This window comes from Corvus hawaiiensis, chromosome Z, assembly GCF_020740725.1.
Source record: "Corvus hawaiiensis isolate bCorHaw1 chromosome Z, bCorHaw1.pri.cur, whole genome shotgun sequence".
Taxonomy (NCBI): Eukaryota; Metazoa; Chordata; class Aves; order Passeriformes; family Corvidae; genus Corvus; species Corvus hawaiiensis.
Window position 1 is genome coordinate 4,488,122 of NC_063255.1, and position 288,358 is coordinate 4,776,479.

Sequence of the window (288,358 nt, forward strand, 5' to 3'; positions counted from 1 at the left end):
CAACTGACTTATCCTATTCAACAGTCAAACAAAATTTATAGTACATTTTGGCAGAGCTGGATCACTTCACCAAGCCTGATTTCTCAGCACAGAAAAGCATTTAGCTGAAGATATTCACAAAAAGACAGATGGTCTTGCAAACTCTGCCAAGCCAATGGGTCTTACTATTAATAAATCAAATACAGAAATGATGAAAATTAATTTACCTACTGATAATTTTATCTCTTTTAAAGGTGAAGTCTCAGCAACTGCTAATAAATCTACTTATACCAGAGATTTTGTGTTTAATGGGAGGTTCCATACAGTGAAGACAAGTGCTGCATTTCAAAAACTCCCTATGTAAGGAAGGTCCAGTGTGATTCACAAGAACATCAAATTAAATACATGAAGCAGTGACATTTTAACCAGCATCCATACAGCACGATTTTGAAGTGCGGTCTGTATTGGAAGAACTTGCAATGGAGACAGCTGTGCAGAGCAAATCAAGACAAATGGATGTACAAAACTCTTCAGTGTTTATCCTAAGCACAGTCACTACAAGCACAATCCCTTTGACACCCACAGGCAGGTTACCCATGGCAAAGACAGGCTTCAGCTGCTGTGCCTCACGAATTCTGCTGTGCTGATGGCCAGTCATGGCTCTGGCAGCTGCTGGACAGAGAAGAAGAAAACCTGTGCTGGCTGTATGTAGGAAGATGTCAAGCTCAGTCTTGACCAACCTTTCTCAGCACCACCTTTATGATCTACAATTGATAAGGGGTCAATAACAGGGGAACATAACGTATAGGTGTTGCACAACAGAAAGGTGTATGAGCAAGTAGGCTTATAGGAGAAACATTAGATCTGCAGTTTGCTCAGTGGCTGTAGAAGAAAACTGGAAGATGAAACCTGGCACTTTGAAAATCAGAAGACTGCTAGGCCAAATTTTCTTTGGGTACTTCAGTGTTCTACTGCCAGGATCTCTGTCAGACTACCAGGGCAGCATTTAGTCCATGATGTCCATTGTTTTCACTTCTCTTTTCTGCACAAATAATTTTATCCTGTTCTGAATTTTTTTTTTAATAAATTTTAAAGGTCAGAAAAAAATGTTTATGCAGCATAGTATTGACTGAGGAGTTGAAAAATTTATGATCTTCCCATATGGAAGAATTATTTTTTAGATTTTGTATTTTGTTATTTTAAGTGAAATAATTTTCTGCTCTAGATGTTGAAACTGATATTTCCAAGTATTACTTCTACATCTTTAAGTTTTAAAAGGCTACAAATAGGAATAAAGGCTCTGGTAGGTTTGACATCAGCTGAAGAAGAAAAGACAGCTGACTTCCCTTAACAATAGTCACAGCAGATGCAATTTGCAAAAGATGAAAAAAATAAGGGTTTCAAAATCTAAGAAGCTAACACCATTAAAGATTTCCAGTTTATATGCTTCCAGAGCTTGTTTTATGTATCTCTAAAGAAGTGTGTCAAAAACGGGGTTAATGTCTTGCAGCTGAATAACTCCTGGTTGTGTCATATTAGATATTTGGTTTTTTGTCTATTCCTCATATAAGCTTGTTTAATTCACAGATGTCATAGAGTTTGGATGGAAAATGTCAAAGGGAAACATTTGTATTTTGGTAATACTGAGGATATAAGTTCACAGTGTAGAATATGCTATTATTCATTTGAGATAGATTTTAGAGGAAAGTCTAAAAAGCTTACTTTCCCTAGGGGGTTTTAAAAGATGTGTAGCTGTGTCACTTAGGGACAAGGTTTAGAGGGGAATATGGTGATGCTGAGTTAATGATTGGACTTGATGATCTCAGAAATCTTTTCCAAATTATTCTATTCTATGATTCAAGAATAGCAGCAGCCAGAGTGGAGGTACCACCATCCTCTCTGGCTACGGGCTCTTGATCCTTCCACCTCTCCCTACTTTCTCCATCAAGGCAGTGGGTTAGTTCCCAATGCCACCTTCACCCAACCAACATCTCCTCCCTTTTTTCATTCCTGTTTCCCAACAGAGCAAAGCCTAATCTGGGTCTTGTCTTAAAGCAGGAAATTAACAGTGTTGGATCAATCCTTGGACAAAACTCTCCAAGCACAACTGTATCATAATGAAGCTTTAGCACTAAAATCCCAGAATTATGACAGTAATATTAATCAATAGTTTTAGTAAATGGTGAGAGAACTTTTAAATAACTTTTTCTTCATCACAGCTGAAGAACTGCTGATGGTTGTCAGGACAGATTAATTTCCTTAGATATACAGTATGGACTACCTCTCAGGTGCCTTATCTATGTTCTTAAGTTACAAGCTTTTCCCATATCAGCAAAATTGATTGCATAGCTACAAATTAAAAAAAAACTTTCTGAACTAAAATATGTTTACCTAATATTCTACCATAACATCCACTCAGCCTAATTAATTACTTTAGTTCACTTGCATCAATTTTATTTGCATTTGTGTTTTGCAGTGTTAAACATTCACTCAATCCTGCTAATGCAAATGAAATTATGCTAGTAAGGGCTGCCTAATGACCCGTATCTCAGTCTTTACACCCACAACACCAGTAGGATGGCCTGGGGAAAATGTGTTCCTTACCGTAAAGGCAAGGCCTCAGCAGAGCTGCTCAGGGCTGTGCAGGACGAACTCTGAATTTAAGAGCACCATTAAAAGCACAGATTAAGAAGTTAGCCTTTTACACTTCATTAATGGAGAGAAAGGCATCATGTCAAGGAAGCAGAGTCATGACACTTTTGTAGAGGGTAATATGAGGACAGCTGATGGACTCATTGAAACAAAACCCTCATCACAAATTTGTGAACAATTCTTGCTCTCCAAACTAAGCCCAAGTCATCTTTCATAACCGTGTGGTCATTTCCTTCAGCCACAAAGTAGATTTCCATGATCCTTTTCTGCAGTACACCTCTGTGACTTTCTCAAGGACAGTTTCAGAGCCAGCAGGAATGCAGAAGCCCTGTGGTAAGAATTGGCAGTCTTTTGGGTAACATTTACTTGACAGATCTAAACATCAGATTTCTATTATTGCAGCAGAACACAAGCAGGACACCAGGGCCTGCTCTTCCACGCACAGTAAAGATGTTAACTGCAGGAATGGTGGTGCTACCATCATGCTAAGGATGCACCTGGAGGAGGGCAAGCTGTGCATTTGCTCCCTCAGATGGATAAAGCTGCACTGCTTCTCCCTCACTGTGCAAGTCAGAGAATATGCTGCAGCTGAGAAAGCAATAGAAATTCTACTTCCTACAGTGAATCCATTCTTGCTCAACACTAACATAAAAATAACTGCATGATGAAGGCTGATCCATGATGAATCACAGAATATTTAGGGTTGAAAGGGATCTCTGGAGATCATCTTGTCCAAATCACTGCCAAGGCAGCGTCACCCAGAGCAGGTGACAGAGGAACATGTCCAGCTGGGTTTTGAATTTCTCAAGAGAGAGAGACTCCACAACCTCCCTGGGCAGCCTGTTCCAGTGCTCTGCCACCCTCAACACTAAGAAGTTCTTCCTCAAGATGAGGTGGAACTTCTTGTGTTTTAGTTTATGGCAATTGTTCCTGATCCTGTCACTGGGCACCACTGAAAAGTCTGGTACCATCCTCTTGGCACCCACCTCTGAGATATTTATATGCATTAATGAGATGCCCTTTCAGTCTTCTCTTTTCTAGACTAAACAGGCCCAGCTCTCTCAGTCTCTCCCCATAAGAGAGATGCTCCAGACCCCTCATTATCTTTATGACCCTTCGGTGGACACGTTTCAGAAGCTCCATTTCTCTCTTATACTGAGGAGCCCAGAACTGGACACAGCACTCCAGATGTGACCTCACCAGGGCCCAGTAGAGGGGGAGGATCAGCTCCCTTGACCTGCTGGCCACACTCTTCCCGACGCACCCCAGGATCCCACTGGGCCTCGTGGCCACAAGGACACACTGCTGGCTCATTGTCACCTTGTGATCCCCCAGGACTCCCAGGTCCTTCTCTGCAGAGCTGCTCTTTGGTGGGGCAGCCCCAGCCTGTGCTGGTACTTGGGGTTATTCCTCCCTGGGGCAGGACCCTGCACTTGCCCTTGTTGAACCTCACTGGAGTTCTCTCCATCCAACTCTTCAACCTACCACAGTCCAGCCCAAAGACAGTAAAACCCTCTGGTGTATCAGCCACTCCACCAGTTTCAAACCATCAATATGAAATCAACCTTGGCTAAAAAAGAAAAATTTGGAGAAATCTGAGAAACCTGTATGTGCATACATGGACACAAATAATATTGTAAATGTATATATCTTGCCAGTAAAAGATGGTTAAGTGATAAATTGATTCCAGCTAGCACTTGCAAAAGGTTAGATATTCATGTGATTAAATCATGTTTAACTAAATATAAAATTCATTTTAGCCTAATTCTCCAATTGAAAACTGATCATCACAAAGCAAAATGCATACTCATCAGTATGTCTGAAGAATGGGTATGCAAATTTAAGATTTGATGCTCATAGCTTGATAAAAACAAATATTGCTGCAGACATACCTTTCAATCATACTGGTTTTCCAAGCACAGCCCACAGTTACCACTAATGGGTAATCTAACCACAGTGCTTGGAGCTGGCAATTTAATACACCCTTACTCATCCTGCTGAGACAGATCAGTAAAGAACATGTTTGTGAGCAGTGAAGGCTCAAGAAATGCCAGACCTCTGAACCAAATATCTCAATCAGAGTTTGGTAGCAAAGCAACAGCAGCCAAAAGTCTACAATCATAGAGATTAGAGCTATAATGCCCTATTCACTCATTCCAGCTAATTCCCCTGAAAACTCAATATCCTTGCCAGCACCTTGCACCATTACCTCTCACTACTTTTATTGTTCAGGTTTTTTCTTCACCTTTGAGGTCAGAAGCACACTAAGGAGTAATGACTTGGAACAGTAAAAACTATTTGTACTTTATCTATAGAGAACTGTCTGCTTTCCCTTATAATCACAATCTCAGTTTATCAGAAAAATGGTAAGGAAATTGACTCAGAACATTTTCATTTTCAGAAATCATTACTATTGTTTATATTTCTGAGCTGAACAAAAAAAAAATCCAAGTTCTTTTGAGTGAAAATGACTTGTTCTGTACTGATGCTTTCTGACCTTTAAACTAATCATTTGTAAAAAAGATAAGGTATATCTGCTCTGGACACTTCTTTCTGTAAGTTGTTCAGATCTGTGGTTTACATATTTAATTTTATTTTCACTTATAAATAACTTAATCTGCATATAAATTACAGGAAAAAGAAGATGGTGAGTTATGTCAGCCAAAATATACCTTCAAAATGAAGGAGCCTAGTGACCTAAAATACCTAACCAATTTGTTATTCAGACAATGCAGATACATTAAAATTATAGAAAACTACACTGAATGTACAGGCTGTTAAGACAGGTATCACAATATTAAGAATTCCCTGGTGGGAAATTTCTAGCTTTGATCTGAACCAATCCTCATAGGAACAAAATGCAATTCTCAGACAAAACAAAAGACACAACTCTAAGCCTAATTTTCCATTTCAAAAGAGTCCTCTGTAAAGTCAACATAACACTTGAAATGCTTAATGAATGCAGATGCTTCATTTCTGAGAGAAAGTTAGAACTGGTACCCAGGGGTACAATGAAGAAACACCACTCTAAGTTGAAATATAGGCTCAATAAGCCCACAAACAAATGGCCGAATACATGTTACTCGTTGCTTCTGAAATATCTTAAATTTCACATTAACAACCAAAAATATTCATCTCTAACAAGAATTGCTGGTTACCTCTCTCCAAAAGCAATGATACAAAAGAATGAAAGCTGGTGTTCTCTAGGGGTCTTTTTTGTGGAAGAGGAGTCAAGTTTTGTTGCACCTAAATTCTTTAAGCACAACATGAATTTCAGATATGTCAGTAGTCAGATGTGTGGAAGAAGAACCAATCTTTGCAACAGACAATTTTTCTGACTGTATTTGGAAGCAAAAGTGGGGACAGGGAGAGCGATTGACTATTCCTGGATATAGGAACAGAAACAGTTTCAGCCCTAAAAGAGAAATTGCCTTTTAGAAGTAAGGAAGTGAACAAGAATACTAACTCTAAGCAGTGTTTTTCTCTCTCAGTGTACCCAGCACAGGGGCCTCCCAACTACCTCATGGTGACAGCAAAACTGTGCATGGTAATAGTAAAGCAGGAGAAGTCCTGTTCAGTCTGTATTTTTGGACAAGCACTGCCTCCCAGATGTGGTCTCAGCACCAGAGGAAGCTCCTGCACCAGTTGCACACCACCCATCCAAAAGCCAAAGTCACCCTTGTTCACTTCTGAGCCAGCTGCTCTGGGAGCTCTCCCTGGCACCAAAGCCATCAGTCCTCACTGCTCCACGGACAGCAACACAGCACTTGGAAGAAGGCAAGTCAGTCTGGGATATCAGCTATCTCAGCAGGAGCAGGAAACCCTCTACAGCTTGGGAGCGTTCCTTAGACCATGCTAATCCACAGAGGAAAATTTAGAAGGGATATTAAAAGCACAGGGACAAACCCACAGCTGAGGTCTGTCCCACCCCAGCTCTTCCTGCTCCCTCCCTTGTACTAGTAGCGCTGCAGGAGCAAAGCCATTTGCAAAAAAATCCCAAATCACAGAACAATAAAGTGAGCTTTCAGCTGAACCAGGGTGACAATATGGAGGCACAGATAGTATGACAGGATCAGCCTGACACTTTTTCCCTGCTTTCCAGCTTTACAACCTGTTTCCTAGACAACTGCATTGTCGCCTTCACACTTTCTACCTCCATGCACAGCCCCCTATTCAACATAAAGAAGCCAAAGTATTTGTAAGGAGGTGTACCATCTGCAGTGCTAGTTTCTGTAACATCTAGATTTAGTTTGGCAGTCTTACCCATTCCTTGCCAGCTGCAAACCTAAGTGGGTTTGACAAAATACAACCAGAACTCAGCAGCACAAATGAATACAGGGGAAAACAGAGGACTCACCACTGGCTTGTACAATTCTTGTTCCTAATATTCCTCCTATATTGTGTTGTGTCATCAAATAAACCAGATAATAGAAAAGCATTCAATCTCTATAATTACTTTTTATATACCTTTGACTCATAGAACATTGTTTTTAAAATCAAGACAATTTGAGAGAGAGAAATGTATATATGTGTCTCTATATATGACTCAACCAATTAAATGCTTCTTGCTCTGGCTCTAGGGAGCATAACAACAATTTCTTCAGCTTTAACCTTCAAGGCATTATTTGGTATGAGAAGCATTGTAAGAAAATAAAATTTTATCCAGGCAAAAGCGTTACAGATTGAAGAAGTAACCATGAATGAAAGTTACCACACATCATAAGAGGCAGTGAGAGTAATTTGTATTTTAGAAAAAAATGAGGAGAAACCGCACTTACGCATATTTTGTGGCATCCCTGGAAAGTTTTCGTGCTAAATCCTGAGTCCTGCTGACCTAAACTGGTCTGTCACAAAGACAAATGTTCATGATTCAGCTTCCATACTTAAAAAAAATACAGGTTTTACTCAGTGAGTTTTAAGTAGTTTAGGAAATGAACCCAGACACAGATCACAAAGTTCGGATGACTACGTAAAATTCACCGCAACCATACTCTCTGGAAAAACAGGACTCAAATCCCAATACAATTTGCTATAACTAAAATTCTTTTTTTTTCTGTCTTTACCCAGACACAACTTAAAATTTTCTCCTTTCTCCTATCCCACATTACCTAGAGCAACAGGACATGTATTACAGCTGGTGAGGGGTCAGTAGCTCTGACCGAAGAAGAGGTGACCGGTCCGGAGGGATGGTCCCAAAAGGAATTGCCTTCCCAAGGCCTGGTGTCTTCCCTCAGCTGCCGGCTAGGGGGGCCCGTGCAGAGACTGTCAGCTCTTTAGTGATTGTCAGCTCGTGATTTCAGCTCAGCTCTGCAGGGCAGCCTCCAGGCCAGACCAGAGAGAGATGAGAGGCTCGTGTTGCTGGTTCCGCATGAAGGTAGCTTTATTGTTGGCCCGTACACCTGGTGCGTACTCCGGCGAAGGGGAAGCTAGGGACAAGCCCTCTCTGCCCTCGCAGGGGCAGAAGGCTAGCTTTTATAGGGATACAGAGGGTGTCAGAGGGTAAAGGCCAATGGGTTACAAAGGATCTGCACAGGGTCTCCCAGAGGATTCTGGGTCTGTCTTTTCTCGCCATGAGTAAAAAGGTTAGCTGCCTTCCCAGGGAGTCCTGCTGGGGATTGTGCAATCTCAGCAGACATCCCCCCAGGGCAGTGGCTGGGCATACCCTACAGACATGTATAATTTTTTATTTCCGTTTGAGTATCCTCTTTCTCACTTCAGAAACCCTACCCTACAGACAGAATACAGCATTGCATCGTAACTTCTTTTGCCTGTATTCATCTTTTACTATTTTATCAGCCCAGCTCAATTTTTACTCAATGTGAACATAAAGTTCAACAACAACAAAGCTGATTCTGGTTCCTTCAGACCTTGTATTGCCTTTTGAAATTTAGTGATCCCTGAAGTCCTTTAGTCAAAATGAGGCTATTTTGAAGCAGCATCATCAGCAGTAACTAAATTAATCTCAGAACATGATACAAACTATGCAGTCATTAACACCATTCCCTAGACACTGCAGATGATGAATAGGACTTTCCTGAGGTTTGATGACCAAAAATAGGACGAAGATCCGATTAATTAAGGCTCTATGCCTCCTGTTCTTACCTGCATAACATAAAAACATTCAGAACAAAGCAAAGACACAGAAAATGGTTTAGAAACTTGCAGAAAGCAAAGGCACAGAAAATGGTTTAGAAACTTGCAGAACTACCTCCGGCAAATAAATGCAATACTATAAAAATAGGAGTGTTCATAATAGGTAATTGAGGAACAGCTATGAACCTCCCACTCAACATATGCACAAACAGACACTGTGATAATTATAGAAAAGCTGCAAGTGGTAAGAAGACCAAAGTGTTTACAAAGTTTTTTAAAGGATTGACCCTTAAGAAGAATCATCCCATAAACAGGTGCTAGTGCACTACAAGAGCTGAACTTCCAAATCTCCAAAAACTGTCTTGTTCATCCTTTTTTAAGAATTATATGAATATACTGGCCCAAATAAATAACTGATGGCAAATTCCACCATCTCAAGTGCAATTTTCCATTGATACCTAATTTTTTTGCTTTTAAAAAGGGCATTTTATTTGTCTTGACTTTGTTCATAAGCACATTTAAACTCCAGCATTCCCAACAAAACACCACATCTTCTTTGTATCTACATGAATACTTTGAATTAAGCTTTGTCATCATTACACAGTCTTCTGCAACACCATCATATTGTCACTAAAAGCCTATAAAAAACCTCCCTGTTACTAGACATGAAAATCAGCTTTTGTTCACTGAAGAAGATTAAAACCCTTTTTGAAACCCTTGAAACCCTTCATGCCATTAGACCTGCCATCAGCATACAGATTACTTTTCTCATTTTTACAGTACAATGCCTTGAAAAGAAGAGGATTCAAAGCAAAGGAAACAGAAGAGAAAAAGAAATTAACATGAAGCAGCCAAAGTATAGTAAAGTTGCTGCAGAAATCTCTGTATGCTAACAGAAACTGGGGGGTTTTTTAAGCCTCATGTTTGGCTCAGCAATCAAATACATTTCATCAGTATGAGGTGAATGCCTTAAGGTTTGCACAGGTTTCAGGGATGCTGACCCCAGGAAATCCCAGTTTCTGCATGAAAGAACCTCAGGTCAACTCAAAACACATTTGTGCTAATGAAGAGAAACTATCACCTTTGCATGTGATTTACTTATTTCACACTCTCCCTTTCTGGGGACCTAAAATGACTAATTCTGATGTAAGCACATCTACTCTAGGGGTATTTATACTTCACAAGACTCACCTCACTCTTTGTGCCTGTAATAAGAATTTAGCAGCTTCACAGGCAATTGCATACATGGAAACTATTCACACCTTTCAAAAGGCTGGCCAGATAAGTCATAGCTAAAAATCAAGTAAACTAAGACAATTCTTGTTTTAATACTGTTAAGCTTATGATGGAAAAAATATTATGCAAAGTAAAACTCTTTTCTGACATGCCATGTACTGGTTCTAAATCTGTACAAATACACACACATTGTCCCAGGGTTCTGAGTCATGAGTCTCTGAAAATGAAAAACAACTCACTCTCCCTTGCAACAACCTTCTCTTCTCCCCAGTTGTCAGGAACTCCTGAGTGCAGGGGGTGGCAGGGGAAAAAGAACGCCTGACATCTTGGTCTAAAGTGCTTTGCCTAATGAACACCATCTCTCTGATTTGTGACAGCAGTAGACTTAACAGGGATCCAGCCTTCATCCAGTGTTTATCAACAAGGCTGTACAGAACAGATTCCCCCTGAACAGTGCAGACACTCCTGAATGTCCATTGTATTCTGTGGGATGCTACCTTCTATTTTCAGTTTATTGTTTTTAAGTACGTTTTCCAAAAACACATGCAGGTGGTGAAAAGCTTAGTTCACATTGCCTAATGTTTTTTCTGACACAAATATTTTTTCCAGAGAAACATGTCTCCTACTTCCACCCAACACAGCCCCTTATATTTACTTCAACTATATCACCAGAATTACCAGAAGCTTTGTTCTCAACCTAGCTATTGCCTCATTAAAGCTCAGAGGACTGACATTTGCAAGGAGCCTAAGCAAAGTGCTGAAATCTTCTTTTGAAAAACTCAGAGACACATTCTCATTGTGTGTAGAAATATCTTACACCATTATAGCAGACAGCTCAGTATCTCTAAGCCCGTTTTCATCATTTGTTTTCACACACTGTGTGCAAACAGGCCGTGCAAGTGAATGAGATGGGAAATCCTTGATGACAGGAATTAAAGATTAAAAATGAGATTTGTAAATATACTGAGGATTTTAAAAGTCACTATCAAGAACAACTGTCTATTCTTTGTATATTCTGTCCAAAGTTCTAGGATAAACAATGACCCTGCAGTAACTCAGACACTGGAGGAGACCTGGAGCAAGGGGAGTGATAGACTTAGTAATTTGTGTTTCATAGAATCATAGAATGGTCTGGGTTGGAAGATGCTTTAAAGATCATATAATTCCAACCCCCCTTCCATGGGCAGGGACATCTCCCACTAGACCAGGTTGCTCAAAGCCCCATCCAGCCTGGCTTTGAACACTGCCATGGATGGGGCATCCACAGCTTCTCTGGGCAACCTGTTCCAGCGCCTCACCACGCCTCCAGTAAGGAATTTTTTCATAATATCCAATCTAAGCCTGTCCTCTTTTAGTTGAAAGGATGCCTAGTCCTGTCACTGCCTGCCCCTATTAAAAGTCTCTTTGCAGCTTTTATTGTAGGCCACTTTAGGTACAGAAAGGCTGCTAGAAGGTCTCCCCAGAGCCTTTGTTTTTTCTCTGATTACATGACTCATCCTACCTCAGGTAATACAGTAGTGTTGCAAACATATGTATGCTACAGCATATATGTATAGCCATATCTCCACAGCCCTCCTCTCATTGCTCACAGCAGATGTTTGTATATATATTTGTTATATATTTACATATAACTCCAGTAAAAGGATATATGTGGAACTCACACAGTTCAGTCTTGAAAGAGAAACAAATTTAAAATTGAGTCTCATGCCATTTGTTTGAAATTAAAAACCCAAACTATGATACTTCATGTGAAACATAGAGCTTTCTTTTTGTCCCAAAATATCAATTCCTAAGGTAATTAAATCACTACAGAAAGAAAAGAAACAACAAAAACCAAGCTGAAACAGTTGAACAATTGAAGTTATATAAGCTAGTACATCTGACCTTCTAAATAAAATCTAAAAAACCCCAAACCAAAACTAAACCAAGTACATATATTCTGCAATATAATTTGCATAATACTTGCCTTTTTCAAATATTAATTCCAGAAAAAGCAGTCGTTTTGATACTTACAGAGCCAAACCAAACCCCTACCCATGAAATCTTCATGAGACAGTTTTTCATTATGTACTTTTCCCCTATATGAAAAAATTACTAATTTATGACACAAAATATTAGATAGAGGAAAGTATGTATAGGCTTCTAATATTGATGCTTTTCAGAGACTGGTGATGTGTTTGTTTAATTAGCAGAACTTCCGCTCTGCCAACAGCCTCTATATTACTGCAGAAGCACAACAGCAGTAGTGCAGTGGAACACATGATATGATGGATTGGTAATATTTGAGGTTAATGGAATTGTCCATATTCAGCTGTCGAGTTGAATAACGAGGCCTGGTAAAGCCTGCTAAGGTAAGCAAATCTGTAAGATTTATCCCCTTTCCTCCTTCCTGAACACCAAAGCAATAACCTCTCAGGTAAAATTTTTATTTTGTATTTGGAAAGATTCCACCCGAAAAAAGAGCATTTATCAGTTACAAGGACAGAAAACCACATTGTTCTGTTAGGGTGTGCATTCATCTGTTATGACAATTAATACAGGATTAGACCTTCTCCTTCTGTGTACTACCATTAAAAACTACTATTATCCCATTTATACTGCTTTTGTTCTTTTTTTCTTCAGGTCCCTCAGCAGAAAGCTTTGCTCAAGTGAGGCTCTCCTGCCACAAGAGAGGTTGTTCTCTGCTTATGCACAGTATCACCAGGCAAACAATATGCTTTCAGCAAATTGTACAGCATCTAGCTAAATCCAGGACAAATGTGTATGTCACCCCCTAAATCAGACACTCTCTCTGTAATTTACAGTCTGGTCAAAATTATAGCAATTTAACCAAAAGAGGAATTTGCCTTAGTACTTCTAGCTTTTTCAGTAGACATCATTAGTGCCACATCATTTAATAGCTCTTGAGTTAACACACTCCAGTTCATTTTTGCTTGTCAGTTTAATGTGATAAAAAGCAAAAATTGGATGAGAAGCAACTGAGTAAGCTGGGGTTGCTTATCCTGTAGAAGAGAAGGCTCAGGAAGGACCTTATTGCCCTCTACAACTGCCCGAAAGGTGGGCGTAGCCAGGTGGGGCTCTTCTCCCAGGTAGCAAAGTGGCAGGACAAAAGGAAATAGCCTCAAATTGCACCAGGGGAGGTTTAGACTGGATATTTGGAAAAATTTCTTCACAGAAAGGGTTGTCAAGCATTGCCCAGGGAAGTGGTAGTGTCACTGTCCCTAGAAGTGTTCAAAAAACGTGTGGATGTGGCACATGGGGACATGGCTTGGTGGTGACACAATGGTGATATGGCTGGACTTGATGATCTTAGAGGCATTTTCCAACCTAAAGGATTCTATGATTCTATGAAAGCAAGAAGCATCATCAAATAAGAGTCTCATTGTTTTAGTTAGGCTATCTTTCTTGAACAGTAATGACCCTTACTATGAAGTATGACACACAGAAGACCGCAACATACTATTCCCAGGAACAGCTATGAGATCCAAGAAGAATCTGAGGCCAAAGAAAAAGATGAGGAGAGCAGCATTTCTGTCTGCTGTACAGCATCTAGCTAAATCCAGGACAATCACAGTGAGGGTGAACCACATGGTGCACTACTCTGCTTCTGCCTAGCCTGAGGCAGCAGTGCCCAACACATGCCGTTCTGAGAGCAGCAGCAATGAGTAAAATATTCAAAGAAAAAAAGCTCCACGCAGCACCGGTCTGAGTGAGCATGAAGCAGTGTTCTAATTCTCTGCCCTGTCCATCCAATCCATACTGCTTGTGTTTCTCCAGGAAGGGTGTCCTACCTTAGGAGCTGAGTCATGACTGCTCTTCACAAACCTCCCACTCATCTCAACACCTTCAAGCAGCCACTGTACAGAGCTGGTCTTCTAAATTTCAGTGTGCTTTCTGGGGAAAAAAAATAGATCCCAAACAGAATTGGGCAGATGAAAGGACTATACTACATGTTATCTGGACCCCTATGCCCTACAAGTGCAGGTCAATTGTGGACAAGTTAGACCCCTCAAGGTGCTTTTAACTGGGCTTTAGTGCTGTTGAGACACCCCTGAAACATTCAGGCTGCAGATTAAGAAGGCAGCAGGAATAGAAACACCCTAATTGCCATGCTGTTGACTGAACGTGGTTTGACAAAGTCTTACTAGCTCAAATATGGACTAATTTGAGCATAATTTATAAATTACTGGCTAATTTACGTAAGTATGGCTGCTGCATCAGTGCTGTGAGGAGCCAGAACAGCCCCTGTCTGAGCCTGTGCTAGCAGATCCAAACATGGTGTTTCTGGTCACCTTTCTTCTCTTGGGAATGCTGCATGCAACAGCACAAGGGTATCTGTAGCAAAGCCAGCTCTGGTGCAACAAAGATCATCAGTTTTGGCTCAAGCTAGAGCTGTGTTAATTCTTGCAGAGTCTGTTCATATGAACCAGGTTCTGGGAAAGCACAAAGCAGTGGAGGCTGTGTCCAACACGGACACAGAGATAGCAGAACTCCAGAAATCAAGCCCTAGAAGGACAGCACACTGAGCAGGTCTGCAGAAAAAAGAACAGCCAGCTTTGAGTTGGAGCCTTAACACCCTGCTAAAGCTCCACATGGTATAACCAACATTTCTGCACCATTTCTCACTATGTTCTCCAATAGTAACATTATCCATGCAGTAAACTACAATTATTCTGTTGTATGGGCCACCTAAACAAGTTAATGGGAAAAAAATCAAATCCTCCCAGCTCTTACCCCAAGAACACACAATTTGCCTATACCTGACCTATGCTTTGTACTTTCACATCATAAAGGACTGGAGAGGAAAGGATGCCCTGGGTTAGGTATCATTTGCCTCTAGTAGAGTACTTAAAAATTTCTTATAAGTAAGAGTGTATGTTAACTCATTAATGTCAGAGCCGTTCACTTTAAATTGTGTCTCTAGAGCCTTGACTAAAATGTATCCTATTTATGGGCACTACAGCTTATATTAGTTACTTTATCCAAATTTACTGCAAAATGAAGTTGAGTTAGAACTTCAATTTAATCTGAAGTTGCACACAAAGTCCCTTGTACTTGCCTGAACTTAAGATTGCTTAGGATTTTATTGCTGTAAGATTTTATTGACTTTGAAGTGCAAACATAACTGTGGGCAAAGGGAAATAATATAGATTTTAATATAATTTCTACTGAAAGAAGTGTTAAAGTAATAACTTCGAGCAAATTTAGTATTTGGTAGACTGACAACTCCAGAGATAAGATTACACAAAAAACCCCACTCTCTGAAGGGGAGGCAGATGTACTTCTGGGGTTTGTTTGTTTGTCTTTTCTTAATCATAACTTCAAAGTCACATTTTTCATTGGTGATGCCTACAGTAAGGCTTTACATCTATATTTAGGGTGTGGAAAAATGATCAAGAACAATTGTGTTATTGCCACTTGGTGACTTTCCACTGATTTGCTGCTGTTAAGCTCTGAAGCTTCAGTCCTATGCATCTTTAGTATGAGTTCATGATGTTTTAAAACAATTCATTGTGTTTCTTATTTAAAACAGGAGGACAACTTACACCAATAGCATATCAGCTCTGCCATGATTTCTACTGCTACTCTAAAATATGGCTGCAAGCAATAAATAGCTTCTTTCTCCAAAGGAGAAGTTCTGGGAAACTTGAACACCCCAGATGCAAACTTCAGGGGCCTATTTCACCAGGCAAGCTCTGAGAAATATAATAATCCTGGTAACAGTGATAGAAACACAGGTCAGTGCATGCACACTGAACAGATTATTACCCTGACACTGTTACCTGTGTTTTTCCTATTTTCCATCCATTTGTGTTTATCACTTTCATAATTTAGTATCATTCACTTCTTATCTCTCATGTCAACATCTCTCATGTCAACTCTCATCACCTTTCTCTCTCCATTTCCACTACATTTTTTCTCCTCAACACACTTTTTCTATTCTTTTCCTCCCTAAGGCTGTCCATTTCTCTTCAGCTCCTACTTGAGGGAATCTTGTACTCACCCATTTTCTGTAAGCAGGCAGTTAAAAGTGTCCTACCCCAAAGCTATGCAGAGAAATCACATAGCAGACAATATAACCTGGTTGTGGTCAAACTCTGCTGAGTCACTCACAGTAATGTGCAATTCAGACAAAATTAATCTGCATGAGTGACACTGTGAGGTCCATGCTATCATCCCAGTCTCCAGGCCAGGGAGAATTCTTTAAAAAATACAGTAAATACAAAGGCGCACCTGAAATCTAAGAACTGTAGAATTATAGAATGGCTTGGGTTGGAAGGGACATTAAGAATCATCCAGTTCCAACCCCCTTCCATGGGCAGTGACACCTTCCACTAGACCTGGTTACTGAAAGCTCCATCCAACCTGGCCTTGAACACTTCCAGGGATGGGGTATCCACAGTAGCAACCAGGTTGCTACTCTGAGCAACCTGGTTCATCACAGCAAAGAATTTCTTCCTAATATCTTATCTGAACCTACCCTTTTTTGGTTTAAACATATTTTCCCTTGTCCTTTGACTACATGCCCATGTGTCTTGGGGTGACTGTATGATGTGTATCCCCTATCGCCGCTCTATGCCCAGACACGATTCCTGTGCCTTTCTGTGTCTTTAAAACTAGGTGTGAGAGAAAGGAAAAAAAAAGCCAGATGAACTTTTCAAAGCACTTTGTGCTCCAAGGACACAGAGATAGCTGCTGCTGCTGCTGCTGTCAGAGTGGAAAAAGCACCTTCTGGTTTTTCTCAGCTCTTGGCTCCTTTTCTCAGGAGAGAGACGGAGAGTTAAACTCCTTTGCTTTTCAGCTAGTCTGCAAGCTGAGGCAAGAAAGTTTTTTCCCTGGGACTTTGGCTTCTTCTTCTTCTCTTCTGAGCTGTTCAACAATATCAGAACACACTGGGAGACCCTACACCATTGGCCCAGAAGGGAGCTTACGCTGACCCAGCTCCAAAGAGGAGGAGAGAGACCACGCCCAAAGAAAGGACTCTAAAATCTTAGCAGGTTTCTCTCCACAGCGAGAGGTTTTATTATTTAGCATTATTATTCTTTTCCCGTGTGTCTGTTAAATAAATAGGTTTTTTCCATCACTTTCCTCCAAGAAAATTTTTTTTTTCCTGAACCTGGTGGGGGAGGGCTGGCTGTAACCTGCCTTCTATCCAAGGATGTTCAAATTTGGATATTCCTCCAAATTTGTCTTAAACCAAGACACCATGTAAAATGTCTCTCTCCATCTCTCCTGTAGGTTTCCTTCAGATACTGGAAATCTCCAATTAGGTCATCCCGAAGACTTCTCCTTTCCTGGCTAAACAATCCCAATTCTTTCCTCATAGAAGAGACGTTCCATCCCTCTCATCAACTTGGTAGCCTCCCCTCTGGACTTGCTTTAGCAGTTCCATGTCCTTCCTGTGCTGGGACCCCAGAGCTGGGTGCAGCACTGCGGGTGAGGTCTCAGCAGAGCAGAGCAGAGGGGCAGAATCCCCTCCCTGGCCCTGCTGGCCGCGCTGCTTTGGATGCAGCCCAGGACACGTTTGGCTCTCTGGGCTGTGAGTGCCCATGGCTGGGTCATGTCCAGCCTCTCACCCACCAGCACCCCCAAGTCCTCTCAGGGATGTTCTCAACCTGTTCATCCCCAGCCTAGATTGATACCGAGGTTTGCTTTGACCTGGTGCAGCACCAGCACTTGGTCTTGTTAAACCTCATGAGGTTCCCATGAGCCACTTCTCCAGCTTGTCCAGGTCCCTCTGGATGGCATCCCATCCTTCAGGAATGTCAACTGTACCACTCAGCTTGGGGCCATCTGCAAATCTGCTGAGGGTGCACTTGACCCCTCTATGCCATTAATGGAGATATTAAATAACACTGGTCCCAATACGAACCTCTGACTGTCACCACTTGTCGCGGATGTCCATTGGGACTTTGAGCAGTTGGCCACTACCCACTGGATATGACCATCCAATGAATTACTTATCCACCAAACAGTCCACCTATTGAATTCATCTCTCTCCAACTTAGAGAGAAGGATGTTGTGGAAGACTGTGTCAAAGGCTTTACAGAAGTCCAGATAAATGACATCCATAGCCCTCCCCTTTTCCACTGATGTGGAAAAGTCACTCCATCATAGAAGGGCATTGGGTTGGTCAGGGAGGACTTGCCCTTGGTGAAGCTAAGCTGGATGTCCTGGATCACCTCTTGATTTAAGGCACGTTTCCATGTACCTTAGCGCAGCTTCCAGGAAGATCTGTTCCATGATCTTCCCAGGCACAGAGGTGAGGCTGACAGGTTGGTAGGTCCCAGGGTCTTCCTTTCTACCCTTTTCTAGGATTGGTACCATGTTTCCCTTTTTCCAGTCACCTGGGACTTCATCTGACTGCCATCACTATCTTCTTCAAGTGCCAGCTGAAGCAAACACAGAACACTTCTGAAAGCCTGAGAAAATAAATCTTCTCAATTTCTACCTACCAGTTCAAAGTCTCCCAAGATTTAGGGCCAGCAGAATTCTTGAATGCCACTGGGTTTTATTTAGTTGCAGCTTGTGACTAAGTTGCTTATTCTATATGTCTGTAAAGGTAATGCAACATACCTAACAATGGCCTAAGAAATACACATTGAAGGTAACTCTGTTTAAGAAAAAAAAGGCTTTTGAATATGGTAAATAGAATAGGAAAATGCCTAACATAGTGGTCAGTTAGGAGCAGTGTCCTGGTATTTTTCACAATAAATAGTAAAGGAGGTTAAAATTAAAATATAAAAATAGAACAGCCTCTGATATGGTCTGCTAGGTCCAAGTGTTCTGTACCACTCTGATGTTATTTTGAAACAGTGAAGAAGTGACTCAACACAGTAAAACTGGTAAGTTTCTAAAGCCAGTTTCTGTCACCATTTTCCTATTTACAAACTGATTTTACGTAAAGTGCAAATTAAGATAATTCCACTCAATGCCTGTGGGCAATAAGACATTAAAGACTTCATTATGTCTTTGGTGCTTAATTCAGACTTACATGCCTATATATTAAAACAAGAGCCTTGAACTCCAGATATCATGCTATCATGAAAAACAGTCAACATCCTCATCTCAAATTAAGGTAAATGTCTTCCTTGCTGTTTTACAAATGGTCCAAGCCAACATTGCTGGTTTTTGTTGTAATACAATATGTACATGGCTGGGAATTTGCGATGCTTCCAAACTAATTCAGGATTCATCTGTCTCCAGTTGTGCAAGTTTACATAAAAAAATGGGACAAAATGGTTCTGTCCTTCATTCTTCAATCTCAGGGCAGATTTTGTGAGCAAATTCAACCTTAAACATTACAAGACTGGATCACTTATTGCACAACTAATTTGCCAGCTGTAGGTCTCAAGGCAGAAAGTCTCTTCAAATTCTGCCTTTCTCCAAATTAGCCCTCCCTTTACAGGAAATCAAAATAAAACACAATCTCATCTTTCCCAAAGAGATCCTCACCTCCTTCTGGTCTTGCTCCTGACATATCCTCTATGTGAAGGTTCAGATATTTCTACTTCCTCATGACAGAGTACCTGTAAGACCTCTCAAGTCTGTGGAAATCCATATCCTCTTCTTATTATGGGTCCATCCAGTCTCCAGTTCTCTGTTCTAGCCCATGAACAATCCTGTTTCTTTTCCACACCAAGTAACATTAGGATCCACTGAGTTTCACCATTTTATCTTCCTTGAGAGAATTTTTCCCGCAAACCAACTCCACAGAAAGAGACTGTCAAATCTTGAGGGATCTTAGCAGTAAATAGAAATACTCAACAAGAGACATGAAGAAAAGGGAGCTGAATTCCTCTCAGGGATGCTCACTGACAGCACAAGAGGCAGTAGACAAAAACGGAAATGTGAAATTTCATTTGAACACAAGATATGAGGGTGGTCAAAGAGGCTGCCCAGCAGGCTGTGGAGATCTCATTTGTGGACATACTCAAGAGGCAACTGGACATGGCTCTGGGCAAGCTGCTGCAGCTGACCCTCTTGAGCAGGAGGGTAAACTAGATGACCTCATGAGAATATTCCAACCAGTATGATTCTGTGAAATCTCATTTCCAGCTGTGTGAGCTTGTTCGAATGCTCTCCCTCAACAACGGGACTCTCTAGACTTACATTTCACCAGCCTCAAGCAAAACATGACACACAAGGGCTGACTGAACCATCTGTCATGAGGCAGATCAGCATTTGCCAGCACTACACTTCATCCACCTTTATGTTGCTACTTGCGTTGGTTTTGCATGGCCTGTTTTTTGGTAGCAGGGGAGCCACAGAGGTGGCTTCTGTGAGAAGCTGCTGGAAGCTTCCACCGTGTCCAGGAGAGCCAATCCCTGATGGTTCTGAAGATGGACGTCCTGCTGGCCAAGCCTGGGCCAATTAGAGATGATGGTAACACCTGTGTGATAACATATTTAAGAAGAAATTAGAACAGAAGTAGTTTTTGCACAATTTTTATTCCATCCAGAGAAGAGGAGGTGAGAACATGTGAGGGAAAACAACATGGAGACACCAAGGTCAATGAAGAAGGAGGGGGAGGAGATGCTCCAGGCGCTGGAGCCCAGGTTCCTCTGCAGGCCGTGATGCAGACCATGGTGAAGCCGCTGTGCCCCTGCAGCCCATGGGTCCATGGGGAATGCAGAGATCCACCTGCAGCCTGTGGGGGACGTGCCCCTGCTGGAGCAGGTGGATGCCTGGAGGTGGCTGTGATCCAGTGGGAGACCCAGTGGAGAGAGGGCCCTTGCTTCCAGGCTGGAGCAGCCTGTCCTTGTAGGACTGCACCCCGTGGAAAGAGTGACCCATGCTGCAGCAGTTTTGGGAGGACTGTGCTCGTGAGATTGGGGCCACGCTGGAGAAGTTCAGGGAGAACTGTCTCCTGTGGGAGGGACCCCACAGTGTCACAGGGGAAGGACTCCTCTCCCTGAGAAGCGGAAGAAAATCTCGGGTGATGAACTGACCAAACCCCCATGCCCTGTCGTTGGAAAGGAGGGAGGGGATGGGGGAAGAAAAGGTGTCTTTAAGGGCTTATTTTACGTCTATTTATCCTCTTCTGAATTTTTATTAATAAACTCACTTTGTATCTCTAAGTTGAGCCTGTTTTGCCCTTGGAGTGTTTTCTCCTGCTACTTAACTCAGGAACCCTTCGTTAAATTTTCCTCTCCTCTGCCCAGCTGCAGCAGGGGAAAGGCGAGTGAGCAGCTTTCATGGGTGCCTAGCATTTGCCCAGTGTCAAACCACAACAGTACTCCACCCTGCTCAGTTATGTTCCTTGCCATTTCACTTTCACAGGCAATTTTTGCCAGTTCACTATTCATCAGTGCTCCAAAACCATCCATAAAGTTTGATAAAACTCAGTCCTAATACCGAAGCTTTGTGGAATCTTGCTTTAGCCAGGTTGAAAACTGCTTATTCACTCTCTTGATTTCTGCCTGTTACTTAGATGTTAGCATTTAAAGTCTGACTGCACCACCACCCAGCTTCCCTGAGAGCCTCTGCACTGCAGCCTTCTGAAGGACCAACTCCTCTCATTCAGCCATGCATTTGACACTGTACTTGCAGAATCTCAAGAAAGAGGCTGAAATAAATTTGTTGATTTCTTCACAAGTCCTTCAGGAGGTGGAGGATGAAAAGGAACTTCTGCAGAGCAGAACAATTCCTCAGGAGAGGAAATACATCAAAATGCTTCAACAAATGAGTACAGCTAGCAGCAAAAACCTAGATGAGGACTCCTGGGATCTGGGGTCTATCTGCACATGAGGCATTACAGTAACATTGAATAAAATGCTTTAAAGCTTTAAAGCCAGGTAAGAGAATATGGGACTCTCACCACTTCCTACACCCACAGCCGTTCAATAAACAATCTGCATCTTTTATTCCTGACCAGAGTGCTTGATGGCCAACATACAAGGATTTAATTTATGTATTTAAGAACTGAAAAACACAATTGCTAGTGAAGCAGCAGGCACTTGCTACAGATACATTAAACCAAAAAGCAACACCTGCTAACACAGAGTGTGGGAAAGATACAGGGCAGAGCATTTCAGCAGCTGAACGAGGTGAAAAGCTGTTTGTGCATGTAGTTGTTGCATGTAAACTTCCTTGCATACCTGCCTGAGGTTTAAAGTTGAGTTCGTAAAGCATCAGGGTGAAAGTATAGTTTTTAAAGTCTCTGTTCCTTTGCAAGCTCAGTCAGTGAATCAGGAGTCATTCCCACAATCTAGATGTATGAGAATTTCTAGTTTTTCTCAGTATCCTATAAAAATATCTGCAAGATATCTTTGTCATTTTAGTAAAAAAAAAAAACCAACAAAACCAAAACCAAATTGAAACAGTTAATAAACAGATTACTTCCCATTAAAATAAAGACTACTTGGTTTAAAATACTTCTGAAATTACTCATGGTGTAGTTTTGAGACACTGCCATGCAACAAAATAACCAGCTGTACACTGTTGGGGTCCCTCCCCCGCCGTGTAGCCCTGGGAGAGGGGCCCTGAGGGCACAGACACGGGGTTTCCTGCCCCTGCTCAGCCTCGTTCCCATTGGTTGGTTTGTGTTTCCTGCGCGGGCAGAAGGACCCTTGGTCCCGTGACTGGGACAGTTCCTTGGCAGAGCTCCGGCCATGCGGCTGGAGAAATAAACATCTCTGAAACAGCTATCAAGAATCTGTCTGTCCATATATATTTCCTTTCCACGGGACTCCTGGTTTGATATATGCGTGTTGCAGGATCCCCACTGCAACAAATGGTGGAGATTTGAGAGCAGAACGATCCCCGATCCCTAAGCGACTGATTTGTGTGAGTAAACCCTGGAAACTTTGGATTCCTCTTCTTGGTTTTGCTTTGCTATTCCATATCTAAACTATGGAGGAACCGTGGGAAGACTCTTGGCTCTCAGAGCCGCATATGGACATTTATCTTAAACTTAAAATGATTCTTGAACAACGATTTGTAAATTTTAGCTTGATTCAAGCTCAAAAGAACTGAAACACTTCCTGGCATGGTTGTTTAAGAACTTTTTCTATGTTTCTTGGGATTTAATTATTACCAAGGGCTTTTGGAAAACCGTTTGGACACAGTTAATACTAGAGTCAAAATATATGCCGATGGAAGAATATTTTCGTGAATATTATTTAGTTACCGAGACTGTTGAGCAATGTCAGCTGTGTCCTGGCGAAGGGAAGCCTGGCGCAGGGACCGTGCGGCCCAGGCCACGTGCACCGAGCGCTCTGAGAGCAGCAGCGAGGCAGTTCCCGCGCGCGGGCGGAGCCACGCGAGCCGCAGTGTCGGTGGCGGAGCGAGGCGCGGCGGGACCCGGCAGTGCCCGCCCGGTCCTGTGCAGCGCGTGGTGGAGCGAGCCCCGGGAACGCCCGACCGAGAGGGGCGGCGCGCGGGCGGCGGCTGGCGGCGGTGGCGATGGAACGGAGCCGCGCCCAGCCGAGACGCGCGCTGGAGCAGGGCGCGGGGGAGTCGTCGCTCGGGGGCCCGGCCGAGACGTGGGTGCAGCGCCCGGCAGCGGCAGCGAAGCTGCGACCAGAGGAGGCGACGCACGGAGAACTGAGCGGCGTGGCCCGGCCCGGCCCGCGCAGCCCCGAACGCGACCCCGGGAAGAGCGCGCAGGCACCAGCAGCCCCGACAATTCCAACACGGGAGCGACCGAAGGAGAGAGCAAAGACGCAGCGAGACAGAAAACAGCAGCCACTCGGAAAAAGGAAAAGATCATAGCAACTAAGACCTTAGGGATAGTAAAATGGTATAATGTTAAGCAAAATTATGGTTTTATAACAAGGTGTGACAACCAGCAAGACATATTCGTGCATAGAACTGCTATTAAAAAGAATAACCCTGAAAAATGCATCCCAAGCTTGGGAGATGGAGAAGTGGTGGAATTTAATATTGTACTAGGGAGAAAAGGGTTACAAGCATCGCAGGTCACTGGGCCTGATGGTGTTCCTGTAAAAGGCAGTATATATGCAAAAAATCGTAGTCATGTTAGACAGTATCTCCATTGTAAACCCCCCCTACAGTTTCCCTTTCCTAATCCCACCTTTCCCTTTTACTCTATGTCCTATTACCCCCAGTGTATTCCCAATCCGTTTTTTCATCCATGGTTTCCCTCACAAAACCATGCTTTTGCCAATTGTTTCCCCAAAAATCCCTTTCCAATGCCGAGTGGGGGATGAAAAGGGGGAGGGAAGAAGTTAAACCCTCTCCTGCCTCAGTTTCCCCAAAAGCATGCTCAGAGAATTCTGTCTCCCTTCTGTCAGCCCTAAGATGTTCCAGAGAATCTGTTTGGACATTTAAAGACTCAGGAGGGTGGCTTGTTTTGTTTTGAAACTGTTCTTGTTATGTTTATCCAGTTGTTTTCATTCTCCTTTTATTAAAATAAAACGGGTGAGGTGTTGGGGTCCCTCCCCCGCCGTGTAGCCCTGGGAGAGGGGCCCTGAGGGCACAGACACGGGGCTTCCCTGTCCCTGCTCAGCCTCGTTCCCATTGGTTGGTTTGTGTTCCCTGCGCGGGCAGAAGGACCCTTGGTCCCGTGACTGGGACAGTTCCTGGGCAGAGCTCCGGCCATGCGGCTGGAGAAATAAACATCTCTCTGAAACAGCTATCAAGAATCTGTCCATATATATTTCCTTTCCACGGGACTCCTGGTTTGATATATGCGTGTTGCAGGATCCCCACTGCAACAGTACACTTTCTCTGCTCAGAATTTACCTATCAGCAATTTCCATTTTCTCAAAGTGCTAAGTTATTGGATATTGTCTATATCGTATGACCAATTCAATTGTTTCCTGAATAACTCATGAAACATTCTTAGTTTAAATCACAACTACCAACCATCAGGCAGGCCCCACAGCCTTCTGTTACTTTCCCTGATTAACACCAAAGATTGTTCTGGTGCAAATATCAGAAAAACAAATGTAACTTTTGGGTCAAATATTCGCTTCACCTAAACATTTTCTGTCGCTTTTTAAATGCTGCTTTAATAATAATTTTTGCTGGTTAAAACTCCAGTGGGAGGGGATGACAACCTGCAATCACAGTCAACATGACTAATTTTTTGTCCTCATTTTAAGCAGTGTCTCTTCATTAGCACTACACTCCATTATAGAATTGGATAAGCTTTCCAGAGATTAATATAAAACCTGAAAACTGAAAACTTTCCTACTATCTGAATCAATATGCACATTCAGCGAATTGTTTTACCTAAGAATATTAATTGTGAACGTTTTGGACTTTTCACAGGTTTGGAAGTGACAGCTTGACTTCAAAATTGGCTTGTACTTTATTAAAATCAGGTTAAGAAATCTTTAAAAAGAGAAAAATACAGCATTAAACCTTAGGTCAAGTAATATACTTCTGTTGAGCATTTTCCCTTCTTCAGAAAGAGAACAAAAAGTCAACTGCCTGCACAACTCCAGCCCAGGTAAACTTCTTTGCCACCTGCCAACATCCACTGCTTAGTTCAGAAATGACACACACCTTGATGTGGGTTGTGATTTTGTTCCCTATAATCAACTTCTGAGAGGCATGCTCTACTTACGTTTATGTATTGCTGGTGGAATTTGTTTGTTTGCAGCAAATTCTTTTACTCCTTTTCACTTCATTTTAGACCAAAACCGATCACCCATTCTGTATAAATTTGAAAACTCATTCCTTCATGATAAGTATTTTCAAGCATGCAATATAAACTAGTTAGTGCAGTAGTACACATTCAGCCTAACAAACTGCTGCCCCACCACTGTGAGGAGCAGAGGATGTAACACTTGTAAGCACTTCTTATGAATACCCAATTAAATTTTAAAGGGGGTTTGTGGTGATCTGTTTACTCACTGCTTTTTTAATCCCATATTGCTCCCCCCACTTTCCCCTGCTCTAGCCCTGGCCACTCCCTCAGGTTCTCACTATTGGTTCCTGTACCCCAACTCCGCCCAGGGACCGCCCCTGAGCCCCTGACAAAACCCCCCTGAGCCCGGGTCATGAGGTCTCTCTGCCTCTGGGGGTCGCTGGGACAAGATGTGACTGTTAAAAGATCCTCTTAAACCCTCATGGAGAGACCCTTCTCACCTCCTTCACCATCACTGGTTGTAAGGCTGACAGCTGCCGGAGCAAAACCGCGGAGCCGTCCGAAATGGACTGCGGGAGGGCAACCATGGTCGCACTGCCCTGAGCAGCTCCACTGAGCTCTCAGGGAAAGCTGCAGCTCGCTAAACTAAACCTAGCACTACTACAGGGGTTGTCTCCACTTAATTTGATTTCATTTTCCCAAGAGTCAGCAAAATGTGTTATGAACAAGCTATTGAACCTTATGAAATGTTTCTACTGAAGTAGTCAAATCTGATTACCTGGTGATTAGTCATCATTATTAATTGCAGTTAGCAGTAAGCTGGAAATTATGAACATTTTAAAATTAGTAATCATTTATTTGTTGAAGCAGCAGCATTGAAGCAAGACAAGTAAATGAGTCTGAAGAGCCTTCAAAATGTGTATGTGTTACAAAGGTGTTGCTTCTGCTAAATGAAGATGTGCCATGTTCACTGTTCCATATGTGAACTGCAATTTAGGAGCATTACTAGAGTTTGGAATTGAATAAAAACTAAGGAAAAAAGGCAAGCATACTAAACACTATTGAATATTAACTGCAAACCTGGTATCTGCGGTAATATGATGTAAAGAAGTGATTTTATCATTGCTGAATCATCAGAGAAAAGAGCACATCTGTTACAATTTGTAGCTACAAGCTAGGATTCTGCTTAGGACTTTGGCCTTCACTCCAGATACCCTGGGAGAACATGTCTGAATACCTGATTTTCCCTCCTGCAAATCCTCTAAGGCTTATAATCATGGAATCACAGAATGGTTTGGGTTGGAAGGGACCTTAAAACCACTGTTCCAACCCCTCTGCCATGGGTACAGACACCTTCCACTACACCAGGGTGCTCAGAGACCCATCTGAAATAGTCTCTAAATTTAGGGGAAATACACTGGAAAAAGCTGATGAGTCATTTGCCCATGCAAAGACCCTGAGGAGAAAGAACTAGACATGAATGGCCTGCACGTGTGTTCGTCCCTGGAATGGTGGAACCCCTTCTCAGTGAAGGAACTGTTGGAATCCTGGGTTCAGAGAATTTCAGTCTTTCAGTGCTGACAAGCAATGATCCTCAGAAGCACACTGCGTTTGACGTGAGGCCTTGGGAAAGGTTTCTCAAATTGTGTGGTAACACTGAGGTTGTTGCTGTGTAATTAAAGTTATATCACTGGGTAGAATATGTAGAGGTGTAGAAAAATTAGGTTTATGGGATTTAGTAACAAGATGGAGGATTTTGGGTGTGGGTTTGTTCTTCTTTCCTCCTTCTTCACAAATCTGGGTGTTCTGGTATTGGTTCAAAAAACCCGCAGTGCAGATCATGAATAATTAGTTATTAGATTATAAGTAAAAATAAATTAGTTTGCATTCCATAATTGGATAGTGTGGACTTTAAATGGCCTTGGAAGTTAGAACTTGGGGCCATTTTCTGTTGGGGTCCCTCCCCCGCCGTGTAGCCCTGGGAGAGGGGCCCTGAGGGCACAGACACGGGGTTTCCCTGCCCCTGCTCAGCCTCGTTCCCATTGGTTGGTTTGTGTTCCCTGCGCGGGCAGAAGGACCCTTGGTCCCGTGACTGGAACAGTTCCTCAGCAGAGCTCCGGCCATGCGGCTGGAGAAATAAACATCTCTGAAACAGCTACCAAGAATCTGTCTGTCCATATATATTTCTTTTCCACGGGACTCCTGTTTGATATATGCGTGTTGCAGTATCCCCACTGCAACATAATGGTGGAGGAATGCGGGCAGAACGATCCCCGATCCCTAAGCGACTGATTTGTGTGAGTAAACCCTGGAAACTTTTGATTCCTCTTCTTGTTTTTGCTTTGCTATTCCATATCTGGACTATGGAAGAATCGTGAGAAATGTGGCTCTCTGAGCCACAGAAAAAAATGTATCTAGAAGTTAAAGGAATCCTTGAACAACAAAACAAGAAAGTATTGGAACCAGGAGATCTAGAACTTTTTTTTAACTGGCTTTTAAAAATTTCTTCTATATTTCTTGAGACTTACTTTTTGATACTGAACCTCCTGGAACTAGTCAAGAGTGTTTTGGCACGAGATCTGGGATGAAATAAGGGATCAAATGAAACATGCATTAGTGATTGAACCCTTGCGTGGATCCCTCGTGGTCAGTGAAGCTATTCAGGGGCATTTATATGGTCCCATTACCCCTAAAGCAAAGGATGGCCATAGTCCCGCGGCCGAGGCCGCGCGGCCGCCATCCCGGGAGCACATGACTGCAGCCGTGCCAGGGGAGGTGCCTGCGCTGGATGCACCCGGCCCCCTCAGGAGCCCGTGCCTTATCGCGGACCCCATCCCTGTCTCGGGGTCCCCGGCCATGCGACCGCGAGTGAGGGAGCGATGCCGCAGGCACCACGGGTGCCGTGGGCCACGAGCAGCCAGGAACCGGGCATCGGCGTGGCAGGCCGCTCTGAGAGACTGGCTTGGAGAGCCCTGCGGAGGGAGAAGCGGCGATTTCCACAGCAACACGAGAAGCCACGCAGCGCCGAGCAGAAACGGGGCCGCTCTCAAAGCAGCGTGGAGTTGGCGGAGCGAAACCACTCACAGGGCACGGGGCCGGCGGCGATGGCAACGCGGGGCCGCGCAGAGCCCAGACACGCGCCAGAGCAGCGCCACTTGGAGAGTGCGGAGCAGCCGCAACGCGGGGGCCCGGCCGAGACGTCGGAGTCAGCGAGGCGGCGGCCACGCAGGACCAGCAGCCAGGACGAACACGCAAGCACGTGATAGGAGGAGTTGTAGCCACGAAAATCACAGGAACTGTGACATGGTACAATGTGAGAAACAACTATGTATTTATAACACGAGATGATACAGGGGAAGATTTATTCATCCATAGAACTGCCATTAAAAGGAATAACCCTAAAAATTACCTGCAAAGTGTAGGAGATGGGGAAGTTGTACAATTTGATATAGTGCAAGGAAAGAAGGGTTTACAAGCAGCAAATGTTACTGGGCCTGGAGGTATTCCCGTCAAAGGCAGCCGTTATGCACAAAATTATAAACAATATCCATCCCAGCAACTCCCTTACCCGCAACCTACCTTCCCCTTTTACCCTACACCCAATATGAACCCTTTCCTAAGTTCACCCTATCCCCAGTTTATTCCTAATCCGTTTTTCACCCCATGGCTTCCCTATACAATTCCATTTCCCTACAATTCCTCTCCGATGCCGAGGGGGGGATGAAAAGCGGGAGAGAAGAAATTAAACCCTCTCCTGCCTCAGTTTCCCCACAAAGCATGCCCAGAGAGTTCTGTCTCCCTTCTGTCAGCCCTAAGATGTTCCACAGAATCTGTTTGGACATTTAAAGACTCAGGAAGGTGGCTTGTTTTGCCTTGAAACTGTTCTTGTTATGTTTATCCAGTTGTTTTCATTCTCCTTTTATTAAAATAAAACGGGTGAGGTGTTGGGGTCTCCTCCCCTGCCGTGTAGCCCTGGGAGAGGGGCCCTGAGGGCACAGACACGGGGCTTCCCTGCCCCTGCTCAGCCTCGTTCCCATTGGTTGGTTTGTGTTCCCTGCGCGGGCAGAAGGACCCTTGGTCCCATGACTGGGGGAGTTCCTGAGCACAGCCCCGGCCATGCGGCTGGAGAAATAAACATCTCTGAAACAGCTATCAAGAATCTGTCTGTCCGTATATATTTCTTTTCCAGGGGACTCCCGGTTTGATATATGCGTGTTGCAGTATCCCCACTGCAACAATTTTCCACCTTGTTAATTTAAGAGGCACAGTCTGTGCAGCTGTGCTAGAGATAAGAAATAATAAACATCAAATCAGAAGAACAACTCAGCGCCTCCTGCGTTTTAATCAGAACTCTGAGTACAAGAACTCACGAAACAGAGGTGAAGAAGAAAAGAAACGAAACGGAGAAAATTAATAGGCACAGTGGGCAGAATGCCTCCTGCCAGTCTGCCAGCTGTGCCGCAAGCAGTCACTTCACTGGTAAGGAGCAGGGTTCTCTCCAGCAGCCCTGCCCACAAGGGCTGCTGGGACAGGCACCCTGCACTCCCTCTGCACCTCCTGGGACGCTACCATGGCTGACGTCTCCAGCACACAGCCTGGCCCCTGCACTTGCTCACAAATGATGCAAAATTCTCCACCACTTCACTGCAGGGAGGGTGGGAGGCCATGGACTCACTCCTGGCACAGCAACGAGCACTGCGAGAGCACAAGGCCCTGCCCACACGTTATCTAACCTGAAAACATCCTTGTAAGTTAATCTAATTGTATTTTTTATTAAATAGAAATAAGTTATAGCTTGGATAAATTTTGTTTCTAAAGCTGAAAAAGATTTAACAGATTGCAATGAGAGCACATGAGTTATTAACACTTCAGTTAGGCCAGAGGCTAAAAATGGTCATCATTGATACACCAAAGCTAACGTTTTGAAGATGGAAGCAGCAGAATTAGTCCTGTCATTTAACTCTTATCAGAAGCAGAAAGTTTGTCCTCACCTTTATCATTGCCTTTTCTGAAAAGTAAACTGATACCATTTGTAAATATTCAGTTGTGCCATAGGAAAAAAAAATACCCCAATTTCAATTACTTTTCTCCTGAAAATTAAAGCCTAGAGAACAAGAGAATCAAAGATCCTTCCTCACGAAATTTCAGGAACTGTATTTTACCACTTCGGTTTAAGACTAATTGCTATATTTGGTTTCTGTTCTTTCCCTAAAGTTAAAAATTTCAACATCAAAGTCAAAAAGGGCTATAGCTTGCTGCAGTCCAAATCCATACCCTTCCAGTGAAAATTTAATCCTATGTATAAGGGTTTAATATATAATGATAGTATGTAAAAGCTTTTCTGCTGTTTCAAGCTGAAATTTCTCGACTTTGATCTCCACTAGATCGTTGCTGGCTGCAGATGGGCACTTGTTTGGCATTGTGCTCATTGACAATGGTTGTCATATAAACAGTTATGATAATGATGATTGTTTTCAATTATAGTCCCAAGCCTTGTAGGAAAATCTTCCAAGATGAAAAGCCAAACACCTAGTAACAAATTTAACTTGTTCCCTAATGCATATGAAAGTGAACACATGCAGTTATTCAGAGACATTACTCATAAAGTTAATCACAACTTACCGTGCTGTTATTAGCCAGAAGTATGTCCATCATTCTTGACAGGGTCTCTGCCAACATTGTGCATTAACATAAACTGCAGTTAGCATTCCACCCGGGAGGTAATGGGGGTGGAGTTGCTCCGAGAATGACGCAGGCAGGCAGGTCTGTCTCAGCTGTGCACAGCCATGATGACAGATCTGACCTCCAGTGAGATGCTGCAGGGGAGCTGGATGGCTTGGCCACACAGCAGAAAGCAGCCTTTAGGCCAGGGCTGGACTAGAGCAGGTAGGACCTGCCTCCCTCTGAAAATCGGGAAGCACCACTCAGGACTGCACAAGGGATTTTGCAGAATGGTGGTAGGCCAGTACTGCTTCTTGCCAGGATGTGCTTCTGTGTTTCTGTGTTTCTCCAGGTAGTCGTCCCAGGTGGAGTCAAAGCTAGCAAGGGTGACCAGATCTGCACAGGTTTTACACTGAGCCAAAAGCTTATGGTGTCTGCAGATTAACTGTGCAACAAATCCAAATTTAGTCAGAAGGCACCCGGTTCTGGTAATTGTGTGTACAGCTGAATGGGACCATCAGCACACTGAGTCTCTTCCCTTGCAAGTACCAAATGTAACCAAATAAACACCTTAATTATGAGATTATGTTGGTGGATGATTGAGGAAATGGCATACACATAACACACAAACAAATAGTAGCAATTCTTCTGGCAGTCCTCCCTATGCCAAGGTAAAATGCAGGAAACAATGACTTACCACACAACTTCTGCTGACAGATGCTGGCAGCAGGGGATAGGGGAGGTTTTGCATTCAGAACTGTGAGAGCCCGAACAGCCTTTGACACTAATGCCAAAGGAGGAGAGAAAGATTAGCCTGCCTCTACAAACAGAGGGAAGGTTTCAAAAAAGATTACTCCCCAAAAGGTCAGTAAAAAAAGCCCCAGATTTTTAAAAGCATCTGGTTATCTGGTAAGATAGTCAAAAACTTGTAGGTGTCTTTAAAGAGCTAATCCCCGCTGGAAAAAAAAATTGATTCAATAGCTGAATCATCCCTTAGTGAAGCAAAGTTAATTTCAATTTTGAAGGTGGAAGATCAGTACTTAAAAGCAAAAAACCGAAAATAGAAACCAGCATTTTCTTGCCCCTTCCACCTGCAAGGTACAAAAGACAAAGGCACATAGAAAGGAGCAGCTTTAACCTGTGAGTCCTGCAGGTAACTAGTAAGTAATTAAAAGTAAGCCTTATGTTTGCAAATAATTGTTTTAACTGTGACCATTTGGGCTTAAACGTTTCAGCAACAATTCTGAAGTATCCTCATGACATGTCTTTGATGAAAAAACACAAAGAATTGAGACATTGTACATGGTAATTTTAAGTAGTCCAGGTACAGCCACAAATTAATTAGAATTAATTACTCCCCTGCCTCCAGTGAGTTTCTCTGTTATGACAGGTAAAAGTGAAATAGGAGGAACTCAAGAAAGTAATTTTTTCATAACAGAAATAGAGAAAACTTGGTGATAAAAATGAAAACTCACATCTTCAGATAGAAATATACATGGATGTTCTCTAACAGTTCAAATACAATTTAAGTGTTACAATCAAAGTTTCTTTTTCTCTCAGACGATTCAAATGGGAATTATCTTTCTCTCATGAAGGACTATTTCTGCTCACAGTCTTACTGCTTTCCTAAGTCCTTCTGTTTGTATGGTTGAACATACAGTCTAGAAAGAGCAATAGAAAGGGAGAAAGCTACAGATCTACAGCATTAAAGGAATCAGCTCCTGATACTGAATTACAGTGCTGCATTAACAGATGGTTTCCATTAATATACATTAGTAAGTTCCTTCAGACCTCTGACTTTGTGACATACCTTTGTGAACCAAAAAGACAGTTAAGGGTGTGGTAGCCTGTTAACCCCCCGATTCTGTGATGCCATGTTCCCCCTGTTGCATGCCCTAGCCTTGGCCACTCCCTTATTTTCTCCCTGTTGGCTCCTGTACCCCAACCCCACCCAGGGACCGCCCCTGGGCCCCTGGCAAAACCATCCCGCGCCCTGACCACAAGGTCTCTCTCTCTGCCTCCAAGGGCACAGGGATAAGATGTGAATAAAGCCATCTTACCACCCTCATGGGAGACCTTTCTCTATCTTCTTCATCACCACTGCATTGTAACGCTGCTGGCTGCCAGAGCCAGATCGAGGGGCTGTCTGAAATGGACTCCAGGATGCGACTGGTCGCACGGCCCTAGGAAATCCTTGCTGTGCTCTCAGGGAGCTGCAGCCTGCTAGGCAGAGTCAAGCGGTTACAACATAAAGGTACTAAAAAATGGTACTACCTAGGGCAGCATATATCAAGTTACGAATCATGGAAATGCTAGCTTAATGATAAAACCCTTAATTGACCCTTTATTGTTAAAAAAAACCCCAAAGAGCATAGTTTAATAGCAACAGCAGAAACTTATTTTTATTCTATTGTCACAAGTTATTTTCACCTTTCATCAGACTCATCTATACAAGACAGAAGGCTAGGGTCTTTTCATATTTTTTGAAAGAAAAATTTGACATAGAAAATATTTTTCCTGCTTATTTAGAAGACTTGTAAAAATTCTTGTAGTTGGGCAACTATTTCTGTATCCACAGTTTCCATAAGGGCATGAAAACCTTGTTCTCCCAGTAATTCCTGCTGTGCCTTTAACTTCTCATAGATGAACTGCTGCAATGACACAGTGTGTACCGGGTCCTTCAATGCAAGCTGTGGAAAACATGTAAATGAAAAATATATAATAATGCATTAAAAAATATTCTATGACTAACGCATTTTGATTATAACCACAGCTCAAGAAAGAAATCTGCTTTTATTTTCTTTGTACTTACTTGAGAAACAAGAGGAAAAACTTGTGCAAAACAAAGATCAAATTGATTATTATCAAGGCAAATATCAGTTTAAAACTATTTGAAACCATGTCAAATCATGCATCTTACACTTTAAGGTTTCACACTTCTACAAGATAAAACAATTTCAAAGCTGCTTTATTAGTTACTGCTCAATGAGGTTCCTGTAATTCCTAAAAATCAGATCAGATCTTACCAAGCACTTTAGTGATGGCATGCACTATGGTCAGTTTTATTTTATTAGAAAACAAAACACTGAAAAAGCTGAACTTGTTTAGACCACATGACAAACAAAATAAAATGTTCATATGTATAAAGAATAGACACACTTCAGTACTGATATCTATAACCTCATCAATCCAGCCGGATTATACAATTTTCTTTTGGAAAGGGAAGGACAGAATATTTGTCACTATTTTCCCACATTAGCTGCCTTTTAATGGAAGTAAAAATAGGTAAAAGAGACTACATTGACAGAGGATGTATTGCAAATGTCAGTGTCAGCAGACACGTGGGACACGTGGGCAGGGCTCAGGATACCGATAGTTATGCCGCATTTGTCCCTCAGTCCACCAGGCTGGATGGAAGGGGATGGGAGATGGGGACACCTGGTACTTCCTGCATCATATAGAAGTAGGATGTTGAAATCAATGGCAATTAATGCAGACCTGTGATCTGTTCATCTTAGTGTCAAACCCAAACAACACTACTGTTTATGCTGGAAGGTCAGGAAACTATTTTGCTGTTTCAAGGTAAAACATGATCATTTTATTACCTATTCTTACCATTGCACTCTTTTCAAAGGGGAAGTAATCACAGTAATAGTTTGGTACTCTGTAGGGGTTTTTTTAGCAAATGTATTTTGAACCTCTAGAATATAATAGACTTTTCTAACAAAATTCCTGCATCACAACTACTCTAACCAAGATTTGTTGAAGTTACTGGCATCCTTTTGTAATTAAAAAAAAAAAAAGATTGCCTTGATCAGGAAAGAATCTACCAGTTTCTGAATGATTTGCATTTGTTCACCTAAAATCGTAATTTAGGACATATAATGCATTTGTAGTTAGTTTCTGTAAGTTCATAGCTCTGAAGAGTCATGTATAAAATTACTCTAAGGAATTTTGCACAGAACAACAGGTATTTAAATACAAGTGTTCTTATCCTTGTGACCCTGACCAAAGCCACTAAATCATACCCTCCACAACTGGAGGGTATGATTGAGTGGGACAGGGGAGAGAAAATATAACAAAAGGCTTGTGGGCTGAGATAAGAACACAGAGAGATCACTCACCAGTTTCTCCTATGAGCAAAACAGCCTTGACTCAGGCAAATTAATTTATCACCAATCAGATCAGGGTAGGGTAATGAGAAATGGAACTAAATCTTAAAACACCTTCTTCCCACCCCTCCCTTCTTCCTGGGTTCAACTTTAACACTAAATTCTCTACCTCCTCTGGAGCAGCTTGGGGCTGGACAGGGGAATGGAGACTGCAGCCAGTTTATCACATGTTGTTTGTCATGCTCCTTCCTCTTCACACTCTTACCCTGCTCCATCATGGGGCCTCACCCACAGGAGACAGCCCTCCATGAACTTCTCCAATATGAGTCCATCCATGGGCTGCTGTCCTTCACTAACTAACTAATCCAGTGTGGATCCCTTTTTTTCCACAGGGTGCAGTCCTTCAGGAACAAGCTGCTCCAGCATGGGCTCCTCTCTCCATGTGCCCACAGGTCCCGACAGAAGCCTGCTTCAGTGTGCACTTCCCCCAGGGTCAGACTCCTTTGGGTATCCACCTGCTCCAACACGGGCTGCAGGTGGATTTCTGCTCCCCCACTGACCTCCATGGGCTGCAGGGGCACAGCTTCCTCACCATGGTCTGCACCACAGGCTGCAGGGGAACCTCAGCTCTGGCACCTGGAGCACCTTCTCTCCTTCCTTTCTCGCTGACCTCGGTGTCTGCAGAGTTGTTGCTCTCACACATATTCACTCTGCTCCCTGGCCCTCACCATTCAAAGCAGTAGCACTCTAAACCAGCAGGGACTTCTGTAGTATGATTAATGCTTGCTGCTGGAAGCATCATCTACTGTCTGTAAACCAAATGTGACTTAGAAGTCTTCAGACCTAATTAAGGAGTTAATACACTAATTTGTTTTCATTCAGATAGTCCCATCAGGATTTCAAGTAAATGAAAGAGTTTCCTGCAACAACAACAAAGTTGATTTTCTTTCGCTCTACTTCTCTAGAACTTGTATTCAGAACTAACAAAACAAATGAAATAGTTTGATATAATGAGTTTGCCAACAATATTAGACAGAGAGCTGCAGTCTTCACTGACTAAGCAAACAAAATTTTAAGTTTGGAAGAACAGTAAGCATAGGGGGCGAAGGACTATATATTAAGTATGTATGCTGAGCTCCTAGGCATGTGGCCATAGTTGTTTTATTGAAATGTGCCTGATTCTGATAAGGCAAAACAAATCTATTTTCCAGTTAAAAAAACACCAGAAAATTCCAACAGCTTCTTAGTCAAAACAGCTACAGACAGGAAATAAAAATTTGGCCAGTAACTACATACTATTGAAATGTGCTTTATGCTGCTCAGTGAAAACCTGGATTTGACTAGCTTTTCATTATCTTTACAGATTGATCTTGAAACTGGATACAGGTGCCCACCTTGGGGCTGGACTAAAGAAACTTCCACCTCACGGGTTGTAAACACTGGCTTGAAGCAAACAGTTCAGAGGTTTTGCTGATTCCCTTTAGGTTGTTCTTGATTTTCTTATCACATTACATATTCGTTCCCTCTTTTACTTTACCAGCGGTATCTGCTACTATAGTTTTCAGGTGGGTGTGCGGACTGGTGCTCCTACAGAGAGGAAGAAACTTCCATCATACGTAGGTAGGAATGGGCCCAGGTGATGTTTTGTTTTTAATCCAGTTTTTAAAATCAAATGCTAGCTGTGCTTTCGAAGCCATGATTAACAATTCTGATTATTATCTGACACTTCTGCTACTAGTGACCTACCCAAAGGACCTCTACAATTTTGAAATTAATAGCCAAGTGTCACATCTCAATTTCTGCACCATCTACAAAGCCATATACAGAGCTTTTTCAGTTAGGATTCAGAATGAATTTATAGCAAACATTCATAACAACTACAGCCCACTTGCTTTAACAGCTGCAAGAAATTGCATTTGAAAGAATAAGAATATAGTGTATACTAGAGTTAGCTGAAAAAATGACAGTGTAGAAGGCTTAAGTCAGAAATATATCAGGAAAAATTAACTAAATATAAGAACAAGACTAAAATAGACAGTTACTCTTACAAAGGAGGCTTGAAAGGAGAAAAACAAAGGATTTCCATAATGCTTAGGAATCTAGAAAACACAGCAACCATGGAAATAGTTAAAATTTAGACTATGAAATCCAAAACGAAAATGAAGCTTGGATGTTCATGTATGATTATTTATTCTCTGTAAACCTTCCAAGAAAACAAAGGCTGAAAAAAGGTCTTTAAGCCTACTGTTAAAGAGCAGACGAGGAACAAATCACAAGCAATTCCTAAGAGAAAAAAGTGATATGCAAAGGAAGATATATGCAAGGGAAGTAAACCAAGACCTTCGTTGTGGTGTTGTTATCAGTTTGGTGAAGCTCCTCCTTATCAAAGCACATTTATCTTTATGCAAATGGCCAATAACTCTGTATCGCATGTGATTCCCAGAACAGTTCCCTCGCTATGACTGTGTTCATTGACAGTATAAGGTGTGTTGTATCCTTTAATGATACAGGATAATTCAGTGTACCCTGCTTTTCATTTTGCCTGACATATCCACACTGAAGGTAGTCCATAGCAAATCTAACAAGTCTAAATTCCTCAACATATATCCAAAATATTTAAGTTAACCTGCAACTGAAAAATTAACATCTGCAACAAAGCCATTAAAACTTTAGCCAGGCAGCAATGAAGTCTGACTATATTCAAATAAAACTAGGAACAAAAAAGCACTGTAGATTTAAATTTACTTTGCTTTTTAAATCTGATTAACAAACAAAACATCCTTCTCCCTGTTGATATATAGATATATATTGATCCCTATTGATAATCATATATACATTATATATCTATATTGAGAGATTATTCAAAACCACTAAGTACTATAACTCTGCAACAAACAGCTAGAATTTAAGCCCACAAGCAAGTAGATAATTTAACAGAGTCCAGAGATGCTTTTAAGAGTAACAACTACAGAACTATGTAATACATTTTTAAGGACCACAGAAAATATTTCTGCATTTTGTTTAAATCTGAAATTGCAAGTCACTAGGAATTTCTCTTAAGGCATTTCTAATAGCAGAATAATATGGAAGTATTTTTGCATATTTTTAAATATATAGATATATTTTTTTATATTGCTTTTATAAATATATTCCTATATATTTATTAGTATTTAAAAGAAAAATCTACTAACAAACCACAAGTATACACTGGCTTCTTTGTAAGAGTTCTTTACATTAGAAAAAAATTCTATGCAAGCACATGAATTCTTTTAAATATGAGAAATTTAGCCTGCCATGACATTTCAATAAAGTTTAGCTCTCTGGTTTTTTCAATAAATTCTTTCTATATTGTGTTAGTATTGTAATGTTTAGATTTTGTGAACAGATGGTGTTTATTTTGATAACAGTTACCAAGATGCAAAAGGAAAGCAGAAGCATAAGTGCTGTTGTTGCAAGGTTTGGCATTAAATTTTCTTTTTTTGATCCAAAAGATGAATTTTCCAAGAACAATAGATCAACCAAACCTAAAAACAATTTAGTGTAACAGAAGTGAAGCACATAATCAGGTCTATGACTGAATAACAGATCCAAAACTTACCATTTTTTTCCTTTTATCTTGTTCTGTGGGAGGTTCCTCATCTTCTGTAACCTTCGGCTCTTCAAAATGAGACATTAACATGCAGCTAAAAATGGGAATAAGAACTGTTTTAACATATACTACCATTAAAAATAATTTTAAAGCACTTTTGAAAACACAGAACAGATAAGAGAGTTTTCTGAAAGTCAGGCAATCTAATAAAAAGTAATTTTTTTCTGAGAACAGTGAATCTAATGAAGCCTGAATGCATGTTCTCTGTCACCTCTAACCATGTAACAATCTCAGTTATCCTCCATATTGTAGCTTAAGTTGTGGGTTAAAAATGCATTTGTGCACATATAAAACAGACTACATATGGCTTTAAAGAAAATAATATAGAAAAACCTACTATTCCTAGCAAGAATTTTCCCCCCTTTTCAAGAAAGTGCTAGACAAGCACTCTATGCTAAGTCAAAGTGGTACATATACAAAGATTGCAAAGATGTCTCATGGCATTCATGTTTTTCTGTGAGATCTTTAACAAAAGGACCTGGAAACTTACAAGGACAGTGCTATTGGTTCTGCAATAAAATCTGCAAGACACTGAACAAAGGTTTTAAACTCATTTTTTGTTTTGCTTCACCCTCAGTTGGCAAGTACAGCCATATTTTAACTATTATAACTATTATTTTGGAAGTAAGTATAAAACCAGAAAATATGAAGAAAAAGACCCAGTTTGAAAGTCAGAGGTTTTCCTGTCTGTTGAAACAGTCTGAATGGACTTTATAAAGGCACTGACAAAAGCTTTCCTGTAGCAAACATGCCTTTCATTCTCTTTACATGCTCTATGCTGAAAGAATTGACAAATATTCCACCACTTTATCAAATCCTTTCCTGGAATTTCTACCTTAAAAACCAAAAGGATTTAAACACTCAGGCAATGACTACTTGCCACCATGCATCAGGTATGATTTAAGACACGAAGGACACATAATTCACATATTACAGAGCACCAAAACAGATGCAGATTATTGCTCATTTTCAGTCCTGCACATTTTTAATTGCTGCATTCCACTAGCATGTGAAATGCTCCATCAGTTAAGATGAATAACCCATTTTGAAGTTACTAAAATGAAAAAACGGTTGTGATTTTTTTACGTGGTATTACATGATTTTACATGAAAATATTCAGACTTACTCTGTTTACATAGTTAGTTTACCATTAACATGTGTTTAGAGCTGTATGAAACACTTGCCAAAGAGCATGGCAAGCAGAGTCAAATGCTAACACAGAAGCCATTTCTAGTAAAGGGATTAGTTATTTCAAAATCATACAGCTAATTGCATATCTCCTCTGCTCACAAATGGCTGCTTACATCTCAGTTTATTAAAGGAAAAGGAGACAAAAATGTCAACTATCAAAACATACAAGATCGACTTAACTTTTTGAGACCTTCATAAATTTTAGGTACCATAAAAGTCAAAACACAAGGAGAGGAGAGAATAAAAGAAGAGATGATGATAAAATTCGGAAAAATCTGGGTATTGGTGAGACAAGACCAGAGCAATGGAATGCTCCCCTTTCCAAAATATATGAGGTTTGTAAAGCTCTCTTGTAATTATCCCTACAATGAGAAACATGAACACTAGGAAACCTGAGTGTAACCCCTTTGTATTGTAAGATAGTATAAACATTTCCATAACCTGATTAAAATCCAATCTAAATCTAAAAAATGACAAGACTTTTACCTCTTCCAAAATCTCACTGCTTTAACTACAACAGTTTCTTTAAAATCCCAGTTTAAATGTAGTCATTTAAAGTGGTTAAGCCACTTAAGCCATTGCTGTTGTTTACAATTTTCCCTGTACATGTTTACCCTCTCTTCATCCTTCAGTGGCTGAAGTTCTATATTGCTTCAGCGTTGATCTTCCTGTGTTAAACACACACACACATCATTAGATTTCCTGCACTACAATAATTAGCTAATATGATAATCAGTGGACTATACATTATCTTTTTTCTGAACCAGTTTGGATTTAAGCCATTCTTCTTCAGTCTGGAGAGCCACAACAATGCACATGATTTCAGATGACTGCTCTCACTTTACTTCCAAATGATGTCAAAATATATTACACAAGTGTCAGACTCTTTCAAACAGCTCTTTCAGTACCTGTCAACATAAGTATGTCCTTGGTTCAGTGTGGCTATATTTTATGAAGTAAAAACAATGCCCAGAGTTCGGAAAAGTAGTGACAAGTTCTACAAGCCTTCAGGCTTAAAATATGAAATAAACTAAGATGAAGTTTATTTATTTCTCAGTGAGAACTCTTTTCAACAAGTGCTGGCAAAGCAACATGTTTAGAAATAAAAGGGACTCTGTAACATTGTCTCCAATGGTAAACAAAACACAGTGCCAGACATTTTGCATATTCCCAGACTTTGGAGCTACATCTTCTTTACTGAGAGTCAAGAGTTTGGTGGGAAGTACTTTGGCAAGCAGTTCTTAGGCACAGTTCAGGCTCAGCGTGAGCGTGGACTGTTCTCAACACACAGCTGTGTGCGTACCACCTGTTCAAAGTGGAGAAGAACTTAATACATTGCATTCTGGCTGTTCTGTGCCACCTGGTTTCAGTGGCAGCAAACATCCCCTTAAGCAGTTAATTAACTAGCTCAGATACAGTCTGTTCCTTCAGCATGTAATGATCAGAAAGAAAATGCTTGATTCTTAGCATCAGAGCATCCATAAATTCTGTTATTAGCATATACTGTCTGTAAGAATATCCTGCAGGGCATCTGTTTTTAATGTTTTACAACTCTCCATTCTAAAAGTGTATAATCATTACAGAGATAAAAATGACATTAAGATCTCTGTCCAAAAAATATCTTACTATTCATTAGGTTGTTTTTTTTTTCCAGCTTTGATGGACTACCACCAGTAACCAGAGAACCTTCAGGAGATGAATGAGTGCGGTGCTGGGAGGCATAGCACTGTGGACACCCCCAACACCTTCCTGCCACAAGCAAGCTCTTGATCCTAGCTCGGGAAACTGTCTTTTGAGATATATCCTGTAGCAGCACATGTGTTACATGGAACAACTGGAGAACTGTCCTTGTGGGATATGCTTTCAAGTTCTCCAGGACATGAACTATTGTACACTAGCTAAACTCACATAAGGTTCATGTCATACTCAAAGAAACTCTGAGCTACCTCTGAGCTAGGGTGGTCCCTATCAACACACAAGCTTGTTGTATTGAAATTTTATCAAGTAAGCAAAAAGCAAATCTAAGCATAAGAATGTTTTAAGACATCATTTAGTACATAACTTAATGGACAATATAAAATTATACTGTCATTTTAAGCACTTTTTCCCCATTGCAATTGTTCTCTTTTAAGACCAAAAGTTTCCTGTCTTCCTAAAATACGCACTCTTGAGGAAACAGAACTCTAACAAGCACGTTTTAATTGCCTACAGATTTTTCAAATCAAAACACTTCATATAAAACAGTATTGCTACTGTTAAACCCAACAAAATTAGATGTTCTGCTTACTCTTTGTATGTTCCTGTTTCAGAATCTTCAGTCATAACATCGTGCAGTCCTTCCACTGAAATGTTGATGATACCACAAAATTTATCTTGGATAACACTGTAAAAGAACAAAATTTATTTTGGATAACATTGGGAAAGAACAGGAAAGTGACTTAGCTAAAGGAACTGCACAGGAAATTTGCTCAGCTGTAGAGTACATTTACTGAGAGGTATTTTCCTTGCTTACTGCTTAGCTGAGCATGCTATCAAGCAACTAATTCAGTATTTTTCTTTAATTACAAAAAGGCTTCAAAATACACAAGAAACATTATTCTTAAATATAATAAAATGTAATGTGCCACTGAAAACCTAGAAGTAACTGCAAATGGAATAGAAGAAAATAAACATTAGCACAGGAGTCAAGAACTGAGTGGGAAGGGCATGCTCCTGCCAGCAGGGAAGAGAGTAGTAGCTTCTATTCCCAACACATTTACACATTTTCTACTGTCACTATTCAATGCATAAACCTACACAACCCCTGAGCAATGGCTGCTTGTAAAGAAGATACACTCCCCTATTTACCAGTATTTCTTCACCCTCTTAGGCAGCCAACTCCTCAGAGAGGGTGGAAAAACCCTGCACACACCCAGTTCTACAGGAATGTCACTTTCCTGACTGTACAGAGCAAGATCAGACAGGATTTATCTGTTTAAACACAGGCACCTCCTGCCATTTGACACACAAGGCTATTTAACACTAATGCAAAGGGCTGATACGTATCACTTGGGACTTAAAAGGCATGAGCACCTTTACTCAGCATGACCTGAAGGCCTAGATAGGTCCACAATGCCCAAAATTGCACTAAACATATTTACATTTGCCCCTGCCTCGAGAAAGGATGTGCCTGTAGGGTAAGGGTATAGAAACATGATCTCCCCATGATGGATAAAGTCGGTGCCACCAGGTGCTAGTTAATGGAAAGCAGCCAACTGCTGCTTCTGCTCCATTTCCTGCCGCTGTGGATTTAATGCCAGAGACTTGCTATTGTGGAACCTTGGTTCTTGGACTCCTACTCTGGGAACTGCGAAAGGGTAAAGACAAACTGCAAGTGAAAGGATGTTCATCTCAGGAATACCTCTAGCTACATGCAGCAAAGAAAGAGAAAGGACCTAACTGGTGATGGTAAACTACAACTCTTTTCCTGGGACTGCCATTGACTGAAGCACCTTATTGCTCCATTTGGATTTCAGGCTTAATTCTCCCAAAAAGATGCTGCTGCTCCCTAAGAGGCAGATGCAGAAGCAGACACATTCCATTTATTTACAGGCACTGAACACAAAGTTCATATACTGTAGTTTGATTGTAACTGATCATTGTTTTAACACTGACACATCAATTTCTTAATATTCTTCCATTTCCTTTTCTTATTTGGGATGAAAACTGAAGACATGCATAAACTGTAGCTTCTTATACAATAGCAACTGCTTTTGAAAAATTTCTTGTCAGACACACAACAGAATTTTACACATATGACAAACAGTTATATAGCAATAGATGCCTTGGAAAAAGTGCTTATGAAGTTAGAATACAAAGCATAGAAAATATTTCTTTATATTTGTTTTGATAAAATTGTAATTTCACTCATGATCATTTGTTTCAAAGGGATTAGTTTTTTTCTGCTTTTTAAATTCAGCTACTGTTGTATGCCAGGATCTGAAGTGTATTTTGTATCATCAGTCTTGCAACTCCTGATTTCCACAACATGAAAACTGACATAATTTTTACTGCCTGATTGTCAGCTATGTATTTTAAAAGACACTCCTTTGCCAATCACATTCAGAAGAGCAAAGTATAACATGTTGTGAGACTGAATCCCTGTGAGGTTCTGCAGACAGCAAGCAAACAACCTATTGACTTCACAGCACAGCTGAGAAAGCTGAACAGTACCTCAGCCGCCTGCACAATGAGCCCTCCAAGACACAGCAGGTTTCTTCACCAAGTCAGAGGTCCTGCCTAGCACACCTCCCATTAAGACTCTTTTGCCTCATCCTCCTCTTTGAAACACATCTCTAGGAAAATGCCATTAACACGGTTAGTGTTTTCCAACATGAGTAAGGTTAATATTTTCCAACAAGCTGCCCTCAGATTCACGTCAATAGTAGACAAGAGCCATTCAACTGAGAACAAATGTGAACATTTCGCACCCTGGAAAAGTAAACTATGCCCCATTCATACGCACTATTTAATAATAGAGGTTGCTGTCCACTACCTGTATTATTTCTTCCTTCCAAGTTTCATGAATCCCAGAATGGTTTGGGTTGAAAGGAACCTCAAAGGTCACCTAGTTCCAACCCTCCTGCCATAGGACCAGGCTGCTCAAAGCTTCAACCTGGCCTTGAACACTTCCAGGGATGGAGCATCCACAGCTTCTCTGGGCAACCTGTTCCAGTGCCTCAGCACCCTCACAGTAAAGAATTTCTTCCTGACATCTAATCAAAACCTACTCTAAGTTTAAAGCCATTCCCCCTTATACTATCACTACAGTTCCTGAAGGAACAGTCCCTCTCTGGCTTCCCTGTAGGCCCCTTCAGATACTGGAAGGCTGTTGTGAGATCTGCACACAATCTTCTCCTCTCCAGGCTGAACAGCCACAACTTTCTCAGCCTGTCTTCACAGCAGAGGTGCTCCACTCCGCTTATCAACCTTGTGGCCTCAGGACTCGCTCCGGAAGTATCCTGTCCTTCTTATATTGAGGGCCCCAGAGCTGGATGCAGCACTCCAGGTGGGGTCTTGTCAGAGCAGAGCAGAGAGGCAAAAACATTTTTCTTGGTAATCCCTCAAAAGCACATAGGGAAATCATTAATTTCTTGGAAAGGATATTCTTACTTTATGATATAAATGAGAAATAGTATTTCACTTCTTTCTTTAGTGGAAGATTCATGACAGTTTTTCTTTTTTTTAAGGAAAACAAAGTATGTAGAACACCTTTCAAACTGCTTGCCTGCAGCTTTCAGTAAACGTAATACCTTTTCTTTTCTCCCCTTTCTTTTTTCCCCCTTGCAGGAACCCAGAGTGCAGAGAATATTCCTCTGCCTGTTTTGAAGGGTTTTATCCCACTGAACAACACTGTTTTTGACCTTCGTCCTTGGAAAAAACTGCCTACTCTTAGAGAAGAATTAGAAACTACACTAGTGTAAATTAGGTGATAGGCTACTATGTAAGATTCTCACAGGGTGAAAAATTTAGAGGTTTTGGGTTTGTTAATGCAGTAAATAAATAAAAGCAAAAAACATCAAAATGGAGGATTGTTGTTGTTCTCCAAACCTCCTCCTCCTTCTTCTTCATCTACTCCATACTCTGCCATAAAAGTAGTTTGGGATGATTGGACAAAGAATTCTGCAGTTCCTGGCTGTGTTACTAAATAATTGGTAGAGAAGTAAAAATAATGTACGTTTTTAGTAACCATTGGTTGATTTACCTTTAAAAAGGCCGTTTAATCTTGATAATTCGGCTTTTCTCCTGCATTCTCTGCTTTGTGCTATGTCTGGATCATGCTAGAGACTGTTTCTCTGGTAAGATTTAATAAACAACTATCAAGAAGTAGCGAAGGCTGAGAGTCCCGTTTGTTTCTCAAACCCCTGGCAAGGACTTTAAAAGATCTCTCCCATCAGGAGAGGCATAATTATGGCATGGTCAGTGTCACCCCTTTAAATGGGACATACAGTTTCTTTCTACCAAAAACCCACTGAAATATTTACCAAGCATGGAGCTATTAAACAGTGCAACTATTTCTAGAAAAGAAGACACATGCATGTGAAAAATAAAGATACCATAGACTCATGCTTTAAAAAATGAAATCTCAATTAAAGTTCAGTGGCAATATAAAATACATCAGGTCTTATTTTCATAGATGAGAAAGCAAGTCATGCCACTCAATGTAATACCTTTTCAAAGAGACTAAAATTAGCCTGCTTATTTCAAGAAATAATTAAGAAGTCATATGAGCAGATTCAAAGAAGACAAACGCTGTATTCAGATGAATTTTCAAACAGTTAATATGTTTCATACTAAAATCTTAAACCTGGAGGAAGTCAGCATTTAAGCAGTTCCCCCCTTGAATTGCATATAATCCAGATTAGCAGTGAAACAAACAAAAGCATCAGGCTATAACTGGTTTTATAACTATGCAGTTTTCCTAAATTATTGGGACAAAGCCTCATTTGGTATGCAGCAAAAATAAAAGACCCACAATTAGGACCTAAAACGCTCCATAACCCAGTTTCAAAGATACAATGACTATATTTTCTTTTTATTACAGAAAGGATATTTTATGCTGCCTGTTAATAAAATTCACCTTACCAGTAACAAAAACAAAATTTAGCATTCAGTGCAGCTTCCATATGAATAAACTCAAACCTTCTATTTCAAACTTTGCATACTTTTTAGATAAAAGAATAAAAGCTTTGCATAGGACAACACAGACCACATCTGTTCTGAAAAAAAAGGCAGGATTTTTTTTTCATTCTGTCTATAATTTCTAATGCACTCAGCTACATATACAACTTTTTTATTATCCTGAGGTTTTATGTGAAAATTCAAAATTTTACTTCAATTATATAGCTAACTACTGTAGATAAAGCTCTATCACCATGTTAAAACATGTCTTGACAAATTTTTAGTGGTGCCTAAATAAAATGGACCCCCTATCTGCTTTGCACATCCCTCAGAGAGGGAGAAAAAATACTTTTTTGGAGATTAAAAGAAAATGTTTTCTGCTTTTCTACATTCACCAGGATGAAGCAATAAACACCAAGAAGAGTTTCATTTCATATCTTTACTAGTGTACATATTGAGAAAGCTTAACTAATTCTTTATTCTTATCTCAGCCAAGGAAAGAGGTGGAGTGGGACAAATAGAGATTACTTTGCACATACTGTAAGTGACGTAAATGATTATTACACCAACACCCCTTAGGAGCTGCACAGTACTAAGGAACTCCTATAGCAGTAAAGCAGCAGCTAAGACAATCTTTCAAGGGGAGTCCTATGACTGACCATAAACCTGATCTTCATGAAGCACCACTTTGCTTCATGAGGGCAGACTCAACTAAGTCTTCTAACGTATTCCCTAATGATTTTAATAGACATATGAACCACACATATACATGAAAGGGTCAGTTTCCTGGAGTGAACATTTAAATACAAAAGATACTGACTGCTAAAAAAAAAGGCATTTCCCTCACAACTGCATAATAAATCTCTCAGTTCCTTTTTAGTCTGATCCTTGTGTTGGCAAGCTGGATATTAGAGAATGTCTCCAAAGGACGGCTTTCAACTGCTCCAACTCAGCTTCCACAAACAGCTACAACACCAGTTTCCTTTCATGCTCCATCTACAGATGGTGAGACTCATACTTGGCAAACAACTCCCACAACAGCTTGTCAGTGAAAAAGATGCACCTTCTGAGAGAACCTCTCATGCCTTTCTGTAGGAAACCAGAGCCTAAAATAACAGCTGCTCCCTGCCACATTTCTTTAAGTTTATTCAGTTTCAACCTTTGTGCATACCCAAAACTCCTCTGTAAGAAAGGCATAGCAGCATTTTTAGCAAGAAAAACTTAACTAGTTTCTATTGCATTTGAAGTCCATTATTTCTGAAGGTGCCCATGTAAAATTAAAAATTTAGAAATATAGCACATAAAATTGCTGAACCTACTACTGTGCAACCATTGATTGTGCAGCTGTTACTAAATGAAAACAAAATTAACATTTATCACAAGGAATTATGTAGGACAGACATAAAGTAACAAAAATGGGTTAAAGAGGAAGAGACTGCAGTGGATTAGCCTCTGGAAAAAAGTGCATAAATTACATCCAGTGTTTTCCCTTCTTAAAAGCATTTGCCCATTATATTTAACATCTGATCTTAAGTTAGAAAATTATTTTAAAAAATAGTTTCTACTCAGGTAGTACAAAACAGTTTAAGCTTTTGTCCAAAGTGTTCCCTAGAAGTATTTGACCTATTATACAGTAAATTACAGTTAAATACAGTATTATTTCATTACATTACTAACAAACAACAGTGAAGGCACACTTGCACATTCACACCCATTCAGAGCAGTCAAGATTTATGCATGTCCTGGTAGCAGATAATAAATTTTCCCTTCTGGAAAAGAACTGCAGATGGACAAACAGGATGACTGGGAGCTGCACAGCCTGGATACGCACGAGTTACACGAGCAGGAAAGAGAAGGGATAGACTAAGAATGCTGAGGGCAGTTCTGGCTCAGCTGGAGAACACCACAGGGTCCAGGCTGAAGCCTGGAACAGCACCATTCTTCTACACAACTTAAATCAACACCATGGAGGAAAGTCTGTCAAAGCATTGTTCCCCATTTTTTCTTGAAGAAAATGGTCTAACTGTAAACGGTGTAACTTATAAGCAACACAGCTGAAATCTTAGGGCACACACCTGGAGAAGATAAACAGTATCTACAAAACTAAGTCCCATTAGTTGAAAATTTTACAGTATTGGACTATTTGGAACATAGTTTTATGACTTTTAATTCCTGAATAAAGTTTGAATTACTGAAGTAACAACCAGGAAAAAAAAAATCGCAGAAATTCGGGTTGAAAATAAAGCTACAACATACTAGACATAACCTGATAATAACGGAACACCAATATTTGAAACAGAAGTAAAAAGTTAAATGCAAACTATATAAGAAAATATCTGTATTTGAAGATGAAGCCTTCACTAAGAACACATACCTTGACCTAACACTTCCAAATATAAACCAAATACGTAAATGTTTTCAGCCATTAATTTAGCATTATGTATTTACAGTGTAGTGTATTTCTTCAATTTGTACCTCTTATCTAGCTAAAACGTCCCTCAAAATATTACTATGTAGATGCCAAAGTATCTTTTATTGACAATAATTAACCAGTGTCTAAGGTAATTATGTCTTAGACATAATAAATTTGGTCATTAAACTTTGGTAAATTTCAACAGAAATTTAGTTTTTCTTAACTCCAGTTTGGGGTATTTCATAAAATGATACAGATACACACTAATAAAAAATATTTTTATTTATATATTTTTATACTTATTTATATTTATATAAATTTATATTTAATATATTCATTACACAGACTGAACACACAACTTGGTATATTAAAATATGCTATAGGTATTAATAGAATTTGTATAGTTTTAAATTTTTCTCTTACTCAAGAGTTTGAACATGCTAGCTGTAAATGTACTTTTTTCTACTGCGCTTTATTTAATAGAGGAAGAGTACAAACTCTATTACAATAAACACATGAAGCACTGTTTTCTCATTCTCCAAGATTTCTTGGCTTTGTGATCCTACTAAGAACTGATGTCTTGCTTGCTTCACAACAGCTATGGAATTTCTATAGGAATTTACATCATTATTAAGCAAAATAAATTACAGGGTACTTTATACTGCATGTATACTTGAGCCATAGGTGAAAGATTCCTACAAATAGGGACTGAGGTTAATAAACTTATCCATGTCAGATTTAAATGACATATAATGAAATAATCCATAAAGTTGAAAACATTCAGGAAGCAAATGATGATGCAGAACCCAATTGTGCCATTTTCCACAGTTCTATCAAGCAGTTGATTTTAATCAGTGGAAGTATTTTTACAAAACTGAGTTCTTGATTTCTTGACCTTTCATATGACAGTTAACACCAAATCAAATGAGTTAAATTACAATGATGAATGTTCAAACAAGATGACCTGTGCCTGACTTTCTGATGCTGTTCGCTTGAGCAGCCTTATTTGATCCAGTTCTGAATGTCCCACTGATTTCTGAGTTAGGGACTGCACTGAGTCAGTTATGTTGTATCTGCCAGGCTGATAAAAGCCATAATATTCTATACTCTTTTCCCCTGAGTTTTCCAGCACCTTTAGTTTCTGCCTAAACTGAATAATTTTACAGGTTAAGAACAGGATAACAGCACAAGCCAGAATGAAAAAGGCTAGTAAAATGTCAAAAGCTTGATTCAGCTTTTCAACCTGTTGTGTACAAATCAGGGTTGTTTTTAATGATACAGGAGCAGCATCTGTTGTAAATAACTGTTCTCCTTCTACAGTTCTATTAGAAGGTATAATTTCTGCTGGTATTTGCACTGGTAATGTTGATAATACTGTAGTTGCCTGTGATGGAATTTCAACAGCATATTCCTCATAGGGCAATGGGGTAGAAGATGTAGATGTAGCTCTTTCCCAGAAAGTAACATATTTAGTTTCTGCACTGACAAACTGTTCCAGTGTGTTGTGCCTGTTGCCTTTATGCCAGGCCATCATCACAGCGGTAGTGCTGTGACGCACCCCGAAGGATCCCAGACTCGGGGTAGAGCCCAAGCCGGCTGTGGGGCCAATGCAGTTTGAAAACCGAGCCCACTTCATATAATGCAAAGGTCTCCCACGCATACTCTGGGGATTCTGACAGTGGATTTTTGCAGAAACAAGAGATGATGCTAGCCAATTAAGTAACCCAAGCATTCTGCAGCTGCAGTTCCAAGGATTAGAACTTACCTGTAGATGAGTTAAAGATACTAAGGGCTTGAGCACTTCAGGTTGTAACTCTGTGATATTATTAAATGCTAAACTGAGTACTTTAAGTGACTGCCCCATTTTTTTAAAGGTACCATTGCTAATAGTGGCTATTTTATTTCTGTCTAGCTGTAGATACATTAAATTGTTCAATAAAGTAAAAGTGCTGGAATTTATATTTTCTAAATCATTATAACTTAAGATTAGCTGGCTAAGGTTGTTTAATCCAAAAAATCCATTTACAGCAATACATTTTAGCTTGACATTTTTCAAAGACAGATATCTAAGCTTGTTAAGTCCCTTAAATGCAAAAGGCTGAATTGATCCAATGGGATTGTGAGACAAAGAAAGTCTTTCAAGATTTTTGAGCCTTCCAATAGCATTTGATGGCACAAGTGTTAAGTTGTTACCTTCAAGAAACAAATATGCAAGATTTTCAAGATGATGAAATGCTGAATCTGATATCCATGAAATCTTATTATTGGCTAGGTTTAGTGTTTGGAGTCTTATCATTCCCAAGAAAGTCCCACTTCCAAGGACACTGAGACGATTTCTTTGAAGTGTTAAATACCTAACAGAAAGGAGATCACTAAATAATCCTCTGGGAAGAAAAGCTATTTGATTATTCTGAAGGTATAAACAATGAAGATTGGAAAGGCCTTCAAAGATTCCTGGATCCAGGTGTTTAATATTATTGTTATTTAGATGCAAGTAGCACAGTTTGGGGACTTCCATAAAAGCTTTTGGGTGTACATACAAAATACTGGAGTTATCCATGTAGAGTGCAGCAAGCTTCTGAAGGCCTCTTAGTCCATTTGGAGTGACATGTGATATATTATTTCCACTGAGATAAACAAGAATTGTTGTTTCTGGAAGGTTCCAAGGGATGCTTGAAAGCCCTGCATTACGACAGCTAACTTGTCTCCCTGTGCAGAGCTGACAAGCAGATGGACAGCCAAAAGCCTCCTTCTGAAGCAGCAACAAAAGAAAACAATTAAATATATACAGGAATGCTCCTGGGCAGGGTGGAGAACTTTGCAGAACACACATATCCCTGTCTTTGGCCTTCTTACTCATCTCTGACTTCACTATTAGAGATAAAAAGAAGTATATAAATATTATTAATTCAAATATATTCATTATATTTATTAATTATTATTAATTATTTAAATCCATGTGTACAGTTTTTAAAATATTAGCATTGCTCTCAAGATTGGTATTTTACATATTATCCTTTCATGCCAAAAAGCAGTTTAAAACTTAAACTTACTAACTGAACTACACAGAAAAAACTTTTCCAAGTAAATAGACAATTAAATAAATGTACTGCCAACATAGCCAGAAAATATTTAATTGGCTGCAGCATAAAAGCATCTAAGCTGTCAAAATAACAGCTTCTATTAAATTAAAAATACTATTTATCAACTATTTCTTATAGTTAACCATCACTAAGAAATGTTTCAAAAGCATTCAGGTAGAAATGCCAACTGTAAACAAGTTAGCTTTCACTGGCAGCTCACTGACAATTTGAATTTTACTTTTATAAAGCTGAGTTACATTTAAAATAAATAAAAGCAATTCCTTACCCCAAATCTGAAGTTCATTGTTTCCGTTATTTTGCTGTTGGCAGTCCACTGGACTAAGTTATAAGCTGACTGACTACACTTATCTGTGAAACCTTTGGAAAGGCAGTATTGCTGCGTACTACAGCACTCACATTTTTGCCCCAGGGTTTACAGCAGTTTGCTCAGGAAACTAAGAAAGAAGTGCCTAAAGTCAGGTTGCCATGGATACAGGAAACCCTGGGACAGGAAGCCATTTTATCTGTGCTTCAGAAGTATTGTTGGAAAGGAAATCTCAATGATTTGTTTCTAGAAAACCAAGAACTATCTTAGTCTGTAACTGCTAGGTTTTGTTGTTTGGTTTGATTTTTTTTTTTTAAACTGATTTAACTAGGAGAGCTTGAAGGAGTTTTATCTTAGTTAGGTATAACTTTCAGAATAAAGCACAACTATTTGTAACAGCACTATTGCATTACCTGCAACTCCCTTATCTTTCAGCCAGAATCTGAAACCCTTTATTAAGTCAGTAGCAACATGTACACTGTTCTCTGCCTATAGAGCCAAACTGCTGCCACACGCACACACATTCCAGTGGTCCAGCTAAGAGGGAAAAGAGACACTCTGGAGGGAAGAGCCCAGTGCCTCCTGTCCCCTGGCAAGGCACACCCTGCCAGCAATCCCAGAGAAACCTGTGAAATCTTAGAATATGAGACCCATATGATGTGGTACTAAACTGCTATGCACTTGTGTTATTTCCAACTTGACCCAAGCACTATGTTAAGTCTCACTTTAGGCCACACTTTTTAAAGCAAATTTATCCACAGAGGACTATGGGACGGTTTCTGATTCTGAGAGCCACACCTTCAGTGCACATCTTTCGTTTCCTGCAGTGTCCTCTTTGCAGAAAAACACTACACAAACTATAAATATCCCTCTTGCCTAAGCTCCGGAGATTACACCCTCAGTTTACCCATCACAGGGAAGAAACACTCGCAAAGTCCAGTCACATCATCAAAGGAGGAAGGGGGACATTAAGCCTACAAATAGCAACGTGACTGTAATCCCATTATTTTACTTCAACGAGACCTTCTGCTCAGCAAAAGAAAGATGACAAAGCCCATCAGTAGCCATAGCCAAAAAAGAGGCACAACACAGCAAGAGAATCAGTGATCTCACACAGGAAGCATGAGTTCACATACGGGGTGAAATGTAACCCAAATGTTTTTGCCTATATAATCCAATCTGAAATGCAGGAAACACATGAGAAAGGGACGCAGAATAGACAAGGACATGCTTTTGTAGAAGCTTTCTTGCAAGTATCTTGTCTAAAATAAGAAATTAGCAAGTAAAATTGGTCTATGGGCCATTTCAGACAAAGCCCGTATCAGTTACAACCCAGAATTAGAACTGTATTTATTTTTTTCTGAGACCAGTAGATCAACAGGAAAACTAATTGCTCTTTAGACTTGAATATTTATTGTCATGCTTACATTTTTCACAGTATTTAACATAATTGTTGACATAGAGAAAAGTAAAATAAGATGTCATGTCATTTACCTAATGGGAAAACACTGTATAGTTCCCAGGAAGATTGGTGAAGTATCCTGGATGTGGGGGACAGAAGAGTAACTGAAAAGGATTATCCAGATCAAATGGAGTCAGATGAGGGGATAATCAGAGATTGACCAAAAATAGAAAGTGACTTCAAACGCTTATTATCTTCTACCTAAGCTTCACTACCTATAGTCTATTTATACGGATACCTATATGTGTAAAAAAACCCAAAAAACCCCCAAAAAATTATTCTTCCAAGGTGCGCTATATGAAACAACCCTTTACAGCTAAGTAAGTCAAATTAAAAAAAAAAAAATTTAAAAGGCAAATGTTCATAGAGCTCTCTTTTTGCAAAATGTCAGAAGCACCACATTTTGAAAAACAAAAGGAATTAGTGAAGCTCTATGGTACATCAGCATGAAAATTTAGAGGAACCAGTAGAGCAGTGGCCACATAAAAGAAAGCTGATGACCAGTGAATGTCTCTGTGGTCTTGTACTGAAAGTACCTTATGAATACTGACAAAATTTTTGTTTAAACAATAGCTCCACTGTCATTCTGAGCACATTGCTGACCCTTCTGCTGTTGAATCCCATGCCCAAAATGGGGGAAAAAAATGTCCTAATCAAGATCATGGCTTCTTCCATTCTGCACTAGGAAATCTAGAGAAAGTCCTGGTTTACACTTTGTAAATACTGCACCTGAAGGCCTGCAGGTCTGACTGCAATGTAATTTAGAGATACTATTTTGTTAATACTACGTATTGTTAAAGTATCTGAAAGCAGTATCTGTTAAGAACAAGATGCAAAATTATGTGCCACATAACTGATACCATTTTGGGGAAAATCATAAAAAAGGCTGGGATACACGTATAACTTGGATCAGCATTTCTCAAACTGGCTTGTACTTAAACAATAAAATTCATTACTTTTTGAAAATTGTATGGAAAAACCCAGGAAACACAACAAGCTTAGGCAGCTCTCATAGTAGTACATTTTATTCACTGACAATTTTGTTCTGCAGTGAGAGAACTGCTAGGTTTGTACCTGAATACAGCTTCACATGGTAACACAGAATATTATTTTTGAACCCACAAGTGAATTTTATCTTAATATACTAATATTGTTGAAGTTACTAATGCTATTGGCTTTTTAACAAAAAAATCTCGTTCAACAGTGATTCCTTATAAATACAAGCATGAAGCTTGAGTAACAGCAATTTGTCAAATTGTGCATAAAATTATGGGTTCAAAGTAATTGAAAGAACATACAAGCACTCCACCCAAGTTATATTAAAGCCAATATAATGAATATTAGGTAGCACAAAATAATCATCCAAATCCCATTTACGTATAGCAGAAAACATGCAAAAAGTTCAAAAACCAGGTTAAAAGTCAATTTCTGAGAAGGGATTTCATGCTCATAATAACTACAAAATTATGATAAAGCTCATGAATGAGGACAACTAATTTTTAGCCCTGTAATTATTCTTTTAAGCTTGCAAGAGTGAATCTATCTATTGCCCTCCCACTGTATATTTAGCAATTATCTCCTCTTGCAGGTCTTACTTTTAGTCCCCACAGGTAGGCTATTGTACAACTTTATTTTTCAAATACCTACTTCCTTCTGCCCACACTATCTCTAGATACGAATACAAATCAAAGTAATTCAGGTACTAAACTACTGCTTGGGTAGCATAGACATCAACATTTAATTAACATCCAGTAGGCAGGTGAACTGTTGACACCTTATTAACTTATCAGATCCCAAAACACTTTTCAGTTTCTCATTATCTAGTTTATCTAAAAATTTATGATTGTTTCCAGTATTGCAGATTCCTTCTAGTATTTAATATTTCTGTTTAAGTAAGAACCCTGACTTGCTGCTCTGTTTCCTGAAAATTTCTCTTCCACAGCATGAAAACTACAGAATTATTTTTCCTATTAAGGATATGAAAAGAAGTTTCCAGTCTATAAATCTAATTTGACCTTGGACTCCAGTAAAATAATATGTCAGAAAGCTCTCGTGAAACTAAAAGCTCACTTTGAGAAATTGTTAGAATTAATTTCTTCTCTTTATTCAGAAAACTAAGTCTTCTATGGAGCAACCACTAAGTTTGTGAACAAAACAGTAACATAAAGAAGGTTGGCCATGAATGTAACCCATGTTAACCATGAATGTAACAGATGTGATATGCTGACAATAACACTATAGCTTTAGCCTTTACTATTCACTGCAACATTTAGCAAATTCTGTTTGAAGTATAAAAGCATTAGTGTACTCAATATGAAAGCAATTCAAACCAACAGGTCCAAAGAACTCAAAGTAATTTCCTAAATTTTAACTTCCAGTAATTTAATCAAAACTAAACCCAATTGCAAAACCACACTCTGCCTGCTAGTTTAGGAGACAGGATGGGCATACACTTGGCATTAGCAACTGATAGCTCCAGATATTTAACAAAAAGAGAAAATTTCAACAATTCCTAACAACTACTACAGAGACTACCCACACACAAAATACAAAAGCTGTTTCTTAAAAGTACAAGCTTTCTTTATACTTAGGCACTTTTTTAATATCAAAACTTGATGCTTTGTTTTAAACCCTCACTTTCTCATTAAATTGTCTGAATATGAAACATTATTGTTTCAAGACAGTACTTATTTGCAGAAGTTCTTGTAGAGACATGGGTTGTAGTGTTTATCATTTCTGGTATCTTATCATAATAGTCTGGCACTGTTAAAGAAAGTCACTGAAAAATCTCAGCTGCTCTCTGGCAGTCTCAAATTTCACAGAGTATAGCACAGAGAGATAAGCAGATACCAAAACAGCTCAGAACAAACCCAGCTGCAAAAACAGCTGTAAATCTATGCTTTGAGTTTTTTTTTTTTTTACTTTTGTTAAAATCTTGTGATTTTTACACATTTTTAGCAGTATGCTATACTTCAGTCACTACTTACTCAATATTTAATTTGCAAACATGTAAATCATACATTGCAAAGAGTTTGAAGAAAGTTAGTTAGTCTGTTATCTTTCACTGTCTTTTATATAATTAAAATGTTAAATTTTACGGTAAATCATAATTAAAATAGTTTTAGGATAGACTTCTGAAATTTTTTATATAGGCCATAAACAAAAACCAGATAGCAGCAGCCACCAAACCCTTATGACTGCAGTTCAGCTTTTTGCAACAGTTTAGTTGCAATTAGTGACATAATTCTTTGCCATGACTTGGTACAATTTTCCTTGAAATCAAGGCTTAAGGGTCTTAGAGGAAAAGATAATGTGCTCCTGACCAGACCATATTAGCAATCAAGTGTAGGAGAAAAAATGATGGACACTGTGAACAAGAAGTTTAATGAGTGCATCCTTTTGCCAGTGCCATAATGTGACATGCAATTAAAGAAGTTGGCAGTGCTCCATGTAACCTTCTGAATTATGCAGACTCTGATAGTCAGACTAAGACCAAAGCCACAATTTTCACTCTTATCATTAAAACTGCACTGATACCTGTCAGGCAAGCTAAATAAATCCAAGGCCAAACAGTGATGACAACTGCAAAATCATAATTTAAAGAGCTCCTTTAAATGCTAATAGTCTATTAGAGGCATGGGTGAGCGTACCTTTAACTAGAGGGATTAAAAAAATGGAGAGGAAGATAAAATAGCTTCAGAGTATCATCCCTATAAAGAAAGGAGGATGTACAAGTAATTATGTAAGAAATTCTGACTTTATAAATGAGGACATAACTATCCTGAGGAGAATATGACATTTTATTAGGCACTTTCTTGCCATCTACTAACATTACATATAGACAACTTTTTGAGAGGAAAATTAAAATTTCTAACTAATTTTAACAAATGACAGAGGCAAAACTCTATAATAACGTAATGAAGATTATAATTGCATACTGCAAGTACCTACACTCACAAAATGCCAGTTATCTAACTGGCAGAACTCATACTGGCTGACATATCAGACTTGATACACAATGAGAAAAAGCAGACATTCATTTACATAAAAATTAGAAACCTGGAGCACCTCTTAACCCTTTCCCCACAATACATAAACATATTTGACTCAAAGGGGTAAAATAAAAACTGCCACTACTCATGTAGCAGAAATCAAAATGAAGAAAGATAAATTAAAATACTTTGTATTTTAGAGTCTCCTCTACTTTAGAGTGGTACCACTCTACACAGGTAGGTCCACCAAAAATGAACCTATCCTCAAGGACCAAAATTAGTGGCCTATTTTGGAAAGGACTGACTTTGAATAAAAGGAAACTTGGCAACCTCCCATTCAAGAGTGACAGACATAGCAGAAATAACACTCACCTGCAGAAGGGGAGTGCTTAGCTTTCAGCATGGTGTCAAATGCTACCTGTGGGTACAGTTAGGTACCACCCCAAACCAAGCTGATCATTGACACTATAATCTTTCCAAAATCTCTTTCCGTTTCTTTATTAGAGAATAAAGGTTCCTATCACTCTTTAGCATCCTTCAGTGTTGTTTGTGTTCTACTAAAATACACACAACTGTAGGAATAAAAAAGATACCTACTTAGCCAAATAAATCATTAAAAGCTTTCAATATCACCAAAGAAGGACATTCCAAAACACTAGTACTGACATTATACTGCAGTAAGCAAGCTAATTATTTCCATATATATATATATATAGGAGAAGGGAACATAATACAATTTTAACCACTTTCGCATCAGGAACTACAAAGGATGCTGAAAATCTCAAAATGCAGAACCCTAGATAGTGGTGGGGGCCTCACACATTTTCCACAATAAATAGGAGGTAGAATGCTGCTATTGACCATATTCACTAGGCACTATTTTAGGGACCAGGGGCACATCTAATAAAACTCAATTCAGTCTTGAAGAGCACTCCTGAAGCTGAATGTTCACAAGCAAGCCATTAAAATTGTAGACAAGCTTGAGTATGACTTAACTAGACCAGGAAATCATGACATTTGTGAATTTACTCATCCATGTTGCTGTCACATTGCATGTCTAACACTCTAGCTCAGATACAATTTTCCTCCAAAAAACTTCAAGTCCTCACGTGTTTTTCCAAAAGCCATTCCTGGTAGAGCTACTGTGTTGTCTATCCACACTTTCCTCATGTACTGAACATGGAGACACTGTAACTCCACAAGTGCATCCTTACTGCCTGAATATTACTGCACCCTACTGTTATATACAACAGAGTAAAGGCAAAGGTCTTTAACCTATTTTTTGAAATAGTGAGATTTTTTTAAATAAATGAATGAAAACAGACATGGATGGATATGAGTGACAAACAGGCAGTAAGAATACAAAATGTGGAAAATACTGCCAATGCATATATCTGTCAAACACAAAAAAGTGCTAACATCGATTGACCACACTTGGATAGCAAATGCAGACAGTTAGGTATCATTTAATTTGGGGAAACCCCTAAGTAATACCAGGAAATTACCATTAAGTGAAAAGGTGCTGCAACACACTAAACAGGAAAGCAGCAGTTATTGTTCTTTTTTTAATATGCATTTCTAACCACTGACACAATGTGCAGCTGTGGGAAGATAAACAGGATGCTAGATCGAAGGACATGCATACATGATTAAAATGCAGCACTACTGTTGGTACCAAAAGCATGTCATTGCATCTGTCTCTGGATGGTATTGCCTACATGAGAAAATTACAGTGTGGCTAATAATTTGTCACTTTATAACCTGCTTAGTCAAACTAGTCAGCCCAAGAGCCACTGTGAACAATTGCTCTGCAGTGAATCCTGTATTATCTGCTCTAAAATCCTTCACTCATGACACTGTCAAAGATGCTGTACTTGAAACAGAAAATTATTTGTGTCATACTGGTTTTAAATTAATAACGATGGAAGTTTTACCTTCCCCTAAAATGCAGAAAATCCCAAGTTCCACATATTTATAATTATAAACATGATCACTACCTAGAGAAATACCTAATATCTATGAAGTAATACTATAGAGTTTAGATGGAGAATAAAAAAGGTCACTGTTTAATACTTCCCCTAACATTTTATCCATAAAACAACTCTGAGGGAAGAATGAAAACACATGTTACCTTCATTTCCCCTCCCACTATTTTTGTCTGCTCCCTCTCCTTCCTCCCAAAAATAAACCAGTGCTTCAGCTATAGGCTAGAGGAAGCAACTGGCAAAAGGAGGAAAATTCTCACAAAGTGCTAGACACAGCATAGATGCCTGTTTTCCTTACAGCAGAACTTTGAAAGTCTGAGCTTGCTACTGGTACCAATCTTGACCATCACAGAGCAGAAAGCTGAGGGAAGAATCTCACCCTGACCTTGGCCTTCCCAAGACAGCCCAGCATTCTCAGGAGACAAAATTCTGTTCTGCCTCTGCAGCTGAGAAATCTTGAACTTACTTTTGATATCCAAAGCAAAACCTAATCCGGAACTTGCTTAGTGAGGCATTCCAACAGGAATAATTACTTTAGCTCTTCTTGAAAACACTTATATGAATCAAAACATTTTGTTTAAATACTGTATTATATTTAAAACATTTTTGCTTCAACTGTGCAAATGGACTTGCACAAGAAGCCTACAGATACAGGATGCAGCAAGTATAATCCCTGTGATACAGCAAAACCAGAGTGATTCACATTGTTCTAGTAAAAGAAACAATCAATTGGCAGAATCCATTTCACACACTCTGTCTGAAGGTAGGTTTGGCAGTCTATCAATTGTATAAGTGAAATTTTCATAGCTTTGACATAAATATGTCCACTAAAGAGAGGCTTTTTATTTAAGAAGCAGCTTTCTTAAATGATTTGAGTAACTGAAAAATAAAGCTGTCATTTGCAGAAGGTTTTATGATGTTAAGGACTGCCAGAAATAATTGGCTTTTACAGCAGGAAATCTGGAGCAGCTGAAGGTAGTCCAAAACAACATGGTTATCTAAAAGGAATTTCTTTTTTTCCTTCCTCTTTAAGAAACTTCACAGGAAGACAGATATAGTTCAGCACCTTAAATTTTAGCTAACACCTCTTTAAACACATTTCAAATATACTTATAGACAACATAATACTGTTACATTTACTGGGAAAAGCCTCTCATAAAGCAACTGCTTGGTTCACCTTTAGCTAGGTGGTTACCCTGATTATCTACCTGACAAAAAAAGGGAAAATTTCTGTGCATATAAAAAGCAATGAAGTCTCTAAGTTACACGTAAGTGTTCCTTCATTTTTTTTAGATAGTGACTACATAGTCTACAGGTTTGACAGCTATTACATATTCTACAGATACTAACATAGCTTTTAGGATTTGGGAGCAATATCTAAATTCCCAACAGACAACACTTAAAGATTGCTCAGGAAACCCAGCAGACTAAAGGTAAACTCATGCAGTTTTGTCTTCCTGAATGTCAAACAGTTAAAAATAATCTGAAGGTAACTATGGACTGAACTCTCACTTAAACATGTGTTACACATGAATTCTAGTAATGACAACTTACAAGTCAGTGTATTCAGCAATTGCATTTAAAACTTTCCTTTTCTATGTACATCCAGCAATGATGATGGCTACTGAAAGGACAACAGTAACATCTGCTTGCTAAAAAATCTACAGTGCAAAAACTGTTTCACAGCAACTGTTCCTTTTAACGTCATGAAGGGGAAAACCAGGATCAAAGTTCAGATCACCCACAACAGGAAAGAAAACTGAACATTGTTCCCTGGAAGGGACACCAAAATACTAACATGCCAACTAAAGCAACTACTTAATCACAGATGAGAGAAGCAGATAGTTCAGAGTTAATGAGAATCGACAATAAATCTGCAGTGCTAGTTCCTCACTTTTACTAAATGACATTTCCTATAAAATAGAAGAAAGGTTACTATAATGCTATGAAACCAAATAAGAAAATAATATAATGTAATATGGAAATTCCATCTTTTTAAGTTTCTCTCGGGCGGAAAGAAAAAAGAATAAATAGAACTACTCATATTGGAATACTTAGCTGCAGAATTGTGAAATACTTTAAAAACCACACCAAGGGCCTTTGAAGCATTCTTATTTAAGGCATTGTACATTTGCTTACCTATTCAATGATGGCAGAAGAGAAAGCAATGCTAAAGCAGAAAGTTTTCTTCTTTCTGGCTGAGTGATGTTATCCATCCGATCAACCCACATTTCAATCATGTTACCAAGAATTTGGTCCACCTGCAACAGGAAACACAACGTTCCTTTTCAGTTACGAGTACATGAGCATGTTTAGGAAATAATTTATTTTAATTTTTCTACCAATTGAATACATTATTTAGTCTTGGAAAGACACTATACAGTTGTATATCTGACAGAAGTAGCAAGTGACAGGTACTTTTTAAATTTTCTATGACAATGCTTCCAGGTGCTGAACCCTCCATACCATTAGCTGTAACCTAGATGTTTGAACTGCATTTCATTTATGGAGAGGGAACTAATTCAGGACAGTGAATTATTCAGTTTTCCCCTGACAGTCTCATACAGACAAAGCACATGGACTTATTCTGTTTTACTTACACAGTGACAAATTTAAAAAGAAAAAAAAAAGACTTGTCATTATCTGTTTGAAAACTGTATTATACCCCAGAAAAGAAAATTATTAAAATTTCACTTAAAGACATAATGCAACACTTGTAGCAAAAGAACCTCAGTAACTTCAGCAGGGAAACTGTAGTACAATTAACCTGATACTCTAGAAACTTAAGGGAGAATGATTAGACCATTCTCCACCCTGCAAGACCCATCAAGATGGCACAGGGAAAGAAATTCTCACCCTACAATTGCATGTGAACTAAGGGGGTTTACACTGTGCGATGCAGCAGGAAGAGAATTTAGGGACTATATAAAAATTTTAATGGGATGTTTTAAGTAATTACAGGAACATGTAAAAGTTGTTACAGGGTGTTCAGGGAAAAGAGAACAGGAAGGGGAAGAGCCCCTTTTCAAGGAGCTTGGATAATCGAGGCAAAAGTTTCTTCAGGTCAAAAGAAGGCAAAACTTCCCTATGTAATACAGCTGAAATACTGAGATAGAAAAAACCCAAAAGGATAAAAAAGGACCTTACCTCCTGACCCAATTCACATGCCATCTGGCTCAAAAGTAATGAAAAAAACCTTGCATTTTGTAGTAGAACTCTACCCATGATCCCCAGATAAGTAGACATCACCACTGGGTATCTCTGAAACAAAAATGAACCAAAACAAAAGTTGCTTAGTTTAACTAAAAGAAAGTATTTGACACACAGTGCAGCAATACATGGAAAATACTTGTATGCAGCCCTTATGTCTTTTACTGTATTTTAAATTATAAATTGCAATTTAAGAGCCTCTAGGAACAGAAAACTGAGTGAGCAATCTTTACAGAGTTCTCAGTTCTTACAATATGAAAACCATGGCAATTTCAAAGTAGATTTTGTCCAAACAGTCAAGAATACTTGCAAGCTGATTTCACTTTAAATTTTAAAACATGTATCTTAAGGAACTAACAGTTTATACTGTTAAAAAATTACTTTTGAAGTTGATTATTTCAGTAACATTAAGAACAATTAGTATTACTGAAGTCATTACTTTTTTCAGATAGAAACTATAATACATTTGCCAATAACTAATCTGTAGGTGTCTTAAAAATAACTGGATACAGTAATAAGTTCATTAGTTTATTATCTTTGGTTATTACTTTTAAAAGAAGCTATAGATTTTTTCATATTAAATTCAGCCCATAAGAATATAACTGTATTTTGTAGAATAGCCTACTTAAAAAACAAAATGCCAACATCTACCTGAAAATGCTAACCCAGATTAATACATTTTGAATAAGGTATAGTGAATTTATTAGTCTTAAATCAGAAGACATTTTAATAATCCACTCACTATCTTTGTGCTTTGTACAGCAGAAAGTACTTTGCTACATAGTATTACTTGCCTAAAGTTTGGAAATCTTATTTAACTCAATAATTGGAACCACATATTGATATTTGAAAGTCTTCAACTGGAAAAAAACAAAGGTTTTGATCAAAGAAGCCAAAAAACATGAAGAATTCCACCCACTCATTCCTGCTAGAACTGAAAGGTTCAACACAGTTAAAGCATATTGGATTTTACTCAGTTTCATCCAACATGGAAGTTTGTTAAATACACAGAGAGAAAAGGGAGAAGTTAAGACATCTAAGCCAGCAAAATCTTAAAACCTCTATTTCACACAAAGCATTCTCACATCCTTCAGCTCTTCATATTAGATATGCCAATTAGGAATAGAAGGTCAAGTTGATCCTCTCCTGGTCCAGTTTGTTTTTCTCTGGTCCAGGTACACTTAAAAAGGAATAGTATGTATCTTTTAAAAAAACACAACAAAAAACTCCAACACCTAGTAAGGATTAAACTAGGCATAGAGTTACAGCCCTTAAAAGTGTTAATAGTGAAGGAACGACAGAACAGCAGAATAAAATTTGTGCTGTTTTATTAAAATAAACACTACATGACAAAACAAGTGACAGGTATGTTGGTTTTTATCTTGTGCTACTGTGTTACTTTGGCAGACTTTTAAAATAGATGTCAAAAATCTATCAGATGCTCTTAAGAGAAAATGCAACATCAGTATGAAAAGACTGGGCCAGATAATGGAAGGAAATGTCATTTTCAAAAGGAAAAGTAGAGAGTAGTTAAAGCAACTCTTACCTCCCCATCTATAATCCCCCTGAATACTGATGGCAGAAGGGGTTGAAACATTTGAGGACCCAACACAGGGTTGACTTTTAAGACATTTTCTACAACCTTAAGAACAAAAGAAAAGTAGACAATTAGTAAAGTGCATTCATAAATGTTAACTGAAGCTTTAAAACTATGTGTACTGGTATATACATATATAGGATGTTTACTGTTAAATACCAGCAAACCCCAGATTTCTGAAACTATATTCTAGTATTCTGCAAACCTGATCTGCATAAACACACATGGTGAAAGCTGACATGCCAATAAAACCCATCTAGCCAAGCACCCCACAAGCCTCCCCACAGCCCAGGCAAACTTGATGAGATGGTTTGGAAGAAGGGACCTTGTTCATGCTCCAGGAAAAGCAGCAGACTGAGGTGGTTGACAGGGCAAAGTACCAGCAGTTCAGGGCTTACTTCCATAGCTTTGTCTTGTCGCTTTTCTGAGAAACCACTGGTTAGGACCTACCAGCTCTTTGCAGGTGTGCTCTCAGAGGTGCTATTCTGTGTACCCTGCTCTGGTTCCCAATGTATAAACTCTTTACTCTTTGTTTTTCAGCTCCTTTCCCCCACCATGTGCTGTTCCCTGAAATAACTTGTTTCCTGCCTTCTTCAGTTTTCCTTTTGCCCAGATGTTTGCACTCTCCCCTCGTACCAAGATGGAGATGGGAAGAGGCTGTGAGAATAATGGGCTGAGAGCTGCTCACTCCTACTTCCAGGAAAAGACAGAGACCACACATGTATAAAAACACTGATGTATTTATAAAGCACATAAAGGTGTCATAAAGGTACCTCACTCAAATATTCTTAGTCTCCACTGACTTCCACCTCAGAGGAATTTCCACAAAGACCGACTCTTCTGTGCTCTTGTCCAATCTCTCCTAAATATTTTTTCTCCTTCTTGAACCTTGTTTCTACTAGTTTAATTTAATTTAATTTCTATTTTTTGCCTTGAGAAAAGTGTTAAGCAGTTGACCCTTTTCAGTGCCTCTCAATTTTGTAGACCTTTAATATGCAGAGGTATAAAAGAAGCTTACTATATACAGAGGTAAACATAACTTTTCTCCCACTCATCTTTCTGGGTACAGGAAGTTTTGGCCAACTCATTTGTTCCTTGCACAGTCTTTTCAAACCTTTTATTGTCTGTGTCAGATAATTAGCAAACCAAGTCACATCGGGCCCCAGCAATCTTGCAATAAATAGTCTTATCAGTCCAAATTAGTATTTTTAAACTTAATTAATTTATTTACTGTTCTAATGCCTACTTTCAATCCAGCTAAAGCTGTTTGTAGGAAACTATTACAGAAAACACCCCTGGGTGTTTCTGTTCCCAATGCTTATCTTAGATGATTTTTTTGTTTGTTTAACAAATCAGCATAGTGAAGCCTGACAAAACTTTTGCTTTTTCTAAAAATATTTACAAACTTATCCCTCTGGAATCAAGAGGGCATACTAGGAAATTGTTCAGTTTACTAGACAAATCTTGCAGTTAATGCAAGACCACACTGAGACCCAAGTGAATGAATAAATGATTCTGTATTAGCAGCATAATTCCATTTTAGAAACCTGATTAAAAGCTGCTGCATAAAACATTTGCCCAGCTATAGACTTTAAATAATACCATTGATAGCCTGGAACTGACATTTTAAGTTTCAGAACTAGAGTCCTTACGCTCCTCACAACAGTAACTACAAACAGGGAAGGCTATCAACTTCACCAGCTGTTTTCTGTCCTGGATTCTGCAAGCAGCTGTGTGACCCACCAAAGAGACAGGTGGGATCCTATTTATATCCTTCATTGCATTTACAATTAATTGAATTCCAGTCCAAGTTTTCATAAGCAACACAGAGCCCCCTGTTAGTGTAACCACTGGAAATGTAAGTAGTAGTAGTACACTATAGCTACTACTCAGTTGTCTTTCAATGTATATTCCAACTTTTTTTCCTGAAATTCTTCAAAAGACACATTCAAAGTACTGTTATTAATATTTCAAAAGCTTATGAGTTCCACAACACCATCAGAAGGCTACATGAAAATATAACTTTGAAAAACCTTGAGCAACTCCATTTAAGCAGTTCTGGCTACTCTAACAGCAACTTATGCCAAAGGCAAACAAAACAAAGACTGTTTGCACTCTGTGTCAGGTACAAATGCAAGTATGGGACGCAAAGGAATTTCATGGAGACCACATACACACAGCATTCAATAAAGATTGGAAAAGTTTGCTCTATATTCACTAGGTCTCTACACACATGCACAGACTTTAATAAATAGTTAAACCACCACTGACTCCAATGTCAAGTTCTGCTAAATACATTGGTTTCCTCTACATGCTCTACATTCTACTTGAAAATATTACATGTACAGAGCTGAGTATCTGGATATTATTTTCATTATACTCCACCTTTAAAACCTGAACTTGACCTTCAGTAGTTATGTCCTTCAAAAGCTCACAAAATGACCGGCATAAGTCAGCAGCATACATCTGAAATAAAACAAAAAAGAAGGTATTATGCCAAGCATTTTATATATTTGTATGTATTTAAAAACTCAATTCCTTATAGTTTACATATGTCCAAAGACCCAGTTTCTCTTCAAAGATTGTATCTGCTAAAATTTTCATCATTCCTAAACTAATTAAAATCTAATCTAAGCATTTTGTTGAGTTTTTAACATTGCAGGACTTTTAAACAATCAATCTCAAAGACTTTTCTAATGAAGAAGGTGTGACAACAAGGCATAATATCTCCAGTTCAACTCTCGCTAGAATCTATACTCATAATTTTAATCTGGTAGGATAATTAGAGTAACTGTTATTACCCAACACAGGACCTTTTCAGATACCAAACTACTAAATCAATCTGCAAAGCATTAATTCTAAATAACAGTATTTCTCAAATCTGATTTGAGCGTCCACTGTGCACCATAAAGTGCTAACATTAGAACACTGTATTTGTATACCCATAAATGAATAAGACTATAAATGTTTGTGTGTATGGTTTGTTCCAAGATGAGAGAAAAACCAGTTTGCCAGTAAGGAACTGAGGTGGTAATATGAATCTTTATATAATGGTAACATACCTGCAAAAATTCAGATGATGAAAGGAAAATATAAGCATTGATGATCTTAAAGCAATTTTTGAGGTTTTCTGAACTCAGCTCTGGAAAAAACAGAAATCACAATTCAGAACCTGATCACCAAACTGAAGTATAACCAAGATGATTTGCTTCTAAAAGTATTTCTCCTCTCACAGCTTATAGTGCCAGATGCCAACAAGTAGAAAAAAGATCTTAGATCCAGCGCCAATCAGGTTCCCTCTTCCTGCAGAGACAGTTACAGAAGTGGGATGACAACAGCTCTCGTGCTCAAATGGAGGCACAAGAAATCCTATGACCTCAAAAGCCAATGATAATTAAAAACAAAAAGCAAACAAACGAAAGTCAGGTTTTGGATGTAATACCGGGGGTAAGAAGACATTAAAGACAGAATAAATGAAACACATACTTTAGAGACTTGCGATTACTGATAAATGATCTCTCTTACATTGAGTCAGTAAATGCTGAGCAGAAAGAATGAAATAAAGATTGCAGTTCTCCTTGTCTGACCCAGATGCCACATCAAATGGCACTGAGCTGACAAACACTGAGCTGTAGGGCATAGCTCCATTATTTCAGTGATGAGAGCATCCCCATCTCAGAGACACATACACACAGAAGATGATGTACAGTAGCAGCTTGAAGAGAGAAAAAAAGATATATCCTCAGGCGCTACCTGTAAGACTGTTTAAGAAAAAAAAAAAAAATCACTCTGAAACATGTATAAGCAGAAGTCACAGCAAAACGAAAAATTTCAAAAGTTTCACATGGATGTTGATACTAGTGCAGAAAGTCCATATTGTCTAAAAACAAGGCAAAAGAGACCAAAAAACATCAAAGGGATAAATTTTCTTAAAACCAGTTTGGGAGACAAACTACTCTTGGTAAAGGAAGTGGACCTCAGCTCCATCATCTTTAAAATATCTAATAAAATCATCATGGTGAGGAAACAGGAAAACTCTTTTATATGAATTTTAAATAAAATTCCTTTACCAGATAGAATCAGTGTCTGGCTAAGACTTCGTATGTTTCCCGTGGCTTAGATGAAAGCAGCCTGTATGAAAGTGTGGCTTACACCTAGTGATATTTATATATAAAAACTTCTACCATAAAAAGTATCAGATAACAGAATACCATGACCATGGCTGCTTTTCCATTATAACATCTGTAAAGTTCTGGGGAGGTTCAGCAGATTTTCTTTTTTTCCCCACCCATTAGGTAGAACATTCTATGTTCTACCTAACAAAAAGAACATTAACTAATGTTCTTCCATTTGACATGGCCATAGGACAGCTTTGCGTTCATGAGTACATTCATATGTCAGTACTCAGACAGGTCACTTCTTGTTATTATTTATTTTGAGTATTTATGTCTCTTGACTTGAAAAGATATCACCTATCAATCCAATACGCTCATCAAAAGATTCCAATATATCTATGAGTTTAGCTTTAGTAGCATATTAGAGTTACACACTGCGTTCTCCTTAGAGGTCTGCATTTGTGGTTTTTTCTTTACTGCACACAACCATATTTGAAGTTTCAGACACTGAAGCAAGTAGACCAGTTGTAAATAAGTGGTCATAAAAACATGAAGTACTACTAAGTTTTCCATAACTTTCTGTTCTGTGATTCTGTGATAACTGATGAAAGGTAATAAAGTATGTGTAGCAAAAATTGTACTTCAGGTCAAAAGGAAAAAACAGGTAAGACAGATGCAATGGAAATGACAGAACTTCCCTCACTCATCTGTAGCTCAATGTTTACCAAAATTTTCTGGAAAGATCTCATGTTCAACTAACTACATTTAAAAGTTAATTATACATCAATTCTCTTGCCAGGTTTTTTGGATCAGAGGAGTTAGTCCAGTTCCAGTAATCTGGTTTTTGCCAGTACCTTTAAAAATACAGCCCATGCACATTAAACCTGATGCTTCTTGGAACAGGTATGTCTAGATTTCGACAATATTCTCAACCTGAAATTGTATCAGATTCAGCTGCCATTTTAAGCAGCCTCAGTGCAGAAATGCTTCTCCATTCCACATTATTCAATACATTGCAAGATGTGTATTAAAGAGACTCTGCAACCCCTCTGTAGGGCAATTACATTTCAACAGAATTTAAACAGTAGCAGCAGTGCTGAACTGAAAATCAAGTATGACAATTATGCTGTGAATAATGATTGTACATCAGTGATAGCACCATAATCTTTGAAGGTCGGTCACTTATGCAAGTGAAATCAAGCCTTCATATCAAATGCAACATTCTGCTCCTGAAGGCAAATCTAACTGATCTGTATAACTCCTCTGACATCCACTTCCAACAGCAGTAGTACCCTGAAATGCGTACAAAATGATGTTTTCATAAGGACAATTATATCTGGAAAGGAAAAACTACATATTATTTTCAGATTAGTTAAAAAAGGAAAATTAGAAATATTTATATACTTTTTCCCTTTCAGTTCAAAAATCTCACAAATGAATTCTCTCCCTGCCTTCCAGCTCTTCTAGTTCATCCACGTTGAGCTCTGACATTTTTTCTGAATGACTTACATGCTGATGTAGAAGTTAAACATACCAGAAAAATAATTACATTAAGGTCTATTACAGTAATTCCATTCAGTAAAAATAAATTCAGAAAACAAAGGTCAGAAGGTAAACATTCCTTACATTGTATTTTCAAGAACTAATTTCTGGAGCATCTTGTCTCTACTTCTCCACCCTTCTTCAAAAGACATAAGCATGGTAACTATCTATTTAGAACTTCCCTTCACCTTATGTGTCCTTTGACTCTTACTTTGATGACTACAGACTGAATTGAAAACCAGTCTCTGAGAAATTATCTTTTTTGCCTTATCTCAGACAGTTAAGTCACACAAGACTTTGCAATTTTGACTTCCCTGTTAAAACACCTTGTTCTGACAGCTACATCATCATGCTAAGAAGGACAGGAAGAGTCTGACTTTAAGTGCTGAAGTTTCAGGTGGGTATTGCTACTCGTATACTGGAAAAACTCTGCTATCGGTTTAAGACTGAACAGTTATTTAATTAACTGTGCTAGTTACTTAATTAACTAGCACAGTTGATCATCACCGATCAATATATTTGCTTTTGCAAGATGCCACACCTTTAACTGTACTGTTGCACTTGATTTAAGTGAAGAATCTCTTTTTCAAGCATTGTGAATTAAGTAGCTGCTTGAGGGCAGTATTATACTGGTTTTCTAACTACCATGTTTTAAAATAAGGTTAGCACTAATCCAAAATTCCAGCTCTATTTAAGCATCACAATACCATGGCTGTGTTATGTGGAGGCTGTCTAGTCAGATTCTCCTGATGTCAACAGACAGAATTTGTAGGCAAAGGGCATATCAGAATGGTTTCCACTTCCTGGCAAAATGTGCCGGGAAAAAAATCATTTTGGTCTACAGCAATCAAAATTTTTGACGAACTCAACACTCAGAAAAGAAGTTTCTTAGAAAAATGCTCAGGAAATAAAGCAGTACAGAAGCCTACAGGACGAAATCACTCTGTGATTACACATCAGCTGCTGTGTTTTTGCCACTCACTCCCAACCCTGATAAAAAAACCTTTGACATAAGCATGTTTGAAGGCTTGTCCTAAGGAAAGCCCACCCAGGTTAACTGTACTGCTTGCTGTACCAGCTTTCATTTTTCAGAATAAATAACATTTATTTAAAAACATTGGGTTTTTTTCCCAAAGGAGAGCATCACTATTCTCCAGGATTCACTCATAAATTAAGGAAGTCACTACAAGTATAGAATATTCCTGAATACCTCCACCTTTTGTTAGCAGCGTATGCCAAGGTTGCCATTCCTACTCACCTCTACTCTGAAAAGTATCACATGAGAACTGGGGAGAAAACATCTGTAGCAACAGACACACCACAAATACAGAGTATTTCTGAATTTGACTCAAGCAGATTAGCAGTGTGACAAACTATGAAAATCACAGCCATTCATGCAGTGCATGCTTCCTGTAGCAGATACTACCTCTGACTGACACACAACAGGAAGGCGGAACAGTAGGTGTGTAGTTACAGATGATGGCAACAGTAAGTACTCAGCAGCTACAGAATTTTGGAGGTAGCTCTGGAGTATTTAACTATAAAACCACTACTTAACGGAGCAGTTTTGTCATTAGAGATCCTGTATACAAGGAGAAATAACAGAAGACATCACCTTGCACCTACCTACCATGATGTAACTTTCTACTAACCTTTAGTCAGAATAAAATAGTAAGTGCTGAAAACAATTATCAATTTAAAGGCTAACTTCTGTAATTCTATGACCACATTTCCCTAAAAAAATTAACCAGTTTGCTCTATTAGCTTTGCAACCTACAAAAGCACAGCTAAAGATCTAAACACAAACATATTAACATAATAAAATTAAACTACAGACTTTTTATACTCCTTTTAATTATGAAGCAAAAGCACTTGAAATATCAGTATTTCCTAAGCACTGAATCTTAATTCTCATTATTAAGTTTATATTTTGCCAACAAACCGCTGCTTTTAATTTTAGTGCTTGACCCAAATGTTTATAGACATATTTAGGTAGTTTGAAAACATCCTACATTGTTATTAACCGAATAAGGGAAAAGCTAATAACTTCATATTGGTTGTAAACAGATCAGGCAAGTATCCCATATAATCAATATCAGTAACACCTGGCACATTTGGTGTTAAAGTTCAGAAACTTCTTAAAATACCCTCTGAAATGATAAACTGAAATTTGTCTTATCTTTTGGGTACAGCAGCTCCAATTTATTAAAAAATAGAGAACTGGGTAAGTAGATGATAAATATTAAAAAAGAGGAGAAAATCAGACAATAGAAACCTGTTCCTGTATTTTTGTTACAATTTTGCAAGCTCCCATAGTACTTGCAGCCACAGGAGCATTGCTTAGTGCATGAACAACAAGCAGCAGGAAAAAACTCTGAAATTTTATTAGTAAAAGACTTACCAAGAAGGGCAGACATATTCTGAAATATTCTCAGGAGTTCTGGTGTAAGACATGGACTATTCTCCAAAGTTACTAACCTACAACCAGATTAAGCCAAATATTTCAGATGATGTACAAGTAACATTGAGCAATCATTTTGACAGATGTAAACATTTTAACTTCCAGAAACCATCTATATTATCAACAACGTGTAACAATTACCAGAAGCATACTTCAAGCAGAGCAATAGTCCTTACAAAACGCTCATCAGTATACGCACAGGTCTTGCCAAGGTAGGAAAATAAAGACAACATAAGCTCTGAAATGCAACAGTGAGAAAGTCTAAGTAGCCAGCCAAGGAACTCAGAGAAGGTGGGTAGAAAGGTGCAAGGACAACATATGTTGTGTTCTACACCTCAAAGGAGAAGATGTGCTAGACCAGCTCACACTTTTACGGGTTTTTTTATGCCTGAAATTGTTTATAACAATTTAAAATTCCTGAGGTTTGAAAACAGTAGTTATAAATTAAGCTTGCATTTAAAGGCACAGCAGCAAATTCCAGTTTTTTTCCTAGATCTTATGGGACTACCATATTTAAAGAATATATCTGGTCATGTGGAATAGCTGTTTTCCTGCTCTTGGCTGAAGAAGCCATTAGAGTCTCAACTGTTTCTGCCAGCTCCATCCAGATTTCTCTGATGCTCTTGGACATCTAAAAATACTCTTCTGCACAGACATCAGAAGAGCAACCTCAAGATCAGTATTACTAAGAATATATAAAGGTTCTGAACTGATACATGTAAAAGGCCCCTATCCTAAATTTTGAGAAGCTCTTGCACTTTAACTTGCTGCCACCAGCATTATAAATTTCAGTTTTGCTGTACATAAGAACATATCATTTGTAGGTTAAGTATTTGTAATTGAAATTCACAATTTAGATCTCATTTGCTACAATTTAGATCAAAGGAATTGCTTACTATTTTAAGACAAACTATGAATTCCAATTCTTCAGAAGTATGTGCTGACTTAGGTCCAGGTAACTGTTCTCCCCTCTTGCAGCATCGGCTGCACCAGAAACAAATAAATCAGGCTCATGGCAAACTGAGGAGACTGTCACTTCTTATTTTATGTTCAGTCACCAAATAGTCTGAGATATAGAAGGTAACTTCTACATTTTATCCTTGTACTTTTGACAATTCCTGTAACTAGCTCTGAGATCCATTGGCTCACTGTTCTTCTGAAGTCAAGCACACCAAATTGTTAGTTTAGCACGCACATTATAGTGAATCTAGACTTTTTGTCTTGCTGTTCATTATCACTACAGAATGGTATCTTCAGTATCAACTGCCTGAAAATTAATTATAAAGGAAACACAACTAAAAATAGCTGAGTATATAAATTTCCTAATCTCCTGTCTTCTGAGAAAAGGCGTGATACAGGTGATGTCAAGGTAAGGTAACAAGAATATATCAGTTTTAATATTCAAAGCTTTTGACAATTTTTTCTTCTGGGGATACAAAAATAACTGTTTCAAAACTAGAATCAGATAGAAAACATTCTTACCACAGCTCTAAACCATCTTCCAGAAGATAGACATGTGGAGGCTGAGAAACATCTGTACTCAGTTGGATAACTGGAAGTAGAAAGGGATAAAGATTTTTGCTGTCTGCTCCCAGTCCCTACAAAATAAGTAAGAAATATAAAGTATGTAAAAAACCTTAAATCAAGCATTTCAAAATCAGCATGGAAAAGATCTACAATGCTGTTATATCCACTCGTAAACATGCATTCAAGAAATCAGAGGTTGAACTTGCTTCCATTTCGTACAACAATAAAATAGTCTGTTATTCCTAAGCGTATTTATCAATAGTCTGCAAGAAAAAATGATAAACATACATTCCTAAAAACATTCTCTCTTCGAAGAGTCACAAGTCTAACAAATACCAAGTGACTAAAAGCTGAATGTTTTACAGATCAAGAAAGTAATTACTCTTTGGTTCTTATCATTTACAAAATAGTTTACATATTCTAATAATCAGGAGAAGTGTTTGTTTTTATAGCTACACAAAGATTCACAGACTTATGACAGTGATTTAGTTTTTAAATGATCCATGAGACTTCTGAACAATGAAGAGTAAATTGGGAACTACTGCCAATTACTGAACAGCATTACAAAATACTGTAATATTACTGCTTAAGAGAACTGAGGCTAGTGGAATGCTGAATTTGCATAATTCCTGTATTTTGATAATGGAAAATTTTAAATTATTTGATGTTTCTAAGTTGCAGCTTCTCTGTGGATTTATCTACTTACTTAAAGAAACATGCCTTAAAAGAAAAAGATTCTTCTATAAATTTGCCTCATCTTTTTGTGTCTACCTAGACCAAGAGATAAACCTTTAGTAAAAAAATACTGATATTTCAGGCTCCACAGGGGACAGAAACAAGAATTTCCACAATTTGTTTATGGTAAAAACGTGTTTCCTCTTCACTTAAAGTTATGCCACTTTTTAAAGAACTTTTATTTCTCCTTTTATAATAATACTTGTCATTTCCCGTTCATTTTCTCTCCGCTGTTAACCTCTACAATACTATCCTCTTAGGTCATGCATTTCCACAATATCAAGACTGCACCCATATTAAGTCTGTTCCTTTACAGACACTGTCCTAGGAGCACTTCTCTTGGTCTCTGCTAGTCCTACTATATCTTCTTTGACATGCAGCAGGGGTTGGAAAGGTTGGGTGGCACAGAATCCGTATTAAAGAGGTAGTTAATAGCATGGATTCTGCAGGCAATATAGCCGCATACTGTTTTATCATCAAGAAAGAACTGTAGCAGATACTGACAACTTTTATGTGACTGATTCCTTACCTGGATGAGATGGATTAGGGTGGTTAGAATGGCACATCGTAGCATATTGTGCTCCTCACTCTGCTTCCAAAGGAGTGGTAAATACTGAACCAAACATCCTACATATGGTCGTATCTAAAGTTCAGAATACAAATTGGTTTCTTAGTTGCGAAACAAGAATAATAATTTATCCCAAGCATAGTTTTTGAAAAATGTAGGAGCTGCTTTTGTCACAGAAGAAATACAGTTTGCTTAAATCTTACTAAAACACCATATTCTTTACTTTGTGACTGAATTAACTTCTGACTACAGAGTACTTTGAAAAGAACATATTACTTATGGTGACATTTGTGCATGGCAATCAAGCTTATGTAGTAAATAGGACACTAAAAATATCTAAAACTTGATACGCAGAGATATTTTCATATTAATACATTCTTCACTTAGACAGGATTCTTAAACAACATCACACTTTAAGACCAGAAACAACAGTCCCAGTAAAACCAAAAAAAAAAAAAAAAAGAAAAAATGCTGAATAACCTCTGAAGTTACCTATCCTTTGAGCAGGATTTAGACTATGTAACTTCCAGAGATTTGTCCTAGCCTACATTTTTTATTATTATGCTCTTCAGTACTAAAACGTTAATCTATTTGTCTTCTGAAGTATTTAATTAGTAATTAACCTAAACATATTCAAGGGTTCTTTCTCAACTTGTCTTTAATGCTGCTTCTAGATGATCTAAACTGCAGGGAAATCTGCTGTCATGCTGACTTTTCCTGCAAGGGACAATTATGAAAGCTTCATCTGGCTCTCAGACAGAATTATTTGTAGAAAGACAAGGATAAGCTCAAAAACATGCATTATCTCTGTCCTTAATACAGTAATACTGGAAAAAAAAAAAACAAACCAAACCCACCACAACAAAACCTGAGACAAAAGCAGTCAGCTATTCAGTTTAATTCTGCAAAACTATCTTCAAATTCTTTATGTAAAAGCTGAAGCACATACTTTAACACTAAAGTACTGAATTTTCATAATGTGAATTTGAAACCTATCATGCAGTTAAGGAGAGTGCTGTAGAGGCAACTCTGACCCAGACCAGTACTAACAAGAAATTACAAATTTAACTGTACACTCCACAGGAGTGCAAAGCATTTTTCCCAAAACACATCTTTTTTAATATGTAAGATAGATTAAAATATTAGTTCAGATATGAGACAATTAAAATAAATCACAAATAAATAAATAAAATTACAAGAAATGCCACAAGATGTGAAAATCCTTCTGTACTCCAAAAGCTGATTCAATACAAAAAATACATAGTAACTTAGGAAAAGTAAGTTAACATTTTACATGAAAGATAAATGAGACTTGAAAAGAGAACCAAGTAATGCCAACCCTGCAGGCATCTCTGACAACAATAACCAGTCTATTAATTGATGACATTTTCCTTCCACATCAAGTTCTCCTCTGTGTTCTTAGGACAAAGCTAAAACTGAAATATATATTTAAATACCTGCATATTGACTCTTTCAATCACACAAGACAGAACATGAAGAACATGCATTTTGGTGTCACACTGTGTTACTTCCTGAAGCAGCTGAAAGAGCAGTGTAAACATGGACTCTAGGTACTAAAAGAAAAATAAAGAAGTGCAGATTAGACCATCAAAAATACAACTGGTGACATTAACTTGTAATTTTCCTGTATCCTTAAAACTCTACGACATCCATAAACTTTGAAAAACACTTACAAAGCATGCAAAATGTTACTCTTTCACTTGGAAAAAAGCACATTAGCCAGTCACTGCCTAAGCAAGGCAAAAATATTCAGATATGCTCTTACACAACAGTTCGAACACGATCAGTTTGAACGTATACGACTTTCGTGTTTTGATAAGTGTAAACATGATTTCACAGGTAAAATTGGCTGTCTCTCCAGAAGGAGCACTTTGTTGGAGTCAACGCAAAGGTACAGTCTTCCAGCTTTTGGGGCAGTAGATAAAAGTTAAATATTGAACTGAAAAAGACATGTTAAAAAAATCCCAGTGTTTACAGTCTACATGCACTCTGCATTTTTGTTTTCTTTGTTCTCAAGCAAGTTGAAATTAACATGGAAGTCATAATAAAATAAGAAAAAACTAAATTTGAGTGATGAAAATAAAACTTTGATCTATTTATCTCTTTTCACTGTTTACTTAATGACAACAGTAATGACCACAGTAAAGAACACAAATACAGGAGAACCAGAAAGTAGCGCCTTTTTAAGGCACTACTTTAACCACACACTTGTATTTAATATTTTTAAGAAGCAGCAGGTTGGAAAGAACTGCATGAAATGGGCATGTGGAAAGCCACAGTGGTGTGGAGATGTGTTTGTTAGATACAGTTTTAATATTTTCTTATCATAAAGAAACTTACTATCTGGCAACACCCAGTATAGAGTACTAAACCCACTGCTATGAAGTTGTAACAGCCATAGTATTAAAATGTTCTGAACTTTGTATCTACACATTAGCAACCTTAACAGCAGCAGTACGAGTATATATTTTGGTCTATGAAGAGTGAACATACAATATAAACATGCACACACATCAATTACTAGACAGTGTAGCTCAAAATGAAACGGGAAAGTATTTTTTCCTGCTTTTCTCTATGGATTTATCAACTCTTCAGAATATATAAATGTTCTTACTGGTAAGAACTGGTCAGTTCTGAACTCAAAGTCATCTACAGGTAAATAAACATTAAGGAAAAATAATACGGATTGCAGATGGATACCAAGACTCAAATGAGCAAAAATATAATGTGAAGAATTTGGTAGTAAGTTTAAAACTGTTTTTCAGTAACTCAGAATTAAGAACTAATCAAACAGCTTTTCAAATAAGGATATTTAACTTCAGCGTCGTAGCTGTCTCAATACGGACCTGAAAGACAAAAGTCAAGAAGCATCATGCATACATCCATTAAGCATTTTGATTATCCACACAGTATCTGACAATATCAAATCAGTTGATGTTTTTGGAATTGAATCATTCTCTGTGTCCTATCATCCTCTAAGAAATGCAGTTAGTTCATTTTCATTCACTTTTATTTTAGTACCCTTTACATTTTATTTGTCATTGCTAAAGTGGTAGAAATTGAAAAACCTACTCAGGCAAAACCTTCAAGGACAAGAAGTAATTAAACACAAAGATATCTATCTAGACTGTGATAAAACTCTTGCAATAGAGGAGTTTAACTTGGAATTATCTCATGGCTTGCTGTCAACCAAGAAGCACAGAATCAAATAAACTCAGCAAATTACACTGTTCTTCCTGTAGATGCTTAGAAATGCCTTAGAAAGCATTCAGTAAAAACATCTGACACAGAAACACAATCTACTCTGCTACAGCTGTCTGGAATCACAGAAATTATTGTTATGACTGGCAATTACTAACTAATACATACCTACCAAACTAGCAAAGTTTATTTTTTGGGTTTTTTTGTGGGCTGCTAACCCTGTTTGTTCAGAAATAAAAACAAAATAAACAACAGCAAAACCAGCATCTCAACTTCATCTCACCTGTTGGCAAACTGAAGTTGTAGCTTAAAACCACAGACTTGTACTCAAGCAATTTAGCAACCAATGCCTTTTATCATATCCTGCTAGCAAGTAATTTTAATGCCTAAATAACCATAGAATCACAGAATTGTTACAGATGCAAAAGACCTTCAGGATCATCTAGTCCAACCGTCAAACCAGCACCACCATCACTAAACCATGTTCCTAACTGCCATATCCACACATTACTGAAACATTTCCAGGTGAATCCACCTCTTCCAATGCCTGACAACTCTTTCAGTGAAGAAATTTTTCCTAATGTCCAACCTGAACCTCCCTCGATGCAGCTTGAGGCCAATTCTCCTTGTCCTGTCAATGGTTGCCTGGGAGAAGAGACTGACCCCCACCTGGCTACAGCCTCCTTTCAGGCAGGTGTAGAGTGATAAGGTCTGCCCTGAGCCTCCTTTACTCGAGACAAAACAACCCCAGCTCCCTCAGCTGCATCCGCAGCCTGTGGCACTGCCTGGGGTTGTTGTGACCCAAGAGCAGGACCTGGCACTGGGCCTTGTTGAATCTCACACCACTGGCCTCAGCCCATGATCCAGCCTGTCCAGATCCCTCTGCAGAGCCTTCCTGCCCTCCAGCAGATCAGCACTCCCACCCAGCTTGGTGTCATCTGCAAACTCACTCAATCAATGCTGTATAGTGAAGGGACTAGTCACAGAATAACTCTGTTCTAACTACATAAAGTATCCATTAATTTATAAACTACTGCAAGATATTCAATAATTTTATTCCTACAAAAACAGATTGTTGTTCTCAGAACTCATTTTCTCACCAAAGTCATCACTTGACTGAACATCTTCAGGGCTCATTTAATGTCTTTGACATTACTGTTCAGTATCTCCACAATTAAACATCACCACATCTTCCCAATGGTTAATCTTTTGCAAGACACAACAGACTTTAAGGCATGATGATATGAAATTCTCAATCAAGTTTACACAAAGTAAGGTATTTCTGTTTCATCTGTGATTACAACAAATGTGTAATCCAAAAGATTAGTTATTTATACTTACCACTAAGTCATGGTCTTGAAGCAAGTTACAAATTGCTTCATATAAAACAGGTCTCAAGTCTGATTTGAATTTTACAGAAATCCACTGTCCAATCAGCCATATTACTCGTCGGCGTATTGGTTTATACCTTTAAAAGTAGGAGGAAAAAAAATTGCACTCGTGAACTCATTGCACTAGTTATAATAGAATATTTTGATGAAAAAGATATCCAAGAATCATGATGCAAATATTATTGCCCAAAACAATTAAAAGACTTAGTTTGTCAGATCAACTTCAGAGCAAAAACCTTTTCCATTAAAATTCTTCACAAGAAGGGCTCAGGAAAAGCCAACTTAGTCTGAAAAAGATAATTTTCATCCTAAATGACTGCATCTTGAATGTCTCCCTAAAGATACAGTTCATTCTGCATACAGCACACCAATTTAAAAAAAATAAAAATAAATGTTAAATTTATTATGGCAATCATGGTATCTACTGCTTTCACTATAGTTCCCAGCAATTCCCTTGACATTCTATTTATGCTCAAAAATTTTAAGTCAGATACAATTTAAAAATGCAAACTTAAGGACTGCACTACAGCAACTGTCAGAGTAGTTCACTTCATCAGTCTAAAACTATTCTAAGAACAGACATTACCTAATCTTGCACTACTGCCATGACAAGGGCACAAATCAAACAACTTTAGAGTCAATGGAAAGAACAAACCAGAACAATGATTGAGAAAAACATTTCACAGAGCTGCTATTTTTCCCCAATGATCAAATAACTCAGATTTATATGTTTAACTTGCAGATATGTGAAGTTAAGAAAGATGAACCATATTTATAGAATTTTAACTAATATATTGTTACTGTAAATGTATTTTTCATTTGATTCATTTGAATGTCTTGTTAGCCATCAAGATGCCACATAAACTGAAGTTGACATTTCTCTACATTTAGTAAGTATGTTTTATTAAACATTCCCATAACTATGAGACTATAAACAGAGAACATCTTCAGAGAACATGAAAGTTGTGGAAATAGCATATATAAAGCAATTCATTAGACTGGAACACTAATCTAACAAGGAATAACATCCAGGGTTGCTCAATGTTTACTGAGTGGCAGTAAAACATCAATAACGCATGCTGAAGCATGACTTACACAAGACATTGCCTCATTAACAAATCCTTTGATTTGTTCAAGAAGCTGTGATGATACAACTTTTTCTACTCTTAGAAGGCCTGTATCTGACACACAAACTCGTAAACATCAGAGTATTAAAAAAACTAAGTGATTTTCTTGAGATTGGAGTTGGACAGTTTTCAAACCACTATCAAATAAAAGTTATAAATGACATGATCTAAGTACATAACTGTCTGCTGACAGCAAAGATTTTCAGGTCTGCTGGTATCTATTGTGCGATCCATACGTCCTACCTGCATCTCTATATTATTTCTCTCTCTGTCTCCATGATAGAGAAAATACAAAATGTTTTTGAGATTTTTTGGGGTAGGTCTGTGTTTGGGTTTTGTCTGGGTTGAGATTTTTTGTTGGGGGGGGGGGGGGGTTGTGGGTTTGCTTTTTAATACTTAAGTTTCTAGGAACTCTTCTGCTCATAGGTGCTCATTTTTGAGGTCCTACTTTTTCTACATTCACTATTTCTGGGAAAAGCTTGCCTCAGAACATTAGCTTTCACAGAAAGAGCACACACTGACTAAACACAGGTCTACCACTAAGCCTGGTGGACCTAAAGCTCACATGGGAAAAGTGACCATATTCCAGAATAAGGCAGTCTGGACTGCATAAGACATTCAAGTCAAAACTATTTTACTTTGTCTCTCAGCAGAAAATGCTGCTTTACAAATGAGTTACCACAAAAAAGAATGTATTCAGTAAACTACTTTCATATTAAGGAAAAGTTTCTCATTAATCAGTACTAAACTAAGGATCACGGCAAGCTATAAATTTGGCAATGCACTGTTTCTAAAAATCTTTTAGAATTTTTTTTTATTAATTCCATATTTCTTCTACTGCTGTGGTCATGGTTGATGGGTTTACTATCAACAGGTAATGAAACATTCAAAGAAAACAAAACACTGCAAACTCCACGCTCATTGCTGACAACAGACAGGTTTGTGCTTCCAAACATCAACTAGTTCTTGAACAAGCATGAGTCACCATGGGACATTCTGTGGGACAGCAGGTAATACCCTTCAACCCACTCTATCTGAACTGCATACGTATTCCAAAGCTGCTGGTAAAGCAGCACTCCATTCAAACCACTGCCTCCCCTTATTGCCATGGTGGTCTCCAATGATGAAGCAATTAAAAGCAGTTCAAGCAAAAAGGGCTTCAAAATTCCAGACAATTTCTGCTACAAGCTTCTGCCCCACAGGAATTTCATCCTGGGATATCGCAAATGCCAACCAAATGGTTATACCAGCTCTCTTTCTGAACTGTAATATAACTGTATCAACAACACAAAACTTGTCACAACACAAAGTAAGTTTTACTTATGCCATATGGGTGAATAGCATAAAAATGCCTTAGCCAGCATGTGCTGCAAAGTTCATGGCAGCTTTATTTAGAGACTGCTTCTGGTGGAGCACAACAGCAAATGAACAATCTTATACAAGATCTCCCATTTTTTCCTGCTCTTCTGACATTTAGCTTAACCATTAGAATACTTGGCCACTTGTAAATAGTAAGTGAAATCTTAGTTTAAAAAATAGTCTAATGAGAAAAAGAATAAAAGCATTAGGAGACAGCAGGTAAACAACTGTGGCAATCATTCTTTGACACTAACATAAGGTTATACATCCAAAAGTAAGTAATTAATTTTTTTAAAAGTATACTGTAGTGAAAGGAAGCATTTTAATATTTTAACAGGATCTTCCACTCTACACGAACTCTCTATGTAAATAGAGCATTTGGAAATAAAAGAGCTGACTAGTGACCCATTACAGAAATAATTTACAATTTATAGTAGCTCCTAAGGGTATAAGGAAACAAATTAGTTGATGTTTCACATAAAGATTGTCACTGGTAAGATGAACTGCAAATATAGAAGAAAAACATAGTTACAGTCTTCAAAGGACATTCGGGTCAGCGCTAATAACTGTGCTGAGAAAAACAGGACATACTTATTTAGAGTCACTGGCTGATTTGAACTTGTCTGATAAGGATCAGCATGCACAATAGTGGTCACTGTCCTTCCCCTGGGGAAAGAGTGAGTTTGAGGAAAAGGGAGGAACAGTGTCTTCCAGATAGCTACAAAGAGCGACAGCTCAGTCTGTACTGAGATGCCAAAAATGATCTTTCAAAGTACCCCATGATATTCGCTAAATAAGAGGTACTCATGTGAAGGCCATCCAAGTGAGGGTGACCTTGGTGAGAAGGAAACACCACAGCAGATGGACTGTAAAAAACTCTTCATGTAGAACAAGCCCGCAATCATTCACTCTTTACAACACAACCCAAATCCTTATTTCCCCTATTTATTGCAGCAAAATTAACAGAACAGAATTACAGAGGGCTTGTATTTAAACTAAAAGAGAAGAATGAATCGCTATTTTATAAAACTACAGTTTTATAGGGACTATTTCCACAGATTTCAGTTGGACTTGCTGCCTAGAGGACTCTAGGGTCTCCGGAGGTCTCATTTCTTTAAATGAGAGAAGGTGGTTATCCTTAGAAGGTTTTGTCAACTCTAATGTATGCAAGAAGACAGACAATGTACTTTTACAGAACCCTGGAAGTATCCACCACACAGTAATTTAAACATAAACTATCAAGAACACTGTCACTTCTGTGACTGTATCAGTTATCTGTATGCATTTCATACCTCTACTCATTTAGTGGATATGTTTCAAGGTTGAGTATTTTTCAACTCAGCAATTATTAGACATTATATCTTATCAGATTTGTATCAACAGTTTGTATTTAAATGATGAAGGCATAACAAACCAAGATGTTTACCTGTCATGAGAAACTTGTAGTTCTGCTAATAGTTGATTTTTAAACCATTGATCAAAATCCACACTATCAAATAGTTCATAAGCAGCCAGTCCAACCGCATTATACACTGGGGAAAAACAATAGTTATGCTTATTGTTTGCTTAAATGTTAATCTTTTAATACTAAATAATCAGATTAATTTAATATTCAAACCACATTTTGGTAACCTGAACATAATAAAGCAAACAAAACTAAAGCATATCTTTCTTTACAAAGTTTTATCAGACCATGGTGAAAAGGAGCTCTGGTGGAAATAGTAGAAGAAAGACACTATAGAAGAAAGGTTAGATTCTTGAAAAGAGCTAGAAGCCAAAAGAACAATAAGGATCTTATTCTATCATCAAGGATGGTTCCATAAGAAACAATTATTATGTTTTGCCATAAAATCTCCTCACTTGTAAAATGGACAGAGCATCTCCATGAAAGCACTGAAAGTCATTTACTTGGCAGAGCAGAAAGAACAGTTCAGTAAAGGACATTGCTTGCTCCAGAAAAAAGCCAAAAAGCAGTGTATTTTTACATACACATTTTCAAAGGTCAAGACCAACATCAATCAGAGGAGAATTCATGCAAATTTTAAGAAGTCAAACACATACACAAAAGTGGCTCTGTTACTTCAAAGATAAAGTAAAATTTAATTTACCAGCATCTTTGATCAGTATAGCATTGGTATTTTCCATGTTGGTAGATCCTACAAGCCAAAGTTAAATAAAAAAGTGTCACTAAAACAAGGAATGCAAGAAACTTGCATTTAAAGCACTTAAATGCTTCAAGAAAGTAAGACACGAATTAAGACTGCTTTCACTGCTTTTATTTCATTTACAAGTTCATTCATTTCACTTTTGATACTTTGTTCAGTGAATACACCAAAAGCAAATCTCTGCTTTCCTACCCTATTTTTGACTTACTTCTTTGGAGATGAACATTTTTAACAGCAACATAAACATAAGTCAGAAGCAAGTATTTTAAATGAACAGACTCAAAACCTGTAAATTGCAGACAACTGTCAACCACATAGTACTACATCCAAGAGGGTCCTAGACCTAGTTCCCTTATTTTTTATATAAGCATGCCTATAAGTAAATATTTTCCAAAGTTTTAAGAATTAATGGATTCTTCATATCATCTAGTACTTCAACAGTAAATCTCAATTTGAAGAGCAGAAGAAAGCTGCTATGGGCCCCAGGAGAGTTAAAAAAGTATGGATATACCTTTTATCATGGTAGTATTAACTCATGTAATTTTTGGAAAACAAAACACATTACCTATCAACCCTATGATAAGGAATCTTTTACTACTCCCCATATTACAGCACAACGAGCCATCTCAAAACCTATGTACACAAAGCAATTTATGAAGAGATTCTGTAAACTCAGAAAATCAGTATTTATTTTATTTTGATATAATTTAATGATCCTTTCTGATAACCTCGAATACAAAATATTGTAAGTCAACTAAGGCACAACTAGGGGAAACAACCTGAGTTGAAATGACAGGGAAAAAAAAAGCCACTCCCACTTACTATCTTTCCTGGCCATTATAAAACTTAGTTTGGGGACAAAGAATCATAAAGTAAAACAAAGAAAATATGAATCATTCCCCAACCTATGAATAATTCAGTCTTCATACAGAAACCCCATGAATTTTTAAAGCAGATTCTTCAGATTTGGAAAGTCCTCTAGACTCTCCAAAGTGACAGTATAACAAACTTTTTATTTTGAAGTTTTTTCTCCCCCCAAGATTTTGGCAGAGACACAGCATGAACTGCCTTGCAATATTTGAATAAGAAGTTCCCAACAAAAAACAACCCAAAGAATTCATTCCGCTTGTGGATCACTGTCAAGAAAGTCTGAAACCTCATGAAATTAGAAATGCCACATTTGTCAATCCTCTAAAACATTTATGATGAAAAGCAAAGAGCCTTTAGGACTTTCTCCTCCTAGATACACAATGCATTTCATTATGGTAAGTTTAGAAGTAATTTTAAAATATTAAGATGTACTTTCAAAAATACAGAGAGAATGCACTATACAATATTAGATATTACAAGGTCAAATTGTTTAATAGTTGACAAGAGTGTGTTATGAATGTAAACAATTCTACATTTTTTATGTCCTTCGTTTTTTTTAAAGAACTTACCTTGTAGACTGTGAACCATTTCTAGAAGAACTGGGGTAAGAGTTTGATTATATTCATGAAAAATATCAATAAAAAGAACTTCTGTGCACGGCTGAAAAATTAAAAGATCTGGTTAGAATCTATTAAAGGCAATTAAAATACATTTTATGCTAAAATTTTCAGTGCTGAATACCTCACACTGAAGGTCATAATTTAAAACACAATATATTGTAGCAAAATTAGTCCTGTAAGAAATACCACTCTTTCTACAATACATTGTGCTTTAACTCCAGCAAGAGTTTGATGGCTACATCTGTATCAACAAGTTTTGTGGCAGAACAATGAATCTGTGGAGTGAAACAGCTGGTGCTGTGCAGCCAGTGACCACACTGTAGGTGTGTCACAGGTTGTTTTTGTATTGGCTTATTGGCTCTAGCTCAGTGACTTGGACTGAACACCCTTTTACAAGTGGAACATACAAGATGTACCACGCTGGGTATTTTAGTTTTAAAATAAAAGTAATCCAGCAGAAAAACCTTGAGATCTCTCTGCAAAGGAAACCACAGCAGTTACAATTGGGAGATACACTACAAGAGCATATTTCTGATCTGAACTGAATTAACTACTATAATAACTAATTAATGAATAAAATTAACTAATAAAGATGCACCTGGAACTTCCTTCACTCATCATGTCTACTGTCTACTAACAAAGTCATAAGTGGTTACATCAGTTATCAGTTTAAAAGAGACAGCTTCTGCTAACTTTAACCAGATGTTACATAATTCAAATGTTGAAGCAAACTCCTTTATCCTCCCTCTTAAAATATGAAGTGCATAGATTCCCGTGTATTTCAGCAAGTTTGAACACTGATAAAAGAATGAAGTTAAACTTGACTAAATCTAAAAAAACTTAAGGATTTTTTTGAAAAATATTACCCATCTGGGTTACAAGACTATCAAGAATTGCATTCAGGAATGTTTAATCGGTTTCTTTCAAATTGAAACACTTACTCTGAGACTGTACTTCCAAGAATCTCCTCCAGTCTCCTCTACAGCTATTATTTCACAAAGGGAAAAAAAAAAGTATTATTTCAACTAAGGCTCAAACAAAGTTTAGCATTTGGATATGAGGATATCATAGACTACTGAGAAATCTCTTGTTATGAAAAGAATGTCTAGCGGGAATATTTGTCCATGTAAGACTGCAGGAAATAAAATGGCCAATATTGCAGCAGGCAATTTGTAGAGACCATGTGGATATGAAGCACATATACAAATATCTAATTAAACTACAACCAACTGTATAGCATGTTTCTTACTGAAGCTTTCTGGATCCTCTTCCCACATGGTCAATTCTTCCTTTGTCAGCAGGAAATAGTGAGTGACTAGTCTCCTACATATTTCCATTAATGTTGGGTATGTGAAAAAAGCTGTCTTTATCTTATGTGCTTCAAGAGTTCCAGGACTGCTGTCTGAAATAAAACATGAAGATTTCAGATTACAATTAAGTGGCTTAATGATCAAAGACTAATCAAGTAAAATTAAAAAGAAATCAATAAATAAAAAATTTCTATCCTCTGAGGAAAAACAAAAAAAGTGTATTTTCATGGCAGATTTTAACTGACTTTCAGGTGGTAAGCAGGTTTTTAAGCAAGTTATCTATTCTGACACATACCAGTATGTTTATGAAACTTTTTTTCAAATTCATAAAGAGAATGCTAATTGTTATCTAGTCACTGCCACATGTAAAACTAATGTGAAAGGCTGCGGTATTTTTTTAATTCGTACATATAGCAGTGTATGAAGTTCCAAAATTAAACACATTCCTACCAAGCAGAACATATGAACTTCTTTATATTCAACTGCATCTCCAGTCCACTGTGTTTCTGTGTTTCACTGTACTGGTATCAGTTAATTACAGAAAACACACCATTTTGTCAACCATACCTCACGGGAAAGATGCAACAAACTAGTTGATGAAAATAAACCAAACTCTATACCTCAATACGTTTTAAAATTAGTTCAATGGAAACTAAAACAATCAAAAAAGAAAAGATACTTGTGCTCCTTTTGCATCTAAAATTCTTTTGGCACATCATTATCTATGTACATTAATACTATAAAAATTACAATAACAATTGTCAATATAGAGACAGAATCATAAATAGTTCAATAATTATTAAAACATTAATAAAGGAGTTAAATTGTTGGGAATAGCTAGCAAAATGTTTCTCAAGACATAAAAAATTATTTTAGTAAATAGTAGCAGTACCTTCAATATTTTTGGATGGCTTGTATGCATAATTTTTTACAATCATCTTAATGAGATTCATGCATTGTACAATAAACTGCTCAAACACAACTCCTTCACCAGCTTCTGTGAAAACATAGCTTACAGAGAACTCCAGTGATCTCTGAATCAAAGCAGTGAATGAGAAAGGATGTTGATCCAGGAAGTCCAGAAGCTTAAAATAAAAAAGAAAGCAGAAAAAAAGAAATCAAAATACTTTTAGTGAAGTCTTATTAAATGCTTTAGTAAACTAGCTATCAAAAACAGATGCCAATTTATATAAAATTATAGAAAACTGAACACAGACAGGAAATTAGGAAGACATCAGTATCAATTGTTAATGAAGCATTATTTAACAGCTAAATTCTTGATTTGCGTTCAAATTTTTTGTTTTAAGTATGAGGAACAATATCCATTTTCAAATGGACCAGCTTGCTAGTAGTAAATAAAGTATAATCAGCCATACTTAAAACAGTGAATATTTCAGCAGGTAATTCATCCCTATTAGAATCAGTGTAAGTAAAAGAGGTATGAGGGATATACAACTTCCTCTCGCCCAACACCAACACTGCAGTACAAGTATTTGCTTCCTCAACTTAGCTTTTCCATTAATGGTCTAAAATACACTGGTGGATTCCTTTAATCTCTTTTAGTACTGCAAAAATGCCTAAACCTATATTCTTGCATCTGAATTTCTAGAGGTGGTAGATTACCTATTAATTGAGTTTACTTTCTCTTCAGGTCTGTGAAAAAATATGCACATTTGCAATGTAAGTACTATGACAAAGACCAAAAATAATGTGTCAGAGCACATAGAATAGAATGTGAAAACAATGGGAACTCTGTAGGTTTGGTTAACTTAAAAAAATAAACCAAAAAAACCAAAAAACCAGACCAAGTGTCAACGTTAAAATTACCTTCCAATACAATATACATATAACAGTTACACAGAACCAGCTGACAAGTCCAAGTGTATTACATGATACAAGTCTCAGAAGGCAAGATAGTTTTTTGTTAATTTTCTTTCAATTAACTAGTGTGGACAGTAATTCCATAGACCTAACAAAGCCTTGGAAATAGTGATCTAACTACCTATAAAAAATAAAATGTAAAGCCTATCTCTTCTTTATTCCTTAATACTATTACCATTGCTTTACCAATACTTCCGGAACTCTTCTTTAAACAAATCCTTGCTAAATAATTTACTTAATGGAATGCACTTAATTTTGTTTGAGCTAAGAAAATGTATTCTTCACTGCTGCAACCTACATCAGCATGAGTAAACAGACACCCTTTTCTTCAAAAATACATCTGTTAAAGAAGTTTTAAGTTGCAGTACCTTCCATTTCTTTGAAACGTCAGAAATGTATTCACTTTAAGGCACGTGTCTGGATAAGGACTGCTCCTCCAGAACCACAAACTATGCAGTAACTGGAAGGAGATCTTACTTACCACTTTAGTGAACAGAATTATGGTCTTTTCTAGACGATCTCTGCATATGCTTTCTGCTCTTATACTTCTACCTGGTAAATCAGACATTTAACAACTATAAATTTTCAGACTTTCATTTTCTTTCCGGATAGCTAAATTTAAAAAAATTAACACTGGAAAAGAACTTATTTTTACTGTAGTTAAGAGATTATGTCAGCAGAAAAAAGTTCTAGGGCAGAATAAATTCAAAGTCAAATTCAAGGTAATGATTACTGGGAATAAAAAAATCTTAAAACATTTCTCTCAGCTGTAGTGAAATTCACTGCACGCAATCAGGAAACAACAATTGTGACATCATTACAGAAATTCAATGACAAACAACTGTTTAAATAATGCAAGCAATTGCCAGTATACACAAAAAATAAGTATGCATTGAAAATATAAAAATGTCCTTTTAATAAAACTATTACTGCATAATATTATGTGCTTTCCTAGAAACTGCACCTTAAAGAATAACTTATTATGGACACTAGAAAACATTCTGAATTAGAAAAAAAAACAGATAAAACTTTTATTAAAAAAAGGAAAAACCAAAAAGGGGCATATTGAAGGAGTACAGGCAGAAACACGATACAATAAATGTAAACACTAATCCTGCAAGGTAGTTGTACCTGCTTTTGCAAAACAACTTACTGATTAGAAAAGTGGAAATTGAAAGGTTCAGCTCAGTTCTTGTCTTAGGACAAAGAAACCCCACAGTCCTCATATTCTAGGGGACTACAATAACCACCAAACTTCAGCACAGGACGGCCTTCAATTCCTTCTATTGAAACTATGCACCTTTCTTGTCAAAAATGAAAGGACAGCCAGAAGGAGCCTGACTGTAGTATGGTAAAAGTGGCAAATGGTGGCAGTTTCCATCTCTTCTAAAAATGAGGCTCAAAGCCCAGATCAGCCATCTTATTGAAGTACAGGCTCCTGAAAAAAGGAACTTCACCAAAATATCAAAATACACATAACTTATTTTAAAAAGATTCTTTCTATTCAGTTTAGATATCTATTCTCATAAAAAGTGTTGTTGAAGTATGACACCAAATACAATTGTGGTGATTTTACTCTGGATACCAAAAGACACTTTTACTGAATTCTTCTTTGATAGTTTCAGCAGCTTTTAAAGTAGCTTCGACTTATACAAAAATACGTTGCACCTAAATGATTACTGATGATGCACTAGGCTGTATATTTTCACCCAGCTTCTAATGTTTAACAGTGAAGACAAAGAAAAATATTCAGATACTTACTGCACTCCAGAAACTGTTTCAGCCGTTCAAATATGGCATGTAGAAAACCCTAAAAAAAAAAAAAAGTGTCTTTTAAAGATGAAGTCTATTCTGCACTAGTTATGTCAGACTGAAGTCGGTTCAGGTGTGTAACCAGCTCAGACATGACCTCATAACTTTTAACTGAACTCTTTTGATTATTTTGAACAATTTCCTTGTGAAATTAATAATTAGCTAGCAAGCAGACTGCATAGATGATCCAAACTGTCCTTATTAGTATTACATAAACAGCACAGCAACTCTAGTAATAGGAAGGATAGGCAACTACAGACATATCCTTTAAAATATGCTTATCCAGTTCTACCCTCTTCTCAACTTCCTAGCAGAGGACACAGGTTGTAGGTACTCAATTCCTCCAGCAAAACAGGCAGCACTTGCAGTTAAGGAAGGTGCTCAGGTTTCTTTCTCAGACCCTACCCTCTCCATGGGCTGCATACCACAGGCTTTTATCTCAATCAAACTAATTTTATCAGAAGAATATGATAGGACAAGTATGGCATCACATTTATCACTAAACAAAATGCTTTTAACTGGAGGGAAGATAGCACATGTAAGACATCTTTCAGTAAGCAACAAGCGTCACCATCATGTGGTGTGTAAATCGGAAAAGGTGTCGTCTTTTTTTAAACATTAGTGTCCTAGCATTTAGAATCTATTTAGGATCTGACAGCTCTAGACTATTGGTAGGACAACTTTGAGAGAATGTTGCTTCATCTTCCTTTGCATAATAAAAATGTGTGCCTTTCAACGATTTTCAAACATAGCTCTAAGAAAACCGGAAATCAACACAAAAGACTTCTAATCAAGAACGAGAAATGCACATGTCACTTACCATCACCTCTGCATTCCAATGAGGTTCTACAAAGCCATGGACCGTTAGTTTTCGAAGAACTAGGAAAAAGAAATTACTTGTGTAGCTATTTATCAGCTCTTGTTTCAACAAATTTCAGAACACAATTACAATTCCACTTGCCATGCCTTTCTTTCAACTCAAAGCTTTAAAAAACACACATAATTTTAGGTCCCTGGATGCCTCATCCATACCTAACATTCACCTTTGTTGAAATTACTTTAAAATACATCTTGTGTAAAATCATGAAGAGAACTCCAAGAATTACTCAATCAGGAAGAATTCTGCCAAAACTCTAAGTATTCAACTCCTGAATGATTCTGCAGTAGGAAAAGGGCCAAGTACAGTCAAGTAAGGCCCCTAAGACACTTGTGAATTCTCTCAGGTTTATCACTGCCAATAACCCAGAAAAGCTGCATGCTGCATCCTCTGAAACAATTCAGGACATGTATTATCTACATTGCAAGCATTGCACACAAAAATGTCAGTTGTTCAAAGCGGCAAAATAGTCAGGATACGCGTTTACTCCACTCACAAGCCTTTGAGCATCAAACTAAAATACAAACTGACTGCTAAGGCTAGCTTTTCACTGGACACAGGTGGAACCTAATGGAATGAAACTTGTAGCTCAGCTTCCTCAATTCAGTGCTAAAGACATAAAAGCCTACATTACAATACATGTAAGAAAACATCCTGTTATGCCCTCCACTTTCCAACCTCCTAGACATTGACTGCTTACAACATGCACAGTGGAATGCACAGTTTCTCACATACTGAGAAACAAGACTACTCTCTCTCCCCCTTCTGTATGATTAATCCTCCTTCTGCCTTACAGTACAGGTAAAATAAACCAAGAATATAGTTACTCCCAATGGGCATGGCTTTGTTAGAGAATGGGAACTATTTACCAAAGAATTTCTACACATTCTACAATGTGAAGAAAATTATTTGATTCCTTACACTTAACATCATTCTATATTATTACCTTTCAATGACAACAAGGTCCTTTCAAGTGAATTTGCAGCTGCAGCTTCATCCCCTGCACAAATTTGCTGTAGGAATGTATCTGTATGATGATTCCACAAGGAACATGCAAAGCTATAAATACTTGATGTAAGCTGCAAAAAGGAAGATGAAGAATATATTTTGTTTCCTGAATTTTGCTATAGCATAATAAATCCCTACATTTCAAAGGCTGGTTTTAACTATTAAAATATTTAATCCAGCTTCTTGTATCACGGGCCACAATGTTTAATTTGTTTCTTTTTGTACTGAGTTGTACTAATCTAAAGATGTTTTCCAGAAAAACACCTTGCCTTAATTTGAAGATGTTACGATACACTCACTGGTTTCCCTGACTACTTGGGTCTATGACTCTTACCTTAAAGAAAACTATTTCCTTTCTTACCTGATTTTCTGTAAACACAGCTGCTGGTATAATATGGTATAATGCTTCAAAAAATTATCAGTTTTCCTCATCACCTCTTCTCCCACAAGACAAGTTGTCAATCTTACAGTTAAATTAATGTCTGAATCAACTTACTCTGGGACACACTTAGCAGTTACAGGTGCAATAGTACTGAACAATGCGTACTCCAAAACTAACTTTACTTTGTTGATAGCTGCAAACACTGATTTTTTCCCTCAATTCTTTTAAAATACAGAATGACAAATAGTTTCTAATCAGGCAGAACTGAACAAATCTGAAACTTAATTCACATTACAGTTCACAGACAGTGCTTAGCTGACAAAGATATCTGAATTACAACCATAAGATAAAGTTTTTCTCACTCAGTTATGGTAGCACTTGACAGCTTCATAATTACGGAAATCTGCAGCTAGTCTGCTACACCTTACATCAATGGAGTCACAAGCACGTGACCTGTTTATTTAGTTGCTTTGACTGAGTAAAGGTAAGTAAAGGTCCTATTTACAAGTCAGTCTTCAATACCTCAGACTCCTGATGGTTAAAATTTGATCTTATTGTTACACAGATAAATAGCTAAACCTCTGTAAACAGTCTTCATTTTCTGTGCTCACTAAAATTTCAAAAATTGAAGGGTAACATGTTTGACAAGAAAGTTTAACTCACTAAATTCAGTTAGCTGTGCTACATTGTTGTCCAACTCCAAATGCGTTTGGACATGCATGGCCTACAGCCGAAGTTAAATCTGTGTTCTAATCAGTGGATTTTTACAGTGGAGAATGTAAACTGAATGACACAAGATTTGGCATGTGCATTCACATCTTGCCTTTTAATTAACCTGAAGAGGTGGCCTACAAAAACCTCAAACATATTCCTGCTGATGATAAAAAAACCAAAGTATGGTAATATGGAAGTCTAAATCCCAGTATTTGTTAAAGACTATACTGAATTATGAATCCAGAACACACTCCAAAAAACCTCAAAAAATTCCTAGAAAAGTAAGATCATGTATGTCATAAGGCTGATATGCAAATACTGTTCCGTAGACAAAGCTCTGCTTCTTTACAAAAATTAACAACATTCAAGCTGTATGCAAAATTAATAAAGATCTCAAGCAGCTCACCCAGAAACTAACTTCCAGTTATTCCACAGTATACATATACCCACAACATGAGATAACTTTTGTTTCAAGGGCAAACATTAAAGTCCACAAACATGCCATTAATGCCCTGCCAGCTAAACTCAGGAAGAAGCAAGCATGTACAATACATGATTTGCATGCTCTACAATACTGCATTACATCACTTACATCATAGAAAAGCTTCCTGTCTGCAGCAAGCCGTTTGGATGCCAGGGTCTTTGTAACATGGTAGAACGTAAGTAGCGCTCTGTGTTGTTGAAGATCATCCTGCACCTTCACAGATTCTACAAGAGTGGGGATAAGTTCTGGCCATTGCCTTGGGCAGTCCACTCTGGCAACTTTAGCAATCAGTACAGAGATCTGAGTTGCTATCTGCAAAAAAAACACAGACACCACAAAATCGAAAGGCATTTAGGAAATGAATAATGAAGAGATCAACAGCCAAATAAAACCTGAATCAAAAAAGACTAGGATGGATTGCTAGATTTTTCTGTGCTTTTTCTCAAGCTATTTTTACATTTGCTGAATGCAAATAAATTTGGAGAAAAAATATTGTATTTAATGTTTGTAGCAAGTATTTACATAAAATACTGAACTTGACACCTGGTTTAAATTTTACATAAAGACCAGTAACTGTATTTATTCTAGAAGACACATAAATGAAGACACAAATATTTGGGAGCCACTTTTTACTTAATGATCTTTTCTATCACTTTCCATGAACATACACTGTTGAATACATATTACCCTTAATTCTACTCTACCTGACTTTTAGACAGAGCCATTCCCAGCCCCAGGCATATGTATGTGTAAGTCTAAACCCCATCCCAGTAGATGGGACTGAGACTCTTTCTTGCTCCAGATCTTCACACCATAGGCCAAGGACACCTGCACTGCTTGTACCATCTGACTTTGGTTGTTGGGCCCAAATCCCACGCATACACACCAGTCTTGCCAGTAGGCGGAACCTGGTCCTTGCAGCACACATGCAGGATGAACAGAGTGAGATTACACAGCAAGATGGGTGAGGGATGCAATCAGAACACAGGACAGGCAGTGGTCATCAGGTGCAGGGTTTGTTCAGACACAGGTACAGACCACTCATGGTTTACATAAGACTGGCCTTTCTTATGCCCTCTTTCTGTCTATTCCACACTTGGCTGCTGTGCAACTCCCTACCCCTAAACATTCCTTAATATATTTTGTATGGTCCCTCAAAACCCCACCTCAAATATCCGAAAATTTCACATTCTTCTTTTCCCTGTTCTTATGCCATTCTAATTGAAAAGGTCCTTGACTGGATTACTGAAGCAGATACTCTCTCCTTTGACACACTAGTACAAGCACACTTCCAGCCTGGGGAAGAAGTCAAGTTCTTAGGCCCCCAGAAGGAATCCAAGTGATTTACAGGCCTAAGAGGGATAGCTATGCCCTTCTCCTTCTTTACGGTTTCCTGAGATGTTTCATCTGAAGTCTGACAACTCCACCAAGTTTTCTGTACTATTTATTCCTACCATGCTCCTTAGGGAGAAGAATTGCTTCAGGAAAATGACATCAACATTCTCAAGGACAAACTGGGAGTCTTACTTATTACCAGATCAAATTATGTCAATTGGCAGGGGGAGCAAATAAATTCCTCTTCCTATGATCACATAGCAAGAAGCAACCTCCCAGGAAGGCCAAAAGTACTTTTATCTTGAGGACTGGCTTTTTAATTGGGAGAAAAAAAAATTGGTGTCATACATTTGAGGAAGTATTTTGTTCCACTGTTCCCTCCATATGGTAAATATCTTCAGAGGGCATGGAAATAGGCTCTCAGCAGATGGTATATTCTCTTTTTCATCTTCACCTCCCCTGGAAGTCAAGTTGTATCATCACATCTCCATACTATGCCTATTTCTCACTTTTTTGTGTTGTTTTTCTTTCTATACAAGAGTCATAATTTTTCTGCCTTCAGTGATGCAAAAAGCACAAGCTGATAGCAACTGTGTTATGAACTATCTATGACTGGAAAAGTGCAGTTATCAGGAGCACAGGATATCAAAACTCAGACGTATCAAGCAGTCTGGGAACTAAATGAAAGGTTCCTCTGAAAGGACACCTCAGGATACCTACAACATAGATTGGGGAACAAGAAGAAAGAAAGGGAGCTGGACTCTGTTAACATATTTCAATATTGCACATAATTATTCAGGCAATTATTTAGACTGCTGCCATAAAACCAAACAAAATTCTCTGCATCCTAAAAAAATGACATCCCAAAAAATATCATAAGGACACACAAATGAAAGCATGAAGCCACTGGTCTTTAAAATGTCAGTTAGAAAGGTTCCAATCTCAACTGCAACTATGGTCTGAGAACTGCCAAGCCGGCATTTTTAGCTATAAAACATGCTGTGCTATTATCTTAGCAGGCAAACTGATGAAATACTAATGAAGGTATGGAAAAACTATTAATAAAAAGTTCAAATTGTTTTACAAACAATGTAGTTAATATTACGATTTTATAAATGATTTACCTATTTATACATGCAAAAAACATACAAACTCTTCAAAATTAAATATTTACTTAGTAGAAGCATAAAGTACACATGCTTTATGGTTCAGCTTGACCTACTTCATAGCTCTTCTTGGTTAAAACACAGAAGTGAATAATATTTGGTGGTATTGTTTACATTGAAACTATATGTGCAGAACAAATTTTAAAATGCTTTATACGTATCTGCTTTTTTAAAAATTGCATTTGCTATGAAAACTTTTAATTCTAATCAAAACTGTCATTTCACAGTAGGCTTCTACAGAGACAAAATTACTCTAATTTTGATAAATTGCTCTAATACTAGAAGTTACATTAATCCTGTCAAGAAATCCTAGAAAGTTAAAACTGAACTGTCTACAGAACAGAAGTTTATTTCCAGTACCTTTTCTTTCTAATCTTTATCTTATGCCAATCATTTCTGTATTTTCTTGACAAAGTTATTTAAGATCTAGCTCAAAATATTAGCAAATACTTCCTTGCAGAATCTTGTACGGTGAAGAAGTTAGCAGAAGACTGATTTATCCAGTATGGGCATATTCTGTGCCCCTAACATTAGTTCTATACTCAATATAATAATAAATTCTTATTCTAATCAAAATCATGGCTTACAATTAGTCATTTTATGTAAGAAAGGACACTATTACACTGAAGCTTTATTAAGCTTATTTAAATTCACTAATGCTGTAACCAGACATGCAACAGCAATACTGCTTAGGTGGGTTTATGCAGCAGCAACCTCCACAGCTCATTCCTGCTATGCCACCATCACACTTCCTTGTATGGCCACAGTGGGAGTCAGGTCAGAGAACAGACTCAGCTGAAAAAACCAAAAATCACTCAGGGGAATGTTATTTTTGCGCTACATCGATCCCCTGAACCATTTCACCAAATGGCTGCATAAACAGCAAGGGACAACAAACTGCCACTGCAACACCAAAAGAAAGAAACCACAGAGACAAAACATGTTTCCAACCAAAGTGATTCTATAATTCAATGAATTATGATCTATGGTAAAAGATCTCACTCTAAGATCTGTCTGGAAAGCAATACTTTATTATGCAACTTTATTATTATAATTAAATACTTTGTAAAGAAAGAAATCAAGCTCTCTGTCAAAACAAGCAGCTCTTGGGAGAGTGAAAAACAATCAACTGCTGACCTGATTCACTGGCTCATTAAAGTTGGTGATAAGTCCAGCACGCAATGAAGTTTTTTCTTCTTCAGAAAGAGCACTGTCAAGATATATTTATTAAAATATTATTTATTTTCAATTAAAAAACTACTATCAATTCATATGTAACTATCAAAAACACTATCAAAACTAACAAAATAACATCCTTTGCTCTTCCATAACCTCAAGTATCTTTAAAAAGAGAGGGAACAGTGAAAGAAATACTTTTAAGGCATTTTAATCTCAGGTTTTGAGACCAGAGGTGACCTTGGTAAAGATAAATCACAAAAGAGAGAGTTCACAGAGTCAGATACGCAGATACAGAGTGAAAAAACTTAAAACTGTACAAATTACAAACTGATTGCTCTTACACAATTACCATACAGTTATAACTGTCAGAACTGATGATTTGAACATGAATTTGCCCATGTATACTAATGGACAATGGCCAAAAAATGTCCAGAATAAGGCTATCACCATATCAGATGAGAGCTCGTTTTGTAAAAGCAGTAAGTATTTTCTATTACAAATCTTTTTCTACAAGCAAATCATATAGTTACACTTAAAAATACAGATCCTTTGAAAATTATAACTTTGTGTGAAAAGCACATGGATACAGTCTCCATAAAATGCAGGGGAAAATAGCGAGCAGGGCAAATTCTAAGCCATAAAGGTTAATTTTCATTCAAGTGCAGCATTGTGGTATCTTAACTTTAAGTGACCTCTATCAGTTTAAGACTGCAAGTTGTAGTATGATATCGCTCCTGTATTACTTCAGACTTTAAATGATTCATGCAATTTTCTTATAATTTTTTGGCAGGAAACATAACACACTGCTTTGAAAAACACTTCGTTGGTATTTACAGAGTATACTATCGGGGAAAAAAAAACCAAAACCAAACCAAACAAAAAGCCCCAACTTTTTCATTTACTGATAGTACCTAGAAAGCTGTTTCTTCTTCATAAAAATCCTTTAAACTATCATCCAAGGTTGTTCAGATGCAACAGTTTCACCTAATATTGCAGTGACTTAGAAGCATACATGCAGACATCACATCTCAATGCAGACTAGTGCCTGGAAATTAGGATTAAACACACCAACACAACCACTTCCTCTTGCCTGACCTCAGGCACTGATATTAACCAGCTAGTTTTATATACTGAGGCTTAAAATTATGTCTAAAGCTCCCTAAAGCATAGGTTTTGCACTCATCTAGACAAATACTAATCTCAAAATAACTAAAAAATCAAGGCAGGATTTGCCATAAAATTTGCAAAACTATTCTAGTTTTCACTTTCCCTTCACACCTGCACAAAACACAAGTACTCGCTATTTCCTAGTACAAAAGGGCGGCAATTCATTGTTTCACTGGCGACTCAGAACTGTACACTAAGTCTTATTTTCAACGGTAATTATAGCATTCAGAAGCCATGATTTTATTTTTTGTTTTTTAAAATCAAGACTTAGGCTTTAAGGTTTTTTCCTGCATAGAATTAAATTAAGCCTAAAAACATTTTGGTTAAAATTTACAAATATATTTGCAACAGGAAACGTTTCTCTGCAGGTAACTATTTAATTTATTAATCTAAAGCCAGGAGATGACATTTCAGGAGAATAAATTTTTGCAGGGTTTTTTTTAATATGAAAATGGGGTATATAATTTCCACACATACAGGCATACTCTAAGTGGTTTCTAAAACTTAAAAGTTCTTATTAATACAATTTAAAAAATTATTCTCAATTAAATGTAGATTGTATAATACTTCACTTTCAGAGATAATAGAAAGCACCTAAAACCTGGTTTGTAAAGAAAAAAATATCCTATTTAACTATATTACTTCGTTTACTCTTTTTATGGGCTCACAAGACCCCTGGCCTTAATTACTTTTTCATATTAAACTCATATGCACAGTCCAAGAGGAGCAAGAATTTAGTTCATCACTTACTGTAAATAAAAACACTGTAATTAAGCTTTTGCCATTGCAGACAAAGAAAAGATATAGATTCATGAGGATGAACGCCTCAAATACATAACCTCGTGACAAGCAAAACTGGAAAACAGTAATGGCAAACAAAAAATCTAAAATCTATGCCGATGCAAGTGTCACACAGCACTGTGTGACAGGGTCCATAAGGGTTTGCCGGACCGCGGGGGGAGGAATTCACCGTTTAAATAACACGACAGTGACATCTGCCGGGGAACAGGGACACCCTCAGCCCCTGAAGGAGACACACCGGCACCACTGTCCTCAGCATCCCAAAGCATTGCAAGAAAGCCAATTCCACAATCCCGTATTTAAAAGTTATAGGCAGGCGAGAAGTTGGGAAGACTGTATCTCACTCAGCAAGTTATTTCCCTTCAGCACTGAATTAATTATATGTGCCCAATAATTAAAACAACTTCATCTAGACATAAACTTCTAAGTACTATCTACTTTGCTGTAGTCTTTCACAATTTGCAATTCAACATTACTTTGATCTTTCTCTATGTTTGTGGTATGGAGAAATATATATCCAAATACTTAAAAAATAATTTCGGACCTTTTTTTAAAAAGTCTGATATTTCATATTTGGATTTCTGGCTTATGAGGAGTTATCACTCAAGCAAAAACATGTATTGGAAAGTACCGTTAAAGTTGCTAACATGGTACTCAAATAAGGGAACAAAGTCCACAAGAGACAGGATACAAAAGTAATTGTCTGTAACATCAAAAACATGTTCAACTCTTGAATTCAAGACAAATAATTTTTGAAGAAAATAAAAACACATACAAAATCATCCTGTGAAACCACCTCAGGAGGCTGAAAACAAATTTCAGAAAGAGGCCAAACTGTGCCTGAAAAGAGGCTATGACAACTCTAGGGTCTTCTCCACAGCTACATGAAAAGCTGCCTGAAAAAGCAGGAGGGAGAAAGTTCACAGGCTCATCTTCAAAATCACTCTCACTGAAAAATGCTCTTTTAAGTCTGATCTGTAGATCAAAACATGCTTTGATGTACTCCTATGGATGGAGAGGGGACAGCTGCTGAAATGGGACACAAGATGAAAGACAAAAATTTTGCAAGAACAAAAATGCAGCCTCTACAATGAAGCCTTCAAAAATCATGACATTCAAAGTATGATTGGTTCACAAAACAATCGAGAATTCACAGTTCAAATCAAAATTTCTCAAAATGGTCTCAACATGTTCTAAGAGAAACATGATTGGGGTAAGTGCTGACAAAATGTCACATCTAAGAAATTTAGAAAGAAAAACAGGAACGGGGGAACAGTTGAACACAGGCTAAAAATTTACTAGGCGTTTACTCCATGGAATCCTTAACAGCAGCCAACAATTTTTAAAATTTATTTTATACTTTAACTGCATTAAATTAGTGGCAGAAAAATCAGAAATGGGGCAAAATAGTGTTGCACTGGAAATTTAATATAGATTTAACCCACTGAATCTTTAATAGCCAAGAAAAACTTAATTTTTAAATTACATTTCCTTTAAAACTACAGGAAAACTACATTACAAGATTGTTATTTAATTTTTACCTCAAACAGTAAAATTTTAGTCTTTAGTTCTGCAAGAAATAAACCCTGCTTTTTTCACCAGAAATGCTACTAGTGTCTAAAAATATTAACAAATTGAAACAATATTTAACTTCTTCCAACAGTTCTTGCTAAGTACCAGTATTGTAAGCAGAATCCTGTTAACCAGAAATGTCAAAGATATACGCCATCCTTCATGAAAAAAATGGTATTCTCCTTTCACATAAAAAAGAATCCAAATGCTTGCAGATGTTTTGCCATTATATACCAATTTACACATACAAATCCTGTAGTGCTCTATGCAATAATGAAGGAGTACTGTTTAAATATGCTGTGGCTACAGAATTTTGTAATTTTTCCATCTTTTGGTAGATCTTTGGAAAAGCTTACAATGTAAGGCAAAATACATTGAACTATCTCAAACAATGAAAATCATACTTTGTACCATACCACTAACTCAGATTTGTGATTGTCTTGGGGTGATTTTATGATGTGTATCCCATATCGCTGCCTATGCCCAGAAATTAATTCCTGTGCCTTTCTATGCCTCTAAACTGAGCCTGAGAGGGGGAAGGAAAACTGAGCAAAACTTTTGCAAAGCAGTTTGCAGCTTGTTCAAGGTCACACACAGATAGCAAATTTTTTTCCCAGCTGTGGAAGGGGGAAGGGGAGGGAGGAAGCACCCAGCTTGCTGCTCCTGGGACTGTTTTTTGGCCAGTGGTTCAGCTGCTTTTTCTCCAGAGAGAGACTGAGAGTTGAATTTTTCCTTCTCTGGAATTTCGGATTTTTCCCCTTTTCTACTGGACTGCCTGATTGCTTCAACATCAGAGCACATCGGCAGGACTTTTCACCGGGCACAGAGGGCCTGGCCCTGGGCCAAGCCCCAGCTCCGAGGAGACCAAAGGGAGGACTCGAACACTTTCCCAGGTTTTTCCTCCACAGCAAGAGATCTCATTATTTAGCATTATTTTCCTTTTCCTGTGTGTTTGTTAAATAAATAGTTTTATCTCCTTCACTTTCCTTCGAGGAAAATTTTTTTTTCCCCAAAGCTGGTGGGGGAGGGGTGGTTGTGCCTTCCCTCAGAGGATATATTTCTAAATTTGGCCAAACCAGAACAGTGATCCAGAAAAACTGTACCTAGAATTCCATCTAATACCCATAATCTGACAGTGGCAGTCCCACCTATCTCACTAGCATTTAAGAAAGCCTGAACACTTCCAGAGACACTGAACACTTGCAAGCTTTTATGAGTTCTGGAATTGAAACTCTTCATGAAAGCACACCTGTTTTTAAAAGGAAAAAAAAAAAGTCCTTCACACAAAAGATTGAGATGTAATTCTAGGTGTTACATATTAAAATTGCACTTTTTGTAATTTTTAAGTAATTACATGGTGCTCATGAAAACTGCTTATATCTCTCATCTTCTTTGGAGAGCTTTTTCTCCTGCATTATCAGAACAACAAAAAAATGAAGACCAGAACTTGTTAGTACGGTAACTACTGCCTCTTTCCCAAGTACACATTCAAAATAAATCAGCTTAAACAAAATGGAATATCTCACTCACTCTCTTAAGAGATTGACTATCTTTAACATCTGTCACTGTCAGTAAATCCAGGTGTTAATGTTGGAACACTTATTGCACCACTTCAAAATCTTTTACCTAGGAAAACAGCCTTCTAACTCTGTTTTCAAAAGTAAATCATGAACAGAGTCATAAGAAGCAATATAAAGACAAAATGTTTTATCAGTGAGTCCTGAAGTTGAAGGATGCTGTCACTTTCACCATAAATTCTAAAGTAACTTCTATGAACTAAGGATCTGCTGTTTTTCCAGTCCAGCAGCCATAACAAAGCCAACTTTAAGACAGTTAAGCGGAAGAACCCAAAACTTACTGTGGTGCGACCCGTCTCCAGTAGCGATCAATTCCATTTTTAAAGTACAGCACAGCTAACCACCTTACATTCACATCCAGGCTATGATTTGTAAAAATATTCTGTTTACAAAAAAAAAAAAAAAAAAAAAAAAAAGAGAGGAAAGAAAAGATGAAGTCAAAAACTGCTTAAGACACCACAAGCAAGACAGAAATTGTATCAACACATGACCTGGTATATGTAGAAATACACACACCTCTGTGCTATGAGTGTACATAAAATGTCTTAATCATCATTTGACAGACAAATGAAACACTGTGTTAAACATATACTTTTAGAGATTAAAAAAAGGTTTATCACTAGCACAAATTTTGATTTATTAAAAAAAAATCCAACTTATATGGCAAATGTATTGCTAATCTTGTCTGGCAGAGAAGGAAATATAAGGGTAATAATTACTAGAACCAGACAGTTATTACACTCTTTAATGACATAGGTCTCAGAAGTCTTTGGCACTGCAGAATACAGGAAAATTCCTTATTCTAGTCAGAATCCAGTCTTCAGGTTATTTCTTCATTACCTTGTCATATGCCAAGAACCATCCTGTCTACCAATACTGTGTAAAACAGTGACCTGGTAGGACTGCAATTCCCAAATTTGACTATGCTTATTCTAGGAAATCAGTTTCTACCAATAAAAAGCTATGTATCTATAGATACATACATACATATGCTTTTATGTATCTGTATATACAGACAAACATAGAGGAGTTACTTTGTACAGTAATGTCATAAAATTAACCAACCAAGAAAAGCTAAATTAAAGGTAGGTTGTTGAATCTCAACATGGGTACTACCCTGAACAGCAGCTTTCCTGTTTTCTACTGCATAAGATGGATCCTTCTCAAGAGGGTGAGACATTATTACTCCCTCCTTTAGGGAGCAAGTATGTGTGAGCTCAGTGTTCTTACTATACAGTACACTGCAGAAAGAGTACACCACTTGTACTCATTGCTTTTAGAAGTCCAGTATGAAGGGACATGAAAAATGCAGGGATTCTGGTCAAAAGCATCTGTTACCTTTGGGCGCCATGCCTGCAGACTTATAAACAAACCTTTCAAATAAAACAGCACTGTAGAAACCTGGGATCTTATTTTCACTATGAATTTAAAATGTAACTTTCTCTCAAAATCTATTTCTATTAATAGTAACAGCTTTCTAGAGGTAACGGCCAACCTGAAAAAAACCCTAACACACTCCAACCACTAGAAAGCAAACAGACTTACATGCCAACAATGATATCGACTTCCAAAACTAGCAAACTGTAGAAAAATATCAGAAAGATGGTAGCCCACCAATAAACACAACGCAACATGAAAATGATCCCTATGTAATATGCCCTTCTTCCCCAAAGCGTATTCAGGAAGACAGACTGAATCTCTAGAAGACTTGACCTTTCCCCAATGCAACTTAAGCATATCAAAATACAAAGAGCTAACTTCAAACATCACTTCCGCATGATAAAAAAACATTTCAAAATAAATGAAACATAGAAAACCCAAACTACTCATACTGAAACTTCCATTGATCTTACAAACAACTATTCCTCTCCTTGCTAAAATATTTATTAGAAGAAAAGCTGCCGCAGATAAAAAACCCCTTAAAACTAGACAGGCCTAGATAAAAAATGCAAAAAAGAAGACCAAAGTATCTACATAAAAACAAGTAGAACTTATTTGCATATTCAGCATCTTCACATGAACTTCCTAAAATTTGAAGTATTTAATATAACACAGTAGTATTGTCACAGAAATAACAGGAATTAAGCCAATGTACGAACTGATACAACTTGTACAGAGGTTTTTTCAAAACCACCCAATTTATCTCTGAATCAAAAGAGAGAAACATAATACCTTCAAAAGAGAAACATAGAAAGTAATGATAGCAATTCCACTAGGTACTAAAAATGGTAGGATCAAAGATGCATGTCTCACGTTTCCTTATAATTTTCTCTACTCTGAGTGTCCCAGAAGCAAGTGTATATCACAGTAAGTAATTATATTACTTGCCACATCCCACAGATATCAGCTGTCTTACCCACTCGCCATTTACAATTACCTGTTTCCCTGCACCCTTCTCTTCTCCACCAAGAAGGTGCCAACTATTTTCTCTCCCAGACAGCCCACCTGTCATGATCGTGTTAAACAAAGAAGGAGACACTTTACTTCTTTTTTGTTTGGAAGACTATGTTGATATTTCACATTTAAAGAAAGGCTGACATGGCCCCAACAAATCCACTTAACCACATAAAAGGAATTATCAGCATCTGATCCTCTTTGATAAGCATTTAAACCTCTGCATTTTTAGCCCTCATATTTAAAATTCACTCATATAAATTCCAGATACACGTGTGAGTGCTCAACTTGTCTACACCTTAAGGTGTCAGCTCTCACAGCAAATATTCAGAGAAAAAGAAATGTCACCAGTGGCAATTTCTGCTGTTTTCTATCAAGATCATTTACCACCACAGCAACACTATGGCAAAGGCAGTGGGTAAAAGGCAATTTGACAGCTCAAAAGTTTTATCTTCTTCTACTCCTTTCCCTACATCATCTGGCTTGCCTTCAACTTTCCAAACAAATGAAAGAGAGGATCTACAGAGAACAGAACATGTCACTCTACGAATCATTCAATCTATGCACTGAGGGCAGACATTTCTAGAAAAAGCATTTGTGTTTTCAAGACTATTATAAACATATGCACAGATACTGAGAATAACAATACTGTCAGCTTTAAGTGTCTTTACCGAAACAGTGGTTTCCTTTTTGACTGTGTTGTCATCACTCTGACCATATCAATGCATCCATTTCACCAACAGTTAAAATACTTTTGGAAGTACTCACCTTCCCCATTCCAGGATCTTACTACCACAGCCATGTCAGCTAATTTGCCTGAGAGTTTCTCTCCAGTAACAAAAAGGAAAGCAACCCCAGAGAGGTATAAAACAGCACAATGGAAAGCATGAGGGAACTTCTATTAAAATGTTTGTAAAGCATCACCTCCACAAAAAAGAAAAGGTGATTGCTGCCTTGGTATATAGAAGGGTCCCTGCCTCCTGAGGCAGTAAAGGCAATTCCTTTTACAAGGGCCATCTTGGCCTTCTACCACATACAACTCACAACAGGCCAATAAAAGATTTAGCACCACTGCCCACTCATACTGCTAGAGGTTGGATTTCCACCTTCTGAATGGCTGGGAAAAGAGCTTGCTTTGAGACATAGTGATGACAATGCCTACCACTGTCATATCCTACCTATCATATCCTTCAGCATAAGGATGCTAGTGGCTGGACCATGAAAACTCAGGGCTTCCCTCAACCAGAGGTCATGGTTCAACTGTGTTCTAGAGAGCAGTACTTGAAATTATTCAAAGTTTACTTAGAAGCACGTTTCCACTGTATCTTACCAACAAGACTGAATAAAAACCTGGCTGTGTCTCCCACTGCTTCAGTTGTTCCTCAGCCGGCTTCAACACTGCAGTATCTTGGCTAGTAGCTTGAGTCAGGACTTGCAAAACAACAGTGCTAGCACTGTTGAGATCCATGAAAATCTGAAAACATTTAAAAAGGAGAAAAAACACTTAAGGAGAAAAAACCAGCGAATATAGACAGGTATTTTCCATTCATATTATCTGAACACCCTACACTCATTTTTCATTAGACTACACACTGTAAAGATAGCATGACACCCACTCACAGGCAGTGCTGAGATACAGGGATAGAACTATTTGCTTTCAGAAATCTCTCAGCAAAAGGAGCAAGCATTAAATCTATCATTACAAGCATATTTACTAGATTTGAGGAACTGCAGGAAGTATTTTGATTGTAAAACAGTTACCTCTCTTGTGAAGCACAGCAACTAAGAGCAAAACTGCAACTAGAGATGATTATTCAGCTGTAAGCAGAGTAAACCATGGGGTTGTCTGAAAGGCAAAGATGCATATTATTAACAGTTTTGCATTTTATTTTTCCCTCAAGAGAGAAAATTACATATTTAGATAATTAAATTCTGTAATTCAAATTCATTGAAACAACTTGTATCAATTAAAAAAGAAAGAATTAAGTCTCACAATTAATCCTATATGAAACAGAATTTTTCTCAACATATTTGGTTTCCTTCTTATTTAGCACACAAATACTAACCACTGAACTATGAATGTGTACTGCCAAATTTCCAATGTATATACATCCTTATACACTCTTGTACTCTATGAAGACAAAACAAAACACTGCTCTCCAGATGACAGAGATTACATTTATAATGACCACAGAAACAACGGCACAAGAAGAAAAAGACACATATATAAAAGAAACTATGAAGTCTGTCTTCTGCTTATAAAAAAGACTGTTTAAAGCCTATGCTAACTTTTAACAACACATACACAGTTAAATATTCATATACTTAAGTTTTCTAAATAAACAACAAAGAACAGCTTCTCTTCAAAGAGAAAAGAGGAGGACGTTCAGGTGGCGCATCAAGAATTTCTTCACGGAAAGGAGTGTTAAGCGTTGGAATGAGCTGCCCAGGGAAGTCGTGGAGTTGTCATCCCTGGAAATGACTGGATGTCGAACTGAGTGCTGTGGTGTAGATGACAAGATGGTGATTGGTCAAAGGCTGAACTCCATCTTGGAGGTCTTTTCCAACCTAAATGACTCTATGACTTACTTTTATTTAATGGGAAAAAAAAGGTTTATTTCTCTCTCCTCAGGAAGAAGATCAAGATTAAAATTTTTACAGTAATGGTAAGGAAGTGGGAGAAACGAGATTTATTCTGATATAGGTTTAAAATTTTGATTTTTTAAAGAAATCACCTTAACAACAAAACTAACCAAAATATTGAAGACCTTTAATACCGGTAATAGCAATGCACAATTCAAAAAAATTAAACACCCCTAAAAAAAAATTCTTCATCTCCAAATCTCCGATCATCCTCAACAAAAGCTGACTAAAATTTGAAGGTCCTAAGGTTAAAGAAAGGCTATTTACAAACCCATGAAACACAAAATCACCTCTCTCTTTACAGGAAAATTGAACAGGTGACTCCATCTCTGCTTTACACTTCCCATGTGAAGAATCTTTTAATCTTTCTGCTTTAACCACTTGTGCAGAGGTTTTGGTAGCAGAAGCAGGGGGGAGCGGTGCTACAGGGATGTCTTCTGTGAACAGCTGCAAGAAGCCTTCCCCATGTCTGACAGAGGCAGTGCCAGATGGCTCCAAGACACACCTGCCACTGGCCAAGACTGAACCCATCAGCAATAGTGGTAGCACCTCTGGGATAACGTGCTTAAGAAGGGGGAGGAAAAACCCGAAGGCTGTTGCTTCTACTGAGAACTTATATACTTCATCTAGAACAGTCCCCATTAGAAAACATTTAAGTTAGTAGAATGCAAGCACAAAAAATAGGTGACTTTTTTTTGCAGTTTCTTATTTCAAAATGATTAGCCAGCAGTTCTAAAGACAACAACAAACAACAACAAAAATCAAAGTAAATATTCTCTTTCTTTTAGTTAATGTTTCTCATTCTTGAAAAGGTTTGTATTTGCATGTAAAAACTGGAGCAGCTACTGTTGCTCCAAAAAAACCTCAAGAAAAATCAAACTAAGCTTAGTGGGTCAGAACAAAAATTAATTTAACCCAATGTTCTTTCTCTGTCAAAACCACAGCAGATACCCAGGTCAGGACATTTCCAAGCAATTCTAGCCCATCATCCAGACAACTCTGGTTCAAGGATTTTCTATTAAGAGGCAGGGAATTTAACAGCCGTCAAGATTTAGTCTTCGATGAATTTGCACAGTTGCTTTTTGATCCCATGCAAACAACAGTCCTCACACAATATTGGATGAGGCTGTCACAAGCCAAATAGCAAAACTGAACTAAAAACTAATAACCTCCCTGAAGATGAGTCAACTTTTAGATAAAGTTTATAAATACTGTAAAATATTTAAGTAAGTGGTATATTCTGTATGATTTGGATAGCAAAAAATTAACTGGAAAACAGCTAATAAATGTGTAGCAAATACAAACGGCAGAGATGCAAAAAAGGTAACAATGCTTCATTATGACTGGGATTTTGCAAAGTCAATTGCACATCTATCATTAGAACAGAAAGCTGTCTGTTGCTTCTACTTTCAAAAAATTCCTCTGAACAGTTTGTTTTATTATAGAAAGTCGCTAGTCTTACTTGTACAATTAATTTCTATTTTTAAAAAAACAGAAAAAAAAATAAAAATAAAAAAATTTCAAAAACCTATTTTGAATCAATCCCTACTGCACAAAACTCAAATTTGCAATTCAACCTAGCTACAAATAAGTTAAGCTAAAACAAAGAGCTATGGTCACCAAAATAAATAATGTAACCCTCTGCTTCTCCCTGTACCCCTTAAATACCTGAAGATGGAAGGACTGGGAAAAACGCATGTTTTGGTTGGATCAAGATTTCCAATCATTTTCACACCACATTGCTAGACAGGTAAACATGCTAGGCATAAAAAAGCAGACAGAACAGCAAGCAGCTTTTATATCATGCTCTTGTCAAAATGTGATGTAAACTTAGAACAAACTTACACATTGTGACTGAGCCATAATTGCCCACCAAAGGGCAAAAGGCAGGGACGGGATACTGGAGACACACACAACAAAAAAACCCAAACAAGCCAAGAAGTCAAGCCATCTGAGCACACTGTTCCACGGACACCAGAGGACACTATGGGAGCAAGGAGGAATACGTGACTTTCAACTATGTCAAGCCATTACAGACTCAGGTCCTAGCACGTAATCTCAACTCTGACAAAGTCCTTACCTTCCCTTCTCATGATTTCTGTGGGGAACTTACTCTCTGCATGCTCCCTCTAAAGACGATTGACTCAAGGAGGGCACTAGCTCCTATCTCAGCAGGACCTGCTCAAAATACAGTTTTAATTACTGTCATGTACAGATGCATGTGTGAAATTTATTCCTGCAGACAGACATAGCTGTACTTCAGGAGTTTAAAGCCAGATCTATCTCTCCAATCTTAGCTTGTTGTGATCCCCTCACACTGCCCTCATTTTTTTCTTTTTTAACCGATGAACCAGGGCTCTTCAGACCTAATTTACACAGAGGATATACAGATGCTCTTAGACTCCACAGAACTGCAACGGCTATGAATATGGGCTCTAATATATGGGATAGAGACAATCTTCACCTCTTATATATCTGACTTCGCTGTTGCACAGGAAAGGCAAAGGGACATAGGTTACCCCATAGATTGGTTAAATGACAGGGACAAGGACTTTCTCCATAGCTTATGGGGACTTCTACAGCTTTACTCACTACTGAGCTATTTTTTCAAGACTGTCCTAGAGATGAAACTGAGGATGTGAGTATTAATTTAATTTAATTAATTAAGCTGTTGTCTTTTGGGTACTTTCAGAGACATGATGCATGTATAGAATTTTTGGCAGTCTGTCAACCTTATAAACAACACACTCTAGAAGGAAGGCAAGGTCTGCATTCGTGTCACAACAGCCAGAATTTCCACGTTTGACTACTGAGTAAAGGTATCAATTCCCTTTTTTACTTACTAATGTCAGACTGCGTCTTCACAACAAACACTGAACAATATCAGGAATGTTGGCTGCTTTCTCCTGCTTTTATGTGGTCCACATCCATGGCTATGATAACCAAACTGCACACATACATTTTGGAAGGAAGGAAATCCCTTTCACCAGAAAGTGTTCAATGCTGTCAGCTGCAAACCCTGGCATGACTATATTGTCATGCCAGAATTCCGGCTTGCAAAAGGATAAAGAGAATATCCACACAGAACAAGAAAAAGCTGCTCTCCAAGATCCCACTGGATACAACAGTACTGAACTAGACAATGGCATACTCTCAAGTCTCAGCTGGCAGGAAAAAAAACCAAACACAGTTGCACCTAGAATATAAACACATCAAATGCCACCCCTTAGCACAATGAGTTAGTGGCTTCAGCGACCACAAATACCAGTACCAGTTCCTCATCATTATCATCCAATGTTCTGCACTTCCATTCCCACTTTCAAACTCCTTTATCTCCTTTAAGTGGCAAAAACCCAAGTCTCATTTCTGTTCTATTCTTTACTCTTTAATTCCCTTTCTAAGGAGGTATCTGCAAACATGTTTTACTTCCAAGAATATTTCAAGTGTCTTAAATGTTCTAGTTTTATACTAGCCATGTCTTAAATGTTCTAGTTTTATACTAGCCGTGCCAGTTTAATGTTTTTCCTGAACAGTCAATGCTTTTCATACAGACAAAGAAGTTTCTAGGTACTTTTCCCATCACACTAAAATATATCCTAATTTTAAAATCGCATCAGCTATTGATGCCTTTTCCCTGCTCCTACAACTAAGAGCCAGAGATGGCTAAGGGATAAAAGGGTTTTTACCTCAGTATTTAATAAGGATCCCAACAGTGCAACAGTTCATCAAGGTGGAATACGCCAAAATGCACACCCACGTATATTGTGTATACAATTTTATAGACCTTACAAATTAGCATATCTGACGAAGATACCCCAATGAGAGGCTTAAATGGATGGCGTGACATCTCCCTATTCTAAAGCATCTCCCCCCAGATGGGCTTAATCCTAGTTTACAGAATATGTTCTAGAGACGGCCTTGGTTTCTCAAGATAGCGTAAGGCTTTCCAGCCTCCAACTACAAGGCCTTTAGGGTGTTTGGTCTTCTGGCCTAGCAGAATACCAGGACTATGCTAAGATATCAGGCTTAAAGAATTACAAATATGCATGTTAAGAATACTGAGGATACATAAAGGTATATAAAAATAAAAGGCAAAAAATCATCATGGCATCACTATGAAAAGAAATTGGTGACTGCTAAACATCTGAAGGGGTACAAAACGAAGGATTTCACCACTAAACGTCTCCATACTTCACTTTTTCTGAGAGAACGTGGTATAACAACTCACTCCTATCCAGACAATTAATTCTGTGTATTTTTGTTCTCTTTTGTTAAGAATTCAATAAATTCTTTCCCACTGTAAGAAGACGCAAGAATAAATTCAGTTAAGATTTTATGAAATCAGGAGACAAAGCAGTAAACATATTACACAAAATACAGTGTGCTCTCCCTGATCATAGTGCAAACACATGCTGGGCTACTTCAAGAGCACAAATGGCTCTGTGGATGTCATTATCTTTCTTCACACAGTGTCTGAGACTGCTTCTAGAACACCATTTCCAGCATGGTTCTCACAGTTCCCCCTTTCCTCAGTTCAAGAAGGAAAAAACTGGAGAGACACCAGAGCTACTAGGACAGTCTGTGGTCTAAAGCAAATTAACTGTGAGGAGAGTTTGAGGACTTGTTTAAGACAGTGGAACCTGAGGACGACTTCGCAGACACTTAAAACTAACTCCCTGAACAGCGCTTACAAAGAGGACTTCCTGCGTCTTACCAGCAGATTATACAACTAATGAACAACACCCTGCTACACCCGGCAGCTTAGAAGGCTCAAGTAGAAACTTACGACTGTCTTTTACAGCACATTTGTTTCAAGGAAAACAGGAAAAACAAAGGTTCCATGCTGAAAAGCCACAAGAACTCCCGAAATGAGTAACACAAATGCTGGCATTCACAGTCACACAGATTTGATACGTTAGCAAGTATACTGTCGCCTTCAGGAAAAGTTGGTAGTTACACTGATGTCTCTCCAACCCTGTACAAGCTTTTCCATGAATCTCTTTTCTAGCATTCCAGTATCTGTATCAATCATGCCACATGCTAGTACTCCTTCTGAGGAGTGAACCCAAATGAACTAATACTATCCTGGTTATTGAAGGTACAACTTAAACTCACTAACAACTACAGCAATTGTCAAAACCATCACAATGACTAATGCTAAATGTCACAAAGATTTTTCAAAACCTTCATATTAATTTTACTTCATGTAATTGAACCAGGTTTTCTATAGTTTGCCCAATTTAAGCCACAGTAAAGAAGACAAATAAAAATGTCTGAGCAGGAAAGAGTCAGAGGTGGTTTTTTCCCATACTGTTAGTGACAGAAATCAAGGAGTATAATTTCCAAAATTTCATTTTTACAAAAATTTAACATTGAAACTAAAACCGAAAAAGCATGCAGAAGACATGAAGGATACAATGAACAATGAGGAACATGGTAACACAAGACAGCAGCAAGGACAGCTGACAACGTTAAGGAAAGTTGATCAGATTATGTTAAAAATTGTGAGGAGAAGAATGACCTTTCACATTAAACAAAAACCACCAAAGTGACCAAAAATTCCCAACAGAAAAAACAGGCAGTAAAGAAATGAGTGAGACAATTCCAAGGATTAACTCAGAAAATACTCTGTCACTTTCAGGGTTCAGTACTGATGACATAGGAAAAGCCAAATGGATACAGAGACAACGTACGGATATTTTTAAAGTTTAATAGTAAATTTCTAGGATGACCAATACTACAAGGTCGATCTCATTCCCTTGACTTCTTAATTTACCTAATTTAACAGATTTTCAGAAAGACCTGACAGACCACTTAAGAACAAATTAGTGCCCAACAGCTGAGACGGAAATGCAAGTTGCAGTCAGCCCTCACGCTCTGGAACAGGTTTAAACCTTTTCATTTTAACTACAGTTAAACCCCACGTCTGATGATACAGTTTCAAAATGTTATAGGTAAAGGATGGGTGACAAAAACCTTTATTTTATCATTTATAAGCATTACAGTAAATGGCCTTGATGAGGACGGTACAAAGAAACAATGAGAGAAGAAAAACAGAGAGCAGTGACAAACTTGGCGTTGCCATGAAGTTTCAAGAAACCAAACTCCGTAAGTAACACACTATTTGCAAAATCTGAGGTGTATCTTATATATTATGAATATAATTTTAATTTGGCAGCATTTTGCTGATGTGTTCTGTGGGCTAATTTAAAACCCATGTTAAATACGTTACAGACATGACTTCATGTATGAGACATGGGAAGCAAGGCACATGGAAGCTTAAGTGGGAAGCAGCATCACTGTTGCATTTAGGGCCTCGTTCTTTTATTTTACACACACTGCTGTCTTCTAAGGCAACAAACTGGAGAAAAAACTCACCACTGCTGCACTGAGCCTGCCTCTGATTAAGGGAAGACTGCTCTGCAGAAAAACTGCTGTTCTTCAGCCTGCAGGAAGAAAACAACCACCTATAATAAAGGCCAAAACACGCCCCTTCCCGCAAAACACAAGTTCTGTCAGGTTAATGCCTCATCTTCCTCCCATGCCTTCCCATGAATTCTATCCTGACTAAAAACTGTTTCAAGGAGAAAGCGGGAAACTCTTCCCAGGAATTAGGTAACAGTTATTTTCCTTCCAGCTCCGAGCAGGCTCTTTACCACTGCCGGTATAACAGGTAAGGAAGGCCGCGCTGCCTTAACCCCGGGGGCGGCGCCCCGGAGCCGGCACCGTGGCGGGCACTCCACGCCGGAGCCGCGCCGGCTCGGGAAGCGCAAACGGGGGCAACAGCCACCGGAGCAGCAGCCGAGGCGAGCGCGTAGGAACAGTGCCGCCCGCAGCGACACAACCCCGAGGCTCCGTGCCCCGAGCGCTACCTCGCGGGAAGCCGCAGCCGCCTCTCCCCCTCTCCCCGTCCCTTCCCGGCCTCCCACGAACCGGGACCAGCGAATACCGCGGCGGCACCACCGCCTCCCCGGCGCGCGGCCCTGACGTCACTGCCCCGCGACACCCGAACGGTGCCCGCGCCGCGCAGCCGGCAAAGGCGGGGCGGGGGCGGGGCCTTGGCGGGACGGGGCGGGGCGCCCGGCGCGCGCTGCTTGCTGACGTCATGGGGCGGCTGCGCGCGTGCGGGACGTTCTCGCGTGGGTTGGGTGTTCCCGCCGCGGGTGAGGTGGGCGGGGCTTCTGCCGCGCTTCGCTGACGCGCTCTGTGGGGGCGCTGGGCGCGCCTCACGGCCCACGTGCGCGGTATTGGTGTCAGTGCATAACGCCAAAAAAATACAAGAAACTCAATCAAAAAATACAAAAATAACGTAAAAAAGAAAGTATGTCTTATTGGCGTGCCAGCGGTTGGGAATGATTGCACCGGCACTGCGGCTCTGGACCACGAGCGGACAGGCGCTTTGTGCAGAGTCGGGGGCTTAAAGCGCCCCGTTACCTTATCGGCAGAAACTGATGAGGGTCGCCCTGAAAAATCTCTTTTCCTTTTCCTTTTCATTTTCTTTCCTTTTTTCCCTCTTTTTTCTTTCTCTTTTTTTCTTTCTTTCTCTCTCTAACCCTTTCTTCTTCTCTTTTTTCCTTCCTTCGTCTCTCTTCCCCTCTTTCATTCATCTCTCGTTTTCTCCACCCTACCCCTTTTCCCAAGACCACTGACGTGTGCTTGTGGAGTAGGTCCGGGTACTAACACACCCATTTCTACGCCGTGTGTAATTGAAGGCTTTTGTGAACCTGCTGACTTTTGCCGTCCTTGTCGACCACTGGCACTTAAGACTCACGGCTGCTCCCTTTCCCACGAAGGGTGGGACGGAGCCGCTGTTCCCGGGAGGACCGAGCACGCGGGCCGGGACGCGCCGTTCGTGCTGCGCCGCGGCGGTCCGCCGGCCCGCCAGGCGGCGCTCTCCCGCCCGCCGGCCGCACGCGGGGCCGCTCGCCAGCTGTGGTGCCGCGTAGCACGTGGGGCGCGGGACCGGGGCTAGCCGAGCGGGGCCGAACCCAGCCGAGCCGGACCGAGAGGGACCGGACCGGGCCGAGCCGGGCCGAGCCGAGCGGGCCTGAAGGGATCCAAGCGGAGCCGCCGCCATGCCCAAGGCGCGAGCCGGGAAGCGCCCGGAGCGCCGGGAGGGCCGCGCCGGCGGTAAGTGTGGACCGGGCCGGCCGGGCGGGCGGCAGGGTCCCGAGAGCCGAGCTCGCACCCGAGCGGGGGCCGGCGGGATGCTGGCGGATCGCGGCTGCCCACGGTAACACGCCGGTCTCTGCCCTAGGCATCCTCTTCAACACCGGGGCCGGGCAGCACATCCTGAAGAACCCGCTCGTCGTGAACAGCATCATCGATAAGGTGGGAGCGGCGGCGGGCCCGGGGAGCCGGGGCTGGCGCGAGGTGCCGGGAAAGCGCGGCCGGGGCGCGGCCCCCCGCCCTGGCTCCGGCCTTCCCCGGGCTGCGGGAGGACGCGCTGCGGAACCGCGGCTATTGCCATCGTGCTGCGTGTTTGTGTGTGTGGTGGGCTTTCTGTTTGTTTCTCTCTAACGTGGCTGCTCGCTGGTTCTTTACGCGTGGCCAGCGATCCCGCATAAACCAGTGCCAGGACATTCTTGTTCTCCCCGTTTCCCAGTCGTTCCTTTCTCAACGACTCTCACGCCCCCTTGATAGCAAATTCCAGCTTTTTACTGTGTAAAAAGCACTGACTTTCATTCTGCAGTTAGCTGATTGCACGAAATCGGTGCTAGGGAAGTTCCCAAAATGCTGTTTGTCCTTAGGCTGCCCTGCGCCGCACGGATGTCATTCTGGAAGTGGGCCCGGGAACCGGGAATCTAACAGTAAAGATGCTGGAGAAAGTCAAAAAAGTAAGTGCAAATTCCCCCACATACACCATCTTCCCAAGCTCTGACCACGCTGTGGCTTAGACTATGGCAAACGGGAGGGTCTTCATAGGTGTGATGCACGTAAGTAGAATTACTCCATTGATATTTTTCTTAGCATTTGAATAATCCCAGTAAGTTTTTAGCTGATCACATAAATTTTGTGTGGTTTTATCAAAGTGCATTGCTGTTATCCATTTGTGTGGTAAAGCTTGTGTATATTTTGAGAGAGAGGAAGGTGCATAGCCTAATAGGGATTTCTAAAGGATTCTTTAAACCCATAGCAATAGATACAGTGTTGGGGCTTTTATGATTAAATTCCAGTTAGGAGGAGTTGCATAGAGTTGCAAATATATACTTTTTTCAGGTTATTGCATGTGAAATTGACCCTAGACTTGTTGGTGAGCTTCAGAAGAGAGTCCAGGGCACGTAAGTATCAATTGTGGAAACAGGGAGCACTTAAAGCAGTGGTGCTACTTTAGCAAAAAATTTTTGAATGTCCTTATCTGAGGATAACCACAATGTATCTTTTCCCCCAGGTGTCTAGCAAACAAACTTGAAATCAAGGTTGGAGATATCTTGAAAACAGACTTACCATTCTTTGATGCATGTGTGGCTAACTTGCCTTACCAGGTATGGGCCAAACAACATACTGTACAACAACATAACAAATGTTCTTTTTAAATGCTAATTTCACAGAAATTACACTAACATTATTAATTTTTTTGCTCAGATTTCTTCACCTTTTGTTTTCAAGTTATTGCTTCACAGACCTTTTTTCAGGTAAGTGGAAGAAGAGAGTTCTATATTACCTGATAGGAATGAAAATAGTTTTAAAAATATTTTCAAATCCAATATTTTTTTAGTTTCTAAAATAGCGGTTTGATGGATCAGAGCTGCACCAAAATTTTTCTCTATTACATATCCTGACCATGCTTGGAAATTAAGTTTATGGCGATGTATTGAGCATAAAGAGGATATTTAAACTTGGCAACAGTGAGTGCCCAGCAGATAAAAACAGGACTTATGCCTTTTCCGTACTACAACTAATTATTATTGCGGGGATAAGCAGGGCATCAAAGCATTTCAAATACCTTCCTACCTAGAAAAAAGTTAGGGTGGAAAGGGTAGAATCAATGCCAAGTTACTTTCTTGTTGTCTGGTCTAAAAATGTAACTGCCCTGTCTGTGTGTCAGACATCAGTATGTCAGCAGCTCTTGATTTGTCTAAGACGAATGTTGGTGACATTACTGGTAAATTTTTGGAAAGTTTGGATTTGAAGAACTCACCATAGAGTTATTCAAAATGGTTTGTTACAGTCAAGCAACTCCGAGACTACACTGTCTCTTTGATCCTGATCCATTTAGCAGTATGAATAATCGAATTATGTAACAGCTTTAAGGATACTTAGATGGCTTCCCCAAGTTTTGTGATGGGTTTTGGGTTTTTCTCAACATGCTCTAATCAAAGCGGAGTTTGTTTATTATAAACTTTTACTCTTCTAAGTGCTGGGACAAATTGTGTGGTTTTCAAGTGTGTTAGTTGGCTTCTGATGTAAAAATTGATTACTTAGAATTGATTTTCTCATTCCTGTTACTCTCAGGTGTGCAATACTTATGTTTCAAAGGGAATTTGCACTTCGTTTGGTTGCAAAACCAGGAAGTAAACTGTACTGCAGACTCTCTATTAATACTCAGTTATTAGCTCGAGTGGACCATCTGATGAAGGTACGTCATTCTGCGTTTAGGTAACTCAGTTATCAAAGGCAGAAGAAGAGTGTTTCAAGGGATGTGAGGAACTTGCTGCTTATTCACACAGCTGCCTGACTCCTCTTGACTAACAGGTTGGAAAGAACAACTTCAGGCCTCCTCCCAAAGTGGAATCCAGTGTTGTCAGAATAGAGCCAAAGAATCCCCCACCACCTATCAACTTCCAGGTGAGCAGTGTATACTCAACATAACATGCTAGTGATAATACTTCGTTTCATTTTTCTTTCCACTTACTAATCAATTCCATGTGCTGATTCTAGTACAAACTACCAGCTATTCACTGGAGTTTCCAAAATACTTATTCCTCTGTTGATCAGGCTTATGTTAGGACATTAACAGAACATGCCACCATCAACTTTGTGCAGCTTTGTGTACAGTATTTCTCATAAGACCAAGGTCAGTTGGAGAGCTGCTAGTAAGGTCTCTTTCATCATGGTTGATGAAAGAGATTTCGTCATTATGTCTCCCAGAGATGTTTCTGGCTGATGATTTTGCAGGTTTTGGTCAAAGGAATATCCATGAGATTTATCTTCCAATGAGTTTGTGTAATCTCAGAAGACAAATGTTACAGAAGAGTATTCTTAATTTTTAAAACACTTCAAGACCATTTCAGCCTTGCCCAAGGTTAGCCAGATTTTCTTCAAGTATCTGCCTTCTCTGCATGTAAGACCTGGCCTATAGCACCTAGACATAAAAAAGTACAATTCAAAGGGTTTTGGGGGCAAAGTATTTTCTCCTCCTTTTGTATTGCTTTGTCCAAGACAGGACTGGTTTTGTGTTGTTTAGAAAGACATTTTCATGAAGGATTTTCCTTTGTGTCCAGTATTGTTCTGAAGTTGTCAGTAGTGACTGTTCTTGCTTGTAGTAACTGTATGTTACTTTCTAAAATTCTGAAATTGTTGATTTCAGGAGTGGGATGGTCTGGTAAGGATAGCCTTTGTTAGGAAAAACAAGACACTCTCTGCAGCATTTAAGTAAGTATCTTCTCTCAAAGGAAATATTTCTGAAGTTTGAAAGCCTATTCAGTAAACCATTTCTTTTGTGCAAATGCTTAGCAGTGTTACATGCATACCAGCACAGTCAGGGATAAACCATAATGGAAGATTTATGCTGATGTCGCAGACTTTTTCTTTTGGAAGAAAACTAGGCAGCTGTTTAAAAAGAACAGCTCTGTGTAGTCGTTACAGTTTTTTGTAGTAGACTTTAACAACCAATCAAGTGAACAATAGTTACAGCTCAGTTTTCATGCTAAACATGTATTTCTTTCAGGTCAAGTGCTGTAGAGCAGTTGCTGGATCATAATTACCGAATTCATTGTTCCTTACATAATACAGTAAGTTTCTTCTACATCTATTACATTCTATTTCTGTGTAGTATGGCCTACATACTGACTTCTATAAGAGTAAAAAATTAACATTGAAAAGCTTAATGTATTAAAGTTTTCCAAAAGGGTTTGAAGGTAGGAGGAACTTGCCTCTTCTCTTACAGAAAAATCTAAAAAGGCCATTAAATCATAGTGAAAAAGCTTAAAATTGAGTATGTTATTAAAATATTGTCCATATATATATGTCTCAAGGTCTTCTACTAATTTAATGAAACGTTTTGTGTCTGCTTTGCAATACTGTTGCAATTCATATATATAGTCAATGAACTGAGATTAAAAAATTCATATACAGTAGAATAATACAGTAATCCATAATAGAAAAAGTATAACTTACTTTTTATCACTTGAAACAAGAACTATTCTAAGAGCAGGAAAGAAATTACTTAAATGAACCTTTCTCTGTATTATGAGCATAAAATAATCTCTATCCCATTTTTCATTGACAGGAAATCCCTGAAAACTTCAAAATTGCCGAGAAAATACAGACAGTCCTAAAAGATACGGGTTACTCTGAAAAACGAGCCCGTTCAATGGATATAGATGATTTCATTCGGTATTTTTTTCTCTTATGCCTTCCTTTTTAAGCTTCTATCTGCATGTGTACCTACATAGCACAGATTAGTATTGGGTTGCACAGGAATAGTAGGGTTTCCCTCTCAGTACCAGACACTCCTTGCTTCCAATCCTGAACACGAGCAAACACTTAGTATTTTAAATGCTGCTAATAATATTGAGGAACAACTAGCTAAGAATCCCTGTTTCAGGTGTTCGTCTACTAGACCCTTTTCTGTCTCCTTTAAAAATGGCCATAGTGTAAATTGGATATCAAAATTTCCCTGGAGTCTTAGACAGCCTCTGTCTTGAGGATTAGGTCATAGTTTATGGCATAATTTTAAACTTGAGCAATTAACTGCTACATTCCACTCTTCTGGTGGCATCATGAATCCTCTCTTAATTCGAGATAAAAGTTCCTAGGTGTTTCTCTTCGGGAGAACTAAGACAGGTACTGCTCTCTGAAGAAACACAGTGAACCTGGTAGGATCCAACATAAGTAACTGCACTGAAAATAAACCTGCATCTCTAAAATGGCAAATTTGATAATAACTTCTAGTTTCAGATTTGTAAAAATTCTTTCTTTGCAGTTGATCAGTGATGGCTGCTTTCATGCTATTTTCTTTGCCAGCCAGCACATGTTAGAAATGCCTCAAGCTGAAGTTTAAATTGCTAGAATTGTAATATACATATTTCACTCTTTCAGATTACTACATGGCTTCAATTCAGAAGGCATCCATTTTTCATAGATCCTGCTAGAAGAATGAAAGATGCTGTATTTTTTCACCAAAGTTTTACTCAAGCCACAGTGAGAGCAGTGGGACAAGCTCTTCTCAAACAAGCAATGAACAGAATACAGCATATGTGCTTGGACTTGCAATAAAATGTTCGATGCAGTTTTATCACAGACAGTAGGCAAGAAGCTGCTGCTCAGTATTTTAAAAGCAGTAAATTCTTTCAGAGCTGAAGTGAGGTGCTGGACTACCTCACGACAGTGTTTTTCTAAGTATACCCCAAACATGGATTGATGATAATTGAAATCTGTGCTCTCTGATCACAGACTTCACCTCAGTATATTCACGCACAGTACTCGACAGTACAACCCATAAGGGGTCTGGACAGCAAAAAGAAAGGTGTAGTAATTCCTTTTTTATGGTATCAGTTGTTTGTGTGTTTGTTTTAACATGTATTTAAACACTTCCTTTTGATTTGAGATGCCTGTCTCCCATCCCTGTGGTAAATACCAGCACTCCAAGCCTGTTAGTAATCTGCTTCTCTTAGAGAATCTTAGTGAGTGTTTCTCAGAAAACAAAAGAATTTACCTTGTGGGCTTGATACCACTTAGAGAATTGCCTTTAACCTCTCCTCCACTGTAGGAACTGGAAAAAAAACACCAATGGGCCAGGGCTCAAACACAGACAGAAGGGTTGGGTTTTTTGTTAACTAAGTTCAAGTAGCTATTTTTTAAGGTAACTACTTCACCCTTAAGGCAGGCAGAAGTTTTAGCATGAATCACAGCTTTCAGTGACATTTACAGCAATGCATGCAAATTAGCAAAACCTCCTCTAAGAAAATCTTCATTTATCCGCATCATTGAATCAGTAAGTTTGGAAAAGATGTTTTAAGACTGAGTGCAGCTAGCAGCCCCACTGACGTCCTGTGTCAATTTTTTAAAAGTCATTGATTCAGAAGCATGTATAGAAATCCGCACTCAAATTTACAGGCATCCTGAAGCATTGACTTCATAAACTGAATTGCACATTTGTTTCACAATTTAATAATTCAATAATTCTAATGCTGCTTCACTTCATGCAGAACCAAATGATGAGTCAGGTAAATAGCCACAAGGACTAATACAGAAGGAACAAGTGCTGAAGATACGTGTCACACTTCCTAAATGCTTTTGTTTTACAGGAGAGGAATTAGGGATAAGCTTGTTCCAATCCTGTTCAAATAATTTCAGTCCATTATGGCAGTGGGCTGCAGGAATTCAAGTGCCACAACCAGTCCTATCAATTTTTCTTGATTCTCACTGCTTCAGTATCAGTGTAGCTCTGACTTGGAGCAGCCTCTGGCACAAAGATTGGCAGTAGACACAGTTTCAGCTTGCATGTGCTACTTGCCAGGACACATGTAATTTACAGGGCTTTGTAAAAAGGTGCTGAAAGATGACTCTCCTTTTTGGACTCACAATAAGCCACAGCCTGGTTGTGATGCTAGGCTTGCATGAGTGAATAGTATGGAAGCCACTGTTACTCCTGTAGGATGCCTCAGCTTTTTAGAAAATAAGAATTCTCCAGAGCAGCTTCAGAGAAAACCTCTGACATTATATGATAACTTGTACTAGCACCTGATACCACAATCTGCTGCCTTCCATTCAATTGTTTTTTTCTTTTAGCTGTGATGGGTGATGATCTCGAAAAAATGTTCAGGAAGAGGTGTGATTTTTTTTTTTAACATCTGCTGCAAAACTAAAGTCAGGACGGTGGTCTGGGGAACTTCTTTCTACATAACAAACCTGCACAGAAGAGTTGGCTTCATTTTGAAGTTAGAGGCCTTTTCAAAAATATAACGCGCTTATAAATTGAAACCCTTCCCAAAGCATAACAAAAATTCTCAGATGTAATTCATTTAATAGCTTAATTTATTAAACACATTATGTAAAATCTACATTGTTTCAGTTTTCATGTTTACACACAGGAAGATTTTTTTTATTTTTAACCATGATGCGACAAGAGCTTCCCATAGCCTACCTTTCTATGGGAGATACAAACATTAAACACTACAAGAAGTTCTGGCTCATTTAACTCTCTTCATTGCCTTCCCTTTTTTTCTCCCCCCCAGGCCTGGCACAAACAAACAGGCTTGTATTCCAAAAGTAATTTTTAAACATTTCCAAGGGCAAGTCTGCTGATACAAACTCCTGGAAAGAGGGAGAACTCCTAGAGAGGTCTACTGTTCTTCATTTGACAAGAAGTTCTTACATGAAAGGTCAATCTTTTTTGGATACTGACTTGCAAAAATAACTTGAGTGCCACCACCTAAAAAGTGCTGATACACATGGCGCCATTTGTGAGAATTCAGGTACCTGTGGGATTTCTATTAGCGCTAGGTAGAGGTATTGTGCAAAATCGTCAAATGATGCAATTTCACCCCACTTTTCAGCTGCTGGCACTGTACAGAGGGAAAAATAGGTATTAGCTACTCCTTAAAGCAACAGAACTACTCAAACTACCTGCAAACTACGGTTAATGTACATGTAAGTTTGTCATGCATCAAAATCCAAGTTTTAAAACAGTATGTGAAAGGCCAGTATGGATGTATTTTATCCCCAAAGTTTGATAGTTAACTTATCCATACATAGCATTATCACACCATACCACATATCATATTATCTCCATTATCCTAAGATACAACTCTCCTCAGTACTTAAAACATTACCTTTTAATATACATCAACTAATTTATATTTTTGTCAGGTTTTGTTGATTTGTTGGTTTTTTTTGGTTTTTTCTTTTTTTGTTACAGATAAAATGTTAGAATTATATAACCATTCTTTATGGTATTGAAATAAATCAAGATTCCAGATTTTTACAAGGAAAATGGAATGTCCAGCTGTTCGTCCACTCTTAAAATGCAGTTCCTCTTAAAATGATATGGCACATCCTATGAAATGAAACTAGTCACCAAAAAATAAGTCTTGAAACACATCAAGAATGTACACACACTAAAGTAACTTATATCGACAAATAAGGAATGTATTTTTTTAAGGCTGTGCTTCAAAAAGAGGATGTTTAGGGTTAAATAGCCTTCATCAAGGCACAGAATGGGAAAAGTAAGCACAGCTGTCTGTGGAAGAGGAGTTACGTAAAACCACTAGTGAGGTGTGCATGCACGCCACAATTTTAAACTGCACAGCTGGTCTTTGTCATAAAACTGAACATGGTCAGAAGGAAGTGCTGTGACTTTTAAATGGCCACAGTTTTACTTTATTAAAAATATGGCAATTAATTCCAAACATTTCACTATTTGAATAAATGAAATATTTAAAACAAAGTGCTTCACAGATCTGAACCCTGCATGGTTGTGCTGTCTGGTCTAGAAGCATTTTGTAGACATCATAGGAGCATTTCACATAAAACTGAAAATGTCATTCAAGTGAATAAGAAACAGGACATTTCCACAAACATTTCTAACATTTTTACACTTTCAAGTAGTTGAGTTCTCTCGGCCACTAGGTTTTGTAACAAATGTGTGCTACAGCAGTACGGGTTCGTGGATTCCTTTAGCAGCAGAGGCCCTTTTCAAAGGGCACGTGGTCTTTTCGGGTTGATCTGTTTACTGGCCTGTTCCTCTTCTTGTAGAGCTGCCCGGAAAGATTTCACTTTGTCTTTAACAAAAAAAGAAAAGAAAGAGTACTTGTGTTTGTGCTCAACAGATCTTGAAACTAAGCCCTGATCCTCCACATCCCAGCCCTAATGCACAACAAAGAACATTCCTCCACAAAAATAGCTAACACTACAAACTACAAGAGGATTGCAGTAAGCTTACATTCAAAACCATACAAACAAGTTGCTTAGCAACTTAGTCTCTTCTTGGATACTACCTGTGTCTCTAGTCAGGATAGGTTTGTAAATGGCACAACTGTATTCCCAGCATGTGAACTGTTCATACTTCCATTCTCCTCCTCTTTTAGAGAGTCTAGGGAGATACACACCACCTATTACCCTTTCCTTCCCAGCACCTTCCAAATCACTCTTAGGGCCAATAAAAAATCGTATTTAGTGTACAATCTGCCATTTCTGTACATTCTAAGACCCAGAAGAGTAAATTCTAGTTCCTTCTGTTTTCTTATGAATGTGAAAAACATTTGTGAATAAGTTTTGGAACTCATTCACCGTAAATAGTTAAAAGCATTGTTCACTGGTTTCATTATAATTCAATAAGAATGGGAGAAATCTTAGAAAGGAAGTGTGGCATCCTCATACTTCTATTCCCTTCCCTTCCATTTCTCAGAAATATGCCCAAGAATGCAAAGAAGGAAACCAAAATGATGGCAAAAATATGTCAGTCCCACAGTGACAGAAGTAAAGGCTGAACAATTTAGTGACCATTATGTGTCATGAGCAGAACACAGAAGATACCGAGAGAGAATTTTTGACTTGATGCGTGTTCCGTCCTGTAAAACTACAGTTGTATTAAGCTGGCTGTAAGGATGCGAGATCTCCTAGCATTTTCACCTCCAGGAGCCTTTTCAAATCTACTAAGTTTTTGAAGAACAGGTAGTCACCAAAACTGCATTTTTTCATTGCTGGTGTCTCAAATTCTCATCTTCTGAAGAGAAAGCCATCATTCATAAAAACAAAAGGAACCTCCAACTCCTAGCTAAGTGTAACTGGCATGCCTAGGAGGCAAGTAGTCTGATCTGCTTGATGTATTCTGAGCAGATACTCAGACTGAGTAAAAAGTGAGATTTTAACTTACAGTGTTCTAACACAGATCAAGAAAATTCTTCCATCAGTCTCCAAACCTACCCTTGAACTTTTGCCAGTATAGCAGTATGTCTCCTGGAGTCTTAACAGTTAACAAAAAATGAAAAGGAGAATTCATCTCCAGGATGTACCCACCTGATAAGCTGATTTTAGAAGACAAGTGGAACAGTTAATTTTGGGCACTAAGAATTAGCTGCAGTTTGTTTCTCAACAAAGACAGGCTGACAAAATTCAAGCAAAGGCTGTTGAAAAAAAAAAGTAAACTAATGCCCCCACAAACTAACAACTAAGATACTCAGAGCTTGATGCTGCTCTTAAGCACAGTCTTAAAAATGACAGCAGGCTCCCTATTACACTACACAACGCAACAGCAGGGACTGGGAATTCCTACTATTTTTTCCTCATCTTTGGTTGGCCTTCTATTCTTATTCTATACAGTTCATTTGGATTTTCTTACCTTCCTTTAGTGTTCTGGAAAAAAAGAAAAGTTGCAGGATTGAGTTTGTACTTCCTGGAGATAAAGCATAGACTCTTCTTTTATATTAGGATGGACTGATCATAGATGTGAACTTATTCTTAGACTACGGAATAAATGTTCCTTCCACTGAAGGCCAGCATAAGCAGGGAAAAAAGACCCTAGAATATAACCACTTCTTTTCCCCCTTGTTCTTACTGAAAGTTTCCATGGCATATGCTAATAATGCACAGAGAAGTGATTAGAAACAACTTACCTCTAAGTTCGGTCAGAATATCAATTTTCTGATCTAGAATTGCTTCAAGTTGGGTAGCGTAAGAATCCACATCATAGTCTACTTCTTCTGTCATCTCAAGGAGGAGTTTTTCAACTTCCAACCATCTAATGGACTCCTAGATAAAAGTTTAAAAATACAACAAAATACATCAACAAAGTTTTAAGACAAAGAGCTGAGTCAGACTTTTTCTCACAATGATCACACATTTTACTGTCTAGTCACCTCAATAAAACAGAATTCAATCCAAAAACGAAACCTTATTCCTAATTCATCAAAACTGCATGTTTTCTACATCATTTTTTAATTTCAGCTGTCACATCAGCAACAGGTAAACCCCAGGTACCCAGTCCTCTTCAAATTCAGAATATTAGGTGGTTGTAAAACTAAGAAATTTAGGGAACAGAACTTCGTCATGTTTGTGTCTCCTTAGACAAGAGTCAAACTTTGAAGTCAGGCTTTAAGTATGGGCTGCTTACCACTGTAGTCACACAGTCATTACTACACTCAAGGAGCCAATATAATTCTGTCCTGTTTTCAGAGAAGCAGTATAAAAGAATACCTATTTTAAACTCACTATTGTATGACCTAAATCCACACACAGGAATACAACAAAGGTGGGTTAAATCACCTCATCTTTGTACTCTGAACATTCCAAAATGTTAAAAAAAAAAATCTTGTAGCAAAGAAGAATGCAGCCAGGAGTTTAAACCTTACAGAACCATGCAAAACTGTGATCAGGATAACTGATTCCACTGGAAATGCTTTGGTTTAAAAAAATAAAGCAGCTGACAGTTCTAGGCATACTGGAAAACTTGGTCTGACATACTAAAATGAAGTCTTTCCCTCTGTGGTCCATAGCCCAAGCAAAATTGAAAATGTAGTCCAAACCCCTTGTTTGTTTTTTTGGCTTTCAGGACAGATGGAGCTTACACTGGGGTAAGATTCATCTCATCTAACAGAACCTTGTACATCGAAGACAAAGCCTCCTGAACATGTAGAGCACAGTTAGTTGTGTTGGTTTATTTCAGCCAGTTTTGTTAGGAAAGAATGTTGTATATCAGCTGCTTCCAGGAGAGCACTGACAGAAGATGGCTGGTACAGCTGTTGGATTTTGTATCGCTGCAGCCCACCTACACACAAAGCATAAACTAAAAAGCCATGCTGTGAACAAAGGGATCTGAGGCTTGGATACATTTCCTCCCAGGGACTGCCAGAAGGAGCGGTAATCTCCAGCAGAAGGCCAGATGGACACACGGAGGCAATTACATCTTAGACTAATGCAGCTTGTCTCTCCAGAAGCTGCATTAGAACACAGCCACAGCATATGGCACATGACTTTCACACTTCTGTATGTTTTACTTCAGGGCTAATGTTCCATAATAACTAGATCTCTATATCCACTGTAAGATGTTTTAGTTAGCATCTTGCTGTATTATGGACACACATCAATGTTCCACTAAGCTAGATACCTCAGCTGAGGAGATATGTGTATACCCTACAGGTTTGATGGTCTGCTGTTCTCTAGGAACAGATGTGCCAAACAGCCAGCCTGCCTAAAGGCTTTAAGGTTATGAACAGAAGCAATCCACAAGTAACTCATACTTATAGCCACTATTTATTTTGTGGATGTAAAAGGTTCCACAGCACTGACCAGCACTACATGGGCAGTATTCCTTCCAAAAGCCCTGACTAATAGCTAGTGAAATCTTTACATAGCTGTAACATGGAAGCAAACAGGCAGTTTGAAAAACATGTGTCTGTTCTGGATCTCAGAGGGAGATGTCACAAAAGGACACTCAGATTCAGACACAGTATTTGGAGGGAGATGACCAAGCAGAAATGGTGGTGACAGAGACATTATTGTTAATTGCCAGCCCAGCAAAGGAAAATTTTACTAAAATTCTGGAATGATACAGAAATATACTTCTCTTTCATCATGGGGACAAAGATCAGTTGTTACGGGATCCGTTCCTACTTGTTTGACACAATCAGCTTAACATAATAAATCAATTTAGGAATCTTTGACAGACAGAATGGCTCCTACAGATCAGATGCTCCTCCATCTTCATGTGTATGCACTTTTCATTGGAAAACCTGAAATCCTGAATTTGGATAAAACAAAGTGGAGCTCAATCTTTTACCTGGAAGACAGTCCTGTGGTCTTCTACAACTTGCTCTTCCATTTCTACCATTTGTGACACAGCTTCATGGAAAGTAAACAACTGAGGAGAAACTTCCTCTTCCTAGAAACAGCAGTTAACCTTGTTAGCCTGGAAAGAACTGTGGCTACAGAAATATACTGAATGTCACCCATTTCATCACAGAACATAGAAAAAAATATGCAGAAGGCAAAACCTGTCAAAGACAGAATTTAATACTTCTAAGTATCAAGAAAATCTCCAGCAATGAACAGATGGGGCAATAAATCCAAAATATTTGCAGAGTTAAATTTAATTAATGTTCACCAAAATTTCCAGTCACTAATCCTAGCAAATACTGGAAATCAGAATATTCCACATTAAAACAAAACAATTTAAAATAAGGGGAAGAGGAACTCACAACGGAAGAATTATAATTTATAATAGATTTTAATACTCTCAGAAAATTTCGGGTTTCTGTCAGGGCATTTTGCTGTGCATGCTACAACAGACAGGCAACAGTTTTCAAAAAAAGAGAACAATTACATTCGATACATTTCAGGAATTCAAAATTAAATTAAACCTTTGGAAAAAAAAGTTAAATGTGAAGGCAAAAATCTAAAATGTAAATAGTGATTGATAAATTAGAAGAATGCACACATGAATTTACAAACTAGGACAAAGAAGGCTTCTTTAGAAATGAATAGTTAACAATAGAAGAGGAAAGTACTAGGTAGGCTGTAATTAATGTTTAGCATGACAGTGTAGTTCCTTATACAATGCCTTTGAAGTATTTCTTAAAACATTAAGACTTAAATTCATTCAACATGAGCAATGAACAAGTGTGATATGAAAGGATATCTGGTGATAGGAAGGACTGTCCAATGGGAAGCTCTAGGAATCACTAGCATGTTCTTAGGGAACAGAGTCCTGGAGAGAGTCTTGTGAAAAATGTCAGGATTGTAAGAATTTTTCCTTTCTATTTTTCTTTCCTATTTTCATTGGCATGGTCATCAAGTTTTAATCCCTTCTGAATATTTAAAGAACCAGGACTAAAGCTGATAATCAGCAATGAGGGAGAATGCCCTTTAGAAGACACCTCTCAGCTCCCTAGTCCTCCAGCCCAGGGAGACATACTAAAACATCACATGTCTGTCTTCTCAAACAGTGCACTGGGGTTTCACCCTACGAAAACCAGGATGCCAGGAGGAGGAATGATGGGTAGCCAGATTTCTACATGCAGGGAAAGGCAAATTCAACTGAAATGGGGTTTGCATGCAGCAAAAATAATGCTCAAAACCACAAAGAGTATTAAATAAAACAGATGATTTCCAACTGCCTAAAAAAATGTGATGCTATCATGGAAAAATGCATACTACAGTTCATCACCACAGCCTATCACGGTATCCTGCAGTGGCAGGGAGAAGAGAAATCTGGCAGGCAGGAATTGTACAGCAAGATTGATTTATTTAATTATTTTACAAACTCTTTTATAGACTTTTTTCTTCAGAGTCTAATTGGTCAAAGGACCAGCCACCCCATGGGGTGATTGGCTAAAATCCTAAACCATCATTGTCAAAATATTTTTCTACTGTACCATAAACAAAGCTTTGCAAAGCTGCAGGTGTTCATGGTTTATAGAACTGTACTGATATCTCCTGTGAGAGAGAAGAGTATCCCACGGGACTGGAAAGAAGCAAGAAAAATTCTTGCTAGCAGCAATATTTGTATCCACAACAGCCCTACCTAGATATTAAAAGCCCTAATCAGAAAGGAAGATAAAGAAACCTTCAAGAAACATTTTTGGGTTTAATTTTTCTTTTGTATGGAAATGAACATAATACCATGAAGAGAAAATGTGAAGAGGTATGCTGTATGTATTTAAGCTCTTACTAACAGGCTATAAATACACATTAATCTGGGTTTGTTCTGCCACTGTATGTCATAATCTCTTTCCATGTAATTCTGTAAACCACTCACGTTTTGTTCACACAGCAGTTTGAGATCATCTCTCTGAGGAGAGCTTCCCACACCCCACTGTGTCTCCAAGTCGTCCATCTGATTGGGAGCATGGTGTATAATGGAACGAATATCTCCCGCGGCACTAGGATCAACCGTCAGCTCTTTTACCCTATGGGCAGAAAATGTTCCATTTGAAAATTAGTAACCTCCTGTGCAACAGAGTCACAACCAAAAATAAAACTCTATGGGTTTATGCACAATTAATTCATTTAATAAGGAAGATGATGATGTCAGCTTCACAAATTTAATGTACTTTCCCTGACAAAAAGATGTTAGTCCAGTTCCTAAAAGGTATGGATCCTGGTATTTTTACTACTTGCAATTTAAGTGAATTTAAGTAAATCTAGAAGTATTTTCTGACTGAAATCTTACTTCTTGTTAACAGTTAGGAGGGCAAAAATTTCAAACCCCTCAACATTAACTCTTTAAGAATGAGTGATATTTCAAAGAAAAGGTCATTTAGCACCCTAGACCTGACAATCTTTCTTTTTCTGCATACACTTTGAAAAGTACTTTTAAAATGTTAGCCAACCAGCTCTGCACTAGCTGTTATAAGCAAATCACCCAAAAAATTCTGAAGAAAATAATAACTTGCAACCAAATATTTTCAGAGAATAAATAGATCCTTTCATTAATTTCAAAGGTGAAAATATTTTAATAAAATGGTAGGCTCTTGCAGCATGTAATTAGTTAAAAAATTGATGATGATTCTGTCAAAAAAAAACCATTTAAAAGCAAGTTTATGAAAGATGCATGAAAGTCTGAAAGCAAGTTTTAGAACGTATTCTTAATTTCTTTAATGGGAAAAATGTTTTTCCAAGTAGCACTTATTTACTATAATGGAAAATATTTTTCATTTATCTTCAGAGTGCTGAAAAGTTTTAAAAACATATATATATATATATGTAAGAAAATGTTCTCTTTCAGAGATATTCAAATTACCCTAAACCTAGAATTCTTAGATTTGGTCCACTAAATGTACAAAGATGACATCACCATTTCTATTTTTTTTAAATGTATGAAGGAAACTAGCAAGCCTGGATACAGAATATGGATGTTTAAGGAGGGTAAACAAAATACTGGGAAGATGATTGCAGATCATGCAGAACCATCACCTGCCAAACTAAAATAAAAACAAAGTATGTGTGACTCAAGGCAAGGGGACTAATGAAAGGTTGGTCTGTAAAATTACATAGCAAAAAAGAAAACTTAAAAATATAGTTCCATGTATAGAATGAAGTAGACCTGGTGTTTGAAGGAGAAAAGTCGTCATACTCATAGGAAGGAGAGAGATCAGAGCGACTGCCACTACCCTGTGAGAAGGGAATGTCCGAAGGACTAATTCCAAATTCCTTTACTCTGCAGCAGCAAAATACAGTGGCAAATTAAAAGAAAATGTTCTCATAAACACAGTTAAAATGACAACTCTTTGTTTAGCATACTTCTTTAATAGTTTAACTACAAAATTATTATTTTTATAACACAAGTGTGTTGACATATTTAAACTCTGCAAACAGTTCAGATCACTAACAAAACTGAGCAAAAGCAGTGCTGCTAATTTGCAGGGGACTATAACAGCAGTGTTTTGAGAAAAGTAATTCCAGATTTTCATTTGTACAGTTAATATTATTTGGTCTACACTCAATATTCCACTAAATGGCTCCTTTTAAAATATCTAATCACTACAGCTACAAATGTGTAAATTCTATTTCACCTCCTCTTGTCACTGCCCACACACTAGTGTCCAGCACCGAAAAACTAACTGTACTATGAAAACGATGTATTGTTAGGGGAAAAAAAAAAAAACTACACAAAACATATGAAGCAACATTACAGTGGCAGGTATATACTCCATAACAACAAGCAATTTTAACACTAAGGGAAGGAAACACTTTCAGTACAACTATTAAGTACAGTAGAAAGAGGTGCTTAATTTGTTTTGTAGTGACTTCTCATGGAGTCACTTCAGCAACCCAAATTCTGTAAGGGGTAGAAGTTCCAACAAGTCTTGAATGTGCAAGGTCCTCCATCATATTACTCTAAGCAGAGGAGTAGATACCTCCTTCTCTTCAGGGAGGAAATGACACAGACTGGTCCAAGCCAGGCAGGTTTACTACTAACTCCAGACATAGGGACATTTGGAGATTGACAGGAGCAGGCAGTAAGCCTTCCTAGCAAGCCTTTGTGCCTAGCCAAGCAGAAGCAGTTGTGGTCCTGTCTGACCTCTCACTGGGGCAAGCAGGCCCCCAAATGGTGGCCTCTTCTGGCAAAGCCAGGGCTTCTGATGGCCCAGAGGCCATCTGCCACCTTTGTCCTTTGCAGTAAAGCGTGGCGTGTCTCTGGGTCACAGGACTGGCTGCAGGGACACACAGGACCTGATCGCCCCATCTCCATAGACTTTAAATGCAGGAGAACTGCAGCAGGTGAGGGTTCCTTGCACACTCACTGCAGAGAGTTGAACACTTTCTTAGAGCAATACAGGTCTCAAGTGATGCATCTGCCCCTGGAGGTGCTAATTTCTCTAAAGTGACCATAAAGCCTGTTGGATTTTCTGCTTCTTTACTTAGGGTTCTCAGATATTTGCCTGAATTTGGGAAGCATGAAATTTTATATGTATATATAATACGGATTGTACAACTGCACACAATTCCACCAAAGGGATGGAAAAAAAATCACATCACAGAAAAGTATTTTAGCCAACACCCCAGGGAATTGTCATAAACAGCAACTTATCCCTAATGCAAGAGATGGTCCCTTCAAAGCAAGGGCAAAACTAATAGCAGCATCTTCCACATACCTTGCAACCCACATTATCCATCTTTGGATAATGGCACAGATGCAGATTCAATGGAGTATTTTCTAATGGTTGTACAGAGTGATAATTTAAGTTAAATGTGAGCCTGGATCAATAATTTGGTTTTAATCTTATTAAGAAACACAACTACAATCAAATTATTCAAGTAGCTAAAATAATCATACATCATGGAACAACACTGTTTCAAATGTCAGTCATCAATATATAGTATAGATTTAAGAAATAACATTTTTCATACCTATTTGCGTATCTCAATGTATTGAGAGTGTTTTCACATGATGCCATTCCTGGAGAAATTGTAGCAATCTGGAGAAAACAAGCCACACGTTAGTAAATCACTTTGTACAGATGAAAGGGTAGATGAATTTAAATATATATATTTTTTAATCTCCAGTTTAATTTCTGAACTTCTACAAAGAATGTCTACTATGTATAGCTGTCCTTATACAACATCATCTAAGGGACACAGATGTCCAGTCAAAGCTTCAATTTAATTTTTTTAACCGTACAAGGAATATCAAGAATTCATAGAAATTCAATTTCCCCAACCATATTGGTAACGTACTGTGTAAATGCAAAATTTTAACTGAAAAAATAAACTCCTCAAAAATGGAAATATGCAACTCAATAGACCCTAAGTCTAGTATATCCTACAAACAATTACGCCATTATTTTTTCTATGTATCTTTTTAGGCTGTCCTCTGTTCAAGGAGATTCTATGCTGATTTTGGCCACATCAGAAACTGTACTTAATAATAGTAAAGGTAAGCTTGAGTTTAACTATTTTCCTAAGCAGAGATGTATTTTTTCTCAATTAGAAATTATCTGTAAACAATACTTGATGGCAAACCTTTTATGAGACCTATCTGGAATCTGAAGGTCTTTCTTTTTCCAGTCAAATGAAATACTCTGAAGATAGCACCACCTTTCCTGAAATCAGCAAAATTAAAACAGTGATTGGGAAAACTGGGATCACTATTTGTCCTAGTTTCTCTCAGCAGTCCAATTTTTCCACTTGTGTTCTTTTCTGAAGAGTCATAAAGGCTCTACCCAGAACAAACACCTCTATGATCCTACACACTAACATTTTTGTGGCATCACAGACTCAGAAGACTGAAACTGATGGTGATTAAATAATCCCAGTCTTCTCTTTCATCCTGCTGCTGACATTCCTGTATAAAAGTACAGCCAGTCATCCTGAGAGGAATTTCTCCTTCTGGGGAGAAAGGAAAAATATGTGGCGGAAGTGGGTTAGAAAGTATAGAGCCTGTTACCACACAGTCCTATGTTTAAACCTCTAATACTGGTATGCATCAGTTACTAAGGAAAACAACAAGCTTATATTTAAGATCACACAACTGCATGTCTCTTGTTCTGGGTGTTAATTAACAAAACCCAGGAGTTCCCTTCCATACTCACATAACGTGAAAAATGCATACATCTCTTCCACCAGTGCAGTGTTCAGAGCATGCCACAGACAGGGATGTTTAGAATAATGGCATTTGTCTTCCCAAGGCATTGTTACATGTGATACAGCCTGGGGACAGCTGAACTGTCCCAACAGCTGGAAGTGGTGAATGAATTTCATGTTTTCCTTTGCTTTATGTGTGTGGCTTTTGCTTTACCTATTTACTACCACTGTGCTGTAACACTAGCAGACTGCTTCAACATTTTAAAGAGCACAAGGTGCAGCTGCTCTAGGGAAGTGCCATTGCAGGTGCCCTGGTCTGTGTGGATACCCTGTTCAGGGCACATGAACTTGTGCACAAGTCTTGGTGTACGACCTCTCCTCATGCCCCAACAAGCCCAGTCCAGGCAGGACAGAAGGACTTTCTTGTTCCTAATTCCAAATGAGAATGGAAAAAGCTGCACTACTTATGGACAGGAGTATCCATAGACTTGTAATAACCATTCTTCCTATTTTGACTGTGTCTACACTGCTTATAAGCCATCACAGTGGGATCAATGGCCCTGTTGGGACACGGAAGTCTGCAGGTTCCTACTCCCATCCTGGAGGGCTGAGGGGTCTGACTTCAGCTATGACTGCAGCACATCAAGGATGCAACATGTCAAAGAGTAGCACTGGTTAAAAAATGAGACTATTCTGTGTAGTCACATTGCAACTTTCAAATGATGATACATTATCCTACCATGCAACTGTTCAAAAACAACTTAAAATGGTTTCTCAAACTATTTAAAAAAGAAAAGACTAAAACGACAACGACTGATAAAATTTAAAAAAACTTATTTATGCTGACTGTAAGTCTCTGGATTTGTTTTGAAGGAAGCAAATCCTAGTCCTAACTGTCCACATTATGAAGTTATTTTCAAAATATTTTTCTGACATTTGAAAAAACAAAATTTCCAAATCATCGTTTAATGTTATATACAGAGAGAATACTCCATCCCTAAATATGTAACTTTTACAATTGCAATATACCCAGAAACAATAAAAGGAAGAGTCACATAAAAATGAGTTTTACTCAAATATCCTGCTTACAGATTCACATCAGAAAGCAAGTGGAAAACATGCAACAGGTATTTTATTATTTCAGGAATCTTTAAGTAAGTTAAAAATCACAAGATTTTACTACCTCATTTTATACACATTCCGCATTAAAAAGCACCACATAGTTACAAAATGTCTTATTCAAAAAGCACATTTGAACATTGGATCAAATTGTCTTTTGACAAATTCCTTAATAATAATCCCAGTTGTTGGCTGGGGTTAAACCACAACAATATCTTAAGATGAAACTGCTGATTAAATTCTTAATTAAAAAATTCATGTAAACAAACGCTAAAACCAGAATGTCACAAGTGGTCTTAATACTAAGAAAAATAGCAGAAAAATGAATTTGAAAGCAGTATCTTATCATCAAAGGGGTTTCTTAAGCTTAATTGAAAAGAGACTGTAGCTATGTGAATGAGAAAATAAAAAAAATAATTCAAGCATATTTCCACTTTCAGAGGGGATTCTTTTTATTAATTAAGAACTTCATGAAATATTCACAAATGGTAATTATTCCATGTGCAGAGAGTAACTTCCAACAGGCTACTTTTTCAAACCTCCTTCAGCAGTGTGGATACACCTGCTAGAATCGCACCATCTAGCTATCTAATCCTGCATAGGATTTATGAAGTTATAGAGTCATACAATGATTTGAGTTGGAATAGACCTCTAGAGGTCATTTAGTTCAACCCCCATGCAGTGAGCAGGGACATCTTCAGCTTGGTCAGGTATGTCTCAATGGAAAAAAAAAATATCCTGTCATTTCATTAGAAAACTGGAGTAAAAAAGGTTAATAAAATGCTATTTTACTACCATTTTCAAATTAGAACCATACCTAACACCTAAAGGGAAGATTAAGCTGCCCTCAGACCATGGTTTTCACACTGTGGTCTGCAGACTTCTCTGGCCTCTTGACTAATTAATTCAAAGAAGCTTGTGAAAAGTAACCAAAACAAACAAGCCTAGTAATCAGTATGCACTGCAGAGCGTTCACATTCTCATAAGGAGAAATGTTAAGGATGCACAAATAAAACAGCTGGACATCAGGACTTTTATCTGTCTTTTCCCTCATCTGTCACAAGAATTCTGGTTTTCAGACTGGTGCAAATGCACATTTACAGCTATTCAACATTTATGCATTTTAAATATCTCTAAGGATTGTGACTAGACCACTTCCCTGAGCAGCGTGTTCCAATGCTTGACAAACCCTTTGGTGAAGAAATTTCTCCTAATATTCAATCCAAACCATTGAGAAATGTCTCTATTGAAATCCCCCTCCACATACAATGTCAATTAGTGAATAAATTTAAGTCCAACACACTGCCAGTAGCAAGCAACCAATTTTAAACATAAAAGCCTAAATTTGCAGTGTCTTTTCTCTTTGTAATAAACCAAATCAACTTACCATACAGGTACGTGAGTTTTCTCCAATGAATGAATCTCTTAGCACCTGAGTAAGTTTACTTGCTCTGAAGGGTGTGTGAGGTTTATTTCGGCCTAAGGCTCTTATGCACTCCTAAAAGAACAAAAAGGTTCTTCATCATGGGTTAAATAAACATAATAAAAATGCAATTCAGAATCGGAAAATACATGCCTTATATTTGATGGTCTCCCCCAAAAATATCATTAAAATTTACCACTGAAGCTTGGATTCAATAAGTGTTAGGCTTCTACCTCTCATTAAGCTCAGTAGAGAGGAAGGAATTTAAAAAGGATTAGACGCCTAAAAACTGTCTCGATGCCATCCAAATTGCTTACATCTATTGTATCCAACAATAAAACTAAACAGTGTTGATGTGAAATGTTCAGGCTTAAAATTATTCCTGATTATCAGCTACAAAAACCTGAATGACATACAACCTCTGCCAGCAGCAGCAGTATGGACAGGGACATGGGTTAACTGTATCAGTTAAAAGCAGCGGCTTTGATTCTGACTCTACCACTGTCTTTCTTTACAGCTTAGAAGAAAACAAACTTTCTGAAAGCTTCCACAAGTCACAAACCAAGCAGGCACAGCTCTCTACTGGAAGCAAGCTCTCTACTTAGCATTGGAAGACACTTGAAAACGTAAGGTAGTTCCCTGTTCTAAAATACTCTTTATGTGAAGAAACAGGGATAAGATCTTCTCTTCCATTCACAGAGGCAAGAGGCTACACTAATATTTGCAATTGATTTGGTTCCAATGAGCAATACTGTATAGATATAATTACTACAGAAGTTACAGCAGCAACGAAGTACAACAGTGCAAACCAAGATACCATTAATCTAACCATCAGTTCTGTCCACTCAGCACTCTAAGATTGTCTAATAAGCCAAGAAATTTTAATTTTAAATTTTGTTGTCATCATAATATTTTGACTGTTAATTCCAGATTCTGCCTTTGCCTTAACAGACATCTCTTCAGATGGAAGGCTTCCTTGGTGCACTTCTAACAAATCTACACACAGAACTTCTACAACCAACCACACTTCAAATGTTTTTCAAATTAGAGCTTTGCTTTTAGCTGCACTAATAGATGGAATGGCCTCGGTGTTACATGAATAATTCTACAGAAATTCAACTAATCCTCCAGCTGCAGACACGTCCTATTGTTGAATTACTGATATGGCAATCAGCAAGTTTAATTAAGATATTTTAATTTACTATAATGGTTTTTAGTTTGCTTACTCCTGAAAAATTAGAATTGGGTTATCTCCTTATTAGTAAAAGATTATAGAAAGACACCAGCAACTTCTAAATTTGAAACAGTTTTAAACTACTTTTGGTTTTTATTACAGCTCTGAAAACCAGGTAACAAAATGACCACACTACTTCCATGTAAAGACATTATACAAACAACTTCCCGGGCCAAAAGCCTGAACAGGTTAACACAGGACTGATATACAGATGGAAAGAGCAAATCTTGGATTAGCAACAAAGGCCATTTTGTCAGAACATACAAGTTTAATTGGAACTTGAAAATAACTTCATGGCTCCTGAATACAAATGGAAAAGGCTGTGTAATGCTTTTGGCAAGAGACGAAAAATGGAAAACTTATCACTGAGAAACTTCTATCTTTTTGTACCACCTTTTAGACCTCTGAAAGACCTCAATTTCTTTTTATTTCCCCCTCCCCCATACAATTTGGATGAAAATCACTGGTACAGCAGCAGCAGAACCTTTTGCTATAATCAAAAAGACAATTTGTATAAAAATTAACCCAATATGTTGTATGAGCACTATCCAGAACAAAATAAATAAACTCGAAAAAAAACCAAAAACCAAACCCCCAAAACAAGATAGCTTTATTCAATTACATTTGGAAACTAGTAGTAATATCAACCCAATGGTCCCTGCATTGCTTTCTTTGATGCTAAATCAGAATAGGCCACAGTTTTGGAACTGCTGCTTCCAGTTTTTCAACATGCCATACAAATTTGTAATGACACATTATACATCACTATTTTGTGGTGTGTTGTGAGATCTGTTTAGTCAGATGCCAGTTTTCTCCCAAGTTTATATTGGGAATAAAAAAGTAACCACAGTGATCTTGGGGTTCAGATTTTTTATATAACACCAGTGTTGGTGCTGAGAGTAGTAAACCTAAGCAAAACTAACCAAAACCAGAAATAAATTCTCAGACATTCACAATTACTGTTTCTCCAGTTTGAAATCAAAAAATTACTTTCCCTATTCAGACTGAACCTTTTCTAAGCACCATAAAACATCATACAAAAAAGGCAGACGAATATTTAAGTAGTATTTCTTAGCTCTGTTTATATGTCCTGGACTGATGTATGAAAATCTGTAAAGTGACTGTGTCAGACAATTTGCTATGAAGAAGAGTTGTCAAGAATGGATTTCACCTTTCAAGGTTTATTTTAATTATTTGCTAGTTTTTCTGGACATGTTGCTGTTGCTATGCTATAGTCAATATATTAACAGCAGTAAATATGTTGTCAGTGTAGTTTTATTTTTTATTTAAAAGGGAAATAAATAGTGAGATCAGTAAGAATATTTCCTGTTAGTACTTCATATTTTGAGTACCTAAGTAACTAATTTGCTTTCCTATTTCAGATATATATCAGAAATGTCTGCAAATTCAACCACTGGGGACTTGTGAAGTTGTTTTATTTGGGGTATTTTCTGTTTCGTTTGTTTGGGGGTTTTGTTCTGTTTTTCAGTTGGTTGGCTGGTTATGGTGGGGTGTTTTGATTTTATTTTACAAAAACTACATGTAAGTTGATAGCTCAATGTTTCTGCATTGTTTCTACTTGGGACTTACTAAGTGTTCCCTCAGGCATGGAGAGGAAAAATCAATACACTGTTTTATCTGTCATATCAGTAGACAATGTAGACAAGCAAAGCCTGCAAAAACACTAATTTTACTTGTCACTGCTATTATATGTAGGCTTTCACCTACTCAAGGGCAATAGAAACATTATCAGTTACCTTGAGTGCTAAAAGGCTCTTGTTAATTTCTGCACCTTCCAGTCGAGTCTGCCTATCTGCACTCGAAGTATCTGCTCCTCTTTCATTGCCAGCCAAATCAATCAGAGAAAATTTACCATGCAATTTCCCTTTCCTTCTGAGAATAATCTGAAACACTGCATGGCTTCGAGATGAGTGTGCATTTGCAGATGTCTGGCCAGATGTCCTTTAAACAAGAGAAGAGCAGGGAAAGATATTAACCACTGGAGGACCATACATATTAAACACTAACCTCACAATGACAGGTTTTTCAGGCCAGGTTCCTGTATTTTCTTACATGTTGACAGCACGTCTAACACTCTTGTGGACACTAGACATAGAACCCTAATAATTGGATATACGTAGTACAATTATGCCTCTTTTTCCATCTCTTTGAAAGAAATGGAAGGTTAGTAACATTTTGCCTGCCTTTTAAAATGTTATCTTCATATATTTCAGATTATCAGAGAGTTTACACAAAAAATGCTGATGGCACTTTTATCTGATCATGCAGCAGTCCATGCTCAAGGCTAATTTTAAAAACAATGAAGCTGAAATCTTTAAAAAAAAAAAAAAAAAGTGCTTAACCTCTGCCAGTACACATCAAGGCCTTTTACAGATGAAGAACCTGGCAGCAGTCCAGTTTTCAAATGATGTGAATTTAAGTCAGTAAGCTGCTTACATAATGCATGCAATTCACATCCTCCTGAAAAATCAGTTATTTCTCTTTAGGAGACAGAGAACTCTAAATGTTTCCATTTAAAACACAGGTAGATTCCTTATTGCAGACATCATCAAAAAATCCATTGCATATTAAATACCAAACAAAGATACTCCCAAAAAATCTTGTTGTGATTTTTTAACGTACAATGAAAAACTGGTGTAAGCTATGGAAGATACCTGCAGCTGTTTCCCACTTCAATAAGCTTCAACACGTCTTCAACACATTTGACTTCCCGCTCCTGTAATCCCACCACCTGGACTTGCTGTTTACCATCTTCTAACACTCTTAATTTTGTCTTCCTGTTCAACAAGTCAAAAACCTTAGGGAAGGAGGAAAACAGAATAGTTAAAAGAGCAGTTTTAAAAAAAAATCCCTGTTTCAAATTCCATTTCAAATAATGCAAAACATTCCATGGAAATACATGATTGGAAGGGAAATGTAAAGAATTCTTTGAAATTCAGCTTTTAATACAAAGAGGAAAAAAAAAATCTTTTATGTGACAAGCTCAAAATCTTATGTATAAGAAATTCCCTCTTAGAAAAAGACCAAGTACTGACCTTACCACTGTAGATCTCAAAAAATGTTGCATATACTTGAAGTTCTAACTTCTTATAGTTTGGCTTCTTTAGCATTAGAAAGACATCTCGAGCTGTGAATACATTTCCAGAATAAAAATTAATCTCATCATGTGTTTTCATTTAGTGAAGATTCATTCATGTGTAACAGTCTGTTTTACAGCATCTCATATTTTCCAAGAATGACAGATAGGGTCAGTCAACCAAGTCTAAAACAACACAGTCTAAATTGCCACATTACACTGGAAGATGCAGAAGACACCAAAATTATAAACTTACATCATCTGTTACTGCATTTTTGTTAAGTAATCTATATTTACATTATTGTGCAAAGGATACACATCTAGGAACAACTTTTGATGTTATCAAGGCTCCACTGTAATGTAAAGTAGGTAAACTGTTATATTTGTATGACAAAGAGTAGAAAATTTATAGATCTCAACTGATCTGCCCGAAGCCAACTGATCAATGAAGTCTCACCTGCAAGTGCATATATGCCTTTAGAACAATCTTGGTTCTTTCCTGAAAAGTCGCCACCCATAGTCTAAATTAAATAAAATAAAAACAAAGGAGAAAAGGAAAGCACCATAAAAATCACAGAACTGTAGTTTACATATTTCTGTTTTATTAGAACTCATTTAAGTATGTCATTTACAAAAAAAGAGTATTGCTGACTTGTAGAACTACTTACATGGGTTTTTCCACTGCCTGTTTGTCCATATGCAAAACAAGTGGCCATTCCCCTTTCAAATATGGTCTCCACTAATGGTCGAGCTGTAAACCTTAAATGCAAAAAAATCTGTACTTAAGAAACTGAAGTACTTTAAGATGCCACTACCACAAGGAAAATTAAAATGATAAGGCCAAAAGTTACAAAATAGATACTTTATATCCTATACTTTGAGAGGTCAAAGGACATTCTTACTTTACTTTCTGAAGTAAGGAGACTACCAGCTCTAAGGTATTAGAATTTTCCAAACCATCGTAAGCTACAAGATCTCTCTCATTCATTTTGCAACAGTATTACTCTTCTTTAAACCCCAAAACAATGATTTCCTTTTTTTAATAATCCAACACCCCACAGTTTACTAAATGGAGTCTGGAGCTCCCTAAAGATGCCAGAATAAGATATTGAAGTATGACAGTGTAGCAGATAGGAGTTTTGTCAATACTAAAATTCTGCTGTAGGTTTTTTTTTTCTCCCCAAATCAACTTCCAAGATTAAATTTGAAAGACAAGCAGCCAAAACAACATTGCACATCTCAAATTGAGAACATGCATACATTAAAAAAGGGCTCAAGATAATGGATAACCAAGCTCTTAAGAATGAAAAAATCCAGTTATCCCTGAGGCACTATTTGCTGTGTCAAAAATATTTTCTGAAGTATCATTTCTTTTTTTAGAGAATTAATTTTTACTTTAAGAAACAAAGAGTTATTGTTCCTACTTCAGCTGCTTATCACCATTATTTCCCTGTACACTCCAAAGGCAAAGGGTAAACTAATGGAGAGTTACACATAGAGAAAGTCTCTCTGCAAAACTCTTTCCAAACTTTTTCCAGTTGTTTACACATAAATTACCTATAAGTGACCAACAAAAGAAAAAATTAATTACAGAAACACTGAGATGCTCCAACCTTCTTTCACTCTGCTTTCAAACACAACATCACTTACAAAAATAATATGGGCTAGACTGAGCCATTCAGCAGCAACCCAGGGTTATGTAAAGAATCTATGTTAGCTGAATCGTGAATTTTCATCAAGAATATACTAGATGATTCCTGAACAGCCTTAGTCTTTCTTTCTTTGCTTCTTCTAAGTATGTACGTCCTGTCTTCCCAAGAGGATATTCCCATATTTTGATGTTTGTTCTTTCTATACATAAAAATTTTAAAATTGACAGTCTATCCATCTTAGAAGCACACTCCATTACTTCTGTTTGATTGAATTTCAAACTATTTATTTTACTGATTTATTAAAAAGGGACTTAAAGGTATCTATTTTAAAGTAAGACAAAATATAAACATATCTAAAAAAGTTTTTGTAAAGGATTCACAACTCCAAATGAGTATGTCGAAAGAGTCCAACTTTACTTTTACCAGAAATTTTATTTGTAATCTTGGTCCTTCAGAAATGTAAACTGGTTCTCCTTTAAAACTCCCAAGGCATACCCATTCCAACTAGTGAGTGTTCTTTAATATTAACAAAAATTTGCAACTCAGGGCTGTGCCTCATGGATTAAAAATACTTAAAATACAGGTTAAGCAAAATAATAACAGTAGTAATAATGGTATTAATGGCAGTAGTAGTAGTAATAATAGAGCAGTATTTTTCTACCTTGGACTGAACAACATTTTTTCAGTATAGACATACAGTAAATTTAGCATATTGGAGAAAACTGGAGCATCTTGACACAACATTTTTTTCCTCAGTATGACCCTGAGGTTCTGGTGAGAGCACAGCATGATACCCATCTTGCTCTTACTTCTATTATTACAGGAGACCTTAAAGCAGACTACCCTTCAAGAAAAAATCATTATTATGCCATATAAGGGAGAGGGAGAAAGACTAGAGATTCACTGTTTCAGTATGAATACAATAATCTTAAAATATATTGCTATATTGCCATTAATATATTACATAACTAATAAAAAAAGCTGAAAAAACTCAGCACAAAAATACAACACTGTATACCAAAGCCACCTCTCACATTTAAACATTATGTTCACACAGATAAATAAAGAAAGGAGGGAGATTAGAAGAATGGATTGTCAAGCAAGAGAATTATTTCATGCATCATGAATCAGCAAGCTCTCCCACAGCTCTTCAGTATCAAGGAAAGGAAAGATGCTACTAGCAGACAACCAGCAGAGACAGAAATCTCCAAGGACACAGCTTTGCTGTTTAGAACTCTTTTGTTAGTGTTAGGTTTATAAGATTTTCCTTTCACCCCCTTCTCTAATTATAACAAGCATAAGACAGAAGTTTTTATTTTCACAACTTTTTAAGAATTCTTTTACTATGATTTTTTTGTTATCCACTATCAATGAAGTCATGATCCTAACTTTCACTTACTTCCTAGTTCTGGATTAAAAACAAGAATTAAGATATTTCTCTGTCAATACTCTTTAAGACTATGGGAAGCAGTTCCCAAGCATAAGAAAAATTATCTTCATCAAATTTCTTTTTATTATCAATATTACCTGCAAAAAGCTTCACAGTATTTAGATGCATACCAAGATTTTGACCAAGATTATGTCACAGTGTCTAACCCTGCCGTTGTACCTCAACCGTATGTACTTCATTTAGTTACTTGTTCAAGGGAAATAGTTAAATCTAAACATGCTTTTAAAAATGCTGTGTGAATTATTCTGTACCAACAGTGGAAATGAAACAGAAGAGCAAAGAACAAAATGGAGATCCAATTACCTTGGGCCTAAAAGTGGATATGTGTCTGTTGCTGTTGGTTTTTAAATTAGGAAGATTTGGCATTTTCAGCAAGATAACTTAGCTCCATACACTTCCATGTTATATCAGCCAGATTGCTTCCAGAAGGTAAGTTAGCTCAGGTACCTCGGCAATACTGCAATATAAACTCACTCACTTTATTTGAACTCTTTTCTCACCCTCTACTGATTTGTTTCCATCTCTTAATTATCCTATATTCAAACTGCAAGCTCTTTGGTGCTAGGGCTCTCCTTTTCTTCCAGGTTTCCTGATGACCAAAAGCCACGACTCAGGCTTCTCAGGTGCTGCACACACACTAAATAAGACAATAACCCGGAAGCAGATGGAGAACTCATTATGTGGCTCACGTAATCAGCAGCTGAGGAGGCAGGCAATACTTGCAAGAGCCTGGAAAGCAGCAGGGCTTGGAAAAGGATTGGGAGCAGGACTGAGGTCACAGAGGTGGAGATGACATTGCAGGTGAAGAATTAGGGATAAAGAGTTAGAACAAAAGTAAACAGGTAAAAGAATGGAGGTAGCAATATACCATCTGGTAACACAGATAGTAAGAAGAAAGTCTGTGACCAAGGTTAAGTGTGACAGTTATTAGCATGGAAAAAACACGACAAAAAAGATTCACCAAATAAAAGCATATACACATACCTGTAAACCATTTCATTAGGAGCCGTGTCATCAAAGGCATAATCAAAACGAAAAGTTTGGTTTTCTAGGTACCTTGTCAAATCCACCTTTTGTTTTGGTTCATGTACCATCACAACATCTTTACTAGGAATTGTTATTACATCAAGGTCTTTCATTAAAGTTTCTATAAAATAAGTGAAATATATATTTAACTAACAACACATCATTATTTTTACATTATCCCCTTGTTTACACTCTTATCTCAGATAACACAGCTCCTCCAAGTAACAACACTGCAATGGATTAGGGCTTCTGATGCCTAGATAGTAATCTGCTACAGAAGAGATTTCATTTTGGAAGTCTATTCATCCTATCCTACCAATTGATAGAAATTAAAGAGAGGTAAAAACTGTTTAGAAAGACTATGATCATTAACTACAGCACTATCATTGTAACACATTATGTCTTCTATAACACTTTTCATGGATTTGAGGTCTTATTACTCAGCGACTATAAAGTCTTACAGCTTACTGTAAGAATCCTTTGAGTTTTTATAAATACCTTCTGTAGTGGAGAAACTAGATGCCAGTACTATACTGCTTCGACTGAAAACACAACGAAATTACCATTCTTATGATAATATGTTTTATTTTAAATTTTTATCTATATATTTTCTTTAAATTTCGCTTTCATTCCTCACAGACATCTTAATTTGTGTACTCCTCCTGGAACCTACAGTACATATCTTTAATATATAATTCCTCTAAAGTAAAATCCTTTCTGAAGATTACCTTGTAAGCAGAAAAAGCTGAAAATTATAATGATCCTTCCTACCTCTGTGACTTCAACAGTGAAATCTCAGATTGTAATTACTATACAGCACTGCAATTTACTGCTAATTGTTGTATGATATATGAGTCAGCAAAACACAGAACCCAGTGATCCATAATATGCACAAAAGTAAAGACCCTTTGTGTGTACAGTTGGGATTCACTAATGTGTCCTACTTGCATTTCTATGTAAAATTTCTTAAGGCATGCAGTTCAAGAATTTGATGTGACTTTATACAACCAGATAGAAACCTTTTCACAAGTTAACATCCTGATCAAACAGTACAATGGTTACCATTGCATTACATTACACACCAATGGAAACACACATTCCAGTCACAGTATAATCAATTTTTCAACTGCACTGCAATAAAATAAAATGCAATTATTCTGCAGTAATCACAGACAAAAAGTAAGGAACAGTGACAAAAAGAAATGTATGATGGACAATTCTTTGCAGCAAAACCTTTTTAGTTTAACCAGTCAGAAAAGGATTTTTCTTTAACAATTGTTTGGAATAAGACATTTACTTCCTGCCAGCTATTTGGTATGAGAACCTGCATTCCTTGCTGATGAAAATTAGGAATAGTGTCTCTGAAACCCACCACACGTTTCACAATTATAAATTCATGTCACTGAACTAAAATCTTAAGGTGTCACTCTGAACACCTACTTCCTGCAAAGTCAATCTGCAGAAAAATTGGTGCTGAGAACACCTAATGTTTTTGGTCATAATTCTGCATTTGTGAGATGACGAAACAAATTAATTTTATTTCTTTTATTCATAGGGCAACAGTCTAGTATCCTTAATTCTTTTATACTTTTCTAAGATTTTATGAGAAATACTGTTTCTTATGAACTGAGATTGTATCATGTGGGTACTAGATTATCATCCCCTCCATAGATTATTTAGTTAACACCTTTTTTACTGCAGTTTATTCTTAAAAATGCAAAATGGCTTTAGTATCAACCTCATTTTTACTTAGATATTCATCTTTCTACAAACACCTCTGATCTACTTTTTTAATAGCTCCCAACCACTAATACCTAAGATATGCCACTTTCACAAAATCCAATCCTACTTCTGAATCCCAATTAATGTCCCATAACAATTTGTTTTCATTTACTGCAATTTCACTTTGTCCACCTTCAGCACAGGTAGAAAGTGACATTTTTCCCAACAGTAAAAGTAAAAATGAAAAAAAAAATAGAAGCAGCAATGTGAAGGAGAAAAATAAGACAAAACCTAACTATATACTGGTATCAACATATGTATGGGAAAAGGGAAAACATTTTTCCCATTTTCCTCTGGATATGCTTCAGATAATCCTAAATGTGTAGTTTTGACAGTATAAAAACAATAAATGGCATCCCAAGTTGCCTCAGCATCAGACTGATGCTCTTTTGAGTCCTTCAGCTGAACAGAATATAAGAGAAAGAGAAGGAGAGAAACATCTTGCAACACTGGATTCACACGGGCTGCAATTCAGTAGCCATTTGTGTTCCTAAATTCCCACTGACAGTAAAGAACTTCCTAGGAAGATTGGGATTTAACTGGAGTTGAAAGCTGAACAGCTTTTTGTTGTTTGGTTTTGGTTTTTTTTGAATACAGACTCCAGTCTGATGAGCAGGCAGTAAGAAAAATAGTTCTAACACTCATCACATTAAAAAAAAAGTCATTCAGGAGTTCTTTTAGTACCTAACAGTTCTTTAGTGGCATTTGATACGCTCTAGGGTAACTTTGCCAGCCCAGAGCAGTAACTCCAGGGTATACAAGTTTTCTGTTTGTCTGTAATCCATTAGCCCTGTGAGGATGTCTTGAACATGTTTAGGCATGACCTACCATGTCATAAGACACTTCCTTAATGTCTGATTCAAGACCACTTGAAAGTATAAAAATATATGTACAAAAACATGTATGAAAGTTTTCACTGTGTAACTCTCTTCTCAGGAGATCACTTGAAGGATACTTCAAAATAACAGTGATCCTAACACAATGTAAGACTACTGAAGGAATTAGAGTAGAATTCATTTCCAGATCAACTAAATACATCCTAGATGACCTTGGGAAAAAACCGCACTCTCCCTGTGCCTTAGCTCCTAATACATAAAATTGTGGTAGTTAAACTACTTTTCTCCCCATCGCTATGCAGGTTATGATGAGTCTACAAATTTTCTAGGTCCGTCACAATATTGTCTTATATATAAGAGTTTCACCTTTGATCAGTATTTCTTGAGTTGTTTAACACAAAAAATGTTACTACCAGAACCAGCTTTTCAGATAAACAAATCAACAAAACCTTCAGTGATCATACCTTTTTTATTGAGCGGTCGTTTTCGTACACAAACACAAATCCTGTGCTCATCAATCTGCAAAGGAAAGTCATTTAGTGAACTATACCCCAATTCCAGTTACAAAATATTTAACTTTGACGTCTCTTTTTGAGTTAAATAACCAATCATTTAAACAAAAAGAAATTTCTACGACAGTGAGTCATGTGAGCATGTAAAAGCCCCTTGTGTCTGCACAGTAGCCTAGAACCCAAAAGGGAGAGCCAGACATTAGAAAACTCTCTGCAGACAGTGATCTAATCCTACAGAGCAACAGGTGGTATTAGGACTATTGCAAGCAAATCCAGCTTTAACAGGGTAGATATGCTATTGACAGAAATTGTCACATTCTCTGATTTCCATAGAATCTGACAGTCTTCATCATTTAAGGATTCCTCTCCTCAGACTTGTCTGTAAACCAGAAGACCACATCACCTTTAAAGATCAAATATTAATCATCATGCTGAAAAGGGCTTTTCAAAAAAGTTTCATGGTTTTGTGTGCACATCCCCCAGTATCCCAGGAAAATTTTATCATACAAAGGCTGAGTAACTACTTAGTACATATTGGCATTATTTAATAGTAAAAAGATACTTAAACAACTTAACAGTAGTTCAGTAAACTAGGACTTCCAAAACCTACTCATTTCAATATCAACAAATTTCTGAAAAAATAAACTCATGTTATACTGAATACTAATGTATATTAAAATACCTACTTTTCACATTAATAGACAGAAGTATACATTGAAAAAAGATGAAAACATACAGCAAAAACACAGAAGGATATCACATTTCCGTGTTGCTGGCATACTTACAGGATCTGCAGTTGTCAGTGGTCTATAATCCAAACTTCCCCTGAAATCTCTTATCATACACATAATTTCATAATTTGGGTTTGTTGCATCAACATCCTAAGAAAAAGCAACAGAATTTCTATTATGCTTTTTGTTTCCAGAAAAAGCCTAAATTAATAATCTGTAAGAAAAATACACATTAACTGAAATCTTACTTTTTCTGCAAAACATCAGAAATGTCTCTTGCAAGTTTAACATAAGGTTAATGCCTTTTTCCACTCTGATGTAGTTAATTTACTGACGATAAAGGAAACAGCTAAATCCTTCCAATGTCATGCTCTTGGTTGGCATATAATAGAAAATACTTATTAATTGAGGACTCAGTAATAGTCTACTCAAGAAAGAGAAATTACTGCTGCCTTTGCCAGAACTTCATACTGAAGAAACATACAGTCAACACCTAATCAGATATGGCACTCTGACAGACGCACAGATACTCCACTACACAGGTACAACACACACCACAGAGGACAGTGCAGGAGCCCTAGCTGCTCTAAACACAATCTTGCTGGATACAAATCAGTTGAAGTAGCTTGGTCCTAACTATTGGTTCTGTGTTAATTTACACAGATACTTGGATGCATTACAAATTCTTCCAAGGGTGGTCCCAGATCCCCAGCAAAGCAGAAGCAATCCCAAGGATACTCAATAGGCTGCATCCAGGCTGTGAGGATTTTGGATGAGATAGAGTTAATTTTCTCCATAGAAGGATGTGGTATACAGCACTGTTTTGGATTTGTGCTGGAAACAGGGTTGATAATACATGGATGTTTTAGCTATTCCTGAGCAGCATTTACACAGCAAAGTCCTTTCTTGGTCCTCACCCAACCCCACCAGCAAGGTGGCCAACACAGCCAGGACAGCTGACCCCACAACACAGGCTCAGAACACAACCCATGCTTAAACCTGGAGCCATCAGTACCAGAGTGAAATGACATGTAAGAGGCCATGCATAGAGCACCACTAAGCTGAGCCTGAGCCTACCCTGTTCTCTGAAGAACTGATTTAACAACTTCCCATCACTTCTCCTTGCAAATACATGTTCTGCAACACTTCAGGACATGCTGCTGATGCCAAACACAGCCAACTCTGGTGCTCACACCCTACTATGTTTTGCATGGCTACCCCCACATGATACAAAACTTCTGAATCACAGCTGGCTGTGAACACAGTGTAGGCACTCTCAGAAAGCACTGGATTGGGGTTACTAAGCTGAAAGGGAGCCAGCTCATTCTTTGTACTTGTGACACAGCCAATCCTCACCTCAGAAAAAACTGCCCTGGTAATCAGAAGCTGACTGTACCTTGATGTCATTCACTCTGACTACAGTGAACTAAAAACTGCTGACAGTAAGTCTTCACAAAATGTTTCTTTGTAACATTCAGAAAAGAGTATTGCTTATCACAGAGAAAGCATTTACCTAATATTCTTCAAGCCCTGTTTAAAGGTCTTGCATACTAGAAGTCAGAGCTTGGTGAATTATTGCTGCATTTCACAACAACCTATCCATACAGAAGTTTAAGACTCAGATGCAAAAGGAGTGTTCACAGGAGAAATAAAAAGAAAATTTTACAACTAACACCATTTCCAAGTATTTTAATACATAAAGCCTAAAACGGTCATTCCTTACCCATGAAGACATATTAATGTTTTGTGTAAACGATGTAAATTATAAAACACAAATTCAACATAGGTGATTTTAGATCAACTTGGAAACATCATTAAACCATGAAAAGTAAATTGTATGAATGATTTACTTGATCATGGTAATGCTCATGTCAGCAGCAGATTGGTACTATGTCTTTAGAGACTAACACATAAGCACAGGGCTGCCAACAAGATTACACTCCTAGTTTTGCTAAAGCTTTTACACCATTGTGACAGAAAGTCATTTAATATTAAGACATTTTTCTCAAAGGATTAGCAACTTCATTTCTTTCATACAAGTTTTAAACAACTGTCTGACAAGCTGCTTGCATGATGAAATTATAAATATATAGACTAGTTTAAGGAAAGAAACATTAAAAGTCACTGTTAAAACTTGACCCTCAAGTAGATCTATAAAGCATCAAAAATCATAAAGAACAATTTATCATAATCTCGTATTACCTCCTGTAGAATAACAGACCTCTCTAAAAGTCAAAAGGTTGGTTACTGTCAAAAATATATTTTCCCTAAGAAATAGCTATCATCAGTATTTGTTCTCTGAAGAACATGCAGCAAGACAGCAATTGAAAGCAATGATTTCTGTAGGAAGAAAAAGAGGGAGAAAACCATCTAAAGTAGTAGTTATGAGAGCAAGGCTACCAAACACCAAAATATTTGTCAAACCTGTATACAGAATGAAAATATTTAATTTCAAGATTATCACAATTCATAAAAATTCTTGAACACTGAAAAAAGCACAATGATTTTGCAAACTTCTCTTGCTGACATGTGATTTCCAGTTGAGCTAAAAATACTAACCTGAGCTCTTTTTTCTCTAAGTTCCTGCTGCTGTAACCTTCTTTTTTCACGCTTCTCTTGCAATTTTTCTACCTCTTTTACACAGTTAGATTTTCTACGTGCTTAAAGAAAAAGACGCAATTTTAAAATATTTTCTGTATTTACACTGTAAACTTCAATTTAATTAATGTATCAATAATTAGAATGCATCAACTATCAACTATATCTTCAAGCAAATCTGTATTAGTATAGAATCATTACGGCATTTAAATTTCTAAAATGTGTAAAATTTATTAGAAAAAATGTCATGAGAATGGGACAATAATTACACAAACAAAAATATATGACCTTGAAAATATATTTGGACAGATACATGTGATCTCTTGGTTTGAAATAAAAGTAAGCCCAGGCAAAATTTTTAAAAAAATTAAAAAAACAAAAAAAGAAGATAAACACACCACTATGGTTAAAAGAAAATAAAGGAAAAACAAATTCCAAATACTAGTACAATTATGACAAAAATGAATTTGTTTAGCCACAGCTTTCTGTTAAAGCTCCTCAAGGAAGCTGACAACTGAGTGTGTAGACTAGTTGTCATTTATGGAAAACAACATAATCCAAGAGAATGTACATGTAATGCCCAGAATGAACGAGTCCTTGATACACGGTTTACATACAAGGGGGTCCAAATTCCTTTTTTGCAGCTTGAACTGGAGATATATCTGAAACAGTACCATTCTGTTGAGAGGAGGAAGACTGCTCGGGAAGCTGAGTAGGTCGTGCACGCGCAGAACCAACCACTGCAAAGGAGAAGCACAAAGCTCGTCTGGACATGGAGGACTAACCTTTCCACACGTTTATGAAATGCTTTGTTAAGATGAGTTGAAATGAGGCCCCTTTCCAGACACAACAATTTACTGTGGATGAGGAGGAGCTGTACTCACAGAAAGTCTATTAATAAAAACATCTGGTATACAGCCTTTTATCCTAATGCCGTACACTAGCACAACATAGTTATTAAGTGCCAATGCTGCACATGCATATTTTTAAATGCTGCAGAATTAGTACAACTTACTATGTCCACAGAATGAAGTGTTTACTTGGAGATATACAGTCCTGAAGCATAAAATGCTTCAATTTTATTTATATTGTAGTTACACCCAAAAAAGTAGTAAGAAAAGAAGCCCCACTGTTTCAAATTCACTAGATTCTACAAAATGCTCCAACCCCATTGAGCCTACAATCTCTGGAGGAGCAAAGCACTAGAAATTAAAGCCAGTGAAGTGCAGCACAATCTGTAAGCAGAAGAAACAAGCCTTTTTGCCTCTGTACTGGAAGGGATACAGATACAATCAATATGTCTAAACTTATGCATTGATTCTATATGCTAAGATGATTCTATGCTAAGAATGCCAGTTTCTGAAGAAGCTGTGATGTCTTTTTCCAGTGAATGCAGTGGGAGTGGTGAGCATGCAAGCCTCTGTGATTCAGATGAATGATTTAAATTGTTTTTCAAGTAGTTGCTTTGATCAGCTCTGCTTCAGCTGGCCCATTTCTTGCACACACTTCTAATAGAGTGTGTCAGAAGAGTGCAGAAGTGAAGGTATCAGCTCTGATCAGCAGCTAGAGATGACACTCCAAGTGAAGGTCAGCTCACTGTACAACATGGAAACAACTACAGAAACTGGTTTTGAACAGGACAGACAAGACAAATGCCCAAATCATTCCACATATCATAGGAGATCTACCTTATAGCACAAACTGACTACACAAAATAAGACAGTGTGCTGAGAAAAGCTGAATTGTAAGGCCAAAAAAGAAAAATATTTAGGCCAACAGTGAATAGTAAGAGGCATGGTACTTATTGAAATACAAGTTACAGGGTTATTTCATACCAAACAGATAATTTACTACAAATGACAAAATGTATGGATGTGGGACAGTCCATCAGTAAGACATCTCATATTTAAACCATACCAGGTCAGGGAAAAAAACCAAACCACTCTTGTATTTTCCATCTCCTTAATATCCCCAGAGCCAAATGGCAGAAGGGCAAAAGTGGTCCCAATCAGAAGAGTCTGATCACATGCAAAGATATGCAAGCCCACTTGTTTTCCAAGTTTAAACAGATAGACTGGAGTCTAGTCTGGAGTAACATTAGTAGATTAATGTTTGGAAGAAGAGTCATCATCATCATCACCATCACCAGTACAAGTTAATTAAGCTGAACATAGGAGAGAAAATGAAAACAATAAGCAGTAACTATTCTTTCACATGCTATAGATGCATTACATCCGTATTCATCCAATACATACTTTTCACCTATCCTCCTGTGGTATTTCAGCAATTTTTTTCAGTTTTTTTCACTGTTAACTGTAGAGTGATGAAAAATCTGTAGGACTTAAGTATTCTTTGAATGACTGTTTACACACAGGCTGTTACAAAACAACAGCCTGTTAACAAAAAAAGTTAAAAAATTGAAAATGTTAAGAATTTAAAGTGCACTACTTTGTGTATACTGAAACATTCAAATAAGCTGAGGACACTTATATGAAAAGTCCCTGCATGTTTTAATGCTGCATAATTATCTTCAAATTTTTGCACCTTCAGGTAATTCAGCTTAACTTTCATAATGCTATATTGCTTAAACTTGCACATAAATATTATTTGTACTGTATGAATTCCTAAGTATACATAGGAATAATTCTAGGAATTATATACCATGTCTTTTACATGTCACAGGCATACATACCACATGAGAAATGTAAAACCATTAAAGAATATTGGATAAACAGGAGGTTAAAATGTTACCATATTTTTTACCTCATTGAAATGGAAAGAGATAACTTTTACCTCTATTATCTCTGGCAGGAGGATCATTCTTAGAAGGTAACACAGTTCGTCGACTCTATAAAGAAAGAAGCCTCTCTTACTTATCACCATATTATTGAAAACATAAACTGCAGCCCTACCGCTGCTTCTTTCCAGTGAATGAAAATAACACGACACGAACAATAGAGATCTTATTGCTGCCAAATCGCACCATGAAAAATAGTTATTTCGATGAGCTCTGCTTCAGCTGACCCATTTCCTGCACACACTTCTAACAGAGTGTGTCAGAAGAGTACAAAAGTGAAAGTATCAGCTTTGATCAGATGACACTCCAAGTGAAGGCCAGCTCACTGTACAACATGGAAACAACTACAGAAAAAACTTTCTGTAAAAGTGAAGGGGTGAAGGCTGATTGAACTGTATGTACTGTTTCAGAAAACTCCAAAACCTTTTATATATATTTTTCATTAAGACATTTAGTTATAAAAATATTAGTTCCCAACTCCCTCTCTGCCAAACCTGTTCTTAAAAAAATTTAGAAATCCCTATTCACTACAGGAAAAAGAAAGGAACACAGTTATCAAACAGTACCACAGACACGAAAGTTACAAATTCAAGCAGAACACCATATATAGAGCTACTGTACAGTTATCATGAACATGTTGCATAGATATTACCAACCTTCACAATTTTGTTTACTTTGGCTGATGAAGCAGGTGGTGGTAGTGTTTCTGGACCAGGTTCAATATCTTCATCAGGTGCAAGATCTGGGTTAAGTGAAAATATGCTCTCTAAATCAATCTGTGAAAAAGAGCATAAAACACATTAATGACTCTTAACATAAATCCTCTCTATATCTCCTGTTATGTTTGACAATAAACAGTTAATATATTTAGTGGTTTTGCCCCACAATTTGTTCATTCTAAGACCTGAATTATTTTCTGTTCACTAAAAACAGACTAATTTTTGGTCTTTGTATTATCTGAAAACACATCATTCAGTAGAAGGATGAATTAAAAATGACCAATAGATAGTATAATTTTGTAAAGTGATCAAACTAAGAGGAAAGTAGCTAGTATTATTATGGTAATTTGACAATTACTGCAAAATATGTAAGACATTCCATAACAGAAGAACAAGGAGATTTCAGTTATCTTTAATTTCCCAGACAGTGCAAAAGAAACAAATTACAAAGACCAAAAAAAAAATCAAACCATAGCTGAAACCATGTTAAATTTATCATGCTTCTTTTTTTCAGGTATTATTAAGTGTAATTCAAACTGCTATAAAATGTAAGGGAGGAGGGGCAAGATCTTAAAAATATGATTTTGTAAAAATGTTGAAGAGCTTTCGTCACTATAGACTTCTGTTTCTCTTGGCTGGACCTTTCAAAGACCTCTGTACTGTATAGATTCTGGGTGTCTTCAGCTGATGGAATCACCAGGACTTCCTCATGGCTTTTTTTTCTTTTTCCTGTGTTTTCACAAAACCAGTAAAGTGTAAAGCGTAATTATTTCTGACATGCTTCTCCAAACCGAAACTGGCTAACACGGTCCAAAATTTAAAGGAAGATGGAGCAGGAAAGTGTTACACAAAAAGACACAGTTTCATAAGGAAAGCAAGGCTGGAAAATTGTTGCCAAGAATAACTGAATAAACAAACAAACTGGCAGTTAAATTCCTCAAGAATACAAACACAAGACGATGTCTAGTTTAGCTCTCCTCCCAGTTTCCTGTCTGAACTGTGTGTCATTCTCCCTCCTAAAAATTTGATTTTTCTAGTTGTAAAAATAGGATAACAAAGTCAGCCTTTGTAAGCTGGTTCAAAATCAACAGATGATAAGAACAGCTTAAAAGCTATGACACAGAGCTCAGGTACAAAGAAAACAGAATCTACTCAACACTTCCTGTTCAAGACAGTCTGTAACCAAAGAATCATCAAGTAAATTAAGATTTATGTCTCATTTTTGTTTCCAGCGCAAATTCCAAAGTAATATTCACGTAGATTATTACACATTTTTTTAAAAAATTGTAAATAAATAAGTTTACCTCTTTCCCTTTAGTATCTCCATTTTCAATCCATTCAACAGTTACACTTTCATTATCTTCATTTAGGGATGTTACCATAGCTTGGTGAATTCGGCCTAGAAAGCAAATACAAGTGATCGTTTATTAACTGGTAGAAAAAATTTCCAGAACTTATTATCATCCCTGCACTGAGACATAATAGAGAGAGGTAGGAAGAAGATGGTTGAAAAAAATGAGGTGATAAATAGAAGGTGATTCTAGGTCACACACTGTGAAGTGGCTCAGACTTGACCCACCAGTGGAGGCTCTAATACGACAGTCAGCATCCAAGTGAAAAGCACAATGAACAGAAAATGGAGTGGTAAGTAAACAGAACACCTCAGGAAAGCCACACCACTTAGACTCTCTCTCCTTGAGAGCAGAAAACTCCAATACCAGAAGATACCCACAGGTGCTAAAGGCCCCTGAAGTGCATTTCACAAAGGCTTGTTTGTCTCTCCTTCTAGGCTGACACAACATTACACATCTCAACACAGAAATTAAGGCCTTTGAAATTGTGTTCTGATACATATTTTTTAAAGGCACCAGTCAGGTGGTAGTCCAACTAAAATAAACTGCCTGGAACAACACAAACCATTATTTTAGAAAGAGCTACTTACACTGACTGCTGAGCTTGAGTTAAGGTGTTTTTGCATTGACTTCTCCAATGAAAGACCCAAAGGAAGCAAGCCCCCACAGAGTAAAATAAAACTAGTAAATCTTCAGTAGGAATAAGGATTTTTCTTCTAAAATATGTAGTACACTGCAATTTTTGTGTGTCCTATGCACAGTGAAAAGAGCAACTGGAAGAGCAGGATAGCCATGCACCGACACAAAAGGATCAAGATCCAAGTGTCACACTGATTTCACATCCATGCTTTACCCTAAAGTACCAAGAACTGAGGTTTCTAAAGAACACGAGTCCAAAGCAACTTCTCCTCTCACACCCTGCTGTAATGAGGGTCCATACTATGGAGAAGCAATCCCTTACTCCACCTGCCACAAGCTGCCGCCTAGGACTACATGCAATTCCCAAAGCATGAGTGATCATCCTGGAGCAGTTGTGCAAATGCTGCTGCTGGGCATCTGCTCAGGGTGAAATACAGCACAATCAGCACACATGCTTCAGTCTGGGCCTTCTCTGCCTTGTACTTACTCTTCTTTTCTAAAGCTATTGGCCCCACAAATCCCTTTTAGTTTTCTGCTCCACTGATTGTTTCAACTTTTTGTTTTAGCCACTTTAGTCACAATTTGACAGTTTTCCAAAAACAACAACAAAAAAAAACCAACAAAAAAAACCAAACAAACAAACAAAAAAAGGGTTTTTACAGTCTAAGCTTTCTAGGGCCTGCAGAGGGACAGAAAGAAAGAAAAGCCTTGAGTGATATCCCAGATTAACTCAGCTAACAGTGAGACTAACAAATGTATACCATTAATATTTCTTTTATTACAAAGGCTGCCTAAACATTCACATCTAGTTAAGACTCAGAAAGAAGAGAGTCTATGGGGAAGTGTCATGGAAGATAACAGCAAATCCCTGTACTGTCACACGGTGTGTGGAGGAAGCGCCTAGCTGCAGCTTAGGCGAGGCGTAGTGCTCAGGGAACTCACGGAGCAGCCAGCAGCCCTGGGCAGCATCGCAGCACTCGCCTTGCTGGCAACACACATCATACATGCATTTACAGCCTCCACGCTTCTGGCCCAGAGCATAACAGTTGCTCCCACACTAAAGAAGGTTAAGTAGTTTTTTAACATTCTAAGTAAAAAGCCTCCCCTTTTGCTTCACTTGGTTTCTGTCCTCTGGCATTCTCTTGTTTTTATTTCCCTGACCCATGCTTTTTCTGAACAAATCCTTCCCTTTGTGCTTCCTGAGCACCATTCTCGCTACCCTCAATACTCCTCTCCATTAATATTTCAGCATTTAATAACCTCTCAGGACTTAATTTTGTGCAAGAACACTGTTGTAGAACTGTTTCAATGAGCTATATGGTCCTTCAGCAAAGTAGCAACAGAAGCTGCTGTCTTCCTGTAGCAATGTCACTCCTGCCTGTTCTGCAAAGTGTGCTGAGACCAGGCCACATGGACACAAAAGCTCGGGGAACTGGGAATTTAAGCTTACATTGGTATGATCTTCTGCTGCTGTTTTAAGGCTTGGCCCAGCTGTCAATTCAGAATCAAGAGAAAAACAGTGTATGGAAAACATCTGTTTAGTAAAACATACTCTATACAATATTACAATAATACTTTGTTCGTTACCAAATTTTAAAAGTTTTGCAGAAAACCACTATTCACAGCTGAAACCTGTGACACTGTATTAGTCACAGAGCCATCATGTAAGTCCTACTACCTGTTTCTGTGCTCTGTTACTTTTGACAGAGAACAAGTAATATTTAAAAAAGGTTTCATCTATGCCATAACAAGTGAAAAGAGATCAAAGCAGGCTGATGAATGAACAGAAAATACCCCACACTCTAACAAACACAGTAAGCCAGCATGCCTTAACAAAAGAATCACAATAAATCTTCCCTCTCTGTGCCAGATTTCATCCCTTCCCTGGCCAAGAAAGTCAGGGCTGAATAAAAAACACAAAACCCCACATACTAACAAAAATAAAAGTTATGTCCATCTTCCAAATACTCTGAGCTTAAACAGAAAATGTTCACTACAGTGTTTAAACTGGCAAGGTACTCATACTATTTGTTCCCAAAAATTCTTTGTGTTACTAAAAGTTTACATGCTACTGAAGTGCCAGATAGAGCATTTACATTTTTACAATTGCCTCTTGCTCTCTGGAAACAGTATTCCATTATATTTTTCTAGTACACAGCTGAATACAGCAGCTGGGAAATTCAGGAATGCCAACAACCAATTAGGCTGGCATAAACCTCGTCTAGCATATAAAGCAAGACTAAGCTACAAATGCTGAAGTGTAAGAGCCAATCTGCCAAGAATGTTTCAATGCAATGACCTTAATTTCTGGTGCACTTTCTAGAGCTGTATCAAAATTTGACATGTAAGCATGTCCATGTAAACATGAACCAGCTTTATAAGCTGAAGAAGTAACAAGTGATTCAAGACCATCTTCATACACACCTTAAAACCAGAAGAAGTAGAGCTGATACAACTCTTCACTTGGCATTTCCTTAATTTCTAGTGCCTCTCCTCACATGATTAGAATTCAGATCACAAGCAACATTTTTTTCTGAGAAGTTGTTCCATTTCTGTAGGGCTCCCAGAGAAGCAGTCACAGCACCAAGCCTGAGTTCAAGATGTGTTTGGACAACAACTCCCAGGCACATGTTGTGGCTCTTTTCCTGTCCAGGGCCAGGAGTTGGACTTAGTGATCCTGACAGGTCCCTTCTAACTCAGCATATTCTGTGATTCTATGGGGCTAAAACTAATGGAGAAATTATTTGAAAAAGCTATTATTTGGGTAAGTATGTTCTGTCATATAGCACATGACATCTGACTAATCTCCTACTGACCAGAAAATACTGCTGCATAAAAAATGCTGCTGCCAATACGAGAGAAAAGTGTGTGACACAATACCTTAAATACACAGACATTACAATATCAACTCACCATTCCCTTTCTCTCTAGTCATCTGATGAACATTTGACAAACAGAAGGAAGCAAGCATACTGATCTGATCTACAGACATATGATACAAATATCCTCTACTGTAAAAGTTCTTAGGGCAGCTAGTGGTGCACAAAAAGGTTCAGGAACAGCAGTGCAAGCAAATAACCAGGGCTAATCAAACATTTTTATTAACCCCTAGCCTAGGTAGCAGTGCCAACTCATTGCAAATACCAAATGTACTTAGATCCTTACCTCTAAGCAAAGAGAACATTTTCTACCTGCCAAACTTCTCCAAACCACAATTTTGAAGCAGTGATCAATCAAAAAAAGCAGTGATCAATCAAAAGCAGTGATCAATACTAAACCCATGGCCCTTTCATCTTCCTACTACTTTTCAGAAACATAAGTTATCAGTGTGAAATATGAGTTGGTGTCTAAATTACAGTCTGGACTACAGCAGTGGCTGATATGTGACAAACTCCTTTGAATTCTCCCAAGTGACTCAAGACATGGAGTTGGACCGCATTCTTCCCCACCCTTCCACATAATTGAAGTGTGCCTGCCCCAAAAGATATAGTACTCACCCATCTCATGCAAAAGCTTTATGAAATCTTAGAAATAGCTTTGAGCCATAATAATTAAAAATTTACACTCAGGCTCTGGATTGGGCTATGGAGAAGAGAGGTTTAAAATTTCCACTATGATCCTCTCATTCCACCCCCAAAGCAGTAGGAGGACCCTACCCAGCAGTGTTACATTATGACCATCATACAGTTTAAGCCTTGTTAGCCCAAACCCAGGCAACTATTTTGAGCAGGACCAGGCTATGGCAGTGTTAACAGACCTAAACTTGGCTCACGGCTTGCTCATGTTACATCCCTTGTACTTGCCACATCTTCAGCACCACAAATGTGTTACATTAGCTCTGGCAGTGACCATCAACCAAGCACTTAGCTTTTTTAAGGGCATTAACACAACATGTTCTTAGGTGAATGTAAAAATATACTACAATTTCACACCTACTACAGTCTTGCTGAGGACGACCACTGCAACAGATGCTACTCACGCCTTAGAAGATTATAATATACGTTTGTGAAATAGCCATGATTTTCCTATTCATGTTCATGAGTGACTAATGTGAATGTTACCTCATCTAGAGACACCTGGACAGGACTGACCTTCACCCTCTGTCAACTGATAGTCAAAAATTAATATTGTCAAGAACACTGTTTTCTTCACTCTTTCTTAAGTAATACAAACTCCAAGTTACATATATAAAAAGAAGTATGTTTCAGAGAAGCAGGAAGCTGCAAATTCAGAAGCAGCACTTACCAGACAGAATTACTGTCCATAAAATTACCTTCTGTGCTACAGGTTCCAGTCCTGGCAGCTCTGGGGCTTTCCTGCTCTCACAGAGCTCAAGGAGGTAGAAAAAAAAAATCACCAAATAATGCCTGTAGCGAACTTTAAGGAAAAAATCCCAAATAAAAAGAGAACTCCTGGCTTAGTGTCTCCATCAGCGTCAACTATGGGGATGTCCCTATTCAGACTAATCATTGTTTGTCATGGTCCTCCCCACACTACACAGACAGTCCTGCTGCTCATCCTCCAAGGAAAAAACAGCAGTAACTGCTGACTGATGTTACTTCCTCCACAACACCAAATGTATTTGATTTTATTTTGTTTCAACGTTTCATTTATCCACAAACCAGTGGATATAGTCTTTTATTTTCATTGTATCTACCACTTTCATTTTACTTAATCTTGTATCTATCAAACAACTTCTGTTTTACTTAATCATAGAGATTTATTTCAGCTTTGCCAGCCCTCCCTATTGTCTTGTCTGTTACCTTAGTTAGAGTTATCACACTGTCAAATGGACATCAAACATGCACAGTCCCTCCAATATCTCTAAAGCAGTTATTAAATACTAAAAATAACATATAATTTATTAAATATATATTTTAGTATTTATTTTTGTGAATGATCCCTAGCTGCTACCAACTCATTTTGTTGTATTATCAAAATTATCACAACAATACCCAGGTCCTTCATATGACACATATGTTACAACCCCATCTTATCATCTCTGTAAAGATCTACAATGTAACAGACAGGGATTTTGAGAACAGAAAGCAGTATTACCCAAATCAAGTTTCCCATTTCTGCCTGTATGTTCCAGCTTTGAATTAAAATCCAACTTATCTACTCTTGCCCCTACATAAAAAGCTACCAAACTCAAATATATCCCAAGCTAGATATGTAGGTAATTTCTGTGCAAGTACCAATCAAACATAGTGCTTTAGAAAAATAGAGTTTACAGATATTACTGACAGTCCACAAAGAAATAAGGAGGGGAGAAATAAACAACACACAGACATGTCAATGAGCTGTGTACAATATTTAGCTTCAAAATACAAATAGTACACTTAATGGCCCTCATACAGGAAACAGGATATAAGTGACTTTTTGGTTCCCCTTCCATCCAACACCAAAAAGCCGCTCCACTCTGAATGACTAAATTACAGCTCACTGTGCTCAACCTAGCCGAACTTGTTAGCTGTCCATACTGAAGCACCTTCTCTAAAGAAGTTACTAAGAGCTGCATCCTCACATTTTTGTCTGTTGTGATTTTTTCTTCTCTAATAATTCTCTATCTCCAGTCTTGTCATGTTGTGATTTGGTGGGTTTTTCTGCTGATGTTTCATTTTGCAAGCTGATCTCTAAAATTTCCCTTTACATTCAAAACAAGTTTTCTGTGGTTTCCCCAGTTAGAGGAACACTTTGCTTTTTGCTTCCCTTCAAGGCAGGTCCAATCTCCTTTGGGGGTGGGGTGTTAATATCCTTTTAAGCAGATTTTCCAAGGGCATTATTTTACATTAATAAGCTCTGCTTAAAACATCTTGTCTTTATTTGCTTTCAGAAGCTTCAGCTGCCAGTGTAATCAATGGCAGTCACACCGCCGGCTTCACAAGAGGTTTTCAATACCATCTCACCATAGTAACATTGGGAAGTTTATGCTACATATTGCCTCTGGAGGTGTCAGTGTCAGAGCGGAAGAGGATACATGTTACTAAAGCAGCTGAATTATAACAAAGTGTCTCATTGTGATGCCAACAGATGCACTGGTATGTTGACATTTACCAGCAAGTTACCTCAACTGTACCATGCCAGTCATCCTATCATTTTTAAGAGTGTATGAGCTCTCAACTTATTAATTTACCCACAGAGAAAAGTATTTGGAAGGGAGCACCTTCTAGTCATATCTAGTGATGTTGTAAGTCCCCTTGAAAATTTTAAATAAACTGAAAATATTTCACTTTCATGTATGTTATTAAGTGGTCTGCCTCTGCTATTCACTCAAAAAGCTGCGCTAGCGCCTTGCTGTCAATATATACAAACTTTTTAAAAGATTGCATGTGTTCACAGTAATTTAGTACTCTATGCTCTCCTTTATGGCTTGTACAAACACACCTGTACAAGAATTATCTCTACCTGTTACAGTCCATTAAGAGCATCTGCTTTTCCAACACCATCAACCAGGAGGTGAAATATCCCAGGGAAGCTCCAGATCACTTTCCACAGGAGCACTCATTGCCAAATAACAGTAATTCTGAAATAGCACTTTACCCTCTCCACACTTTGTGACTAGGTAGAATATCAAGGTTTTATGCCTGTCATTTACAGTTTATGATCTCCTAATCTATAGCAAAAGCACATTCACTTTGTGCCACTTCTACCCCGGTTGTTTTGCTCCACACCTCTTAATCTTCCAGCACAACTTATATCTCCAGATAGATGATAATCACACTCTAACAAAGTAATGAAGTCTCCCAAAAGCAGTGTTACTTTCTGTGTTATGACCAGGAATTAATAACTTTAATGAATGGGAAAAACTAGCCAGCCAGTCCCAAAACTGATTCCAGAAGGTACGTTGTTAGTTAAAATTACCAGGTAAACTATCATCACCTGTCTTAAGCACATGACCTTTCTTGTGTTAAACTTCATCTGAATCATTTCCCATACTCTACAAAACAGTTTATTAAATTCAGAATAACTTCAGCCTAACCTTCATAAAATGGCTGATACTGGCAATACTGCACAAAGCCCCTCTCATCCTGATGCCCCGCCACGGCCAATCTCAGCGCCAGGTTTCAATATCACGTTAACTTGCTTCATCTCTATCACACTAGTTCAGGACACAGAGACTAGAAGCACTTCAGCATCTGTCCTCCACTGTTTGCTACTACTTTTAGTCAAGGCACTGTACATTCCTAGAATGCTTCAATTAGATGTTATTTTTCCATTTATTTTAGGATGAGCTGTAATCGCCTCTGAAATTAATATTAATGTGATGGCAAATTGCTCCATGGCCTAAAATCTTTTTATTCACTTATGCTGGTTTTGTTGTTGGGGTACCACGACAGTCTGTTCTCTTTGTGATGAGGAGGGGAAGGAACTCCTACGAGGATCTAGCATTTGCTGACAAGGTAGATTGTGTCATGAGCCATGGCATAACCCATGACCAACATTTTCATTCTCAAGCATCAGGCAGTACTAGGATGTAACAGAAAATGTCCTGGAAATCCCTTCTGTGCCTTTTTTTCAGACCTCACTATGGACAGAAACCCTAAGACAACTGGTATGGGATTGGTTCATGTTCACAACTACCCTGCAACAGCATCTTTCATGGCATATTGCTTGGATATGAGCACTTTAGTGCTCAGTCCAGGTCCCTCAGCTGTGCCTGTGGTAGCAAGTAGCCCACTGCTGCAGCAGGCGCAGAGAGGTCTCATACCATATGTTTTGCAGGGCACTGGGGGGGGTCTAGCACCACAGTCTGAACACCCCTTGCCAGAGTGCATCATGCACCTATCTTGAATGTACCCTTCAGTTACATTTCATCCAAAAGGAACTTGGTGTGCTCCCTGGCTACTTGAACAACGAACTAAAGCACAGCAGAAGGAAGTTAAGTGATGATCAGAAGACATGTGTCCAAAGTCCATTTTCTATATGAACTAAAATCCTCGTTACAGATGCACCCCTGTGGACCCAAATGGCACATCTAGAGCATCAAGACCCCTTAATTCACCTTGACCTAAAGAAAAATGAGAAAATTGCATTGCAATCTCCCACGATGATGCTTTTAAGAGCATGAATAGGTGCATGTGCTGCATATCCACATACATGCACAAGAATATGAAAGTATGATGCTTACTAAAATAAAGGACTGTCCAAGAAGTGACAGACCAAATGATGCGATTCAGGCCTCTCCTCGAGAACCAGTCACAGGAGTTCAGGTTTTCTGTAGGAGGCAGGTCATCTGGTTCACTCCAGATGGGAGCCCGGAAGTGAACTAGCACGTATGCACTGAGAATTATCATGGTACCAGGACACTAGACTAAAATCAGGTGCAAGATAAATTCACAGTCAAAACAGTACAAATTGTGAAATATTTTAACCCTCTGTATAAGAAGATTGCATGCAAACAAGTACTAATGAAGTAGAGCATTGGGAAAGAGAAGCATGTTTTCTTTTATTATATAGGCCTTTCAAAACATTAGCTACAAACTTACAGAACGTCTTGAGCCTAGTGTTTAGTAACACTCTGTACTACACTGAATTTTCCATCTGATCCTTTGACAAAACAGCTTTTTGGGTAGTTACATGTCATGACACCAAAAGAGCCTCCCAAAAATAAAGGAGTACAGAAAAAAAGTGGCAGATGAGCTTCAACATTAAAACAAAGGAAAGATAACACATCCAGAGAAAATGAATCTTAATTACGACTTTACAATGCTGAATCTGAAATCTCTGATCAAGAGATCCTTAAGTTGACACAGCTCTCTAAAAACATCATTGCCTAACCATGAACCTGCAATGACAAAAAAAAGCTGTTGAAACTTAAAACCAGTATCCTTTTCAAGCTATAAATAAAACTTTGGTACACCCACATCTCAAGTACTGTGGCACAAGTCTTCACACCTCAAAAAAGATGTAGTGGAATAAGAGAAGAGAACTAAGAAGACAAAGAGAATGAGGATGTTAAGCAGGTAAAGACCGTTCACTGTTAAGGAGAAGACTGAGGGTGGACTTAGTTAAACTTTACATCCATAAAGGACAAAATGAATGAAAACTATTATTGACAAAATTCTGCAAGACTAAAGCTGGGAGCAGTCTCTTAAGGCACAGGTTACATACAGATGAAAGTGGTAATGTACCTCTGTATGCAGAAAGCAAGGAACTTCTAAATCTTGTGTCTGCAAGAGGCAGACAGTGTAAGTTTGGTCACAAATGTATTCAGTAAGTTCACAGATGACTGGTCTATAAATGGCTAGGACTAGGCAAAGTCATACTTCTAACATCCTAGATATAATTCTGGACAGTGGGGGAAGACAAAGACTTTGGACAAAGACGAGGCTGATGTGCTTCCCCTAAATAGCCTCTAGTTGCTGGGCTAGATGAACCACCCATCTGATCCACTAGGGTACTTCATATAGAAGTGGTGAGCTTACTGAAGTATTGTAAGTAGTAAGGAGACTGAGGAACCTCCAAAAAAAGCAAAAACACTTCAGCAGGTTTAAAAAAAAAAACAAAAAACCCCCCAACTTTCTCCAATGTCAGTAAAAGTCTTATAAGGAGAGTAGGTAAAAAGTTTTCATTCATATTTCATACAGTAAAAATTTTGTCATATATTCCCACAGCAATACCCCTTCTAAAGTGTAAAAAAAACCCCAAAATGAAACAATAATAAACTACCCATTTTCAAAATTCCTGCGAGGTTTTCCAGCACCTGCTGGTCCCTTCCACAGCCCATATGAATCCCCTTCAGTTCTTGTATTTAAGAAAGATTAAGCAATCAGAGATGCAAACTTTATTCAAATAAGAACAAGACATCAATGTATAAAATGATCATATTTGCTGTCCTTTAGCAAATTTTTCTTTTACTGATGCAGCATAAGTGAAGGTTCCATTCAATTCCTGGTAACATTTGCTCCTGTTCCATGAGTTCATAATGTGTAAACAAGTCGCAGGAATAGTTCAGTATCTTATATATATTTTTTAATAGTTTTGTAAAACTGAATATAATTTGACATCTTTTTTGTATTTAGTCAGCAGTTCCTTGGAGACCTTCAGAACAACTTTGCAGGCAGCTTCTGTAAACTTCTAAAACTGCTTCTCAAAATTACTCTCAGAATACTTCTTCACATATTTTTGCAGATCCAGGACCTCTGTGTTCAGGATAAATTTCACTGCATTTATTAGATTTATTATTTATTAGATTCAGCTCAAGTATGTCCTTATATGGCGGCTGGGATAGAGTTATCTTTCTTCCTAGCAGCCAGTATACTGCTGCATTTTTGGTCTAGTAAGAGGGTTGAAAACACACTTAGGCTTTGGTTGTTAATACTTAGTGCTTACCCCAAATCAAGGACATTTTAGTGTCCCATGCTCTGCCAGTGAGCAGGTGCACAAGAGCGTGGGAGGAAGCATAAGCAGGAGAGTTGACCAGAACTAGCCAAAGGGATATTCTTTGTTTTTACAAGGGCATGTAGTGATAGGACTAGGGTAACAGCCTTAGACTCACAGAGAGTAGGTTTGACTGGCTATTTAGAAAAAATTCTTTGTTGTGAGGGTGGTGAGGCACAGGAACAGGTTCTCAAGAGAAGCTGTGGATCCCTGGAAGCTTTCAAGGTCAGACTGGATAGGGCTCTGAGCAACTAGGTCTAGTGGAAGGCATCCCTGCCCACAGCAGGGGTGATGAGGTAGGGGAAGCAGATGATTTCTTGGGTCCTTTTCAACCCAAATCATTCTATGATCCTGTCACTCCATATTTAAAATGTCATGCCCAGTACATAAACCAGGGCAAGTCACCTGGGAGGGCCCAACTTGCTGCATGGGGACAGACTGGACATTGGTGAGCAGGTGGTGAGACCTTGTTCCGTGCATCACTTGCCTTTTTTGGGGCTTTATTTCTCTCTCTCCTACTGCTGTCTCCCTTTCATTACAAGTATGCTACTGTTTTTACCACTACTACTACTACTACTAGTGGTAGTAGTAGTGTTCAACCATTAAACTGGTTTTTTTTTTCAACCTCCAAGTATTTACCTTTTTCTTTTTTTTTTTTCTAATTCTTCTCCCCATCCCACCAGGGATGGAGGTCTGTGGACGGAGCAAGCAGCTCTGTGGTACTTAGTTGCTATCTGGGATTAAACCTAGACAGTCATTTGTGGCTACAATATGCTGCTGGTCAAGAATTTCTTTTGCTTCTTTCCAGTCCCATGAGATATTTTTCTCTCTCATGGAAGATACGAGTAGAGCTCTATAAACTATGAACACCTGTGACCTTGAAGAGCTTTGTTTATAGTACAGTAGAAAAATACTTTGATAATGGATGTTTTAGGACTTTAGCCAAACACCCCAAGGGGTGGCTGATCCTTTGACCAATTAGACTATGAAGGAAAAAGTCTATAAAAGAGTTTGTAAAATAATTAAATAACTCAATCTTGCTGCACAATGCCTGCCTGTTGGATCTCTCTTCTCCTCCCCACCACTGCGGGACACCATGATAGTCTTTCAAACAGCATTTGGATTTAGTGGTTGTTGAAATTTGCTTAGTAACAGGATTTAAGATTGTGGTGGATTAAAATAGTGTGGTGAATATAATCTGCAAAAGATTGACATGACTTGGCCAGTCTTCTCCCTCCCTTCCCTCCTTTTTCACATTGGTTGCTGTTTGAATAAATGGCAGAGACATCCTTTTCATGATTTTCTCTACTTTCTCTGAAGCTGACCATACCTGTCTAAAAACAATAGCTTCTTGCATCACACAGAAAATTTTTACCAGCACCTTCTACAGATATTTTCAAATGGTAACCTTTGCTTTTCATGACCCATCCTGTCAAACAGAGGTTTGTTGGAGCTTTTTTTTCTCTTTACTTTACAAAATTATATTTAGGAAGAACATGTACCATTACTTAATTCATTACAGAGCTGCCAACTGTTGTTCCAGGTTAAAAGTGAGAAGACTTTATTCTCACACAAATTTAAAGCTTGTATTTTATCTTAGCAAGGTTCTGAAACTTCAAACCAACAAGAAAACTTTAAGTAGTCTTTTAATTCTTCTGTGCTTGATGAAAGCTTATTGTAACTTAAAAATCATCTGGTCGTGATTAAAATACTGACATTATTCATCACCACCTGAATTCCTATTGTACTAAAATGCCAAAATTTACACTGAAGTTCAGATCATAAAAATACAGAAGTACAACAAAATATAACCCAAAGCAGGATTAGAAATTTTGAGTATTCAAAAACCTAAGTGTTCATATGCTTTTCAAGCTGATTTTACTTCCACTGACCTCTTCCTAGAGCCAGAGACGCTCATTAGCACATCACTATGCATACCTGCATCTCTATAGATGAAACACTTCTACAGATCAGTTGTGCAAACTACACCAGTTGGAAATACTCCTCAAACTCTGTATGTAGTTTAGCCACAGAATAAAAGTAATACATTTTAGTGACTACAAAATGTGCAGCCCTGTGCAACAAAATTTCTAGAGCCAAACTCTGCAAGGGCATAAGTATGCAACACACCTTGCTTCTAAAGAGAAAGTTTTAAACAAACCCCACTATTCACCTCCCTCCACCCACACAGTGTGCTCATCCACTGAAGACAGCTCTTAAATAAACAATTCTGTCATTAACAGAAAAGACTAAAAATACACTTCTAATACCTGGAATTACACAGATCTTTGAGTGCCTGATGGGAGCCAAGAGAACATCAAACTTAGAAAACTCGGCAAAGCTGCAATGAGATTTCCAATAACTTGTAAGTAAGTAGCATTCTACTAAGTTAACAGCATTACTACACACTCTTAAAAATTAAAACAAAGTAAAAGACTTTTTGTTATCTGCAAGTTACTTTGTTATTGGTTGGGATAAGACAATTAGTTTCACATGGTGTTGGTGTTACATCAGTGGCAGAAAATGCAGCAGACTGGCCCCTTAGCAAGCCTGGGAATCCCAAAAGCAGCTTATGCCTGATGGAACCAAGAACTGCCCCTAAATAAAAACTAAGCTACTCTGAAAGCATATTTATTTGAATAAAGCAAAATAAAAAACTCTACTACCACATTCAAGCCTTTAAAGCAACTAAATCCCCCATTCTTCTTCCAAGAGTCAAAATACAGTATCAGATCCAGGGTTGCTAAACAAGACCCAATTAAAAAAAAAAAAAAAAAAGGCAAAAGAAAAAAACTGATCAAGTGGCTTAATTAAATCTAATTGGTAATTCCCATTTTTGAAAACAATCATTAAAAGTTTTGGTTAGACACAGTTTTACAGAGTTGTCTTTTAGAGCCACTCCTTACCCACTCCTTTTAAGCAATTCTAAAATTAACTTGGGTTCCTAGCAACAAGAAATAACTGAATTTAGACTGTAATAGTAGAGTTATCAGAAGTCTTCTAGGCATGTGCTGCTCAATGGTTCAGTGCACTACACACATTTTTAAAAAAACTTATAAGCATAGTCTGATAAATTCATACTTTCTTCCAGGAAAGGTAAATCTAATGTATTTTTACACACAGCTTTATTGCCTTTTGTCTAACAAATGTAAAACCTAGTTTTACATATTTAGCAATGACCAAATTCAAATGCAGCAAAATTAGCTTCGCAGAACACTTTTTAATAATGAAATGGCAATGCCATCTTTTTAACACCCTCCCTGAGAACTACTACCTGTGGCTGCCCGATTTCCCTAGAGCAATTACCAGGCATGGAGAAGAGCGGTACAAGTAATCATCAAGCCTCCTGTTCTACCTCCATGGGGGACTGCATGCCAGGAAAGCATTTAACGGTGGTAGATGAATTCACTGACTTCTAGCATATCAATGGTATGTGAACGCTCTAAAGTCACAATTGACCTTATCATGATACCTTCTGGGGCTATGAACAAAGCATGTTTCCAGGTTATCAGACACAGTCAACACTGTCTCATGGCTAAACACTTAGTACAGAATTCAAAGCATCCCTTTACAGCAGTCAAAGGTGTAGGAAAGTCATGTCAATCGATCTCTGTATTTGGAACACTATAGAAAAATACAGACTGTTTCATTCTTTGAGTGAAAATAAAAAAAATTGTACCCAAAAGCAATATAAAACTGTAAATGTTTTTAGGAAAGGAACTAGGGCAGGAAAAGAAAACAGCACATGAGCCTGTACATACACAATACAAACAGGTTTGAGAATATAGCTAATAGCAGTTTTAGACAATCTATATCTAAACAATGTATCTAAACCATAGTTTTAGTTCCCTGCCCTCCTTTCCTCACACATTTAACACAAAGCTAAGCCAATGCAGCAGGCAGAGCAAAGCAGTCTAAAGTTAAACATCCTAATAGCCAAAACTAACTGTAGCTAATGTAATTATGAAAAGCGTCTAACAGTCTTACGTAAGTAAGGAAACATATGCCCAAACCCAAGAAAAATTACTCCGAACACCATAGCTAGGAGTACTTGGTTTCATGTCTATATTCAGTGCATTACTGAGAACGATTTAAATAAAACCCCAAATACCGAGTCACAATAAAACCTAAAGGTTTGGAACATACGACTACAAGCAAATGTTTTAAAAGGTTGTTAGACGGAATTTCAAAAACATAAAAAGACTTCTGAAAAGACATGCGTTGTAAATCTGGAAAACATACGTAAGCTTTCTAGCAATGAAAAAGAACTGTTCGTATATTTGAAAGCTTTTTTGTGTTTTAGAAATAGATAAAGAGATATAACAAAGAATGTATTGCAGTTACACAAAAATCTTCTATCCTACATCTGGAAATACACACTGAAAGCATATACACCTCCAAATAGCTTTATCTATGCTACAGAGGTGTAACGAGAAATTTACTATTAAAATCCCATGTCTTCTTAAAAACTCTTCAATTTTAAATTACAAACACCTTCATGCCTGATCATATATTATATTTTATATACATTCTCACTACTGGACAATGTAAAGACTGCTTAACAGCCCTTACTGTGAAATTCTGTATCTTACTTCTTGTATCACATCAGAAATTTAACTTAATTCTGAAGTTAACATAAACCTTCTACGTATCAAAAGTAACAGAATTCTTTTCCTCTCTGGAATAGACATAATGTGAACAATTATAGCGAACACATTTTAGTGCTCACCATGGGTTGACCACAGCATTCTCTTCTTGATCCTAAATCCTGTCATACAGTATGGCGAGGAAGACAAGATAACCCAACAAAATATAAGACAGGAAGAAAAGTTGGGGAAAAAAAAAATTGCCCTCCATGATACAAGCAATAAATGTTTACAAAGAAAGAACTCAAACAGTAATAGAGCAATGAAGTTAATTTACTCCATTTACTGTTACTTATTCCTCAAGCACAAAAAAACAAAACATAAAAAGAAAACCAAACCAAATCAAAAAAAAAACCACTTTAGTACACTCCACAAGTCAGGACAATAAATATACTACAGATTTTGTGCTCTGAGAAAAGACCTCACCTGGTAAATACTTCACACTCATTTCTCTACCTTGTTCCACAGTAAGTGGATGTATGAAAAAAAACCTCAAAAGGCTAGTTTATCTCCTACAGCAAACAGAAAGAGATACTACTGCAATGACATTACTCTTCAGTCAAGCATGACTTCTTCCCCATGATTTATTGTCTCGTCCCACCTCAACAGGGGGAAAAGTGATGCTTGGTGCCATAGCAGTGCACCAAAATCTTCCATTCATAAAGCCACAAGAAGAAAAGATGAGTGCGGATACAATATTGCTCCTAACAAGAATTTTCTTGCTTCTTTCCAGTCCCGTGAGATACTTTTCTCCCTTGCAGAAGATGTTAGTGGAGTTCTATAAACCAAGAACACCTGTGACCTTGCAGAGCTTTGTTTATGGTACAGTAGAAAAATATTTTGACAATGGATGTTTTAGGATTTTAGCCAATCCCCCCCAAGGGGTGGCTGATCCTTTGACCAACTAGACCATGAAGAAAAAAGTCTTATTCAAGAGTTGTAAAATAATTAAATGAAAGAATCTTGCTGCCTGTTGGATCTCTCTTCTCCTCCCTACCACTGCAGGACTCAGTGACAGACAAGCAACACTGGGCCCAGCAACAGGCCACCATAGAGCGTGGGTGCAAAGAACAATAATTCTACCTATTAAATAGAAACAAAGAACAGATTCCTCCACAACATGATTACTGGGGGAAAAACATGCAATACAAGCTCTGTGATCCTAGTTGCCATGTACAGTTCTAGGGGCATTACTGCCAGTAAATAATGCTGTATTAAACACTTATGGAACAAAGATAAGAAGATTTTCTTAAGATTAGGATTCAACTATTGTTATTCATCTTGCAAAAAAGCTATTTCCACACAACACAAAAGGCCTATATAAACATCTGAGAATCTGTGAGTTACAGTGAAAATTCATGGCTTAATGAAAGCAGAACGCTTAAAAAGTTATTTCCAAAAGGACACAGAAAATTTAATATATCCTCTTGGTCAACTCTTCAGAGGGAACAGTCACCAAAAACTTTGGATGTAACAATGATAACGTACACTGGATAAGCCTAAATGTTGGACCCATTAGCTGGACCAGCAACAGCAGACTTGAAACCCTTGGTGTGTTCTGGCTATTATGGAAGCACAAAGATACATTGTGTCTGTACGGCTTACATAGGGATTAGGTAATTGAGTCAAATGATTTAAATGTGGTAACAAAAAACTCTTAATCATAGGGAACAAATAGATGTACGTCACCAAAGGAAAGAGTAAAAGCACATTACCATTTAAATCTATCCTCAAGAGCTTGTAAAATAGGGTGACTACCCAAACCTGAACAGAAATTTTATAGCATCATTAAACCTTCTATCCTGCTATAAAATCATTCTTACTATTGGGAGTTGTACATAAATAAAGATACAGGGTTACCCAGAAGACAGAGGATGCTACAGACCTCTCAACTCTGAGAAACGAGTTTCACAGAAACTGGGTTTTAAAGAAACAAAGTATAGCCCTGACTGTTGCCAAAATGTAGCCTCATTTGTATCTGAAGGTGAAAACAGTTACCATGATGTTTTAGCAAGACTAAGGAGAGAGGAGCTCTCAGTAGATTTTGGACAGAATGGATTATTCTCTACCACGACCAGTTCCAGCTGCTCTAGACACAAATGAAGAAAATTCTTAACTAGGCAGTTAAAAACAACACAGCCACGGGCAGGATTTCTTCCTACGTCACATCAGTAGGACGTTATCTAAACTACAGACTCAGGAAGAACAGAAACTACTGTTCACTGTTGCTGGCGTATTTTTTGTTTTTATTGTAAAACTGGATATCCCTATCATCCTTCTTAAAATTCTGCTATGCATCTAGATTCAATCTCCTCTGGTAACAAGCTCCATGTGATAACTGTACCTAGTCCTTTCTCCTTTTAAAAATGTCAAGTTTTCATTTTCAAACATTGACAGCTCTCCTATTCTTGTATTATGAAAAAAAGGGGCATAAAATCATGATCTTTTTTACACCAGTTGATGGTTAATCCTTAAAAATTCAGGGTTTTTCCTTTCCTGAAAGTTCAGTCAGATCTTAAGTCACTCTCCTGATTACAAGAGTGTCCCTTCTCCTTATGCCTCTACATTATTTCTGACACAGTGATGTCAGAATTTTACTTGCGTCTTCCTCCCTCCTTCCCACCCTACTTTCAAAATGAGCAAATATATAATTAATTTCTCTGTCTTTCTAGGTAGTATTTCAGATATGCAAAGATGGAAAGAACAGGAACAGTCTGAGGAGGAAATGGACAGAAAAAGAAAAAGAAATTAATCAACCTACTAAAGAGCTGCAGAGTAGAAGTGATTTATCTTATTTCAGCAAAAGACTGCATTTATGGAGACAAAACGTGAAAGATTCTTTCTCCAAGTAGTTATACTGGTCTTTGTCATAATTAATGGAATAATGCACAAGAAAGTGTAGATACAGGTATAAGTTCACACATAAAGTGGCAGGCTATTATTTTTTGTGTAAAGGGAATTCATCAACTGACAAATGCCCATCTGTAGACCTGAACAAGGGACATCTTCTGGACAAGATCATTACAGTGAGTCTGGCAGGTACCTTCTGGTTTCCTCCTCACTGCCCTAAGCTTCCATGTGATAAGGCACATTTTTCAAATGTGGAAATGCAGCCCATCCTTAACAATTTGCAACCTAAAACAAAGTTGTTCTTTCCCATTTCCAAGACAGACTACCAAGGCATATTCAAGCAATATACATAAATTAAACCAAGCAGTAAATTTCAGTATCAGAAGTTACTATAAAAACCTGAACTAGCTAACCACTTAGTACCTCTTACAATACATGAACATAACTAGTTATTCCAGTTGTAACTGGAAATACTATCTGCAGCTATGGTACATATAGGCAACAGTTATAACAATGTTTACCCACTGAGAAAAAACAGCAAGCAGCTCTGCAACATCTGTCCTTGAAAATGCTGGGGTTTATCCAAACTTGTTTTTATGTGGTTTTGGCCATAACTTCTAACAATGCCTTTCTTTTGTACAACATTTATTTTCTATTCAGTCCTATAATAAATCTCTCACTTCAGGCTAATTAGAACTTGTCAAAATGACAGAATATGTGACTTTTCTTTCCAGAATGTTCTGGTCTTACTTGTAACAATCATGATTCACCAAACAAATGCATTTCTTTTAGCTTTCCTTTTTACTTAAAAAAATAGTTCTCTGGAACTAATAAAACTCTGTATTCAGAAGTTAAGATGGTAGATAGATGAAAAAACCTGCATACTTTTTCACTGACCCCACTAACGAAGTAAAACTGTTCTTTTTTGGATTCAGCAAATAACCAGGTAAGTAAGAAAAACTTAAACAATTACTATATCTAACTCTCAAAATAATATTTAGTTTTAAAAAAGACACATCACTACAGATAAGACAATATGTAAAAAGAAAAGCCCACATGAACACATCCCTCTCTCCAAAAGTTTCCTAAACAGTTTTAATGGTGCTTTCTCAGCCAAGGGCAGCTGATATGATAGACAGCCCTGATTCTTCCTAGGATACAGCTCTGGGGAGAGCAGATCCAGAATATCACATGTAAAGACCTCCATGTCATCCTGACTACGTAGTTCCTACATACTGATAACTGCTGGGGTCACAGATCCCTCTATAAGCTACTGGAACACACTAATTGTGCAGAAAACTAGCACATCCAGAAGTTTTCTACTGTGTTTAGTGAATCAAATCATCAATTAACATATTAAATAATCAGAAGAAAAAAACCATTAGACACACTGGATGGGAGAAAGCCTGTAGGAACAACTCAGCTGACAGAGGCACAGGCAGCAAGACCCTCCCCTTGTCAACAGGAACAAGATCAATTTCCACTGCTGTGGAACCACAGCTGAGGTTAGAAAACTACCTTCTATGAGGCAATGCAATCTAGTGCTGGCTGTCCTTCCATACCTCTCACAAAATGCTCCCTTCCAGATACCTAGGACAGTTTAATGGGAAGAGAATGACAGCTGCAGTAGCCTGAGCCAGAACAGGACCTCTCCTTCAGTCCCAAAATAAAACAAGGATGCTTCACAATAACCAGGACCCACCACTTAGTTATGATACTTCAGTCTTGTTCACACAAGGCCCTACTTAACACAAACCCTCAAAACCCTACAGTTTGAGCAACTGCTGTGAAGACATATCCCTAGTATATATTACTGATGTTTAATATACTTAATGTGCTGCATTGCCTTTTTCAGTGATACAGCAAAATACATAAACCACTAATAGCAAGGAAAATAAATATTGTTACATTCGAGAGTTACCAAACTCACTTCTGATATTAAAAAGTGTGCAGAACCCTATAGAAGGGAAAACAAGAGCAACAAAGCATTTTCGTGCCTTAACTTCCAAAGGCATACAAACCAAACAGCAAAGTTTCTTAGGAGTTCACACAGACATCAGAAAAAGTTTTACAGGTTGCTACTGTGAGGCTTTCTGAAATGCCAGACAGAGACCCACAGGAGTTATGCAAATAATTGCCAGACCAATCAGATTCTTCACGCGGCAGACAAGCCATTCAGCACAAATTGAGGGGCTGGGTGTAATCCAGTGTCCAGCCAACACCAACCATTATTTTATTGTACGGTTGAATTGCAGACGGGACACAAGAAAGACAAGCCACATAAGGCTTGTTGGTTGCTTTTTTCCTGCCTCATGACAAAAACATGCTAGCTTCAGAGCCTTTGACTTCCACATCTCTCTTCCCTTAGAAACATCTGCTTATTCCAAGCTCCTGGATCCCAGCAAAAAAAAAAAAAACAAAAAAAACAAAACAAAAAAAAAAAAAAACACAACAACAAAAATTTTCAAGAAAATCCCTCAGAACCCCACCCCAGTTTAGCAGGTTTCACAGACCTCACAGAGGCTGAGAAAAGACTACACATTCCCACTCAAATCCAAGAGCTGAAGTGATGAGTGACCTGCCATTGATTCAGTCAACTTCCCATTTCAGATGTCTCCTAACATACAGAACCACTGAATTGTTGGGACTGGAAGGGACCTCTGCAGATCATCTAGTCCAACCCTTCTGCCAAAGCAGGGTCACCTAGAGCAGGTTACACAAGAACATGTCCAGGTGGGCTTTGAATATCTCCAGAGACAAATATGAAGAGCTGGCACCCTAAACCTGTCATGCACGCCTCCTTGATTCACATGGATTTCCAGATAGCATCACACATCCTCCCACCAGAAGCTGGGCAAGACGAGAAACACTGGATCCCCAACAGAAAAATTACAACTCACGAGCATAAACAGCAAGTACTCTTCTTACATTTTAATCACAAAGAACATCTAAAATAATAACATCGTGCTTTCTGCCAAGTGATGGAAATGTCCAAAAGCATTCCTGTCGGGGCATTACCGTTGTGTCCATTCTCAGAGCACCGGAGGAGACAAGAAGTTACCCTTTTGATATGAAAGGCTTTTCCTCCCTCCCTCCCTCCCTCTCTCCATCACCTCATCCCGCCCCCCCGCCCCCCGAAGGCCCTCCTACCTTCCTGCCAAAAGCTCCCCGGCTCCCCTCCCACCGACCCACGCCCCAAACCCCACCCCACCCACGCACCCCCGGCCACCCCGCACGTCTCGGTGCCCGCCCCACCGGCGGGTCCCCCTCGGGTCCCCCCGAGCCCCCCCCCGGCCCCGCCCGTGCCCCCGTGACAACCGCAGCGCGCGCCGGGCGTGGCCCCGCCCCGGCCCCGCGCACACAATGGGCCCCGGCGCGCGCGGCCCCGCCCGGCCGGGATGCGGGGAGCACGGGGGGGGGAGGGTGCTCGCGGCCGCCGCGCCCCCCCCCCCCCGCCCCGGCCCGCTCACCATCGCTGCGCTTGATCTCCACGTAGATCCCTATCTGGATCTTGCCGAAGTTGGCCGCTGCCATCGCTTCATGGGGCGCACGGGGGAGATCGGAGGCGTTGCCGGCTGGGCACACCGGGTGCAGGGAGGGGGAGGCCGTGCACGGCGGCAGCGGCGGCGGCTCTGGGCGGGCGCGACGGGCGGCCGGGGAGGAGGCGGGGGGGGGAGCGGAGAAAAGGCGCCGGCCGGATACAACAGGCGCTGTGGGCGCTGCTGCGCCTGCGCGGCCGCCGCGGCGTCACGGCAGCACCGGCTCGCGGGAGGGGGCGGGGACGCCGCGCGGCCACCGCCCCGCGCGCCCCGCCCACCGCGGCTCCGCCCCTCGCCCCGGGCGCGCGCAGAGGGCGCGGGCGGCGCGGGAGGCTCCGGCCGGGCTCGCCTCGGGGCCTGCCCTGGCCTGCGGCACCAGGTGGTGGCCGAGCTGCTCTGGAGCGCTAATGTAATAGCTTTATCTACCTGCTGCCTGCTCCTGCGGCTCCCGTGTACACAGCAGAGCTGCTTAGGAGCAGCCGTCCTGCTCCCCAGCCTGCCAGCACTTCTTGTGTCCAAGGAAAGCACGTCGTTCCTGGGTATGTCCTGTACGGGGCTAAGCGTTGGACTCGATGATCCTTGTGGATCCCTTCCAACTCAGCGTACTCTCTGATGCTGTGAAGGCCACCCCGTCAACAGCCTCCATCCATTTAGGGAGCCTCCAGGGAAGCTGGAGAAGGGCTTTTTGTCGGGAACTGTAGTGATAGGACAAGGCATAATGGGTACAAATTGAAAGAGGGGAAATTTAGGTTAGATGTTAGAAAGAAATTCTTTGTGAGAGTGGTGAGACATTGGAACAGTTACCCAGGGAGGTTGTAGGTGAAGTCCCAACCCAGTCAGTGTTCAAGGCCACGTTGAAAAAGTCCTTGAGCAACCTGGTCTAGTGGGATGTCTCTGCCCCATGGAAGAGGATCTGGGACCAGATGATCTTTAAGGTTCATTCCAACTCCTTAACATTCTACAATTCTATGACCTTTGCCTCATGCCCTGTGTCTTTATACAGCTTAAATAAAAATAAAACACACTTCATCTTCCACATTTCCCTATTGTGACTTCTGCATCCCAGGCAAGCTACTGTGTTGCACATTGCCCCTTGGGTTTCTCCTCCGAGGGTAGTTCCACATATGATGAATCTGCCACCAGTTTAAAATTGTCCTTCCTGCAAAGCTTCTGGTGACCTTGAACATCATCACAATAAACTCCTTAATTACTTGCCAAACAAAAGCCAGTCTAGTAAAAATAATCCCCCAATCCACACATCAAAGGGTGATACGAAATGACAGCTGACACCCTGTCATCCCACTGAGAGCTATGCCCTCCCAGTCAGCCTGCCACACTCCTTGCCTCACCTCTTCCCGCAGCCCCCACTGACAGTTCCATACTGAAATCAGTATGACACCTGGAAAGTCAGAGTCAAGAAATCAGAGCTCCCGATTCCTACAGCCTTTGTTCACGTAGAGTAGCAGCTGTGGTGGTACAACTTCCCCCACCACACTGTGATCTCAGAAATACTCATTAGGCCTTGATGAACAGCACCTGAGCTAAGCTGTTCTTGAGCTTATCAGAAACACTGTCTGCCCTCAGGAACTTACCTTGTCTAATGAGCTCCTGTGTTTTAATCAATAAGCTTGGAAACTTATTTTTATTGCCTGAAAAACAACCCAAGTCAAACAACACTTTTGTCATTGAACTTTCAAGGAAAGTTACAGATCTGAATTGTGGCCAGGATGGAAAATTGCTATGACTAAAGCTCACTCTCTTGTGACCCTATACACAGTGGTCATGAAACCCTTTGTGCTCACCTGCACTGTTTTATTTCTGATTGGTTTGATTAAACCTTCCCTGATGTTTTTATATCATGTGAAATTAAAACCATTCCGATTCTCTGGTCAGATGCAGAGTAATGGAAAAGTGCCTCATTTGAAATAGTTAAATATGAAACAATATATTATTTTTCGTATTATTTGCTTTGTGTTACTCCATAAATGTTAACATGTGAATGGTAAACTATGTATGCTTTTCTGGAAAATTATTTGACTCCTGTCATTGCAGAAATAGATGACTACTTTTACAAACAAATCATCCCATTGAGGTAACAAAGCCGTATCCTAGAAAAATATACACAACTTTAAGTGTTTACAAAATAGGGTTCTACTCCAAAATAAAATAGGTCTTAAGCACACATAGATCTGGACATAACCCTGAAATCTCTGAAACACTTTGACCTTAGTCCAGCAAATAATTTTAAAATATTCTAAACTTTAAACACATACTTGAATTTGACTTATGAAGACCCACAATTACTGTTTTGCTGTATACACTGTGTTAACTGAGATTTTTTTGTTATTGTCATGAAATACACATAGAGGCTTTCATAGAGCAAGTCAGCAATGTCCAGAAAACTGCTAGTTTGTGCCTGGAAAATGAACAGGGCTAATAGTAAATAAATTCAAAATATTTTAAATATATGAAAAAGCATTATAGGAAGTTTTCCTGTGGAATTAAAGATCCCTAACTGGTTGGGGTTGTAAGAATGTATTCTTTTTATTATTTTTTTTAAGAAAAAGCTTCCTAAACTTATTCCTGAGTACCAGGTCTTTCTTACCTAGTATACTAAATACATAGCTCTTCCAAATTGCCATTAATATTAATGTATATTCAATCCAGTGTTAAATAGAAGAATGAAAGCTTTGAGTTCCAAAATCTAGTTATGCATTTTTAATTGAGGTATAGGAAAATTTTATTGTATAGAATATAGCATTTTATGGGCCCCCAATGTAGAATTACTCTGATCATTTTTTAGAAGGCATATTTATGGCTTCTAAAGTAATGTTTACAAAATTCCAAGAGCCATATGTGTCTACTTTTTATGCATCAATAGCATCAGTACATATTGCTCTTGCCAATACAGAAAAATAATACAGTTACTGAACCTTTGTCATTCACTTCAAAACTTTGACTGCTGTTGGACTAGTCATCCAAAATAGTGGAAAACGATCATGCACCAGTTATGTTTCAACTGTTAGCAGGAATTCTTCAGTCTTTAACAAACACTAGCATCTGCTTGCATTTCACACAGACACAATTAAAATTTTTAATTTGCTGTATTTCAATATAAAAATTGCTTGATAACATAGAAATCATTTATTATTAAGTATTTTAACTATTTCACAGCATATGAACAAATAAGATTTATCACAGTACACATTTATAATCATACTGATACGAAATTATTTCTTTTTAAAGCTCAACTCTGAAAATATTTTTCTGTTTCCATTAATGCATCTGGTACCAAATGTGTATGCAGGGCAGACGGCAGTCACGTTAAAGGAATGTGTGGTCACTGGTAAGATTAAAAAAATAAGTCAAAATATTTATTATATAGAAACAAATTTTAAAAGGAGACATTATACAACTGTATCTTCTCAGGTCATCATGAGAACCTGTTCCAAAAAAATATGCAAATTTAATAATAATAGATTATTTCTTCCACTTAAGGATAAGAAAATATGCAAGAAGAGCCTGAAGTAGTTTGCCCAGTTGCCCGCTTAGACAGATAGACTCTTCTTGTCCACTCTCACCTTGGTGAAAACAGTTCAGCTGAGCTGTCTCACAGATCCCTTCCTGCTCTTTTTTCCTTTTAAGTATCTCTTCATCTGTATTGTATCACTGTTTAAAACTACCCCCTGATGGACACCGCACTTCCTGAGTAATTGCACTATACAATAGTACCAGAAAGTAATAAGGAGAGAACTGCCTTACTTGATGATAAAATACTTCAATGTATTTCCTGCTGCATTATTATTTATAAAGATCTGATTTTCATGTAACTAATATTCATAATTTTGCATATCTGCCTTATCTGAGAGTCAGAATGTTTTCAACTGGGCACTCAAAGTTTAATAACTAACCTTTTGTCTTCCACACATGCATTCTAGATTCCATTGTTTTAAATGTCTACAAATCTGCTTGTTATCCTCAACAAGTTAACAAATGACTCATTTGAGTAACAATGCTTTTGGGATTATAATTAACTAATTATGTATTAGAAACAACACAGATGATTAGATTTTCAGATTTAAACAAATATTTCTAAGCATAATAGCTTTCTCTGCATTGAGAATGTAGGTGCTGAAACCATTGTTGTAAAGCTCAAACATGCTTGTCACATGTCTAATTTAACAGAGCTGTCAGTAAACTACCCAAGATCACTGATCTCTGCTCTTGCAAACACCATCACTCCACACATGCAAAGACCAACACTCCACAAGTTTTAGTACACTTCTACTGGTTTGAATGGTCAGCCAAAAGTGTGGAGAAAAGTAATCACTGAGCACAGTTGTCCCCAAAGCAAATGCAACTATAGAAATAAAATTATTATTTCACTTACTGCATTATTATTCCAGATTGAGCTGCACTCTAAAGAGCAGCAGCCTCTTTCCTATACCTCATGCAGAAAATCAGAACATTGCTGAGTACTAGATAAAGGAATCAAGAAGTGAAAAAAGTGTAAATGTATTTCAATCTCTTCAAACTAGGAGACATGAGAGGAAAAAAGTGCTTTTAGGAAAAGCATACCTCCCTCTCTTAGCATGCCCTTCACTCCAGCTCTGCATTTGTAGTAGTGGTGGCAAGATCTTTTACTCTTCCCTGTATTCATAGCTACTTGTGCACTTGGTGGGATTAGTTATAATATGTCCCTAAGGTGAAAATGACAGTACGAGAAAAAACTACACTAGTTCAAAAGTCACAGAATAATAGAGGAAGCACTGAAGAATAAGAAAGCTGGGTGTACTTATTGCAGAAGACAGCAATGTGGTCATAATGGCTGTGGCATACATTACATATCCTCTTACTCATTCCATATGCTGCTGCTGAGTGTTTGGCCCAAGGGAGCTATGTATTTGAGGTTGTAAATCATTATGCTTCCCTACTGATTGTACTACAGACAGGCAGAATTCCTACTAGATAGCAAACTGCTTTGGAAAAAAACTTAGGAGAGGATGAACATCTGTCCAAGCTTCTTGCTGCCTACAGGTTAGCCCAGAACAACTATACTGTGGATATTTGTATTAAGTCTTCACCCTCCTCTTCCTTTTTCATTTTCTCCCTTTTGCACTCCCCTCCAGGTCTTCATGGGAAATCTCGGAGGGATTGTGGTAAAACAGGGTTCCAGTCAGGCAATTTGAGTGAGTGATAAACACACATTTCTTACATCCTTCTACTATATAATTTAACTCTTCTGTCAGAAGGAAATACTCTGTTACATCTTACCTGTGAAACTAACTTTAACATGTATGCATCTATTTTACAGCTTAATCTAGTATTTTCATCCCATCTTTGCACCATCGGTAAGGCTTCTGCAACAAATCATGTACAACTATTCTGCCTTGTAAAAACTGAGGGCTTTCTTTACTTGTCCTTAAACGTTATTCTATAGCTGTCTGTAAGTTTTTGCACTAGTAGCACACAATGTTAGCAAAACCACATATTCATGCATGAGGTATTTTTGTCTTAACACACAGCACTTTACTGCATTGTTATGTTGAAATTTGAATTAATGTAGGTTGTCAATGTGCTTGTTTTGTGGTTTCACCCCTTTTTGATGTCCTTTCATACATCCAGTGTAACATTTGTGTAACTAGCTAGAACTTCATGGCGTAATAGTGTGTCAACACCTAAACACTGGGCTTGGTAATATGCCTGGAGGACTCAGAGCTCTATCCTGAAAATGCCTGTTCCTCAACATTCAAGTGAAAAAAGTGCAAAAAGGGCTACTTGCAGTTCCTCAATCGTATGATAGTCAGGGCCTAAATTCAAGCTAAAAATATATTTATTCTGAAGGAAGACAGGCAGTGGATTTGGTTACACAAATCCTGGAACGCAGAAACATTGAAATGAGTATGATGGCACAGCAATCCCAAGGTTTCTTCCAAGCACTAGCATAGACCTCTGACAGTAGATGTCCTTCTACTAGTACCCTGACTGTGCAACTGGAGTGCGTTTGTAACTATAATGATGTATTATTTTATGAAGGAAAAATCATGATAAAACTCTTTTTAAAATCAAAGTAATAAAAACAAAGCTTTTCATCCATACTTTCCTGCAGAACAGTCAGGCGTGTTTTTGTTCCCTGTGTTTTTTCGTATAGCAAACTATCATCAAGCCTTCTCAGAAAAAGAAAAAACAGTAAAAGTTGCTTTATTAAAAAAAATCACTGCTACATAAAATTATTTTCTTAAAATGCATTTGTTGTCTAATAATTTGACAGATTCATTGGATAAAATAATAAATTTGCATGCAAGTGGATTCATGCATGTTTTCTTCCTCATTAATATCAGAGAAAAAATAAAATTGAAAGGATTTATTAACTTTTATGCCGGTGCAAGTTTCACTTCATTTCCTGTATATGCATCTTGGAAACTAGAGAGAAACGATACGTGCAGACTATTCTGATCAATTGTGCATTTGACAAGTTAAGTTGCATGTATGTATCAAAATGAAGACTTTTAGGAGTATTGTAACGAATGTTATTTGTGTTTAGGGAGGTCTTATAATTTATAAGCACAGCAAGCATAATGTTTCTGTCCTCAAAGTTTAAAAAAATCTTAGACATTGTAACTACTTATTGCAACAATCACAAGAGCTGAAAGTTATTAATGTCCCACATTTTTTTGTAAAATAACCCATGTGTTATTTTTTATATTAAAGGGTTGTAGTCAAATTGTGTTCCTTTTTCTTGGGTTTCAGAAATGCTGAAACTTATAAAATTGAACAACCCTATTGCCTTCCAGTCCCTGGGCAAATGTCTTACCACTTCTTACTTTGCCAAAGCAATGAGAATGAAATGTTATGATTTGAAGAACTTACTGTAATAAATTCCCAGTCAAAGCAGATGTTTAGCTCAGTATAGTTGTGGCTGAACTGCTACTTTGAGATCATTTGAAATCAAGGATTCCTTTAGATTCAGTGTGTAGGAGGACAGCTCTGAAAGAACACAGGCATTTTGTGGCAATGCAATCCTACCCATTTTTAAGAAATAAATTGTACTGAAATGGATTCTGCTGCACAGACACCTCCCAGGATCAAAACATAAATGGGGAGAAGCTGCACTTTTGTGTGGAAGGACTCCAACAGGCATCAGCGCTTAGGCAACTCCTTTTCTGCTCGGATGAGGGGGTGGAGGGTCTCCATCTCTCTCAAGCTGGAGGCATAAAAGCTGTCATACTGAGTTGTGGACAGAGGCACCTTCGAAGAAGATCCAGTGGCTGAAAGGCCTGGTGTGGCTACAGTCACAGACAGCTGCTGGTGGCACAGGAGAGCAGTTATTTGAAAATAACAGCATGCCTCAATACACTGTGAATCTGGTGTAAAGTTTTTTCACCTAAATATTCATAATTGAGTTCAAATGTTTCCAAGCTCACTACATCAAGTGCATGACATACTCAGAAGATTTTTGGGTCCACCTAATGAAATATCTTTAAATATATTTAAGCTTTTTATACTTGTACTAAGTAGTATACAGATAGTGAAAATAGACTGGGGAGAAAACTGCTTTTTATGTTTAGCTCTGAAAGTGGGTAGGAAATGTTTTGAAGTTGTGCTCTTCTTTAAGCTTAAAGAAATATATTCGTATTAAGTTCTGGTTACTAAACTTCCGATATATACTTTTAAAGTGCCATAAAGCATCAGCTGAGTCACAAAGCTTACCCTAAGAAAGATCCTTTCTTATTTTTCTTATTTCCTCTGACAAAGGTATAACGGAATTTCTCCTTTTTAGTGCAGCATGGATGAAAATCCACGCAAATGGCAGAAAAGGTTCTGAAAGATAAGCAATTTTCATTTTATCTCCTTTGGACTTGCTAACAATGATGCTCTGTAGAGTGCCCTCAAAAGCTCATTCACAGGATTTTTTTTTCCAAGTTTCATTTTAAAAGAGACATTTTTTCTTCTTCTTAACATGCTGTTAAGAAGATATATTGGGCATGTGGAAGAAAGTTACAATTCCCAAAAATTAATATATCAGCATGATTAAATGTCTTAATCAAAATATCAAACTCACAAATGAGAAGTAAAATATTGAAATGTGTGATAAGAGTGCCTTGAAAATTCCCATGATATATAAAATAACCATGCTTAATACAACCTGGTGTCAAGGTTGCAGAAACAGTGGTCAGTTCAGACTGGATGTGTTCTTGAAGAATAGCATGGGGTACATTGTAGATTAAAAAAATCCCTTTCTCCTTAAGTGTAGTTAACCCCTGGATCAGATTATATGAAGTGTTTGTCATAATTCTCCAGTGAAGGTGATTCAAGAAGAGGTTAAGTATCTCTTAGAGATGGTATATACCCTGTCTCTGAGCAGGAGGATGGGCTAGATGACCTCTTTCAGATCCTTGCAACCTTACGTTTGTATTGTAATCATGACAAATCCTTTTTCTCCCGCTTAAAACTTCTCTCCTACCTGGATTAACAGATTTCATTTGAACTTCATGGCTGTTATAATTTTAGCAACAAGTTTAATGCTGTGTATTCAACCACCGCTCAGATGATTTACCGGGTAGCTTGAGCATGCAGCTCAGGAGTTTGGAGAAAGAATCCCTGCCTTTCAATATGCTGGCAGAAGAGGTGGAGGGTTTTTTTCTGTATAATTACATACAAAACCATCTAAGTGCCCTTCAGTAGCATTAAAATGAACTTACTTAGTAATTACTGAGGTTGTTAGAGTTACTAGCAATTTTCATTTCTGATTCTGAGGTTATAACCTCCTCTAAGGAAATCAGAAACAACAGACAAAACCAGGCGAACCCAGGTAATTCCAGAATATGCAGTACATGTACACCTGTATCAGAAACTTCCCAGACAAGTTGGTTTCTGTTGCTCAGATGTCAACAGCCATCAATACAAAGCAAATAGAAAAGTAACAAGACCTAGTTAGGATGAGAATAAAATCCCTGTCTTGTAACTTTCCTGCCTTCATAATTTACAATTTTTTAATATTAATCTCCTTCTGAAATAAAAAGAGGTTTAGACAAACAGGTGATTTTTGCACAAATTTTTCATCCTCAGAGTAAAATAAATTAGTGAAATACTGCAACATATTGAGAAACTCTGAAATGGGGGACATACAGGTTTCCATTCTACAGGTTACAATCCATGAAGTTGCCATACATTTTAGAGAATGTTGTTTAATTCACAGTGGCTAATTTATAGAAACTGTAACTTTTTCCCCCTCAGCTGTGATTTCTTATTTTAATTAAATATCTGAAGAATTTGATTTCATAGGTCTTATGGAGACAAGTGTAGGTACTAAACACTCTAAAAATGAGGTATTGTAGTTAGGTGCTCAATTTATGTACCCCAGAGATAAAAGATCATCTCATAACTTCATTCTGTGACTATCTTATAGATTGTCACATATTTATTAAGTCATCTTCCCATGATTTCCCAGTGTTCACCAAATAAGAGGCAAACAGAATGACTCTGAGTGGTGCTGGCACTTAGCAGACCCAAGGTGAACAACATACAGCTCTTTTTGCATGAAGTTTTACTGTGTTCACAGAAATGTTTTTAATTTGTCATAATCCTCTTTAGTGACGTGTCACTGCACACGCAAGTGTAAAGTATTCACATTAGAATAATTGGTAAAGAAAACTTGCATCACTACAAAATACCTGCCACAGTGGAAGACTGTGATAATAATTGTGTAAGACTGTGGGAAAGGCTTACTTTGAATAAGCAACAAAATGGCATATTGAAGCAAATTGTGTGAAAAGGATGGCTCAGCAGTACCTTATGTAGGTGTTGCTTTTTTCAACCTGGAAATGAAACTCAAGATAAATTTAGTATAAGAGGTAAAATAAAAGTGGGTCTTTATTGAAGACCTTCAGGGGCAGCTATGGAAAGATATCCTCAAAAGCTCAACCACACGGAGTGAATACAGTTTTTATAGGTTTAGCAAATTAGCAGAATTGACAAAAAGTACCAGTTAGGAGGACAAGTCATGAGGCAATTCCTCCCTGGGTCGAGCCCCTTCTAAGTCTTGTTCTCCTCGGTACTGGGAGTACTTGTTTATGAAAATGTGTCTCAAAGACCTTGTTCTCAGCCTTGGTTCCCAGGAAAACGAAGGTAGGATAGGGGCCTTGTAACTCCGGGGCTTGGAGCTCTGGAATTTGTCTTCCTGCCTAGGGAAAGGGCATGAAAAAGTACTGGGAAAACTAGCTAGAATACAGTAATAGGCTACAGAGCTCCAAATATATGTGTGAAGAATGCAGACAACATATAAAAGAAAAAAAGGCAAAATATAAGACAGCATCACAGGAAGCTGCCTAGTAGATAAGTCTAAATATTGTTGCTGTGTAGAAAAAGAGTTCTCACTAGGCCTGGCTAAAATATTTTATTAAGACATTCTTGGGATTAAGGCATCCTCTATAAGCTGATTTTTACGTAGACCAATGACACTTAGACACCCTTGCTGGTGTTAGGATACCAGGAATGTGCAGAGTTACGCCCCTGCCCCAAACAAGACCATCAACATTCAGCAGACCTCGATGAAGCCAAAGAGAAGACCATTAACCCTAGTGTTATCTCTGATGTCCTATTTCTACTAGAAAAGCTTGTCTTTCCAACCTACACTGATATTTAAGAAAACAAAGCTAATTATTGAATTTGTTTCTATGGTCCAAATTTGATTCTTGTATCCCAGGAAACTGGAGGCATGAGGAGTCCTTCAATCCAAATACACTGAGTAAGAAAAAAATACAAGTACATGCAGAAGGTCAGCATTTCACATATTCCCTATTCTGTGGGGTTTTTTTTTTCCAAGGGCTGAACAAACATAGCAGTCCACCTAACAGCTGATATGTCTTTTGGTGTGGAATTGGTGCTACATATGAAGCTGTATGTTAAAGACCAATCATCCTAGTGACAATATAGCCTATTATTGCTGCACAATCAGTAATAGATATGGTACAGTGGAGTACTATTTGCTTAGATAAATATTCACATATCATAGTCCAGTGCTTTACTAAGGAATCTCACTAGTCCAAGTGGACAAACATAGTACCTGTTGGCTCAAGGATGTGGTTTATTACCTGAGAGCTTTTCCACATTTTTATCTCATCTTTTGCCGTTTACAAAGCTCAGCAGTTTGCACTGAGTAATATTATATCATTTAGGTAAGATAAGATCCTTCCTTTTAATGAAATTCCATCAACACTTCAAAGATTTCTCCAAAAAATATACTTCTGTCAGATTGTAATTTCAGACATTCTTTCTTAACCACTTTGTGGATATAAATCTTCAGTTTGATTTTCATCTGAGCTTTTTCTTTGTGGCTTTTGTTTTTCTCTCTGCTTCTAGAGTACGTCAACAGGAATGCAAATGATAACACTTTTCTGCAGAAGATGTAGATTTTAACCAGATAAAAAATAATGTGATTTCTCCCTTGTAAGAAACCGTCTGGCCTTGCCAAAGATATATATGATTCTATGACATGTTGCTCCCCAGCTTTTAGATCTGTACTTAGTATTTTTATAAATCATACCTATCCAAAGAAAAGTGCAAACATTTATCAAACAAAGCTGCTGGTATTGGACAGGAGAATAAATGTTCTATGGAATACCAGTAATAAAATTATTATTAGAGATTAACGGCATGCTTGTAACAGATGAAAACATATGATCAGAAATTCAGTACATATGAATTCTCAGCTCTTACTTTCTTGTCTGTCACCTTACAAGGCCCTTGCATTGTGAAGTGCAGCAGGCTCACCCTCATCCTGAAGTGCCCTGAAGTACCCTGTCCAGAAGTCAACCCAATCATTTTCTGTGATGCCCATGAGGAGCAACTCTGCGTTTTCATTGTACCCTCCTTTATAGTCTGTAATTATTCCACATGCATTTAGAGCCTTCTCTCTCCCTGAAAAACTGTAACTGAGATATGGCAACCTGTCCTTTTAATAACTTACTATGCCACCTTATCACCTTTCCAGGCAATTTTGCATTAATTAAGGAAATAAAAGTCACTTACAAAACATGCTTTATCCAGGAGCCCCACTGGGGTGACTAGTGTACATAATGGGCATACTGCTGTGGGCCAGCTCAGAGTTTCCAACTTCAGCAGCAGAGCTCCTCTTTCCAACACTTACTGGGTGCCTTTGAATCCCTGTTTGCACAATGGGCATGTGCACAGTGAAACTTGTTCTGGGGGAGCTGCAGCACTGTCTGTCTCCTCTCTTCATAGAATCGTACAATATTCGAGTTGTGAGGGACCTTTAAAGGTCAACTAGTCCAACCCCCCTTCAATGAGCAGGGAGCTCTTCAATTAGATCAGGTTACTCAGAGCCTGGTCCAGGCTGATCTTGAATAAGCCCGAGGGATGGGGTATCTTCCACCTGTCTGAGAAACCTGTTCCAGTGTTTCACCACACTCATGGTAAAAAAATCTTTCCTTATATCTAGTCTGAATCTGCCCTCTCTAAGTACTAGGACAATATGGTCTCCCCAGAACCTTCTATTCTCCAGGCTGAACAACCCCAGCTCTCAGCTTTTCTTCGTAGGACATGTGCTCCATCCTTCTGGTCATCCTTATAGCCCTGCTCTGTAACAACTGCAACAGGTCCATGTCATACCTGTGCTGGGACCCCAGAGCTGGATGCAGCACTGCAGGTGGGGTCTCAGCAGAGCAGAGCAGAGGGGCAGAATCCCCTCCCTGGCCCTGCTGGCTGCGCTGCTTTGGATGCAGCCCAGGACACATTTGGCTCTCTGGGCTGTGAGTGCCCATGGCTGGGACACGTCCAGCCTCTCACCCACCAGCACCCCCGAGTCCTTCTGGGCAGGGCTGCTCTTGATCTGTTCAACCCCAGACTGTGTTGATACCAGGAGTTGCCCTAACCCAGATACAGCACCTTGCACTTGTTCTTATGGGACCTCATGAAGTTCACATAGGTCCACTTCTCAAGCTCTTCCAGGTCACTCTGAGCGGCATCATGTTTCATCCTCTATGATGAGGCTCCAGCCACTGCTGAGACAAGCCCCTTTGAAAATCCTGGTGGTAATGCTTGTCAAAATCGACTGTGATAATTGTAATAAATACTTTCCTAAAACTCCAATGTCATAATGTTCTTCAGTAACTTCCTTTATAAAGACCAGAGCAATGATTTATATTTCCTGTCATTTCAGAATTTTTCCATCTCAAACCTAGCTACTCAAAGCAAAAATTGTTTTTATTAGCTTCAGCTAGGCTACCATCAAATATGTTTTTTGGAATGGGAGTCTTCCTGGATAATCACTAACACGACAATGAAAGCCATAGCCACATATCACATTCAAAATGAAGATGTCTTGTCCCCAGGATCAATAAAAATTTTAAAGCCTGGTTTCCTGTATGATTGCACATTTCTGAAATATCCTAGATTGGTTCCTAAAACATGCATGTGGAGAAACATATTTCTAGTATTTCTCATAGATTCTCTTGAATTAGACTGGAAATTGCTCATGGTATAAGTAATCATACACAGAAAGCAATGCCAGCTTTGCAGCCATATGTGGAATTTTCCTGATAATATTTTTGAAACTGGGTCACTTTTATGCGAAGTGCTAAATATTTAAATTCAAACTTAATCCTTGAAGTGTGCTAATTCTGTCTTTTTAAGAATTTGATAGTATTTGCAAGGCAAAGTCTAAGGATTATTAAAGCTAAAAACTACCAGAATTAAGAAAAAAAGAAAATAGATCCCTTAATATAAAAATAAACGGAATTTTGGCAAACCTAATAGCATCTTTTTACTCCAGTATAGAGTTACACTCAGTCCATACCAATAGGTTCATATTTGAAATCAACAGTGAATTCCATGCATAAGGAGAGATGAAGGATAAATTGATGATGTACTTCAATTGCCCAGGTTAAAACAGTAACATATTCATAAATAAGCGTTCCTTAAAAATCATATTTTTTACACTGAAAGGAAGTGTTTATATCAGTTAGATTAGATTTGACTTCAGAATATTATAAAATCTGAAATCATAGTAATTGAGGATGATTTATCTCTTGTGCTGCTCCTGACTGTGAATGCCAGTTCTCCTTTCACTTGGCAAAAATATTTGGCAGCAGTGTAACTTAGGAAGTCATGGCATCTTCCAAGAGATGATTCAGAGAACCTCAAGACAATCCACTTAGTAGTTAATATTTTAGAAAAAGATTTGAGAGGTTTATTCTTTCTCATAAGAAAAAGCTGTTGAATTTTAAAGCTGAAAAGTAGGGTATCATCTTGGATACATGAAAAGAAATCCTCTTTTATAGATGGAGAAGAAACTGTTATTGCCTTGTAGCTTAAAGTTATTCTGAACATTCTTGTGCCCTAGATTTTTCCTCAACACTCAGTGCATGTTTTGAGATTAAAGTTGTTTTTTCTGATAATCAGAAATAATGAATGTAACTGCAGTAACTTCATACAATGCAATTCTATGAGTTTCAGCAGTCCTTTGGCACTCCAAACACTAAAATTATTAAAAGATGTAGGAAAAAATACCATGAAGGGTATAGACAAAGATTCCTTTCTTCCCTTTGCATTTTACCTGATAACTGGCTACATAGGCTTAGTTTTGTTTACTTCCCTACAGGAACAGTATGTGTATACGAAGTGTAATTATCGGTACCTGGAAATTAGTCACTGCTATAAGACCCTCTGTGGGACTTGGTCACGGGACCCCTGGGTCCTTGGCCACCCCAGGGAACACAAACCAACCAATGGAGAACGAGGCTGACCAAGGGCAGGGAGACCCCATGTCTCCCCCCCAGGGCCCCTCTCCCAGGGCTACATGGCAGGGGAGGAGACCCCAACACTCTGTGGGACTTGTTCCAGCAGTGACACCTAGAATCCCGTGCTAACTGTCTATTCTTATGAAAGTCATCATAAGATTTTCAGCTCAGGATGGCATGGTGAGTGGGGAGCCTTCTGGGCTGGGTGGTTACGCCAGCAGTGTTTCCAGAAGGCACACTGGAGAACATCCTGGTGAGCACCTGGGAGAACAAACCCCAGTATGTCAGGGTTTGGCAGTGAACTCAGCTCACAGCCATCCTCTCTGAGTTAGAGGGACTGTGTTTAGACTGCTCCCTTGCTGCAGGATAAGACTAGTCTCAAGGCAAGCTTCTTCATGGAGACACTTACTCTAGAGTCCCTCAGGACATCCCCATTTTTGTGGCGCTATGGGGATCATGTTCTATAAAATGATCACTCTACCAGTGTGGTGGTGCATCCTCTGCCCACCCGCTCCCCTCCCCCTGCCCTCCTTTCCAGGCTACAGTGTGATCTGAGAAAATTCTTGTTAGGCCTCATCCTTGGAAACACCACCTGGGCTCAGCTCTTCCTGAGCTTATCAAAAAACATTGTCTTCTCTCAGGAGCTCCTAACAAGCTTCTGTTTTTCTTGTGACCAGCCCTGGAAAGTATTTCTCTGGCCTGAATGGCATAACATTCCTATTCTCACACTCTGAAAGAAAGTGCGGACCCAAACTGTAGCCAGGAGGAAACATTGTTCTGACTAAAGCCCACTCTATTGCAACCCTATAAACAGCAGTCCAAAATGGGACCTGTTGAGCTCTCCTGGACCGCAGCGGGCCTGCAACCAGCATCGCCCTCTGAGGGGGACGCCTCTCAGAGCCAGCAAACCCTCAGGTTTGCTCTACCTGGAGGATCCCCGAACCATGACATGTCCTGGGCCAATACCCTCACTGATACCCCATTTTTTGCCCATTAGGAGATGCAAAAGCATCCAAAGTGAGTATTTTCACTGACCTCTGAGGGAGATTTTTCCACAGGTACCTTATCTTGCACTGACTCTTTCTGTCTGCGTGCATACCCTTTGCACACATGCTATAGCAAACCTGGAAGTTATGTTATAGTTGTAATTTAGGCTAAATGCTGTTAAGTGTTATTTCTCTGTTAGATTGTTAAGGTTAAGATATAAATTAAGGTATAAGTTAAGTTAAAGTACTGTTAAGTTTAAGTGTTGTTAAGCTTTAGGCTTTTCATCCTTGTTTACACTATCTTTACACATAGACACACACATATCTAGGTAGTTTCAATTAATTTCTGTTTTGATTTCCTGGATTTTGTTTGGTTTTGTTGTTGCTTGCTTTCCCTCTTGTGCCTTAGTTGCTCTTTGTAAGTAGAGTAAATCTTGTCATTGAATCTCTTGTGCTTTATATTTTAATATTAAATCTGACTTTTGCTCACACCCTTGCTAGTGATTTTTTGAGCGATCCCCAGCACACTCATTTGGGACAACTAGAAAAGGTGCATTGACTTTTAATACACGCAAACCAGCACTGCTGATCCTGTCTATTTTATGCATGAATGCTGTCTATTTTAAAGGTCTTTATGCTCACTAATACCTAAAATCTGTACCATTTATTTATGGTTCTTATTTATTCAATGTTTTATAAAAATACAAGCAAACTTGGCCAACGCATTACACGTGTAAAATGCAGTCATGCTTGTATGCCACTGTCACAACTCACCAGCTACAATCCAAGTTCCAGTCGCTACTTTTTCAACAAATTTGCATAAAAAATATATAATATATTTAGTAGGTGTTTCATTTAACACAGGATGTGATTCTTTAAACCAAGTGACAAGTATATCACAATAATAAATGGATTACACAGAAGCGTTCATTAAAAGAAAAAGGTAATCTCTTCCTAAATTCCTTTTTTACTGATCTTTGACAGATTTGGAGCATGTCTTTGGAGTACACATACCATTAATGTTTTAAGAAAGCTTTTGATATTCTGTGATGCTGAGAGCTTTCCTATTACTTTGAGAACAGCCTAATGATACTAAGATATGTGGTGTTCTAACAGCCCTGTACACAGGTCATGGGTCTTTGTGTCTTCACGTTGACTGCAGAGAGGGCATGTCACAGCCTTGACAATTTTTTTGCAGATAGACCTTTCAACAGAGTAACAATTCTACTGTGGCTGAAGTAGATTTCTAATTATCTTCTCTGAGGAATGAATTGATGTCAGCAGTAGGGACTGTCAGTATTGCCTAAATCAAGCATAGCATTAAGATCATTCTTTTCTATAGAGATATTCAAGGAAGCTGTGATGCTTTCATAAATTCTAAAAATGAGGGTTTGTGTTCTGTTCTCATCAGTACAAATCCCACTCTGTTGTGCTGGTAGGTTAATACTTACCAGTGAACATTACCAGTGTAACCAAGTACAGAATCTGACACAAAATCCATAGAGCCATTGTATTGTTAGGGTCTGTTGAAGATCTGGTCTGCTGTATGTAAAAGGAGAGTTGGACAGATATTTATTAAGTATTTCAAGTTTGGCACTTAAGCCACTATTCAGGTTTTGAGATAAATTTGCCTGTGTAAAAGATTAAATGGTGCAACTTTGGTAAGAGAAACAAGACGATTAACCAAAGGTTGTTGGAACAGGGAAAGCAGAAGCTGCAGAAACTGTTTGGATATCTTCTGGTGCTTCTGCAGAGAGGACTTCTGCAGTTTGTTGTCCCCAGAAAACAACAACCCAAAAGAGCCCTTGTTGAAGTCTGACGGTTTTTTTATGGTAAACCACAAAAAATATCTTTGATGTTTAGAGTGGGAACCAAGATCAGAGCTGATCAGACAGCTGCTGACAAGCTCTCCTGAAAACACAGCACAATGAGGTTGCTATAGTCAAGAGGGTATTTTTGCTTCTGTTATGATGAACCTCCTTTGTTTTGTACAATATGAGGAAAAAAAAATCTTCAAAGTGGAGCCTGGAAACTTCCATTTCCTGCTTTCTGCCCTTGGATAGACATCCCATAATAACAAGTTACAATAGTTGTGAATAAATAACTATCTCCCCAGTATACCACAAATGTACTTTTCATTAATTATATCTTGTTGAAGTGCAATAAAGAACTTTCTGAGAAGCTTGCTTCTACTACTTCCTTTGCTTAGAGTAAATGAGGAAAATTAAACAAGGAGCCTGTAAAAGCAACAGGAGAACACCTTGAAAGTTTCACCATCCCTTCTTTTCTAAAACTCTGTAGATGATCACTTAGTGGACACAGCAATTTCACAAATGAAAAAAATACCCAAACCAAGTGTCAGTGTAATGAAACCATCACTGTGATTGACTTGGATTTTCCTGTGTTACAATAGGTCTGATATTAGTCAAAACCCAATCTTTTTGTAGGATATGAAAAAAAATTAACTTTTACCCTTGCCAGAGCTAATCAGGAGTTACACAGTGTCAGTCCATAGATTTTGATACATCTGGGGATAATTGTCTGGAAAAAGATGGGCTTGCTGCAAAATTCTGGAGCCTCTTCAGGCAAGAGTGTCCCCTGTGGACTGTGGCAGGAATCCATGCAGTAAATGGTAGAGGCCACTGAGTTATTCCAATGTGCTTTGATACAAGTAATGGCTTAGTGAAAGAAGTTACAATGACAGATTAATGTCAGTAATATATCACTTTTGATAATGCATTCATTTTTTGAAAAATGCTACTCTATCCCTTTCAACTTTGAAAAACATAATTGTTGTTATAAAGTAGTTATAAAACCTGCAACCAGTTATAAAACCTTTAAATCTCATGCACAAAAGAAGTAGGACCTCACTGTAGCTGCTGAAATACTGTTGAGATAGGAAGGAATGTGATTTAACTTCTGGGTGCATGAAGTATACAATTGGTCCCAGTTATGCAGCTGGATGTTTGCAATGACTTTTCTGTTTTGTGTGGACTCAGTTAGAATACTTAAACCTGGCAGATATTTTTTTAGGCCAAGGATTACAAAAATATGCTTGTGTGCTCATATCTCACTGGATCTTTGTTGACTAGGAATCTTTTAATTAAAAGGTCTGTATTTTCTGCTGTGATTGTGACTTTCGTTAGGTATTCCACTTTTTTCACTCAGAAGGCTGTAGTATTCTTGAAGCTTTGTAGGGAGGAAGTTTGGCAGTATCTGTTTAAATATAGCCATATAAACATGTAAGTCAGCCTGTTGAAATGATGCTATTTCTTTCAAACTCTTGATAAAAACATTGTCACGGAATAGAGCTTTAGAAAGTGTTTTGGCAGCTGCAGCAGCAGCATTTGAAGCATCTTCGTAATTAGTGTTATCTACAGCTTATTTACTATTTAGATTCACCAAAATTTGCTGTGAAATTAAAACCTTTGGCTCTCTTGGGACGCTTAAAATAACTTGGTCCAGCACACAATTTTATATCCAGCTTGCCTCTGTTCCCTTTTAATTTTTTTCATATTTAATGAGGCTGATTATTTGCCTATGTCTTTCAGGCTCTTTTTCTGATATGCTGGGTTTGGGTTTTTTTGGTTTTTTTTAATGGAAAATGTGGGCAGATCTGGAAAATGGAAAAAATCCACAGACTTTAATAAATATAAGGGAACGAAGAAGAAACCTACGGCACTTGATCTGTTTGAGTACTATACTACTGTTGCCTCTCTTGGCCTGAGTTGTTCCCTCATAGCTGAAGCAATCTTCTAGAAGGAGACATTAATGATGCAAGAAACATCATTTAGTACCACAGGCACAGCCAGATTTTTTTTTTTTTTTAATGAAGACTTAATTTTTGAAGAGGGGGTAGAGCATAGCAATACCTTTTTGATAAATGCCAAAAAATACAACTGCTGTTTCATGACAAAAGTAAAATGGCTCCAAAACTGTTGATGACAGACTGGTTTTGCAGTAGAGAGAGGATTAAGCCAAGAGTTTACCAACTTACTTTTTAGTCCTATATGGTTAAAAAGATTTAAGTTGCTCCTTCCCAGTTCACTGCTGCGTTCCCTCTGTGGCAGTAACAGTATAAGTCTGCTGCATGGTTCTGTACTTAGGCTGGGAGAGAACAAGTCATTTAAAAGGTTGGCGTTCAGCTTCCCTTTCTCAGTTTCAGCCCTAGCCAGAAGAGGTGAAGTCCGAGTGCCTGAGAACACGTGTCTGTGATTCAGCACTCACTGCAATTAGCAGAAGTGTTCTCCCGTAACTGAAGTGGCCTTTGGGTCGGGGCACCCAGGGAAGAAAGCTTTGCCTGTTGGATTATGCCTTCTTGTGAGGGTCCAAACAGGAAATGGCAGGACAGCATTTTTTATTAGTGTACCTCTCTACTTCCTAATGAAGAAGGACTTGAGAGCAGGGCCATGACGTGATCCCTGCTGGTCAGCACCAGAGGTTGACAGCTGTAGGATGGATCACATCCATCTTCCTTGAACTGCCATGAGGAGTTGAGTGAGAAGGATGTTCCCCTACATCACGTTCCTCAGAGCTGATTCCATGTGGGAAGCTGCAGTGAGATCCTCTGTGGTTTTGCAAATGGTAAATTATCACACTCTAAAATGTAAGTCTTGTGGAGCCAGTGACTGGAATCAGCCTCTCTTTAATCTTTTGTATTTATGTCAAACCCTGGCCTCACTGCTGTGCTGTGGAACACCACTTCAGAGATAGTCCATAAAAATAAAATGTGCACTGCAGATCCTGGTAGGTTTTCAGATTTGTAATGCCCCAAGTGGAATCTTTTTGAAGTTTTGTGAGATTTTGTCATGGAGGTTTATTTCTGTCTGAGCTTTGATAATGTAAGTCTGTGGTATGCTTGGGGCTTTCTTCTTGCGATTGATAGTAAAAACAAAGGAATGCTAAATGTTTTTTTCCCCTGACTAACAAATCCGTTTTCTTTGGCATTCACAGAATGCTATATCAGAGTGCTACAGCCTTTTAAAACAAGGTTAAAAATGTGTGAATCTGTGAAGTCCTCTTCTCCTTTCAGTATGCTGTGCTTGATGTCACCGAGCTGCATATGGGTATTGCCATACCTCAGTTGATAGAATGTAGAGGAATTCCTTGTGGAACGGGGGCATAGGATACCCCAGAAGAGCTTGGGCATCCCAGGGCTGTTGCAGAAGTACCCCTGACGGGGCCCCAGGCTGAAGATAGGCTTGCAAGGCACCTGCTGGCTGGCAGCCTTGAACAGCCTTGGGAAAAGGTATACACTGGTCAGCTCCCCCGCTGCTTAGAGGCTTTCTCATGGGAAAGGGGTGTGAACTTTGCAAAGTATAACTTGGTGCGGGTAAACAATAAAACTGAAGCACGATGCTCAAATCGTATTGGTGTCCGTGTCGTGTCTCCAGCTGGCTCCCCTGCACCCGGGACCCCCCCCCCCCCCGCCTCGCTAAAATAGAAAGCTGGTGTGGACATGCTGGGCACAGACCAGTGATGGACAGTTGCATTTCAGAGGGGTTTTGTTTCTTGTGCCCTACACACGGCAGGGCACTTAAGGGTTAGTAAGTAAGGGTTAGCCACTTCCCCAGGGACAGGACCATAGGAATTTCCCAGGGCAGCAAGACAGGACTTCACAGCCAGGACTGTCTCACTCCCGTTGCATTAAGGGTATAGGAATTTAGCAGAAAATAAACCCCCTTGTGTTCCTGCTTGTCTTCAGATATCAGAAGTGCTGAATGTGGCTGGGCTAAATTTCTGGTTATAGCCAGTTTAGCGCTGTAAGTCTGGTTGAGCTCAAAAGAAGAATTTGCATGAGCACAGGTACACAAATAATCCCATTTACCAGTTTAGTACTATAGGTATGATCACATTCAACATAGGTTTGCTCCATCCAGATTCATAAATAGTGTGGTTTATTGAAGCAGCAGGAAAGCAGGTTCAGGACTGTTGGTGATACATGTACTAATTAAAGAGTGTTAACATGTGGCACAACAGAAACTATAGTAAAGGAGATTTTTTAGCACTATATATACATATGCACAAATGCATATTCATGGATCTACACGAACACGGAGGCAAAAAAGCTCACCCAAAGGAGCCCCTTCAGAGGTGGAGGAGAGACACGGTCCACCAACAGATCCCAAGCAAGGAGAGATGTTTTACTCCTCCAGAGGTGTTTTCTCCCTGCAACCTGTTCAGCTCTCCCCTTTTACACCATAGATTCTGGCCTGTCTCAGGGGAGTGGGGCAGGCCAGAATAATGCTTTTTGAACAATCGCATGTTATAGGTGGGGTTTGGCGACATATGTTGTGCGTGCTTTACATGCCCCATGTTCTCCTTCAGTGCATCCTGAGGGATATGTAAATTAATATCTAAATGGGGCTTAATGAGTACCTCACTTACTTCCACTGAGGATTTATAGTTGACAAAAAAAGTAGAACAAACACTTTGGTCCTGCTCCACATTCTGAAGTGGCAATAAAGGCTTTCTCATCAGAGGGCCATTGCACCTATCATTTTCTTCTTAATGAACTAGATTTCCAACAAGGCTTATTTTTCATGGTGAAGGTAGTGTGGCCATTGACTGGTACAGAGGGCAGGTGAAACAACCTTGGGCTGTGAGACCTCGCTTTGCTCTAGACATCATTCAGTTGGTAGTCCTCGCTCAAGCCAGGTGCCAGATAAACAAGGGGTCCAGCTCATGTTTTTTCAATCAGTCTCATCAATTCTTCTCTGTCTTAAAGCAACACTGTACAATTCTCACCCTTTACTACAATTCCACAGCCAAAGAGCTGGGCAGGATGAGGGGACAGCAAGGCAGCCCTCTCCCTGGGCATTGGGCATCTTCCTGGAGATGGGTTGGTATCCACAGAGGATTGCTGCAGCTTTATATATATAAAGCATGTGCTTTATTTGAAACTAAAAAGGCTCAATTGACTTGAATTTTAAGTGTGCTACTTGCCCACTTTTACTGGACAGCACCACTACTGTCACTGGGAAAGAAGGACTCAGAGACGGTACAGCAACACTTTTGTAGCTTTACTGAAAGTAAACTGCACCTTTTAAAAAAATATCTTACTCCAGGGATTGTCTGTGACTTCAGAGATTCTGTTAAAGGCCACCAGGCCATGGACAAAGCATACTGTACATTAATAAATCAAGTCTGTTCCCATTCCCTGTGACCATATATTCCCTGCCAAGCCCCTCAGGTGCTCTGCAGTTGGGAAGAATTCATTCTTGTTCTCTCAAAGGCTCTGAAGTCTCAATGACCAACCTGCAGCTCTCTGAAACAGAGAAATGATGCTTAAGGTGATAATAACAGAGAATACAGAAACTGATAATCCCAGAAAACAAGATCTGACTAAGAGCAGCAATGGCCTGATAGGGAAGAAACATCCAGGAGTGCACACACACCCGAACCCATTGGAAGCAGTAACAAAACCCTGTTGACTTGTAGCTAACTGAGGTTTTAGCACTCATATTTAGTGATTCAGCTGCAGAGTTAGTGGCAAAAAGCAAGGTATTTGTATGCAACACTGACTACCCAAGAGATGGGACAACAGCCCTGGCACAGAACAGTGAGCACAGAACAAAGGAGTGCTGAGCTGAATCCACAGGCGCTGCACAATACACTGGCTGCGTTTGTACAATTGGCCCCTCATGATGTGAGTCATGGGTAATAAAGAACTGTCTGTAATCCCACACAGCAGCAACAAGGCATGAGGAGCTGTGGCTGTGGCTCTGTAGGCAGGATTCCTTAAAGAAGAATAATCAGGTCACTTGACATGTGTTTGGCATCTGTATGGCCAAGCAAATAACTCCGCCAAACACCTGGGAACATCATGGGATTGGTAAAAACAGATGTGTGACTAACAGGAAAATCCTGCAAGCCCGGTTTCCTTTTCATTGCTTTCAAAAGTGCCCATCATTTTCCCATGCACTCACTAGTGCAGATATATCCATACAAATTTTTTTTTGTAATTAAACTAATTTTTTAAAAATAAATGAAATGTTGTGCTACTCTCGCTGAGGGCCAGATGTGTGTGGATTAATGTGAGCAAGAAGTTTTTCAGAAAATATTATCTCAGTTTATCATGACTTCAGTCTAAGCAGCATATATTACCCTTTCATACATCTATGAGAATGCTTTTTTGTTTAGCTGCATGCTTTGTTCTTTTGTGAATCCTTACAGAGGCAGATGTCATTTTGGCTAGCTTGACAGAAAACCAACAGCTCCCTCCTCTCTGCCTCCTCTCATCACACTGTGATGGCTCAGTGTGTTGCTGCAGGGTGACAGGCAGGAGGCCATAGAAAACAGAACAAGAGAACTTCAGTTTCAAGTCCAGGAGACTGCTGTCAATAGCTTGAAGCTCCCTGAGAGGTGTTGAGTATTAGTAGCTCTCCATAACTTGAAAGAGATTGGAAATCACTGATCTGAAAGATTTAAACACAGCAAAATCTAGAACCTTCCTAGGTCCTTCCTAGGTAGCTTGCTTAGTTCAAGCTTATAGTCCCTTCTGTAAAACTAGCTTGTGAAGGAGACCATCACTCCTTCAGCACTCTGTGTTTTCAGTGATGGCTGAAACATTTCAGGCTAATGTTTTTTGAACAATCCTACCTCCAGGAAATAACTGATTCTATGAGTAGGTTTGTACTAATTCTCACAAGGAAACAACAATTTCACTGAACTGTTAATTCAGCTATCATCCTTGTTGTCATTTGCCATTGGTTTTTAAGTTGTTTTGATAGGACCTATAATGGTGACTGCTGATATCTAAAAATCCTGGAATTCACTTGTCTTTTGATTCACGCAAGAATTTTTAAATGAACAAGGAAATATCTTTCCATCTGAAAAACACTGGCAGAGTCTTCATTCAAAAGACCTGGTGAATACAAAAAAAAAATCATTGGAATATCAGTATTAGACTTAACACTCACTTTGCACTTGTCAGCTGAGCTGGTTTTATAGGAATTTGCTTAAATAAAGTACACAGGAGGGAGTTAATTCCTAGAAGTGTTCTGTGCTCAGCATCAATAAAATATCTGTAAGTCTGGACAAGTCGGGCTAGAATTTTTATTGCTCAGTCTTATCAGACACAGATTAAAAAAGGATTTAGAAAGAAACGTTGTTTACATTTAAGGAGGCAGTAAATAAGCCTCCCAGATTGTTGCTGTGCCAGGCATGGTCTACTTCCATCCCATGGTGAGCAGAGAACACAGCAGCTCTGGGACAAGAGAGCCTGACCCTGGGATGTCTGTATTTTGTTGGAACTGTGGACATTTCCAAAATATATACATTCTGCATGAGACAAAAAGTAAAATAAAATCACCCCCTAGAATAAGATTTCTTCAAGTCATACCCTTTAAAATAAAATGTACTATTCTGTTTTGATTTAAACTTTTTAATAACATGTATCACATCCTTCATTTGTATTCTTTTGCTTTGAATAGAAGCATTAGTCTTTAAATCCTAATGCTGCTGGGGAAAAATCATTTGTGAATTATAGTGAATAGTACAATTGAGTGAGAAAGGACGTAGGTCACTAATGGATACTTAAAAGCAACTCCGCCACTTATAAATTGCCTCTGCTTGGGCAACCCATCATGTGACATAACTTTTCTGACTATGACAAAAAATCACATGTATGACACATGTATGGCTTATGAGTAAAATGGCAATAACACCATTTGTGAACCCTCCGTGGTCTCCTCCAGCCTTACCCATTCTGTGATTCTATGATTTATGGTGGTAGATCTCTTCAAGAGAAATGAATTAATTATTTTCCTTCTAAACAAGAAAATAAAAGCTGTATCCTTTTCTATCCATGAGCCAGGAGTCCATGGCTGGGCACTCAGAACCCATGACAAGAGTTCTTCAATGCTCAACTGTGTAATCACCCTCCTGCATTTGAGAGATGCTCCTGGTGCTGTGTCTGGCATGCAGAGCTACTTTTAGGGGATGTCACAGTTTTAGTCAAAATCTTCAATTAATACATCTTTACTTGCTTCAAACTCCTGCTTTAGTCCATTATCACTGGTTTTTTTACATGTCTGCACTTGTAGTTCATCCAGCATGAGCCAGCTGACTCCCTCACCATGGAAACTTGGCTTTCTAAACTTTTTCCCTTCCTGTATGCCCCTATACTGACCACACTTCAGGGCTCAAAACCTTATCATTATACAGAACAGTCTTCGCATAAGAGGGAAATTCTGGCACCCTTCCTGGTGTATGGGGGAGTTCCTTCAGCCATGTCTGTTTAGTTCTTGAAGGGTCATCTGCTTGGCTGACCAGGACATTAGAAGACACTAGAAAACATGATGGTATACACTCTGAGATGAAGAGTTGAATCATCCTTCCCTGGCTAGAGGCCTTTTTCTGATGTGTTACGGACATCTCTGACATCCAGGGAAGAGAGAACTGGCTGATGGCATACCATCAAGGAAAATGGACCTTGCCCAACATTACAACAACCCACTGAGCCTTGCTCCAACACTGGAAAAGTCAAGTTTTGTGCCAGATATGGCTATCATAATTTGGAGGAGAATCCTGGTCTAGAGACTCCTCTATTTAATTTTTCTGGACTTGAACAGAGATGAGACCTACCAATAACAAGGTCTCAGGGTAACTTTTGTATATCTTTGGCAGGTAAGTGCTATTGCCAGGCATCTTACATTAGCATCCAGAAGTATGGGAAACTTGCAGAGGGATCAGCAAACTGAAAAAGGCTGGAAACCTGTCCTGTTTAAGTCCTTTGGGTTTAAACAAGGGACAAGAGACCTCTGTCTGATTTTGTTTGCTCTTGGATAAAATGAAGAACCTCTATTACATCTTACCTGACCTATTAGAGGCAAGTTCACACTACTCATGTAAGTTCATGTTATTGACTTTTTCTGCTGTAGTAGATAATATGTGGCCTCTCCAACCCTGAAAACATATTGTCTGTAGCCTGGGCTCCTCATGGAAAGAGAAAGGGCTTATTGACCTAGAAAATGTTTGTTTCCTGGCTTCCTAAGGGGGTGTCATTGTCGTCTTCTGGCCTTATCTTGTTGCTAATACTTTGCCATGATGGCTTGTAATATGCAATTTACCTCAAAATTTATTTGTTGCTTGTCTCTTGGTCAAGAGCAATTGTCCGACCAAAAATGGTCAGTTTTGTAATGTTCTTGAAGCAATCAATAAATTTGTGCTGTCAGAAACATCTGTGACCTCTTGCCCCTCATGACATTACTGGGGTCTTTTCCCCCCAGTGTCAGTCTTACCTCCTGAAGGACTCCAGATGCAGTATATACAGTAGGAAACCACACAGGTAACATGAAATATAGGAAAGAAGAGAAAATGCTGGTAGATTTGTGAAGTTGTACTTTTGAGTAGTCTGTTGCAGATGGAGTGATGCACTTCATTTGTGACAGAGAAGACACAATATGCTTTGTTGATATAACAAATTTCAGCGATAGATGTGACTGTGTTTTAACAAGATTTGATGGCAAGGTCCACTCGTCTATTTACAGCACAGAGGGCAGAGTCAGACAAAGCTGTTGGGGAGGCCCATTCATTGAGCCATGAGTTTCAGACAGGGCCCCCTTGCTTTCCAGACTTCTCAGAGAGGAGTTTAGGTAGGGCTGGGTCCAATCCTAGCAGCTCAGACTTGGACAATGGTTTATGTCTGAAGGATCATATGTACACAATCAATCCTTTGTATCGCTTGGCTGAGATGTTAAAGTTTAGCATGCAGTTAATCACTTACTGAGAATGTGCTGCTGCAAGGGATGGCTCACCCTTGAGGCATAACCTGGACAGCATTCCTGCTCAGGAGGAGATCCTGGTGTTCAGCCCAGCACCCTGCAGGAGAGCCCCCGCACCCTGGGCTGCCCACTGTTTATGGGGTGAGGCGACTGGCTTACAGTCACACTTGCACAGCAGCGAGATGTGTGGGTCACTGGTCCAGACAGCCCTTGGCTGCCAGGTTTCATCCATGCCCCAAAGTCTAGTGTAAGCTGGATGCAGCCGTCACAGCCCCCACTGGTGATTATAATGCCAGCTGGGGTTGGTGCTGAGGGGAGCACACTACCACATAGGCCAGGGAGAAGGATGGATTTTGAAAAAGGGTGCACATGGGGGCCTGAGCAGACCCATCCAGAGGAACAACGTTAATGCCATGTAGGCTCATAAATCAGGCACTCTGCTGCTGTGCCGTGGAAATACAGCTAGTTCCAGACATGGTTTTCCCTCATAGAAGCTCTGATGTCTGTAGTGATGGTTTCAAGTTGGATTTGCGAGATCCTGAGTATTCTCACCAGCATCAGATAAATCATGCAGCACGTGACAGGCTGTGATGATGCACACAGTGCAAGGGGGATGCTGACAGCAGGCAGGCACCACCTGGCTCTGGTGTGTGCCTGGAGACATGCTCCATACCCACCCTGCAGCAGCTGGGTGGGTGCTGGATGAGGGCTGGCATCAGGTGAGCAGGAGCACAAGGATGGAGTGGCACTGGGTTTGTAGTGTCACTCACCACGTAGACTCCTCTTTGTGAGAAGGAAGATATCTGGCCCAGGCTGAAAGGAGACACTGTGTCAGAATTCACCTGTACGTCTTGTTTTTAACCTTATGGTTGTATTTTCTTCTGGAACTTTAGTCTCTATTAGCGCAATCACTATTTATCCTTAGAAAGAAAATATACTGAGATAAACTATTACCTCATCCTGCAGCCGTATGGAGGAGGAGAGATATCCAGCAGGCAGGAATTGTGCAGCAAGATTGATTCATTTAATTATTTTACAAACTCTTTTATAGACTTTATTCTTCATAGTCTAATTGGACAAGGATCAGCCACCCCTTGGGGGTGATGGGCTGAAATCCTAAAAGATCCATTATCAAAATATTTTCCTACTGTACTATAAACAAAGCTCGGCAAGGTCGCAGGTGTTTGTGGTTTATAAACCCTGCGAATATCTTCTGTGAGAGAGAAAAGTATCCCATAGACTTAGAAAATAGCAAGAAAAATTCTTGCTAGCAGCATTTTTGTATCCACAATAAACCTTTTTCATTTCTATAATCCCGTGTTGCTTGCCAGTTCAAACCCATCCAGCAAGTTCAAGCTCAATAAGTTAAGCATTCTTGTATTTTTTTAAATAAATTCTTCAGGAACTAGTTGTATAAACCCTTTGGTCATTTCCCCCCCCAGTTAATATATTCTAAGCCAAAGAGTTACAGGGCCAAAGTGGTATTGAATGATGCCAGTTAAACTCTAGATGTTCAACCTTTTCAAAAGCAGAGCAAAAGATTTGGTTCAAAGGTGCTCCAAGTTGCTTCCTCTTACAGCCAGGTACTTGCAATCAAAACAGAATTTAGGGGATAAGATCTATTTTTGGTTGTGCTGATGCACAGCCATGGCAAAACAGTGAAAACTGTGAGTGGAAATGGGTGTGTTTCCGAGCCATTTCAATTGCTTTGTACAAACCCGTTGTCAAAGCAGGTGTCAGACCTCTCTTGGATTGGCTTTACATTTGGAAAGGGATGGCTGTTGTTAAGCATGTGCTTGCTTGTGATATTCCACTGGAGCTGAGAGAGCTACAGATTTCAGCTCTCAGAAACTCTTCCATATTTCTTTTAGGATAAGCTGGTTTTCACAGCTGAATTCAACATTTGGAATGATAGATTTATAGACATTTCAAATAATTTCTTTATTTATATCTCAAAAAACCACTACAGTGGGAACTTAAATATTTCAGGATCATAGAATATGCTCCTGAATATGCCCAATTAAGTAATTCAGATTTCTTTTCTTGATATATGACCTAATCATATATGTCCTTATTAAACTAAATTTGTTAAAGCCAGAAATGTTATTTTTGTGAATATATTTGGGCAAAATTAATGTCATTTTCAGAGGTTCATTTCTCAAATTTAGTAAATTTAATAAATTAAAAATATGTTTTAAATGTTAATAATCTAAATGCTCATGAGCAGTGCTATAATAAACCAGCCCTATAACAGGCTGCAGATGTTTACTTTAGTGAAGGAATAGATTTAAGCTTTGAGTCTCCAACAGGCCACATGGAAAGAAAAAAAGGGTCAGATTCAATGCTGATTTGGTTATGTTTTCATGGCATTCTCAGTATCTAAGCACTGATTTATACCACATGGAACTTCACATGGTATTTTTTTTCTGCATCAGCCAAAGCTTTACCACCAACCTTATGCAGAACCTAATATCACAGGAAGCCTGTGGTCCTCCCTGGTGAGCATGGCAGTACAGGAAAACTGTTGCATGCACATAAAGGCAGATACTGACTGAAAAAGAGACAGGCAAGCAATCCTGCCTGTGTGTGGTGCAGGAGCCTGGCTGCTTGGCAGTGACTCTGTGCTGTGCCCACGTAAATCTGTGCCTGGCAGTGCAAAGTGCAGCCAGGCTAAATTGAAGGGCTCCGAGCAATGATTAAACAAAGGCGGAAGCCTGATTGCGTGGGTGGCTGATTGTGTGGGTGATTCAGAGCACGTGGAAGCAGCCGAGAGTGGGGACAGTGTGAGGAGGTCTGAGGACACGATGCAGCTTGTGGAGAGAGGTCGGCCAGGCTGGGTTGGCATCTGAACTTTTTGTCCATGCTCAGCAGTAAGCCAAGGTAGATGGTTTGGGGTTGTAAAAACAGCATGGCAGACACTGCTGTGATGTGGAAGAAAACATCTTTAAAATGCAGTCAGGATAAGAATCCAGGGGGGACAAAATGCTGAAAAAATAAAATGCTATTTCATATTATATGTATGAACTCCTTTGAGGTAAAAGTTTTCACATCCCTCTATCCAGTTTAAAAGATCCCAGTTTAAAACAGACACCCACTGCACTGATGAGAGTATTATCATAGTTAAGAAGTATTCAGTGCTTCCTGAGATTGGAACATCTATTGCTCCATCAGAGTGCTCTCAGATCTGGATGAGGTAGAAATACTCATTCTCCAAACCACACATCAGCTGCAGAGTGCCAAAGTGGTGAAGATGGGTCTATAAAAAGTGACTGTTTAACTGGCCAGTAGAGATTTTGTGGTAATCCAGATCCCTTCTCTGGAAATAGGTGGGATTACGTCCACCCTGACATTCTTTTTTCCTAGTTGCAAGAGCACTGCCATCACCAAGATGCTACCCAGCAGGGTTAATTACAGCACGCTTTGCAAATTGGCCATTAAGTAGCCTCAGGAGATTGAAAGTGTAGAAATTAATAATACCAGTAAGACAAAAAAAATACCCCAAACCAAACCAAAAGTCAACAGATGCAAGCTAAGCATCTTTTAAAATATTAAAATTAATTTTGCAGAAGGCCAAATAGGCACTTACCTCATTCTAGAGGAAATACATTTCAGTATTCCTAATGAAAATATTCATACTTCTTTTTTCTTTCCCTCAAATTAAAGGTCAAGACTAGCTCTTTCTCTGGGTCCTTTCTGAGGAAAATTATCATATCATACTTCTTGATAAGAACACAATAACTAAAGGTATATTGGTCACAGCACCTGCAGTGATTTTTACCTACAACATTTTTTCATTACAACTCCTTCTATTTCTATATTATTCTTCATTCTATATTGTAAATTCAGAGATTATGAAGATGTATCAGTGGTAGTTCTAAGAACATCGAAGAGTACTTCATATGCAGTCCATTTATTAAATCAATGAGAGTTTATTTTGGTATATTGTCTCTCCCTAGATCTTTTGGTGTTATGTTTAGCAATTTGAGCCATTTTCTTTCATACTGTGAGCCTGTATGTGTGACACTGAGAAGTCTAACAGTTTGTGTAGTGTCTGGTAAAAAATATAGGCAGAATCAGCTTTTACAAACTCCACCAGAGACTCAAGGATGAAATAAATTTGCATTAGTATGGTAGGTGTATCTACAGTTCTCCTCTGCTGCAAAAAGTGGTGTAACTATTGCAGGTAATTGATGCTTCCATTCGTATCCCCTGAGAAAGACTATTTTCCATCACAGTTTGATGCCATGAAGATTTTTTGCCTTTTCTTTTATACCCCTGTTATACCTTTTTACAACTTCTGTATTCCTGGTGCTTTTTGCCTACATTCTTGGACTTGTCTGTGAAGCTAAGAGACTAAACATTTTAGAAGCTTTGTAGTTAGGGATCAGTGTGCCCCAGACCCCAAGGTTCTCTCCAGAACACATTCTGTAAACCAAGATAGAACCATCCAGGGGAAGGCTCCTTGGGGAGGGGGCTCACTTGAGCCTCTCATTGGGGAATCTTTGATAGATATGCTAATTAGTAAAACCTATAATGTTATACCCGATCTTTTGGGGCATACTCAGCGGCGTGCATCTCGATGCATATGACCTGGACATGTGCACCTAAGGATCCTTAAAATAAATACCAAGGTGAAATCCCTTTTCCCCTTCTAACCATGTATGACTCTTGGTTTTAAGACCAGGAAAAGGCATCAGTTGAATCACCACATTCAGTGACATCCCTATGAATTTGGATGCTATTATTTCGGGCTTTTCTATATTTAAGATTTATTTTATATTAAAGGAGGGCATGGTATTTTCAGTGTTACAGATTACTGTTCCTGTCAGATACTGCTGATTGCTGAAAGATGAAAAGAGGAAAATGTTCCACTTCAGTGTTCCCTACCCCACAGTTCAAGTCCATCATTTCCATACCATACTGTGGGGTATGCCCAGCCCCTTTCCTGGAGGGATCTCTGCTGAGATAAGAGATTTTGCAATCGCCCAGCAGGACTCCCTGGAAAGGCAACCACTTCTTTGGTCACAGTGAGAAAAGACAGACCCACAATCCTTTAGGAGACCCTATGCAGATCCTTTGTAACCCATTGGTCTTCACCCATCCCCTGTATCCCTATAAAAGCAAGCCCTCTGCCCCTGTGGAGAGAGTTCTCGTCCCTGGCTTTTCCCTTCGCCGGAGGGGACCAACAATAAAGCTACCTTCGTGCGGAACCAGCCACACGAGCCTCTCGTCTCTCTCTCTGGTCTGGCTTGGCCTGGAGGCTGCCCTGCAGAGCTGAGCTGGAATCACGAGCTGACAATCACTGAAGAGCTGGCAGTCTCTGCAAGGGCCCTCCTGCCAGCAGCTGAGGGAAGACACCGGGCCTCAGGAAGGCGATTCCTTTTGGGACCATCCCTCCGGACCGGTCACCTCTTCCTGGGTCAGAGCTGCTGACCCCATCACCAGCTGTAATACCATACTGTGCTGGTTTTGGCTGTGCTAGAGTTAATTTTTTCACAATGGCTAGTATATGACTATGTTTTGGATTTGTGCTTGTGGTGGTTTGGCCCCGGCTAGAGGCCAGATGTCCACCAAAGCCACTCTATCACTGCCCTCCTCAAGCAGACAGGGTAGAGAAACTATAATGTAAGTCTCACAAGCTGGGAAACAGACAGAAAGAAGTCACTCACTGATCACTCTTATGTGGAAAACAGACCTGACTTGGAGAAATTAATTTAATTTTTTAGCAATTAAATCAGAGTAGGAGGATATGAAGCGAAATAAATCTTAAAAACACCTTGCCCCATCCTTTCCTGGGGGCACATGGGAAGCTGGGATGGGACACAGCAGGGATGGTTGATCACAAGGATATTCCATTCCATATGGTATCATGCTCAGCAGATAAAGCTGGGGGAAGAAGAAAGAAGAAGGTACATTCAGAGGGATGCTCTTTGTTTCCCTAGTCATCAATACATGTGATGGGGCCCTGCATTCCTGGCGAAGGCTGAACATGTGCCTGTCCAAGGGAAATGCTGAATTAATTTCTTGTTTTACTTTGCTTGTGTGCATGGCTTTTGCTTTACCTAAACAGTCTTTACCTCAACACATGAGTTTTGTAGCTTTTAGTCTTCTGATTCTCTTCTCCTTCCCACTGGGACTAAATGGCTGCGTAGTATTTAGTTGCTGGCTGGGGTTAAATCATGATACATCCCTTCACAAATATCCACTATTTCAATCATCCTGGCTCTCCACAGGAGCTGTATAAGTAGGACATACTGTAATCCTCATTCTACAGATAAAGAAAATGCTATCAAATAAATAAATTACCCCACTGATGAAGCTGAGGAATGAAAAAATCGCTATTATGAGCCTGCAGTAGTAGGCTCATACTACCTGCAGTAGTAGTTCAGACTACCCAAGTGGACTATTCACCTGGGGCTGCTCTCTTGTGATCTGCCCATGAAGGCAGGCTGGTTTGCCTGGTCCTGGGCTGTGCCAGCCAAGACACATCTTACACTCTGGATTGGAAGAGATGTGGGACAGCAATGCCCAGACCAGGAGTAATTGAGAGACTCATGAGGGTGACAGGAGGGATGGCTGAACCTGCTCCAGGAGCCCTTTAGGAGGGTCTAGGCTGGCCCATGACAGAAGCACTGTAGGGGCTCTTGTAACAGCTAATAACTGCTGTGATGAACAGGTTTTGTGGCACTTCTGAATCCAGAACCATACCATGTAATTCATCCTTCAGAATCATCCCACACACAGGCATTTGGACACCATAATGGTACATGACTGACACTCTCAAGATTTATTAAACAACTAAAACCATAGAGATTTATTTTCTTGAAAAAGGGTTAAAAAGCCCCAGCAAACTGATCCTTGACAATTTTGACTTATCAGAAGATAGAAAGCTTATGCCTGGTGGCACAGTCTCCCAAAGGCATCCTTGGGATGACTGGGTGGCTGCATTGCTATCTGTCTGCCTCTGCATAGGCAACTGCTGGATGCTGTGGGCTTTAGACTTAATAGATAATGGACATATACAAAATAAGAACATGTATGGTTTAAGGAGGCTCAGCTTAAAATTTTGTTAAAAGACTATGCATTGATTGAAGACTATGCATGCTTGATACAATAGACCAATAAATGAAAGAAATGTGTTGTGGTTTTCCATTAAATACAAAAGCAAGAGGCTGCCTTTAGTGCATTAGTAAGAGCAGCTAGCCTTGTATGGCATTGATGTGCTAAGTTTGAAATGTTTGCAAACTATGAAATGGGACTGTTTAAACGTCAAGTGTACTTACGAGATACTAATGAAGTTATGTTATGCATTAAACTAATCAGTGTTGTCAGACAGTCATTCCTCCCCTGTCTGGTGATCTTATAATAGGAGCATTGCAGGCAAAGAGAAAAACAGGAGGATTAGCTGCAGGAAGTGCAGAGTAGTTATGACTAATACATATGTATGTAAATGGCACCACTGGGAATAAAGGCAACATCTTTGCAGATTTGGTTAGAGAACTGGTTTTTTCCAAAGATGTACCTGAAATCTCTCATTCACTTAGTTTCTCTTGTACAACATAGAGAAATTGCTTCCACTAGGCTTATATGAATCCTTTTATGTTGTTAGAAACAGGGTGAGGTACAACCACCAGGCATTTGGACATCTGCACGTTGAGTTATGTAGTGTGTGAAGGGTATGCAGGCTGTGTCTAGGGTTGGTGGGGACAGATGGACTTTTCCAGAGGGTAGTTTGTTGCATGAGGTTTAGGAAATGGTTGCGGGGGAAAGAATTCCAGCAGTGTCTCTCTGTCCCCAGTGATTATAGAAGATCTTACCTGATGAGCCTAGACTAGAGGCATACTTCCTAGGTGGCCTAGGTTAGATACGACAATAATAAGCTTTGATCTTGTTTTGCTTATTGCACAAACAAACACAGTTTCCTATAATAACTTCAATGGCTTATATATGACAGCCTAGGAGGAGGAAGCTAATGATTAACAGATATTTAACTGTTCTATCTTTATCTCTAGCTCAGTTTAGAGGAAGTTAATGATCAACAGATGTTTAACTGTCTCATCTTTATCTCTATCTAACACTGTACTGTACTTTATATCCAAACTGAACAAGAAGAGCAATTATACATAATAATAACATGCTGAACAGATGCAAATCCTTCATATATAATATGAGTTCTAGCTGAAATTTATTCAGTTCCCTAACTGCATACCATAACTTCTAGCTGGGTTTTCATTTAAATTAAGAAAAGTAAATAAAAACAGTGCAAAGAATCTCAAATACACTCTGTAAAATCTGGCCAAGTGTACAAAGTAATGTAGCTGTGGACATGCATTCTACCTGGTACTTTTTCAGAATAGATAATTACTGTCATGTGGCCCAGAGCTGAGTGTTGCAGAAAAAGGCCAGTCCTCATTTTCAGAGCATCTCAGCGATGGGGGAGAGAAGAGCAAGTGAATTGACCAGCTGTGCATGCCATGCACACAGTCAGAGTTTTTTGTAGTGAATATAACGATACATGTGATAGATTTTTAAGATGCATCTTCTTGCCACTGGCATTTCTCAAACACAATTTGAATAGATTTTCTGTCCTTTTAACTGGAGTTTTGCCCAAGACTCAGCTGTAAATTTGTGGATTCAGTCCCAACATCTGTCAGAAACTTGAAATCCACACACAATATTGCTGCAACTCTCCAGGTGGTGGCACCACAACCCTGCTTTTCCCTAAGGCGAAATAGTGCCCTGAAAAGGCTAAGGGAAGCAAACATTTTGTTTCACAATATTTGTTCCATTTTAAAATAAGCATTTAAACTTCATTTTAAGAGCCACACTTAAATCATTAGTAAAATACAAAAAAGACTTCTAATCATTGTTAACGATGGTACTTCATTTCTTTTCCTCAGGCTTTTAAAAATACTCTATCATTCTGTGCATAAAGACTGTTTAATATTTCATGCACTATTTGCTCATGTTAAATAATGAAGTGACAGAGAATAGAGGCAAAGGTCTCCTGCTTGCAAGCAACAGTGGATAAATATATTTGTTTGTAGTATGGGATTGCCGTTCCACTAGAAGGAACACTTGACATTTTGATGAGTGCCTTCAGGGAAAATGGGTACTAACTTCAGAACGTAGTTTTAATTATACTAAGGAGATTAAATTATTCAAAAGCAGCCCACTGGTAAGGTGCAGCATTTCCTGAAACGGTTTAGTGGAAAATGCCACATTAATCAGTTCAGTATTTCACGCAAATGGCTTAATGATGGGAAGGATTGCAAAGCACTGTAGTATGGCAAAAAAAAAAAAGAAAGAGAAGAGGCAGAATGTTTGTATAAGGGACTAGGATCATGTTTAAACTTCCTCTTTCAAAATTTCTACAGAGGGGAATGACAGTGGGGAGAAGGCAGTACTGATTTTATTCGTGTTGTTGTGCTGGTACCCACAGTGGTTCTGATACTGTGCTCAGTTGGACAAAAACAAGATGTACCTGGGAAACTCAGAACCCCATGAGTAGTGCCCATGGCCTTTCTGACTAGAAGCAGTATAAATAGAATCCACTGTTCACATGTTCTCATCTATGCTGGTGGGATGAGACCTCTGTTAAATGGAGAAGGCAGATCGAGCATCTCCAGACCCACTTTAGTTTGTCTGCCATTACTGTTAAAGCACAAGAACACATGGATTCACGTGAAGTATTTTCTCCTCTCTTCAGAAAGGTAAAGGCCAGACATTTGGGTACAACGTTTTTTAAATGAACAAAGAAATGAGCCTAAGTATGAGTTATGGTTGTGTTCACTGCACTTCTACAGTTCACACACAGATCTGGCCATTTTTGTCTTCTCATGTGCCCTCCATAGGCATTTGTGATATCTCTGTTAATGACGCACATTACCCATGTGTTTTGCACATTCCTGTGCCTAAACATTTTACTATCCTGTCCTTTCTCCTCATATTCCCTCTTTCCCATCTTTATCCCCAGACCATCAGAAAACAGTTTGCACAGCTGGTTCAATTCCAACCAACATGAAGTAAATAAAGTTGTCAGGCAAACTATTAATGTTATAAAACATCAGAGTGTAGGTTGTGATTTTTCTGAACCAGCGACACACGAAGGTCTCTCCACACAGAATAGCGATGCCCTTAGTAGTACAAGTGACCCATGTGTGGGTGAGCGCATTCAGCCAAGAGAAGCAAGGAGTCACACTAAAATTTTTGGCCACATCACTTTGTTCTTCTTCAAACAGAGGGGAGGCAGTGCAGTCATGGGGCTGTTTGCGTGATGATATCGATAGAGATGACAAATACAGAAAAACAGAAGGATGCTGGAAGTCCTTTTTTGACTTATTGCCACTGAGATACAGCCAAATTGTGCTATCAGGATTTTGTTAATGTACACATTCTGGGGCAGTGCCAAGAGGTTCAAGAAGTGGTAAGTAACTGGCTGTTGAAGAATGGTTAGAGGATCAGGAGCATGGGTCATTGATAGAATTATGGGATCAATAAAAGAACTGTACAAGCAAAAGGCCTGCAAGCAAAGGTTAGTGTGAGAAACTGCCTGCATGAGAAAGCACCTATGTGAGAAACAGGCCTGAGAACAAAAAAGGAGTTTTGAGGATGTGCAGCTGTGCAGATAAGACCATGAGAAGGGAGGGTGAACTCTGAATTCTTTAATCATAACATAACTAGTAGAAGCTTGCCAATGTAGTCTAATTACATAGAAGCAGAAATGCACTTTGATAGGTTTAAGCCAATAAAGAGTTAACAAGCTGGTATACTATATAAGTGCCTCTGGATTGCTAATAAACAGAGCTTGCTTTTATCAATCACATTGGTTGTCTGCAATGTCTTCCCCCGCCGAAGTCATTGAACTTTTTCAACAACTGGCAACATGGATTTGTGAAGAATAGACCATGTCAGACCAGTCTAATTTCCTTCAATGACAGTGTAAGTAGCTTTGTGATTACGGGAGAAAGTGGAGATGTAATATCTCGGCTTTAGTGTGTTTATTTGCACTGTCCCCATGGCATGCTCATAGGCAGACTAGAGCAGTGCTGTCAAGGGGAAACAACCAAAAACCATGACACAGGTCTTGAGAAAACCACCCACAGGGAATAGCAATCACTGGGTCACTCCAGCTTGGTCACATATATTGAGTGGCATAGTATGGGCTTCAATCTTTTGCTACCTACCATTGAATAAAAACTTGGTTGAAAATGAGAGAGGATGCCTGACATATTTTCATATAAGTCTAAGCTGGAAAGGATTGCAAATGCTTTAGATAACAGGGTGGCATTCAAAAGGATCTCAATGAAAATGAGATCTAAATGAGTCTAAATGGACTGAAATAAATAGGCTGTGATTCAATGAGGATAAATGAAAGTCTCTATCCACTGACTGAAAAAATGAACTGCAGTGCTGTGAGGGGCCTGGGGCAATGAAACTGGCAGCAGTACCGCAGATAAGGATTGACAGCTTTTAGCAGGTCACAAAACAAATTAAAAAACAAATTAATAAAAAAACAAATTAATAAAAAAACAAATTAAGCATGTCATGATGCTGTAGAGCACTTGAAGAAATCCTGCCCTTCCGCCAAAGCCTCAGCTGGACTTCCACTTGTAAATGATTCACATAAAGATATAGATTGGGAGAAGCATTTCTCAATCTGCAAAAGCAAACGCAAAAGCAGAAGCAGTACAGAGATTTTACATTACTAGGACTCCCACAGCCAGAAATGTGTTTGTAGAATAGTACTGCATGCTCTCAAATAGTTGAAATCATTAAGGCTAGCCTGAGAAGAAACAGAAGCAAAGGTGTTGGAGATTTTCAGGCAAGGTTAGTGGAGGTAAACGTGTATGGTTTGCTTAGGCAATCATTACAAACAAAAACCTGTGAAAAGTATGGTCATTGGGAAATGTTATACTTACGTAATAGAGAAGTGATGGTGACAATCAGAACTGGAAGCTGATCTAGTAGTAGAAAGACCCCTGCACTTGTGAACATGCAATATTGGTCAGCAGTGTCCACCAGGATGTACTGAAAGCCCAATGTACACAAGTCTGCACCGGCATCCTTCAGTGTCTCAGTAGGGAACAATCCCATCTTCACGGTTAGTGAGAAAGATAATACTTATGTCCATCTTTCTCTAGTTTTTAAGATGCTATGAAAAAAAATAAAAAACAAACAAAAAAAGCCCTAACCTAAACCTATTTGTTTCTTTTGTAATCATGTTATTTACAAATTCTGTAATACCCAGTAGGTTTTTCACTTGTTAGTCCAAATTGATACCTGCACTTTTAAATACTTATCACTTCAAACTGAGATCACCATATTGGATATTCACAAGAAAAAAAAAAAAGAAATTGTTACATTTAAATATTCACAAAAGATTCCTGTTTGCCCCATATTACAGCTTGGGCAACTACCTAATTTCTCATAATTGCTGGCATTTCTAGCTCATTGTTGTTGAAAAAGGGTGTAGGGCTCCTTTCTGAAGGCATGAAACCATGCACACAAACATCACCAGTCAGAAGGCAAACTGTGCCCGTAGGATGCACAAGCTGATGGAACATGTTACTGCTATCACTAATAGACAATTCCTCTCACATGCCAGAGTTAGCACTGTGCTTGCAGAGTCACCAGGGTGTCATCCAGAACATCATTCCAGATGCCTTTTTGGAGGTGAAGACATGTTCACTTCTATCAAAAGCAGAATAACCTTGGTGTACCTGAACCCTAATAAATAGTGAGTCAAATAACTGAGGGTCTTGGAGTACACCAGGTGATCATGGCCACTGGTGCCTTTCCATCTGTTTTCTTCCTCCTTCCTCCTGATTTTGCTCTTGAGTTCTGCAGCTGAGAGTGATGGGAACTATTCCTTCCTTTGCCACTTGCTAACACTAAGTGCACACAACATGCTTGGTAGTGATTTGCTGCTGAGATTTAGGCCTTTTATACCTGTGGGATATCTTATTTTCTAGGGTTTAATTTTTGAGGATAATACCTAGTTTGGTCTTGTTTCTGATCTCTTTGTAACTCCAATTACTGTTGGCTTTAGTACTGTAGCTACTTCTTCAGTGGCAAAGAAATACAAGAAAAATGTTTTGAAAGGACATTCCAGAACTGGAGAAGTCAGTGTTTTGCTTTTTTTCTTCTTCTTCTCTTTTAATACTGCCCTTCAAACCTTTTCTTCAAACATTCTCTCAATGTCTAGAAAAGAAGCCCTCACTTTTATCCTTAAAAAAAATATAGAAAGAACAAAAATCAGCTTCCTGCCAGCTGTGAGCTGTTGCAGGTTTCTCTGGCACAGAGTGTTGTCTGGATTGAGCCGTGCTGGCACTGGGTGTCCCCTGGATGGTTCCTCTGTGTAACCATGGCTCCAACCACAACCAGAGCTGCTACTTCTTTGTGCAGCTTTACAGCCTGGAGTCTCAGAGCACCTCAAGGATTATATATCTTATCCTTCAACTTATTTTCTGGGAACTTGAAAACATAAGGTTTCATTTCTTTTTTATTTCAGCCACTTCTAATATGCTCAAATGTGTGTTGTGATTATGATGTCTTCAGAGCACTGAAGATCTATTTCACGGTAACAGAATTTTTTAAGATTTTCAACTGAAATTCTGTACGTGTCTCCCTAGTCTTGACGTTTAGCATTCCAGTTTACTCTGATTATTCCTGTGGGTACCAACAGGCAGCTACACAGTTGCCACAAATGGTGCTTGGCTGCCACTGCTTTTTCTTGGTTATTAAATTCAAAAACTCACACGAGAAAAAGTAGTCATTCTTTCCTTTGAAAATGTTGACAGTCAGAGGTTTAGCCACTGCAGCTACTTTGTAATGAGTATATCTACCTCCTGTCACTTCAAATAATGACCTAAACTCTCCTGTCAGTTTTCTTTGGAAACCTCTCCAGATTTTTCCAAGCTGACATCTCTTTAGAAGAGAGCAGGTTTTCCTCCACATTCTTTGTCATTAATCCCAGCTGGATAAAATCTATGAGGGTACTGAAGACAGAATATTGACAGAACTGACAGGAAATTAAAGCAAAATAAGCTCAGTCTCTCACTTTACTATAATCTTGTAACACAACACTTGGTGTTAAACTACTACAGAATCACGCCATGAAATCTGAGGATTTCACTTGGCCTCTGCAACCAGACGTCACCAGAACAGGAGATAAATGTGAAGGTTGGGGTCTTTTTTATGCTGTATCTGAGTCATAATTATATCTTTTGTTGATTCAGTTGCCATTAAGGATTGTAGTAAAGACAGCAGACAAGAGGTAGAAAGATGGAGAGGAAACCTAATTTAGAGCCAAAGGAATTGCAAGAGATTCAGGTGAGCAGTGTCTTGTGACTTCACTGTGGGGGTTCCGAGAGCTGGACTTCCAGGACTGGTTACCGGTAATGATTTTATATGGAAGCAGAGAGCAACTTCTTATCAAAATATGGAAGAAGGACAACTACTTAAAGTGAAAATATTTAACTTACGGAAGCAAGCAAGCAAATAGACAACACAAAGTGAGGAAAGGGAGAAATCAGAGAAGTATTTTATCTGAAAAAATCTCTTGAGTTAGACCAAGAGACAAAGAGTTTGGGTATCTGTTAAGATCCAGTTATTAAAATTAAAATTATTAGAGAGATGCTTCTGCCCAAATTAAGGTACAAATGAGATATGCTGAAGCCAACAGCACAGCTTTATTTTTAACAGTAAATGTGAGGCAGAGGGAGAGATAGGCAAAGGGGTGGAGGGAAAAGAAAAAGAGAGTGACAGAGAAACAGGTGAAGTAGAAAAAATATCATGACTCTATAGGTTCCAGCAATATCCTGCTGGTCCTTTTCCAGTTTTCTCAGTGACTGCAGTCTTGTCGAGATGGTGGTTGTAGACTGTATCCATCAAGTGCTGAGGGAAAAAGTCCACAAAACACCAGGTCTGTGGGGTTTACTATGCTGAGGCTAGGTAGGAATGCCCCGTACCTCCCCTGGTTGAGGTAATACTGCATCACAGGACACTTTCTGCATATTTATATCTTCCTAGATATTGCTGCTGTCTCTTAAGTTAGTGTAGTTGAATCAGTCATGGCCCATCAGCCAAGGTGAATCCTTCATCCCACCGGTGAATGACCCAGTACTTGGGAGGGGAGTTTTCACAGCTGAGTCGTGTAAGGGAGGACACTGGCATGATAGGAAGGGTTTATCTCACCTTGAAGGATTTGCCTCTCATCAGCCTTTTCCCTTATCTGGAAACCCAGTTTGTAGCCTCAGGCCCTTCTGCACCTACCCTGTGCATCCCTAGTAAAGCACCCAGCCAGTTGTTTGAACCATTAGCATCAATAGTCCAGTCTCTTACAGCACCTGTGTGGTCACTGCAAGTGGTCAAAGGTTTGAGTAATTTATCATGAGTAGTCCAGTCTCTCACGGTACCTGAGGTCCCTCCCAGGCTTTCTGACACCGAGCAAAATGTATATCCAGTCTCTCTGACCATGGGACTTCAGATCCCTTAGCCTGAGTTTGCCAGTGAACTGGATAAAATGCAAAACCACACAAACCCCCATGAATGAACCAACCCAACACTGTCACCTGCCAGTAATGTGCCTTTTCTGCAGTGCTACAGGACAGAATACACTGTCTTCAGGTCAGAAGCTTCCCTATGGTTTGTTCATTGCGCAGTTACTGAGAACAGGAGGTGATACTGCAAGGCCAGTAAATAAATAATAAAAATCTCCCTGATGTCAAGGAGAAAACCTTCAAGGACAAGGGCATCTGGCAGGAAGTGCCACTGAAGAGAACACCGAAGTTCATAAGCAGCTACTGCAGACAAGCTTTTAATTAAAAAGATAATAAAGAGAAACAGCATAATAAAACTGATCCAAGGAGAAAGAAAAGGCAGAGAGGCCTGCATGATTTTTTCTTTTTTAGTACTTCATTTTACTGTTTATGAAGCAAATGATTAAACAAGCAGTACTGGTGTTGTCAGTAACACTGTAACGTTTGCCTTGAGTTCCTTTGTTGCTCAGGGAACACATCAGATTTTCAGTACATTTAGCTTCATCAATTTCTTCAAAAATCACTGCTGCAGAATGGTGCAACCACACCATTATTACTAGAAATGAATGCTGACAAATGAAATTTCTCCTGTGCTGTTTCCAGGTATTCTGAATTCAGGGCAATCTTTTCATTAACTTGGCTCAGCAAAAAGCTAAGCTATGAAAACATGGTATTCCATGGTAGGATTAAATAATAAAGATCAGCAGTGAAATACAAAACATACAGCACTTGTACCTTTGTGGATTTTAGTGCAAGTTTGCATCAACAGAATATTTTTCAGAAAATAAGCACATAATATTAGCAAGGAGGATAACAGGAGATAAATATTAAATTAAATGCCCTGTGCTAAATAAAATGCCTTTGGTCAAGGTATTTCTTGCTATATATGTTTTATGTTGGATAGTAATGACCAGCTTTATTTCTAAGGCATTTGCAGTGACCTCCAAGGCAGACAGTGGAAGGAAGCTGGTTGCACTGACGGAAATATTGTTGCTGAATTCCATATGAGGGACACAGACATCTCATGCAGCTGTCTCTGGCTAATCCAGCAACTAGAAATAACACTATGCGAATGTACCATTTTTTACCCAATGAGAATTTAATTTGATATGTTTCTTTTTCACAGGTTAAAGAACTCTAAGGAGAAGAAAACGACAGTGGAAGCTTATTTCCTTCCTCATGTGTGAGAACTGGAAGTCATTCTAATAAACTCTACCAGGAGTCTTACAACACAGTAAGAGTCATGGACAAAAATACTCCTAAGCCATGGTGTTTCTGCAGTGAGATTGAGTCATTTGGAGACAGATACTTGACTTTTTTCTTGTCTTACTGAAACAGAGGTTCCTTTAGATATTTCACTGATGTTCAAAATTTGATTTGGAAGTCACTAGGAAACAAAGGCGATGAGTGACAATGTAAATCCTTCAGGCAGCTAAACTTGTGTGTAGCAAGGGAAATAGCAGAGTGAAGCTACAGTGTTTTGCAAATCCATTTGAATTTTTCCAGTGTGTGCCAGTTTGGACAAATTTGGAAATATATCCTCTGAGAGAAGGCAGGTTACAACCAGCCCTCCCCCACCAGGTTCGGGAAAAATAAATTTTCCTCGAAGGAAAGTGAAAGAGATAAAAACTATTTATTTAACAAACACACAGGAAAAGGATAATAATGCTAAATAATGAAACCTCTTGCTTTGGAGAGAAAAACCTGGGAAAATTTCAGAGTCCTTCTGTAGGTAGCCTCTCTCCTCCTCCTCAGAGCTGGGAAGAGGTGGGGCCCCCTCCTCTAGGGCCTCCACCTCAGTGGAAAAAGTGCTGATGTGTTCTGATGTTGAAACAGTCCAAAAAAGAAGAAGGGGGGAAAAAAAACCAAAACAAAGTTGAAGGAAAGCAAAGTTCAACTCTGTCTCTGTCTGGAGAAAAAGGGCCAAAAGCTGGCTGAGAAAGCAAGCAGTGCTTCCTCCCGCTCTCTCTCTTGGCCGCAGCAGAACCCAGAGCCGCCTCTATCTCTGCGTGTACTTGAAACACTGCTTTGAAAGTTCTGCTCAGTTTTTTTCTCTTCCCCCTCTCAGGCTCAGTTTAAAGGCATAGAAAGGCAAAAAATTAATTTCTGGGCATAGAACAACGATATAGGATACAACGTCATAAAGTCACCCCAAGACACAGAATGTCACCCTACCTCACAGAATAATTAAGGAACTTGGTAGTAGAAAAATCAGTGCTTATTTGTGAGTATGTTTTGTGTGATTTTGATGCTGCATGAAAGCTTGCACAACGTTAGTCTTATTTTAAAATGCTCATGTTTTGAAATGAAGTGAAGGTTACTGTATGAGAGAATCACAGTAATAACTTGTCATAGTCTCTATTCTGTGAAACTCAAAGCTTGAATTCAGATAAATAAACACAACGAAATTTGGCCAGCCATGCAACAAATTAAGCCAATTAGATATTGTCTCCCTGATCATTATTCTGTTAATTGACCTATAGCAATGGCTTTTATGTAACAGAGGAAGCAATTTTGAAGTAATAAATTTGTTATAAGTCATCTGAATGCTCAGGTGTAGGCTCAATCCATATATGTCCTTTCGATACTGTGGACCATGTTTTCCCATAGAAGCATTATAAACATTCAAGAATTAAATTTGGAAGAATAGGTTAGTCAATTACTTTCTTTCTTTATAAAATATTTACATGCTAATATTTGTTACAATAAAGAACAATAATGTCTGTTGGCAAAATCTACACTTCGAAATACTTGTCTTTTCTGCCTTTTTTCCTGGTTCTCCAATCTTATTCCACTGTGAGGCACATTTGCCTTTCTACTATCCCATAATGCTTCTTCAGCTTAATTTTCATCTCAAATACACTCTTATCATTTTGCAATTTCTTTGTTGACTGAACAGAAGGAGAAAATGCAAGAAAGTAGTAATTAAGAGTAAAACACACTCTGCTACTTCCTACTTTTTCCTGCTGATTTCTTTCTAGGTCATCGCCTCTTTTCATAAAACAACACACAAGTGCTCCCATCCATAGAAAAGCAAATTAGTGGAAAACAGTTTCCAAGACATATATTTTCTCCCCTATACCACTGCCATTGTCAGCAATAAATTTGCCTAGAAATGCAGTTTCTTTTCTCTGTAAATGAACAGGTGTTCTGCTGTTGAATTCAGCAAGCACTGTTGTCTAGCTCTGCCTTGTCCATGTCTCCTATTCTGACTTGCTACTCTGAACAGGGGACTATTGAGAAAGCAGAATCATGTGTATATAACTGGGGAACCTCCTGCTTTAATAAGGCACTTTCTGGAGTGCTTGAGCCTCCCAGTGTCAGAGCATTTCAGAAACACTTGGTCTGTGTTTAGTCTTAGTCCCTTTCATGGCAAGGCTGGATCTCATCATCATCTTTAGCTCTTCACATACTGATTCTGTATGTGAAGACAGAATCAGTACAGAACGAACACTTCATCTTGCATATTAGGTGTTCTTTGCAACAGTAATCTGTTCACAAAGTTGTTGAATTACGAAGTGACACATCTGATTCACTTGACAGTTCCTTTTACAGCTGGGCAAATTTTGGGGAATGTAAGGAAGAGCACTAGCTGATGACAGGCAATAAGCAGAAAAAGGGCATTGTGAGGCAACAGAAAGAGCTTAAGCAAATTAACCATGAATTTATAACCCTACATCTCAGTAGAAGACCTGCCAAATGGTCAATATGTTGACACCTCCACAGGCTGAATATCTGTAAAAACACTCCTTAATATATAAATATGGTACCCAAAATTGTTCCATACCATTGAAAATATACTACAGAAACTGAAAGAATAAGGACACTTTCTGCCAAAGGGTGAATTCAAATAATGTAGACTACAATATTTCTTATTGAAGTTGTCAAATTATGTACAGTTAATTAAATGATGTCAGTGAGTGAGAGTCCCAGAAAGTTTCAAAATATGACCAAGCTTCCAGTGAAACATATCCATCTCCAAGTGACTTTAACAGAAAGCAGTGGCAAAAATGGTAGACACTGCTACATGACCATGCTGGACAATGGAGGACCCATCAGGACATGAGGGCTCTGGACCAGGCAGGTCCAGTCTACAATTCCACCACCAGGAACAAGAACGTGAAAAGCACAGGTAGTGGTACATCTGGAAATGCATTTATAAAGGCTTTTTGAAAGCATGAGTGCAGCACCAGGATGCAGCACTTAGTGCTTAAAAATGGAGAAGCATAAAGTGTAGGATGTCAGCAGAAGGCAAGCTTCACAAAGTGCTCGTTCAGTGCCTCACAGTCCTCCTGCCACCAGCTGGCACCTCACTGAAGGGGTGCACCCTGCCTAGCACTGTAAAGATTCAACTCTTATATTCAGCTCTAGCCCTCATTCTGCGCTTCCTGCCTGTGACTAAGGTCTGTATCAACCACCTCACAGAGAAACATCTCATCCTCTATCTGTATCTCTCTACCCTTTCTGATGTTGCTGAATACACTCCACACCTGAAGCTCTTGCTGACTCTCCTTGCTGTGCTGCTGTCTTCTCTTGTGTCTATTCATCCTCCCTAACACCAGTTCAAGATTTCTTTTAGGTAATTCCCCCCTTTTCTCTTTTGAAGAACATTTTTTTGTCCTGTCGACTCTATGACCTTTCTTTTGATGACATCCTCTGCCTAATATGCTTGAACTACCTTAAAAAAACACACAACTATTTTAAACTATTCTGTCACCCATAGGTAATCTCCTTTGATCAAATAAAATATTTCTCTTTTCTTCAGATAGCTAATGATTAGCTTAAAATCAACTTGGTCAAAACTGAGCTCCTTTTAATCCTTTGCCAACTTCCATGCTTTTCTTAAGCACCGATCACACCAGTACCATTGTTTTCTGTTACTCTGGTTCCCAGCTGAACTGCAATTTTTAACACTTCTTTCTCACTTTCTCTGCCATGTTTATCCTCCCAGTACTTTATAAACTGTAGTCCTGCCTATCTGCTCTTCTTATTCAACAATTTCAGTCAGATCATTACCTGCATACATCTTGGATTTACTCTTCTTCTTCTGGCCTTTCCCAAACTTAATAATACTGGCATAATACTTCAGCACTCAAAGAAGAGATGAACTCATTTTTCTCAGCTGCAGTGAATCTTTTCCTTATCCTTCTATTAACCATCACATGGAAGTTCTTTTTTAAAGTTCTTTTTTTCACATCTACCTTATATTCAATGTGTTAGTGATGACTGCTTTGAAAATCTCATTTCTTGATAATACAAAGGCCCTTCACATTCTTGCTTCCTACTGCTTCTTGCACTCAAACTGCTGCCTTAAGTTAAGGAGGAAAGTATGGCAGATACATGGACCAAGATCTAAACAAAACCAGAAAAAAGAACAGAATAACAAAGTCACCTTCCATGACTGAATGGGGATATAAGCTTTATTTAGTTTATTTACCAAGGGGTATAAGGTTTATGTACTTTAGAGCTTTCAAATGATTCAGAATGATGACTTTGCAATCAAGGTTTTATTATTTCCTTTAAAAGGCCATGTATTCTCCCACTCTCTGATGTGCCCTCACATGTTTAACTTCCAAACATTTCACAACACACCCAACTGTGTGACCATCTATTGATGGAGTTAATTTTATTGAAAGTGGGTTTTAAGTTAGTGCCACTATTTGTGTTTGACTGTTAAAACTGTGATAGTAACAAAGTGATGGGGGCTGAGGATGAAATGCTGCTGCTTTAGTTAAGTTTTGGGTTGTATCCCTTCTGTTCCTGTACAGTTAAAAGTATGCCAAGAATATTATGAGTGTTTCAAATAAAAAAAGATTCTCATTCTCATTAATAAAGCCTCTTCTAGTTTTCTAATGCAGTCTCTTCTGGTTTCTAATAGACTGAAGCAACAACCAGGATAAAAAGGGGAAAGACAACCCCTTCTTTGAAGGGTTTAGAACCTTAAGGTAAGAAAAGATGTGGCAGTTCAAACAAACAAAAGGAGGTTCAGGACATAAGGGATAGCCAGAGGTCTTCAGTAGTCACACAGCCAGTTCACCTGATGATTATACCAGATAAAGGGCTTTTATGGTGTTATTAGCAGAAACAAAGGAACATGCTAAACATAGATATTTTAGTTTATCACTGCCCAATTCAGAATAAGGAAGCTGTGTTTAAAGGTTATCATGCTATGTGAATCACAGAGGAAGATTTGAAGGAATATCACCATGGATTTGGGTAAAACTGCTCTTTCAAATGTTATCTCAGACTCTTTCTCCTCACATGCTTTTTATCACACTCACATATCCTTCTTCCTCTGAGACAGTCATATTTAAGAATTTCTCATAAGCAGAGGCTGTATCCCTCTTCATGGCTGCACAGTCCTTAATACAAGGGAGGCCTAAGCAAGGTGCAGCCCATGGTTACCAGGACAACTATCATCACACCTGTTCTGCATTTCTGTGCCCTTTGCTTTGCTTGCAAAGTTTAAAAGAAATAAAAACATCAACATTCAGAGTGCTGAGATCTTTAAACCCCTGTCTGTATATCCCTTGTGGATGATGAATGGGGCAGAAGCTGACAGAAAGGCTGTATCTGGGCATATAATTTGAACTGATGATAAAAACAATGAACAAGACCAAGGATCTTTAGTAACTCAAATAGGTTCAATACTTGTATCTTGACCCTATAGGTCATGCATCTAAATCTTCATATTGGCACCATTGCACCTTGTTGTGGTTTAGGAATGGTACTCCCCAGTTTAGTGCTCCCACTGAGACTCTCCGAACCATGTGCCATTCCCTTGCCCCTTCTCCTCTTCCTCTCCCCTCTCTGCGGAGGGCTGAAGATGAGAATTGGAGGCACAAAAAGTAAAGATCTTGGGTTGAGATAAGAACAATTTACTGGAAAGGGCACTGCACACTGGACACCACATACCATGCACCTCACAGTGCACACCTGAGCCGCACACAGAGCCTGCCCCAGAGCCATGGTCTGACTGTCTGCCCTCCGTATAACACCTGTCTCAAAGGACAGCACTGCATGACTACCTTCAATCAGGTGTTTCACCTCTTGACTTCACAAATCTAAATGATATTCACTTTGTCTATAATTTCCTTTTTATTTAAGAGGCTGGAAACAAATTCTGTGAAGTACACCAGGGCCATTGACGCTTCTCTTCACTGTGTCTTAGACCACAAGCTTTCAGCACATAGCTCCTGGCACAATACAAAACAAACAGATTTTCTGTTTCCAGCTAATGGCTTTACCTTAAGGGGATGACTGGCTGCTGGGAACCTGTGCTTGGTCCATGAGCTGATAATGGTAGCCCAGTATCATTTCCTTCTGTTTTACTGTGTTTCTGCTTCCATTTCATCTCAGCAGGCTGTCAAGGTTTTCCTGACCCAAATGAGGCAGAAAAGGGAAATTGTGACTTCTGACAGTCTGTATTGTATCAAAAGCTAAACAGATTTCCTGGGGTGAAGTAGACAGTCATTGCAACCTAGGGCTCTCTCCCCAGTCAATAATGTGATATAATGCTGAAAATGACTCAGAAACAGGAAATGATTGAAGCTAATGAATGAATGAATTGAATGATATAGTCAGGGAGCCAGAACATACGAGTTAATCTAGACAATCACAACAGTAGATCAAACAAGCCATGGTTTGGCTAGTAAATGTAATCCCAGTCAAGAATGCAACAAGAACCCTCAGTCACTGAACAGTTAGCTCCATTCCTTCATCAGTTCCTAGATGGTGCACTGGCACTGTATTGAGGATAAAAATCTGAACAGAGTAGAATCCTTCACTAGATATTTGCAAGCCATTTAAGAGGAAGCAACTGATATCTCTTTTCCAATACTAAACATGTACTACTTCATCAAGTCAACATGTTGCAGGGGACTATGGCTACACACGTCAACAAACAGTTATTTAAGACAGAAAATGTAAAAATATTTTAAATAGTAAGAAAATGATAATGTGGTTAGGTGCTACTAGCAAACAACTATTACATCACCATGAGACCATGTATTCTGTTTTGTTTTACATTACTGATGTGGAGGAAAGAACACATAGTCTGTAGAGAGAAAGGGAGACTCTGTATTTCAAAGGATAAGAGATTCTAAATGTTTGAAGGCAGTAATCCAAATATGGACCTGCATTCAGTAGATGAGTGCTGCTATTAAGTAAAGGGGGAAAACTTAGAGCTAATTTTACTCACAGGGAAGTTATGCAGTAAACACTGGGATGAAGATAAATCTATAGGATTTACCAGATGGACTGAGCGGCTTACTGAAAGGGTCTGTCTTCTCCTTCAACTGCCGCACTGTTTTTGAAATTTCTTTTTATGTATTGGGCTGCTTTTGTGCTTATAAAAATGCACTCTTCCTTGTAGCTTGTACTTATCAAGCCTGGGTTTTTTATGGAAGTCTCTTTAATGGCAGACAGACATAATTTCAATACTTTAAGGTCATGCTGCTCTTCTCAAAGGTTAGGACATATGATGAAGTTAGGCTGTTTTTTTTCCCCTAGTTACATTATGGTTTTTAAGAAGGACTTGTAATGGGCAACATGTTCCTACAGAAATACCATACATTATTAAAAAATAATAGTCCGCAAGAAACTTAGTTTTATAGATAAATTATGAAGTACAATCTATCTCTGCTTAGAGATAGATTAGAAAAAACTTTGTTCTTTCTCACATTTATAACAAATGGCTTGTAGTAAACACATTAATACTAATGAGTCAGCAATTAACAGCTTCACAGACTATACCTGGGTTTTCTGAAAGATACAAAAAGACAGACTGGTGATCAAACTGAGATTAAAGCTCTGAACAAGAACAAAAACAAGTCTAAAGCTGTCTAAAGCAAAATTTGAGTGACTGGACAGGACTGCCCAGGAGCCAGCAGTACCAGCACTGCTCACGTTCTTGGGGAACTGGCCTCCTGAGTCATGGCCTTTGCCAAGAGTACAAAGGCCTAACAGAATTTCCTCTTTGTTTAGCTTCGGGTTGTTGGTTTGTTTGATTTTACTTTTGGTTGGTTGTTTGAGTTTACTGGTTTTTTGGGGGATTTTCTGTTTGGTTTCTTTTTTTGTTGTTGTTGGTTTGGTTCGGTTTGGTTTATTTTTTGTTTGTTTAGTTTTTTGGTTTGTTTGTTTGTTTGGGGTTTTTTTTGGTTGTTGCTGTTTGTTTGAGGTTTTTTAAAAATTATATCCCTCTTCCATTTTGGCTTATTCATTTCCATATAAGTCCTTATGCCCACCCTCAAGGGCTCAAGTAGGAAATAGAAATTCCAGTCCAATATTAAGTAATGTAAGTAATCTAATAATAAAGATATAAGTAATTTCTAGTATTTAATAAAGATTTATGAAGCCTTTTATATCTCACACTTGAGAAAGACCTGACGAATTCATATCTAGAGTCTCTTGTAATGTGTCACAATCTGCTGTGATAGGATGTGGTTAGGGAAGTGATCTTCCAGGATTTCAAATTTTAGTTGGTCTGCAAGGCAACAAATAATCCCTCTTAGCAATTCCACTAAACGTGTAAATTAAAATATATAGATAAAGAAAATTTCTCCGGTTTTAAACTCTAGATCATGCCAAAGGGAATTTCTCTATTTTGTCTTAGTTTATATTTCTAAGCAATATTCTCCTGAAGCCTGAAAATGAGTACATTGAATCTATCCAGACTGGAGGTCACAAATTACAGATAATTTCCAAGATCTTTATACATATACATATATATATATATATATATATATATATATATATATATATATACGCACACACCTACTAGTTTCAAAGCTAGTTTAACACCAGCTTTGAGAAACAGCTGTTCTTTTCTTAAGGACATGGATATTTCAGAAACAAGCATATTTTTACAAGTTTCTGGATCTTCACATCATGGGAGTTTCTAGGGTAATTGTGCAGAAATCAGGATTATTCCTGCTTTATTGAATATTTTTCTTGACCAACTGTAGGCAAGTGTAGCATTACAACAATCCAGAATCTGTGGAAGGCAAAGCAAGTAGTGTTAAAACTGTCAGACACAAAAAGACACAAAGGACAGACACAAAAAGAGGTCTCTCACTGTGAGCTGTTTGTTATATGCAAGCATAGATGTATCAGACAGGAGGATAAGAGAACGTATCAGATAAGAGGATAAACCAAACTGGCAGTGTTGCATTGCTGGGGCTGGTTGCATTCCTCTGAGAAGAGAATTAGCAATCTAGATACAGAAACAGGTCCAGAAAAAGCACAGAGGAAATGCTGCAAAGAACAAACTTCAGGAGATTGAGCTATTTGTCTTACCAAAATTAATATTGAAAATTATTTGGTATATGAGTGCCTACAGGGGAGAAAATACAGAACATTAATACAGTGTGCTTGAGTTTCCCAGAGAAAGATCCAGTTAAAAGATACAGTTATCTTGAAACCAACTGAATTCAAATTACTTTCAGATTTTCACAGTGACGGGAGTCAAAAACAGAGTGGCATGGCTACAGAATTTTGCTTCTCTACATTTTATAGAATCACAGAATATTCTGGGTTGAAGGGACCCGTGAGGATCACCGAAGTCCAACTCCTGGCCCTGCACAGGACAGTCCCATAAATTACACCATGTGTCCAAGAGCGTTGTCCAGATGCTTCTCAAGCTCTGTCAGTCTCGGTGCTGTGACCACTGCCCTGGGGAGCCTGTCCCAGAGCCCAACGACCCTACGGGTGAAGAAACTTTTCCTGATATCCAACCTAAACCTCTCCTGACACAAGTTCAGGCCATTCCCTCAGTCCTGTCCCTGCTCACCAGAGATAAGAGATCAATGTTTGTCCCTCCTCTTCCCCTCACGAGGCAGTTGTAACTGCAGTGAGGTCTCCCCTCAGTCTCCTCCAGGCTGAACAGACCAAGAGGTTCAGAGGAGGGATTTGACCAAGGGCTGCCCGCATGCCTCCGGAGTCTGAGGAAAGGTGATCCAGAGGCCCTGGGGAGGGTGAATGGACCAGGTCTAGGTGCTGAGGAGAGAGCCATGAGTCTGCTGAATCTGAGATGAGTCCCTCCAGCCCTGAAAAAGTCCATCACTAGTCTATGACCTGAAATTTGGAAGCTGCATGAGGTATAAAAAGTTTCTTATTTAAACAACTCTGTACGAAGACGTTTCCTATTCAGCAAAATAATTCCATATTCCAGGAAGAATATTCTCAAACTGGGCTCAGCTTCGTGCATAGTGGGTCACAAATCTTAGTTTACTCCAATAAAAATTGGTATGTTTTTTACTCAAAGAAAATTTAAGCTGAATACTGTAGACAATGTGATCTATTTTTTTAATATCATAATTACTATAGGTATTTTTATAGTTATTATTATGATATTTTTATTATCCTTTGCTAAATGCTTACAATGTGCTCCACACTGTAGAAGATGCAGGAGACAACACCTACCCCTGTATGCATATAATTTTAGCCTCTGATCTGGTAATTTAAACTGCATGGCTGGAATTCACATTAAAGTTAATAGTGCTCCACTTGAGCACAGTGGTCTGCCTGAGCATTATAAACTGCAGGATTGGGGCTGTGAGGATTTGCATGTGGATATAAGATTCCCCTTAGTCTCTTAATCAAAGCTTATGGCTGATACAGACAGTGTTATTTTCATACCTTGGAAGGACACAAGAACTGCCCCGAAACCAGGTGTGCAGCTTTATGGATTTGTAGTTGTTTTTTATGTATTTTGAGAGAAAATCTTTCTCGGACCCAAATTTCATGTGAACCAGAGGCTCCTTCAACCCAGCAGCCTGCCACAGGAATGACTGTCACTGTCAGCTTTGCTGTGGACAGGGGCTCTGGAAATCAGTTGTGGCTCTGGGGCAAAACTGGGAGTTGCTGCCAGGAGGTACTGGACACATCCAGCAACCCTCGGTGGGGATGGGCAGGCCAGCAGCACCTACTGCAGGACTTGGGCCCTGGCTCCTGCATGGGGGCACCTACACTGCTCCAGGTTTCCTCACAGGAGCTGATAGCAACACCAAATCTATTTCTGGGGCCAGCAAAAGGACCATCCTGAGATGTTTTGAAGGAAGCCATCTAGGTTCAGTTAACTGCCATTTCTGGTGGAAATTGTTTTCCTCAATACACATCTGATTCATCCTTGGATCTTTAGTCACTTTAATTACAAGTCTGTCTGAGTCCTATTTACTTGTGTGCTAAAAACTGAAAAATACGTGAATGAGACAGAAGAACACAGCCAGTGAAAATTAATTCCCTGTTGCAATTTTGTTTCACTATTAAACAAGAAGAAACTGACGCAACTGATGATGAGGAAGGCTGCGGAAGTGATTTGCACACAAGGCATTTGGGAAGGTGTCTTGGTTTGAAAGACAGGTGTTTGCTAAGGAAGACAGGAGCCTCCCTTGGAATGGAAAATGCAACCCCCTTTCCTCAGAATTATTATAATTTTGAAATCAAGGGGCTTTTAGGCAAAGATGTGGGAAATAGGAATAACAGTTCTTTACTATTATATATCTATATGTGTATAACAAGGCAAACAAACAGCAATAACTATGGCAGTAACAGCAAACAATCACAAACCCAGTGCCAGCCTTCTCGGCTGTCAGGCCCTTTCCCCTCGGGTGCAGTTCCGCTCGCAGCCGGCAGGGGCGCTGGCGGCTCCCGGTGAGCAGGGCAGGTGCGATGGTTCCCCCGCGGCTGCAGGGGGCGCTCCGGAGCGAGCTCGGGGAGCACGCGGCACCGGCGGCCTGGGATCCCGGGAAGGGATGGGACAAAGGCTTCACAAACCGCTGGGCAGCTGATCCCGGTGTCCGGCCGGACCCTCGGGAACAGCAGGCTGGAATGGCAGGAATGAGCACAAATCCTGGGTGGCAGATGAGATGTATCAAACTCCAGAGCTGCAGCGGGAACCCTGGGAGGTCTGTGCAGGCAGGGGGTGCAGGGCTACAGAGCAGCAAAGGCTCAAAGCGGTGACAGGGGCAGGGCAGCTGCAGCCCGGCTCCCAGAGGGGCAGGGAAAGGCCAGCTTGGGAATCCCAGGGTTTTCCCTGAGGCACCTGAGCAGATGGTGAAAAGGTCCCTCTTTTAGTGAGGTAGGGTGTTAAATAGGGTCCCAGTGTAACAGCCGCTCCAGCAAGCAGAGTTCCACTCATGGTAGAAGGAAGGCAGCAGAAGGCAGAGCCCCGCAGTGGTGATGAAGTCTCCCCACAGCAACCGCAGCTTCTCTCCCCTCCAAACGCTGAGAAAACAAGAGAGCTGGGGGCTCCACCCAACCCCTTTTTCCCAGTCCGAATCTTGCAGCATCTCTGCCCTACACGAGAAAACCTCAGATAAAAGAGAGTAGCCAGCTGGACTCCTCTCCCTATGGCCAGGTCTTCTGTCTCTCTTAAGTATCCAGTTGTTATTGTCTCCTAGCAAAACATATGGGGGAACATTCCTTAAGAGAGAAAAAAACCCAAAAGGAGAACTCCCAACACCCCAACAGAAGGTCACTGCTCCCATGCAGCACTGTGAATCTGAACAGTATGTACGGCATCTACTACCAAATGTACTGCTATATTTAGAGGAGCCTAGCAAAAACTGTTGAGTATACGATGTTGAAGTGAAACAGTAATCAGAGTATTATCTTCCCCCTCTTTACACTGATTCTCCAGGAGCAAACAGACAGCTGAAGTCTAACTGAGATTAGCAAAAATAGCAGCAACCCAGCTGGAAGTAATTTCACTGTTGAGTGCAATGCAGTGTATATAATAGATTTCATTCCAGATTCAGAAGAGAGCAACATGCTCCCTCTCAAGAGAGGCTATGCTGTCTTTGACCTCTGCCAGGTGCAGCTAGTCAGCATAATACAGAAATATATTTTTTTTCCTTTCTGAAATAGCAAGTGGCTGTTTTAAGTTTCTTCTTTCAGATTACATACGAATGTTCAAGCTAGCTTCAGAAGCTTAGTGGAACTGAGCTAATAAATTGGGTGATCTTACCTCCAGGCAAGCCTGCCTCCCTTCTCTTTGCCTCAATTTCCATCTTGGACCAGAAAATATCCTTCAAAGTTGTCAAGCCTCTTCTGTTAGACTTAAAGATCATGAAAGTTACAGCTGGAGAAGAGCACAATGCCCTCTTAAATGTTAGGTGAGTACAGCACAGGGTCAGGGGCTGCCCTCAATTATACCAGTACAGAACTAGAGAAATTTTGTTTTCTTCAATAATATTATTTCCTGTTAACTGAAAGTCAAGAACACTACCTTCACATTTCGATTTGTACCCCTTCCTCAACTCCACTTCAGTTTAGAAATTATTTCTATCAAAAAGGATTTGGGGATATTCTGCATAGCAGAAGGTTTATAAATGGCAGAAGGTGTACAATTGCAGAAGATGTACAATTGCCTGCATGGTGTGAGACACAAGTCAGGTAGTCTGACATAGTTTAGAAAGAGCTTGTTTATTCACTGTGGGCACCACAAGCATGGCCGATCTGAGACAGCTTGAATGTATGAGGTGTAGCAATTCCAGGGAGACAGAGCACCAGGTATTTATTTCTTCCTGCAAATCTACAACTGCCCTGATTCAACATAGGTCTTGATGTCCCCTGTTAAGCTCATGCTCTCTTCAAGGAAACATCTTCATCAGAATTTTTAAACATGGAGGATGTGCCTCACCTCTTGCTTATCTTCACCTCTTCCTGTTCTCTGTGTTTTTCCCTTCTGGTCTCAGGCCCTTACCACTGTGTCATTCCTCTCCCTGTTCTCTTCATTTACCCAGACCCTTTCTTCACTTCATCCTCTCTCGTTTCTCTGCACATGAAAGAAAACCCATGTCCTATACAGGTTTTCAGGTTTTGGAGAGGAGAAATTTAGCTTAGATGCTTGTGTAATTACTTCACCTATTTTGGAATAACAGCTTGGAAAAATTACTCTAATTTGTGTAATATCTTCTGGAATCATGCTAGTACAAAGTCTGAGTAATTGGATTATACTTGTCAACTAAAAAGCTATCAAACAGGATGCTTCTTTAACAGTTTCTGTTTATATTTGGATAATTACCATTATCTTTATACTTACCTCAGTTCTGCTGTACAGTGTTTTGTGTAAAATTTCTGCAAACTTTGTCTGTGAAAATAGCTGCAGGACTCTGCCTGAATGCTCAACGCCTGGGCAAGACCACTAGTGGTGTTCTTATAAACTGAATTGCTTCTTGTCATAGGTTAGCAAGCTGAGTCTCGGAAGTGATGCTCTTCTTACAGCTTCCTCTGGGACCTGATAGAACCTATCAGTTGGTCAGTTTGAATATGGACAATTCTTTAAGCCACTTAAAGTTGTGACCGCCTCTGTGATCCACACTTAAGAATAGACAAACTACCCCCCAAGCTCTCTCTCATTTCCAGTGCTGGGACAGGTGGCTGCAGTCCCATGTGGGGGCCAGCGGGCCCGGCCAGGCCCTGCTCGGGCCAGGCCGGGCCGGGCCACGGCCATCCTGGAGCCGATGGATCTGTTCCAGCTGTGGAACCCCCCCCCCAATAGCCCTGCTGTGGGCAGCCAGATCAGCTCTCCCCCTTCTCCACTTCAATAAGCCACATTCCAGCTGCAAGGCCGAGGTGAGATTAACCCTTTTAGTGCTGTGAAGAGCTGAAAACCTGAGGGAAGAGAAAGAGGAGATGCTTAAAGCTGAAATTCTGTTGTGAAGCTTTGATATATCAGAGTACCCGTTGTAATTTCATGAAGATATGGGGGGTGGAGTGTTCAACTCGTAAGCAAAAGCACCTGCGCTGAGATAGGCAGATGCTGACGCAGCTGTAATTTGATGAGAAGTTTGGACAGGGAGAGATGGAAGCGATGAGGACTTTTGCTCCAAAAGGGAAAGGAGAAAACCTCAATTCCTAGAGATGCTCCCAGAGATAGTCCTAAAGATGAAGATGAGGAAGACCCTTTGCTCCCAGGGAAGGAGAAGGGCCTCTGTTCTCAGACATGAAATGCTCCCAGAGATGGGTGAAGAGAACTTTTGTTTCTGAACAGCTCAACCTTAAAATTGTACCCCAAAAACCTTCAAGAGTGGACCCTCAAAAGCAGTTGCGGGAAAAACTTCAAGTTGGGGGAAGGGACTCACATGCGAGCAGAGAGACTCCTCTTCCTAAATGGACTGAACAATATTTGGAAGTGGGCGGCTGTCTCGTTGTGATAATGTTTTCATAGCACGAGCAAGAAGAGACTTCTCTTTCTAAATGGACTGAACAAGGTTATTATGGAAGTGGTAAACAGACTGAACATCTTAAGGGTTGTCTTTTTACATTGCCAGTGCTCCCACTGGGAGGAAGGTGGGGGGAGAAGGAGAGCTCTAAAGGTGGTATAATTCTTTTTTCTTTTTTTCCCTCTTTTAGGTCTGTTAATAAACTTCTTTATATTCTTTCAAGTTTGGTTCCTGCTTTGTGTTTCTCCTAATTCTTATCTCACAGCAGATAAACAGTAATGAGTATTTTGGGCCAAACCATTACACTTCTTTAAGGCAGCTGCCTTCCTTGCAGTCACATTCTGTGACAAAAATTCAGCTGTGTGTCAGTGCCATAAAAAACAATGAAGCTACAGCTATAATTAATGTCTGTAGTCTTCAGCAGAGCTGGTCCTGAATGGGAAGAGTAGGAAGTTATCTCCCATCCCTAATAAACCAGCATTAAACACTAAGATGCTGGAATATTGTTCTGTGGTTTTGGTGATAGTTTGTGGCCCATGAGTGCGCAAAACTAAAGATAACTGTTTCTAAGGCTTTTCTTTTTCTCAGAAGAAAAGCTCTGTCCTCAATCTGTAAATGCTTTTCATCCATGTTTTGTCTTTTCCCATGTTATTATTGCACATTTGCAATTTCTGCTTGGATAAATACCAAAATTCTGTTCATTGGAGCAGGAGACAATACTCAAAATTTCTCAGAGGACCAAAGACTACCCCTCCCTAGCTCAAAACAGGTCACTAAAATATCCAGATAAAACCCAGAACTTCTTGGTCTCTAGATTTCAGGCTGGTTCAGCTGTGTTTTCCCTGAAGTTAATACTGGTATGTTTTAATAGCCCAATTTATCTCCAGTTTTACACATCTAAAACAGGGACGTTCAGTTTTATGTCAAAAAAAGCCTGGTGGATGGCAAGTTGAACATGAGTCAGCTGTGCCCCAGATGGCAAGTTGAACGTGAGTCAGCAGTGCCCTGGCAGGCAGGAGGGCCACCCACATCCTGGGGGGCATCAGGCACAGCATCGCCAGCCAGGCAAGGGAGGGGATTGTCCCCTCTGCTCTGCACTGGGGCGGCCTCACCTCGAGTGCTGGGGCAGCTTTGGTCATGGCAATGTAAGAAAAACAATGATCTGTTAGAAAGTGTCCAGTGGAGGGCATGAAGATAGTGAAGGGTCTTGAGGTGAAACCTTACAAGGAATATCCAGCCTCTTCACCCTGGGGAGGAGGAGACTGAGGGGACGCCTCATTGCAGTTGACAACTTCCCTGTGAGGGAAAGAGACCGGGCTCTCTTCTCTGTGATGACCTGTGACAAAGCCCAGGGAAACAGCATGAAGCTGTGTCACGGCAGGTGTGGGTTGCCTGTTAGGAAAATGTTCTTCCAGAGGGAGACTGGGCACTGGAAGAAGCTCCCCAGGGAAGTGGTCACAGCACCAGCCTGACAGAGTTTGAGAAGCATTTGAACAATGTTGTCAGGAACATGATGTGATTTCTGGGATTGTGCTGTGTAGTGCCAAGAGATGGACTTCAATGATCCTTGTAGGTCCTTTTCAACTCGGGATATTTTATGATTAAACCTCCTTTTCACTTTCTGGCTTTTTGCTCGGTGATGGAGGTACTGAAGGGAGGCAGGGGTGCCTGTACAGGAGAGCCTCACTGCAGGAATAGCTGGACATTATTTGGCTCCTCTGACCTTTCTGAAATGGCTGAAAGCAACCCACGCATGGAGCAACAGTGATCTCACTATAAAAACTGTAGAATTACACCCATCAGAATGACCCACCCTAGAATTTATGGAGCACAGTAGTGTGTTTTATTCCAAATAAATAGATTTGTATTTTGGCAAGGGCTTTGCAAAAATGAATACAACTGACAGTTGGATAGCATTTTCCTTCTGCATCGGGATTCCAGGCACATCCTTGAGAATGACAGGGCTTTTCACAGTGGCTGGGTGGTAGACACAGCTGAAATCTGCATAACATGTCTGGAGAAAATATCATGTTGTTTTTTAAAAACAAAGATATCCTGGAAGTATTTTAAAACTAGTGCTTCCATTAGCATTCCCATTAAATTGAGTAAGACAAGTCCTGAAAATGATGGACACTAATTAGATTAGCTCAGTATTTTAGTAATTAGAGGGAATATCTCTATCCATCTGAAAAGTACTCTAAAGCTACTGAGAAATTTATTATCTCAGAACAACAGTTCTCTAGGAACTTCTCTCATGTCTCTTCTGTAAAATGCAGCTGCTTTGTTGACTCTGTGCATATTTATGTATAACATGTTGCATTTTAAATATAAACCAGTGTGATAGGGCTTTTATTTTTTAGTTCTTGTTTGCTTTGAGCCAACAGAAGACACACTTGCTGTTAGAAATCAGAAGTTCATTTAGAGAAAATGATTCTGTAAGGAAGCAAATAACTTAGAAATAAGTGAGGGACAAAGCCTTCTACAGCTTTGGTCTCATTCACTATTTGGTTTAAGTGTTCAATAATTCTGTCATTAATGAAGCCATTTGTGCATCAGTTTATTTTTCAGTTTATATGTCTGAAAGACATGATGTGATTTACCAACAGATACTTTTTTACTTCCCCATAAATTAAAGAGTCCTTTACAGTGTCATTCCTGTACAAGAAAAAATAAAAAAAGGATTACATCTTCGTGCTCAGGCAATTACCACAACTATGTCACAAAACAACTCAGGTAGAATGTTTTAGACTTATCAGCCTCGGGAGAAATATTAAGATAGCACTTAAGTAACGCCAGTTTACTGGAATTCCCAAATGTTTTACATAAAAGAACAAATTGTTTTAAAATAAACATTATGATATCTCCACTGATCTGCTTCTGCTTAGAAGACAGTAGAAATTGAACAAAGCACCAGAAGAAAATCTCTGCAATGCAGTGGCACGGTATGCATCCAGAAATAGATGGTCTGGACAATGCAAGGTAAAAGGATAAACAAAGTGCATGTGAATTGAATACTCAACTGTCTGGAGATTTATCAGATGGGTTCTGCCTTAATATTTCTCAAAGTTTTTTGAATCTCTTGTCAGATACTTTTCACTCCCATCTCTGAAATCAATACCTGTGCTCCTGATTCCTCTACCAATCACCCCAGGGCCCTGAAGTCTCTTCTGATTACCCTCAGACTTCTCTTTGTTATTTTGTTGCTGCCAGTTTAAACAACCAGTAACAGATAGTAATCAGAAGGCCTTACTAGACTGGGAGGTTTTTTAGTAATGTCCCTTACCCCAGGTCCTGGGAGACAGAAGACTTTTGTGTGAGTTTGGTCTGGCCTCCATTCCTCTTAGAAAGGAGATTCCCATTATAACTACTCTTCTTTTCTTTTTAACAAAGGAAGTCTTGATGCAGGGCACAGGTGGTGTTGTTTTGGGACACCCCGTTATCTCAGGATTGCAGCAGAATTCTCTGTAGTTGCTGGGAGGGAAGTGAGCCTGCGTACTGCTCACATGGGAAATTTGGAGTCAGGGGAGCTCCTCCATTTTTCATGCTTCCTCCTAGAGTTTTAGAGGGACCTTGCTTTAGCAAAGGGAGTTACTACATCCTCAACTCCTGCTGCTCTTGCATAGCAGGAGGTCAGCAGGACTAATGATGCTGGAATGATGCAGTGACACCAGTGGGAGCACTCAGAGGAGACACAGCCTGGACTGCAGGGTAAAGCCCCTCCTACAGTCCATTGTAATGGGCTGCCACAGTACTGAATTGTCTTGAATCTGCATCTGCTACTCAAAAAAAGGCTCTGGACCTATATCTATAGTACATAAATATGGAGTAACTCCATGCCTTTCAGTGGAGTTATTCCTCACTTACTCTTCTTCCATAGAAAACAGAGTTCGACCCAGATAAATGGGTGGAAAAGCCACAGGCTTGGAAATAGGTTGTCAAATTCCATCATTCCATATGGGATGTGGTTTTCTTATTAATTACAAAATGCTGTGGTTGATTAGCTCTCATTTTTTCCAAACTTCAAGTCTCTTCTGTTGGAAACAGTATTTGGGTAGGAAAAAGAGAGAATAGAGGAGATTTTGTTCTGTGTGGAAGTTCCATCTGCTATGGATGTTCCGTGCTTTATTTTTAATTGCAAAAGGACAAGCCCACCCAGGAAGTGACATTTGTAGAGTTAGCCTGCCCCAGGACATTAAATGTTTTAAAATGCAGAATACAACCCATAAAACATTAAGGATAGAAGATATAATGGACCCCAAAGTGGTTTTTTCCGTTTAATCTGTGTGAAATAGTTCACCTTTTCCCTAGGCAACCTACATTTTCCACTGTTTTCACACAAACAGTAAATCGTGTCTCTAGTTTTGCCATATTATTATCATCAGCCAGAAACAATCTTCACAATCCTCAGCAATATGCCAGTGAAAAATATATTTTTCTCACTTGCATCATACTGCTTTTATGGCAGGTGACTCTGCTGATACCAGAATTGAGACATTGCTGTTTGAGTGACATAACGCAGACTTTGTATATTTATCATGAACAGTTTAATAAGTACCATACAGTCTAGGGTGTGGGAGTACCATGAACTTTTCAGGAGACTATGAAAAAAGACATCTGAACACTAGTTCACAGATAGGTACTTGGGAGATGTTGAAACATCCAGCCTGGTACTGGATCTGAAGGAACCCAGTCACGAGCCAGGTCCTTCCTATTCCCCCAAGCCTTATTTTCCCTTCCCTGGATATCATCAGAATCACCTGAACCCTTTAAGATGAGGGAGAGCATCCCAAGCTGTTTAAATTATGGAAAACTCCTGCCGAATTTTCTCATGCAGACTCTCATGCAGCCACAGGTAATTTTCTCAGTATCTACCATTCCAGCCCATGAGTAGGAGGACCTGGAAACCAAACCAAGCCTGCTTGCTTGGCTTACATTTGCAGAGATTCTTACACAAATGCCCTTCCATCCCTATGCACATGGGCAGCCTCAATGGCGTAAATGGGATGAAGCACATAAGGTCTGGGAGTTGTATATGTGTAAAGGGCTCCAGCAAGAGAGAGAGGAATTTTTTCCACCAAGAACGTTCCAAATTTAAAAAATACCCAAAACACAGCCTACCTCATCTCAGTCCATTGGGATTTGTTGTGCAAATATACTTGCACACAGCTCATGTAATTACAGTAATTGTGTTATAGCCCTAAAAACTTGGGGCTAACTGTGTTGCTCTATGTCATTAGTTGCTGACTTCCTAACAGGCTTTTTCTTTCCATGAATATTTTGAACTTCAGCTCTACAGTGCCCACAAAGACGAAGTACGTTGGAAAATTAATGAAAAGCTTACAGCCACATTGTTAACTTGGCAGCATTATCTCTCCTGGATAAAAGCTGGTAAAGCATAGCTCTATGTCCCAGTCTAGAAATGCCAGCACAAGCTACAAAGACTGGCATTTCAAGTATAAAAACTTCCTACCAATGGCTTGTAAATATGGGAAGCTATTTGGGCCTAAAATATGGGACTGTAATTTTATGTAGTGACTCTTTCCAGGAGAAAGAAGGAGAAGGTCTCATACAATTGTAAATTTATTTTAGCCTGAACCTTTCCTAGGGTCTTCCCTTCAAGGACAGCGTAGCTCTTTCCAGCAAAAAAAAAAATGCATTTTTGATATTTGTCATCCTCTGTATAAAAATATGCTTGTAATAAGGGCCAAATTCTGTTTTCATGCAGCAACATCAACCCAGAATAACCCAGCAGAAAGATGTAACTAAACATTGAAACCTGGCTCAACTGGAGTTATTGCAGATATTTTAAGTAGTAACAGTGTAAAGAATTTGGTCTGCAAGATATGTGAGTGCCTCTGTATCTCTTTGCCTTGTTTCTGAGAGGGAGAGATGCCTTGGGGTAACCCAAGTAGACCAGTTATCCCGGTGGCCTTCCCACAGTGCGACTGGGGTCTGAGTAAGGCCCTGGAAACATCACTGCTCTGCATCCTTACTCATCACCATAAGTGTCAGGAGACTCCCTTGCTTCAGCAGCTCCAGGAGGAGTAGTAAGCATGAAAAGGAGGGGTGGCAGAAGACACTTTGGATGGATCCCTTTGGACAACAGAACATGTAACTGCTTCTGCGAATGCAACCTCAGAAGTATTCTGCAAAATTTCTCCTCTTCCCAAGAAACCAAAAATAGAAAAAAATGCTGTTTTGCCTGTTTAAGGCTGCTTTGGTAGATAGGAAAAATTTGCTGCCTCATCTATATTATATTATATTATTCTTAGAAGAGGTAGCTCACTACTTTATGAATTGCTTAGTAAAAACTTTTAGTTAAAGGTGCTTGGTTTGTGATCAGAACAACTGTTTGCATATGGCAGTACTGAAGTGACAATGAAATCTGTGGGTTAGAGGTGAAAACAACAGCCCATTCCAGGACATGAAAGGTTTGTGCTGCTGAATGCATTTAGAGAATGTAGGTGAAAGCGTGTCAAAGGAAGAACCACCTTTTTTCCTTTGTAATAAGGAGGTAACAAGTCTAAGAAACCACTTGTGCATTGCTTTCCTGTTTTCAGTCCACCAGGGACAGCCTCCTTATTGTACAGCTTGGAGAGAACCATGACAGCTGCTCAGCTGCATGAGCCCCTGCACTTAAGGAAGAACCATTTCATAGTTTCTCCTCTTTCCCCTCTAGTCTTCCTCTCTAGCCAAGGGCAACCTTCTCAGCCAGGGCATCACTGTGGGAGGAGAGGGCTCCTGACTGACAGGTGCTGTGCTCCACTGCAGCACACTGCACACAGTCCCGCACTGTCTGCAGAAATGGCAGCTCTGTGCTAATTAAGGAGTTCTGCCAATTAGCTGCATCCGGTCTCAGAGTCAGAACAGATTACAGAGTGTGTTTCAGAGTCTAGTTCCCACTGCACATCATTTGCTGTAAGAAGTGGCTTTCTGTTTGATCCCTTCTGTTTTGCCTTGACTGGCATCAGATGCACAAGAGGTCAGAGGAACAGAGAGTGAAGCAGCTTCTTTCTCCATTGCTACGGATTTATACCTGGCTTCTTTGAGACATTTGTGTTTCCACCTCCCTCACATAGGCTCTGACCTGTCCCAGGCACACAACATCATCGAAAGACAGACTACATTTGTTTATATCATCACTACCACAACCAAGGCAAACAACTTGATTCTTATTTAAAATGTGCCGAAGTCTGATCTCTAAGCTGCATGAGTGGCAGAGAACCTTTGCACTTAGCACCTGCAAAATAAATCAGATTAAGCTTGTTTTATTTCCTGCAGCTGTTCAACAGTATTTTTGCCAAGTAGTAGCTAAATTGTAAAGAAATACCTTTTGGGGAATGGAGTAATGAAATACCAGTGTTGCTAGTGTTATCTCATCAGGCTAAGTCAATCTAGTGGTGATGCTAGATAATACTCTGTGATGTAATAATGCTAATGATATTGAGACTTCCTGCAGTGGTGGTTAAAGTACATTCAGATCTTGGTCTCTGTGGAGGGAGAGAATGGATATGGAAAGTAAAAGGTATGTAAATGTGCATACAGACAACATTGTGAACCGATATGTTACCTATTTCTAAATGTTTTATACAAAGAAAAACTCATGCTAAAAATTCCTAGCATGTGATATAAAATTGATTTAGACAAATCCTTAGGCATACAGGCTTTTAAAGTCCATGTGGAAGTGATGCGAGCACTGGGATTCACAAACATCTTTCTTCAGTAAGGATGCGTCAGAGAAACAATTTAATTTCCTAGAAAACCCATCAGATCTCCTTATGTTCAAGCCAATGAGGAAAAGCTGTCATTCAGAGCTCAGAAACACATTTACAGGTTACAGCTGATAGCCTGACTGAACTCTTTGTCCATTTATAAATATAGGCTTCCCTTCCAGAAAACTTGATATCCTATTGATTGTACTTTTTGTCTAGGGTTAGACCAAGCATCTGAAACCACAGCTGCCTTTTTCACTGTTCCCATCCAGCCAGTTTGCACTGATCGTGTCTCCCACAAGGGGATTTATTCCCAGTTAGAGAGGACTGCAGAAGGCTTCCAGTGACAAAATCCTTTCAGGCAGGCTGAGAAGTCGGCAGCTGAAGGCCCTGATAAGGGCTGTGGTGGCTAAACCACAGAGAAGGTGTCCAGGCACTGGCTTTTCAGAAGTGTCCTGGGAATGGAAGCAGCTGGGTGATAGGCAGCTGGCTTAGCATCAGAGTTGGAAGGATGCATGCTGGCAGGGTGGCACTGAGGTTAGAAGATGAAGCAGTTTGGGAAACTCTGTCAGGATCCCAGCTTTAGCTTGAGTGAAAGTCAGCAGAGTGCCAGGTGTGAGGGTCAGTGGTCCTCCTCAGGCTTAACCATTCAGGAATATAAAATTTTCTCTTAACTGCAGCAAATTCCTTCCTCTGGTGCCATAGGGAAGTGAATGTGATGTTTCTCTCAAATAATGACTTGTGATCCTCCAAAGATAATTTAGTTCACTGTAGGCATTTATTTTAACCACCACAGAGGAAGGGCATGAGGTATGGTTTACACTGGTCTATATGTGAAGAGGGAGGATCTTACATGGGCTGATAGGGCCTTCAGGATTATCTAGAGATGTGAATAGTTACGTAGATTTCATTTGCACTGCTAAATCATGCATCTAGTATTTATCTGACGATCAGCAGTGCATGGACTACATCAGAAAATCTCTTTCTAGTTCTGGGATGAATTTGTCAAGTTACAGGTGAGTCAGTGTGGCAAGATTATTGCAGCTATAGCTGTCACTGCTTCTCTCTAGGACTGGAGAGTCCCACTTCCAGTGCTGTCAGTCAAGAGCCTTTAAATCTACAAAGTGGTCTTAGAGAAAAAAGACCTTAAAAAATATAATCCCACCCAAAATCAATTTCCCTGCTGTGAATTGAATCATTCTTTTTTAATATACGAAGCCATTAAAAAATTAAGCTTCTTCCTTTAACATCAAATTAAGACAACTACACTTTATCTGGAGAATATGAATGCCTAAAGCTGCAGTTTCTTTTTCACCAGCTCTCAGCAAGTGGGCATTTAGTCTTAATTGCTACTCACAGTGTAGTCCAATCAAGAATGACATTAGCAGGCCAAGAACTATTTGTTTATCAGTAAAAGGTAGGAGAGACAGTTATTGTTTTGCCTGAGTTTTGATTCACATCTTTGTGTTAAACTCTAACCAGCTGGAACACTCTCCAAGCAATACAAGAGTACTATCAAGCTATCGGTTATAAACAAAATAAATGTACTTACGTAACTGAGGAGTGCAAAACTTTATAAAACATTCTTTTGTATTTGGAAAGGCATATGTTGCTAAACTGACAGAGCCAAGTGACAGTATTGACATTTGACTTGAGAGATGCTTCCAAGCTTCCTTGAAATCGAGGTAATTTGTAGGAAGGCGCCTTATGGTCTGGCACTTCAGTTTTGATTGTCCAGACAAAACAGGTAGTCCTTTACTGCTGGAAGAATGTTTTTTTCCAGGACAGGAATGTGAGGTGAATTGTGGGATTCTGTGGAAACTTTCTCCTATACTTGAAGGGAGCAGTTCAGAAGTCATACTTATCAATCCAGCTATTTCCTACCATTACTGACACTTGCAGTGCAGCTTCAATAAAGTATATTCATGTAGTATTTTTTTCAGGAAAACACTACACTCTGCATGGCTGCTCCGTGGTTATGGTTTCAAATCAATACATACTTTGGTTATGCCTCTTTGCATGAATGGAATACTTGGTGCTGTTTTTCAGTCTGACATTAAGGTCTTAAATGCCATCTGGTCTGAGGTCACCGTATTTGTAATACCAGAAAAGGAAGACAACAAAGTGGGCAGGTAGAAAAGGACAGAGACCTGAACGCAGTTTATTTCAGGATGTGGAGGAATGTACATGTGACACAGAAGCCTGCAATGGGATCACTTTTATGGGCCTGCACAAGTGTTAGCCATGCCCTTTTCCACAACAAACTCAACCCACTCTCCCTGGACAGGAGGTATCAGGGCTGAGCAAGAAGAGGTTCTGCCTATAAGGCAGAAATATTTATATAGGGACCCAGCTTAGGAAAATCAACTCAGACAAAAACAATGCAGAAATGTCTCTCATCATATGGTTGAAGGGCAGCCTTACCCACTGAATTTTATGAAACTTGACAGATTTCAGTAATTCTGAAGCTCAGGCAAAACTCATGTTTTCTTGTTATACAGCTAATGAAGACAGACTCTTGATTCCTACAAGAAAAGTGTTTAATTTCATCCACTCTATTCTCAAGATAGAACAAGACTGTTTTTATTTATCAGGAGTATATGCCCTCTCAACCAAGAGTCTTGCAGTTTCATAAATGTGCCCTTGTTATTTCACCTACTTTCTTTCTCTCTGAGAGCTTCACTTGCGAGAGGGTATGTGGGGATACACAGGATAGGCTGTGGATCCTTGTGAGGGAAGCTGATCTGATGGATGGACTCTGAGTGATGTATTTAGCTTATTTTTCAAAGAACTTTTATTTACTGTCTGGCACTTAGATCTGAAATTCAGTGTTACAGAAGAAGATATACTGTGTTCTTGTTCTGCAGTACATATATCCCTAGTGGACCTGTAATTCAATGACCTTATCAGGTCATTATTTTTGTCATTAAATGACAAATCACTTTCAGACAGGCTCTCAGTAGAGAGCTTGACTCTTGCTAATCTAAGGTGAAACCCATGGGTCTTCTCTAAATCTGAAAGTAAATTTCTTACATTTCTGCTCTCTTTGCTGCAAGAATTCTTTGCATTGATGCCCTGGCCCAGGGTGCTACAATGCCACCTATAGTTGTGGGTTTTTCCACCCCTCTTGGTGTGTAGATCTTTAAAAAGTGATTAGATAGAATTAGCTGACAACTTCATGAATTGCAACTATTAGTAGCTTTCCAAAGCTGAAGTTAATGTATTATTCACATGATAATGAACAACAGTGTGAGAAATGAGACAACTCTTAAAAAGATTAATTTATTGAAAACAGAAAAATTGAAAAATTACAGAAACTAGAAAAATATAAAAATTTGGGATCCTATGGCTCAGTAGATGGTATGCCCCAGGAGCGCAGGGATTTGAGATCTTTTGGCTGAGACAGCACTAGACCCCAGGTAGAGAAAAAGAACTTGCAGTGCTGGGCTGACTTTAAAAAAATTACTAAAGGCCCCTTAAAAGGAGTGAGGCTTTGAATGCCCAGCACCGACGTCTACCACAGCTAGCCTGCAGAGAGCGAGAGGAAGAAGCCCTGCCTCTCTGCCTCGTTCTTTTATAGTGTCTTTGCTCAGCCCCCCCCCCCCCCCCCCCCCAGCCCACCCACAGCCCACCCCTTCGGTTTAAAGTGGTTGGTGCTTTCCCTTTGATAGATCATCTCCGTCCACCAATGGCTCATCGATGTCAGAGGGGTGGTATTAGTTGAGATAAGGGAGATACAATGCCTTCATTAAAATTCAGGTATTCAGGTTGCCGTGGAGCTTGCCTGCAGAGTAATGGCTCTGTGGCTAAAAATAGCTGCTGGCTGTTAGAACTGGGGTTTTTGGCCTTGGAACCAGAATGCAAGTGAAAACACCTAAAAAGGTATTAAAATACATCCAACACATCTTAAAACACTTGTAAAAGTATACAGTAAACACAGGAAAGGTAACTCTTATGGTGTACAGGTGGTTTGAAGTTTGAAAAGAGAGCATTAAGTTGGGGATTTTTAACTGGGGAATTTTTAACTGGGAAGGGTGCAACTTTCTTAATAAACCACTTTGAACAATTGAAAACACTGATAATGGAACTTGATTTTTGTACCTGGGCTGATGGGTTAATTTTAAGATTCAATTTAAAAATATTTAACTCGAAATTAATTAATTAAAGCACTTAATATGCAAAGACCAAGCACAAATAGGGATTTCATGTATGACAAACAGGACTGAAATGATGAAACAGGTATGGAATAATCCCCACACAATGCATGCTGCAGTCCTATCAAGCAGCCTCACTTTGTAAATGGCTTTGTGAGACTAATAAACATATTAATCCAGAATTGAATTCAGGAGTGCTGTAAATCTCTGGAAGCACCAGGTAAAATTGTGCCACAAGTGCAGTTAAGAGAGATTTTGGTATCAACTTCAGCATGGCTGGACTTCATGCCTAGTCTCAGGAGGACCTTTTTACTGATTTATCTGCAGTGAGAAACTGGTGCTCAGTAGAGCCAGGAGATCCCCACTGGCTGGTCTGCCTGAAGGTTTCCTCATCCTGTTTAGAGAAAACTGCTGTGCTTCTGCGCATTACCAGACCCAAGTGACAGTCTGTTGCCACACCATTTTGTCTATCTGTGGGCCCTTTTCCAGTTAGTTGATGACGCTGAAAATGTCACAAAGTGTGGGCATGGGATTACCTGCTCAGAATAGAGTGACTGGATGGTTGTGAAGGATAAGCATAATTTTTATGCTTTTTATAATTGAAAAGTTTATTGTACAGCTTGTAAAAATTAATGCCTAATGATTTTCAAGTGGAACAGCTAAAATGTCTGCAATATGATGTGTTTTGTTTTCTCTTGGGTTATGATCTCATTGTTCCTGTCTAACAATTTGCCATGTCTGGAGGTATTTTCATCCAGGGGCTTTTTCTTTTTGCACTTTCCACTTGAAAACCCGTTCACATTTTATTGCAAAGGATCCAAAAGAACATGGCATTCACCCTTGAGTTCTCAGTGATGCCTGGGGTAGCCACCTAAAAACAGACTAGATAAGAATAAGGGAATAAAAGTAGGTATTTATTTGAAGGGCCTTCAAGGTACACCCTGGGCAGGCCAAAGGCTACATCCAAGATGGACCCCTGGGTCACAAGTTCTTCACACTTTTTAAAGTTTGGTTCATTTGCATATCAGGGTTAATTGTCCACTTATAACTTTAGTTCATGGTGTAATTACCCCATGTTTGCCCCCCTTCAGAGGCTTTTTAGTTTGCACATATTGGGGCCTGGTGTCCTTGATGTGGAAACCTAGAGAGGTTTGTTACGTCTCACCAGCATGAGAGAACAGCAGCTAGCAGGCCACACAAAACTTCAGTGTTACACACTAGGCAGTACAGGATTTGAAAAATATAAAAGTTAAAACCTAAGACATCATCAGGACAGCACATGAATCAAACAGTCATAGGGCTACCATACAGAAAACAGGATTTCTCTTACTACCCTGTCAGCTCTCCTGATCCAGCTGAAAACATAGTTGTGGTTTCTCCCTTAATTTCCTTCCATTGCATCTGAGCTGCTGGACACCCTGAAATGTGCCTCTAATGAACCACAGGTGTGCAGTGGCATTGACCTTAAAACCACTGGGCTTGTTGTATATACCTGATTGCCTTACTTCGTACGTCCCTCTCTGATTCTGTCACATTTACTACCCAATTTCCTTCCCCACTGTAGCATATATCAGCACCATACGCAGGGGGTCCAGAACCATTAAAATGTTCTCACAATGTGAGTGCAGGTTTTAGGCATACAGCATGAAAAAGGCTAATAGATTTAAACATTTATCCAGAGGAATCCAAAATAGTTGGACAGCTGGTTAACAGGATCTTCTTCCCAGAATGTGCATATTATTTCAATCAGAAATAAAACATTGAAATTCCAGACCTTTGCCACTCGGTGGTACATACATAAAACATTTTGTTTCTTCGTTGTATATACTCTTCACAGTTAAGTTTTGGTCTGAATGCACTCATGACAGTTTCCGTAAACGCTGAAGTCTCTAAGTTTTCCCTGGTACAGAATTTTGATATGCTTGTTAAACCTCTGATGTAATTGCTGAATACTTAGTTACCAGATAATCCCTCCAGTGGTTTAACAAGCTATTTTACTCCTTGATTTGGTGGTGCTGTGGTTATATGATCCTTTCAAACTAGCATATACCTGTTCTGCTGCCAGAGGAGGTGGTACCACCTACCACCTCTGTCGCCACCCTTAGCACCTTGTTTCTGTGTGCTGCCTGCCCAGCCATGTGCAGGGAACAGGTCCAGACTGTCACACTGCACAACCACGTGATTGCAGGTCCCAACACCAGGAATGTGGCTGAGACCAGCTTCTGGGAAAGAGGGAGGTGACATTCCTTCTGGTGACAACAAGGACTTCTGCTGAATTCAAGTGACTGTGCAATGTGAACTGGGAGACTGGAAGATGTTCCAAATCTCAGAGGATCCCACCTTCATTAACAATGTTCATTAAGGCCTCAATTCAACAGAATAACTTAAGAACTTAAATAATTTTAAGTATCTGAACTATACCATTGACTTCAATCAAGCTGCTAATGTGCTTAAAATGAGGTGAGTACTAAAGCAATCAAGGCATGAAACCATAAAACCCTATGGCAGCTACCCCAGAAATCAATTGCAAAGTGTTCATTGATTTAACCAGGCAGAGCTGTGCTATCAGTGTGCACTGAAACTGCAGCATCTTGGAGTGTCTCTCTGCCCATGGCCCCATGGACCAATCTGAGAGCACATGCTCCTCTCCCTCCTCTGTTACCTGCTCATCCTGGCACCTGGGCAGTGGTGCTGCATGGGTGCCTGGGGGGGCTTTCCCCACCGCTTCAGGGACTTGGGAGCTGAGATTTTTCACCTGAGGGCCAAATATAACTGATACCTTGCATTTTTGGAAGTCTTTTGTTAATCTTCTGTTCCTGCAGAAATTTATTTCCCTCATCCCCAGGGACACCCATCTCTATCTCCAGTTTTTCCTTCTGTCTGCCTACAGTGAGATTTGGCCTACAAGAATTGGTAATTCTAACCTTTTTCTGATGTGGGAGGCTGTGTAGCCTGTAGTTCTATTAACTCTGCAAAGCAAAAGGGCACCCAAGTATGCAAATAGTGGAGGTGCTGGTCCACATGTACCTGGCTGTGAGCTGTCATGTGCTGCTCAGGGAAATCTAGCTCGGAACTGAACTTGGGCTTTAAATCTCTTTAGATAACATGCTGACCCCTTCTGTAGCTGCAACGAAGGTGTTGACAGCAAGACTTCATTCTTACCTCTCACTCACCCAAATTTGATACTACCTGTTCTGTGCCAAATAGAATTAATTAGGGAACAATACTATTATAAATTTTCCATGTCTGTTGATACAAAATGAGCTGGTAATGAAATACAAAAGTGTGCCATATCTGGGAACTAGACATATACAGCTATCAACGTCATATATATTTCTGCAAAAATTCAAAGGTGTTATAGAATGCAAAGATCTGCATGGTCTCCTCCATTGTTAATAGTTCCTTAAGTATTATAGTTAAAAGTTGTCAGATGTGTTCTAGAATATAATTTATATATAGAAATACAATATGATGGTGCTTAATTCAGTGTCATTCAACAATATATTTCATGCAAAAGATTCACTATCTATTAAGCCAAAGACATTTACTGACAATTGACTTCAATCCTTAGGAGGCTGAAAGTAACTTCAGTGGGATTAATGGATTAGAGTTAATTGGTTTTGCTAATGTTTTATTTGAAATGTCCTGCTCAGCAAAGGTAATGTGACATTTTGCTCACTAGGTATGTTGAGCCAAACTCATTGCTGACATAGGCAGGTGTAAATTCATTGACTTAATTAGAAGTTGCACCTACTTAGGTCAGTGAATTTGGTACCTTGCCTTTTCGCAGAAAAGGGGAAAATGTAAAGGTTTGTGCTCAGAAAACTGGAGGTAGAGCACAGAGGACAAAAGAAAGAGGAAATATCCATGTCTGAAATGAGTTGGCCAATTACTCTAGAAAAGTAACTAGTTAAAGCAGCCAAAGATGACTTCACCTTCTCTAGGAAGGACTATGTAGTTAAACCTTGCTAAATAAATGGTATGAAAATAATCTGAAGCTTTAATAACCATTTGAAAAAAACAAACCTATAATTGTTTCTGGAACAAAGAATAACCGTTGCCCTTTTGTGAGGAAGAAACTTACTCATTAGAAAGAGAATAGAGATAGTGAAAAGACACTGATGACCTGGAGCAGAAGGGAGGGGTTCACATTTATAAGGGCATATCAGCCCTGAAAGGCAGGAAGAGATAATGGGGAAGTGGAAGACAATTAAAGAGGTGCCTGGCCACTTGTCTCCTACAAGACAAAGACAGTGTCCCAAAGAGGTGTCAGGTATCCCTTCTCAGCCACTGCAGTGGGAGTTCCCTTGTGCAGAACAGAGCTGCAGGCCTGATTGCTTCCAGTGGAAAATTTGCCAGCACTGCATGTGTGGGACTCAGACTTTTGAGGATGGACTTGGTTTGTACTTTTTAATGCTACATTTTATTTCCTTCAGGGGACTTTGAGACCTCTCATTACAATATCATAATTTCATTCAGAAAAGAAAATCTGAAGGGTGGATCCATGGTCACTCATTATATGCACAGTGAGAGAAAGAGAGAGATAATCCTTTGAACAGCAACAGATGGATCATATAAATTTCATTTGATGATGGAGACCATATCTTCCCAGGCAAAAATCTACAGACCTAACCAAAGCTGTGAATGTGGTTGGAGTGTAGCTGGTGCAGCCTAACCTTGAGTCTTGTGTGGGGTTTTGGGCACCTCAATGTAAAAAGGACATAAAACTATTAGAGAGTGTCCAAAGAAGGGCCAAAAAAATGGTGAAGAGGTGAAGCCATATGACAAGTGGCTGAGGTCACTTCAGCCTGGAGGAGACTGAGGAACTGACCTCATTGCAGTTACAACTTCCTTGTGAGGGGAAGGGGAGGGGCAGACACTGATGTCTTTGCGCTGGTGACTAGTGACAGGACCCAAAGAAATGGCATGAAACTGAGTCAGGGGAGGTTCAGGTTGGATATCAGGAAAAGCTCTTCACCCAGAGGGTGGTTGGGTACTGGAAGAGGTTCCCCAGGGAAGTGGTCACAGCACAGTGATCCTCTAACCTTGGTTTTCCTGAGCCAGTTTATTTTGGGCATCCCAGAGAGCATCAGCAAACCTCATGGGTTTCCAGCAAGAAGATTAGGATCGACGATAAGGATTGTCCTGGAAGAACTAGAACACTGTGCTGCGTGCAGGGTGTGGCTTTTTGGGTTCTTGATCCTGACTCAAATCCTGGCCCAACCACGGGCTGGCAAAGCTGGTCTTAGAAGTAGTGCTGTTGGAAGCAGTGATGTAAAATGGTCTGAAGTTTATTGCTCATCATGGGATATTTGATATACTTCCTAAAATTTTGACTATTCATGGCAGGTGAAAAGCTCAAGTGGAAAAGGTGAAAAAATGCTTAATAATGCAGAAACTGAAAAAAATCCCACAGAATCTTCTTTTTTTTTTAAAAAAAAAAAAAGTGCCGGATATTTTTGAGAGATTATTCAAAGGATTATCGGCCTTACTCCTGGTCCTTGAAAGGACATTCACAATGTTTAAAAAAATGTGTATTCTCATCCTCAGTCCACCAACTCCACCTTCCCCATGACCTGTGGGAAGAAAAAGAAAGGCTGGAGAGTTACCATGCCAATAGAGGTGAGGCTCACCTTACCGTGTGCAGAGTGTGCTCCTGGGTAAGGCAGTACTCCAAGCTTTTTATTCCATATTTGAATTCCTGGGGCACTGCACAGTTCAGGAACTAGATATTGACTTCAGTTCAGGAGTGCTAATGCCAAAGCAGTTGGCTCTGAATGTTATTTCAAGGCTTACTGAGGGGCATGCTAGCCAGGTAACAAGAAGCCTAGAGGTCTGGCTGCACCCTTTATGTCCGGAGCTTGTCCTGAGCAAGCTGTTGGGGCGTGCTGGCGGAGGCAGAGAAGGAAGGAGGGGACTCTTCATATAGGTTCCACAAGTAGGTTTATTGCAAGTGAATGGACTAGGGACAAAGAGCTAGTTTTTGGAGAGGGTCCAGGGACTTTATACTCAGGGCAAGAAAGGTGGGGATATGTTACAGTGCGGAAACTGCAACACACATATCAAACATGGAGGCCTGTGGAAAGAATATATATATGGACGGATTCTTGATAGATGTTCCAGAGATGTTTATTTCTCCACCTGCATGGCCGGGGCTCTGCCGAGGAACTGCTCAATCACGGGACCCGAGGGTCCTTCTGCCCGCGCAGGGAACACAAACCAACCAATGGGAACGAGGCTGACCCGGGGCAGGGAAACCCCGTGTCTCCCCCCCAGGGCCCCTCTCCCAGGGCTACATGGCGGGGGGGGGGGGGGACCCAACATTTCACCCGTTTATTTTTAACAAAAAGAGATTTAGAACTTAACATTGAAAACAACTGGATAAACATAACAAGAACAGTTTCAAAAAAAACCAAGCCACCCTCCTGAGTCTTTAAATGTCCAAACAGATTCTGTGGAACATCTTAAGGCTGACAGAAGGGAGACAGGACTCTCTGAGCATGCTTTGTGGAGAAACTGAGGTAGGAGAGGGTTTCTTCCATTTGTACCTGTTGGAACTCTAAACAACAGTAGTTAATTTCTTCCCTCCCCCTCTTCATCCCCCACTTGGCATTGGAAAGGGATTTTTGGGGAAACAATTGGTAAAGGCATGGTTTTGTGAGGGAAACCATGGGTGAAAAAATGGATTTGGAATACACTGGGAGTAAGAGGATATAAGATAAAAGGGAAAGGAGGGATTAGGAAAGGGAGACTGTAGGAGGGGCTTATAATGAGGGTATTGTCTAACATTACTACGATTTTTAGCATATATACTGCCTTTTACAGAAACACCATCAGGTCCAGTGACCTCTCCTGCTTGTAACCCTTTTCTACCTTGCATAATTTTGAACTCTACTACTTCTCTATCTCCTAAACTTGGATGTATTTTTCAGGGTTATTCTTTTTAATAGCAGTTCTATGAATGAGTATGTCTTCTTGGTTGTCACATCTTGTTATAAAACCATAATTTTGTTTAACATTATACCATTTTACTATTCCTAAAACCTTAGCTACAGTGATCTTTTCCTTTTTCTGAGTGGCTGCTGTTTTCTGTCTCGCTGCATTTTTGCCTTCTCTTTCGCTTGCTCCTGTGTTGGAATTGCCAGGGTTGTCAGTGCGCACTCTTCCCGGGTTTGCATTTGGGGCTGCGCGGGCTGGGCTGGGCCACACTGCTCAGCTCCCCGTACGCTGACGCCTCTGCTTTCAGCTGCACTGCCACTGCCTGGGGCCGCACCCATGTCTTGTCTGGGCCCCCGAGCGACGACTACCCCCCGCCCTGCTCCAGTGTGCATTTCGGCTGGGTGCGGCTCCTCTCCACTGCCACCAGCCGCTGCCCGCATGCCACTCATCTCGGTTGGGCGTTCATGGGGCTGGCTCCACCACGCGCTGCGCGGGGCTGGGCGGCCACCGCCAGGTTGCATCACTCCCGCTGTGCCTCGCTCTGCTGCCGACACTGCAGCTTGCGCCGCTCCGCCCGCGCGCGGGAATTGCTTCGCTGCTGCTCGGAGAGCTCTCGGCCCACGTGGGCGAGGCCGCACGGTCCCTGCGCCAGGCTTCCCTTCGCCAAGACACAGCTGACATTGCTCAACAGTCTCAGTAATTAAATAATATTCACGAAAATATTCTTCCATCGGCATATATTTTAACTCGGAGATTAACTGTGTCCAAACAGTCTTCCAAAAGTCTTTGGTAAAAATTAAATCCCAAGAAACGTAGAAAAAGTTCTTAAACAACCATGCCAGGAAGTGTTTCAGTTTCATTTGAGCTTGAATTAAGCTAAAATTTACAAATCGTTGTTCAAGAATCTTTTCAAGTTTAAGATAAATGTCCATATGCGGCTCTGAGAGCCAAGAGTCTTTCCACAGTTCCTCCATAATTTAGAGATGGAACAGCAAAACAAAAACAAGAAGAGAAATCCAGTTTACTCACAAATCAGTCACTGTCCTTAGGGTTTGGGCATCGTTCTGCTCGCAATTCCCTACCATTTGTTACAGTGGGGAAACTGCAAGATGCGTATCAAACAACGAGGCCCATGGAAAGAATAGATATGGACTGATTCTTGCTAGATGTTTCAGAGATGTTTATTTCTCCAGCCGCATGGCTGAGTATCTGCTGAGGAACTGCTGCAATCACGGGACCTGAGGGTCCTTGCCCACGCAGGGGAACACAAACCAACCAATGGGGAACGAGGCTGACCAGGGGCTAGGGAAACCCTGTGCCTGTCCCTCAGGGCCCTTCCCCCAGAACCACATGGCAGGGGGGGCAGACCCCAACAGGGATAAGGGATCCAGCCAATATAGGGTGAAGGAGGTGGGATTTACAATAAGGTGACCAATGGGGAAAACTAAAAGGAGGGGCTACAGGAGATAGCCAATGGGGGTATCAAGTAACACAGAACTTTCTAGAACTGATACATATTTAACTGAGGGGAATGAATATTTACAAACTTATACATAAAACTAGGGAGGGGAGAACAAGAACCAACCAACTTAGAACATGTAAATAACCACACCAAGGGGTGAGGGGATCTCACCCTAACCCAAGGCAGGCTTCAGACATTGGTGTCTGACCACCAAACAGGGGAATCCAGAGTTTTCTCTGGGGTCAGGGTAGCTGTGGCCACTTGCATTACTATAGCTTACTAACTGGCTTTGTTTTCAGTCCACAAGCATTCCTGCTGTTAACTAGGGACTGGGCTAAAAAGTTATATATAAAAGCATATTTTCTTGAAAAGATCAGGCAATTCATTAAGATGAAATCCATGTAAGCAGAGGATCCTCTTCCAGTAGTTCATAAAACTGGGAAGAAGAGGTGAAGTGACATATTACATAAAAATAATTAGATTTTGAAGCATTTTCTGAATGGGAAGTAGTTTTTTTATGTGATAAGAAACAACATAATGCAATATCTTGCCCTTTAATCTTGGTCATGCTGACATTCATATATCATCATAGCAACCCTTTCAAATGCCTTACTGCATCAAGAACTCTATATTTAGAATGCACATATGATTTTTATTGGGTGACCTCTGTGCTCACATTTTCAAAATTCTCTGAGCTTTGCTCCAACACAAATGCCTTTCCATCAATCAGGCAACAAGATAAGATGGTCTGATGTGGTTTTCTCCAGTCAGAAATGCCATTTCCTGGTTTATATAAAACAGATATTTTACAGGTTGTAAGAGTATTGAAAATTTTATGAACAGAGGAAATCTGCAAATGAATTATTCTTCTGAACTATCCAGGAAGAGTATATTACTGGTCAGATTCTGATCTCAGACATGGTACACGGGAACAATTGAATTTAGGTGTTACATGCCTAGTAATGTACTCAGTACAGAGGAAACTCAGTTTGAGCATGAAAACAGCAAGTTACTTAAACTAAATAATAATGTTTGACCACTGGATTTCAATTTTAGTGAACTGCATATATAGGATAAAGGTGAAGTGGTGAATATTCTTGATGTTGGTTTGTAATATGTATCAATGCATTCTATCATGATTATGTTAATGTTTCCGGAAGACATTACAGGAATTATCAGAATAGAAGGAGAGACTGTTACAATCATGTAACCTTATAATTGTATGAAGCTGCACAAGGAACTGAGTGAGCTCAATATAAAGGCTTTGTTATTTGCTCAAGAAGTAGAGGTTTTCCTTTATTTGCAATTTATCTGAGTTTTGTCAATGTTTCCAGATGCATTTTGGTGAAAGTCAAAGTAAGTTCAACCATCAAAAAAACCAATTTAAAAACTAAGCTTAGAGATGTGTAGGACTGAAGAAGAGATGTATAGCAGTGAAGATCAGGCAGGCAGGAGAAGTTGGCAAGAGGGAAAAGAGGGTATTTCTTGTGCAGCAAAAAATGACCTGTTGGTTATCTTACAGCTACATCACAAAGGTGTGCATTTCTTTAGAAACTCACTTTATGATTTTAGAAGCAGGTTTAAGTATCTTACTCATCAAGGAAGCTTCTAAAATGGGTTTTAGCATCTGCTGTACCACCTCTCACCACTGTAATTCTTGGCAAAGGAGAGAGAAAAGAAATAAAAAGTTAAGGACTGTTTCTCATTCCAGACTAGTAATTTATGTAGAAAGTCCTTTCTATCCCCTTTATCCACAAATATCGCCCCCATTCAATACAATTGGAACTTTCACTGTCTTCATAGAGTACTTCTGATACTCCCAACACTGTTTTTAATTTGCCAAGACCACTGACATCCCATGAGGTCAGGTCTGCAATTCCCCTTCTCCTCACCCTCAGGTGCTGGATCAGGCAGCTGTTCTCTCCTGCCAGCTGTTGTCAGGGCTCAGAGCCTGTGGGAGCCTCCCCTCAGTGGCACTGCACAGCAAAGAGTAGGGGGGTTTTATCTGAATATAGCCAAAATATCTACAAAATCTGTGCTTTCTAAGAGGTTCCTTTGGGCGTGCTGACTAAATGGAAGCTTTAATAGCCACATGGTATGTGTGAGAGAGACTGTCACAGTGATATTTATCTGTGAGCTGTCATTTCAGGAGGTCAAGTGCTATCTTGCAAGATAGGCTTTCCAACATCACATTATTTATGAATTAATTAGTGGTATGTTATTTCTTAGAATTTGATTCTGTCCTCCTTTGTTCACAATCTTTAATTTAGACTATTGGCTTTGGTTTACTAATTTCACAGCAACAGTAAAGTTCCAAGTTTTTGAATTTGGAAATTTATGTGTTAGAAATTGTGACCCCTGTGCAGAGAGAAAGTTGGGGTACACAACCACATTGCATTGAAGCCTGAAACTGGAATATGCAGCCACACCAACTCCCAAAATAGAGAATAAAAATCCACAGTATTCCACACGAAATTACAGAGGACAGGACCATGGTCAGTGAAGACAATAGATCAGATCCTAGAAGCAAGTGTACAGAGGCATCAATACTCTAATTTACTAATTAGCTCTGCCCTGCCATGCTGATGATTTTATGTTTCTTCTGGAGCTAGCTCAGATGTTGCTGGCTTAAGGTTTTCACCTGTACTCCTTATGCAGGACAGGCCCTTGGCCCCGTGACACAGCACAGCATGGCCTGAGGGCCTGGAGTGACTGTGAAAATGTTCTTTATGTAATAACCAGACGTAACCAAATCACTGTACATAACATGCATGTTCATGTGTGCACTGATGCCAAAAAGATTTTTGCTTTTTAAACATTTTTCATATATTTGTAGCTCTGTAAACTACTATTACATAGTTATATATCTCCTTAATCAACTCTAGTATCTTTCCTACCCTTTCTCTTAGATTTTAGAACAATAAGCTGACCTTCTAAACACATTCCCGAAATACTGTATAGTGTTATTGTCAGGAAGAGGACCTACAACAAGAACATTTTGTTTTCCAACCAGAATCTGAGAAGTCATAACAAAAAGTGGGGCAAAGAAGCCCTTGGACCACCTCCAAGGGTTTGACCCAGGGGTGGGTTACGGAGGCAACTGAATTTCCTATTGGAATTATCTGTTAGATATCCTAATTAACCAGCCTCATAAAATTGTGGATATTGGGTGCTGGGTGTGCCCCATCACCACTGGGACAACTGGAAACTTCCAATAAAAGGTCTGCTTTTTACTTTATTATTCTAACACTGTTGCAAGGCGCTTTTTTCTCTTTTGGTTATAGGAAACAGCACAACAGCACACACATTCTTCTAGACCACCAGCACCTTGTCCTCTCAGTCCCACAGGTGTATTTAAAGGAATTTAATCTTCAAAGCCAACTTTGGAATGTTTTGCTCAGAGTAAGCTGAAGTTCTGCTTTCCAGGATCCAAGAGCTGCCTCTGCACACCAGGGTTTGCTCTGCAAATCTCCAGTGAAAAGTCTCTGTGGCTGTCAGCATAGCTGCAATCCCAGCTGTAAGGCAGCCTGTGAACTTACATCCACAGCCCACATTCACAGTCCATATCCAAATCCACATTTAGGGGATACTGTTTACATTCAAGGCCGTAACAGGACAGGGAATAAGGAAGAGTGGAAAACTGGATTAGATTTACCCCAAATGGTTTGTTTCTGGCATTCCAGAGACATTTTAATCATTACTTTACTGTCAGATCCCTTTGCTTCAGCAATCCCATTTTTGGTGGCCCCTTGGCATTCCTATTCTCTTCAAGGTACAAGATTCCAAAAAAAGGACAAATGTCTGCTTCACTCTTATTAACAAGCTACCAGCCATCTGTTGCAGTGATTAACTTCTGGAGCACCATAATTTACATGCATTTTTAATTGTTTTGAGGCTTGGCTGTAATTTGTTTTTAGATATTATTTTCACTATTCCAACTCCAAGCAGTTAACAACAGTGGTGATGGTGGTGTGTTGGGAATATCAATACTCTAAATACTGTTTATCATTTCATAAAAGCAATAAAATACTTAAAACTACATCTGCAGCAACCCTCAGCACTTAAGTGGTAATATAGGATGGCTGGCTGTGTCCTGGGGTACATCAGGCACACCATCAGCCGGTGGGCCAGGGAGGGGATTGTCCAGCTCTGCTCTGCACTGGGGAGCTTCTGCATGGGTCCTAAGGGCAGTTTTGGGTGCCACAACATAAAAACCACAAAAAGCTATTGGAAAGTGTACAAAGGAAGGCATGAGGATAGTGAAGGGATTGACGTGAGGCCGTATGAGAAGTGGCTGAGGTCATTTAGTCTGTTCAGCCTGGCGGAGATGGAGGAGTGACCTCACTGAGCTCTTCAAAATCATTCTCAAGGGGAAGCTGAGGAGCAAGTACTGATCTCCTCCCTCTCATGACCAGTGGCAGGACTTGAGGAAATGGCCTGAATCTGTGTCAGGAGACGTTTAGGCTGGATATCAAGAAAAAAGTGTTTTGCCCAGAGGGTGGCTTGGCACTGGTACAGGCTCCCTGGGGAAGTGGTCACAACAGCAAGCCTGACAGAGTCCAAGAAGCATTAGGACAGTGCTCTCAGGCACAGGTGTGACTCTTGGGGTGTCTTGCACAGGGACAGGAGTTGGATTTTGATGATCTTTGTGAATCCCTTCCAACTCAGCATATTCTGTGATTCTGTGGTTCTATGATTCTATGAATTGTTGTTCTCTGGTGCTTTACTTCTATTTTTGTGCAAAGAATTAATTTAGAATGACTAAATGCCTAGATTATTTAACTTTATATTTATTATTAATCATTTGTTTACTAAAGTTTTACTAGTATTTCATATGTTTAAAAAAACATTTCAGAGCATAATCAGAGAAAAGAAAGCAGTGTATGGTTTAAAAAACCACCAGCTTAATCTCAGTTAGATGCTGCTATTCATAAAGTTCCAACTCTGTTCTTGGGAGCTGTAATAACCCAAAATGGAAACTGTTTGCTGGATATGTATCTTGTGATTCATCATGTAAAAGCACTCACTTCTGCGCTGCATGAGAGAATATAGCAGGTACAGAAAGAAGTACGAAGTGATAAAAACCACTAATATGGACACTCTACATGGGCTTTTTGTACTCACACAAAGACTTTGGGTCAAAAAGGGCCAGGATAATTAAGATTTTAATTTTTATCCCACTCATTTGGATTTTTACTTACTAATGTCGGCTGCAATTTGCAGTTTAGCTGTGCTGCTGAAATTTTAGAATCATTGGGCAGAAGATCTCAGGTTTTCTTCTCATTCATGGATGGGGAGAATCAGGTTACAAGAGACCCAACTCAGCTGGGTTTAGATTATGCAGACTATCAGAAAGTTGATCTAATTTTTTATGCTCTAGGCTTGGCAGGATCTGTGTACTGCTTTATGATATTGGCTCATGTCTAACTGTGGAGAACTGACTCTTGTTTAGGGTAGACAGCTTTTCAGGTTTTTTTTCCCCTCTTTTTTTCTAGATGATTATTAGAGTCTTAAATGGGAACCCCAGGCATTTTCAAAATTACATCTTTTCAGTGTTTCTTCAGTATACAGTAGAACAGACTATTTCAGTTGGAAGCAACATAAAACTTTCATCCAGTCCAACTGTCTGACCACTTCAGGGCTGACCAAAAGCTACAACATGTTATAAACGGCATTGTCCAAATGACTCTTAAACACCGACAAGGGAGCATCAACCATCTCTCTAGGAAACTGTTGCAGTGTTTGACCTCTCTCTTGGTAAAGAAATACTACCTAAACCTCCCATGGCACAGCTTTGAACCATTCCTGTGTGTCCCAACACTGGATACCTGGAGAGGAGATTAGCATCTCCCTCTTCACCTCTCCTCCTCAAGAAACAGCAAAGAGCAATGAGGTCACCCCTCACCCTCCTTCTCTCCAAACTAGACAAGACCAATGTCCTCAGGCACTTCTCATAGGACATTCCTTCCCGCCCTCTCATAGGTTTTGCTCACCTCCTCTGGACATTATCACCTCATTAGAGTACTTGAACTGCAGATGAACAAAGGACTATACACTGGAGTAGCATCAATTTAGTGCAAAGGGAGGCCAGAGGGGGAACAGGCCTTGCAGAGCTCAGTACCTCCTTTTAGAGGATGCAGGTTACTAAAGTGAGAAATATTAATTCCTATCCCAATGTCATGATACACATTGAAAGTTAAATTCTGCCAGCAGCTGCCAGTGGCTGTGGGTTTTGCTCTTTTCTCCTCCTGCTCTCACTTTTACTCTGGGTGTGGAAAAAGCATCTGCCAGAACAGGCACTTAATGTCTCTGAGCATCATCACATGTACAAGAAATGCTGTAGAGGTGATATGTGACTCAAGAAGAGGCTGATGGACAGAAGTCTTGGTGACTGATGTCAATTGTGATGTCCAGCAGCCACTACAGGCTGGAACAAGCTGGAGTACTGTGTCGGTAAGGGTAAGATGTGCAGTCCTTGGCTGGAGAGGGATCTTGCATGAACCAAATTCAATCAAATTTCTGAGGAAAAGCTGAAGTAATTTCTGTGCCTCTGGTGTATTACCTCTTCAGAGAGCCCCTTGGAGCTGACTCACTCCTGCCTTTACATCAGAGGTTATTGTTTGAAGTAATGACATATCTGTATAAAGGAAAGCAAAGTTACAGGCAGGGTCACTTTACCCCAACCAACTTAATAAGAATCTAATTGAGACTGAGCACTTTCTATAGCATCAATTTGCCCAACCTTTTATCCAAGGACCACACTGGGTACTTTTGGTTCTTCCTGCGTTTACAAGGTCTGTAATCTGCTGGCGTGGCTCTGAGAAAATACTTGAACTTGGAAAGGAAAGAACATGAGTTCATAGAATCATTGATATATCCTGACATGGAAGGGACCCACAAGTATCATTGAAGTTCAACACCTGGCCCTGCACAGGACAGCCCCCAAAATCACAGCATGCGCCTGAGAACATTGTCCAAAATCTTGAAGTCTGGCAGACTGGTCTGCTGTGACCACTGCCCTGGGGAGCTTGTCCCAGTGCTCAACCACCCTCTGGGTGAAAAACCTTTTCCTAATATCCAGCCTAAACGTCCCCTGACACAAGTTCAGGTTATTCTCTTGGGTCCTGTCACTGTCATCACAGAGCAGAGATCAGTGTTTGCACCTCCTCTTCCCCTCACGAGGCAGTTGTAACTGCAGTGAGGTCTGCCCTCAGTCTCCTCCAGGCTGAACGGACCAAGTGACCTCAGCTGCTCCTCATAAGGCTTCCCCTCAAGGCCCTTCACCATCTTCATGCCCCCCCCTTGGACACTCTCTAGTACTGTCCTTCTTATCCTGTGGCACCCAAAGCTGCCCCCAGCACTGGAGGTGAGGCTGCCCCAGTGCAGAGCAGAGGGGACAATCCCCTCCCTTGCCCGGCTGGCGATGCTGTGCCTGATGCCCCCCAGGCACTCCTGCCTGCCAGGGCACTGCTGGCTCATGTTCTACTTGCCATCCACCAGGACTCCCAGCTCCCTTTCCATGGCACTGCTCTCCAGCCTCTCATTCCCCAGTCTGTCTGTACATCCAGGGTTGTCCCACCCCAGGTGCAAAACCCAGCACTCTCCCTTGTTGAACTTCACAGGGTTGGTGATTGCCCAGCCCTCTAATTTGTCAAAGTCTCTCTGCAGGGCCCCCCTGCCCTCAAGGGAGTCAATAGCTCCTCCCAGTTTTGCATCACCTGTGAACTTACTTGGTATCTCTTCCAGTCCTGTGTCCAAGTCATTTATGAAGATGTTGAAGAGCTCAGGGCCAAGGATGCAGCCCTGGGACAGGTCCCCAGTCTGATGTCACCGCAGTCACTGTAACCCTTTGTGCCTGACCCATGAGGCTGTGGGCTGGACATTCTGTTCAACAGGACACTGTGAGAGACAGTACCAAAAGCTGAAATCCAAAAGGATTACATCAACTGGCTTCCCTTGATCAGCTAAGTGGGTTACCTTGTTGTAAGAGGAAATTAGATTTGCCAAGGAGAGCTTCCTCTCATGAAGGCTGGCTGTGACTGATGACCTCGTTGTTCTTCACATGTTTTTTCAACAACTCACAAGATCATTGTCTTTATAATTTTATTGGTCACTGAAGTGAGGCTGACAGGCCTGTAGTTTCCAAGGGATGCACTTAGAAAAGGCAGTGAGATATGTGCGTATCAAACTCGAGTTTTCAGTCACTGCATGGAGCAAGTGCAGTCTGTCCAGCAGACTGTCAGTGCAACTTCAGGAAACTGATTACTGTCCATGCACATCTAGTGCCATAGGACTAAAGCCATAGGGATAGCTATGTGAAATGAACATAGCAGGACAAAGTGACCCATGGCCCAGGGTCTGGAACAGAGGGCAGTGAGTTTCTGGAGCAGCCCAGCAAATCCCAAGCCAAAAGACTGCTCTTGAGTAGTAGAAGGATGCTTCTGTAGTAGTGTGTCCTGCATTGTGTCTGTGCATCCATCTCCCTAGTGGTGTGACAGGGAGACATTTTTGTACCTGTTCAGGCAGAGAAAGAGACACGGAAGACTTACCTGTGCACACCAATCTCACCATCAGGAAGACATCTGAGCATCGTGTCCCAGAGAGTCCTGTCTTGCCACATCTGTTTATGACCAATTGATGCTGACAGCTTTCGTCTATCCATCCAAGCCCTGGTCTGTCACAGCCTATCCCAGAGTGTATCCCAGCTCTCCACAGCCCTAGATGGATGCTGATATCAGCTACCGGAGATGTTGCATGGTTGAACTAGAAATGGCACTTGGCAGCAAACTGCACTCAGGAACAACTGAGTGGTTGGGAAGAGAAAAGTTGTGGTACTCAGTTTCAAGCCTCAGCAATAATTGCAAAATCAGGCCCTCAACAGGTGAAGTGAGGTCATGAGGAGACTGGAAAAAAAAAATAATTTTATATGTTTAGTATCAATTATTATATGTATTTATACTATTTATTATACATATTATTATATTATAATTATATTATTTTCTTTATAATATATTAGTTATTATAATTTTATATTATATGTATTATTTATATGATTCTATGTAAAATAGAATCATATAAATATTATTAGAAATTTATAATTATTATAGTTAATAATCAAACTTAGCTGCACAAGCATTAATTCCTTCTTTTGCTTTAGAGGCTGTGTTTCTTCACTGCTCTGACTCCTGCTGTCCAGCCAGAGAGACTTTGAGACCCACATCTTCGCAGTCTCCCCTGGGGAGACATCATTCTGCAGGGATCAGCAGAATTTCTCATAGCCACTTTCACTATTCCCCATTCCATTAAGCTCCTTTCGTTCATTTTTTAAGACCTGCTGACATCACATTTTACCTCCTGCCAGCCTACAGCAAGGTTGTAACTATGAACTTGTTCTTCAAGGTCAGGAATCCAGTGCCCTTCCTCCCCTTCAGCAGAGCCAGCACGTGCTATGTGAAATTACTGTTTTAATTCCTATTCTCGCACTGAGATGGGTCCCATATTTATATAATTTCCCTCCAGAATAATGTGCTTGTTCTGCCTGCTCCTCTGAGCAAAGATTTGCACAGACAGGAGGGAAGGGTTGGAGCTCTGTTTAATGTGACTTCCATGGAGGTAGTCCTAATGAGAGCTCTTCAGTTGTGCAAGAGCAGGGAAGAGACAACTTGTAAGAGAAACGCCCCTCTTTAAAGATATCAACTCTCTGAAGAAATCTTCTTTAATGGTTTAATTTTAATATCTGTGTTTACCAAACTATCCAGGGATAGTTTCTAATGACTTCTCTAGCTTTAAAAAGAAAAGTTCAGGGATAGCTATGCTATTAACTGTGACTTACACATGTTTGTACAGCAACAGAAACCTTTTAGGGAAGAAATTCAATTTCTACCTGAAGTAAAGTGTTTGTATAGATGACTTATTCAAATGTGCATATAAATTGTTTTGACATGTTTTGCAGGAAGGAACAGAGGTACATCAGTATTGAAATACCATAAATCTATTCACATATAATTGGATTACCTTGTGTGTCTGGGACCAAAAAAAAAGACTGAAAAAAATGAGCCTTAAGTGATGCAACAGATTTACACTGAATTTGATCTCTCCACATTCAGTAGTGCTGAATTCACCATGCTGCACAGAAGAAACTCCCAGCTCTTATGGAAGGGGATCACGAACATTGTGTATTAATAGGAGTTAACTTTTCCAGCAAGGCCTTGTCTTCCTCTGTCAAGGCCATGCCTTCCTCTGTCAAGGCCATGCCTTCCTCTCTCCAGGCCATTCCACAGTGCAGGAGCAAGAGGGATTATTCCCATTTAGGCCAAACAAAATGTAAATCTCCTAAAAGCTGCTCTGCTTTGCACTGAAATGGTTTCCGTGTCAAAGTTGGTGTAGTTGACATCTTCCATCCACCACCGCAACAGCTGTGGGGACCTTCAGTGTGTTGCAGGGGTTATCCCCTGTGTTTCAGGGGAGCATCCAATGGATGCCTGGAGGCTGAAAACCCTCAGCTCATGACGGTGCATTCTCACTGTGCTCAAGTACACTTCTGCTAGTATTTTTAGTTACCAGTGTCTATTTCTACCTTACTGCCTAAAGGCTACTCTGATATTTTAATTTTTTCTATTTCATTTGCTCTGCCTCCACAGACCTGGGATCTGGCACAGCTGGATGAGGATCTGCCTTGTTCAGTCAGACCCAAGGTTTATCTCATCTCGGACTCCATCTTTAATTATGGTTGATACCAGGTTTTCAGGAGAGGCAATAAGAACATTTTACCTATGGGAGCTATGTGTCAGACAGGAGATCCTGCTCATTGGCAGTCAGGCTTGGAAGGCATGGCTTAAAAACGTATTTGTCAGCAGTAGTTGTAGCCACTCTGGATAGTCTAATGTCCATATGCAACCAAATCTCACTTTGAACTGTATTCCTCTATTCTACATTTTCTCTCTGTCACTGGCACTGAAGTGTGCAAACATTGGCCTTGCTGTTTTCTCCATTTCTCCATTCCTGCATTTACCAGGACTGGTGGGAGGGTGTTTCAGAACATATCCAAAGTCAGCAAGTGCACGTGTGTGTGTGTGTGTAAGAAATTCAGCTCCAATTTAAAAAGAAACAAATGCCATTCCCATAATTGTGGACTGTCAGTGACTCATCATACTGCTCAGAGCAAAGGAAATGGAAGAACAGTCCTTGTTCCCTTCTGCTGCTGAGTCTGTACCTTCACCCATGGGGAGAAGCCTAGTTAACTACTGATACCAGCTCTTAGTTGAGGCAAACCACTGTGAACCCTTTGCTGAACATGTGGAAAAACCCATCCAGACACCTTGTTGCTTGTTTGTATATGCACAAACAGGAGGCGAGCTTGTGATCCTTGCCTTCGCAGCCTTACTTCCGAGTGGGGAGGAGAGAGGGAAAAGGAAGACAGAGGAAGCATAAGAAGCAATTACATGTGTTCAGCTGAAGCATGTAATTTACTCATCTTCCGATTCAGTGCTACAGGCCTGTTGTGCAGTTTCCTTCCCCTTTCCATTAATTGAGGGCTAAAACCAGAACTTCTGTTTCAACAAGCAAATCACTGGCTTGCTCACATGTGACAAGTGCCTGCCTTTCACTGCTACGCGTTTTTCCCTGCCAGAGCTCCTGCTGCAGCACGTACCCTTGGGACATCTTGTTGGTGCTGCACCTGCTCAAGTGCCTGAGGACCACGCTGCACCTATTATTATTTCATAACTTGCAGTGAAAATTGTGAATTATCCCTCTGCAAGTGCATGCATGGCATACCACACAGAAAATCAAACTGCTGAAAGAGTGCCTGCTTTAAGTGGCATTGTGAGCCTGGATATTCCCACCCAAGGGGAAGGAAAGGTACCATCCTTTGCAGCCAGTTTGGGACAAGGCCAGACGTTTTGGCTTGACCCGTGTATTTCAAGGCACTCTAAGCCTCAGGTTCTGCTGGTAAAATTAATTAATTAAGGCTTTGACCTACTGGCCCCATCAGTGGCAGGAGCTGTGGTTAGGGTCTCCCACAGTGAGGTCGTTCCCACTTCTGCTCCTTCTCTCTTGTACAAAGCCAAAGAGCTGTACCTTTGTGTATCACAGCCAAGAAAAATAACTACAAACCTGGTGTGGTTCAGAGCTCAAAGTGACTCCCGTGCAAGGTCTCCCATGCAAGATCTCCCATGGCTGCACCTTCATCCTTACTGGGCTGCTCTCAGCTGCCCCAATGCTCCTTCCTGAAAGCAGGATGAACACACAGGGAAAACACTGTCATCACTTTAGTCACAGGGTGCATTTAGGTAGCATGGTAAATGTTTTAAGACTGGAAAGATGGAACATTTCAGTACAGAGAGAGTGAGTGTGAGAAATGGTTTCATGGGCTGCCAAGTGCTGAATCACAGCTGTGGATGTATCCACTAAAAGCTACTGGAGAGGTCCCACAGCCTGGGAGTGCCCAATGCATGTGCACACGCACACATGTACATGCAGACACTCACATGCACACCGACAAGCCTGGACACAGTCAATCCATGTCTGCTTGATCTGCCTTTCAGAGCCTTCAGGCAGCATGGGAAGAGAGAAGGGATGGCTGTGCCTTTACAGCAAAGTCCAGAGAAGAGGGTTTCTCTGTAGGAGCATCAGAGAACATCATCTCCCAAAGAAAGTAGGTTCTTCATTGCACAGTGTGAAAAGGAATTGGGAAAAAGACTGTTCTGCACTCTGCAATCTTCTCAGTGCACTCACCAGGTGTTTTTATTAGGGGAACTGGTCCCTGTGTGCTTGTCCAAACATAATTTCTTCCCCAGTTGTATAGCGTGTGGTGCAACATCAACCACTCTTCAGCCCCAAGGAGGTGGCATTTCAGTGCTCTTTTACTGTTTTGCTTTGTTTGACAGGGGCCATGGAAAGGTAAGAGAAGCCACAAGAAGACATCAGGCTGAGAAAATGCTAGAAATGGCATAGCAAGGTGTCAGTAGTGCAAAGTCACAGAGATGCCTCTCTCTCAAGTACAAGTGGAGAAAACAAACAGGACAGGTGCTGGTCATATTGCCTGATATATGACCAGAAGGTGCTCAGTGACTTTGCTGATGTCTTTGGCAGAGGAGGCTATGCAGGCCAGGGTCCTGCTTGGTGCAGTCACAAGACTGGATTAAATGTCTTCCTTTTTTTTTAATTAGGGACTTCACTGTATTTAAAACAATCACCATAGATAAGTGAAAAGTCAGTAAGTGAGCTCAGGCTGCACTCTGCTTTGCAATAGATGAGCTGCGGATAATTACAAGATTACCCTGGGGGGCTGCTCCTTTACTCAGACAGATTTGAAAGCCAAAGCTTTGTGACATGGTGAGATGACTTTTTTAGAGGCACAGTCAACCCTGTCTTGCTATCACCCCTGCAGTTTGGTCATATGAGGGTTGTTAGCTGGAAGAAGGGAGCACAGCAAGAACACTGTCAAGTATTACTTGCAGCTAAGTTTCTGCTAGATCAGGTTTTTGAAGTATCTTTTGTAAAGATGGCTATAAATAAAATAATAACTTATTCATACTGAAAGAACACATGGCAAGATAATTAAAATTTCCAAAGAGGGAGCCTGAGATCATGATGAAAAGGAAGAAAAATCAGGAAATATCCAAGAATGACGACTCAAACATCTCAATCAAAAAAAAATTAGATGAAAGAGAATTTCATCAATTTCATCAGTCGCCGTCAGCTGCTATTAACAGTAAAACACCTCCCTCTTCCTCTGTCCTCCAGAAGAGTTCATTCCATTCTGCTCGCAGGCGCTTTTTGCTGAGATGGGTCATTTGCCTGGTGCTGAGATTGCAGCGGCGCCCTGCCGTGGCGGTGCCCGTTCCGAGCTCAGCCGCGCAGCAGAGCCGCGGCCCCGCTCCCCCCGCGCCGCTGGCACCGCGCAGGGCGCGACCGCAGCCGGGGAGCTCTCACGGCTTCCCGGCAGCACGGCGGGCTCCGAGGTCGGCGCATTGCCTCAGCTGGAAGCGAGGCCAAGCCCAGCTGTCCCGCCCCGGTGCCAGCGCGCGGTGCCGCCGGCGGGACGGTGCCGGCGGCGGGCGCGGGGCCGCGGTCCCGGCCGGGTCCCCACCGGCAGCGCGGCTCCACGGGAGGGCACTCGCGTTCCACGCAAACCAGCCGCGGGAGCATTTGTCTTTCTTTTAAAAAGGCAGTTTAGCTGTGACAGGTAATTTGGCACATTTCTCGCTGAGATGTGCCAAATGATTTGGCAGATATTTCGCATACGTCGGAAAATAGGAGCACCTGCTGCTGGCCTACGGGGAGGCTGGGGGTGAGGGGGATTTCATTAGTTGCTAATTACAGGCCCGGTAACAAAACTCTCACATTGAGTGTGCCAGCCAGGCCCTGCAAAGAGACACCCATCTGCCCAAAGCTGTACAGAGGCACTCAAAAAAAAAAAAAAATTTCCTCCCAGGTGCCGGCATCTTTTCAGCCGTCTTGGGCAATTCCATCACCTTGTAATGATGAGGAGCGTGATTGATCTGGTTTGTCAATCACACCACATGACCACATTTGCACAACTGGCAGACACAGATGGATCTGTTGTTCTGGGAGTAGATGAACTTGTGAAAACTCCACCTCCTGCTCCAGGAACATAATTTTCCTTTTTACGGACTCCTAAAGTGTCTGCTGAAGTTTAAGATGGAGACAGAGAAGAATCACTGATAAAAACTTTATTAAAATACGTGTCTAGAGAATACAAAGGAATTTATGACAGGACTTAACTGTGAGCATACCAGACTTCTGTAATCAAACCAATTGATTGCCCAGAATTCGTTTTAGGCAAGATTTTCAGACTAGGAGAAGAACTAGAGAGCTTTCAGAGACTGAAATAAGTAATAGTAACATGAAACATATGTAAAATATTAATGAAAATCATGCGTTGAAATGTCTTTTTACATGCCTCTTTTCCTGATCAAGTAATTTTTGGTTTGAAAAATTAATTAAAAATAGGTCTTAATACAGACAACAGTCTAGCCTATGTGTGAATAAGCATTTTGGCAACTGCAATCACATTAATTGGCAGAAGACTGTACTGATGTCAGTCGAAATGCAGTGCAGAATATGAATGCAATAGCAGTTGACAAAGTAAGGCAGGTTTTGCTCCTTTCTTCCTTTCTGCAAATCTACAGGACAGACAGATGGCTAAAGTTGGATTATGCTTTTAACTAACTGAACTTCAGCATTTCTCTCTCTGAGTCATATTTGGTCCTGTATTAGGATCCTATTAACTTCACAAATGGTTTGGAGGAACATTTGATTTTCTCATAATTGCTATCAGTGGCACCTCCAGTAAAGTCTAATGTCTGTCTTTAATTATAAATATTTATGAAAAACCAAACCAAAGCTAAGAATCAGCTGCACAGAACAACGGGTAAAAGGTGAGCAGGAAGACAAGACCCAGCAGTCTCTGCAGGGTCCAGACCCCGCAGGACCAAGCTGGGGTGTTATTTATGCTCATAGTTCAAACAGGATCGCTGCCAGTAGCATTCCTCATACTTTCATGCCACATCTGTTCTTTATAAATTGCGTGCTGACCCAAAATGTCTTCTGAGAACATCTACAGAATAAATTCAGAAAAATTAAGAATTTCATCAGAGCAAGCAAGCATGTAAGATCAAATGAAGCATCTTTGTTTGTTTAGAACATTTTCCCATCCACTGGCAATGATGAAGTCCTGTTCCAGCAAAGCCTCAGGCTCATGTTTGCATCTCGGCCCAGCACAGCAAGCACCTTGAATATTGGTGACAGAAGGGCTACACTGGACATCTCTGTCTGCTCTGAGTGTCTCTTGGGGTGCCAGACCTGGCCCCAGGGGTGCCCGGACATCCCTAGGCATTGGGCATCTTTTGGGGATTGGCTGGATGAGGGATGGGATGGGCAGGCATGGTAAGGTTTGGCAGTGCACTGCTGGCCCTGACAGTGCCTGTTTATTTTTCTCTGGTTGTTCCACCTCTCTGTTCTCCCTTTTATGCAGACAGTACCGAAAATCTGCACCTATAAATCTTACAAATTGTGTAGCGGCAAGCCAGGTGCGATTTCAGACTGTAACAATTTTAAACTGTAAATGTTACTTATGAAAAACCCTGTAACACTTTTTAATAGTTTAAAAAGTTAAAAATTAGGGATTTAATGCTGGCTATGTGGAAAGACACATTCCTTTCATTAATTTTACAAGATTTAGAGTTTATTTAGTCTCAGGCCAAGCAAATGCCTTGAGCTAGCCACAGAAGAGATTAGGGTTGGCCCTGGGCACAGGAGTTAGATCTCCAGTCTGTCCAGACAAACTCTTGGTGCGAAAGTGATTCTTGGAAGAATTCATCAAAAGAAGTTCATTTTTAGTTCAATAATAGGCTGCTAAGAAGATGCCAGCTATGTATATCCAGTCATACTAAGGATCACCGGCTTATTTAATGCAGCAGATTAAAAGAAGTTGTCTGCAGGCAGAAGAAAGTTCCCCTTGCTCTAGTTTATTCATATCACAATTGGGGTTTTTGAGGAGACAGAACTAATTTCCAAAGCCCAGAACAACAAAACTTGAATTTCTTATCCGGTTTTGTCTTGGATGCAGCCTGGCACTTACTCTTTGTGCTCTGCTTCTTCCTTAGGTTAGGCAAGGTAAGGCAAGGTAGGTATCCTGTACTCGTAGTAAACAGCATATGGCAAGAGAAGATAGAAGTGTATCTTCCTGGTAGAGACAGAGTATGTATTCAATTACTAATACAATCTGTTGCTCTTTGAATATACTCTGCTTATTTTTATTAGTTTTTATTTCAGGTTTTCATAACAAGCAAACATTTATAAATTTGTGAGGAATCTGAATGGCACAGCTTTAATTTTTTCAAATAATAATTTTTAAATAATTGTTTCCACTCCACTTGGGAAATGGTGAATTAATGAAATTCAGATCTTTTTAATTATAGCATCTGAACAGGACTTGAGATTTTGACCTTGAGACAGTCACAAGGACTGGGTCACCTGCACCATTTTACTCATTCCCTTTGCATTCTCTCTCAAGCAGAATTATACCTCTTCTTACTATTTTTCTTCTTGATAAAATCTCTAGACTGAAAACAAAATAGCTAGAGAATACTGCCTGCTGAAGTTTCATTACTATTTTAATTTTTTTTCTCAGGATAAATTGTGAAAAGTGGCATTGAATTAATCCATTATTGAGAACATCTTAAAGCTATAATGAGGACAAAGTGGTACAAAATGTATTATTTCTCAACAAATCCTTCATGACTGTAACCAGAATAGCAAATGGTAAAAAGTATTACTTTTTACAATAAAAATGTAATAATGACAGAAGACATTGTATCTTTAATTGATTGTTGTGGCAAACTTATAAATCACAAGGTCTTATTTGAACAACACACTGCATTTTTGTAGAAAATAAGTATGATACAAAAGCTACTGTAGAGGTACTAGAGAGATACTGATCTGGTCATGTTGTTGCAGTGTAGCAGTTCCCTTTTTAGAGACAGCATGAATTAACAGACATTAAAGAATTACGGATCTGGTCCATTGTTTAGTAATTTTAACACTTTACAGTCTTGTTAAAGCTGAAACAATAATAAGTCCGAAGGGGAAAGAAAGTCTGTAATGACGGATGCTAACAAAGAAAATACCCAGCCTGGGGAATTGGTGCAGGGAAATGCTGTTTTTTCCATGGTTCAGGAACTGTTTTCCTAGCTCTCCTGTGGAAGAAATGGTTGTGATCACTAACACCTTCCTTCCACTCCACGGCATCCCAGTCAGAGCAGCTCCTGGCAACAGCCTTCAAGTTACTTCACCTCTGTTGTAGCACAGCACAGCTCCAGGCGCATCTCTGCCTGATGGTGCAGCACCGTGTCAGACAGCTCTGCTTGTCCCTGTGTGTCCTGGGGCGCCTGTGCAGGGAGTGCAGCATCACAGAAGGATGCTGCTGGGAGCTGCCTGGCTTCCTCATGGGACAGCCACTAAGAAGACCTCTTACCATGTATACGGACTTAACCCACAATCATGTCACCCTGATGCCTGTGTGCATGCATGCTACTTCCAGCCTCAGAGATGACTTGCAATCATGACCATGACCCAACAGTATGTGCCAAAGAATCTCTGCCTGGGACGGCAATTCACAGCTCTTAGTTTCTGCTATCAGCCCTTTTTCATTGCAGGACTGAGGAAAACAACACCGTGATGAGGAAGCAGCCACATGGAGACAGAAGCAACTGACACTTGGCTGTAGATGTTGGGAGGGAGGTCCTAGAATCATAATGAATATAGGGACAAATTCCCAAACGATCTATTTCCATGACAATTTATTAACCAGCACAGTCTTAAACTGCCCACTGGGAGGGCATTTAACAGCAATTAGTCCACAAAGAGAAAAGGACTTAAAATTGTTGTCAGTGTCTTGTTCTAAGAGTTTGGAAGATAAGAAGCAAGCACTTCTCACCCCAAACCATACAAGTGGAATTCATATATATCTGCATGTATATACATGGTTTATAACTAGAACTGGATGGTGATAACCAGTTTATGGCAAAGGTTACAATTCTCTTATCATTGCTAAGTGGAAAGACAATCTGTCTGACAGTAAAAACCAAGTTATTCCTGCTTTTAATGCTGTTTTGACTAAAGTACTTAGCATTCAGCCACTTCAAATGAAGCAGGGAGCTTAGCTGTTAAAGATGGCTTAATGATGAAAGAGAGTTGGAAACTGGCTTACAGTTACCCCTGCAGGGCTCCCATAGTGCCAGTCTGGTAATGATCATTTTTCAGAGAGCTGGGCACCTCTAGCGTTTGGCTGTGCTGCAGGAATGCCAGTTGTAATTAAACAAGTTAAAAATACTTTTCACAGCATGTTCAGGGTGACAAATACTTCCTGTTCTGCAAACCTGTGAAAACTAAAGCAGCTCTTCTCCCAGAAATGTTGTTCCAAAGTACTGGTTTCATTTTAATGAGTTGGAAGAATTTTGCACAATTTTCTTCAAATCTTTCCCATGCATTTCCACCAAAAAGGTTGCTGTTGTTATCCAAGTTTTGTAGCAGGGCTTCACTCTGCTGAGTCACTGAAGCCTGCCAACAGACCCCACTCCTACTCTCAATTTGGCATCCAACTGAGCCAGTGGGTCCACAAAAACAAGTTTTCCTAACTAGCCATCTCTACTGACAGGTAGAGGACAGCTCTCTTGTGAAAACAGTGCTAGACAAGGAAAGGCCGAATAGTGGGAAGAAAGCAGTAAAGTAATGGTAGAAAGGGTGGAAGCTCACCCATCACAGGCCAGGCTGTGAGTAAAGCCTAATTTCCACAGTGTGCATTTTGTCAGAGGAAGTACAAGCAGCCACACCCCGGCCTGCTCAGTAGCAGGGTGGGCACATGCACAGTGAAGGAACCCTCACTCTGCCTTCAGTCACAAATGAGAAGGACATGTGGGTGCTGTGAAGCTGGGACTTGCAATGGGCCACATCAGACTGCTGGCAAGGTGCCCTCAAGACATTTACCTGATCTGCTCTGCCAGGATGACCAGTCAGAGAAAATCAGATTTGACTGACTATGAAACTCTAACCTACTGAAATTGATTTCATGACTCTCAAAACAGCTTTCTGCGGACAGTGTTTATTGTGTACCTCTTATGCACACTTTTATGGCAGTGATGTGTAAATAGCTGGGAGACAGGCATAACATTCCCAATAGACTTGTTGGACTCATGCATTGTATGACAGCATCATGACCATAAAGGTTGCTCTGTTTCTGTTCCACTACATATGTGAATTTTTGTTTTGTCCTCATTCTCTCTTCATTCACCACCCTGCAGTAAATTTTCTCAGTCAATGAAGTTCTTGTGTTCTCTGTACTGTGAGTTAATGAGATGGATTCAATGATGTGACAGCCTGTGATAGCATCAGACTGGCCATGATGGCTGGTACTGGCCTCTCCCATGTAGTGCTCTGAGGTTAGGGAAAAAATTCAGCATGCTTTATTACAGCCCATTAAGAAATTTAATTTTGGAATAACACAAAGGAAAACCAGAATTTGTTTTTCAGCTTTTTTGTTTGGTTTAGGTTTTATATTTTATTTTGGTTTTGTGTGTGTGAGAAAGTCAGAATTGATATAAAGGCTGTAAGCTGTGGACATGGGTTAACTTCAGAAATGAGGTTTCATACATGGTAACTTGAGGAGTTCCTCCTCACCATTGCCCTCAGCAGTCACAGAGAACATTAACTGATGCCATGCAGCATTACATTTGAGGAGACTCATTAAAGCTAACAGGAAGTTGCTGGTGATGTATAAAGGTGAATATTGATGTAATCTACTCACACAGTGGTTCTACAATCCCCTCCTGATGTTCCCAGTGACTGCAGTTTAAACTGTAAAGCAAGGTCTCAGGCCCTTCACACCTAGGGTGCAGAACTGCGCTTGTCAGCATGTTTACAAAGTTCTCTCGGTTTGTCTCTTTTTACACCTTTGCACCCTGCCATGCTTCTGGCCTGATCTCCCCAAGCTGGCCAGACACAACAGCCTGAGACCACAGCAAGGACCAGAAGAAGGCATATTGATCCTCTCCTCCAGTCATGGGCCTTCCTCCCCTCTGTGTCAGGCCTGGGTGGGTGGGTGGCATTTACAGTACTTACAGATGCTGTATGCCCCATGAAGAAGCTTGCTGGGTTGGTTAACCCAGGCAGCTCACAACGTGCTGCTGTCAAGGTCCCAAAGCCTTTATGGCCAAAAGCTGGCAGGACACGCAACATGACGCTAGTCCTGCAATGACAGCCTCTCTCCTTGATCACTGAAAACTGCAGGCTTCCATCACATGGAGAGTCATCCTGACCCTGCTCTTATATTGTTGAGATGAAGCAGAAACCCTACGTTAAGAGGCTCTGGTCCTTCAAGACAGCCCCTCAGATAAACACGTTATACCTAAACAGTTAATTAATTTTAGAATGACCTATTAAAGAGTATGTAATGTTTTCACATTACAGTTAAATATAATCTCCTGTAAAAACAAAGGTGTTTCAGCAAATAAAAACCTTGCAAAAATAGCACTTGGAAAAGTATATTTTTAAACTTCCAATCATGTTTATTTTTGAAGCCCTGAAATTTAATTCATGTGTTGAATAAATACCCTTCAAATATCTTAGTTACCATTCACATCACAAAGGGTAATATGTTCTCTTCTGTTCTTTAGCAACATCAAAAATAACCAAGTCCATCCCTTCAGATGCTGCTGGAGGTGGGTCTCCCTGCAGGATGATGGGAGGTGAAAAGAGAAGATGAGAAATACATGTCACCTCACGGTTCCTGTGAAGCTTGTGTCATGCTGTCTGTTCCAATGTTGCAACACACTGAGTTCAAAGCAAAAATGGTTTCATAACAAAGGGACATTTGTGATGAATTGTTGCCATAATGTGTTACCATAAGGTTTGCCAGGATTGGTGTGCTGTCAGCAACAGTCATTCTATAAAATACATCCCAATTCTAGTGCATATAGGAACTGTCTTTGAGTGGCTAAATGGTAGCTATATGAATACATAAAAATGCCGCTGATGATGTAGAGCATTTGGGTATCAGTAAATAAAACAATGCCTTTAATCCTTCTGCTTCCTAGGAAAATAGTGGAGCTATTTGCATAGGCATAAGCAACATTAAAGATGTCTGTGGTACCATGAAGAAATGCAGCTTCACCACAGGGAAGTTTGCAAGAAGGGATAAAAAAGGAGCTGTGAAACAGGGGCAGCAGGAAGGAGCTGTAGACCAGTTACCCAACTCTCCCATGAGCCCAGTAAGGTCAGTAGTGGCTGTTGTTCATAACCCCCACAGCTTAGGCTGCTGTCTCTTGGCCACCTCTCTGGAACATGAAATGAAAGCTGAGTTGCATATGGGGATGCCGTACCCTTCCTCCAGAGGTGCAGGACACACCACTACTCTGTGCAGCCATGCAGCTTCCAGACAGCTTTGTGGAAGGCACCACTGGTGATGCAGTTGGGGCAGTGGAGGAGTTCATGCAGGAGATGAGGGAATATCCATGGGACTGATTTGTGTCAGGTGGCCTCCACACACAACTACAATGTTTGCAATAGCCGAGCTGGCTATTCTAAAGCTGGTTCAGGCCTGTCTATAGACAATGGAGAACAGAAATAGCCTGCAGGCAGTTCTACTTTAAGGTATTTCTACATCAGTGTTTTCCAGCTCATAATAATACAGCAGAGTGTATAGGAGGTTTGCTGGCTTGGTTAAAGATCCTCTACGTCACTATCCCCCATTCTGGTTATGTGCATAACAACTCAGCTCTGTTTCATTTTGTAAACCAAAGAGACTAACTTTAGCATGAAGACCAAATAGAGGTACAAGCCAATAGTAGTTCTATATAAAAGAGGTAATTTCTGTCCTTTGAATGAACCTGGAGAGCAGCTCAGTACCCCTGCTCTCTAGGGGCAAATAGTGGCTGTCTTCTTCTTGAGGCATTAGTCCTTATCACAGAAGACCACCCTCCCTACCACACTGCACCCTTTCCATGGCACTCTTAGCAGAAAATTCAGTACAGGGATGCAGAACCCAACTCTGACTCACAAAGAGAAAGACACTGCAGACGGTAAGAGCTGAATAGGAATAGGAAGGGAACGGGGAAATAGAGGGTTGTGTTTGGTAAACCTGGGCACTGTCCTGGTGAGTATGGTGAGGTTGTGCTGCCATTCTTCAGCCTCCAGCATGGGTAACAGATTGAAATGTGGCCTCCTGAAGCCCAGCCATGAGAAGAGTCTAGTTTCTGTGAAGCTGTTCAGTATGTTCATCAGTGGCCTGCATGGTGACACAGAAACCCCCTCTCACAGCAAATCTGCAGGTGACACTAAATGAAGAAGATTAGCCTAGCAGGGAACAGCAGCACTTCAGTCTAGAATCACCTTGAAGGTAAGGCACCTCAGGGTGTCAATCCAGATACCAGTAGCCCCATGAGGCTTAGCTGCCTCTGAAGCAGCAGAGGGTTTGTCCACTGGGCAGGACAGTCAGAAGCACGGCACAGCTGGGGAGTGCCAGGCTATGCCACCACCCTGCTGAAATAGACCAAAGGACTTGCAGTGGACTGCAGGTAGAGGCACTTGCTGTGAGCAAGGCCAGATGCCCACTGAAGTGCATCAGATGGAGTAAGGCTTTTGGTCAAGGGATGCTTTCATTGCCCTCTACTCAGTGCTACTGCTCTCCCAGAACAGAGCCTGGCTAAGGAAGGATTTGGAAATGAGGTCTAGGAGAATACTGCCAGGATAGACATGGCTGCCAAGGGGAGGCTTGAGGAGGTGATGTTCAATCACAAGAGAAGGGGCCAAAGCTCAAACAGCTCAACAGCCAACAGCTCAAAGGGGATGTAGAAACATGACAGAGACAAACTCTTCCTGAAAGATGATACAGAAAACAACAATGGCTGCAAGCGTGCCTTGAGAAGGTCAGAGTAAACATGAGGAAATTTCTTTCCTAGGTGAGGAGTTCAGCACAGAAGCAGGCTGTTCAGGGAGGCTGGAAATCCTCCCTGAAGGTTTTCAGCACTGGAAAGAGCCAGAGACAATGGGTGGGTAAAATGGTGCATAAAGAAGTTCTACTGACAAAAAAAAAAAGGTGTAAGAGTAAGTTCCTGTGTTACTTCTTAAAATTCAGCTATGGACAACAGCTGTACTCAAAATGACTGCACAGCTCTGGGATTTCACAGCAGGGATGTTGTACTCTAAAAGAAGGATGTATGTGGTGAGGAGTGCCACGGTGACCAAGGTGGGGATCTGTCACAGGTCCTTCCACTGCGCAGAAGTGAACTGCCCAGCTCCCTGAGCGCCTCTTTTCTTCTGCTCTTGGGGAAGGGTAAGAAGGTGCCTGAGGCAAGGAGGAAAGGGCATCTGTAATGTGATTAGGGCTTGACTCTGCTGTAAGCCTTTTAATGAGGCACTGAGCATAAGGGTTCCCTCCTTTCATTGAAAAACAAGAAAGACTTGTTGATCATTCAGCAGTGCTCCACATTTCTGCCACTTTGCTGCAACCTGGGCAAAGGTTTGATCACGGAAGGGCACAAGGTGGAGCAAACAAACCTTTGCTTGCCCCTCCTTGTGCCCTGCAGTGATCAAATCTCTGCCAAGGATGTAAAAAAGAAGCCGGGCCTGCTGGGACCCACATTGGATCCACAGCACATCATGTCCCAGGTGTGTTTCCATCCCCTCCAAGGACCCTCTCTCAAGGTCTGAGAAAGACCACTGAGAGGTGTCCCAGCAACCAAGGGAGGGCACTGCCTGCATCTCATTTCTGAAACCTTTTCATGTATCCCGCTGCAGAGTTTAAGGTGTAAAGAGTAAGCCTTGAGTGCCAGCTTATGTTATTTTGGTGTTTTTGCTGTGCAGATGCACCATCCTACTGAACCAAAGGACTGAAGAAAGCACTGCGCCCGACCTGGGCCATGAACATGGAGCTCAGTTTCCATTTGATGAATACATCCATTCACTGTTTTTTTAAAATTTTTCTAACTGGGGGTGAAAATCACCCATTACAGTGTATTCTCCACGTCCCAAGACCCACATGTAATTTCCAGCAGCTCTCCTCAGCATTCCACATTACTAAATCAATCTCTATTTAAGTAAGAGAGTGATATTTATTTCTTAATTTTTAATAATGTATTTTGTGATTTGTTACAGCCTTCAGTGTTGTATTGTTTATTTATTGTGCCTATATGGTGCCCTGCTACACAGTAATAGAGGAGTTACAGAAATTAGACACCTAAGCAAACCAAGTTCAATAATTTTGCTACATCTAGGACTAGATCCAAAATTAACAAAGGAGGAAAACTGCAATGCAGGAACAATACCACAATGTTTTTGCTCCCAAGTTTAATGGACCCAGTGGTAGCAAGCTGCAATACTCAGAAAGATCAATCATCAGTGCAAGAAAAATTAGAACTGGATCGTAACATATATCCCAAGGTGTTTCAGAAATAAGTAATTTGTTGTGGAGTTCTTAAAAGTTAATAATAAATTTGTACACAGGCTCAAATGAAACAAATATCAAGGTTTTCTTTTCATCCCTTCCTTATATTCTCCCTGCAAAGGTGGTTCCCTTTCAAAATACACTAAAAAGTCTTCATCTCAGGGAAAAAGACCAATTTACCTCAAAAATGCCTACATTCATTAGGTAATATCTCAGCACCATTCATTTGGTAGCAAAGCTCCCACCAACTTCAGTAGGCTGAAGTTTATCTTAAGCAGCCGAGTTAATTTATCACTGAAACCTGAAAGCATGAAAAGCAGGGGTTCTGGGCCTTGCCTGCACTTTGCGCTAACCCTTGAGGAAGTCATGGTTCTGCCTGCCGAGGCATGACAGCTACAGCATGCCTGCTTCCCCAGAGTTTGGCTGCAAGGAACCCCAGAGGCAGTCCAGGGACACAGCCCCTGCTTTTCATGGGAGCACTGTCAGTGATCACACTCTTGCGTGGCAGGGGGTGGAAGAAAGTCAGATGTAGAGTGTATTTGGTCACAATGACTATACAAATCCCCATCCTTCATGGTGCATGGTGCATGCCTCTGGTACAGAGAGGAGGTGGAGCTGCCAGGAATCAGCACTGCAATGAGTTTTCCCTTCAGGAAACCTTTACTGAACTAAACAAAACTGGTTCTGGTGGAGCTGGTTCAAATTTCTCAGGCTTTGATCACTCAGTTTCAATACTTCTGACATCTCTCTGCAAAACTCCATGTCTCATTCACTTCCCTCAAGACTGCATTGAAGAGATTTTTGGCTGATGGGTCTTCTTTCCATGATGCTTCTTCCCCAGCTTCACAAGCACTCCTGCCCTGCAAAAATACACCCTTTTTCAGGGCTATTTTCCTGTTGTTTTGAGGCCTATCAGTGCCTCTGAGTGGTGTCCCAGCTGCCAGGCCAGTCTTTGATGAATGTCATACCATGGCACAGTGTCCCTCACCCCAGGTGGCTGCTGCTGGACTGCTCTAAGTCTTCACAGTTGACAATAAGACAATTTATATCCTGACTATCAGGATATTTGGGCTGTTGGCTGAGCCAGCAGCAGAGGTGATCATGTTGAGTCTTCCCCTGCTTGCCACAGCCTTTCAAGGTGTTGTGCTTCCTCAGACACTAGAATGAGAGCAGGACAAATTACTTGGTTTCATTCTGCTTTCTGTAGCTGATGGAATGGGAAGGGTCTGGGCAGGAATTACAAATCCAGCAGTGAGAGACTCAGCAATCTCAAAGCCCAATTGGAATAGTTCCAGATGGAAAAACACCTTTTTTTTGCCCCCAGGTCTGGCTGTCTGAATCATACCTAAGAGGAAATTCCAAGAAAGCAATCTTCGGATCATAGGTTTCTGAGGATGGTACATCTTTGATGCACTATGCAATTGTCACTAGCCTTGGCATCGGGGTCTGCTTTACAGAATACAGAAAAAAAACTCTTCAGTTTTAATTGAGAAGGGCATACAAACAAGACAAAGCAATCGAAGTGAGCTTCTTAATTTGGTAACTCACTGACTGACCTCAGTTAGCCAAGGCAGTTTAGAGCCAGCCACAGCTGGCTCCAGAAGCTTTTTAGCTCATCAGTGTCAGAACTGAGTCTTTGGTGGGGAGAACTTGAGCCTGGCTCCCTTCAGAGGCAACCCTGACTGTGTCTAGACTAGCCAAGCTCAATGTGAGCAAGGTGAAATGAATGCCCCACTGAGGCAGAGTAGCCATTTATGCTCTGACGCATGAATTGAGAGCCTGTTTTGTGGTGAGGACTTAGCAGCAGACCCAGAGGGTGGCGAGTGCTCTGGCAGCCCTGTCCCTGTCAGAGCTCACGCTGCCTGCCCAGCCAGTGTGGCTTGCTTTCTGACGCTGTGGTCCTCTCATCAAATGCTGCCACTGAATGAGGGCTGTAGCACACATAACCAGACGCAGCTGCTTCCTTCTTTTAGGCGGTATGCCAGTGCTTCCTCTGCTGACGTGCCTTGCACCATGACACAAGGCCATAAGAAGTGTCCTGCTGGATCCAAGAGACAATTCATCCCTCCCTCTATTGTGTCTTTTGTGATGCTGCACTGGGAGGGCTTGTGAGCCTGGCCATGACCTGCCTGGCCAACCCCTGCCCCTGTATGCAGATTTCCACACACTTCTCCAGAAGAGAGGGATGTGGTGGGAGGGATCCAGAGTCTATCTCCCCACACAGCTCTTCTAGAAGCCCTTTTAGGGTCTTCTACTCTCTAATTTGCCCAAGCCCACATGGGGCCCACAGACACTGTCCACTTCTGCCATCTCTTGTAGCAGCAAATTCCTACGCCAACCTTGTAGAGAAATGTTTTCTTTTACCTGCTTTAAATTGATCTCTAGTGCTCCCTCATTCTAGTTTTATGGGATTTGAGATTTAGTGAATCACAATATTGAATTCACCTTATTGCTGCCTACATGGTTTTGTAGAGGACATTGCTTCTTTTCATGGCTGCAAAGTAAACATCCTGAAACAATATTGGAGATTTCCATTCCCTTTGCTCTTAGGAGAGCTGTAAGTCACGGAATTCACCACTCATTTAAGAGAGAAGCACAAGCTTTAGACCCGGCTTTTAGTGACAAGTGGTGTTTTCACATGATTAGTTTCTGAGTTTCTCACAGGTCCTTTCCGCAATTAACTGCTCTGCCTGAGGGAAAGGAATTAGCTACTTCCCTGTTTTGCATGCTCACGAAAATACTGCCAGGAACACACCTGCAATTTTAGCTCAAATACCTTTGAAAATTCATAGGCCAGTTTTGAAAACTACTCATGACTTCTTTAAGCTACGTAAATGCTTTTCTTCTAGTTAATGTCTTGCTGAATTTTTGAATTAATCATTCATACATTATTCTCATTAGTGCTCCCGTCAGTTAGCCCTGAAAACTGTATGGCACGACTTGCTGAAAAGTACAGAACATTTTGATGACAATCTTCAGAAAGTCTGGCCATAGATACAATGGGCTCACTAACTAGTCCATGCTAGCACACTCTAAAGAAGAGTGGGAATCTTTAGCAATCTGCCCCAGAAATCTACATACCAGTTTCTCCCTCTGGCAACAAAACCAAATAAAACAGGCTGACCACAAAGGTACTGCCTGCATACTAATTTCCCCAAATTTGTAAGGTGCCTTGAGATAAAAGGTGTTATGAGGACTCTGGGAATGGAGCCAAAACATGTCTCCCTGATGTAGTCCTGAGTAATTCTGTGCAGCTCTACCACAGGAATGATCTTTCTGTTCTCCTAAATCTGCTGGCTGCCTGCGTTGCTCTATTTCATCTTAGTTGTTAGAAAACAACTAGCTCAAGGCCTTGAATCAGCAATAAATTCACTTTTTAAACAAAAAAACATAGCACACGCAGCAGATCAACTGACCTTTAGCCCTGAAGACAAAACTCAGAAGTACATTACTGTTTGTTTTGTGATGCACCAGGCAACACTCTGGTCCTTTGCATCCTCATGTGGTGCTC

At 39.5% G+C, this 288,358-nt stretch overlaps 4 protein-coding genes across 12 annotated transcripts; 1 reads left to right on the forward strand and 3 right to left on the reverse strand.

Moving 5' to 3' along the window:
* Positions 1-33,558: 33,558 nt before the first annotated feature.
* Positions 33,559-115,887, reverse strand: IPO11 (importin 11). Of its 5 annotated transcripts, XM_048291703.1 has the most exons (34): positions 115,800-115,887; positions 115,245-115,312; positions 110,947-111,044; positions 110,712-110,850; positions 107,985-108,069; positions 107,554-107,697; positions 104,111-104,211; positions 98,671-98,743; positions 95,141-95,344; positions 93,391-93,523; positions 92,388-92,446; positions 91,517-91,565; positions 90,237-90,307; positions 88,767-88,959; positions 87,814-87,966; positions 87,506-87,549; positions 86,514-86,604; positions 85,018-85,065; positions 84,336-84,441; positions 80,374-80,500; positions 78,644-78,677; positions 78,446-78,486; positions 77,268-77,384; positions 75,772-75,885; positions 74,463-74,578; positions 72,921-72,997; positions 67,925-68,004; positions 67,248-67,328; positions 64,812-64,907; positions 63,203-63,316; positions 62,195-62,316; positions 42,423-42,518; positions 38,894-38,978; positions 33,559-33,873 (listed from the first exon to the last, which is right to left on the reverse strand). In XM_048291703.1, the coding sequence occupies exons 6-34, from the start codon at positions 107,689-107,691 to the stop codon at positions 33,709-33,711; spliced, it is 2,928 nt and encodes a 975-aa protein (XP_048147660.1). In that variant the 5' UTR covers positions 107,692-107,697; positions 107,985-108,069; positions 110,712-110,850; positions 110,947-111,044; positions 115,245-115,312; positions 115,800-115,887; the 3' UTR covers positions 33,559-33,708. The 5 variants fall into 5 exon arrangements, with proteins under 5 accessions (XP_048147660.1, XP_048147661.1, XP_048147659.1 ...); XM_048291704.1 differs by lacking the exon at positions 110,712-110,850; XM_048291702.1 differs by lacking the exons at positions 110,712-110,850; positions 110,947-111,044.
* On the reverse strand, positions 45,827-52,821 carry LRRC70 (leucine rich repeat containing 70). Its single transcript, XM_048291708.1, has 2 exons — positions 52,578-52,821; positions 45,827-52,079 (listed from the first exon to the last, which is right to left on the reverse strand). The coding sequence occupies exon 2, from the start codon at positions 52,066-52,068 to the stop codon at positions 50,143-50,145; it is 1,926 nt and encodes a 641-aa protein (XP_048147665.1). The 5' UTR covers positions 52,069-52,079; positions 52,578-52,821; the 3' UTR covers positions 45,827-50,142.
* Positions 115,888-116,794: 907 nt separating the features above from the next.
* DIMT1 (DIM1 rRNA methyltransferase and ribosome maturation factor) lies at positions 116,795-124,093 on the forward strand. 2 transcript variants are annotated; one of them, XM_048290751.1, is made up of 12 exons: positions 116,795-116,996; positions 117,124-117,197; positions 117,617-117,703; positions 118,086-118,147; positions 118,258-118,351; positions 118,452-118,501; positions 119,322-119,445; positions 119,562-119,654; positions 120,397-120,461; positions 120,757-120,820; positions 121,318-121,424; positions 122,130-124,093. In XM_048290751.1, exons 1-12 carry the CDS (start codon positions 116,942-116,944, stop codon positions 122,170-122,172), a joined length of 918 nt encoding a protein of 305 aa, XP_048146708.1. In that variant the 5' UTR covers positions 116,795-116,941; the 3' UTR covers positions 122,173-124,093. The 2 variants fall into 2 exon arrangements, with proteins under 2 accessions (XP_048146708.1, XP_048146709.1); XM_048290752.1 differs by lacking the exons at positions 116,795-116,996; positions 117,124-117,197; positions 118,086-118,147 and having other exon boundaries at positions 117,616-117,703.
* On the reverse strand, positions 124,050-180,617 carry KIF2A (kinesin family member 2A). 4 transcript variants are annotated; one of them, XM_048290748.1, is made up of 21 exons: positions 180,369-180,617; positions 158,333-158,427; positions 156,966-157,085; positions 156,306-156,360; positions 154,187-154,252; positions 153,474-153,574; positions 150,969-151,064; positions 150,136-150,190; positions 147,012-147,174; positions 143,594-143,684; positions 143,383-143,446; positions 142,885-142,976; positions 142,504-142,646; positions 141,586-141,790; positions 138,559-138,669; positions 134,880-134,947; positions 133,072-133,185; positions 131,785-131,935; positions 129,808-129,909; positions 127,646-127,781; positions 124,050-125,812 (listed from the first exon to the last, which is right to left on the reverse strand). In XM_048290748.1, exons 1-21 carry the CDS (start codon positions 180,430-180,432, stop codon positions 125,727-125,729), a joined length of 2,178 nt encoding a protein of 725 aa, XP_048146705.1. In that variant the 5' UTR covers positions 180,433-180,617; the 3' UTR covers positions 124,050-125,726. The 4 variants fall into 4 exon arrangements, with proteins under 4 accessions (XP_048146705.1, XP_048146704.1, XP_048146707.1 ...); XM_048290747.1 differs by having other exon boundaries at positions 154,130-154,252; positions 180,369-180,616; XM_048290750.1 differs by lacking the exon at positions 133,072-133,185 and having other exon boundaries at positions 180,369-180,616.
* Positions 180,618-288,358: the final 107,741 nt, after the last annotated feature.

Excerpts from the sequence above, each read along its gene's own strand:
- LRRC70 (XM_048291708.1), bottom strand. The coding sequence starts at position 52,068 with ATGAGTAAGAAGGCCAAAGACAGGGATATGTGTGTTCTGCAAAGTTCT.
- IPO11 (XM_048291702.1), bottom strand. The coding sequence starts at position 107,691 with ATGGATCTCAACAGTGCTAGCACTGTTGTTTTGCAAGTCCTGACTCAA. Across the intron at positions 72,998-74,462 it reads GAAGATGGTTTAGAGCTGTG|GTTAGTAACTTTGGAGAATA; the intron begins GTAAGAATGTTT and ends ATCTGGTTGTAG. Across the intron at positions 38,979-42,422 it reads GAAACAGGAACATACAAAGA|CTGCATGTTAATGTCTCATT; the intron begins GTAAGCAGAACA and ends TCCCATTTTTAG.
- KIF2A (XM_048290747.1), bottom strand. The coding sequence starts at position 180,432 with ATGGCAGCGGCCAACTTCGGCAAGATCCAGATAGGGATCTACGTGGAG. Across the intron at positions 158,428-180,368 it reads GGAGATCAAGCGCAGCGATG|GCCGAATTCACCAAGCTATG; the intron begins GTGAGCGGGCCG and ends TTTGCTTTCTAG. Across the intron at positions 143,447-143,593 it reads CAGGCAGTGGAAAAACCCAT|ACTATGGGTGGCGACTTTTC; the intron begins GTAAGTAGTTCT and ends TATTTAATTTAG.
- DIMT1 (XM_048290751.1), top strand. The coding sequence starts at position 116,942 with ATGCCCAAGGCGCGAGCCGGGAAGCGCCCGGAGCGCCGGGAGGGCCGC. Across the intron at positions 117,198-117,616 it reads TGAACAGCATCATCGATAAG|GCTGCCCTGCGCCGCACGGA; the intron begins GTGGGAGCGGCG and ends GTTTGTCCTTAG. Across the intron at positions 118,148-118,257 it reads CAGAAGAGAGTCCAGGGCAC|GTGTCTAGCAAACAAACTTG; the intron begins GTAAGTATCAAT and ends CTTTTCCCCCAG.